General features: G+C 31.5%; 20 protein-coding genes across 24 annotated transcripts; 9 read left to right on the plus strand and 11 right to left on the minus strand.

The window, feature by feature from the left end:
- Positions 1 to 9835: 9835 nt before the first annotated feature.
- Positions 9836 to 11441, minus strand: LOC131853883 (uncharacterized). The gene is made up of 2 exons (XM_059204961.1): positions 11394 to 11441; positions 9836 to 11314 (listed from the first exon to the last, which is right to left on the minus strand). The coding sequence occupies exons 1-2, from the start codon at positions 11439 to 11441 to the stop codon at positions 9836 to 9838; spliced, it is 1527 nt and encodes a 508-aa protein (XP_059060944.1).
- Positions 11442 to 17921: 6480 nt separating this feature from the next.
- On the plus strand, positions 17922 to 21191 carry LOC131853734 (uncharacterized; the record flags this gene model as incomplete). Its single annotated transcript, XM_059204753.1, has 4 exons — positions 17922 to 19175; positions 19485 to 19683; positions 20383 to 20541; positions 20914 to 21191. Coding segments are annotated over 4 exons (1890 nt in total), but the record flags the coding sequence as incomplete, so codon positions are not given.
- Positions 21192 to 24286: 3095 nt separating this feature from the next.
- On the plus strand, positions 24287 to 27664 carry LOC131853827 (uncharacterized). The gene is made up of 4 exons (XM_059204881.1): positions 24287 to 25676; positions 26317 to 26515; positions 26889 to 27047; positions 27344 to 27664. The coding sequence occupies exons 1-4, from the start codon at positions 24381 to 24383 to the stop codon at positions 27607 to 27609; spliced, it is 1920 nt and encodes a 639-aa protein (XP_059060864.1). The 5' UTR covers positions 24287 to 24380; the 3' UTR covers positions 27610 to 27664.
- Positions 27665 to 34258: 6594 nt separating this feature from the next.
- LOC131853778 (putative glycerol kinase 5) lies at positions 34259 to 58243 on the minus strand. The gene is made up of 11 exons (XM_059204817.1): positions 57981 to 58243; positions 57339 to 57432; positions 56719 to 56888; positions 54891 to 54980; positions 53538 to 53652; positions 50792 to 50994; positions 49233 to 49464; positions 48643 to 48737; positions 47312 to 47475; positions 41740 to 41873; positions 34259 to 34735 (listed from the first exon to the last, which is right to left on the minus strand). Exons 1-11 carry the CDS (start codon positions 58080 to 58082, stop codon positions 34476 to 34478), a joined length of 1659 nt encoding a protein of 552 aa, XP_059060800.1. The 5' UTR covers positions 58083 to 58243; the 3' UTR covers positions 34259 to 34475.
- Positions 58244 to 59714: 1471 nt separating this feature from the next.
- On the plus strand, positions 59715 to 87004 carry LOC131853816 (CREB-regulated transcription coactivator 3). 3 transcript variants are annotated; one of them, XM_059204860.1, is made up of 12 exons: positions 59715 to 59908; positions 62165 to 62340; positions 66527 to 66687; positions 69434 to 69533; positions 72228 to 72411; positions 73470 to 73631; positions 77720 to 77767; positions 79215 to 79325; positions 79873 to 79968; positions 83362 to 83457; positions 84113 to 84296; positions 84606 to 87004. In XM_059204860.1, exons 1-12 carry the CDS (start codon positions 59795 to 59797, stop codon positions 84758 to 84760), a joined length of 1587 nt encoding a protein of 528 aa, XP_059060843.1. In that variant the 5' UTR covers positions 59715 to 59794; the 3' UTR covers positions 84761 to 87004. The 3 variants fall into 3 exon arrangements, with proteins under 3 accessions (XP_059060843.1, XP_059060844.1, XP_059060846.1); XM_059204861.1 differs by having other exon boundaries at positions 84146 to 84296; XM_059204863.1 differs by lacking the exon at positions 77720 to 77767.
- Positions 87005 to 89579: 2575 nt separating this feature from the next.
- On the plus strand, positions 89580 to 92714 carry LOC131853804 (probable WRKY transcription factor protein 1). Its single transcript, XM_059204847.1, has 3 exons — positions 89580 to 89913; positions 90010 to 90100; positions 90661 to 92714. Exons 1-3 carry the CDS (start codon positions 89822 to 89824, stop codon positions 92530 to 92532), a joined length of 2055 nt encoding a protein of 684 aa, XP_059060830.1. The 5' UTR covers positions 89580 to 89821; the 3' UTR covers positions 92533 to 92714.
- A 1422-nt stretch (positions 92715 to 94136) lies between these two features.
- On the minus strand, positions 94137 to 129681 carry LOC131853744 (titin). The gene is made up of 4 exons (XM_059204766.1): positions 126991 to 129681; positions 126650 to 126912; positions 101673 to 104284; positions 94137 to 101532 (listed from the first exon to the last, which is right to left on the minus strand). The coding sequence occupies exons 1-4, from the start codon at positions 129679 to 129681 to the stop codon at positions 94385 to 94387; spliced, it is 12714 nt and encodes a 4237-aa protein (XP_059060749.1). The 3' UTR covers positions 94137 to 94384.
- Positions 129682 to 134082: 4401 nt separating this feature from the next.
- Positions 134083 to 164018, plus strand: LOC131853776 (ubiquitin-conjugating enzyme E2 R2). Its single transcript, XM_059204813.1, has 5 exons — positions 134083 to 134652; positions 137080 to 137166; positions 158764 to 158996; positions 159701 to 159815; positions 162244 to 164018. Exons 1-5 carry the CDS (start codon positions 134473 to 134475, stop codon positions 162355 to 162357), a joined length of 729 nt encoding a protein of 242 aa, XP_059060796.1. The 5' UTR covers positions 134083 to 134472; the 3' UTR covers positions 162358 to 164018.
- Positions 164019 to 168298: 4280 nt separating this feature from the next.
- Positions 168299 to 171859, minus strand: LOC131853735 (coiled-coil domain-containing protein 112-like). Its single transcript, XM_059204755.1, has 5 exons — positions 171577 to 171859; positions 170281 to 170399; positions 169551 to 169673; positions 169002 to 169194; positions 168299 to 168474 (listed from the first exon to the last, which is right to left on the minus strand). Exons 1-5 carry the CDS (start codon positions 171857 to 171859, stop codon positions 168299 to 168301), a joined length of 894 nt encoding a protein of 297 aa, XP_059060738.1.
- A 438-nt stretch (positions 171860 to 172297) lies between these two features.
- On the plus strand, positions 172298 to 176960 carry LOC131853794 (stomatin-like protein 2, mitochondrial). The gene is made up of 8 exons (XM_059204834.1): positions 172298 to 172430; positions 172508 to 172624; positions 173030 to 173237; positions 173598 to 173786; positions 174746 to 174901; positions 175269 to 175384; positions 175637 to 175765; positions 176369 to 176960. Exons 1-8 carry the CDS (start codon positions 172383 to 172385, stop codon positions 176630 to 176632), a joined length of 1227 nt encoding a protein of 408 aa, XP_059060817.1. The 5' UTR covers positions 172298 to 172382; the 3' UTR covers positions 176633 to 176960.
- Positions 176961 to 180563: 3603 nt separating this feature from the next.
- Positions 180564 to 181606, minus strand: LOC131853853 (protein unc-13 homolog C-like). Its single transcript, XM_059204913.1, has one exon. The coding sequence runs from the start codon at positions 181469 to 181471 to the stop codon at positions 180737 to 180739; it is 735 nt and encodes a 244-aa protein (XP_059060896.1). The 5' UTR covers positions 181472 to 181606; the 3' UTR covers positions 180564 to 180736.
- A 1328-nt stretch (positions 181607 to 182934) lies between these two features.
- Positions 182935 to 185260, minus strand: LOC131853826 (maspardin-like). Its single transcript, XM_059204880.1, has 5 exons — positions 185058 to 185260; positions 184573 to 184813; positions 184007 to 184236; positions 183400 to 183648; positions 182935 to 183072 (listed from the first exon to the last, which is right to left on the minus strand). Exons 1-5 carry the CDS (start codon positions 185154 to 185156, stop codon positions 182935 to 182937), a joined length of 957 nt encoding a protein of 318 aa, XP_059060863.1. The 5' UTR covers positions 185157 to 185260.
- A 514-nt stretch (positions 185261 to 185774) lies between these two features.
- On the plus strand, positions 185775 to 188603 carry LOC131853871 (peptidyl-prolyl cis-trans isomerase 6-like). Its single transcript, XM_059204947.1, has 4 exons — positions 185775 to 186059; positions 187032 to 187239; positions 187542 to 187726; positions 188269 to 188603. Exons 1-4 carry the CDS (start codon positions 185967 to 185969, stop codon positions 188398 to 188400), a joined length of 618 nt encoding a protein of 205 aa, XP_059060930.1. The 5' UTR covers positions 185775 to 185966; the 3' UTR covers positions 188401 to 188603.
- On the minus strand, positions 188328 to 189594 carry LOC131853870 (tetratricopeptide repeat protein 19 homolog, mitochondrial). Its single transcript, XM_059204946.1, has one exon. It carries the CDS (start codon positions 189575 to 189577, stop codon positions 188600 to 188602), a length of 978 nt encoding a protein of 325 aa, XP_059060929.1. The 5' UTR covers positions 189578 to 189594; the 3' UTR covers positions 188328 to 188599.
- Positions 189595 to 190483: 889 nt separating this feature from the next.
- On the plus strand, positions 190484 to 196342 carry LOC131853793 (transmembrane protein adipocyte-associated 1 homolog). Its single transcript, XM_059204832.1, has 6 exons — positions 190484 to 190846; positions 190918 to 191213; positions 191842 to 192099; positions 192997 to 193183; positions 195193 to 195324; positions 195995 to 196342. Exons 1-6 carry the CDS (start codon positions 190758 to 190760, stop codon positions 196167 to 196169), a joined length of 1137 nt encoding a protein of 378 aa, XP_059060815.1. The 5' UTR covers positions 190484 to 190757; the 3' UTR covers positions 196170 to 196342.
- A 4880-nt stretch (positions 196343 to 201222) lies between these two features.
- LOC131853777 (serine/threonine-protein kinase PRP4 homolog) lies at positions 201223 to 204845 on the minus strand. Of its 3 annotated transcripts, none has more exons than XM_059204814.1 (3): positions 204749 to 204845; positions 203302 to 203525; positions 201223 to 203027 (listed from the first exon to the last, which is right to left on the minus strand). In XM_059204814.1, exon 3 carries the CDS (start codon positions 202962 to 202964, stop codon positions 201255 to 201257), a length of 1710 nt encoding a protein of 569 aa, XP_059060797.1. In that variant the 5' UTR covers positions 202965 to 203027; positions 203302 to 203525; positions 204749 to 204845; the 3' UTR covers positions 201223 to 201254. The 3 variants fall into 3 exon arrangements, with proteins under 3 accessions (XP_059060797.1, XP_059060798.1, XP_059060799.1); XM_059204815.1 differs by having other exon boundaries at positions 204761 to 204844; XM_059204816.1 differs by lacking the exon at positions 203302 to 203525.
- A 1085-nt stretch (positions 204846 to 205930) lies between these two features.
- Positions 205931 to 210626, plus strand: LOC131853800 (pentatricopeptide repeat-containing protein 2, mitochondrial-like). Its single transcript, XM_059204841.1, has 9 exons — positions 205931 to 206093; positions 206289 to 206508; positions 206708 to 206810; positions 207159 to 207353; positions 207866 to 207962; positions 208335 to 208423; positions 208858 to 208971; positions 209842 to 209949; positions 210192 to 210626. Exons 1-9 carry the CDS (start codon positions 206015 to 206017, stop codon positions 210309 to 210311), a joined length of 1125 nt encoding a protein of 374 aa, XP_059060824.1. The 5' UTR covers positions 205931 to 206014; the 3' UTR covers positions 210312 to 210626.
- Positions 210627 to 217066: 6440 nt separating this feature from the next.
- On the minus strand, positions 217067 to 220744 carry LOC131853736 (odorant receptor 82a-like). The gene is made up of 4 exons (XM_059204756.1): positions 220606 to 220744; positions 219983 to 220169; positions 218898 to 219127; positions 217067 to 217731 (listed from the first exon to the last, which is right to left on the minus strand). Exons 1-4 carry the CDS (start codon positions 220742 to 220744, stop codon positions 217067 to 217069), a joined length of 1221 nt encoding a protein of 406 aa, XP_059060739.1.
- A 14244-nt stretch (positions 220745 to 234988) lies between these two features.
- On the minus strand, positions 234989 to 236069 carry LOC131853737 (uncharacterized). Its single transcript, XM_059204757.1, has 2 exons — positions 235942 to 236069; positions 234989 to 235499 (listed from the first exon to the last, which is right to left on the minus strand). Exons 1-2 carry the CDS (start codon positions 236067 to 236069, stop codon positions 235256 to 235258), a joined length of 372 nt encoding a protein of 123 aa, XP_059060740.1. The 3' UTR covers positions 234989 to 235255.
- A 1685-nt stretch (positions 236070 to 237754) lies between these two features.
- LOC131853738 (diuretic hormone receptor) lies at positions 237755 to 261371 on the minus strand (the record flags this gene model as incomplete). The annotated part of the gene is made up of 10 exons (XM_059204758.1): positions 237755 to 237925; positions 238236 to 238402; positions 242265 to 242453; positions 243321 to 243446; positions 244196 to 244275; positions 244740 to 244820; positions 248647 to 248749; positions 249572 to 249665; positions 251944 to 252124; positions 261089 to 261371. Coding segments are annotated over 10 exons (1317 nt in total), but the record flags the coding sequence as incomplete, so codon positions are not given.
- Positions 261372 to 288358: the final 26987 nt, after the last annotated feature.

Genomic DNA, 288358 nt, shown 5'->3' on the forward strand with positions numbered 1-288358 from the left:
TCGTGATAAATTCCTAGTGAATTTGTCATGATGGGCTAACTGACCTGACCTCATGTTCATCTTATCATCCTCCACTGGTGCCCCGCCATGCGCCAGCGTAAACCGTTAGCGCAGGCGGGAGCACTATTCCATTGTCATACATAAAAAAAATCCTTTGACTACCCCAACATGGGATTACGGTCGAAACGACATAATATATTTATAGGCTCTTTATTCATACGTCCTGACTAATTAATCTGTAATCACATAAAACTGTAGGTATTCTAATCTTAGTCTTATCATAAATACCTAAATCAATAAACTGGTTACAATGTTGTTCTTTTATTGATGTGTTTTCAGGATTTTATACCTTAGTGGATAACTATAGAAGTATAGGAAATTACAGGATAAGAGGCTTGATATCTTAGGCCTCTGTAATTACAACCCATGGCAGATGTCACAAGATAATATAATATTCGTGCTGTTCATGTTTAGAGACGACGGTTACCGCTTTCCTTCTGGTTATTTGAATACATTAAAAAAATCGCAACTTTATATGTCAGTCTGACATCAGGCAATCAGAGCAGATTGCTTTAGCATTATTTTGGAAGCATGGACCTAGTCTACGCCACTAATCCAGTATTGTAATTAATATACTAACAGTAATATATTAGTATATATTTTTTGATAGGGGGACTTCCGGATCGAATATTCTCTTCCGCATAATACCTACGCCTGCTAACTAAACTACCATTATTATAATTAATTCTATACCAACATGAATGACTAAAATTATCATAATTTATTTAAATAAATACACTGATCGACATGTAACCACATTTGTGTAAACAAGACTTGCACTTTTCAACGTTCTATAGTTTCTGCGTAATATAATATTATGTTGTTGAACTAATCCAAAAATATAGCTAAGCTAGGATTTTTAGACTACTTAGATTCATGCAGATCTCTTTCATTTTCTCCTCGTACGTCAAATAATGCAGGCCAAAATTTGTCCAAAACGGACCAGGTTTGGTAAATGCTAACCGTCTCTGACATACATAAACAGTATTACGGACAGATAACACATTATCATGTGACACCCGAAAACTTATGCGTGTCCATTTCAAAGAAATCCAATGTCATACCACTTATACTGTAATTTCATCTCATTCTACAACTGAAACACAGCTTGCAAAGTAAGCTGCTTGGTGATTGAAATAAATGAGACTACGGTATCCACGCCGACAACTTTATACAGTCTAAATATAAGATTTCTATATATTAAATACCACCAGGGATGTAAGGGAGCGCGAACACCAGCCCAGTGCTCTAAGTCAACCTCACCTGCTCGCGGCACATCCTGCTAAATAACAGACGAGGCTCTGACGACCGACAAATGGCGGTATAACCATTCTATCTACACAGTTTCAAATCCCACAGACTGATGATGGGCAGCAGCGTCATCGGTGCGAGAAACTGTGTACTGCGATCGCCAACACGCATGCCCAGCGTGACGATTATGATATTCCTCCCATGACAGGTCCTACACAACCATGGCCCCTAGTTCCCGGCCGCTCTGCTATTCCTGGCCAAGGCGGCGGTCATGGTAACGGCAGAGCAAGGGGTGCTAAGAATCCCCGGGCTACGGTAGGCCGCCAACACTCATTGACCCTGGCTACGTATAACGGACGTACGTAGGGTTGCGGGTAGTAACTGGATGAGAAGGGCTGAAGATCGTGCCCAGTGGCGTGCCTTGGGAGAGGCTTATGTCCAGCAGTGGACTGCAGTGGGCTGATGATGAAATACCACCACGATATAATTAAAAAAGTCTAAAAAAATCTAACCGTTTTTATTTATAAGATCGCAATTTTTTTTGCAGGTAATTTGCCTAGTTATGTGCATTCATTAATAACTGGAATGAAAACGTCGTCAAAGTTTAAATATAAAATCTGCCAGGATAATAAAGGAGCCATTACTAGCCAATGGTTTTATATTATTTACTTAAATGATCCAAAAGAGTTTTTTTAATCAAATAATTAACATTTGGCATACATACAATAAATAGAAACTTTGTAACAGCGAAATATATTCTCTTATATTAAGTTGTTACTAAAGTTTTAGAAAAACAAATATTTACTGTGTCCCCAAGTAACCTGTAAGACCACTTTCACTGGATATATTGTCGCTAAAATAGCCGTTGCCTTATTAAGAGGGGTCAACGAGTTGTAACTCGAAGTCATTTAAACTGTGCAGCTTCTAGAAGAATCGATTGAATACTTTGCCAAACATAATTATGACATATAGAAGTTACTCCATTCGACCTTCAACTCAATTCGAGTTTATTTCCAATCTTTTTCAAGAAAATTACCAAAGCGTAACCCAGTATTTGCAGTCATTATAGTTTTTTATTGTATTTACATACTTTTATATAAAATTGTTATACGTGATTATTCTGACATGGAATCCAGAAGAAGTTATTCATTGCAAGATATAATATACATATTATGTAGATTGCTAACCAGTATCCTACGTAAATATTTTTTTCCGACATAGATTATTTAGAAAATTCAAAATTTAGATAAAATGCCTTAAACATATAGACTTTCCAATAGACTTTATTTGTTATAATGTTATTATTATTTTATCGGATTCCGATAATCTTGTGAAAGTTATTATATGTTTGTCTATATAACATCGTACGCAAAGTAAATTGTAATTATGTTATCTGTGGTTGTAACTAACTATACTTTAATTATTCAATCGTTCTTTGAAATAAAGTACTTATTTATGAATCAAACAATATTAATATACTTAAGTCAGTTCTCTAATCAGAAATTACTAATGCTATGTAATTCTTATTATGATATCTGTGCTATGCGTATAAGTTAGTCGGTTTGTTTTTGTAGAACAAAGTGTGCCACTTGCACTGTAAGTGAGTACTTAACAGTAATTATATATGTTTATTCTATCTTAATTAAAATTCTATTGTCGACCACAAGAAAGTTATTCGAGAAATAATTATAGTCGTCGTATATGATTGCGTAAACGTACTTAATTATAATTAATTATATTATGGTATCTAATTATCCACTTACTGAAATGATAAAATATGTACTATTATCATTCAAATTATCTTAGGTTATGTTAGCATTATGTGGTTAATAATTAATGCTTTCTCTTATTAATCAATTGTAAAAATAATAATAAAAAAATATATTTTGCTACTTATACCTTATAGCTATACCTAGATAAAAGGGTGATATTTACTGGGTGCATTCGTACTTTGTATCTATATATATATTTTTATCCGTGGTCCTATGATCCTACGGAATGGTAACGCATGGAGTTTACCACCGCCATAACAAGTTGACGAGACATCCGTGTAAACACCGACAGTTTAACACTACAGTCATATAGAAAAAATAGATAATGCCTTGTAAATCTTAATTTTATAACAGTCATTTCTATAATACAGCAGATACTTTACTTAATGTTTTGCTTGCACGAATAATAATTTTGCAGACTAATATTGTCTTATGCAAAGCAATAAAACTGTCAAGAACAAGCAACAACGGTCGTTGACTTGCATTCGTTCTGGAAGACTCGGCGAGAATAAATTACTCACGAATTACCATGTAGAAACTTACCGCAAGTTTATATAAACAAAATGTCAGTAGGTACTAGTTTTGTGCCTATATACTTCAAGCCTGTTCATAATGTAATTTTTTCACAATTAAATGAATGAATGAATTAAGTATGAAATGTTTCTGTTTTGTATAACCTCATAAATAAATAACACAGCACTACGTTTCATGAAGTTCTGAATGCAGTGATAATATACATAAAACCGAAGAACCCATACGCATAGTAGAAATTTATTATATTAAAATATTTTTTTAACATTTATAAAACTGCAAGTGCTTGTGATCTATTCAATGTTCAACATTTATTTTGAGTTTCCCACTTTATTTCTAAATAAAAGTGGTTCCGTTTCGTAGTCTTTGTGGTTTAGTACTTAGATTTTTCTACTACATAGAGTAGAAAAACATTTTGAACAATTTATAAATCGATTTTTTTAAATTGATTATTATGTAATGTTGCACTCATCTGCGCCAACGCTGGCAGGGCCCCAATGCAGTCTTATGAGATGAGCATGAGGTCGGGTCAATCAGCTCATTGTAGAAAATTCACGAGGAATTTATCACTGTGGTTTCCGGGGGGAACCGCGTAGACATGGTACATTGCCAGCAATGGGTTCATTAGTCCACATTATTAACAACCCTCTTCCCCCTTAAAAAAACCGTTGTGTGACGTCATAAATTACTATGATAATAGTGAACAGAACAAAACCCCTATTCTGTTCTGTTCTCTCCTGTTCTGTTTTATTCTTTTCTCAATTTCGTAATATTTTAATAAGTCATTATTAAAACATAAATTTTAGATATTTAACTTTCCTATCAAAAAGGTAATTATAATAATAATAATAATTTTAATTATTAAATACTAAATAAAAAATATATAGATCATTAGGGATCTATATATTTTTTCATATCATTAATCTCCACATCTCCATAAATTAGGTTAACTTATCTCATTCTTGTCATAAATTATCTATCTTCATTAAATATTAAATTAAATTTATCGAATGTTCTAGCATCAATAAGTCGGTACGCATTTTACTAAAATTCTTTGTATGAAACTGCAACATACTGATGTTTATAATGCGCATATCCGTTGCGTTCTGGAAATGACTATAATTATGTAATAATTTGCCATACTCTAAGAATCAATAGAAATCTGTAATATATGAAAATCCATATCCTGAAATGTACATAAGTGAATGTTAACCATAGTGTAATGAAAGACACACACACACAGAAAAGTAAAAGAAAAGTAATGTGCTTTTCTTTTACTTTTCTTGTAACTATTTTTTTTTTATGAAATGCTACCCTATGGTAAATAGTAACCGTCGTTCTTATACATGCACATGGGTTGCCATTCCTGCCATTTCACTACCTTATCTCAACCGGAATTAATCTTAGCAAAGAAAACTGCTTGGTGTTTGAAATAGATGAGACAATACCCAGACGACTTAGTATAAAATATACCTTGGTCAAATTGTATGTTTACAGTTATGAAATTAATAAAACGTTCTGAACTACATTATTTGTGCAACAAATATAAGCTTGCGTCATAACGATGATCATAATCTAATTTTGATTGCCTTAACAAACCAAATTCTTACACGCCTTCCAAATACACCCAAGGACATATCCATATTTTATCGAAAATAATATAATATTCGTTAGGGTTTATTATTATCCTCTCACAAGTACATATTAATTTAATATTATTATTAATAATAATAATTAATTAGGCACTTCTGGGAGGATCTTGGTTGGCTACTTCAGTAGTCTCAGCTTTACACGCACAACAGCTTAGATCTGAAGCTAAATACAGACAATTGAGTCTAACTTACATTATACTACATATATAGGATCATATATACATATATCTATACCAACATTACAATAGGATAAAGTTTTTTACTTTGGATTCTCAGGATAACCTCTGGTATTACTAAACCTCTTTTGAAAATTATTTTAGCGTTGGATAGCCCATTTATTAAGCAAGGCTATATAATATCACTCTACCACATACAGGAGCGGAGCTGCAAAAACGGAGAAAATGTGTCGCAGGCGAAGATAAACGGGTCTAATGAGGGGTTATTACACTATAACCATTCATAAACCTATTATGGTGGTCAATCTGGCAGCACATGGCTAGAAATAGGCTCTCTAGTATTAACAAATAATTACTTCCGTGATGGAACTCATCAAATTTTATCCCGATTGAAATAATTAAAAAAAAACATAATCTTGTATTATTCTGTTTTTTAGTAATCCTAGTTATATACTACGTTAATTGGTGATAATATGAATTTGTTACGGTGAAAACATGGGTAATGATTATTTTTTATGTATTTCTCCCTTGCAAACCAACGATAATAAAATAATTCTTGGAAAATTCTCTCACTATTTTGACCAAAGAAAGTCCAAAAACAAAAATTATTATTGACGCCATTTAATAAAATAAATGTTTCATTCAATGTTAGAGGTAGTTGTTATGAAATAAATAGAGTTATTTCATAACAACTACCTCTAACCTCCTCCATCATTGCCAAACCTATCTCCGTTACCAAAGTCTAGAAGAATCGTGTACCTACTTCTTATACTGTAGACATTATTGTAATAAGAACATGTTACAGTAGTATACTGTGGGATAATTTACAATCTAAGTTCACACTAACAATGTACTGGTACCAGACATGACAGAAATTAGGTTTTACATATACGAGTATGTATGGCGTAAGTTATCTTTTATCTTGACAAAGAAATGGACGAAGTTACGGTTAACTAAGTATGCTAGTGTTTGTTAAAAACGATTGGCGAAAAACAAGACTACGTAAGATGATCCGTAGCAACACTGTCATAAATGTTGTAACTGCACACATTACTAGAATTATGAAACTTCTAATCTGACTGGATGCGAAATATTACAATATTATTAAACATAGGTATCTATTACGTGATCGAACGTCAGTATATGTACCTACTAAGTATTCGTATTACAAAACTCCTAAACCTCGATAATGCAGTTTAGTTCTATACTCACGTAATTTACAATGTGCTGGTCATGCTTTATCCTTCTTTTGATAAGGATAACAGATAATTTATCTTCAAGTATCTACTTGTATTATTTAGATACATATATAAACAGTATAAAGGTTACACCATATATAATAGTGAACGCATATCTATGCCTCTTTTTGAATGAGAACTGATTGATGTTATTATATAAATATCTCATACTTGTCTTAATGTCTTAAGAAGCTATTTCATGCCAGTCTGTAAAATATTATCTGTAATTTCTTAGAGCTTAGAATTGATTGATAATGCGTTGTATAAAGTTAATTTTTCAAGTTTATACAATAACTTTTTAGTTTAGTTTAGCTAAGATTATTCTAAGGCTATACCAATGTATGATGTAATCCACATCCAAGATATGAAAGACATTGAATGTCTTGCTAAAAGGAAGATTAAACATTATTAGACGATTCTAATAAAACTTATTTCGATTTTCGACATTCATCTACAGTACCTAATAGTAATGCATGATAGATATAGATTATATTCTACTGTTATATATTAGGTACATTATTATTGTTCATCGAATTAGTATTACAAATACCTTTTGTATATCAAAATGATTAAATTCGTGATTCATTGCTTTAAAAATTGAATACTACCACCACAGATCTCAAAATCTTTTACTTTTTTTATTTATATTCTATCAATTTGGATTTTATTTTGCAGAAGTCCATTTCATTAATGGCTTAAATTCGACCAGTAGCGATAGTCCATGCTAAATACTTGTTGTCTCTTACATTTTATAACACAAAATAATATAAATATATTAGTAATTTTTTTATTGTTTAAACTTTAGACTATTACAATTTGTAATAAAATCCAATTGACTTAGATAATAAATAAGTTCGAAGTAATCAGATTAATTAACTTATAAGGAATAATATCAAATAATAACATGTTCATGTAATCAAACTGGTGTAGCCTGTAATCAAATTAATTGTAATTTGATTATTTGAAAGTTTCATTCCGCCAGTAGGTGTGTTTTTATGATGACTGTACGAAACTGAAGTACCTACCTACGATTATTGAATGAGGTAACTTTCAGTATATTTATATTTAACACATTCACCAGATCTTGACTATAACAAATTTCCAGGGAGACCGCGTGGATATCTAATATACATCATTAGACTAGTGACTAATAGATTGTCTTTGTCGTCACCCGGAAGAGTGAGAACCATGTTTTAAAGAAAGTACCTGACATGAAAGCTCATTGTTAACAGATCCCTACGCCTCTAAACACTATACCTTGATGCTGTATCTCCTTGGCCGTGGACAGTCGTTCGCATTTTGTATCCTATATAGTTACGTATAATAATCAAGTGTTCAGGCCAAGTTCGTGACGTGCGTTGTGTTTCTATAGTTAACCGCTGCGGCCGTTGGCCGTGGTTGCGTCAAAAAGCGTAGATTGCGTAGTGCGAGAAAGAGGCCCCTAATAGTAAAATACGAGTTCGCAAATAGTGACCTCGCAATAAGCATAGTCATAATATCACTCAAGTAACAGCTGGTAATTTTTTATTGAAAATTCAATTGCGTTATTGGTAGGTATAAGTTGTCGTACCCCAGCAGAAGATGATATTCAATTATAAATCAACCAATCAAATGATGATAAGGATCAAAATCGATCTCAAATCGGTTAAACCGTCATAGCAAATCTGGTATTTACACCACGAAAGTTTTCAGGTAGTACGAGCGCTTGTAAGTTAGGTACATTGTCTGGGTACATAATTGAGCTCTAGTTTTTGTGCACTTGTACCTCAAAGTGTGGAATAAATCCTGCAATTCAGTCGCTATTGTGGAGCGTGCTTTACCATACGGAATAAAACAATTGTTCTTAATTTTTAAGGTATAGAATTAGAAAACTATCTGTTTCAAGGTGGACAACTTTAGAAGTTACTTGTAAATGTGCCATATTGTTAATCTCACATTACTAAACATGGTATGTGCTACGACAACTACTTTCTATCAAGCGACAGAGCTTATTTAACTAGACCATTCTACAAGTGTACAAAAAAGCTTGTCGAATTTAGAAAATACGTTGGAAGTAAGATGATATTCCGTGTATATATAACTATAACTACTTGGTGAAGGGGTTATAAGACAAAAATATACCTATCTGTTTGCCTCCGCATACTGCCCCTTTACACCATCATGCTAATTCCTGGAAAATGTGTCACTTGGAAATAACAGACCTGACTTTATTCTAATTCTTTATACTGGTGCCCCGCTAGTTTATACCATAAGCGTAAGCGAGAGTATACTTTCCAGTTGGTATTTACTCAATACCTTATTTTATCTCAGGTTTTTAACATTTTCATACTTTTTGTATATATATTTTCATACTTTTTCTATAGATGTATTACACCATAATTTTAGAAATATAGCGACATCTAGCTGCTGTCATGTATAATCTCATGAACTCGCCTTTAAAATGTACACTTAAACTCAATACCAAGTTATGTTCTCAAACTTAAATTGCAGATGCTATTTCACACTATACGCTTTGTAATATATGAGGTGTAACATAGATGTCACTTTTAAGCGATTTATATATGGAGGACTTTACGTTTGCACTAATATATCTAATATTATACCTAAATTTACACATGTTTGTATTAGCTATATATTAATACGAGAAGCAAAAGCACATTCGCACACTTATGGTTGATATAGTGAGAAAGTGAAAATAGTAAATAACTTCTAACTTTTAAAAAATACATTAAATAAATAAAAAAAACATTATACTATACACTACCACGCATTTGACACACAAACACACACACATATATAATACTCGTTTGTTTATTGTTAAAGTCTATGGTCAAATTGAGAATGGATTGATATTGTTTGACTTCAATATTATTTGTCTATCATAACATCTCATAACATGTTAAAAGTAAATTCTTACATTGGTTTAAAATAATAGTGGTATTTCATTTAAAAATTACATTATGTTAATCTATTCTGTGTTGTCACGTTACGTTTGACATATATATTTGAATTGAAAAGCGAAACACAAGTACACTATGCCATGTTGTTTATGTTCATATGAAACAAAAATATTTCAGATTTAATAGTTGGTAGTTTTATTACTCTTATTTACTTCAAATGCAGCAGATTAATTCTCAAAATACATTAAAAACATTTTACTGCGTCGGAGGCTTAACATCTGTCGCTTGATAAAGAGAATTAATTGCAATGTCTGATGACACAAACGCCATAGATTTTGCGAGTGTTGCCAGAGATAAGGTATCCATGACTATCCTGTTTGCGACATGATTCAGTTTGGCGCCATGCGATTGCGCTGTATACTTCAATGCCAATTTAATGACACGTTCACATGCAAGAGACTTCGAAGTTGCACTTTTGGCTTCCTTCCCAGCTTGTTGTGCGGCAGTTTTTGCCAAATTCATCATTAAATCCTGATGACTTGTCATTCCAGTTTTAGCCAATTTTACAGACATTTGAACTTCTATTGAGGCAGTTAGAGCTCGCCTCATCGCAACTACACTCGCTGCTGTTAAATATGCAACATCACCAGCATATAAAATAGCCTTTTTAGCCCTAACTTCTAACTTTTCTAATTTCTGTTTAGCTTTCTTTTCACTCATTGACTCATTTTCTACTTCAACTTGATCAAACTCCATTTCTGCAGCAATATCGGAATTCTGTGCTGCTCTATATGTATTATCTTTAGGATCAAGCCAATCATCCATTAGACCGGGTGCATTTAGCTCCTGAGTATCCAAAGTGTGGCTGTCAGAAGTTGCAAAATGAGTGCCATTAATTGTTTTATCTAAAACTATTCTTTCAGTTTCATTTATACTGAATTCGCTATTGTCTAAATCTAAAACAGTTTGATTTAAAAATCCTTTTACTGCAATTGGTACTGAATGCTTATTATTTAATATTTGAACTACTTTTTGATTGTTTTTAGGAATAATAGAATACGGAGATAAATTATTTATGTTATTAAGTATGGAGGTCAAATTGACTTGTTTATAATTATTATTAACTGCAGTTCTATTCAACAGAATATTGTAAACTGTAGGATTATTGTAATTTATAGGTGCGCGTGTACTTAACTTGTCTTCTGTTACCACTGCTCTTTTTTTACGAAGTGATAAATCTACAGATTGTCTTTTAGATAAGGCCGTTGCATATGTAATGTCTTTTAATGCAGACACTATTGATATTTCAGCAGCAATTTGGGCCAATCCATATACTAAACGATGTAATTCAGGTTCCGTTGATAGTTTTGTTATACTAAGCATATGACTTGATAATGTTCTAGATAAGTAATCTAAAATACGTCTTGTTTCTATCGCTGTGATACCTTTATTTTTACCAGGTGCCTCCAATGCCTCTCTGGTAATTCTAGTCAACTTGTCTTGGATTTCTAACTTTGAAAGAATAGCTGAAACGAGGTCTTTAGAAATTTGATAAAGATCTTCTTCCATTCTTTGATTTTGAGTTACATTTTTAGTTGCTTTTAGTATAGAATTATCTAAATGTTTTAAGACCTTATAAGGAGAATTTAATAAAAATCTTTCACCTATTAATTGTGAATTAACTTTTTCTCTAAGATCGTGAACTGGTGATATTCCAGTAGATATAATATTGATCTGAAATGTTGAAATAAAATTAAACAGTGATTCAAAATATTTGTAAAGGTAATACATAAGTAACAAATTTATAACTTACAAAGTTCAATATAATCAATGACACTATTATTGTTTGAAAAGTAAACATTTTTACAGTTCCATGAAATGCTGTGTGTATGTCAAACTGTGAATTATTACTTTATTCCATAAACTAGAAAACTCCAATTATTTTATAATTTTATTGCCAATTAAAAACTAGTTTTAAAAATAACCGTTAATGTTTTGTTTCTTAACAATGTACGTAGTTATGTTTAGGAAAAAAAACGATACTAACTTATTTAGTTGAATTCTTCTATAATAAATAACTCTAATTACCTGGTTAAGTTTCAAATATTTCCGGTTGTCATCGTCATACTGTAATATTTTTTTAGATTTTAACGTAAAAAAAAGACTATTGTGATTTAGATATATATATTATATTTACCAGTAAAATAAAAACACCAATAGTAAGGTGAGAAGTTAGTATAACATTAATTACCGACATGATGACTACGTATCCTGTTTACATACTCACTGTTAAAATAAGGTTTCGAAATCAAATCAGATTATGTACATACTTAGAATACTGCTCAAAACAGTTTAAATTTAAAATTATTTTAATTCTTATTTTTCATTGATTTGTTCATTGTTATGGCAATCGCACACAATTTAAAAGGTTCCATTCAAACTGGCATCTCACATTTTTGTGATTGTAACCATTGAAATATATACATATAATACAAGTGTAAGTACAGTCCATCATATTTTAAAGTATATAATGTTGAATTTATCCTAGATATTTATATTGGCATAAATTGAAAGTTCTTTTATGTAATAGGAATAGCAATCAAGTTAAGGGCCCGTCTGATGGTAAATGGTAATTGTGACCCATATGCATCGAGAGCACTATGAACATCACGTTATCATGTGACACTCGACATTCCAGTGGACTAAGATCCTCTTATCCCGTAATTTCATTGCATAGTAACCCTACAACCGAAACACAGCTTACAAAGCAAGCTGCTTGACGGCTGAAATAGGTGAAATTAAGGTCCACGCAGATCACTCATTACTAGAGGTAGACTACCTCTGCCAAAAGATTTGAACTATCCTAGCTAAGTACTGAAATATGGAGCTTATCCACTCGGTTGGCGAAGGCGAGGAAACCGAGGATGACCAATATAAAATGAAACTTTAATTCCATATGGATATCTTTTTTACAGTAATTTTAATAGCGTTATTTATAATATATTAATATAATACAATCTTAGTAAACGATACATCTAACCGTTATTAACCTTTACACCTGCAGTTATAAAGACATATCAAAGTACTTAATTTTAATAAAGGGTTCCTTGAGATGCGCGTTGACATATTGATGTTTATGAAATGTGCAACAATTATTGCTTTTTAACCAAGGTACGCAGGCAATACTTTGATACGTCTTTCTCCGCCAAAAGCTTCCAATTCAGAAACTTTGTCGAAAGGTGAGGCGTCCATATTATCACTTGAAGGCAACAGGTCACTTTCTTGATTAGCGCTACGACGATGTCTCACAGCAGGCTCAGGATTAGATGCACCAACACTGCCTCCCGCAGCAACTGATGCTGATCCATCTTTTCCTGTAACTGATGGTGTTTGCTCGGCTTTTGGGGGGATTTGCTGGATCACGTCGGGCTCTGAGGGGTAGCACACGCACGCGGCTAACAGCGCCATTGACGCGACGGCAAAAAACATTGAATGCATTTCCAATAGACCCTATCTTGCTCAGTTTTCTCTATTTAAACTGCTTTAAATCTTTATCGAAGCCAGTTTATATATCGATACAATGATTACATAAAATATATTTCTAATTGGAACTGTACATGTAAGAAATGCTCGTTATTGTTTGTGGAAACTATGTATTGACGCACGATTTCTCAACAGGTACTCTATAAACAGTATGATGTGATTGTGTCCTCACGAGCCTTGACTTGTCAGGGGTGCTAACACGATACCAAATGCGTTTAAGAACATGATAAGAAAAGTAACAAAACGAATTAACACCCAGTCATACGATTTTAGGTTCATCCATATTTGGGTGGATAAACACATTGTTATGTATAGAACTATGGACATTGTTGGACATGAGTAAGGAACATTATTCCAGAACATGTCCGCATCATCAATCAGAATGACTTTACTAATCATTTTGTAACGTAAATATTTTGTATACGTAACTCTTGCAATATATCTAAATTATATTTTAGATTTTTAATTTATAACAATACTAATTATTTGTATTTAATTGGTAATAAATATAAATAAATCTATTAAAATAATAACCACGATTTTATTTGTAAGAGGTATATTCATTACAGTACCTAACAATTTACTGAAGATATTTCAACTTGGCTCTTTATGATATTAATTCACTGATATGCAAACTTTGTTAGGTACTCGTATATTGGTAAAATCATCCATTTATCAGAGCCATAGTAGAACTAATAGCCATAGTAGGTATCTAATTGGCACGCCGCGGACGAGATTTACTCGGACATGGTACAGGCGATAGTTTGGACAATGCAATACCAAGGGTTTTAATGAGTAAGAATCCCACAGTATAAGTCCGCCCTGATAAGCGGGCGATTCTGTCTTGAATATTTCCCCGCCTTAAAAACAAGTATACACTAAACAATATTAGGTACTCTTGTTAAAATGACCACAATGTATGCAAGGTCCGAGTACTATTGTTTATATTTTGGTCAGACTATAATTAGTAGCATATTATTTAAATATCAAATTTACATGTAGTGTAAAAACTGATGCAGGTGTCATAATGATAATTTGTGACGCATCTACGAACAAAATACTTATTATACTTAGAATAAGCTTATACCTTTTGTTAGTATCAATATACTGCTCGTTACTAGACACTATTGGTTTATTATGATAATAATAACCACAAATGTACTTATAATTTAACAAATAGGATATGACAATAATTTATTTGATAGAGCCTAAATATATATAAAGTATCTTTATTTTTTTTATGTAATGGGAATGGCAAACATACTTTTGGTCCACCTGATAGTAAATGATGACCATCGTCTATATAAACGAATAGTACAACGGATATCACGTTATCGTCTGCTTACGTGATACCACTTAGGTTGTGTTGCTATTCCGGAAGACTAAGATATTATACCACAATATCCTACCTACTACTAGTAATGTCACTACCTTACCTCACCCTTCAAAGAAAACGCAGCTTACGAAACAAGGTTAGCGGTCGTGATAGATGGGTTTTTACAAAATTTATCTCAGTCTTCTGCGTTATGTATAATTTGAAGCATAATATTAAAAAAAAAGTTAAATCTTAAGCTTCAAATTTAACATAACGCAGAAGAAATGAATATATCCGTTATTTTATGAATAATATTTTTTATGACAATTAAGGCTTTTATTTTAATTTTTTTTATATTTATCAATTAGTTATGCCAAATAAAGATTTTAGAAATATCATTGTTATTATGCAACTGCATCCTGTAATAAAAATGTAAAATAGATCACTATCTGGACTCACTCTATAAAAGAAGTATAAGAAAAACTATTACAGTATTGGATAAGTTTATCCAAGTAACATAACGCATAATTATAATTGTAAAAAATAATTGCATAAAATTACTGTTTGTTTGTGCGTTTCTGCGCGCTTAAGCCGCAGGTGGCTTATCCGGTTTGAGTGCAGTTTTCACTAACTTAACTTTGTGGTTCAATCGGTAAACAAATAAAAAAAAGTTAACCTAATTTTCTCTAATTATCATTATTACAAAGTCGCAGGTTACGCTAATTCTTAATAATTTCTACCAGCACATTTGATGTTGGCACTGTTACTGGAGTACATAACGCTGGTAGTTCCTTCTTCTCATATTGAGAGACACCTATAACTTGGACATTCTACCTATAAGCAGGAGGACATTTTACCTACAGTATTGCAATGTAATAATGACTAAACCGTCTAATCTGAACAAATAAGTTCAATATGACTCATGCTACTGATACATTTTAATAATCTTTTTCTTATTTATTTAAATTAAGACTTTAAAAGTACGGGTGTTATACTGACATGATTCAATCTCAACAAAGTTCTGATCAATAGGAATGTTTATTTTTCGTACAAAACATTCTTAGTCATGAATGAAATTGTTACATCTTATATTTCTCAGTATAGATTAGTAATACAAATCACATCTATTTTTCGACATAATCCACAATAACATGCATTCATGGCCATTATGTTGTTATTGGAAGTATTTGCTGGTCACATTAGCATGGAGCACAATAATGCGTCAATGATTCCTACTCTGGAAATAACACTTAGCACAATTATCTCGGGCAGTTAGTATAAAACTGAATGTCGAAGATTTCAACTAACACAATTGGAAGACTGTATACAGAGAACGCTTCTGAGAGCACTCTCACATAATTTCGCGGAGAAGTTTCTTGAAGCCCATCAAGATCATGGCTTCCTCGTTGTGTTTCCTTCTCTCGCTCGCGCTTGTCGCCGTCAGCATCGCCTCTCCCGTACCGGAGGAAGCTCAGACCACAACTACAGATCCTAACCAAGATGTTCTACTAGATGTTATAGAAGTGGTCGAGGAGGTACCTGTCCTAGTACCAGTGTTGGAGGCAACGACGACGGTTTCTGAGGATACTACCCACAAAGTAGCGAAGAGATCTCTTCTCCGTGGAGATAATCCAAGCAACGATCTGCTTGCGGACCTGGACGGATTGAAATATGAAAATGGTTTATCGGAACTTGCTGGAAGACGGATAAAGTTCTTACCTACTTGGCTGGGATAAATGAACCAAAAATTTCGTATTAATATTTAAATAGGTATTAAGAGTTTGATTCCTTCAAAGTATTTTGTATTCTACTAATGTAAATGCTTTTTTTATTATATAATGTTAAAGTAATGTTACTTTTTGCTAAATAAATATCAAGTTATTTTTTTTCATAAATTATTTTATCTAATAATGAATCTTCATCTTAATGTATTTTATTACATATAGATTGTATATAAAAATTTACCCTTTAGACATTAATATATATATATATATACAGTACTTCAATTTTAAATTATCTAAGATACTATTTATTTCCTACTAATTTTGTCAAAATGAAACTAGTTTGTAAAATCTCGAAAACGATGACTTAAATACTCATTGTAAAGAAAAATATATTGGTATTTAAAAATAAATATAAAATATAATCAGGGTATGCACACTTTGTGCGTATTTTATGGATTCATATGAACAGCATCCATCTACAATAACCAACGTAGGATGTTAGGGTAGACATGAAGTTAAATCAAATTGCCCAGGAGTTACCTACAATAGTTTCCAGAGAGGGCCGCAAGGAAGTCGACCTAACGTGGTACAATAGCAATGGTGGTGGCAACCACTAGTCACTATTCTGAACAAACTCCTCCCCTCGCTTTACTTGTGAAGGGTGGTCGGCGTAAAATCTAATTCGCCTAATTTCTCGACGGATCCCAATGTCATACTACACTGTTTGCGGTACGCCTATAGATACTACTAATATAAAAAATAAACCTACAAGAATTGACAACAAAAAACAACGAAAATTGCAATATTTAATATGAATATTATTATTATTCGATATATAATCGCTAATCCTTGTTACATGTATATAAAAACTGACAACCCTTTTAACGATATTAGTCATAACAAAGATGTCATGTAAATAGTGACTACAAAAGATGTTACATGTGTATTCAGTATAAAATATTAATGCACGATAAAATCTTGATATAACCTTCGATGACAGCTGTCCGTCTGTTTAATGCAACATAGATACATATATCTATTAATTCACACAAAGACGAATACACACGCGCACATAACTCTATCACACGAAATGTCTTAATTGGCGTATTGTGATGGGAACGTTATATCGCTGTAGTAAATTTCACCCCAGCTGTTTTCGCCGAATAAAAATCTTGAAACCTACTGAAAATCTTTGAAAATATTATTACTTATTTAAATAATTTTATTATAAAAAAACTATAATATGTATAGCTTAGACTATTAACTCAAAAAGAATAGAAATAAAACCTTTTAATGTTTTTTATGGTAAAAACAATAAAATTCGTAGTAAAATAAAAACCAAATTTGCAAATTAAAATGTTGACAAAACCATTCAGTATATTTTCACTATACCTTTCATTTCTTATATAATAGAGAAAAAACAATCAATCTACTGACTTTCTTTATTTCATATTAAACAAACGCCATCGACGGTTTCAGGCAGTGTGTGTAACATTTTCAATCAAATTGTGTTTTCGAATGATTTATCGTTGATAGTTCAAACATTAAGTTCGACCAGATTTAATGTTTTAGAAAGCAATTTTATTAATTGCTTTGCACCTTTCCAACATTTGCATCAGTGTTGTTTCGTACGATAAAAGGAAAACTATTCGGTGCATGATTTAACTTGCTCGTTTGTGATTTATTTCTCAATTAAATATAAAATAATAATAATATTATGACAAATAATAATTATTTAATATCTACATGTTTCATTTTGTGTTTAGTTATCGTATCCAAAGCTTATAAATTTTTCGTATCACATAATGATATTTCAATATGCATTATTAGACCAATTTTTATATCTCATACCACCATAATCCTCAATTTAGTCGATGATGATATAAATTTTACAAAATGTTATCAGCCAGAAGAGATTACTACTTTAATATTGTTTAAAGGCGATGATTTATCATATGACGTTATGAAAAGAAATCTGGAATTATTATTTTTAAATGGCAAACCGAACATAATAATTATAACAGATGTTATTACAGAGGATCTCCTCGATAATCCCGTTTTTGACGTTATTATACAATCTCACTGGTCCTTTATGCATCTAATTGTTACTGATAATAATATTGATTGCAAGCAAACAGAAATCGACAAGGATATATTATTAACAGCAGAGAGATTCCTTAATGACTTATGGCACAGATATCAAATAGTTTATGCAATAATTGAATTTCCTTTAAGCTGTCCACGAAGGTTTATTACATTCGATGGCAATAAGCAACTAAATGATGACTTGTACAATAGAACTATAACAATAGTAGAAGAAGAGCATCTACATGATACTTTTAAGAAGTATGAAACCGACTTGAGCGTTGACTTTCCATTGAAAATAAATATATTTAAACGGTTCCCAACGACATTAACATTGCATTATTGTGACAATATTAATAACTATGTACAGTTGGACTTAAATATAACTAATGGATACTGCGGACTGGATGCGTTAGTTTTGCACGATTTCATAAAGACATTTAAGTTTAAAGTAATATTCGTCAGCAATGAAGAAATTAATAGTTATGGTTACATGGTGTCAGGGCGAGCCACGGGTAGTTTGGGAGGTGTTATACGTCAAGAAATTGATATTTCATTTAATTCAAGATTTTTGACGAAATACGCGGATAGTGGTTTCGATTATCTTAATTACATATCATTTGATTCCTTATGTGCGCTAACTGCAATTCCAGACATTGTACCTCTATGGCAGTATCCCATAAATATGTACAGTTTTAAACAATGGATGTCCGTAATATTTATTCTTGTAATTATAGGTATAGTGAAATGGTTGTTCAGTAGACGTTTTCGTGCAATACTTACAGAAGAACTTTACAAGCCTCAGGTATATATACTAGAAACTGTGTGGTCTGGAATGTTCGGATTTTTTCTGATTAAGAATTTGCGACGCTGTTTTTTAATAGCTCTATGCCTATTATTCTCCGTAGTTCTTAATGCAATGTATCAAGTAAGTATTTTTCTTTCCCTTGTTCTAGCATTCATTATAGTTGAACTATGATTTAGAGATTTTCAGATTCATTACTAGAACAATATTGTGTTTAACATCAATAATCTACTTGTCGTTATTGTGTATTTTAAACTTTGTACAATTATTAACTTTCTGGTTCGAGTCTCATAATTATAAGTGACTTTTCCTAGTTTTCTTCAGGTGGTCTATTAACTCGTTCGTCTCTACCATTGTCAATTAACTTATTTGTTTATTAAATAACGAAAATCAATATAAATTGTGCATTACTAACAAAATACCTTTTTGCAGGGCCACGTGAACTATATGTTCACAACTTTATGGCGATATGAGCAAATGAACACGCTACAAGATCTTTGCGACTCGAACATTCCAGTATTCACGTCGGCTGGTATGCTAAATATACTTGGAGCCGAGGCTGCTAGAAATTTCTCTAATAATGCAATTACAACAATTATAAGGCGCATGAAATTATACGCAGATCACAGTAGTATGTAAATACTTATAAATAAGTAATGAGTACTTACTTAAATGTGAAATAGAATACTATTCACAACTTTTTTTCCAATGAAGTAGTTAGAATCACTATGAATTGTCGCAATACTTAAAATATGTTATGGTTATGTAATTGTGGGACATGTCCACATTTTGCTTGATATTTTAATAACAATATACCTGAGGGCACCTACAGTCGTCTCTCGAATTCAGTTTGTTTGATATCTGTGTTTCTATGACATGAGAGCTAGTCAGTATTATAAATATAATTACACAGTTTTTTTGGTATCGGCCAGATTAGAAAAATATTTTTGCATTTGATTCTAAGTCTTAACACTTATTACTTCACTTATTCTCTTTTTTTCTTATTTTCTTTCTTTCAAATCTAAATCTGTGTTATACCACTAAGTTAGGCACGACGTTCTCTCTACATTTATTTCCAAAAGTCATAACTTGGACCGGCGTGTATCTACTTATATGCATGTATGTGTTAATTGTAATAGGGTTTGCAGACCTATAATACCCGATTTTCCTGCCTATCCCATAAAATGTATTAAGTAACGATAATAATGTGACTACAGTAGAAAAAAATATTAGTATTTATATATATCTACACTAGCTTTTCACAATGAGAACTGTAGGTGAAGATAGAATTTATGATATTTATTTCATAATTATTTAATTTTATTAAAAGATGATATGGCTGACCCACGTTTCTCGGCAACAATACAAAGACGATCAGATATAACTCTGGTAATTATGGAAAACTATACAGATACAGACGGGAGACCATTATTGTATGCAATAGATGAATATTTCTCTAGCTTGTATTTATCTTACATCGCCAAGTCAGGTAAGTAAATTAATCGTTATTTAAATACGCCTTTTAAAAAGAGGTGGAAGCATCACAAATAAATATTATTTAATTATGATATTACCTTCTTTTTTGTAATGTAGTTCTGCCGCTGAGTTTGTTATCATCGAGACGAAATTCAGTATTGCTTTTTCTTTTTTAATTAATATACAAGTTCCTTATTGTCGGTGAGGCAATTGCAAACCCCCAGTTCTTCATATTAGTAGTAAAAGTATTCTGAATGAAATTAATAATAAAGTCTTAATTGTCCACATCGCTACTAAAATCGCTATTAAGATTTGATGATTTAATTCATTAGTTCTCTTTTACATATTTGGGAAAGTAATGTTTATATACTCCAATACTTCCCAGGATTTATCTTCACACCTCAAGTCCGAAGATTTATGATGCGGATGGTAGAAGCAGGATTGCCCGACAAATATTACAAATGGACCAGATATACGATGCGTATGGGCGATATTAAACAGAATCCAGCTTCGGAACCTCGTCTATTCACCGAGATCAATTTACAGGAAGAACGAATACCTTTTGCTCTACTTCTATGCGGTTATATCGTATCAACCCTTATATTTATAAAAGAGAAATGGTGGGATTGTCGTAAGACTTGTAAAATAAGGTGTTTAAAATGATATAATAATATTGGTATAGAGGATAAACCAAGCTGAGTGTTTTCGATTGAAATCTTGTTGAGAATTAGTAGTTAGTTAGTTACTTGCATTTATATTAATATACAAAGCATGTTGATCATTTCCTATTACAATTAGCTAATGGCTAAAAAACAACATCTATTTTAATCAAGTTATTTGTACCTTCGTAAGGGCGTAAAGGTTGTGTCTTGTCTGTCTGTCTTTACTATTTTATATTCTTTTTTAACCTGTTTGTTGGGATGGGACGCAAACTCTACGCTATGGCAGCATGCTCGAAATTAATATGGTCCGAATGTATATAACATAACTATAGTTTTCAATTTATAAAATTCATATGATCTCGAATACGAGTTAGTTGGAAATTAGAGAGCTCTAGGTTATGTGAGTAGATATACACTTTGCTTCAAACTTAATCTGTTAGGTATACGTATATCCTGTTTCTGTGCTTATAAAAATAAAGAAATATTTGATAGTGTTATTTTTTATTGTTTGTATTTTCTATTGTACATGTTTATGTACAAGTCTATTTAAAAATTATATAAATATGAGAAAAAAACATACTACCATAAATAAATATTACAAACATTCAAAAATTTGTGTCCAGCCTAAAATAAATATTTATATATTTTTACACTTAATTCAAATATCTTTCTGAGGTATTGTTGTGTAATTTTCTATGTAATCAACAACTTTGGTTTAGAATTGTCATATTATCAAAATCATATTTATAATTGTATAGTACTTTCCAGTTTATCTAAATAAATTTATGTCAATGTATAAAGTCTATTTTGATAACCTGTCACACTCAGTTAATTTGAATACCTTGATGCTATAATAATAAAATAATTACACTACCTCAAGTATTAAGTATATGTCAACCCTTATATATATAAGGGTTGAATAAATACAAATACCTAAAAAAATATGTGATAATGAGAATATAGTGTAAAGTAGTAGAGTAGAAGCCATGACAAATGGCTGCTAATATAGAAGAACAGAAGTTAAAATAATATTTTGTTGACCCTAAATATCTATGAGATAAGGTTAGAAAGATTATGAAAATTTAGATCGTTTTTACGTAATTGGAATATCAAACAATCTAACGGTAGAACTAGTGGAAAATGGTAGGTAATATCAGCCTATATATTAATATAGCACTACGTACGTCTAAAAATACATTGAGACATCTCAGGTAACTCTCATGTGAATTAAATTAATATACTTGTCTTGACTGAAACTTTTTTGGACTATTCTAATCTTGTACACCGTAACTAGCCTTTACAGCTTCACCGGACGAACCCCGTAAAGACTTACGGAGCGGCTGAACAGCATGACCTCCTGCCTGACAGATATTATTCCAGTCTGAGGGTGCCGCTATAGGATTAGTACCTCGGCTGAGACTGATTTCGGTCCCCATTGGAATGGGACGCGAATCGATCGGACAAAAATTATAAATGCAAAAGTGTGTTTCTTATATATTTATGACCTATTGCAAACTAAACGGCTGAAATTATTTTTCTTGTGAAAATATCACAAGATCGGACCATTCTATCATCTTATTCCATTAGGTCAGGTGTATCCTTTAATTTATTACAAAAAATAATTATTTGCCTGTCCAATTGACGCCATGTCTTCCTGCTACAACTTAACATATAAACACTCAATTTAATCTGCGATTAATGAACCATTAATTGAATATTTTTATATGTAATGAATATTACTAAAGAATTTACAAAAAGAAGTTCGTAATACTAAATCAAAGAGGTTCCAATATTCTTGTCTTTATCGCGCGGGCATGGATCCTGCTACCATCGGGAGGCGAGACCAACATAAATGCTTTTTTTATGGAACCTGCTCTTTGAATATTTAATATTGCTAGTGAATAATCTAATATTTATATCAATACTAGTTCTATTTTTTTATTCTTCAACCAACGTAAAAGTCTTTTCGTTATGCGATCCTCTATTCGCATTCTGTGTCATGACACTTTTGACAATTATTTATTATGGTTTACCGCCATGAAAAGCTCATACTATTTTATTATGTTTGAAACTGGTTTTCAACAATATTATTCTAACAAATCGCATGTCAACATTAAGCTAAATGTAATTTCAGATGTCAAATAACGTACCTAAATATGAAAATATTGATATATGATAACATCATGACGTGTTGTCCTCTGTGACAGCTGTCTATCTGTTTAATGTAGAGCTATAAAGTGGAATGCAGACATATCATGGTAAAGCATTATATTATATAATTCACAGAAAAAATATCAATTTTGAATAACTAAGTAAAATTGAAATCTATTTATAAAATAGATAATACATAAGTAATATTTTAATAAAAATACAATAGTCTACTTCTCACTACTGAGTTAATTAGAACCCTTCAGATATAGCATTTTGATAGACACGAGATTCTCGTAATCGTTGGTAAAAATGTAAATAATAGTTAGATTCGAAAAAATGTAGACGTTTTGACGGCCTCGGTGGTCTAGCTGTTTAGCACACGACTATCCTACCCTCCGATGGTTGCGGGTTTGGTTCCTTGCACATTACAAACATTTGTATTCCTGAGTCTGGTTGTTTGTATTAGCATATTCCTAAAAAGGTCGATAAATTATCTGCAATTCACCAGAATTTGTGGGTGGTCACTTAAAATTCCTTACCATTAGGAGGTGTATAAAAAATTATGATATTATGGTATTTGATGGATAAAAATTTTCTCAGGATTGTTCTTTATATATTCTTATTTAATTACTATACGAATTCTTAGTCTGTTACTAAGTATACGAAACAAATTAGAGCCATTGATTTTTCCTTATGGTATTGGAATATGAGTATATTAACTGATTAGGACATTACTTTTTAGATTTATTGACGTCATTAGTGCTGCCTGGCCGATTTATGATTGCTAATGTAAAACGACTATAAAGCTTTTAGTACCGACGGCTGTTTGTAGCGAGTGTGTATAAAATCTAATTTTAATCTGTGATTTCAGGTGATTAATCACTGTTAGTTGATACATTATGTAGATTCGATCAATTCATGTTATACGTTGTTCTCGGTATTTTCTGAATTTCTGTGTACTCATCCAACGCTTCCGTCATTTATTATCTTTTGTTTGATTTGTGTTTTGTGTTAAAAAAAGTGATAGTTCGTCAATATAATGAAATATAATAATAACCAATCACTTCTATGTATAATTTCGTACTTAACTGTTATATCGAAAGCATATGACTTTATGAAATCACTAAATGATAATTCTATATGTGTTATTAGACCAATATTGGACATTCAGACTTCCATAATTCTTAACTTTGTTGACGATGATTTATCTTTTACAAAATGTTATCAGTCAGAAGTACTAAGGACTTTAATAATATTTAATGACGACAAACTATCCTATAGCCTTGATATGGCTACACGAAAAAAACTGCAATTACTTTTATATAACAAACCGAACATTATAATTTTAACAGATTCAATCACAGGGAAAGTTTTTAATAATACCATTTTCGAGATTACTTTACAGGCTCATTGGTCTTCCATGCATCTAATTATAACAAACAAAAATATCAATTGCAGTCAAATAGAACTCAGTGGAGACATTATATCAATCGCTGAACGATTCCTTAACGATTTGTGGCACAGACATCTATTGGTTTATGCAATCATTGAATTCCCTCTGGGCTGTCCACAAAAGTATATTACATTCGATGGCAACAAACGACCAAATGGAAATTTATACAACCGAACTATAACTGTAATAGAAGAGAAATATATACATGAAACATTAAAGAAAAGTAAAAATGCCTTAACTGATGGCTTTCCATTAAAAATAAATATATTTCGCCGAATTCCCACATCCATATCGAATTGTAGCAAAATATATAACTACATAAAGTTTGACATTGATATATGTAATGGACTTTGTGGAATGGATGCATTAATAATGCACGATTTTATAAAGACATTTAAATTTAATGTAACATTTATTGGAAGCAGATCTATGAACAAATATGGTTATGTGACTTCAAGGGGAGTTAGTGGTAGTCTGGGTGCCGTATTACGCCAAGAAATTGATGTATCATTTAATTCAAGATTTATCTCAGAATATACTGACAGTGGTTACGATTTCCTGGGTTACATATCATCTGATTCGTTATGTGCTCTTATTGGATTTCCAGACCTTGTGCCTTTATGGCAATATCCCATAATAATGTACAGTTTTAAAAAATGGATGTTTCTTTTTTTTGTTCTTATGGTCCTTGGTCTATTAAAATGGCTATTCACAAGATATTTTTATAGGATAATTGGAGAAGAAGTTTATAGGCCTCAGATATATATAATAGAAACTGTATGGTCAGGGACTTTCGGTTTTTTTCTAATTAAAAAGTTTCGAAGTTCATTTGTAATAGCTTTGTGTCTATTATGCTCTCTAGTGCTTTGTGCAAAATATCAAGTAAGTGTAATTTCATTTTTGTTATATAAATATTATGGAATTTGGATTCTCACGAACTACTAGAAGTTTGAAATCCTTTTAGTTATTATATTAATAACTAGCTGTGCCCGTGATTTCGTCCGCGTGGAATTTAACAAAAAAGTTATATGAGAATTTATCTAAAAGCCTAAGTTACTCCTTATTACGTCATCTACCTGCCAATAAAAGTCCCATCAAAATCGGTCCAGCCATTGCAGGGATTAGCCAGAACAAACAGACAGATAAAAATTGTAAAAAATTTTATTTTAATGTATGTACCGTATTTATATTCATATATATGTAGTAAAAAACAGTTATTTCAATATTACAAACAGACACTCCAATTTTATTTATATGTACAGATTTACATCAGTTCGAAAGACAAAACAATGTCGTCAACTTAGCAATTTTATACCTAGAGCTAGTTATTTTCATTATTCTTCAGAAACGTAAGTACAAGAGAGAATCAATTACTAATCAGTAGTTAGAGTGCCACTCTGTGCTTCCTCCCAACTGCTTAACTGTTGTATGTACGTATGACATATCTTTCACCTAATTCTGCAATATTTAAATAAAAAGTAGGTAATTAATTGCCTATCTACATAACTGTTTCCTTTTACAGAGTCATATAAATTACATGTTCACAACTTCAAGACGATATGAACCCATAAACACGCTCCAAGAACTTTGTGACTCGAATATTCCAGTGTATACGAGTCCTCAAATCCTGACACTCCTCGGATCTGAGACAATTGAAAATACAACTAACAATGTATTTACAACAATTCTAAGGCGTATGAAGTTATTTACACCCAACTCTAGTACGTAGCAACATTTATGTAGTCTTCAATACATAAAAACTAATGCTATGATTAATTATATGCAAGAGAATCGTGGTGCAGTGTTTGACAATCACATTTATAGAACTAACTACATAATCAGTATTGCACTCTAATATGCTCAATTCGAGAAAACTAAAAATACATGTGATTGTAACTCATCCATGACGATGCCATAAACATACCTATAAACCAAAATAATCCAGAAAACGGAATAATCACGTTGGATTTAAAAATTCTCAATGAAAATCGGTATTTATATAATAGTGTCATGTTCATCATACATAACGCTGGGATTACGGTCGTAAACGTACCTTCATATATTTTATTTTAATTATTTTTCCGTTTCTAAAAGGTTTCGAACTTCGCCCACAAGACATTGCAATGGTTCGAAGGCGAATGGACATAGCTCTGCTAATTCTTCTAAACTATACTGACAAAGAGGGAAGGCCGTTTCTATATGTAATTGATGAAAATTTCAGTGATTTCTACTTATCTTACATTGTGAAGTCAGGTAAGCATCTACAACATGTAAATAAAAGAGAAGGTAACAAGGAAGTTAGGAAGTTAAAAATTGGCTCGATGCGTGCGCTAAGTGAAATCGTCCCTGATTTTGCTACGATCTGGGAAGCGATCCAAGGTAGTCAAGAGCCCTTTTCACTAATGCACATGCGCTTGCTGAGTCAATTTTAATCTCAACCTAGACGATATATAGACTTATCGATAATAAAAACGTGAGATTTCGTTTCCATTCGTTACTTTCGGGCTATATTTCGCGAAAAGATAATTTGTATAATTTTAATTTTCCAGGATTTCTCTTTACTTCACAAATGCAAAGTTTTATGATGCGGATGGTAGAGGCAGGATTGCCTGATAAATATTACAAGTGGACCAGATACACGATGCATTTAGCTGACTTAACACAGAACCCGAGCTCGGAGCCTCGTCTATATAATAAGATCAGTTTGAAGGAACAACGAATACCTTTTGCTCTGCTTCTATGTGGTTATATCTTGTCAACTCTCTCGTTTCTAACAGAAATTTGGTATAGCAAACAACGCAAAATGCCGAATTAGAATGCTCCAACTGTTGTTTTATATACAAGCATAGCAGATACAAGCCGAGTATGGTACAAGTATAGGCAAAAATTTGTAATCCACCTCCAAATCCAAGTCCGTACCCGGACTGGTCTCCTAAGATTTTTCTTTGTTAATTATATGCATTACAAGTTTCATCTAAATAAAAACTATATGTTTAGCCAGTGCCTTCTTTCTGAGAGCATCCAAAACAACGCTTACATAATATTTAAGTACAATTATCTTTTAATGACAAAAGGGTGACTAAAGAAGTTAAAATAAAAAACGAACATAATTGTATCGATTTAATTTCAAAATATTTTTTTCCATTACCAATACATTACCATCAGATAATTAATGTCCCCGTAAATAATGGCAAGTTTCGATGTAATTGATAAATCTAAAAAGCAACGAACCAATTTTGAATCACTTAACTATTAATAAAAAAATCTAAAAAACCATAAATGTAAAATTCGACATAATTATTACAGAATATTGAGCCAATGTAAAAATCTTACATATCTATAATATATTAAAACAATAATATTGTCTTCTATATACCTTATTAATTACACAGTCTGGATATGATATAAATATGATTTTCTAATTACATCAACCAAAGCTTATTGAAAGGATATATTCATTAAATACAGTGTATTGCTAATAATGCCCTATATACATTTACTTACATTAAATAAAAAAACTATAATTATACCCAGAAATATAGTCCTAATTAAATACCGAAACTAGTTATTAATACGACTTTATTTTTATTTAGAAATCCATTTGAGTGAGAATTTTCAATAAACTTCGTTTACAATAGGCGACAGCGTATAAAGCGCTTTTTGACTCAATTGGAACTCCATTTGTGTGATAAATTTTAATAAGCTTCATTAAGCGAGAACATAAAAAGCGCCTTGTTAGTCAACAACATTTTCTGGCAATTAACGTAGGGCGAGAAATTTGGCTTGGGATATTAATAACATATTTTTTCCCAACTAAAAAAGAGAGAAACAAGCCGTACACATACAACACAGGTGGGAGCGTTTAGGGCCACTCTACAAGATTTTTGGCGCCCAACGTGGGATGTCAAACAGGCACCTACAGTTTCACATTCTTACAGAATTATACATTTAGAGCGATTTTTATATACCATGAATAAATTCAAATATCAGATAAGTATATTTAAATATTTACAAATAGCTTTGAAATAAGTAAGTTTCTATTGGCTTATAGAACACAAGTTTGTTCAAGATTTTGATCTTTTACATGGTTTCATTATAGTTATTGTATTTAGCAGTCTACCCCTGACCAGAATGCATCTAAATACACGGAGCTCATAAGTATAGAAACATATATATAGAACCAAAGAATCATAAATATAAATCTGGTAATGATACTGTAGTTGTATTGTGTATATGGATTGATTATGACAATTATCCTGCATGTGTACAAATTTTTGCATTGCATTTATTATTGTATAAATCACCTATTCCTCCCCAATATCAATACAATAGATGAGGTATTCATAAACCGATTTTTTATCCTATATTGACTAAATTTAAATCCCAATAAAATTTATGACTAAGACATTTTTTCAGTCAACAAACCCGATTTTTTGTCTTAATCAAACTTGAGCAACCCCGTTTCTACATACAAAATCAATTTTGTATTTTAATTTTCGAATCAATTTATATAATGAAATAGGGGACCATTTATAAACACGTCACATGAACTTCGTGTTATTTTTACCTATTTCCCCATCCTATTCATAATATGTCACATTGAGAGGTCTCAAAATTAAGGGCATTTGCCTTGTCATACTTTATTGACATCCTCCTCTAACGCGTTCATAGATGGCCCCATATAATCTGTATCTGTTAAATTCAGAGCACAATCAACATGCTTTGGTACATAATGGATTGGCTATATTACTAACATAAATAGCTACCTGAATGAGCAGAAACATATGTTAAACCAAAAAACAGTTATTGGTTCGAAATAGTTCAATGCACATGTACAGTCAGCTACATATTGATCGTGTGATCGAAAGCAGTTCTTACCCTAGAAGACAACAATTCCGATTTATACGCACTAGAACAACTTTGTTGTGAGCTTTAAATAATCTTAGAAATACACATGCCATTCTATATTAATATAATAAAGAGAAAGAGGTGAAGAAATTAAAGAAAGTTTACATAGGTAAACTTTCTTTAATTTCTTCAGTTTGTTTGCAACAAATTCAGACGACTGACATATAATTATTCTTTCGCTCTGTCATGTTACGTAAAATATATCATGAAGCTAGTCAGCTTACTGCCTGTACTGCCATAATAAATTCACTCTAAATATAATAACATTTGGTAAGAAACAACACCCTACTAATATTATTATTAGCTCCTAACATAATTTTCCTGTAGTAATCTAAAACAAAATTGGTTACGAATTGATTATATTTGTCTATACATTTCCATTAAATCTATTTATTTAAATATAAATTTTTATTTTACAATAATATATTTGGCAAGATTAAACCGAATAACAAAAGTAAATAAAATTGCTATAAATTTCCTTATAAGTTAAAATTCGAATTGTAACATATTTATGAAACAAGTGTGGATTACTTCATTTATCATCTAATAAACTATTATAAAAAAATCAACAGGTAATATAACATAAGCTGCAAAAAGATACTATAAAAAATAACAAAATATATTAGGCTTTACAATATTTGACTTAAGATATAGTGGAATATGTTAATACCTACATAGGTTAACAGCGACTGCATTCTGGAACTTGTTACTAACAGTTACCGCTTCTTGTACATTGAAAGCAAGTATTTTACAACTCTATATATGTACAGCATTTAGTTTTAAACGAGTGCATGCTGTATGATATGTTCAACATTATTTATGTATTTATTACATTTAACAATTGTATTTACTAACTATATATTACTGTGTGTGGTTATTAAACAGACGGACGGTAAGGATAAAAAATATATATGAATGAATGATATTAACTCTTACTCTGAAACGCTACATAATTGCAAAACCGCCAGATTAAATATATTAAAATCGTTAGATACAGTTTCAGAATCCAGTCGCGTTTTATGGACGGGCTAATATTTTGGAACGAAGCATTAAATACTTTTTCAAATCCAACTAATTATTTACAATGACATATTATATTACTACCCTCTAAGATAAATTTATTAACCCAGTAATAAAATACCTAATCTAATTTATAATTTTGTTTCTAGAAATCGATTTTAATAATACAATATTAAAACACGGGAAAGCTTATTCCATAAAAAAGGAATTGCTAACTGTAGACATACAAAAAATACTACTTAAAACTATATATATTCATTACCATGATGCACCCGTGTTCACTTTATGACTAAGATCGATTTCCATGTGACACAAAATGTACTTGTTTTAAATTAGATACAAATTCTTAAAGCTATAAAGCGATACATTGGAAAAATAGGTGTCGCCATTAGAAGCAAATATATTGGATTGTCCTTAATAATTGCTTAAGGACAATCCAATATATTCCGCAGGGGAAGGCATTGTTAGTAATGAGAACTAAAGATCACATTAGTAACAAAGCATCCCATTACATGAACCTTCACATGATTCCAGCTGGAGACTATCGAGGTTGATTCCTCGTGATTTGGAATCCTGATAGCAATAATCCTCATCTTGTCACTGTCCACGGAAGATGCCATATTCGCATTAAAAAATCACATTATATATTTATATAAATTTTTCATCTTTAATTACTTCCTAATAAACTCTATATATAATAATAAATAAACAAAAACCGTTAACTAATAATTTTAAGGAATGGCCTATAATATGAAAGGTATATACGAAATTTGTAGCGTTTTAAAAAACCATTCATTTTGTGCTTATATACAAAGTGCAAATCCATATCACAAGTTGTCTTTATTATATCATCCCAGTCTTGAAGCTTTGAGCTTTGGTGCATTCGTTTCAGCTGTTTTCAATATGTTTTAACTGTAAACTTCATATATTTATTAATTTAGTTCACACATTAATGAAATATAACATCAATGTACTGATCAAATAAGTATAATAATATAATATATACACAACGTGTAATAGATGTAAAAACGAAGAATTTAGTTCTATTTATTAATTTATTTGATTTGCACATATTTATGATGCATATTAGGTTACTTCACAAATGTAATTTCATAACAAATAAATATATAACAAGATGTTGCCATGTTTGACATAATTTAAGTTTACAGATATTACACGAAAATTTATAAAAATAATATAAATAACTATATATAAATTCTTTAAAGAAATGTTTTGTTGCAATTTTGATTATTATGTTTTTTATTATTATATTTTGTATAATATGTTATATAGCATTGCAGTGATAATTGTTTTACTATGCAATAAACATTTCATAACAATAGCATAATACAATTAAAAAAAAATGGATATTTATCAATGGTAATATTAAATCGGGCATCGACCATCATCATTAGCTTATTGTCGACAAACTAGGACTGTATTAACTCTATTACACGTTGTAAGCATATACAAAATTTTCCTCTGACCCCAACCGATAAATTAATTTAAGCACCAAAATCAGTAATAATTTAAAATTTATTCATCTTTAGGATATTGTCAAAAATTAACATTGACAAAACATAATCATAATTTTGTATGCTAATTTATGATAAATTTACATAGCATATACGGCATATTTACATACATACATCTATAAATGTACGTATACCGAGGACTGAGTATTTACAAGAGGTTAACTAAATATTAGAAAATAATTATTGGACTACTCTACAACTAGGGAATATTTCATTTAAGGCTTATTAATGACCATACGCATACAAAACTCATACATTCTTGTACATCAAATATATATGTATATACAGGAACTCAATAAGTGTTGTTGCATTCAAAGCGTTTATACGTAAGTCTGTATTATCTGTCAATACCCAAAAACATTGAAACAATATTTAATAGCAGCAGCGGATTTAGTGTAGGTACTGATGACAATAAAAATAGGACCAAATTCTCATATCGTACAGTTTTACTAACACAAACCTTGTCCTGACAATACCTCATAATCAAGATATTTTAGAATTCGTAAGATCAATTGAAAACTTCTCTTGTAGCGTACCAAAAACAGTAATACATTTTGAAAATTGACAGATAATGAACAAATAACGAGATTTCCGTACGAACATATTCATCTTGTGAAAAATACTGTAACAGGGAATGTGTTTAAAATAAATATGGATATAAAATTCTTAACGCCATTACCAATATGATAACCGATACTTGAAAAACACAAATATATTCACGAGTTCATTATTCTACACAAAGTTCAAACTACGTACCATATTGTTTTTAAATCTTATTCTAATATCTAAGTAAAAATTTGTAATATACGATATATTTATGACTACGTCTTTTTAGAGAATTTTGCACTATCGTTAAGTAGAATCAAATCTAGGACCAATATTTCTTATAATGTTTAATCTATAGCAGTATAATTTGTATGTATTATATTATCATATGTCCTTGATCCTACATTATATGCGTGTTATTTATTATTAACACGCAGTTATACTACCTATATACAATGGAAAGGCAAATTGATGTCAATTTTTTATATAGCAAATATATATATATATATATATATTTCAATTAAATAAATATCATCAACGATGAAATAAGACATATAAAACTGTTAAAATTATAGTATCGTATTACAATACAATATATGTAATACAACAGTATAATTTTAAATATTGAGTCATTTTTCATAATTTAAAATCTCTATTGACTCAGTCTAAATAATTAACCGAGACTAGTATAAGGTATTCGTAATAAGGCTTTATCACATTCTATATTCAGTACGATACAAATAATTAAACAATATAACAATTATCATGAACTAATATAAAAAATGGTAGTAGTTTAGACCTGCTTTAAGACAATATTACGATATCCTGTCCAATTTGTGATTTTTATATTATTACCAATGTAAACATACAATATTTTTATCACATCTTACTGGTTAAACCAAGCTGTACCTCAGAATTATTTTCCACGCGAACTTTAATCCGTGTTGAATATTGTTATGCGAATGTCTGTAATGTTACATTGTTTCAATATGATACAGAATGATGCTGTAACTGTGCGTAGAATTTTGTTTTTTTTTTTCATTATATAACCACTGTCAACATAATAATCTCTTAACTTCTGTTCAAAAGTTTCCAAAAAGTAAGAAATCAATTTTAAAATAAATATAGTGCACATATATTAAAATTGTAAGTGTAAAGTTGACAGGTTAGAACAGGTGTTCTAAAACTCCTTTACAACTTTACGTTAATATTCAATACGTCATGATTAAAAAAAGTGTACATTTTATTGGAATCGGTCATGAATATCAGTTGAGTTACAGTTGACTTACTAATTTCTTAATGTAACCTAGAAATATTAAAGTATAAGTATAAAAACCACAAATTTTAACAGACTACGATGTTGCCATTCTTACTAAACGAATGCCTCTAAATCCACAACAATTAGATATTATAGACTTATAAATCATCTAATTGCATTCACAATGTAATGTTACATGTGCACAATGCTCATTGCATAGAGAGAAACAAGCCTACCACGATACTCTATTCTCAATAGCAGATATCTTTGAATGTATTAAATATAAAGCTTGAACCAATTTAACAATCTACAAACATACCAACAACTGAACACCTTTGGGTACTGAGATGCCAAATATCATCTGCACATTGGAAAGCACACGATAAAAAAGGCCAACAGAAAAAAAAGCCACCGCTATTTACAATAAGAGCCATTTCTGTTCTCCGCTGCGATTTTAAAGCTGCTCTGTGGTGTGAGTGAGTTACTGCTAGAATCTGATATGGTCGCGATGGATTGTAAGGACTTATTATCGGCATACCAGCCGCACATCCTCTTCACCGCATCCTCCCATCGAGCCATAGGTCCTTCGTACAATTTTTTAACTTGCGGCCGAGGTTTAAAAACACAACCGACTCTGCGTATTTTCCTTAAAGCTTCTTTTGATTCCCATAAACCTGTAAAATTGTAATCAAACAGCTAATAAACCTATTTTTCTATAACTAATTATTTTGTTACTCTGTAACAGTTTCTAAATTTGAAGGAATGTATAAAAATAACCACTATAGGTAAAAGAAAAGAACATATAAGTCTTTGTTTATTTTAGATAGTAGTATAGTTTACAAATTCTATAAGCATAGCTATAAGACTCCGACACTTCACGGCGCTCTTAAAGTTTCCGGCTTAGATTTTTAGGAAATCATAACTACTGTATCATCTACATATTACGTTATATGTCTCCGCTAAAATTTATCTATATCAATACAGTAATTTAATTCTGACGTTTCTAATGAAAATTAGTGTCACGTAAACTAACATATTAACTTCCATTATTATTAATGAATAGATAACTTATCACCTACAACATATTTGTTATTAAAGCACTTGACCGTTATTCGAAGCTTATTATTGAGATAGGCACTTCCGTTTCCCGTCATTTTTACGTCATGTCCTACCTATTTACTTGAATATTGGTACTTCCGGCAGCGTCACCGTGCAGTGGCGCCCTCTATATCCTTAAAGTAAGTTTAGTTTTTAAACCCTGGCGCCTGTATGGCTCATTGGCGTTTTGTTTCCCGTCGAAGTAACCTGAGTACAGCAGCTTTGCTACTCCAGTATTAAAATCTTCAAATAGCAACTAAGGTAATATGAACATATTTCCAGTGATTTTATTTAACGGGTTTTCCGTTCGACATAATTTTGAACCTACAGGTTCTGATTTAAAATTAAATATATTTAAGCTTTTATGTTCTAATTTTGTGTACCTACCTGTTTAATCAAACGATTAGATGTTTAATGAAAGATATTGCAATTTTGTGATTATTCTATAGATATTAAAGTACTCGCAGTTTAGGAATTACTCCTTTTTATTTTTTATTTCAAAAAAAAAAAAACATTTCTAGTCTAGTTTAACAGTGAGTTATTTTTGACTAATCATTTAGCAAGTAAGTGTCATCTACAGCTTCTCTTACAGTATGAGTGCAATTGAGGGCTCTCCAAATGCCCAAATAGTGGCTGGACCAAGTGAAAAGACTCGTAAAAGGCGTCGTAGTCGAAGCAAAAGTAATTGCAGTAATAGTTCATGTAATAATTGTAGCTCAACGAACACGTCATCGTCTGATGCATCGTATGATTCTAAAAGAAAAAGATCACGACGAAAATGTAACAAGAAAGTTAAAAAACAACGGACAGAAAAAATGATACAACAATTATTTAAAGAAGTGGGTGACTTACGCCGGTCCTTCTACGACAGAGACCAGGAAGCAGCATCTATATGTTCAGAGGTTAGTGGTGAATTATATGGAAACGATATTTTTGATACAAACGAGAGTCAATCTAATAATAATAGCATACAGAATCCGCCAGAAGATTTTGCTTTTGAGATAACAACAAAACTAAAAGAACCTTCTGTCCTTAAAACACCAGACATTTATTTACAAATGCTTAATGAGGTGCAGCAACTGGGAAAAAATTCTTGGTCAGAAGTTAGATATGCTGATACCCAAAAGCAATACATTCATTCTCCAGGTTTCATTGATCTAGATACCAACGAAGAGGTACAAAAGTACGACACCTCGTGTAACTTAAAATATGCAGAAAGATCATATGCAGCTATAACATACTGCATTCTCGAACAAAAGGAAGCATTACAAGACAGCTTAAGGCAACTTGTGACATGGTCAAAGTCACCAGAAGGAAGTCTAAATAAATTAGATGAAAAGATCCAACAAATATTTCTAAAAGGCCATTTACACAAAATATCTACTGACCTCTTGCAATTAGCGTGTGGACACCGAGCCGAGAGTATTGAAATGCGCAGAGATACTATTCTCAGACAAATTCGAGATCCACTTGTTAAAGCATCCCTTAACAAAATACCGACATCAACAACAAAATTATTTAAGTGATCTTTTCTCATCGGCTTTAGAAAAAGCTGGCGGTGTTTGCAAGGCATTCTGGCCTGCAAAGAATGATGCAAGGTTTCAAGAGCGATACAGCGTAAAATATTACCACCCCTCGCGGGGGTCGGGTTCGTCTAAAGCAATACCATCGCGTGGTACTTCGAGAAATAATTTTGATTTTAACACATTACGCACTAATTATAAATCTTCCCGGGGAAGATACCCACATTACCAGGGTCATGCTCAAGGATATAATGTAGACTTTCAATTTAATCAGCCAAGCACATCAGAAAGAGAGTCATTTCATAACCGAGGCACATTTCGTAACCGTGGCTCGCGATCCGGTACTCAAGGACATCGTGATCGAAGCCGACAGTCTCCCCTCGGGCATCCAGAGGAGAAAAAGGCATTATAAACAATGACTCGCAACACTTCAAAGCAGGCCAATTAGCACATTTTTATCCACAATGGAAATTAATGGGAGCACCAAAGGTCATCCTGCAATTAATACAAGGATATCGCATACCCTTTTCTCAAATACCTCCGCTAATAAAACCAAATCTGAAGAAATGTCCATATCAAACTCCTACTTCGAAAGAGATGTCAGTAATATTATCCAATATGGAGCAGCAAGGAATAATAAAGAAAGTCTCTATTTCACCAAGTTTCATCTCCCCAATGTTTCATGTACTAAAAACAGATGGCACAGCTCGTCCAATCTTCAATTTAAAAGCTTTAAACAAATTTGTAATAACAGACCACTTCCATCTAATAAACATGTACCGCATTCCAGATTTTTTACAACCTCAAGATTGGCTCTGCAAAATAGACCTTTCACAGGCTTATTTTCATCTCAAAATACGAACATCTCACAGGAGATTCCTACGTCTAGTTTACAACCACCAATTGTACGAAATGACGTGCCTACCATTCGGACTAAACACCGCACCCAAAACATTTTCTCTTCTTACCAATTGGGTAGCACAGATATTAAGAGAACAAAATGTAAGAATTGTCGTATACCTGGACGATTTTCTACTTGCTCATCAAGATATCAACATCCTGAAACATCAAGTAAAAAAGGCAGTAAACATATTGAAATATCTAGGTTGGAAAATAAACTTCAAAAAGTCTATTCTAATTCCCCAAAAAAGTTTGATATTTCTAGGAGTACAGTGGTGGCCATGGCAGAACCAAAAGAGCTTACCAAGAGAAAAGTCAGAAAAAATTGTAAAAAATGTAAGCAAAGTGCTAAAACACAACAGAGGAACATTAAGAGAACTACAAAAGTTGATCGGTCTCATGAACTTCGCAAGCTTTGTAGTTCCTCGAGGCCGGCTCAATCATCGTCAGCTGCTTCTATTCGTGAGCAAGTTACCAGACAATCCGAGGGTGATCTATACTTTACCTCAAATAATTCAGCAAGAACTGACATGGTGGGTTCAAAATTGTTATTTCTCAACACCCCTTCATTATCCGCCACCAAAAATGTTCCTGACAACAGATGCGTCAGATATAGCTTGGGGAGCGCAGTTGGACAATATTACCCTCTCCGGTCTATGGTCGAAAGACGAGGAGCCATTACACAGCAACCAGAAGGAATTACTTGCAATATTGCGTGTACTTCAAAGTCATTGCCATCTGATGAGTCGCAACTCCATCCTCATACAATGCGACAACAAAACTGCCGTTACATACTTGCGAAAAGAAGGAGGCACAAAATCAGTTCAATTGCTGGAAATAATTTATCAAATTCTGAAAATACTAGACGAATTTCAAATACATTTTACAATACATTACATTCCAGGGAGGTTCAACAGCCACGCGGACCATCTGTCGAGACACCGTCAACCTCCCGAATGGCACCTGCTTCCAGAATGCGTAGAAAAAGTATTCAAGAAGTGGGGATTGCCTGCGATAGACCTATTTGCATCCCACAGGGCTCACGTGGTATTGAATTATGTCACACTAGATTTGAAGGACCCTCTGGCTGTATATCACGATGCTTTCAGCCAATCCTGGAATTATCCCCTGGCTTGGGTATTTCCACCACCTTTTCTAATTCCCAAGGTGCTTACTCACCTCAACAATTCAACAGGAACGTTTCTTCTAGTGGTGCCTCGTTGGAAGAAGGTATACTGGCGAGCCGACCTCAAAGCCCGATCACTCGCAGCGCCATTCACACTGAAAAATCTGGAACGGTATCTAGTAGACACAACGACAGGTCGCCCACCTCCCAAGGTAGAGGAATTGATTCTAGAGATATGGAAATGTGGGGGTGGTCATCGGCATTAAACACTGGGACACCTGAACAGCGCCAGTTACTTAAGAATTCCTGGCGTCTATCCACTTCAAAAACATACGATGTAGCTTGGAAACGATGGCTTAGCTGGGCTAATACTAACAAGGTTGACTCTAGAAATCCAACAGGTGGTCAGTTAGCACAGTTCTTAGGAGACCTTTACTTATTACATAACTTATCGTACAGTACAGTTCTTTTACATAAATCTGTTGTGTCTACCTTATGTAATGTAGAAACGTCAAGTAAGCTTAGCTCTCATGTCCTAGTTAAACATATCTTGAAAGCTATTTCCTTGAAGTCCCCAAACATAACTAAGTCCCCAAAGATACCTATTTGGGATGTTAGTAAATTAATTTCTTATTTATCTAGTTATACAGTAAACGAAAATAATATTTTTAAAACTGTGCGCCATACAGCAGTTCTTTTACTCCTGTGTTCAGGGCGTCGCGTTCACGACCTAACGTTGCTTACAATTGATCCTGAACATTGTATTAAATACAACAATAATATTATATTATGGCCGCAATTCGGTTCAAAAACCGACAATAGCTCACACAGACAATCTGGGTGGAAATTACTAAATAATACGGACAATAATAATCTTAATCCAGTATTTTGGTTAGATAAAACTATAGCTATATTAAATGATAGAAGAAAAACTAATAATTTATATGAATTATTTATTACATTAAGAGGCGATCCTAAGCCTGCATCTCGTACTGTTATATCTAGTTGGATAAAAACCTTATTTATTGAGGCCAATATTACTGGAACACCAGGAAGCGTGCGTTCGGCAGTGGCTTCAAAGAACTGGATCAAGAATTATCCCTTGGATGATATATTAGCTCGTGGGAATTGGCGATCAGCCAATACATTTCACAAATTTTATCAACGTCAAATAATTGCCGCAGATGATTCTCCACATGTAGCGCACTTATTTAGTCCCATGAATTGATTTTCTTTTGTTAATTATTGGTAACGATATACTTTACTTACTTTTAAAATAGTATTTAATTTATATGGAGGAACTGTTTTTGTTTGAAATTTTCTACGCTATGTATAATAACTTTGATTAAAATAAATATTTATAATATAATATTATTTCTCCTTATTTTATTTTATTCACATTGGCGTATTTATTCCTTTGGTACTTTGGTTGCAGCATCACCAGGCGATAACAGACACTTCTCAATAATAAGCTTCGAATAACGGTCAAGTGCTTTAATAGCAGCGTTTTACCTGAAATAAAACGCATATTAAAGTACTTACCTTATTCGAAGCTTATCTTTTATTTCTGCCTGGTGCATTCAATTTCGATCCAATGAGCCATACAGGCGCCAGGGTTTAAAAACTAAACTTACTTTAAGGATATAGAGGGCGCCACTGCACGGTGACGCTGCCGGAAGTACCAATATTCAAGTAAATAGGTAGGACATGACGTAAAAATGACGGGAAACGGAAGTGCCTATCTCAATAATAAGCTTCGAATAAGGTAAGTACTTTAATATGCGTTTTATTTCAGGTAAAACGCTGCTATTATAAATATTGGTTGAATTAGACGACCTTTGTCAACTCGTCTTGTCCTCGGCATTTTAATGAACAATCTAAAGCGTTATTTAATGCTTTCCTATTACGATGTAGTCAGTGAATTTTCCTGTATCTAATTAAAAATTTTCTTAATGACTTCATCGTCATGCTTTAATTTTTCACTAATGCCCCACCAGCGAATACTCCTACCATTCGCGTAAGCGAAATTACTTTATCATTGTTGAAGTTAATTACTAGATAACATTATAATGACAGATTTATTTTATATCCACCCACATATTAAGGCATATCTATTCATGCAACATTTTTCCCTTATTAATAATAATATATAATAATCTAATTATAGTAACATAGTGAGAATTGTCATCCATTAAAAGCAAATAATCAGAATACTGCGGAGAAGTAGTTATGGGAACTAGTGACCCCATGGACAACCTCCACACAATTCCGCCTGATACTCATCATGATTAATTCCTGTTGAATTTGTCACGATGGACTAATTGACCTGCTGACCTCATGTCTAATCTTATCATGCTCCGCTACCGTACCGATACCGTTAGCATAGGCGGAAGTATCATTCCATTATCACCATAAAAAATATTCAGCATACTCACCAGGTATTATATAGTAACCGTCACCTGTATATACATAACGATATTACGATAGTAATATGGTGCCCGAGGCACCGCTCACATATAACCATTTCGGAGTACTATAGTGTCATGTGTCATATACTCTATAATTACTGCCATATCTTATTTTTTTTTTCTACAATAAAACGTGTACAAAGGCCGAGGTTAATACCATATGGCTTTCTGTACCAGTTAACCTTTAGGTATAAATAGAGTTTTGTAGGGCAGCCAGTACGAAAAATTGTGACAATACCTATTTTATACTAAATTTGAAACCGTAACACAGTTTACAAAAAAGAACTAAGCTAAGGCGACTTTTTTTAGTCTACCTCAAGTAGACATACACTCTCTCTCTCTAGATCTCACTAATTCCAGCCGTAAAGCAGCTTTATAAGCTGGTTTTCGGTTGTAGGGTGGCATAACAATGACAGTGTAATTATAACATTTCAGATATGACATCTTAATCTGTGGCAACGTGATATCTGTGGTGTTATTCATGTACATAGGAGACGCCAGCATGTATTCCAAGTTCATAAAAAAAATATATCTATAGTATGTATGTTTTGTATAAGACTTACCTAATTGTAAACCGACGATATGTGCACACCCAAGCGAGGACATTTCGACATCCATTGGCCTCTCCACCAGCAGTCCGGTCAGATCTGCCACTAGCTGAGCTATAAAGTCGTTATTGGACACCCCACCATCTAATCTGTAAATAAAAAAAAACAATATAATATATAGAATAACTTTTTTGCTAAGAAAATTGAAACTAAAATATCTGTACTAATATTATAAACTAAACTGAAGAGTTTCTTTGGTTGAATCGCAGGAATTACTGGTTAGAATTGATAAATAATCTTAGAAAGGCTCTTTCTAAGTCATCATCATTGCAAAATTTTGCAAAAACTGGGGAAGGAAGGATAGGATGGATGGATTTGCCCGGATCACACGTAGAATTATAATAAATACTCAGGGATTTCAATTTTCTCTGAAAAGACGAGTAGTAGTTGTTTCAACCGTCACGTTGTTTACACGTGACATTCGTATGTATCTACAGCACACTATATATCCATAAATTACGTGAGGTGTTTTTTTTTTTATTTATTGTCCCCCCTGGTGAGATGTCGTGAGATTTTATTCAACCCCCTCTTTATAAACCTTTATTCATCCCCAAATCTCGCGTGAGATTTTTCATGTTTTTTATTTTTAAACTTACATAAACGCGTTGGAATGTAAAAAGAAAAAAAATTGCTTCATGCTTTTATTTACGACTAGTTAAGACTTGTAATCAATATTACTGAGAGTTATAAGTGTCATAAGCATGTACAATCTGGATTAAATGGACAAAATAGTATTTTTTTTCGTTTCAATGAGAAAAAAAATTGCGTGATATTTGCCGAGACCCCCGCGCATTGCTGAGACTCTCCAACGTAAGATTAGATGAGATTTGATTCGACCCTCTTAAACATCTCACGTAATTTATGGACGCCCCGTATATACACATACATCTACATCACGAGTAGAGCGACATTGACTTAAAGGCAAGAAAGTGTTTTGTTTTGTTAACTGTTAGAAAATACAATTTTTATTTTTATTTTAGATAATTCTAGCATCTCTTAAATAATTAAGTACCCTTATACCGAATATATTATAGATATATATACAATCTTTAGTCTATCTTTCTTCTTGACGACAACTATATAATAATATATATTGCTTTATTTATTCTAATAAGAACAGTCTTATATATTATTATTTGTATAATCATAATGCTTTGTCCTATTAACATTCTCCGATAACTTGTTATTATTTTAACATTAATTTATTTTTGTAAGTATAGTTCCGTAAACTAATATGGTTAATAGATAATTAAGGGGGGAAGAATAATTGTTAGTAATGGGGACTGATGACCTTATTGCTAGCAATGTACCATATCAGGTTGACCTCCATGCGGTTCCTCCTGAAATCATCGTGGTAAATTCCTGCTGATTTTTTCATGATGGTCTAACTGAGCTGACCTCATTTTACCAATAAATATCTATAAATGTTTTGTTAGTATAAATATAATTGTATGCATATGTTCATTACTACAGCGCGGTTATAAACAGTCTTTCATTTAAATAATTAGTTATCACGAATACTATCTACAGAACAATTAACAAAATTATTTTACTGACCTCTAACTACTCCATCTTATTTTATATAGATAAGCATAAATTGATTTTTTATCATTATCTATACGGATAACTAATATTTTAATTTACTTCTAGCTGTGCCCGCGGTTTTCATCATCTTGAAATTTATACATAAATTATGTGTTATTCTGATGTATTAGCTATATTACTGTAAAGTTACATGAAAATCCGTATCAATATCAAATACCACTAAAGGTTAAATAGAATACCACACATTCTATTATATTATGCAGTGTATAGAGACTGGTCTGCTCTCATCACGACTGACTGAATCTTGTTGTGTACTTAATACAAGATCTCTTAAATTTGTGGTATTATGTATTCACACGTTTCGGCTTAAAAATGTAAAATTACAACAATTATTTAAAAAAGCAACATGCAAGATTCTTGCTCATGTTTCTTGTGATGAAACAACTTTCCTAATAAGTGGTAGATTAAAAGAAGAATGCCTGTGACTATTCCAAAATGCACATATAGTTTATTTGAATAAAGGATTTTCTATAATAGTCTACTTACATATAGACTTGTAGTTATACCTCAAATATAACTATAAAGTTTATCTGCATATACCAAATAATATGGCAGCAAATACATATTAATTTTTTTATATAGATAGATAAATCTTTTATTTGCACCTATAGCACACATACAACAAAACTAAAACAGTAAAGAGATGAGAATTTTATATATAACAAACCAGTAACAGAAATGACAAAGAATAGAAAAATAAGTGTACTTCACAGATAACACACAATACATGTACATTACTGGTTCCGCATGCAGCAGTGCAAATAGGCCATAACTCATGGTATGGTATTAAGGAGCAAAACACTGATTTTCAACTATAACCTGGGTGTAAGTATAAGGTAACTATAGGATATATTGTTTTAAGTATAATTTTGTACTTGAATGTCACAAAAATAATAAATCTGTTATTTTACAGATAAAGTTTGCGTTCATTACTGAGTTCTCAGGTTAATTACATGTGTCAAAATTTAACCCACTTGTAATTGAATCGTTGTATAGTAACCCCAATTAACATTACGTCTATCTCAAATGTATTAACTTGGATAATATTAATAAAACAAGATAAGATATTTTAAAATGTCAATAACTTTGATAAACAATTACAAATTATCAATTTATCAGATCAATAATGTAGTTGATCAGAACGGTATAGATATAATTATTTTTTCCTATTAACTGGTTAATTCGATACCGAAAATAAAAATAATTATAATAAGAAACTATTAACATTCCACTTCATAGCACAAATTTCACAAGTAAAGTGTCCTTTGTTTAATAAATAATATTAATGTATATACTGAATTGGACAGTAAACAATAAATATTAATACTAAAAACTTGAAGTTCATAAACGGATCAAATGTCCTACATGAAAAAATGATTTTTGATTTCAATTAATATACGTATCTGTAATGGCAAACAAGGGACAGCACAACTGAAATTAACTGGTAACTGTCCCCTATATAGATTAATACCATGAGAATCACGTGGCCCCTGGTATGTCTCATATGTTGCAAATCCAGAGGGCCAACATGTTATGACTGCATACACTATATTTTCATTGTCTAAATTCACCCTTCAACTGATACACATCTTACAATAAATGTTGCCTAGCGTCTGAAGTAGGTGAGACAGAATTATAGAAGAAATGCAAAAACAAACAAGATGACTAATGTAGACTTTGTACAAAGTCCTCCCTGTCATCGTGTCATTTAGCGATTACGATGCGAAGACACTACAGAAGCATTGCTGCTTTTTAATAGGTACAATACCTTTTAGAATTATTTGTCTATGTAAAGGACTAATAATATATATCTATAACACACATAACATATAAAAGGACTACATATATATTAATTTATCACGAGGATTAATATCCGATTGATCTACGATGAATGTTACATGTAGGATATAATATTTTATATACTGATTTACATTATACGTGGAATGTTTTCGAAATAAAAAGAAACTAATTTATTTGCAGTAAAACAGTTATATTATTGGCAACCGTTTTTAGATTAATGTTTATTTTTATTAATAAGTTTAGTATTAAAATATGACAAATATGCATACATATTGATAGTAGTAATCATACAATAAAAGATATCCAACCACGATTATCATCAAATACATAAGACTCTCCGATATATTATTAAAACACTTGATCAGCCATGATGTAGTCGTTTTTGAATTAATTATAACGCATTTTAATTAAAACGAGATATAAGTTAATTGAAAAATTTTCATAAATTAGACATTCTTTTGTTAACAGCAACCTAATTGAACAATTTTATATATCGCAACAATAATGATTAGCATATCTACTATATCAAATATTCGGAATAATCTAGATCAATTAATTTCTTTGTTGTTATTGTTTACGTGTTATTTGTATGCCGTTACTCACGAAACTGAATAATATTACCAAGTAAAGTAAAAACAGAATATATTTTTTAAAACGTTCATACAATCTGCGCAGTTCCGAATTACCACTATTTATTTGTGGCTTCTGTAAATCTTCTATACATATAAATAAAATTGGAGCGTCTGTTTGTAATATATATATATAACCGTTTTTTACTACATGCATATGAATATAAATACGATTCATACACCAAAATAACATTTTTTACAATTTTTGTCTGTCTGTCTGTTTGTTCCCGCTAATCTCTGAAATGGCTGGACAGATTTTGACGAGACTTTTTGGCAGCTGATGTAATAAGGAGTAACTTAGTCTACTTTTATTTTAGAAAAATAAAGTTAAATTCCACCGGAGTTAAATTTTGCCTACGACATGGTTTGCAGAAGCTATCATAAAATTCTGTAAAGAAATTATTCCGGAGTCGCTAGCATATATAAACAGCTAGTATATAATAATAATACCCCTGGACAATTCAAGGTAAGCAGAAATTGTATTATGGATATTAGACAACAGCTATAAACCCTTAGATTTTTTTTAAATACATACATATATAATATACATAGAAAACACCCAGACAAACATACTCATGAATACAAATTTTAATGTTTGTACCGTGCAAGGAATCGAAACCCCACCCATTGAAATAAAACGGTGTGCTGAACTAGGTTATAGAGTCCGTCAAAAATATTAAGTGCATATTTTGTCATGCATTTATGACCAAACCTATGTACGTATTTAATCTGATGTTGTCTGCTTCACATTACAAAATCAAATAATGAAACATTAATAAAAGAGACGAACTTCATTTCGATTCACTGATTTGTGAGCCGGGTCCATAGTATGACAGAGAGGGAACACCGAACAGTTCCCGGCTATAGGTGTACGGGGCTCGTTGCCGACGTACGTCTCAGTTACAAAGTAATATCATAATAACCCAGGACAATTCTTACTCCTATTTAGTCCCAAAGTAAGCAGAGCTATGATATATACTATGAGTAGGTACTAAACAACATATAGAAATACTTTATATTTTTATATAACAGAATATACAACAAAATCAACACACACAAAAAACACCCAGATCAATACGAGCAATCGTACTCATGGACACAAATGTTCCTATCGAGCCAGGAAGCGAACCCTCGCCCATCGGAAGTAAGGCTAACCGCTCTACTAAACCGCTCGAACCGCTCGAACACCGTCGAAGTCAAAATATGATAATTAAGTAAACGTACAATTAAAAAATAACTCGTGATCTTAATGCGTTCTCTTAATCTTAATTTAAATAAAAAGAGTGATTGTACATACGTAGAAATAATAACCGCGTCAATTTTAAAATAGTATATGACATTTATGACCTTATTAGTCATAAATATCATATACTCACATATTATATCCAAATATTCACATATTAATAACATATTATTGTAATAAGGTACTAATGTGTTTACATATTATTTCTTGTGATTCCGCGTTACGATAAAATAAATTAAAAGATACCTACCTAATGCTGGTAAAACGTATTGTTGTCTCTGTGCGCACGCACGAGTACAATTGCGCCGTGCGAAATGCGAGCGACTCTAGTACGGCTCGCACCAAATGCGCACGTGTTGTAGAAGGTTTCATGCCAATAAATCCAGACGCTGCAGTCCCGTCGTTATAGGGTGGCTGGAAATATAATAGCTTTGTACACTACAACATTATTAATTTCAAAAGTCTATAAATAATACTGCGAATAGTGTGGAACTTGTGATTTGTTTTTGCCTACGACATGGTTTGCAGAAGCAACCATAAACTTCAGTAAAGAAATTTTAATAATATCGCGTAAAATACCTACATACAAACAATAAGATAAATCTTGCAAAATAAAAAAAGCTACTTAAATATAGGTATATCGGTTCAATTACTAGAAAACACAAAATTTTGCTTCAGAATATAAAATATCAATAAGAATATCACACTAATATATAAAAACAATACAGTCGAATTAAAATATTTATCCTACATAGTTTATTAAAATTTTGTACAATTGTCATAGTTAACATAAATTTATCAATGTTATACTATTTAAAAACATCAATTCAAGGGAGGCTCAGGATATTTTTGCATAGTATTTGCGAAAACTGTCTTATGATTTTGCGACAAAGACGGTTATTGAACTGTTTACTACAAAAAGTATGTCGAAACATTCAATTTTATCAACAAATTTATTTAAAACAATAGAGAAACTACTCAACAAAGGTTAAAAAAATATTCAGTGTAAAGTTCATGAATAAATCATTACACCTTACACGAGAGTGTGATTGCAATATTATTCTTTTTACCGCTGATGTAATGTAGCTACCAACAATACTTTATGCTTGAATTCTTTTAAATTGCTTTTCGTAATTACACTCCACACGCTAGAGCGTGTGTATTACAAAGTTCATCAGAATACTTCGAATTAAATGTTTTATTTATTATATACTGATTTTATAAATGCGATTAACTTCATATAACTATATACATGTGAATAAATGCACCGGAAGAAATACTTTAAATAATAGTAATAGTGTCAAAATCATGTTGCATGATTACTATAAGTAAGCGAAGAAACAGACTGACGAAAACTGCGATTGTATTGCATACATACTATTAGAGATAGACTGAACGAAAGATATGAAATATGTAGCATTTTTTTAATAATTATTCCCTACATTTTTATTAATAGATCATACTTTTCTTCGTTACTTCGAGTCAAGTGAAGGTTGAATAAAGAAATTACTATAAAACAACATATAAACTAAAAATCTCTGATTTCCAAATTCAGTCATTATACACTAAATTTCTACTCACCCCAAGCCCGCTGAAGGCCGGTATAAAGTACACACCATCTGAGTCCGGCACGGACATCGCTATTTCAGCAGTGTCCTGGGGATTGCTGAACAAACCTGTGACAAAAGTCCTCATATATATTTACATTCTAATTAATATTGTTATTATTATGTAAATCTATATATAGTAAAATCGTAAACGAGCATGTTACTCCAGTCAAAATAATGACCGCTAAATTAGTTTTATGTGCGCTAATCTCAGAAACGGCTTGACCTATTTAAATAGTTAATTTGCAGGTTTCACTGATGTATTGCAGTAGCTTCGTGTAACATTTAGTTTTATTTCATTATAATGGTTTAAAAAAACTCATTGTATCGAATTCGCAATAACAACTAATTATATAACTTTTACCAACTAAAATACATCTTCACGATGAGATAATCAGTCTTTCATCAACTGACCAGATTTTAACTTGTGAAACTTTCTGTCTAAACACAGTTTGTGAATTACTAACCTACTACACTCTCACCTATATTGATATGATTTATGCCACCAAAAATTCGCATTTTAAAAACATTCGCATATACATATTTAATAACCATAATGCTTACCTAATGCCTGCGCCCACTTTATGATAGAAGCGGTGTCGTTGTTAGCACCCTCTGCTGAGTATATCAACTCTTCACCTAGCCTCCATCCCACAATAGGGTATAAGCCCGAAACGCTGGCGTGAGGTGACGTCCCAGTGTTGATGTTAAAGAATGTGCCTGTTCCCATTGTCAACTTGACATCGCCCACATCGAAACAGCAGGAACCCCACATTGATGCTGTTTGATCTGCCATCTATTTAATATAAGTATATTTCATTATTACACTGGCCCGGAGGGGAAGGAATTCTTAGTAATGGAGATCAAATCGACCTAAACGTTCCATATTACTATTATTGTTAATATCTAATAAGTTTTCACAATGAACTAACTAACTTCATTATTAACCATTTGCGAGAACACCATTTCATATTCATCTATACATATAAATAAAATAATAACAGATCTATTGTAAAGAGCTTACAGTTTACTTCTTGCAGCCTACCACTTCGTGTAGATTAAACAATACAATATAACCCAGACTGCATCATATCTTCCGTTGCAATATTTTTCATTGCAGGGCCTGTTCCTATTAGTCTTAGATTAATGTTATAAACAACCTTTATAAATGAGCTATACCTACAAGAGTAAAATGACTTCCAAATTCGGATCAGTAGCACTTGGAGTTTATCCTGAACATCCAAATCCAGGTTCGCTAGCATTAGTATATATTATGTATATTTATAGATAGATAATTTGCAATTAGAAATTGGTATTTTATTTTGATGTAGATATTAATAACCAGTTTGACCTGATAATATTCAAGTCAACCTCAGTTATTAGTCATCATTAGTCAACTATTTATATGTCAACGAAGTAATTAACTAGAATTACGAAAATAAATCAAAGATTATGATATAGTTAAGTACAGTTAGATTATAATTATAAAATCAACAAACAAACACTGTAATTAGACGATAATCCTGTTGAACACCCACACAATAACAATCTCATACTAATATTATATATGTGAAAGTGTGTCTGTCGACTCGTTACCATTCATGAATTATAGATCTTATAAAATTTTATTGATAATAAAGCTATCTTGCATGTTAAACATTAATATTTTCCTTGAGTTAAAATAAGACCATGGTACAAATTATAGACTATACAGATATAATATACTAACGAATCTTAAAAAAATTGCAAAATCAATAAACTATCAAAAAAAATACAGTAAAAAAGTAGTAAAAATAATACTTATACAACATATAACTAAGTCTATGGAAGTGCTTTAATCAGCGGTTCTCGATAAGTATTTAATTATTCTTTATATTGCAAAATAAAAGCTGTATAAAATGCAAGCGGCTGAAGGCCAACTCCGGATACGACTTTAGTCTGAACGCACTGCTGGGTGTTATAACCTCGGCTCAGGCCGTCGAATTGAGACGGGGGATCGATCAAAGGGGTGATGATAAGTCGTAACCATCTTCTATATACATCACGGTAGATTGTGTATTTTGGTAGAATGAAATTCGAAAGTATATATTTAAATACCTAATGAAAGAAAAGAAATTACTCACACAACTTCGTATAGGTATAGCATGGCCCCATATTGAAGGAGAGGTGCTGGTAAAATGATCCCCGGCCGTGTCCACAACGGTAGGCAACGCTGACATTGGTATATTGAAGAATGTGAGTGCCCATCCCGCCCACTGCATCGTGAACGGATCGAAGAAACCAGTAGCTGATGCTGAGGACACGTCGCTCATGTGGATTTTATTACCTGCGTATGAAGATGCACGTCTAAGCTCTCAAATCTATAATACTAGTGGCCCGCACTGGCTTTGCCTATATCCGTGTATTTAACAATTTATATTAAAATTATAAATCTAGACACGCGGTAGCGTGTCAAAAAATCAAGTAAACTATCGTGTGTATATTTACACGAACCATTTGGAGCCACTTTTGACCCCCTCATAACTCAAAAACTCTTTCACACATATCTCAAACGGTTATTTAGATATTAATGTCCAAAAATCGTCATTTTTATCACTGATCAACTATAGATCAAAATTATAACCCACTTCCAGATGACCTAGGAAGTTCAAATTTGGCATGCAGATAGGTAATTAGGTGAATATAAAGGAAAAAATCTGAAACTGGTAAATTGTTATCATTTTACTACAATTTTTCACTTTAATTGATTCTATTTCAACTTATACTGGACGAATACTAAAATTCTATGAAAACGTCGATAGCCACCAATTGACATTGATCCCTGGCGAAATATCTCATCTTGTACTGGACGGAAACTAATATTGTATGAAAACGTCGATCATTATCAATTTACGTTGACCCCTTCACATCAGTGTCGATAACTAGCAAACTTCAAATATTGCATTGAGCGGTAAACACTAGTTGCTATAATTTAGATTCTGTCTAAAATATACTCGTACTTATAACTAGGAGTATAGTCGAATTTCGTATTTATTATGTTATTAACTGAGATTTGGTATTAATTATTGTTTCAATATTTAGCGCACATCGATAGTGTAAAATCATTATTTTTATAAATAATTATTAAATAATAGGCATTTCGGTATAGGGCGCCGCGCCGGCGCGGCGCCGTGTGGGAGCGGTGCGATAACACTCAATGTTTTGTTTCTCGATATCTAACCTATAAGGTTGCGATTTATGCTACGAAATTCATAGCTTTCTTAAATTATACTTATATATTTGTGGTTATATTATTATTACATTATTTTAGTAAATACGTATGGTATAGACAATAGTTTAAACCAAAAATTAATAACAATTTTAGTATAGTTATAAGTAGGAATGTATAGTTAACTCGAGAATGAGAACTCATTGGTAACAAATTGTTTTCTTGAGAATTCAATAGATAACAGTCAATTTGTTACATAATCGTCTTTACGAACTATAACGTGTCAATACCAAGTTTCAGATATTAAATAATGTATATGTTGAAAGAGAACAATTCAGTATTTGCTTAACATATGCTATTACTATCCACAAATCACAAGGCCTTAGTTTTGACAGTCCTCTTCTCAACATAGGCTCCTCTATATTTAATAAAGGGCAGGTTTACATTGGACTCTCCAGAGTTAAAACCTTAGATGGAGTACGTCTTAACAATTTAGATCCAAGTCACGAGAGCTCTATTGTAGAGTACAACCATCTGTGGACGTTATACCGCCCCGATTTGCCCAAAAATTCCTGATACTGAATTGGCAATGCACTTGAACATTTAAAATTTACAAGAAAATATAGAAAATAACACAAAAAAAGACAATTATACCCCGTAAATATACGAAAATACAGTAATTTATCAAAAATAATTTGGTATTAATTTAGTTATAAATAAGTACCTCGTATAATTTATGTACAAAAAGTAATGATATCCCATCAAAAACATAAATGTGAAATGATAGCCGAGTTTAATATTATGATATATACCTTGATTGTTGACTTCTACGACAAAAGAGATGAGATCTAAATGGGTGCCAAGTTCAATGGTCTGTCCTGAAATGTATTTATAACAATATAAAATATCATTTCTTCTTATAACTTAGGATAATATACTGTAGCCTAAGGTCTAACTTGGCTAGTTTTCATATACGAAATATACTGTAGCCTTCGCAATTATTACTTGTCGGTTCCTATTTTAATATTAGTAGTAACTAGCAATAGAAAGTAATAATTGGTATATGAGAACTGGCTAAGTTAGACCTTAGGTTACAGTATATTATCCTAAGTTATAAGAAGAAATGATATTTTATATTGTTATAAATACATTTCAGGACAGACCATTGAACTTGGCACCCATTTAGATCTCATCTCTTTTGTCGTAGAAGTCAACAATCAAGGTATATATCATAATATTAAACTCGGCTATCATTTCACATTTATGTTTTTGATGGGATATTAACCCACACACAACCTTACTTTTCAGTTGCATCAAACTACTACTAACAGATTTTAATAAAATTTTGCATTTGATTAAAATCTGGTGAGTCGTTTAGGATTCCATAGCGGACAAACTACTTAACTCGAAATTTTTATATATTAAGAGAGAGATGCCAATTTTAACATATATTTCACAAAATAAAGAATATTTTCAAACTCTGTATTTATTTACAAGTATATCGTGATAATATAAGTATGTAACGGTTATTTTTTAACTGGCAACCAGTCCTGTTTTGGATCGGGTTTAATAATCTAATACATATATCTAAAATCTAGATTATTTTGGTACAATTGTTATAAAAATTACAATTTATATTTATATATATATATATTGTTTACCTGTTAATTTATATAGCAACCAACAATCCAAAGAACCGAACATCGCCTCATTGTTCTCAGCCGCTGTTTTTAAAGCCAGAATGTTTTGTAAAGCCCATGTTAACCGTAGTGTCGTCTAAAATAATAAAACTATATGTAATTATTGCTATTTAAAAATGTATTTTGTATACTATTATATATACATATATTTGATACCTATATAAAATCTTCAATCTAACTTTCTATTGGCAGTAAATTGGCCGAAACCGAAATTACATACGTTATTAGCAATTACTGAAATCAGTTATTTGTGGTTTCGTAATTAAGACTGATTCTTTACTGCATTAGCAGAATAATAATCTTTTTAGCAACAATAATAATACCATTATTATTCATTACCGAAAATACTCGATTGTGTAAAATCATACATTTAGAAGTATGTAACAGAAAACAATGAATTAATAGAACTGTAGTTACGCAATATGCACTATGTACTGCAATGATTAATGCCAACATTATAATATCGTAAGTTTTATGGAAACCGATTAAAAACAATAGAAAATCACTCAATATCTATGTAGGTATATTAAATTATATACAATAAAACTGAAATGATACACTACAATTATAAGCACTTAAACGAATACAAACGAGAAATTTAAAAATATGTAAACACGTCAATTACACTGTTGTCCTTGGTAGGGGACAACCGTTAAAAACATCCAAATAAAAAATATTTTGACAGCAATAACCTTTACGTAGGCACGTAATTTACTATTCATAATGTAGACAATAAAGCCGAGATGCAATTATTTAAAAGGCTTAGATAAACGACATACGCGAGAGTAGAGACATAGCTTTGTTTAAATAAAATCTCTAATTCTAGTTTAGTTCGGTCCCAATTAGGAAACAAATCTTGCTAATCAAGTAGAGTTTTGAGGTAGGTTTAGTAAAAAGTCTCTCTAAATCTCCATGACTACCAAAGTCAAACCTATTTTAACCGCCAAGCAGCTTGCTTTGCAAGCTATGTTTCGTGTATAAGGTGAGAGAAGCTAGTGAAATTAAAGGATTTGGAGGCTAACATCTTAGTCCCTCGGTAGCAGCGTAGAACTTGTATATCTTGATCAAACTCGTAGTCACACGTTGACTGCGATTTTGTTGATGAATGTAGGCGACGGTTACCAATTCCTATCACATAGGCGTCAACTCATTAACGCAAAATTTGTTGGATGAATTTGAATGAAATTAGGAATAGAGATAGATAAGGTTATCAGATAGAATAATTTGTGACTGAAGTCACACGCGGGACACACTTGGTACTTAACTTAATTATTATTTTGCTATATTTTAATAGTGATAAATAGTTCTAATCACCTGTGTGTTCATAAACTTTAAGACACTGCCAGCCCGAAATCTTTTGCTTCTTAATATCAAGTAGAGCACGTAGGAACCGGCTCTTACTAGCTAAAACAATAAGTAATATATATCAGGGAGGCATTTATTTTGAATTCCATAGATATGGTGTAAATAGTCAAGTACTTTTTTTTGTTCCTGGTTTATCCACGATCAGTATGTCAACTATAATCGGATTGGTTGGCAAATGGCAATGAGAGTCTGCAATCTGCTTATCCAAATTCAGTAGATATGTTCTTTTCAGGCGTTTTGGGGGGTTGTCAGTTTGTAACCTGTGAGCTAGTTCATTGGGGTGGACACACAGCCGAGCCTTGTATTTTGAGCATGTGCTAGTAAGCTCCTCTCGTACTGTGGGTAAATTCGAAAAGTGATGTATTTCTGAGATGGTTATAAACCATCGTGCCCTAAGAATGGTCTTCAAGATAGCGTTTTGGGACCGTTGGAGAATCTCAATGTTAGAGGTGCTAGCACTTCCCCATAGTGGATAGGTCCAAATCGGTTTAATGACCAACTTATAAACAAGCAACTTGTTCTCTACTGAGAGGTTAGATAGAAATCCTAAGAGCCAATACAAGTTCCTAAATCTGAGGTTGGTTTCATCTTGTTAGCTTTGATGTGGGTTTTCCAGGTGAGCCGTCGATCCAAATCAAGACCCAGGTACCTGATGGAATCAATGTGTTGTAGGGTATTATTAGCTAGATTAACCGGGGGACAGATACCCTGTTGAAGAATAAATGTGATTTGTGAGGATTTAGTGGAGCTAGCTTTAATTCTCCATTTCTTCAGCCATCCATCTATTTTGTCAAGTTGTACTTGTAATATCGCTGTAGCTATCTCGGGCTTTGGGTGGCATGCTAAATTGCCGTATCATCTGCAAATGTAGCTTTTGTGACATTGTTAGTTATCGGCAGATCTGCAGTGAATAAAATGTATAGATATGGTCCCAGCAAAGATCCCTGAGGTACACCAGCTCCGATTTAATACAGCTCTGAGCAGACATCATCTTCCTTTACTTGGAAGATTCTACCATGTAAGTAAGATTTTAAAACCTCAAAGAAAAAATGGGGAAGAGATTTTATTTTATATAGAAGCCCCTTGTGCCATACCTTGTAGAGCTATATATATATAGTATATAGTCAAGATCTAAGTTTTTAATATCTAGCTGAAGTATCAATGCCTAAACTTGTATATTATAACAAGCATAAAATCACAAAAACCGCAATGCGCCTACTCTATAGGCGCGATAAATAAAGCGGGAGTGATTCGCATTATTGACCATTCCAATCTTGGCTCCTACAATCATTTGAATGATTTTATTAATTGACGACCTTGACAAGCAATTGTTGTGTTAAAATAGTGTATGACATTCAACTCTGAATCAGTATGTTCTGGATTATGATTATATTTATACTACTATACTACTGTTGACCAATCAGTTAGTCAGTTAATCAGCTAAATATGTTGGAAGCTCTTTTAGGAGAAGATAAAGATCACCTTTAAAAGGAGTCATGTTTAAAATTATTTTATGAAATCAGAATATGAAAGAAAAAATAAAGAGATACATCTGTATACTCCTCCCTTATAAACAGATTAATTACAATAATTCTGACTCTTCAACCACCTATGATGGCCTATAGCAATATAGCACACTATTACTTATGACCTACACAATGCAAACATTTGTATTTATGGGTATGATTGTTTTGATTAAGTTGTTTTCTATTATATATTATATTGAGTGTAATTTAAAAATATATACTAAATCTTAATATTCATACAGTGTACTTACTTTCCAAGTATATGATTCATTCCATTGTCTAACCAGTTTATCAGCCCTCAAATCCTTCCAGGTGATAAACCGGTGGAAAGGCTTTGCTGTTTTCCTAGACCATGTAATAAAAGTTCCTCTTTGTGTTGAGATACCCATAGCTGTTATTTGATTAGCATTTAAACCAGCATCTGATAAATAAAGAGTTATCAATTACATGAACCTACAGCCAGAACTATTAGTATTTAGTTATCTTTCAGAAATATGTTCCATTAAATTCATTAACTAATATCCAGGACACCCGAAGATTCTGAATTTCTATATAAATCTAGACCTTAAACATATAGACAAAACGATGATAAGGCATATAATTGTTACAGCCCACTGTTAAGATTCAAATTGTGCATTCTCACCATTCATATACTATGCATATCTAATGCAAGCTTTAATATCTAATAATATATCAGTACTTCTAACATTATAATTAGTTGAGTCAATCTTAAAAGTATTATATTATCTTTGTTTTGACATATATTTCCTATTATTATCATTTTTTAATCCAGCCATTACTTCCTTTTGTTTTTTTTTATATTTACTTGAACACTACATAGAGTTTATTTGATAATAAAAATGTGTATTACCTTTAAAAGATCTTTGTACTACTGCCACTATAGATGTCCATAATTCATCTGGATCAATTTCAACAAACCCCGGACTGGGGTAATGAAGGACAACCTAAATTTAAGACAACTGTATATTATTATGTTAACAAACAAAAGAACAAATCTGTGTGCTAAGTAAACTATTGCAAAAATGTCATACTAACAAATAAGGTTTTTTAAATAATAATATGTAATAACATTATATGCTGGGCCTGCCATTATTTTTAAAAATAATATATAATAAAATTAGGTAAAATATCTTTGTATATTTACAATTCTAATTATTATTCAAAAATAATATATGAATAAATAGTACATAAAAACTTATAATAAACATATTTTTTTACAATTAAAGAAATTTTCTAAAATTAACATTACTTAATTTTTCAGTGGATAAGCTTAAATTGGTATCTATTGTTTTGTAGAATTTACTGTCTAGTCATCACAACATTGTAAGTACAAAAAAATATAAATTTCATAGTAACTTAATTTAAATTTAATTTATTCGAAAAATGTTAAAACATTAAAGTTTTAAACTTGTTTCAATGCACTCGTATTAGTTAATTATAAGTAATATTTTAAATATTGTAATCTTATTAAAAAAAAATCTGAAACTCGTACTTGCTCCGTAGATTTTCCTACAGTTTCTGCTCTAGCATTATATATAAATGCGCGAATTGTAGTTGTGCCAATATCCAATGTCAGTATGTATTTTTCTTCCATAGCTATTATCCCAAAGGGAATAGGACTATAATAATATTAAAAAAAGTAGTTAAAAAACAAGCAGATTGTACTGTTCACAACATTCACTGTTTATATTTTTAAAGTCATTTGTATGTAACGCACGGTTGAATTAGTGTAACAAATTCATATTAAAACAACATCATTGAGCCCAAGTAATTCAGTAAAACTGAATTGAAAGTGCTCGCTCGCAGTTGAAGATAAATTTTCAAAAATCATTTGCGTTCTGTTATGTCATAATGGCAGAGACATTGACAATGTCATTAGTGTCATGTCAAAAATACTGTCACTGTGAAAGATCCGCTGTATAGACATAGTCCTTTTGCCTTTTCCTGAGACGGGAAAAACTGAACCAAAAAAAATGACCCTAACTACAGTACTAATTTGGAAGAATCAATCGACATTGAAGACAATTCAAATTCTATTCTATATTCATATTCAGAATTAAAAAATGTACAGGAGAACAAAAATAAAGCCATACTCATAAATATATGTTTAAATACTTATTTTCTTTTGGTTTCGGTATATATTCAAATAATTACACTCGCTCAAGATAATGCCCATTTAGTTTGTGCTCTCAAGCTAAACATTCAGACTTATAACTTCAATAATATGAAATAAATAGTAATAATAACAACCCAGGACAATTTACTTAACACCATCTATTGTCTCAAACTATACGGGAACAACTAGGACTACTATAGATATATTAAACCTGGGACCTTTGGCATTTTAGTCGTGTTCTACACCGCTAAACTAAGGTAAGATGTCATTATTATAGGCTAAATTGACGGCCCTGAGGCCGAAGGGCCCAAATTTCCAAAAAAGGTAAAAACCGAACCAAAAAAAAAATATCAATGACATCTTAACATGACATTGCTCATTCTGACAAATGACTGTCATGATTTGTCAAAATTTATTCTTTTAACGCAATTATGTTACCAGACAACACTTTCCAATTACCGCTAATTACAATATTCACAAATATGGAATTATTTTACATTCTATTTTTTAAATTGGCATAACTATATTCTATCTAGGTATTTATGTAGCGCGATGTAGGTTAATAATTTTGAAATAGGTTTCTTGTTAAAAAAAATAAAAAATATGAAATGGTGTGTATAATAAATATACATCTGCTAACACTAATCCAAAGAGTAAAGTAAATTAAATATATCAAAAGGAACTACACTAACCGGGATTTACAGTATGCAATTACAACAGCTTTATGGATAATAGAATATCACAAAACTATCTCTTTAATCTTATTTTTAATCTTTTTTTAGTCTTATTTTTATAATCATATTTCTTCAGAATCAAATTACGATTTTTATTATAATTATTTTTGTTGATTGACAATCTACGAGATTCTCTTTCGTCAAATTATTTAAATATTCAGAATGTTAATAAAAAATCAAAAATAATTAAATCTTTAAAAATCAAATAAATAATTACTATCCACTATAGTAAATTGATTGTAAGATTTATTAAACTATTAATAAATTGTTTGGGATACAGATGTACATAGTACCTTATATTTCCCCATGACGGGAGTAGCTTTACTTTTTCATTCTAATTTTAATATTTTTATTGCCTGGCAACTCTAAACTTGTCTGACAGACAATCGCGTTTTGGTATTTCGAGCGCTGAAAATTGTGATGTAAAAAGAGAAAACTAAATGTTTACCAGCCATCATGGCGAATCCAAGGAAATTTAGTGAAAAAATTGCCCTCCATAATCAAAAACAGGCGGAAGAAACTGCTGCCTTTGAAAAAATAATGCGCGAAGTTTCCGACGCAACCAATAAGGTATGTCGCCTATTTACTCAGACAATCGCTTCCTGGCCGTCAAAAGTGCCCGCCGACGTAAACAATAACCGTTTCAATATGCCTATTGCGCCTCATTAACTAAATTTATTAATAATAATCCAATTATTGTCTCTAAAGAAAATTATTGACAGCCCTCACTTCTCTTACTAATACTAGTTCCAGTTAATTGTCATTGTTGAAATTAATGGGTCCCATACATCATTTTCCGTACTACACAATAGATTGTTATTGATATGTATGAATGCTATTAAGTTAATATAATATTATGTTGAGACCTAATGTCTTAGTAACACAATATAAACACTATGGTCTCATTGTATGTTATTAAACACAAAATGTAAACATAATCGGCGTTCATTCATTAAGTTGTAGTCTATAAATACATGTTGCACTGAAAAAGCGTGAACAATTTGAAAAGTTTGTAATAATGTTTACACATTTGTAAATTAGAATTCACAAAGGTTTGCAAGGTCACCCAGTTCTGAATGGAGTAACCAGTAATCTAATATATCTACATTGCTGGTTTAGTTGTTAAAGTGGCATGGTTGCAGGTTAGTTCAAGTAGCAGACGTGCTCAGCCAAAGGCACCTCCCGAGCCCACCGATGGCAATGAAACATCGCTACGGCCCTCTCAACAATCTTTGGGCACATTCCGCAGTGGCTCTTTGCCAAATGTGGCTGCACCACAAGCCACAAGTGCAGAGCCAGAAAATAATAAGGTTCCCAGTTTTCGGAATCTGCTCGTTATAATCATTAAAATATTGTAGAGGTTGTTATTTTATTTTCTGGTAGTGGTGCAGTTGTAGATGGCTGTAAATTCTTGGCTATTAGATTGCCATACATAAACCTGTTTCATTTAATGAATATAATGTACTCAGTGTCTCCTCATTTGTAGTATTATTTGTCATTTAATGTTTTGAATTGTTTGTTTGTTGAGATAGTTTATGTTGGTTTGTAGTCCAAATTATTGTTATTATTTATCTAAAAAAAAATCATTTTTGGTATAATATACAAAACAATAAGAGTTGTGGTGGCTGTTTTATAAAATTAAATCTAATGCTTAACACAATAAACACAACTTGTAACTGTGTGCACTTCAAAATGTTACTTTGTTTATTTTATTTATTATTTACTTTACACATGTGTTCAAATTTCTGATGTTTAAAACTCATCATGTGTTAACTCAACTTCACTATATAAACAGATTTTTAATTATTATCTCATAGACTTGGATGCCACATCCTGTTTAACTTTATAGTAGGATACAAGTTTTTCTTTGTTTTATATGATGTTTAATGCCAATAAGAATCTTATTAGATGGTTATTAGTATTTAGCAAACTGTTCTATTCAGTAATTAAAAAATAAATAGCTATTTACCTACTTTTATTATTGTGTGTTTTGTTGAGACATATTATTAGAAAGCAAATATTTATTGTTTTTTTTGTTTTACTTTATTTTTATGTGTAATGAATTATATCAGAGGATTAGATTGACTGTAGAAGTTTCAGTAACAGAGGGATTAGACAGATTTAGTGTACAAAGAAATAGTGATTTTTGTTGTTGTTTTTAGATTGTAGGAGTCATACTTAGAAAAGCATGATTTAATTTTGTGTATTGCATACTCATTATATCAAAAAGAGTTATGAAAATTTGACTATACTGGTTGTTTTAATTAATTATAATTTTTAGTGTAGTAGTATAATATAGAGTATGTTTCAGAAATAGTACTATTTATTTAATTTCATTTTGATGTCATCATAAAAATAAAAAGAACTACTTACCTGAAAACGAAGTTTCTACATGCTGACCTGAAATTAGTTATATTGCTATTAGTTTGGGCGGGAAAATTTAAGTCTGGCTAGAACAGACAGTTTGACTTGCGACCCTGTATAAATTTATTCTAATAAAAATATAATAAATAGCATTTTTTAACGGATTGGTTTAGTTTTTAAAAAGTTTGATTATATTTCATTTTGATATGATCACCATTTGACAGTACTTTGCTGAAAAGAATATGTCTCTGTTGACTAATTTCATAATATAAAATATATATGTATTTTATATATTATATAATTAAATTAAAATAAGGGTCTCAAAATTTTAATTCATATTTGAGTACAAAATAAAATACAATAATGGTCTAAAATACATAATTAAGCTATAATTTTATCTTGACGTTAACTGAAAAGGTAATGCAATGTCCTACTGAACTAATTATTGTTTATTTATTATAGCCTGAAGAAGTATCGTTAGCAAACCAGTATGGTCTGGGCGGCGGGCGAAGTGGTGGCACGTCCCCATCTCGCAATCCAGGACAGCGGGGCCGCGCGTCATCCTCAGTGGGGCCAATGCGTCGTCCAGCGGACCGAAAACATGATACCAGTCCTTATGGAAGTACCGTCTACTTAAGGTAAATAAAAAACATAACATTAATTTCTGTCTCAATATGACAGGGTTAGCGTAGCTATTCCTTTAAAAGAGCCAAACACACGAATGACTATTCAGAAGAGCTTCAATTTAATTGTTGTAGAGACGCCTGTACTCTTAGTTTTTTGGTGAGTTAATATCGTTATTTTCTTCAGCAGAGAGTTTATTTCTAACAATTAAATTGAAGCTCTTCTGAATAGTCATTTGTGTGTTTGGCTCTTTTAAAGGTATGTTGTTAGCAATATATTTTCAGCTAAAATATGTATGAATACGAACTACCAGACAGAGTGTATTGATTATAAACAAAATGTGAAATAGACGGTTGATCGAGTAACTAAATAAATCATTCGCAGTGATTAGAGCAGACAAGTCCCTGCAAGCAGCGTATACATTTTTTAATGTATGATAATCTAACAATTTACGATGGTGCCCCAGTGGAGCATAAAATGAGCATGAGGTCAGATCTGTTGGCCCATCGTGGCAAATTTACGAGGAACTTATCACGATGGTTTCCAGGGGAAAACGCGTGTAGCTTAAAATGACATAGTACACTGCTTAGTCTAATTGACACACAAAGTATTTGAATATGTTGGTCAGATTTGAACTCACGACCTCTTGGGTGTAATTCTGGGCAGTAGACCACTAGGCCATGACGCCATATTTTATAGACTGCTTATGAATACTATCTCAAGCTACTCGTCTTGGTTTACTATATAGTTTTATAGTGTACTAGCTTTTCCTCCCATTTCCCTCACGGTAGTGTTGATCTTGTCAATTTATTAATTATAAACAATATTTCCGCAAAGTATGGACTAAATCGAAGAAATAAGAAGAAAAAAATTACCACTACCTCACCCCAACCGTATAAGTTTCTCGAGAAATATTTGCAGTTTATATTTTCCTTTAACATTTGCTCACATTATCAGGTTTTATCGACGGCCCGTGGCAAGGAAATTTGCACATTTTCAAAGATACCAATGACCCAATCGCACGGCATTGTTGGCACGGACCGTCCAACTCTTATAGTGAATGTACTTAGTCTGTTTCGGCATCCGGGGTTGAAAAGGAGTGGTGACACATTGTATGCTTATAGTATAATCAATCATGTGGACATCAATTAACATACAATCAAGTCAAGTTATTTTACTTGAGTCCAGTTGTCCTGTTAAGGAGTTCGCGTGTTTTAAACAAGGGAAACTGACTTAATTTTCGGATCTGTACATACTAAAAACAAATCTTCGAGCATGATTAGCAGTCTTAAACAAGGCAACAATAGTTTTTAACGTAACATTTTACACATGAAATAGTAAGTAATTAGATACACAAATTTGAATTTTTTGTACACAAAGGTCTGTAAGAGCTGTGTTAGTAACCGAATGACAAGGTGATTTCATAACTATTTTACAATACTTTCATGCCTGTTGTGAAACAATACAATTTCGAATTTATAAACAGTACAAAAGATCATAAATAAACAGTCGAATGAGTTTAACTTAAATTTGATAATGTGTTAACCTAATTCGGTGAGCTATATGAGATATTGACGCCCGTAACTTCGTCTGCGTAGAAATAGTAGTACGTTATCTATTCCTCTCTCTTCTTTCGACAGGTCTGTGAGGTACATACTTTTAGTTATATATATTAACTAAAAGTAGGTACCTCACAGACCTGTAGTAGTTAGGCTATAGATATTTATTTGACTTTGATGTACATAATAATGTACATACAGTAGATTTGGCGAACTTATTTTTTTAATTGATTGATATTGGAGTAATGGATAATTGGTACTCCTGTCTGCGCTAACGATATACACTGGCGGGGCACCAGTGGAGGATGATAAGATGAGGTCAGATGAGTTAACCCATTGTGGCAAATTCACTTGTCTCGATGATCTCCAGAGGAAACCGTGTGCAGGTCAAACTGACATTGTACATTGCTAGCAGTGTGGCTATTTGTCCACATTGTCCTATTAGTAGCCCAATCCCCTCTCCATGCGGCATTTTTCTGCATCAAACTGTACTGATAGTAATTGAAATGTGTAATAATATAATAATAATTTTCTACCAGTCAACCATAGATAGTTTAGAGAATAATTGTTCATATAATACGTTATGTATTTTGATAAGTCTGGATCATTCCCGAATGAGTATAATTGGAAAGATGTAATAAAATTGCGGAATCATTATTTGTCTTACAAAACTGTGTTTTCAAAAATGTTTAATCAATTTTTAAAAAGTTATATATACATGTTAAAATGAAATAATGCGTTTAGAAAATAACCTCTAAGTAATAGTATATCTTACTTTAGTAGTCATCGTTTTCCAATACGAACTTTTATATCGTATTTCATCCCATTCAAGTTATATTATAACGACAAGAAATATCCTGTGACCGTCGCAGAATATTGACATTTATAAATAATTAGCTGTACCCGGTGTTTCACCCACATAAAATTATAGTCTGTGTGTTATTCTGATGTATTAATTATATTACTGTAACGTTTCATCAAGATCCGTTCAGTGGTTTTTGCATGAAAGAGTAACAAACATCCATCTATCCATCCCTACGCAAACATATGCAAACTTTCGCGTTTATAATATTAGTAACATATATTGATTTTTAACCCCTTAATGTTATATTATGTCAATACCATAATGCACTCCCATTTATTATCGAAGGTCACGCAGACAATGTTACCGGCATTCGCCAGTAATTAATATTGTGACAGCAGTTAATTAATGCGACGCGGCAGGCTAGTAATGTGTATTTTTTATGTTTAATTACTAAAACTATATTCAAACTCATATAATAAGTGCTATATAGTAATATACGTTAATATAGACCTAGTTGCATGTTTCTTCGTAAATTGTAGGTCTTTTTTTAACGGCGTTAAAAAAAGTTTGTTTGATGTGACAGTTGTAGCTGCTAAACGATCGATTGCAATGCGTTTTTTTTTGTTTTGAAACAGACGTGATTGAGATGTTGTAATTTTATAGTTTTTTTTATATTATAAACTTTACAATTGTTAGTTCTTTATTGTAAAATAATTTGTGACTATAATTCTGTACTATATACTGTACTATGTAGTTTAAATTGTTCTCAGAATTCCATTCATTATGAATATGAATATATATAGAGTACAAATAAAAAAGGAAACACGCAGCTTTATATATGTGGCCTGGCATTGAATATATTGTCTAAAAAAATCGAAAGGAAGCAAGTGTGTGTATTCAAGGGCAATTAGGTAGCTTTTTAAAAAAGATATATTGTGATGACATAATGTAAAGAATAACAATAATGTATATGTTATATTAAGGCAATATATATTTTAATTGTCTTTGAATATAAATGCAATATATATTTCAATCCAATGCAGTTTTGTACCTTTATTCTGATATTACTTTCAATATCCACAAATTGGCACTTACCAATTGTTAATGTAAAATACAATAGTAATTAAACTTACATGATAAGCCTGGCTGATCTTGCAACGGTAATTTTTTGACATCTGGCGTCCAATATGCTAGTATGCCACTTACGCGATAAAAGAAAGGTATGTTCCACATTCACGCAATATATTTTATTTATAGGTAATTACAAAATTAAGTAACCTAGATAAATGAAAATGCGTTTGATCTGCTAAAACTATAGACGCAACAATTATTCATGAAATTTGATCATACATGATGACAGAAAGGGAGATTTCAATTATTAAAGCCGTGTTGTGATAGACTTAGAATACTTTTTTATCCTTAGGACATCGTAGAAGTCGATAAGCGGACAAACTACATTTCACTAGGTTGCCCTAGTGCCCTAGCAAGGAAAACTAGAAGAAATAAAAACCAAACATTAGTATGTTGTACTAAACGAATATTTTCCTATTATTATTATTTACAACGACTGTAATGGTGTGGAATGGTAATCATCGTAGTTACGCAGATAAAATTGCGAACAGAAACCGGTGTCTAATAACCCCCATCACTAACACCTTCGTTGTTATATCTGTATTTTTAAATAAATATAATATATATGTGACTAACATATATCCATATATAATATAGTAAATCGCTGCATCTCGAAATATAGATTCTATTTGTGAGCATTAACTAAAAAAGTTTTAATAGGAAAAAAAAGCTATAAGGTTTTTAAAAAGTAATTATTTGTTACAGTCCTCCGCCTGATAGCAATTGGCGGCGAACAAATTCAGACTCGGCGCTTCACCAGTCGTGCGGCGGCGAGCAGCAAGTGGCCACTCAGCCGCTGTCACCACACCACCCTCTTCATTCCCACGCACATCCGCATCTACATCCACACCAGAATCACCGGAGAAGTAAGATATTATTTTGTAAATATAAATAACCCTGTACCGTTCACACACATATGATCCCGAGCTAAGCAGAGTTTGTGTTATAGCTAGTACCTATACCTATACATAGGTGATGGATATACTTAATTAAATTTGTATTTATATACATACATAATACATAGAACCCCGACCAGTATTAGACAATCATACTCATGAATACAAATGTTTGCATTGTGCGAAGAATAGACAAAAAATAAATAAGTATAAAACTATTACTTATATTAATGTATAGTATGTATCTATATACTTAAGAATGCCTTACTATCGTAGTAACCTACCACTTTAAAAATATACCAAGAATGTTTACTAAATCTACCAAAAACTAATAGTCTTACAAGTGAGACAACTTATCTTACAGTGTAAAGTAGCAAACTGAAATATTGTACCAACTGAACATTCGTTAATATAATTTATTTTACAATCTGGCAAACTATTTGCATATATTTGGCTGATATATAATATTGTTTACACTTTTGTTTAAAGACAGAGTTTGCGAGAATAATTTATTTGTAATAAGATTTCTTAGAAACAAGAAATAATATGTACCCGAAATTCTATATCTGTATTAAAAAACCCAGTTACAACTAATTTATCTCAGCTATTGTTATTTTGTTATTAATAAAACATAAAAAACAATTGCTAAATTATGATACGATTCGTAAAATAATCGTTGACGATTCATTATAGGCAACAGTAACCTACTAGTATATAGCTATTGTATATCATTGACCTTCGGCCAAGATAATACACATAACTTTGACCTTGGTAGGTCAATGTTATATAGAGACGAATATAATTTCACATGGTCGTAAAAAACCTGACGGACTCATATTTTTGGTGGTATTCGTAGTTTTTCACAATTGGTGAGCAATGAATATACACAATATATGAATAAGAATTTGTCTACAATGCAATTTATACCCGATTCAATATAATTTCCTTTAGAAATAAATATCTATAAAGACCTCTTATCCTAAAATTACTATGGGACTGGCAGAATGCTAACCGTAGCGAATTCGTGAAATATGCTTGATTGTTTGAAAGTACGTGACTTAATTACTAAATGGTATCCATAACTTTGTCCGTGTGATAATTGAATGACTTCATAATCAATACGTGTTTGTGGTTCTTTAGGTTTCGGTAAAAAAATTGACACAAGTCTATCTGTTTTTTCTTCACCGAGACTTTGTAAAGAGTCATCTGCTTGGATACTTCGGTCTCACGTATTTCAGCTGCCATGCAGCTTGCTTTTTAAACAGTTGGTTGTAGAGTGAGATAAGGCAATGATTACAGGATAAGAAGCATAACATCTTAATTTTTCGGATAACGTATGTCGTAGCCCTATTAATGTGTATCGGCAACGGTTATGCTTACCATTAGGTAGGTAGTCAGTTTATTTGCGATTCCAATTACAAAAAATATATATTAGCTGTTTAAATATATGAAATAACAGAATAAAGTTACTAAGGTATAATCTCTTTCGTAAAATGGGCAATTTATTTACAGCTATATACCTGTAAAAATTAGTTTGATTTGATCAAACTAATTTTATACAGGTATATAGCTGACAGTTACGATTAGTCACAATCACCGTCAGTGGGAAACACAACAACACAATAGTCATCTAAACTATATTGTATATTAGACATTGAAGTAGGAATCTAATTACAATGTTACCGCTAACAGGATAATCAGAGTTTCTGTAAAAAAATACATATAATAGCTGTATATTGATTATGACATAAGTGAAATGTGTTATTTCTGTCTATACTAGTACTTAATTCTAGCTTTCGATAAAATCGTGTGTGACTCCTTAAATTACGTATACAATAATTAACTTAAAAAATAATAAATGTAGAATTCTGTCTACTCCATAATTTTAAACAGGCCCCAAGTTAAAATACCAGAAGCGCAAATTTTGGAAACTATCTATTCTATAATTGATAGCATTCTGGTTGTATTATAATACCCCATTAATTTACTGGTAGATTTCTCAAAATATGCTCTAAAAAATAGGCCGTTGTGATCGTAAGTCATTTATAAAAAACTACATTTTTTATAAATGACGTACGTGTAATATTTATCAATAATGTAGTAAAATAGTAGTAAAAAATATATGAAAAATATATTTTATATATTTCATTCGAATATTATAAAATTACTGAAAAGTACTTACACTTTTTATAAATTAATAAGTATTTTCTAACAACATACGCGATTCTCTTCTTTTCAGATCAATTGAAATTAGATGTTAATATTATTACAGTACAGTTGGAGCAATTTAGTTAAATAATTTCCTTGTGACTACTTTTATGAATAATGCTTAAGTCAGTACATATGTAAACAATATATTTATTACTGTCAAGAAGGGAAATTCTTATGAAAAAAATATTTAATTATCTATATTTTTTATTTACTATCTCTACCTTCCAGTTTGGCTACTTTATCTATTAAATTACTTATCGGGAACACGATATGTAACATCCAAATTTGAACCACTAGATTCCTAAATTGGAAGAATGCAGACCCTGGTTTAGGGTCTGCATTAACATCGTCTAAATTTAGTATTTACTTTTATTAGTTTAAGTTCCTTTAATAACAGTTTAATATTCATTAGTATGTCAAAAAATAGGCCATTTCCTCATGCTTGTGAACGAATTCGTGAGCTTAGTTTAATAATAAATTAATTCAATTTATCTTCTGTATACAGCTGCCGACATACACCTCGATGTGCTGACGACGCTGGGAATGAACCCAACGAGTCGTCCCAGATCCTCTTGCGAAATACCTAGAATACCAAACAATAACAAGTTAGTGGGTTTTTTTGTTATTTTTGCATACCTCAACACTTTTCCATATGCAAAAATTAATAATTGTCAATAACCACATTATGACCTGTTTATTTCTACGAACTGTATTATAGAAAAATGTTTACTAAATAATTCCAAGACAGTTATTAATATCATGTGAAGTAGATAATAAGGTAAAGTTAGACCTAGTAAATATGTTAAATCTTATTTGAAAACGGGAATTTGGACCGACGTCACCAAACTTTACTAATTCCTTGGAATTTTATGTTGTTGCCTTACAATACTTGCTTGTATTAAATACATAAAAAAATATACAATTCAGTTAATTAAATTCTCGATCTAAATGTAACTTTATTCATTATTCTGACAACTATGTCCTTGCAAAGAAACTGCATTAGAGCCTTTGTCGTTCAAATCGAAAATCTAATATTTTCGAACTTTAAACTTGTAATCAAATGACACAAAAGTTATGTAATTCCAATAGATTTTCGGGCCCATTTATCTGGAAATTGGATAATTACGACGGCCAGACCGAGGTTCTAACCCCTTGCAGTGCCCTCAGACATTTTGGTTAATTTTATCTATTAATGATTTTTCGTATCCCTTAGCAGTCGTTGGCCTTCATGCGGTATTGTACTCTCATTTTCGTCCAGTGAAGCAGTAAAAGCCATCTACGGCGAGCAGTAAAAAAAAACTAATGTAATATATTTGAATTAAGGTCTAACTATGTATATTTTCATATCACATATTATAAGAGTAGTAAGTGATGTACCTGCTTGTAAATATAATGCTAATATATTCAAATTGCCATGCGTTCATATTTTATGTATATCGAAGTAACTGAACAAGAAATTTATGGAAACTAAAGCAAATTCCTCGAATTAACTTCAACTACTATTATTAATATGTTTTTTTTATTATCGCGCCCAGAAAACAATGCTATTATTGGAAGCACAGGATTTAAACGTGAAACTTAGTGACGCGATATTTATTATTAATAAATTTCGTAATATGATTTCTCAATAAATGACTAACGCGGATATAGGTTCTTTTATAAAACCATCAAATTTGTATTACGTTACAAAAACCAGCTCTATATATTTTATCGTCATAATAATAATGCACTGTTTTAATTCACGTTCTCTAAGTAATAATTAACCGGTTTACTCTCGATGATTTATGGATGGACTATTCTATACTTGACTTTACTCTTAATGTATTGAAGGTAGATTTTTGCGTGGTTCACCTTTCTAGATAATACACTCTTACGATTGAAGTAGTAATGTGTTGCCTTTCGGTCTTAAGTTTTATGGAGTAGAATATCCTGTGCAATTTTTAATAGTAGGCGGTAACTTATTCCTCAGAAGTAACTTTTTATAAAGTGTGATAGTGAATAAGTAAGTAATGCAGTACTTTACTGGAAATTGAGTAAATACTCGATAGAAATAAAATAATACTAAATAAATTGCTAATTCTAAACACCTTAAATGCGGGATAATGGGAAAGGATTTTAAAAAATTGGATTGTAAATTTAAAACATATGAGAATGTGTGACGTTCAGGACGCATTAGATCGTTTAATATGGAGATTTTTATAGAATATAGCAATGCAGGATTATAATTGTCATTAGGAGACGTTCCCGCATAGAAAGGGACAGTTGGCCGCCTTATTCGTCACCAAGTGGCGGTAGGTATGTACATGACCTGTAGTCTGCTATGCGCATAGTGTTGTTATATATATATTTGATTACAAGTTATCGAAATATACGGTTGTTATATTTTAGGTTGTTATTATTTATTGTTCTTTATTTTATTATATACCGTTCAACCGCTTTAACTGTTTAATGATCAATCTTTGTATTGTAATGTCCCTTTGTCTAAACTTCTGTAGATACAATAATGCTGATTAACACATTACAGATCTAAAAATACATCATTATTTTAGACATGCACATATCCCGCTGAACATAGGATTTCGCCGAAGATTCGTTAAATTAATTTAGGTTCAAAAATGCGTTCCGAATTATATTCGCGTGAATTTTCAATGTAGTTTCCGTATTAGGGATTTTATTCATATATTTCTTCGTATTGGCTCCTAAAATTATACGGATTGTCTTGAACACTTGTTACAAACCTACTTTAATTATTATATATAATATACAGAATTTACTCAATTTATTTTTATAACAAATTCAGGTATGTACCGCTATATGAATGTAGGTACATAAAAGAGTAAACAAATAACATACAAAATGAGTCGCTGGTATATCCAACTACCGCGCTGGAAACAAGCCATTTGGGTCATCAGTAAGGTTTTAATTACATAATTTGGCTAACTATATCGACGGATATTTTAATAAGATGCCATTCCATCTCAAATATCTATGAAACAAAATAGGAATATATATATTTTTAAAGTATAACTTCACTCAGTAGACCCTAACGGTGATATAAACGGTGACAAATTCACCAGAAATTTCTCACGATGGTTTCCAGGGAGAACCGCGTGGAGGTCAACCTGACATGGTACATTGCTAGCAATGGGGTCAACAGTCCACATTACTAACAATCCCCTTCCCCCCCGATACGACTAGTCTGTGATCCGAATTTCGGCTCAAGCCGTCATAATTTCGACCCCGTTTGATTTAGACGAGGGATGGATCGGAAAGAACAGTATGATGGTTTGTGGTTGTAGCGTGTACGAGAGCGGCGGGGACGGCGGGGGCGGCGGCGGCGGAGGCGGGGGGGCGGCGGGCGGGCTGGCGTGCGGCGAGCTGCAGGTGCCGGGCGGCTCGCTGCCCGACCTCACCTCCGTGCACTTCCCGCCGCCGCACTACATGCAGCATCGGAACTCGCCCGACTACCACCAGCTCAGATACGTGAGTACACATGACGCTGTTCTCGTGCTACCGAGCATATATTGTTTGTATCGTTACAAATAATGTGTTTTGATAGAAACGAATACCGCTGTAACGATATTTATATTATTCTTCAAATCTGTTTTCATATATGACCTAAAATAAAAATTTCCTTTTCATCCATCCATCCATCCATAAAATCCAACACTGAACCTCTTATATGTTTAGTCCTAATTTTATTGACCTCCGATTAAGGAGGGAGGGTCTCTCCTTTCTTCTAACCTCCCTCCCATAGTACAATACAATAACGCGTTCCGAGTGCAAATGGGCTTGCCGCGGTCTTGCGTAAGTTTAATATGTTTGCTGAAGCGAGTGTAGATGGTTTTAATGCAAAATTAGTACTTCACTGCTCAGCCACATCCGCGCCAATTCATACAGTATTCTGAGCGTATATCAGACCGTTGGGACTACTATGAAATTGTAACTAACTCTGTTGATTATAATCAGAAATAAATATTATTATTATAGTTGTTTACGTATATAGGCAACGGCTGCCCGTATGATTGCACTTGCACTACTGGCCGTCAGCTTGTTTATGCTCGCCATTCCAATTACATAATTAATTACAATAAACAAGTTATATATGTACTGATTTTAAGCATTACATTATTCAATCCTGTGTTAAGTCAAGTTTCCAAGACCCACTATTTATCCCGATTGCTAGTTTCTTTGTTTGTTTGTGTTACTTTATTATACAGGTTATGTATAAAAGGTTCAAAATGGCTTATAAAATAAATGGGTACAATGGGGAACTTATTCCAGAAGATAAATTTCTTCCATTAATTCAAAGTTTGAGTGATTGAAAATAGATTTTCTTTTTGATTGTGGAGTGTGAATAGTGAAGTGGTGGAAACAGGTACAGTAACTAATACACAATGTAATATATGCAAACATATTTAAATTAATATAATATTTTGTAAATAAGTGGAGTATTACAAGCGGGCAGTCCAAGAGCGGCAAGAAAAGTGCGTAGCTGTATTTATTGGTCATTGGTGTATGGTCGTATGGTGGTATCTCAGAGTCCGACGTCCCCGGGCGCGGTGTCCCCGAGCGGCGGCAGCGTGTCCCCCGCGACGGGCGGGCTGTCCCCCGCGTCGGGCTCCCCGGTGGGCGCCACCGTCCCGCTCACCGCCCTGCACTCGCACCACCACCACCACGACCACACGCTCTACGACGCGCAGGTAACTCGCCGGACTCACGCACGCGCACGCATTACTACGCATGGCTGATGACGCTGTTAGCCGGTGTTGAAGCGTGGTTTTGAATAGATGATAATGTAATAAATAACTCATGATTTGTCACACAGCAGTATAATAATAATCTCAAGACATTTTACACAGCGCCATCTAGATCCACATTAAGCTAGCTAGTGCTTGTGTTATGGGTACTAGACAACTGATACATATTTTTTTTGTAATTACATACATATTTTGTATAGAAAACACCCAGAGTACGATTGTTTGTATCGGGGATACAAATAATCGTACTCATGAATAAAATTTTTTGTGCCGTGCGAGAATCGAACACGCGACTATTGGAAGTAAGGCGGTGTGCTAAACCGCTAGACCACCGAGGCCGTGTACACAAGTATACGTGCAGTATACGAATATAGTTCGGACTAAGCTGAACTTGTACTATAAGTTAGTAAATTTTCAACAATTTCTTCCTATTAAAAACTAGTCATCTTTAATAGAAAGAAATAGATTGCATTATTTTTTTATGATTTAATTTATAATCTTAAAAAGAAAGGAACTTATTTATTGTTTAAACCTATTTTTACAGTTTAGTCTAAAAATTGTAATTCTAAATACTAATATTGTATATATTAAATTTATGTGATTCCTTCATAATATTGAACTGATCTACTCAATGATGAACTGATGTATTGTTTTATATGTATTTTGTAAATACTATATTATAATAAAATAATATATCACATACACATCATAAGTGTATAGATCATAGGAAGAGGAAAGATGGGTGTAAAACAGTCAAACCACAGAGGGTTTTATGTTATATGTGGAACCATATTTCAATATCTGTGTATTAGTGATATCGGTAGAACGCGAAGTGTCTCATTTATGTGCACAAACCATGTATTCAAAAACATTGAAGCCCTGAACTACGGCGTCACGTTGATACTTACGTGTGAGAGAGTACAGGTATCAACGCGATAGCGTTTCAGCAATATCTGACCTGTTACGAATATTGAAAAAAAAAAAACATCTTATGAACGGTCATATTATTTAAAAGGAAGGGGTGGATAATTATCTTTTACACCGGCATTATTATGTATGGATGTAAATATGTCAATCTTTTGATTCATACTGATATATTACAAAACTGTGTTGTTGGTTTGATACCGTTTCTGAGCTGAACGGATCTTAATGAAATTTTATCTAAACATAGATTGCTACGAGGCCTTTGCTCATAGGCTTCTATCTCGGAAATGAGGACAAGGTCGTTATTTTATAAATCCATAAAATTACCGAAAATTCAGTAGTAGGCCTTGAATTTTCAAACGCAAATTGTCTGTTTAGGCATTTAAACTTATTTATATCTTTACGAGATAGTTAATTAATTTTCGCAGAATATCTGTGATTTGTTAGTTATTGAACCTGGTCTTTAGATTAATCATCGGGGGTAATTTTGCAACGTTTAGCAAATCGAAAACTATAACTTTTAAATGTTACATTAAATAAAACGTAATATATATATATTTCTTTACCGTTTCGTCGTTCAAAAGTTCATTGAAAATCCAGGAAACTTTTATTATAAGTTTGTGTGAAAACTTTATTTCCTAATATAAAATATATGTTTTACATCAATCAACTTTAAAAAACAACCTAGGTAATAAATTATTGAAAAAAAATATTTGTTACATTTTGTTTATTTAATAATAAATATTTATATTATACAATAAATTTGTGTAAAATGCATTAACATAAAAGCGACTACTCAATTGTAACATATATTTTTTTAAGATGTAAATATGGAAGTAAATTCGTAAAATTATGGAAATAATCAAACAAAAGTTATGTTAATTAAATAATATATTGGATGGAATAGAATGTCATGAAAATTGTAAAAATTTGTTTGATTTATACCGCTTTTGCAACTAAAATCAGGGCATGCATTAAACCTAAAATTAAAATAAATGTAGTATTTATTTTTCATACATTTATAATAAAGAAAATTATAAAAATACTATCTATCGGCAGCTCTGTTTGCGTTATTTACAATGACAGGTTTAAGGGGGTCTTCCTATGTGATGGGTCGAAAAAATCGATTTTTTTTTTTTCATAAATTGCTCCCTTAACATGTCTAGAATACGGTAGTAAAGCGATTTTAGAAAATTCGAAGTCGTTTTAAAGATACAGCAGGTAAAAGAAAGAGCGGTTCGGAGCGGTGAGTTGGCAGTTAGAGACCGGGCCTATTGTGTACCGTCGGCTTTATACCTGGCCTCCCTTTTATTAATATATTTGTTTATACAAGTTTAGACACGTTTCTACAGACTTAAACAGAAATTTCTATTGTTATAATATTTTACCGAAGTTATTTTAGTCTTGGTTGAACTTCGAAGAGAGCAACAGCTACAAATTATTTTTTTTCATAATGAGTGGACGGAAAGGAAGTACGAGTGGAAATGTTCATCCTGGTCGTAGTAAAAAAAGAAAGTTTAGTGGAAACCCTCAGCATCAATTTTGTCCAGAAGGCGAAGACAGTTGGTGTAAATGGCGTAAGGCTGAAGCTAATAATGAACTGGACCAATTTCATCACGATAAACCACCTCTAATTCCGCAAGTCCAAGAAGCTATCAAACCGGTTTTCGAAGATTTATCGAAAGACGAATTATTAATTCGTTGTTTAGGAGCAGAGACACAAAACAATAACGAATCTTTGAATTCTTTGATTTGGACTTTCGCTCCTAAACATCTTCATTCTGGTCCCAAAGTTGTTGAAATTGCTAGCTACTTAGCAGTTATTATCTTTAATGAAGGTTTTCAAGGTATTTTAAAAGTTATGTCGATTATGGGATGCCCTGTTGGTCGTGAAGCCCAAGCGTATGTTGAGAAACGGGATGAAAAGCGAAAAGCGGCGCGTAAGTGATGTCGTTAAACAAGCCAGGATTGACTCAAGAGCTGAACAATCTGCTTTAAAAGAGTTTCACGAGGAAGAGGAAGGAATACTCTATGGACTAGGCATCGCCGATTGAGAGTAAGTTGATATTTTAATAGTTTTTAACGGACTTGAAACTTTAAACGCGTTTTTCTCAAAACTGTGTTTTTCAAACTTTCCTCCATTGTATCTCAGAAACGGCTGGACCGAATTACTTGAAATTTACAGGGCACACTCAATATATGTAAACGCATGGAATGAACTATTATCAATCGAAAATTTTCAAAACTTCGATTTTTTTATAGCAAAAAAAAAAAAAAAAAAACGCCTAATTTGCAACTTTTATTTCAAATGTCTATCAAAAATCCAATTTTTTTTATATTCATTTGATTATAGGTCATTCCGTGCTTTTAAGCCTACAAATTAAAACGCCGTTTTTTTTTTTTTTTCAGATAAGCCGATCAGCCGGAATCGTGGAGGAAGTGGAAGCTCTTTTTTCGAGGCGGGGGTGTTCAGAGCGCTGTAACTCTAGTTTGACTGAATATTTTTAGCTGAAATTTTATATTTATACTGTCCAAATATGTGTTAATAAATGATAAAAAACTTGAAGCTCTAAATATTTACTGGTCGTAGAAAAAAAATCCTAAAATATCCCTAAAAAACAGGCCGTCACATAGGAAGACCCCTTAATAAATAATATATAAGTAATCTACATATCTATGAATTTTACGTCCTATTTGGCAGACCTACTACTACAATTACTCATAAAGTTTTATAAAACCAGTCAAGCGGTTTCGTAGGAGATTTGTTATAAATACTGTGACACGAGAATATTATTTATTACAACTTTTATATATATCTAGGATTATAATCAATTTAAATGATAAAATTTTGTATATAAACTAAATCTTAGTTACTATCAATAAGTTTAGATTTATTTTTAAATATCAAACTTTCGGTTCAGTCCAGTATAATGCGGATATAAATAATGATGTGCCTTATCAAATAACACAGGCTTTGGTACATAACACATGATTTTGATGAGACCATACTACTCTGTTAGCCGTTAACATATTGTTATGTTGTTGTTGTTTTCTTTTGTTTTGTGATTATTTTGCTTTCTACACAATTCATTTTTTGTTTATTTCAGAATCACTTATCTGTACCAAACACAAATAATTATCTCCATCATAATAAGGTTCGTTTTCTTTTATAACCAGTTCCTAATTTTTTTCCAGTTCATATAAATAAAAACAGTTGCTTGAATGCTTCAATGCTATTCATTCTCAATGCCATGTTTTTTAATATGAAGCCACCATTGGCAGCTATTATTTTATTCTCTTCAAAAATCATAACTGTTTGTTATGTGTACTACTCAATTATCATTTTTAATGATAACAATTCAGATCCTATTACTTTGACAATAATTAATCTGCATGTTCCTCTTCTTATTGCGCTTTTTTTTTAAATAATATTATTAACTATTTCATGTTATAGATTTCAACATAATATATTTGCAATTATGTGTATTTGTTTTATTTTGTATTTTAATATTATTCTTTCTTTTATTATTAGTATATATAATTATTCTTTTATAAAACTGTAATGTACTGTTTAAGTCTTCTAAATTCTAAATTGACTGTTATATGAATGAGTAATAATTTGTATTTTGATATAGCTTAATGCTATATCTGACAGTAGTACATTCCGACTTTTCACACAAATTTTACGAATATCATCTTGAAAAGGCGTTCAAACAACCTACGAGGTTTGTTTATATCTAAACATGCTGTATGCGATACAATCTCTTACACGTATCGCTTAACCACGTAATGGCTATGCACAAGTATTTTAATTGCCTATTATACCTGAACTAATTCCATAATAATATGTTTACTTGAAAGGAAAAAATATAGTATCATTGAGAACCGGGAAACAAAGTAAAATAATAACTCTGTAGTCTTTAATCATTGTATTAATAATTGCGATAGGAAGAAACTTAAAAAAACGTTTTGCTGCAATAAGTCTATAGTATATCGCCTTAACGTGTAAATAATTAACTATTAATCACAATTCACTTCTGGTAATTGGTCATCATTTCATGCATTTGTCATAAACACAATTATAACTTTTATTGACTATAGCCAAAGATTTAAATGATTGTTTTTCTTTTATTAAAGACCATAATTTTATTTTTTAATTTAAATTTCTTTTGACATTTAAAGTAATTTAACAGTATATTCTACCTAATAGACAACCTGTATATTGGTATGTACATTCTATATTCGTCTCTTAATTCGATTTTTATACAACAAACTTTTCTCGAATTCATTTAAATCTTTGATATACTCATTCTGGATTCATATATTAGTATCTACAATATTGACCTTCAAGGTCAGCCTTAATGCGTTAAGGTTTCACTTTTTATTCTGAGCTTTGTCCACTTTCTAATTGCATGTCTGGCTAGCTTAAATTCAAGTAATACTACTTCGAAAAGCCTTTTAATAATTTATCTAAGTTAATGCGTGATGCATTGAAATATAAATGTACATCAATCATCAAACAATCACGCTATTTTCGTTCTTAATACCATGGCTTTAAAGTTCGCTTTTATATGTTAAGTTTTACATTCTGCCTGCTTTCAGAACATGTCACCTTTGGACCACAGTGGCTGGATTACATCGAGTTACCAGTCCCACTGTAGTCCGCCCTCACAATATTCATCGACATCGAATATAAATATACCTTCGCCGACGGTAAATATAGCATTTATATTTTATTTTTATTTATTTGCTTAGAGAAGCTAATTATAAAACTGGTGTTAAGAAAATTAAAAGCGGAACAATGTAAGGTAAATAATACCAGTCCTTTTCACTTATCAAAACGCCTTAGCAAATGCTATTAGGAACAAGCTAAAATGCGGTCATCAAAATATGTTATACTCTATTATTTATATTATTAACTAGGTTTAACACAAATCATTTTATGGCAAATAAAGGTTAAATTAAGTTAACTTACCTCTTTCGACGTTTCGACTAGGTTGCACTAGCCATAGTCATGAACTGACTGGAGTTAAGACCGTGTTGTTACCGTACTTACTGTAGTGTTAAGGCCCGTTTAATAATATGAATAATGTATATTAAACACGAAAGTTAACTAAACTAAAGTAAAATTAACTATCTTATAATCCACACTCTGTATTTGTTCAAATGGATACATTTTTTCATTTCAGTCTAGTGTTTTGCTCTATAATTTTTTAACACTACCGTAAATAATAATAAAGTAAATATATTTGAATTTCAGATGGTACACAGTCCAGGAAGTCCTGTGGAGTCACCACAAACAGATTATAACAATCTACACCAAGTATTGTTACAACCCTTTGAGCAAATCACAATGGTGAGTTTTCATATATTGAATATTAATTGTTGTATTGAAAGCTCGATATTAAATCTATGCATATTATATTCATAAATTATATAGGCATGCAGTCACAAACGAATAATTAGATAACAATGTTGACTACGATATAGAAAACAAGCAATCAATAAAATTAAAACAATATATTTAATATCAGATGTGATAATTACATATATAACACAATGGCTTACTATAAAACAAACTCACATACATATTTATTAATAGTTAAAAAATAACTTACAACTATTTTTATTATTCTATACTATTAATAAACTAAATTACATTTAGTTAAACCTATGCATTACTATTATAGACCCAAAAAGATATGTCTGTTTGCTTATAAATTCCCAAGTTTTTTACATTTATACACGTTTATACATTTCTATGCTTCAATGGATTAGCAAGGAGTTGTAAGTAATATGTAGATGTACACTTAGATATGTCAATGACTTGCTTTATAACCCAGAAACAAAAATTAGCACAAATTGTTAATTGCAATATATAATATATAAGTGCCGAAATATAAAATTAAATATATAAATATAACAAATGTTTTCCGGCACGAGTTCAAAAAAAATTCACTCAACAAATTGCACAATTCAACAGATCAGCACAGCATAAAGAAACTAGCACTATAGAGGCAGTATTAATATAATTATATCGGTATATAATTTGAATATTAAAGTAATTGTGTCTGGAGAATACAAAGTAATAAACGAAACACCTATGATGACTATTAAAGTATATATGGTATATCATTTAATTATTAACATTAATAGCTATTAAAGCTAATTACTCCAAACCCATTTACTATTTATATATTATCAATGTATAAGATTAATTACAATAACAGGTTACAATATGTTAAAATAATATTTTTCCGGAAGTACTTAATACACTCGTATTGAATTAATATCAAATCTTATAAAATTTACAGCGATATTTAACACTTTTGATTCTTCTCCCGGTAGATACCTTGCGCCTATTTTGTTCTAATGTTAATTAAAAATTAATATTTTTCACTTTCTATAAGATTATATCTTAATTTAATAAATCTTAAATTAAAAATAAATTTATCAATTATTTCTGTTCAAATCTTACGCACATTGAAGTGTACTAATCAATTTGATAACAGATACAATTAAAAATAAATCCCGCTGAATACATATGTGTTTGAAAACAGCAAACACAGCGCACAGTTGTGGTGGAAAACAGCACAGCAACATAGTATTCTTGTTGTCTCGCTGTTTATAGTGACAACTGACTGACTAGAATGGTTTGTGATACCATGTTAGCTACAAATCTGCCTAATAGTGTGGACACACAAGTTCTTTTATTACGACAATACGATTTCTATAACACACAACTAATTGGTCGATAAATATTTCATCTTGAACACACTACGACTCTTTTTAGAACCAACCATTAAAAATATCATTTTATTTATATACAATTAGACACAGAGTCAAATATTACTTTTACATGATTTAATGGTGTTGAATATCGCAAATAAATGATAATCCTCATGCTGTTTATGATTTATTAACATATCTTATTCATTTATACATATGGTAACCATATACGGCAATATATACAATACATGCAGTGATAAATCAGTTGTACCATCTGTTAAACACGCAATTATAAATACACAAAAATAATACGATCCAATTAAATTTACTTATGTCACGTTATTAATAGCGTTGTCGTTGTCATATGGTATGGTCACAGTATTACAAAATATAGTAGCGCGACGCGTTGTATGTCTGTGGTACAACTGTATACTATACACTGAGTATTGTGCCAGCTACTGTGCGTGTACTGTACGTATCCGAGTGTAACGTTGGTGGATGTTGGCCAAGGACTGGGCGCAGTTGGTGCAGAGTCTCGTCGAGTCAGGCTGGACCGCGCACGTCCAAGTCGCGGAAAATGTACGACACCCCTCACACACACTCACTATTACAGAATAGGAAACGCCTTTACTAAAAATTATACTAGGTTTTGTTACTCTTGTATTATTTTGATATTTATTGATATATGAAAATTTATCTGATAGTTACTCAGTTGAATTCATCGCGACATTTATGAGTATAATACATTAATCATATCTAACAACTTTGAAACTTGTGTTATTTAATTAAATACTTAAAATGGTTTAATTTAATATATAGTATCTTATACTTTTATCTTAATCAATATTTCAAAATAGTTTTTCTTAACTGTACTGTACCATGTTTAATTAACCATATGTAAGTTTCTTGATTAAACATATATAATTTCTAGTAAAGGCATTTATTTCTTCAGTAGAAAGGGAATGCAGAGTTCCAAATTAGTAATGAGCTTTGTTGCACCTGTATTCTCCTTTCTTACCTAGCGAGGTGTCAATATTCCTTAAATTTATAGACTTCTATATTTTTAGACTATACTATTGAGACATTCAAATTATATAATTATAAGTGGGCTGTGAATTAAAAAAAATATTGACGCCTTTATTTTATCCTGCCGTAACAGGGCATAATATATTATACTATATTATTTTACAATTTATTAACCTTTCAATACTTTATTTATTATGTCACGCTGTATTCTACAAAATATAGTTTAGTAAAATAGTCACACCATTATGTTTAATTTTAGTGATTACTTTGTAATGTGACTTGTGCTGTTAAAATAGTGCTATTGTGGTTGGATTCTGTTATTTTTATCGTTTCAGTAAGTTTGCAGTTTACATTTATAATTGATAATTATTTTGTAAATGAAATAGGCATCTGAAAAATAAATAAGGACATTGCAGTTATAACCCAATAGTACTATTAATAAGTTAATTTTAATAAATTTAGCTTCAATCGGTAGCATATTATTTTTTTATTATTAAGTCGGCATGTCTCCATATATATCTTATGTTTGCTTGTGTACACTATTTTATACAGGTGTCAGGTGCAAAATTATTAAGGCATTTATGAGTAGTGAAGATATTATAGAGAATCCTTTACAATGTAGGTGTAGGCACAATATTCTGGCATGTAATTAAGTCATAAATGTACAAAATAATGAAGCATGATCAGTTAGTTTCCTATAATGTTTATATAAGGTGCCTTTCACTATTACGATTTTATTTAATATCTCAATGTTTTCTTATTATTTTAAATCTGTATACAGTTATCTTATTTTTATACTCCTCTAGCTTGAATTATGATGTTAATAGATCCGCTTCTATTATTATACTTGCGTATATTCAGGATAGTTTTGGTAGATTGTGAAGTTATGGCATTTCTTTCAGGGTTTGCTGCATCTTTCTCGGTGTTTTTTCTTGCTTGCATCAAGTCTGTTATTGAAAATACAGATAATTAATTCATGTTATTTATTCTGCAGATGGATGCGCCTGTTTCCAATTACAATACGACGTATATGAATCATAGTTCGCCACATTCGCCACAGACGACGAATACGCCCCACACGTATTCACAGGTATAATAATATCTTCTAATTAAAAACTACACATATTATTCTCTTTTTACGACAGCGAGAACTTATGCAGTGGTCTTGAGTCGTTATTCCCACTGTAACATTATATCGTCGTATGCTGCTGAGTTTATTGAATAGAGTAGATTAGAATTAGTATATGCCGGACGATATTAAAATATATTATGCCTATTATATTTATTTTCATGTAACTTAATTTGCAACACATTACTAATGCATTGTTACCTTGGGATTCACCAGTTTTCTGTTTACACGGTTAAACGTAAAATGTATGTCCATCAAGCGGGAGTTGGCCTTCAGCCGTTCCATAAGTCTTCCCGCGGGTTTGGAGTTTTATCTGCACTCGCCCCCTATCGTCCGGTGAAGCTGTAAAGGCCAGTTGCGGGCAACAGCATTAGAGTAGTCCTAAAAAAACGTTCGTCGGCAAACGGGCCCTTTAAACCTACACCTGGTTCACAAATCCCAGGGAATCCTCGGAGTTTCACTGTCTGCCATATGATGGAGACGGCACTAAGAAGTTCGTCACTCGCTCGCTGTGAACATGTTGTATATCATGGTTTGTAGGGACTTGAAACAAAATCGTAAGAAGATAGATTTTTTCTAATATTAAACTATAAAAAATAACCGATTTTTTATTCAGAATATGAGATCGGTATCGGTGTGTGGTCTGCAGGCGGCGGGAAGTGTAGGTGAGGAGTCGCGGCGAAGTGCGCGGGATCCAGTACCGGGCGGTGGAGGGTTCGCGGCTCTGCAGCCGCTCGCCTCGCCCTCCGCGCCGCCCACGCCCGCCACGCCCGCCAGCATACCCGACATCATACTCACCGGTGAGACGCAAGCACCACACACCACACACTACCGTAACGACGGTCGCATTTGCCGCTACGTTTCTAACCACTAAACCTCTAAACCACTCAACAGATTTGGAGACGATTTTTCGCTATCACTTCATCCGAAATTGTATTACACTATCACATATATGGACCATAGATTAATAAGTGAGTGTCTGTAATGTATGAAGATGGCATGAATAAAGATATTATGAAAATTTGAATTTATGTTCGTCGTAATTATGCTCGAATTTCGACGACTGAGCGCCAACTAATTTAAATTAAAAATACATTGTTGTGTAACAGATTACTCGGGCGAAATAGACGCGGGCATATTCGGCGGTGAAGAGGCGCAACTGCGCGAAGGCCTCGACCTGGACGACCTCACGCTCCTGGAGGAGCCGAGCGCGCTGCTCCCGGACTCGTCTGTGGAGCACGAGTTCCGGCTCGACCGCTTGTAGTACTGCGCCACCCTCGCCCGCGCGGCCCCGCACCCAGTGGCGCCGCTGTCCGCACTCCGTCTGTATGATTCACAACTATCTACGCGCCCCAACGATACCACGGACGGCCACGTATACAGAGTGGAAGCTTTGCCTGTGCTCATTCTGGAATATTGCAATCGTTGAATTAAAACACGATGAATATAACAATACTGTCGATATCACCGTTGAATTGTATTGAGTGGTGGTATTCGCAATATTATTTGTATTATTCGTTGTTTGTGTTTGAGTAAGATATTTTCAGATTGAACTTTTTCGTAAGCTTACTCTGTGTACGCAGTTTTCTGTGGCATTACCCCACGTTTCTACCAAAATATATAAGAAAATATATTTTTAAAAGATTAACATTTGTGTAAATGGGTATCACAATGTTCACACAAACAAATAATATATTTTATACATATATTATATATGTTGATTGAACCCTGGATAAATATATATACTCTGTTCCAATAGAACTTATAAAAAATGTAAACAAACATTATTACGAAAATGAACAATTTTTGTACCCGTATTTATTTGTTCTACCTTTTAAATTGACTTAAAAAATATTATTTTGCTCACAATTTCCAGAAAAGATGTGAGTCATAATTTAAATACCAATAATAAAATAGTTGATTACTAAATTTTTATTCTATTATATTTAATTTAGTTTTTACATCTTATGACAAACTTAGAAGATTATTTTTCGTAGTACTAAAGTATTTGTAATGATGTATAATTAATTTAAATATAATAAATTGATATATTCATTAGACCAATTGAAGTATTCAATACAATTATTGATTTTTGTTTCATACTGCATTTGACACTAGACTGGTTGAGTCAGTAATCTCTTTGTTTACCTGATTATTAAGTTCTATTTGAATGGCCTATATATGATATATGTTTGGTAGAAACACGGTGTAACGGTGAGGCCGACGTGACGTGACGTGACGTGACGTGACGTGACGAGACGAGATGAGACGAGACTCCCTATACTTCATGACAATTTCTATCGTTTCAAGTCTGAGTTAGTGACCATAGGACTCGGTGTAGCCGCCTGTAGTTATAGTAAGGTTCCGTGAGTGAAGGCCAATTGAGTGATGAGAGCGGGGACGAGCGGTCGCGACTGGTCGACACATTCCCAGCACTGGGCGAGCCCAACACGTTCACAGTAGACTGTAAATTTATGACGAGTGCAAGTGTTCATTGTGGTTTTAACATTTTACTCATGTTTCTAATTCGGAGGGTTAGGTATGTTATAGAATTAGATTTTTTAAATGGTAATCGATCAATAACGACGATTAGTGTACAGCATGAAGTGATTATTTTTTAATTAGTATTGTGAATATTTACTCGAATATCATTAGGGAATTCAATTCGTATTATATGGAGACATTTTTATTAATATTCTATATGTGAGACCGTGTCGGTCGTTTCTTTGTACATAAAACTTGAAAGTGTTCACTTTATTGAAATTGCATTTAAATCGCTAATGTCGCATCGCATTGTTGTTTAAATCATTTGTTCACGTAAAACGAATTGTTAAATTATTAGTTATATTATTCGCGTATTCGTCGCCATCTAAGCTTACGGTTCCTATGACAAAGCTGTTGGTTTGCAAATATTAACTATATTTAATATAGTCGCAGATCAGTTTTAGGATTTGCTATCTATTTATTGAAATTTTAAAATGTATTTTGTCTTAATAATGCTTCTATATAAGTCTATATATATATATTCTATTTTTTAAACCTTTGGGAATATTACAGCAATAATTTTACTTATTGTAATAAACGAATCGAATGTACTATCTCGATTATTAGAAATTATATATTGGAACTGTAGGCTCAGATTACATATGTTACATTTTAAAGAAATGACATTTTGAAATATCTTTCAGCGATTGCTCAACCGTTGACTGAAATTACATATTTAGCATGAATAAACAATTAAAAATCGGCTTTAACTTCATCCAGAAATAATGGCGATATTTGAAAGATTCATTTTTCATTAATATCACAGTATGACCACGTTAACTTAATTCCTTTATACAACTTTTTTAGAATAACAATTTAGCATTGTAAATAAGAGTTGTTGTTAAACATTTTAATAAGCTTTTGTCGCAAACATATCTTTGCCTGTAAACAAATGACAAACTATTCCATTTTTAAATAACTCCTCGGGCTTTTACTGCCTTCTCACCAAAATACTTATTGCAATATGTGTATATGTGTTGTGTTGCGACATGTATTGAATGGAAACGAATCGCTACTTGTACTACTACTAATGGTTTATTTGAGATTTTGTTTGGTTACATATTGTAATTCTCTATTTTAAAATTGACTTCCGCTGAAAGGCACTAGCGTTATTTGTACTAAACTCCGCAGATCTAAAAAATAACTTACCATGCCTATATTTATTCCATAAAAAAGACTGTCAGAAATTGTCAAATCTAATATTATATAATAATATGTTTTCTCGTATCTCTTCTGATGTGTACATACTACTAATAAACTGTAGTATATATATGGTCAACCTAAAGCTTAGTCATATTTAGAAATGGAAGTGTTTGCCACTTGTATTGTATAGGCTTTCTTGTCTATGTAAGTAAGCGTGGGATGCGAGACTCGAAAACGAGGGATTCTTTATTTCATTATTTGGTACAATTTGACAAAAGTCATATTACGTTAGGGTGTCTGTTATGAATACTCGACACCGTTCCCGTGTGTATTTTCACACGTTTAAAAATAACTGACCTAAAACTTTAAGTAGCTATTAAGTTTCTAAAACATTTAGTTATTAGAACGCATTCTGTGCACTCGCAATATTAATTACCATTTAAGTTTCTACCTTCTCTCTTTATAACTGTAATGTACGTTATATGTTAGTGATTTTATTGTAAAGATGAAAAATGTACAAATATATAATTTTAGTGCGGTTAATTTAGAAATTAATATTGCGGACGCACCGACTTGAAAGTAGACACGTGTTTTTTTTTTGTAAATGCTCATTTTATTGTTTTAAGAGTCTAGTCATCAAGTTACGAGTTTCAAATAAAAATAGATCCTGTCTTTCGGCGTAAACAAATGAACCGTTGGTTTATACTGTTTTCATTCCATTCCAAATGAATACAATTCGCATACATCTATGTATGAGTAACGGAATGGTTCGGTTATTAATTAGGTAATAGGTTACTTGTTTGTGTAGATGTGTTTGTACTCTTCTGTTGTTTAACAGTTACACCAATCACAAGTAGTTACTGTTTGAATTTGAGTTGTGAATATTGTGCGCTAAACAATATTCGTGTTGTTAATATGTACCATTTAAAGTTTACTTTCAATTCCGATATAAGGGTATATACTGTATGACAGATGTATGTACTGTATAAAGTAGTTTGTACTATAAATGTGATAAAGTAAAAAGCACAACATAAATCATAGTGAAGCCTAATCAGATGATAAATTAAGTTTCTGTTCTTAAATTTTAAAATAGTGTTTTCTAAATTTATGTACATGTTATAAGCTAGTGTCTGCCAAATGCAGAGGATGTGTGTGACCTGAGACTCTTAGGTTGGACTTTGAGTTGAGTCTGAATCAGGGGCAATATTATGGTGTTTTATATTTTGAAAATTATCGACATGCCATATGATGTGATTCATTATATTAATTCAATGTTATACGAATTGTTACATTATTTTGTTTTGTTTTCTATCTTAAGAGTGCAATGCCAAATTTCAATATTAGTTTTGCTCTACCCAGTAATGTTGTGTTGGACAGTAGGATCAGAGATCTGTGAGTAGGCGACCTATTTTCTATTGCCTCATTGCATTTGATGTACTCATAGTTGTAAAATCTTTTGGTTTCTTTTTTACCTTTTGCATTTTGGAGTTAGGTTACGTATTTAGGTAACGTATAGGGTATAATGTACATGTGCAGGTATGAGATAGCTTTCATTGCCCTTGAAAGCAACGAGACACCAAAATGTGTGATCGACTATTTCTACAAATCCTTTTAACTATTTGATCTATTTGTATGTCATTAAATCTAGGACATAAATGTTTTTTCTCAAATATGCACAAACTTAACGAGGATTTTGCAGTAAACTGTTGCAAAGGTTTGTTTTACCAAATGTACATAATAAGTGTGATAGAGATGAAACAGTCTCATTTAAAATAAAATTGTTGTAAGTATTTAAGTATTTTTACTTAAACCTATAAGTTTGATTACTCGTTAAACCCCTTGTTCCTACTTCATTATGACAGACTATTGTCGTGCCCAGAGTAAGGCATTTCGTCGAGTAAGGAGTTCTTATATGATGAACAAAAGTTTTAAAAGATAATGATTTTAAAGAAAGAAGAAAAATGTGAAATGAACGGTATTTCTTAGTTTACATATAAAGTACTTAAGGTATTTTCAACCAGTTATACACATCAAAGTTATAACACTGACGTCCAGTATAGATGGCTGCTAAGAAGAGCTGGCAAGAAACTTGACTGGTAAATGTGTTAAACGGCCTTTTAATATTTGAACAAAAACTTATTATTACGTATAAGTTTATTTTATTTTGCAAATTGCGTAGCGTACATAAGTTTGCTTATTGAGGTCAATCATGTTACCTACATATTTCTTATTATTAGTTTACTAGTACAGCCAAGACCAAACAGATGTCGTACGTTTCAGACAGACGAATTACCTACCGGGACCAACGTCTTTTCAAAGCATCTAGATTTTTGAAAATATACACACAAAATGTCATCCAAATCGGGCCAACCCTTTAGGAGCAGTTAGATATGTGATACACATGTACCTACAGAAGAATTGTATATGTTACGAGTAAATACGGTTAATTTTTTAGTATTATTATCTGTATAGTTATCCTTTTTGAATTAGATAGGTACTTCGATATTTCATTTTTCTAACGTCTGTCATTCGGCTTGAAGAACATGAAACAAGTGAACTACTGGCAGATAAACTTGTCCTATGGAAACTGCTAGTTACTGTCAGATTTTGTAACAGATTTTATAGTGAATAATTAATAATGAATCGCATTATAATATATTTGTTGGTATTTATTATGTTCCTATTGCCATCATTTTGCAGACCACCGCACGTTGACGAGGAAAATGATAGGTAAAAATTATTATTCGTTTCTAATCAAGGGACTTGATTGTTCAAAATTATTATTTGTGAGCAAGTGAATATATCTTTAATCTTAATATCTATTAGTGAAATGGAGGAGGCAGAATATGAAGACGAGGACGCTGCCGTTGTAGATGATGCTCTGCATGGCGATGAGGATTCTGCACCTAATGATCAGGTGTGAATTTTATATATCACCTACATTTCCTTTAGAGATCATAATACAATTGATATAGTACAACGATCGCTTAAGAGCAACAAGAATATGAACAAAAATCAGTGGTTCTATGGCCGAAATGCTAAGCTTTGTGTAAGCTGTGTTTCGGTTGTAGAATGATTTTTGGCTGTGAAATTACAGGATAAGAACCACGGTATCATGATATGCTCCTCTAGAAAGCCAAGGTATGATTGATACCAATCTAATATTCTAATTCTATAAAATACTATTTCAGTGCGCATTTAATTAATTTGTTGTTACTTTAAGCATTGTTGTTGTTATTGCATGCGTCGTTATAGTGGACTAAATAAAACTAAAATAAGACTTGTGAAGTCAGTCTTGTTTTTTTTTTGTTAAATTGTAACACCGTGGTGAGAAAATTGCATTTCGGATTGTACCCGCGATTGCTACCGTACACCTAAAGATGTACCTAATTTAAATAAAACTGAAAAATGTAATTATACATTCAGGATTATAGTAGTGTGGTTATGAATGAGTAATGCTTTATATATTTTTATCAGTTTTCAGAATACAAGAGGTCAAATGACAATACGGCCAACTTTATAAAATCCAATGACAATATACGAGAACATCCTAAACTCCATCAATCTAACAGACTCATTAAAAATGATGCAAACGATCAGTCAGAAATATTACAGCATTTAGCTAATCGTAATGTTAATAACTATAAAGACAATCGTTTACAAGTAAAAGAATCAGATGAAATCAATAAACAAGTAATTCCAACTGATGAATCTAGCGATGATGGCGATGCTCTGTTCGAACATAGAGATAATGGTCGTGTTCAGCTGACTGATTTTGAGAAAAATAAAAACAATAATGAACCCATCGATTCTAATGAAACTTTTTTACAACCATACTGTAATATTTTAAGGTCTGATAATAAAGGCATCTATGGTTATAAAACTAATAAAAATACAGGTTACAAATTAAATAGAGACAAACGTCGAACGGAAGAAATAAATATACAAGAAACTGAACTTTCATCTGATGTCCTTGACAATAAACAGGTTATTAGTGATAGCACTAAAGAGAACGACGAATCAGCTATTAAACGGCACATAAAAAAATTATCAGGAGAAGAATTAGAAGAGCTTCTGAATTCACTTTCGGAAGACAAAAGAGCGCTGCTAAACAAAATTATGGAGAGTGATCAAAATAGTGAATCGATTAATAAACGTGAAATAACTAAAAAAGCTGGTGCTGTCGAGGAAATCGGTTATTTGGAGAATGGAATTTCAGACTCGAGCAAAATACAAGGATACAGTGCAATTGCAGATAGTACTGAAACGGTATCATCACAAAATACCGACGCAACAGAAAACAATAAAGAGACAGAGAACCAGTCAGAAATGTCTGAAGTATTAACGTCTAAAACCCCCCACCCTGAAGCATTCGAGAGCAAAAGAGAAATACCAAGAAATATTGATGTAAAGCCATCAAATGAAAATTCGAATAATTGTGCATCCACTGTTATAGATAGGAATGATTTTCATATAGAATCTAGTGCACAAATAACTTCTAAAAACGCAAATAAAAGAGAAGCTACTGTGGATAACTTAACTAACGTAGACATATCCTTTGATAACACTAAAATAGAAGACGATTTGAACTTAAAAGATTCACAAGATACTTCTATAGAACAAAATTATATATGCTCAGAAGATGAAGATTTATCGCAATTAATGAACGAGGACGCTCAGTTGTATAATACTGCACATTATAATAAACGTGACACTTATTTTGAGAACCAAAAGGATCTAAGTGATTCCATAAAATCTTTAGAAGAATCGTTCCCAAACGATAATGGTTATGATGACCCTAATCGATATTCCGAATCAAATATGATACCTCTAGTTAGAGTTAAACGAAAGAACGATGAAGTGCCTGTGCAAAAAAGGGCTGCGGCTTTACTGCCAGACCCCAAAGTGGCATATTTCCCCTATAGAGCTGAAAATGATGACGAAGACAATGAGGAAAGCAATGAATTTGAAGACAATGGATTTTATGATAGAACATCTAATTACGCAAAAAATAATGCAAATAAACTTTCTGATTCTGTTATTTCACAGTCTTCAAGAGAAGCCCAGCCCAGTTTGTCAGCTAATATTAATATGAAAAGTGATACTGGTCTTGGGTCTGACACAGATAACGTGTTAATGGGCGTCGAAGGAGTAGACGATAACCTTATGTATAATAGCGGTTCCAGAAAAAGAGACACTACAGAATATAATTCCGAGTCCCAAATATCTAAGAAATCTATACCGTTTTTAGGCCAAGTTTACCAAGCAAATGATAAATTCCGTCTTTTGCCACGAAATTACGAAGGCGATTCAGGCCGTCATAAACGAATAAGATATACCAAATTGTAGCTACCCCATTAGTTTAAACAGAATGCTCCTACTGTTTAAAATCGCAAAATAAATTATACTTCTTAGAAAAGTTTAACTACTCGGACATGTCAATCTTAGTTTGTATTTCTGTTAATTTACATTATTTTAGATTTATTTATAAGACTCACTATGTTCTGTAGTTATTAATATAATTATTACTTACTGAAATATACATATTTAAAACAAACACTTCTTATTCTTATTCTCACCGTATATTAAATTATTTTTATTAATAATTGAAACTAGAAAATATCGTATAATTTATATAAATAAATAGGGGTATACTGCGACTTCGTCAGTTTTTTTGAGATAATAGATAGCCTACATCCGTCTATGCAATACAGTCTATCGTATGTTGTATATCCGATTAGTCCGGAAATTGTAATAAACTAACAGATAAAAATTCACTTTCGCAATCATAGTTTTAGTAATGTATAGAAATGACAGTCACCTCCTCTCTGTTTCAACTTAATCCGCGGTCATGGATTTTAGCTCTTTACTACTATTTATGTGTAGTATATGCATATGCAAGTGAACACCATCCGTTGGCCGACAACCGCAACGGTTGCTGCACCCGTCAAACACAGTCAGTATCGTCGTTGTATTAACGCGTACATATTGTTGTATTTTATATGAAACCCGCCTGCGATAGTGGCATACCTACGTGGCGGAGCATCAGTGTAGAATGATAGTTTGGGAACCAGTTGGATCAATTAGATCATCGTTGACAATTCACCAGCAAAATGACCATGACGGCCCCGTGATCTAAGAGTTTAGCACACTGCCTTACTTTTGATTGTCGCGGGTTCGATTCCTCACACAGCACTCTATTTTATTAGTAAGTATGTTGGGTGTTTTCTATATCACGTATTTATGATTATGATATATCAATTGTCTGTTAATACAATGCAAGCTCTGCTTAGCTTAGGACTAGAGGGCGCTGTGTGTGTTGTCCTAAAATATTGTAATCGTGGGGACAGCGGGAAGCGTGATTCATATGATTTGAAGAATATACATATATACGGACCGTATCTACCAGACCACCCTAAATGGTGCATATAATATAAGTATTTACAAAAGTAATTACAACCTTTTCTTAATTAAATTTTTTTGATAGCCTCAGTCGAAACTTGTAGCTTGTTTAGAAGACAAGGATAATTATATTATGCACATTTCCCGCTGGTAATACCCATCCAATTTGGACTACAATTTGTTCTTTATAATCTGGGTTTGCTTATGTAATGCAGTTGCAATTGATACTCTACAAAAACTGTCGAAACTATTTGACTGTCGTAGTTTACGAATAGTAAAATTCAGTGTACATTTTCATTTATCAAACAATTCAAATTTAGTCTGTTTATTCTAAGATACGATAACATACAGTCTTATATAATGTATGCTCAGTCACACTTGCATATTACGACTTGTATATATTATACTTGCACAAAAAAATCTTTTCAGAACTGTAGATATCTACAGTAGACGTAACAGCAGCATAGAGTTAATAAATAAATACGTTGGGCATATCTTTCTAAATAAAAAGAGCAATATGTAATATCACTAAATAAATAAAATACTTTATATAATGTGGTATAAAAATTTATTACATGGCAAAGTTTGACAAAATTTTAAACAAATTATAATATAACTTGTTAAATAACTTACATTTATGCATTTATATAAAGAAATGTAGATGTGTTAAAAAATCATAAAATATTGTTACGATTAGGACTAGCAATGTTAGCTCGCCTTTAATTCTAAACATTGAAATAAAATAAAATAAACATATTATGCTGACTTAAATACGGAATGGTAAATATAAAGAAGAATATTATTTTTGCGTCACTTTAGTTGAATAAAACTTGTGCTCACGGGAATCACGTGTATGCTTGAATGGTGTACTCGGCGCTTCTATTAGTGTGGCCGGGCAGGCACCATGTACGTGCGATGTGTACTCGCGTTTATAGCTAGTGGTACCATCTCCCAGCATGAAATGTGATGTGTTGCCGTGGCGTGTAACGCGCTCCACTCTTTGAACTCGATCTATATGTTCAGAACGTTCAACTTTCTTTGCATGTTCTGACCGAGAGAAACTGCCATATGAGCGGGCTTCGGATTGTCCATAGAAATCGCCACCAACTCGAAGATTATCTCTAGCAACTATTCGAGGTTGACGTTCTACTGATAAAGTTGACTGACCATCTCTTTTACTTTGACTTCGACGATCCAAGCTCTCAGTATGTTGAGATATAATAGCCATATTATCCCTACCAGAACGATGCATGGAGCTAATACTCTTCCTATCCGAACTGTGAGAAGAATTACTTATATATTCTCCGCGTTCACTAAGATTGCCAATGCTTTTTCGTTGTGCAGCTGCTGTCGAACTAATGGAATGTTGAGCTTCAGTACTAGATGAAATTCCTTTACGATGCAAAACAGCGTTCGTTGAAGAAGTATCAGATACCAAATCCGAGGTGCGTTTGTGATGACCAACGCGAGATGAATTGTTCATTACTGATGAATTGCTGTCGTCACCACCATGCATGGCCTTCTGAAATTCGATGCTCGTTTTAGTTACGCTGTCACTTAATTGACTTCTGTTTACTGTTTGAGAATTAATAGATCTTGAAGTATTCTGTTCCACGTGACTTCCTCTTGAAATATGTGTAGACACATTTCGTCCAATTTCATTAATAGAAGTTGCATGCTGATGTGAATTGTTAATATGATTACCAGAAGAAGATTGCTGAGTTGATCTTACTGTATTTTGTTGTAATTGGCTATCTTGTATAATATTGGAAGTCGATCCTGCCTGTCGTTGGCCGTAATTTGAGGACGACGACTGAGTCGATGCTACCGTCCTCGGTTGGTTATCATCAGTTTTTTTGTTTACATCAGATGTTTTTGTAGATGAAGAACTACTCTCTTGTAAATACGTTTCTTTAGAAACGTGAGTATTTGAATTATTACGATAACTGTGACTTTCCGAAGTAATTTGGCGTTGATGATGAGTTTGGTCGCGGTTATCAATGGAACGTCCAGATGATATATTTCTGTCTGTGATATTCTCGCCGCGTTGTTGTGTGATTGTACCATCATCTATATATCCTTTAGATCCTTTTATATCATTCCCTGGTACTATATTTGTCTCTACATTTCGTGTGACTGTTACCCATTTACCTGCAATGAGTTTCTTTTCTGATATTTGTTTTATTACTTTGGTAGTAGAGATATTTTTGGAAACATTCGAATCAGATTTTTGTATGGAATTCCTATCTGTTACAGATCGCGACGTTAAGCGATCCGTAGAATGGGAAAAGGGAGCTTTGGCAACAACATTTTCTGAGTGTGGCCGGCCTTGAGATTGATTTACTACTTCATTACGGGATTCAACTGTACTTTTTATTTGAGTTCCAGATTGGATATGTTTTGATGTTGTATGTTTAGCAGTACTATGACTAGTAACATGTTTGGAATGCATTTCTGTAGAATTCAATTGATGCATTTCATCATCTTTAATTTGGGAATTAGTTCTCGTAGTATTTACACTAGACAGTTTATTGTTATCATCGCGGTTAATTATATACTTTCCGCCAACTGTCTTTTTACGTATTTCGCTTGATTCAGATCTAGTAGTTTCCTGTTTTGTAATGTTGCCATTAGTATGAAGACTATCTATTAATTTTATAGGGGACTGATTTTCTGTACGACTCCATTTTTGTGTAGTTGGATGATCAAAATCACCTTCAGGTCGTAAATTATCCTTAGGTCGAACCTGAGCGGGAGTTTCACCAGGAGCCCATTTAGAAATAATGCGTGAATCCATAGTTCCCTCTGGATATAAGTTGTCTTTTGGTTTTGTTGGACTTGGCCTTTCTGCTGTTTGCCACTTCGGTCTAGAAGGACGATCAAAATCGCCTTCTGATTTTAAATTATCTTTTGGCCGTACCTGCGATGGCGTTTCTCCGGGTTGCCATTTTGGCCTACTTGGCCGTTCAAAATCTCCTTCTGGCCCTAGATTATCTTTAGGTCTTACCTGAGAAGGAATTTCACCAGGTTGCCATTGGGCTGTAGGTCTTTTTTCAAAATCTCCCTCTGGCTTCAAATTATCTTTTGGTCGTACTTGATCTGGTGTTTCTCCGCGTTGCCATTTTGTGTTTGGTCGTTGTTCAAATTCTCCATCTGGATAGAGATTATCTTGCGGTTTTCTTCCTTGGGGTCGCTCTACAGAAACTCCTTTTGGCGTTAATGGTTGCTCTCTATCTGGTTGATTCTTCGATTGATCATACGAGGTTTCTGGTCTTGGCCTTCTTTCAAACTCGCCTTCCAATTTTAAATTGTCAGGATGATAAACTATAGCCGATCTTTCGCCTTTAGTTATTTTATAGTCATCTTTACGTGTATAGTCTTCCATTACACCTTCTATTTTCAGATTATCTTCTCTTCTCGTTAATTTAACTCTTTGTCCTTTAACGACTCTATATGTATCAGACGATCTAATATTCTCCATTTTACCTTCCATTTTTAAATTATCTTTGTGTTTTACAATGGCAGATTTTTCACCCTTTACAACGCTGTAATCATTTCGTTGTTTCATATCTATAAATTCACCTTCTATTTTAAGATTATCTTCTCTTCTAATAATATCGACACGTTCAATCTTTTGATTCTTTCGTATATCACTATTTCTTTCAATAGTAATATTATCAACTTGCTTGAATGGCTTGCGTTTTTCTGCGGGCTGAGAAGGAACCATTTCTGGTTTGTAAAATTTCCCGTCAGGTTTCAAATTATCTTGAGGTTTTATAACTGGAGCTCTATCTCCTTTTATTGCACTGTAATCATTACGAATTTCAAGATCAATAAATTCACCTTCTGTTTTTAAATTGTCTTCATGTTTCTGTATTACTACTTTTTCTACAGTTTCAATACGCTTGTAATCATCTCTAGATCGATGAACATCAATCTTCCCTTCCATTTTAAGGTGATCTTCATGTTTTACTACGTCAACGCGGTCACCCTTTGTTGCAGTATAATCTGTGCGCCGTATCACTTCCATTTTACCCTCTTGTCTCAAATTGTCTTCTGGCTTCTTTTGTACTGGTCTTTCACTTGGAACATGTTTTGGTTTATCTGGTCTATCGAATTCGCCTTCAGGTTTTAAGTTATCTTTTGGCTTTTTAGGTGTTTGTCGCTCAGCTGGACGCCATTCATCTTGCTTTGGTTTTTCAAATTCTCCTTCAGGCTTAAGATTGTCCTTGGGCTTTTTCGCTTCAGGTCGTTCAGCGGGACGCCAATCTTTTATTTTAGGTTTTTCAAACTCTCCTTCGGGTTTCAAATTATCTTTAGGTTTCTTTATAATTGGTTTCTCAGCTGGTCGCCATTCATCGTGTTTAGGAGTTTCAAAATCACCTTCAGGGTGGAGATTATCTTTTGGTTTTTTAGGTGTTTGCCGTTCAGCTGGCTTCCATTGATCATGTTTTGGTTTCTGAAACTCTCCTTCGGGATGAAGATTATCTTTAGGTTTTATCACTTCAGGTTTTTCTGCTGGAAGCCATTGATCTTGCTTAGGCTTCTCAAACTCACCCTCAGGTCTTAAATTGTCTTGAGGTTTCTTAGGTGACTGTCTTTCAGCGGGTTGCCATTTCTCTGGTCTTGGTTTTTCAAATTCCCCTTCAGGTTTTAAATTGTCTTTAGGTATTTTAATTTCAGATCTTTCAGCCGGACGCCACTTATCTTGTTTAGGTGTTTCAAATTCTCCTTCTGGCTTTAAATTATCCACAGGTTTTTTGGGAGTCTGCCGTTCAGCGGGTTGCCATTTATCTAACTTTGGTTGTTCAAAGTCACCTTCGGGTTTAAGATTGTCTTTTGGTTTCTTTTGGATAGGACGTTCGGCTGGACGCCACTCTTGCGGTCTATGAATTTCAAAATCACCCTCTGGTTTTAGATTATCTTGTGGTTTTTTAGGTGTCTGTCTTTCAGCAGGCCTCCATTCATCGTATTTAGGTTGCTCAAAATCACCTTCTGGTTTAAGATTGTCTTCTGGTTTCTTTTGTACAGGACGTTCAGCAGGCCGCCATTCCTCTAATCTAGGAGACTCGAATTCACCTTCGGGTTTCAGATTATCTTGCGGTTTCTTAGGTATTTGCCTTTCAGCAGGACGCCATTGATCACGTTTGGGCTGCTCGAAATCACCTTCTGGTTTAAGATTATCTTGTGGTTTCTTCTGTGTAACACGTTCAGCAGGACGCCATTCTTCTTGCTTAGGTGTTTCAAAATCACCTTCTGGTCTCAGATTATCTTGCGGTTTCTTAGGTATTTGTCTTTCAGCAGGTCGCCATTCATCATGTTTGGGCTGTTCGAAATCACCTTCTGGTTTAAGATTGTCTTGTGGTTTCTTTTGCACCACACGTTCCGCAGGACGCCATACTTCTTGTTCAGGGGTTTCAAATTCCCCTTCTGGACGCAAATTGTCTTTTGGTTTCTTAGGCACTTGTTTTTCTGCAGGCTGCCATTTATCATGTTTTGGCTGCTCAAATTCGCCTTCTGGTTTAAGGTTATCTTTAGGTTTTTTCTGGATTGGACGCTCAGCAGGACGCCATTCTTCGTATTTAGGTTGTTCGAAGTCTCCTTCTGGTTTGAGATTGTCTTTAGGTTTCTTTTGTAGAGGGCGTTCAGCAGGCCGCCATTCCTCGTGTATCGGTTGCTCAAACTCGCCTTCTGGTTTGAGATTATCTTTCGGTTTCTTTTGTGTAGGACGTTCCGCAGGGCGCCATTCTTCAGATCTAGGCATATCAAACTTGCCCTCTGGTTTTAAATTATCTTGTGGTTTCTTAGGTGTTTGTCTTTCAGCAGGTCTCCATTCATCCTGTTTAGGTTGTTCAAAATCACCTTCTGGTTTTAAATTATCTTTTGGTTTTATTTGAATCACACGTTCAGCAGGCCGCCATTCCTGTGTTCTAGGAGACTCAAATTCACCCTCTGGTTTCAGATTATCTTGTGGTTTCTTAGGTGTTTGCCTTTCAGCAGGCTGCCATTTATCATGTTTTGGCTGTTCGAAGTCACCCTCAGGTTTAAGATTATCTTTTGGTTTTATCTGAATAACACGTTCTGCAGGACGCCACTGTTCATGTTCAGGTGTTTCAAATTCTCCTTCTGGTCGCAAATTGTCTTTTGGTTTCTTTGGTTCTTGCCTTTCAGCAGGCTGCCATTTATCATGTTTTGGTTGTTCAAAGTCTCCTTCAGGTTTAAGGTTATCTTTAGGTTTCTTTTGCGTAGGTCGCTCGGCAGGCCTCCATTCTTCGTGTATCGGTTGTTCGAAGTCACCTTCCGGTTTGAGATTGTCTTTAGGTTTCTTTTGTACAGGGCGTTCAGCAGGACGCCATTCCTCCTGTCTAGGTGTTTCAAATTCGCCCTCTGGTTTTAGATTGTCTTGAGGTCTTTTTGGTGTTTGCCTTTCAGCAGGTCGCCATTCATCATGTTTAGGCTGTTCGAAGTCACCCTCAGGTTTAAGATTATCTTTTGGTTTTATCTGAATAACACGTTCTGCAGGACGCCATTGCTCTAGTTCAGGTGTTTCAAATTCTCCTTCTGGTCGCAAATTATCCTTTGGTTTCTTTGGCTCTTGCCTTTCAGCAGGCTGCCATTTATCATGTTTTGGTTGTTCAAAGTCTCCTTCTGGTTTAAGATTATCTTTAGGTTTCTTTTGCGTAGGTCGCTCAGCAGGCCTCCATTCTTCGTGTATCGGTTGCTCAAAGTCTCCTTCTGGTTTAAGATTGTCTTTAGGTTTCTTTTGTGTAGGTCGCTCCGCAGGCCGCCATTTTTCAAGTCTTGGCGTCTCAAATTCACCTTCCGGTTTCAGATTATCTTGGGGTTTCTTAGGTGTCTGTCTTTCAGCAGGTTTCCATTCATCATATTTAGGCTGTTCGAAATCGCCTTCAGGTTTAAGATTATCTTTTGGTTTTATTTGACTCACACGTTCAGCAGGTCGCCATTCCTCTGGTCTTGGAGACTCAAATTCACCCTCCGGTTTCAAATTATCTTGTGGTTTCTTAGGTGTTTGTCTTTCAGCTGGTTGCCATTCGTCGTATTTAGGCTGTTCGAAATCGCCTTCAGGTTTAAGATTATCTTTTGGTTTTATTTGAATTACGCGTTCAGCAGGCCGCCATTTCTCTGATCTGGGAGACTCGAATTCCCCCTCAGGTTTCAGATTATCTTGTGGTTTCTTAGGCATCTGCCTTTCAGCAGGTCGCCATTCTTCGTGTTTAGGTTGTTCAAACTCGCCTTCTGGTTTCAGATTATCTTTTGGTTTCTTTTGCGCAGGTCGATCAGCAGGACGCCATTCTTCTGAGGTTGGTTTCTCAAATTCTCCTTCGGGTTTTAAATTATCCTGAGGCTTTTTAGGTGATTGTCGCTCTGCTGGCCGCCATTCCTCTTGTTTCGGTTTTTCAAATTCTCCTTCTGGTTTTAAATTGTCTACCGGTTTTTTAGGTTTAGGTCTATCTGTGAGTTTTGGCTGGAAAGTATCTTGGGATACTGTATGAGTTTCGAAAGTACCTTCCAGGTGTAAGTTATCTTTTCGTATTATTTGTTGTTGCCTTACATCAATTTCTTCATAAGTTCTATATTCTTCTTGTGTAGTTGTTACTTTTTGTAAATCGTCTGTCGAATAGAACTTCTCAAAATCTTCTTTAGTCCACGTGCGACGTCTTTGTGGACGTTCAATAGGTGTAGCTTTTTGTGTATAATCTTTTTGATTTGATGTTATAAACTCAATTTCACCTTCCCGTATTATATTATCACTTCTTTTCGTAACTAAAGTAGATCTTTCCACAGTATCCGTATAATCTATAAACTCAGACTTAGATGTTGTATCTGTTATCATATCTCCTTCTATTTTCGTCCAAGTATTTCGTCTCACTGGTGTAGGTCTGTCTACTGGTTTTCCAGTGTATTCAGAACGTGTAGTTGTTGTATCTGAAAGTAATTTAATTTATTTATTATTACTTTTATATATTCATATTAGTAATTTAACAGAATGTATAAATAAAAAAGGAATTTGTATATACACCTCTTCTAAAAGAGATGTGGACATAATATGTTTATTTTTAACTCACCTATAAATTCGCCTTCTGTTATTATATTATCTGTGCGCCGGACGATTTGTGCTCTTTCTCCTGTGACAATCTTGTAGTCTTCAGTTATAGTCCTTGTTGTTGTAAATTCTCCTTCGGGTCGTAAATTATCCTCAGGTTTTTTAACTACAGCTTTATCAGCAGGAACAAATTCATTTGGTTTCCTTTTAACAAAATCACCTTCGGGTTTCAAATTATCTATTGGTTTTTTCTGGAGAGGCCTTTCAGCGGGTTTCCACTCTTCTTTTCTTGGTGTAGTAAATTCGCCTTCTGGCTTCAAGTTATCTTCCGGACGCTTAACTGGCTCACGTTCTCCAGGTTGCCATTTCTCCGGCTTTCTGCTTACAAAATCACCCTCTGGTCTAAGATTATCTTGTGGTTTCTTTTGAACTGGACGTTCTGCAGGTCGCCAAACCTCCTTTTCTGGTGTAGTGAAATTTCCTTCAGGTTTAAGATTATCTTCAGGACGACGTACTGGTGCTCTATCTCCAGGACGCCATTCTTCAGGTCTACGTTTCTCAAAGTCTCCTTCAGGCTTGAGATTATCTTCTGGACGTCGTACAGGAGCTCTATCACCAGGTAGCCATTCTTCGGGCTGACGTTTTTCAAAATCACCTTCTGGTTTGAGATTATCCTCTGGTTTTTTTGGCTTCTGTCTCTCAGCTGGGCGCCAGGCTTCCTTCTCTGGAGTAGTAAACTCACCTTCTGGTTTTAAGTTATCATTAGGCCGACGTACAGGCTCTCTATCACCAGGACGCCATTCTTCGGGTCTTCGTTTTTCAAAATCTCCTTCAGGTTTAAGATTATCCTCAGGACGACGAACTGGAGCTCTGTCACCCGGACGCCACTCATCTGGTTTACGTTTTTCAAAGTCCCCTTCAGGTTTAAGATTATCTTTTGGACGACGTACAGGGGCTCTATCACCGGGTTGCCATTCGTCGGGTAGACGTTTCTCAAAGTCACCCTCTGGTCTCAGATTGTCATCGGGTTTTATAGGCTTCGGTCTTTCAGCAGGACGCCAAACTTCTTTATCCGGAGTAGTAAACTCACCTTCTGGTTTTAAGTTATCATTAGGGCGACGTACAGGTTCTCTATCTCCGGGACGCCATTCTTCAGGTCTTCGTTTCTCAAAATCTCCTTCTGGTTTAAGATTATCTTCAGGACGACGGACTGGTGCTCTATCTCCAGGACGCCATTCTTCGGGTCTACGTTTTTCAAAGTCTCCTTCAGGCTTGAGATTATCTTCTGGGCGTCGCACAGGAGCTCTATCACCAGGTAACCATTCGTCGGGTTGACGTTTCTCAAAATCACCTTCGGGTTTGAGATTATCCTCTGGTTTTTTCGGCTTCTGTCTCTCGGCTGGGCGCCAGGCTTCCTTCTCTGGAGTAGTAAACTCACCTTCTGGTTTTAAGTTATCATTAGGCCGACGTACAGGCTCTCTATCACCAGGACGCCATTCTTCGGGTCTTCGTTTTTCAAAATCTCCTTCAGGTTTAAGATTATCTTCAGGACGACGAACTGGAGCTCTGTCACCCGGACGCCACTCATCTGGTTTACGTTTTTCAAAGTCCCCTTCGGGTTTAAGATTATCTTTCGGACGACGTACAGGGGCTCTATCACCGGGTTGCCATTCGTCGGGTAGACGTTTCTCAAAGTCACCCTCTGGTCTCAGATTGTCATCGGGTTTTATAGGCTTCGGTCTTTCAGCAGGACGCCAAACTTCTTTATCCGGAGTAGTAAAATCACCTTCTGGTCTCAAGTTATCATTAGGGCGACGTACAGGTTCTCTATCTCCGGGACGCCATTCCTCAGGTCTTCGTTTCTCAAAATCTCCTTCAGGTTTGAGATTATCTTCAGGACGACGAACTGGTGCTCTATCTCCAGGACGCCATTCTTCGGGTCTACGTTTTTCAAAATCTCCTTCAGGTTTGAGATTGTCTTCTGGACGTCGTACAGGGGCTCTATCACCAGGTAGCCACTCTTCGGGTTGGCGTTTCTCAAAATCGCCTTCTGGTTTCAGATTATCTACAGGTTTTTTCGGTTTTTGTCTTTCAGCTGGCCGCCAGACTTCTTTATCGGGAGTAGTAAACTCACCTTCCGGTTTCAAGTTATCATTAGGCCGACGTACAGGTTCTCTATCACCAGGACGCCATTCCTCAGGTCTTCGTTTTTCAAAATCACCTTCAGGTTTAAGATTATCTTCAGGACGACGGACTGGTGCTCTATCTCCAGGACGCCATTCTTCAGGTATACGTTTCTCAAAGTCTCCTTCGGGCTTGAGATTATCTTCTGGACGTCGTACAGGAGCTCTGTCACCAGGTAACCATTCCTCTGGTCGACGTTTCTCAAAATCACCTTCAGGTTTTAGGTTATCTTCTGGTTTTTTCGGTTTAGGTCGCTCGGCCGGTTCCCAGCGTGGACGCTCTGGTTCTTGAAAATCTCCTTCAAGATGTAGATTATCTTCATGGTGTACAGCAGTTGTACGACTGACATGTTTTTCATCGTAATCATGTTTGTATGCGGAAACCACGCTCGTCGTGTGCGCCACATCGAACAATGGCTCCGGGACATCGTTGTGTGGGCAGCGGTGACGCCTAAAATAAAAAAAAAAGAATAAGTACTTCTATTTCTAATAAAAAAAATATATTCGGAATTTATAAATAGAACTCTATTCAAATTACAAGATATAACTATAAGTTATAAAATGTTTTTTTATTAATTAAACGATTAGTACCCCTTTACACTTTCTACTTCTGTCGAGTAACTAATAACGAAATATATTAGGTACATGTCCATAATATAAATAACTATTATTTAAATTTTTAATTGGCATTAGTTCACTGTAATCTGACATAGAGACATATTGGACACTTCGTCTTTCAGACACGGTTTCCAGTTTCATTAGTCAAATTAATAATTACAATTAACCTTGATACTGTTTACAGAGTTATTCGCTATTTCTTATAGTTTCGAATGTAACCGTTCACGCATACTTCAAAATTCAGCCTATGAGGTTGTCATTGTCATCTAATAACTCATAAATTAATTTACAGCCACACCTTTTGATTCGAAAGGGATGTAAAGAGATAGGGAAACGTCTTGGAAGTGGCAGAGGCGGCAGCGTCAACGGTTCGGCCATCGCACCCACCCATCGCGCTCGCTTCGCACCTCACCCTTACATATGTGATACGTAATTCGTTCTCATGATACTAATGATCATAGTTATCTCACTAGTTCACTGTAGTCAGTATAGTAAGAATATGATACAAATGACATCATCTTCCACATAGCACTGTTTTTTTTATAATTATGTACTTCAGATTTTAAAGATACTGGTAATAATTGCGTATTGATAGGGCTATTTATTATTAATAAGTTTCTGTGACTTTAAAAGTTTTTTTGTTCTACAGCGCCGCTGGTTGAACTAACGCCGCGCCTGCTAGATAGGCCGAGCTCACGTCGCTCACTGCCGCAGTTCGCCGTACTTCTCGAACCATGAACTGAATTTCAGTTTTACATGACAACTGTGATTACCTACATGTCTACACACTATCGTGATCTGAATAAATAGAACAGTAATTATTCTCCCATTGTTTCATAGAATACTAATAGTACACATATTTATATTGTAATATTATCCCATCTGTATTTATACCGGCTCATATATTATGCATCATGTCTGTCACGATCTGTCTTCATTATGATGAAGTCAAAGTCAAAAATTCTTTCCGCATTAGGTATATAATATTCTTACACCTTTTATACTTTCGGCCAATCATGCAAGACATCAATTTTCATCAATATATTCATAAATAGGATTAGTTATGTAAAATAATACATACCTATAAATTACACTACATTTGGTACCTAATACAACTCTATGTACATTGATTATGTAGTTTTATATACTCCAGGAATAATAATTCCGAAATACATATATGAACTTCATACTTTCGCGAATTAACTATGACAACTTATTTTTGGAATTAGTTAACATATAAATATGATCAGAAAATTAATTGTGGTTATTTTAATTAAAATAGGAGGATTTTAAAAATTAACACTAATAATTCCGCCCTAAAAATATAAGGCAACGACCGTGTGACCTAGTACCGTTGCCCTGGCAACATTCGACGAACATTTATCGAAGTATTATGGGTATATGCAGCTAACTATATTTACAGGACAATGGAATATTCTACTATACAGTCTGAGTTCTTCTGTATGTAGCGTACTGTATTTAAGATACCTATTGCCTAAATATTCATTACTTTTACCCTTACATTTAGACAATATGTATATATTAAATACAGTACGTTAAACGGTACTGAATATTATAAAATATTACATAAATAATATACAGCGCAGGTAAAAGAAATATATATATCTATCTAGGAATTGAAAAACATTTAACTCAGTAAATTGTAAGACTTTTTTGGTAAAGCCACGCCAATAAGCCAATTTTCTAGTACGAACTAAGGCATACTAATATGCCAATATCATGTATATTGGTGGGTTCCTATTTTTCACTCTCTTTTAGAATAACATGAACATATTTACAGATTTTGGCTCATATTATATTAGCCAAAAGATTGTGAATCTGTGAATTACAATATTTATACAGTATTGATATCATTAATTCAACTTCAATTAGTGCTGTCCTTGCTGTATAAATGTAATCCGTTTTACAAACGTCTTCAAAAAGAGAGCAGGTTCATTAGGTAGTTCAGGTCTATTAGGTTGTAATTTTTGTTTTCGTGACACGCACGTCTATTCTTTTTCAATCAATAGGGTTTATTGTCGTGTTCATTCAATACGAATTTGGTCATTACTAAAATAGTTTCCTTTTGTTTCACAAAATTTGATATCATAACATTATCTAATTTCTATTCAAAATTTAATCTATCAGAACCTACAGATTCGCTAAAAAAAAGTATAAATAGCTTTGCGAATCCTATAACAAATCTACACGTAACATCTATTGAATCATACATGCATAATTACCGAAGACTTACATTCCATCTCTTTCCCCATTATGTGTCAGCTACTCAACAGTGTATAAAAGCTCTACAATGTTATTGTCTAAATAACGTAATGATTGAGCTAGTAGACTGCGTTGAATGGAATATGTTATTAAAGTCAATCATAAAGAAGTAACAGAGAACGTGACGTGGGCGGTTGCAATTTGCAAGCACTCCGAATATAGGAATGACTCAATGAGTCGCTCGAGCTGCGACCCCCTTTCTACTTGCAAGGAGAGCAACACAACATCTCCTAAACGGTTACGAAATATCATTTACTGTGAATATTGAAATAACAAAAATGAAACAATGTTGAATCTACATCTTGAATTAAACTATCGTGTATATTTGTAATTATGACAAATTTGACACTATTAGGACTTCTTTTAAACGATTTTGTAAACAAACATAAGGGATTTTTAGAAGACCTAAGATCTTATCACGTGTAATTGTGCAATTTGTTTTTAAGGAAAAGTTTTGTAGTGTAATGTAAAAAATCTAGTATTATACTTCGTTGTGTCTCTTATGTTACATATAAATTGTCTAAATACCGGTTCCAAAAAACAATTGCATGATTTTGAACTAGGATGTGGACCGCGCCTCTTTTTAGTGTTTAAATATTTTTAATTAGAATACTAGTCTAAATCTTTCATAACACGATATTGTGTTACGTAATGTGCTTGTTGTATGTGTATATTTACGATTAAATCAAATACTCTTAATATTATAGATGTGTATTTTGAAGTCTTTTATTGTGTCTGTGTATGTGATTTGCATACATGGTTTAAACATTGCGAACACGACTCCAAGATTTTCATGTAATAGAATTGTAATCATTACAAAATTCTATGTAGGTACTTTAATTCAGTTATAAGAAGCCGATGATGAATATTTAATGGTTTCGGTCTAGTTTTGTGTCGCCTAGCGATGGAAGCCAAACACGTCCTAAATCTGTCGTCTAAACTCTAATTACGATCAATATCTGTCTTTGAAAAAGCCATAGATACCTACTGTTATATGTTAATATATATATTTGTGAACGAACATTGACAATTATTGATGATATCCATAAAATTAGTTGAATAGTTTATTAGTGTCTAAACATTCATGTTTACAGATACATATGATACGATATGTTATCATTAAGTGTATCAAACTATTTACATATAAAATACATAAATATATATTTTACAGGAACAACTACCATGAACCACTGTATTTACAGGTAACATCGCGATGTACAAAATTCGATAAGATGCGGTACGGTGCCGAGAGGAATTCGAAACAGACAACTTTCGTCGGCAGTAACTAATTATTTAGTCTAAATTTTAAGTTTCTGATATAATTATAATTAAATTGTAATGTTATTAGAAAACCTAATAATGATTATTTTTCTGACTATAGACATGTACCATACTTAACGATACAGAATTTTGGGAATGATGAATGTAAAATTCATGATTCATGACAAATTGATGATTAATGTAAAATTCCGGAATATAAAATTTAATGTAAAGTGTGTACCTATTTTAAATCCTCTAAAACGATAACTTAAGAGATAATTTACAGTGGATTTAGTACATACGGAAAAATATTATTATTACAGATACCTTAACAAAGTCACCATTTTTCCAAAAAATAATTATATCACATTTTTCTAAAACAAAACTGAAGATGTTCTATTTAAAACACGGTGGTTTTTGACAGTTACTGTGGTGTACTGTTCGTTCACTTTCATATCGGCGGATATAAAAGTGTTATTAGTTATTACATAGATAACGGCTTAAAGCTCTGATTACACGATTACCTACGGCCCGTGACGATTCAAAAGCACCATTCTTGCTACTAGCTATTGCCTACTGTGTGATAATTTGATGTATGTATATTTAAATTCAGGTTCGTATGACAACTTACTCGAATAAATACCTGTAGCACTGCGACCTACATAGATCCATTGTGCTACCTAGACCCGTCAGGGACAAGAATTGAAGGACATTCTTAGGAGCGATCGTTTTTATCTCCTCGGGAAAGACTGTAAACTTTCCAAAGGAGATATTTCGTTTATGCATGAGTGGGCTACAAATAGGATGTTTTCCTCTTCAGTTTGGCAGAATCTGCAGATACTTGTCAAAGCTTAGCCATATGCTTGTTCAATTTGCAGTGTCCTGTGACTAGTCATCATGCATATGTTGTTTTTACTCAATTGCAGTAATCTTCTGATATAAGGTCTTTTGAATGTATTAATCCTGGCATTTCTTGCCAGTGATTCAGTGCTTCTCGTTTGGTTATTAATTTGAGATGTCCCAGTTTTAGGCAACGAGGCACACCACAGAAGGGTTCGGGGCCCAGTTGGACGGTTTTTGCCCCTAACTTTGCCAGATGGTCGGCATTCTCATTGCCTTCAATATTTGAATGCCCGGGGACCCATCTCAGTATAATATTATTTCTGCTTCCTACTTCATTTAGTAGCAGGATACAGTTTCTAATAAGTTTAGAACGGATTTCGTACGAGTTAAGTGCTAGTAAAGCTTGACTGTCCGAATAAATGTATATGTTCTGATTGATGTAGTTGATAGGATTTCTTCCAGACATCTAATTAAGGCGTAAGTCTCTGCCTGAAAGATTGAGGCGTATTTTCCTAAGCCTATATAGTTGCAGATTTTGGGTTTTACACCACATATTCCACATCCTACATCATCTCCTATTTTGGACCCGTCTGTAAACCAGACTAGGTCCTGCTCTGAGCGAGACGGTGTATGGTTATTTTGCCATTCGTCTCTTCCAGACTACTCGAATAAATACTTACTATTTTTTTTTGATGTAAGATAAGGTACTTCAATTTGCAACAAAAAATATTTTTTGTCAAAGAGAATTTTAAACGTCTCAAATTGGTCTCCTTTTCTATAAGGAGATATTCAGTATATAACAGGTAAAGTGCATTATTCGTCTCTTCCAGCTCGAATAAATACTTACTATTTTTTTTTTGATAAGCAAGTAAGATAAGATACTTCAATTTGCAACAAAAAAATATTTTTAGCGCCAAATGTCAAAGAGAATTTTAAACGTCTCAAATTGGTCTCCTTTTCTATAAGGAGATATTCAGTATATAACAGGTAAAGTGCCGTTCTCTATAGAGCAGCCCTTAGTTCTAGCAGTGGCACTCAATGAGGAAGTAGCCATTATTATTGCTAAAAGTTGCATATAGATGGCGTGATTGGTATCGATGGAATTCTTCATAGTTTTGCAAACGTTTTAAAAAACAAAACTGTGTTTTCAAAAATGTTTAATCAATTTTTAAAAAGTTATACATACATGTTAAAATGAAATAATGCGTTTAGAAAAGTAATTTTCATATATTTACTCATTTTGTTATTTTCCAGTACTTAATTACACTTTAATCAGTGCTAATATGGGGCTCAATGTTTTCAAAATGCTTTCATAGATGGCATTGTCGTCATTTGTATCGGCCTAATTAAATGTCTTTTTTATATCCAATAATAAGCACTTAATATATTATTATTGTAAATTAAACATATAAAAATTTTTTTAGTAAATTGCATGTATGAATGTTGTCTAAATACATGTATTATCGATTTTTTTTAATAATCGATAACAGGATTTTATTACGCATTATTGGATGATGCTTTTAATGAGTCGTTGTGAACAGTAAATTTTCATTATTTTGTATTACAATAAATATATGTACATTATTAGTGTCGTTGGTTATTTGCATTTGTATGAAAAATCGATTACATAATAATTTAAAATATCGAGTACGAATCGTAGGCAACTGGTAAGATTAAATTAGTATTAAAAAAAAGAGAGAAATCGATCCTAATTCGAATACCATAAAGTTGATTTTCCTTTCTCATTAATATCATAGCAGTTTGTTTTTAACTTGCGTATGACTCTGTGGTATGATGTTTAACGTGTAATAAATGGCAACATTTCAAAAAATATATTTTAATGTAGTACATACATTACTTTCATACATTTCAAAAATTATATTTTAATAGTCATACATGTCAAAAATTATCTTTTAATGTGGTACATACATTTCTTTCATACATTTCATACCGAACTTTTTATGTAGGTACATGATTCCACGATAGGCATTTCAAAAATTATAATTTAATGTGACACGATTGAGCAAAAATATTTATGACTTCAGCGCTCCTTGTTCGTACATGTCACTATAGAATACTTATTTATAGGTATATAAACATCTGCGAATCGAGTAAATAGTTTAGAGCCGTGTCATATGCTTATGTGATAGTCGACAGAATGAATACAATTTAATTATTTTGTATGAAAATATTACATTGTATACATAAATTTTCTAGTCAATAAAAAGTATAATATATGTAATATGTACCTACCATGTGTATCACAATGTAGGTATAACAACTTTATTTATAGATATGCATTCATATTCTAGATAACGTAGGTGGAAGATGGAAGAAATGAAATATATTATAATAAATTAAATAGACTGGAAAACTGCCATTAAAAGTTAACTATAGCAATAGCTCAATTAAAACCCTGACTACAATAAAATAGAAAAAATCGTTATTCAAATAAACTTATTGCACCAAGAACAGATAGATTAGATATATGTACATTCATACTTCGTAATATCGTCCCTGATCTTTCTTTTTTAGCAGTCGGACAAATTAAGCCCATTTATTGTTTCTTATCATAGTTACAAACAGCTTCTAATCTTTGTTTATATACTACTCCGTAACTATAGTGAACCTATTCAATAAGTTATAAGCTATGTTAAAAAAATGCTATTGTGGCCGTGTAGGATTTAAATTTGGATATACCTTGTACATAAATATTGAAAAATCTACATAAATTTACTACTACTAGATAATAGGTATACATGGAAGAACATGTATAATAAATTTTAATATTTTGATATTCCTGACTACAATAAAATAGAAAAAATCGTTATTCAAATAAACTTATTGCACCAAGAACAGATAGATTAGATATATGTACATTCATACTTCGTAATATCGTCCCTGATCTTTCTTTTTTAGCAGTCGGACAAATTAAGCCCATTTATTGTTTCTTATCATAGTTACAAACAGCTTCTAATCTTTGTTTATATACTACTCTGTAACTATAGTGAACCTATTCAATAAGTTATAAGCTATGTTAAAAAAATGCTATTGTGGCCGTGTAGGATTTAAATTTGGATATACCTTGTACATAAATATTGAAAAATCTACATAAATTTACTACTACTAAATAGGTATACTACATGTACAAAATTTTAATATTTTGATATTCCTGTGTTCTTATGTTGATTGAGGAAAATTATTAGTGACTCGATCCCCTACACGTTAGTAAGAGGCATTACCAACTGCCAATATCGCACTGAACGCAACTTGACATCCCAGATTTCAGTAGGTTACACTAAAAATTGCATCGCTTTACGACTCGTTTTATTTGCTATATTTAGATAATCATTTATAAATATACATGTTGGTTGACGTCATGTAAATTGTCATAATAATGTTAATTCTGTATACAAAGATTGCAAAGTGCACCATCTGTTTCAATCCTGAGTCATAGTAAGAGCTTGGGATGACGAGCTGAATGCGCCTACTATATCGGGGTGATTACTCAACCACATTTCCAAGTTATGAAGATGCCATATAAATATATATTCTTGGTCCATTAGCAGTAAGGATCAAAATTGCCTGAAGTGTATTTTAATGCTTACCTTATTGGTGTTATTTTTTGTTATTTTAGTAGATTGTTATTCCACATCCAAATCTAAACCAGTGCTTATAAATGCGTTTAATACGCATTCACAAGAACCTAATATCCTGGCTATATAAAAACAGCAACTCATGCCGTTCTATACGGCTCAAGTGAACAAGTTCGATTAGCAGAAAATACCATTGTAATTATTATTTCCAAGAGGAATATAAAGAAATTATCTATCTTGTCTTGCATAAAACTTAGACAAATATACAAAAAGACAGAAATATTAACAATGATCGTTTTGTGTTCTGTTACGTTGATAGAGTCGATAATATACCTATAGTTTTTTTAATATTTTCCATCACAGAGATCACATTTTTATTATAAGTATATGGAAGTAAATTAATATATGTGATTATTATCAGTAACAGGCTTGATTTAAAAAGAAACAGCCTATTTAGATATTTCATTTTGTCTGTTTAAAATGTAAAACCGCAGGAATAGATAATAATCGATGATAAAAATCATCAAAATATTTTAAAAGTCCAATGTAAGTACATATTGATTATTTCTATGACGTCAGGCCTTTATTTTTATTTTCATATGATAATTATATTCAGACATGACTAACAGCTACATAATTTTATCAGTTCGAGCTGTGGCCATATTAGTACCGGCCAAAGGTGATGGATAACCGGCATATGACCTAGGTACGAGATAGCAAGCTCGTCTCGAGATAAAACAAGAGGATACACTCTTATGAATATGGTAGGTAAACATATTAGCAGATAAAATAATAATGAAAACCCTAATGAGAAAACACTCAGACCATTACCAACAATAATATCCAGGTACCTATACAAATATTTGCATCGAGCGAGGAAGGGAACCCGAAAACATGAGTAATATGGTGTACTAAACTACGTATTACTTATATATCATTAGCAGTCTAGAAAGCTAAGAGAAATATCTTTATGTAGTCTGTGGGGTATTTTTTGGAATACATGTTTCGAATAAATGTTCATCATATACGGCAAGCAATAAAAACATTCGACCCGAATTGCAAGAGCTGGAAAGTTGTCTTGAATTGTCGACCAAAAATGGTCCAGTACTTTATAAGGCTTTAGCAACAACCGATCGGTATAGGTATTACATACTTTTGAAACCTTTAACGTAATAAAAACCGTATGTTAGAGTTATGCTAAATTAAGTACTAAAGCAAGAAAGATATGTTATCCTATTTTAATGTTATTGAAATATATCTATGAATAAACTATAGGATGTTGGATTATCATAAGAAATGTTAAATACACGCGACACTGGAAAAAAAGCTTAAACAATAGCAATTTAAAGAATTTAAAAATATAGGTGTTATTAATTCAAAAACGCAATATTTATTTCGTGCAAGTAAATATGCATTAAAATATATTACATTACGTCTACAAAAGGCATTAAGAAAGATTGGCTACCTCTAGTTTAGTGGAGTCTGAATGGGCGTGAAAAATCGGAAATAATAAGTGTGTGGGTGTAATACAGTTTGCCCGTCACCAACAAAACTGGCTGGCTAGACAAGGTCGTCGACCATATGGCTTACTTGTTTGCTTCTCAAGCATTACTTAAATAAATCTAATAGCAAAATTATAAGCAATGTTACTTTACAGTAGACTATAAGGCGATCTACCCCGACATCTCCCGCAATTTCACTTCCTATAGAGATCTTAGATATTTAAAAATACAGTTTTTGTATATCGAAGTTTTTTTATTAGCACATATAATTGGTAAAAGGTTAAGATTAAAGTAAAAGTAGTACCTATATAATATATAGAGTACCTTTTACTGAATGAATTTTATTTTATTTACTCTTTTACGGTCTTTTCTTACAGAAGAATGATTACAAAAGTTTTTTTAACTTACACACATTAAAATATGTAATTATATTTAGGTCCTTCTTATTTATCTCTAATAAAAATATACAGAGCTCGACCTTCCATTTCAATCGTGTAATAAAATTTTCAGGCATTAAAAAAATGAGCAGACAATTACATAGCTTTGTAGCGGCAAATTATTTTGCACTTGAAATGTTAGGTACCATGGTATGGTAACCTTGTTAACTTCCTAACGATCACACAAAAAAATAGATACAAAGAGATAAATCTAAATTAAAAAAGGTCGGACGCAATTGGTTAGCTCATGCGTCTAGTCTGCTATATGTACCGATTTATCCTAGCTGTTAATTGGGTAGATTCGGATAAAATTTTATAGATTTGAATTTTAAATATACCTCCCTTTTTATTTTAACCAATTTTTGTTTGTGATCATGTAAATCAAGTTAAATCAATAACGTTTAAGATCATTATTTTTATAATTATAATGTTACTAAAACTATGTAATATTATGTTTTCTGTGCAAGAGGATTGATAATAATTTTATCAGCAATTATATTTGTGAAAGAATCCTCCGTTTTTTTAAAACAAATAAGACTATGTTTAATAATTAACACATTCATGGATATTCAATTATTACATCTAGATATCTTTCTGGATTATTGTAATGTATCTATAACAAATATTCGAACTCATTCAAATTCAGACAAGAATATTTAAAATTGTACGTGGGATGTTCCTCTGCCATTTTTCTTATTAATTCATAATAATGTTTTAATTTAAAAAATATTGTATATAGTAGCTAACTTATTACAGAAGTCGTCGACATCCACAATAGAAAGTAAATGTCGAATTCGCATAAAATAAAACAGCAACCAAGACGAAAAATGACGTAACGGCTGTACACATAAGTACCTAAATATCCTGTGTTCGGAACGTTAAGTTCTTGCATCGTGCCGAGTAAACAACAAACGAGTTTTGTAGCCGAGGACGTGGGTTCGAGGCGGTGAGATCATCGCTACGAATAAACCAGAGGTCGCTGCTTGCACCACTTTACACGTCTCTCATATCTTTCTAATTGGCCTGCCAATTTTGTTTACAACAAGAATTTACTTAACTTTAAGCCTCACGCGATTATAAACCAGAAAAAGGTAAGAAGAAAAAAGAAAGTTTATAAAAATAAAATAATACCATATCGTATTGGGTTAACCCAATAGGGTGGCTATTTGGGGTTGGTGCAGTGAAAAACGTATACCTACTCTTCTCATGAGCATTTTACTTTTCATGTCTATACAAGACATGACTTTGTAGAAAATACACCTCGTTTTGATGCTACGCAAAATGGTTCCCAAAAATATCTATAACTTGTTCTAAACAATAGTACCTATTTAGTATCCAATTAATTGTAATCATTACCAAATACCAATATACTCATATTGGTAAATAGATTCTAGAGGCTAACTCAAAATAAAACATGACATATACGGTAATAAATAGAATCGACAAATGTAAAACAGGAAAGATCAGACAATAACATCCTACCTATCTCATATATTATTGCTATACATACCTAGTCGGCATACATATTAACAATTAGTTGTACTTATATGTGTTCATGAAATACCTAGAACGACTAACACGATCACTACCTAACGAAGGTCGTCAATAATATGAAATTATTATATAATCTAAACTCTTGCCAAGTAGGTAACGAAGAAATGTGTTCTTTATTGGCTTTTAGTAACAATGTCGCTTAAGATGTAGGACGTAGTAAGGTCAATTCTGTGGCTACAGAGGAAGATTTTTCAATTGAAGAATTAGTCATGTGTGGGCGAACTAATAATGGACACTCCGGTGCTTACCTTGTTGATCATATTAGAATAGAGTGATATGATGCTATCACTCAGTTCACTTTGTTACATTGTTGTTTTGAATGTGCAATTTTAAATTATAGTTGAAGCATTCGAAATCACAATGTAAGTGGACATAGAACAATATGGTGAAGATTCGTAAAATACGATTTAGGTTTTGTCATTCAAAAAAACTAAGCTGTTTATTACAAATGTTTCTACTATTATATTTGAACATCACAGGAAGATAATAGTAGAAATTTAGCTTCGGGAACAAATGATACATGCGTTATTTAATTAGAACATAAGTAGTTATTTAATACATTGCATTTAATCTCTGCATAACTGCATCATTACCATTGATCCTGAACTGTAAAAAATGAGCTTCATTTTAACTGTATATGCATATAATAATATTATTCTAAATACGGAATCTCTCGTTTTGTATTAAGAAAATTTCAGTTTCTCAATTTATGTATACAGATGGGTGACATAGTATACTGTTAAAACTTACTAGCTAAAATGATTGCTTGATGTATTCAACTATAATCAGCTTATCAGTAACTTCATTTGTTGGAATACTCCCAGAAATTAGCATACAATAGCCACTAGTTAGAGCTTGTACATATAATCTTAAAATGAAATCGTAGAGAATATTTGCAAAGATAATTAAATTCTATTATATTTTTATACATACTTTGTTAGAATGAAAAGAGAAACGTTTTGAAGTGACAATTTACATAGCTACACAATTGATAATTGTCTCAAGAATAGAATGTGGCACTTTTTAAAATTTGGTAGCAGTCAACACATATTGTTTTTGTAAATTCTATGTATAAATCAGCCACAATAAAAATAAAGTATATATTAGCAATATCGCTGTCTAATATGGACATACCTACATGTTAATCTTGTGGAAACGTGTCAAGAATGTTCAGATCTGGATATGCTTATCGACCAGGCGCCAGTCAAGTCACGTCCAGAGACAGACCCAGAACAAAGGTGGTAGCTTCTACACTGATTACCAATGAACTAAACATTAAGCTATCTAATACTTAAATGCTTTACAAGGCACTGACTTTCTTGTATTGTGAAGTATATGGCTACGTACTTAAAACAATACATGATTGCAATAATAAAGAAGCATGTTTCATGTAACTTTTCATAAAATTACATAACGCTAATCCCGTGATTTAAATTATTTAACAGGCCACAATCTTAAGCTCTTTGTAGTACCAAAAACGAATTGTAATGCTGACAAAAGTAGAGTAACAATAATATTGATATTTTTATTATTTACAACGAATGTGTTAAAGTTATTGTGAATAAATCAATTCCACAACATGCAACCGCAGTAATTCAGAATGACCTCACACCATTGGCAATTCATCTCATCAGTCACGGCGTCTTACCTCGATGACGCGATCTTACATTTTTAAAACCTGTACATTTTGTGACCTTAAAGTACTATATATATTTAATGCAAAATCTAATAATCTTATATATTTAAATACAATCGTATATACATATATTATATTAATTGTTTTTCAAGAGTTCCACTTTTAGCAAGCTATTTATATTCAAACCTACAGTGTAGTTTTGAAGATGGACAGCGACATTATTTTATACTATGTAATGATGATACCAGTTTTAAACAGTGATCTATTTGAGACTTATTCCACATATCTGTCCACTGTTTAATTTCTTATTATTTTTCAAAAAGTTGCCTAGTTTACTTCTATTACATTAATCATAATTTGAGTATTTATATCCACCTGTTAATCAATAACCTAAAGACTATTGACATCATTGTATTGGCATCTGATGTATGAAACTTTACAAATTTATAAAAATCCCATACACTAGTAAAACTATATGAAAATGTAACAAAGCCATTGCTATAAAACCATGTTGCAACCCATAACAAAACTCTCACAATCGGTCACGGTGTCGCACATAAGCCTAACGTACAAGGTTGCCAGGTATTCGTATTTTACAGATATTTCAGCACAATGTTCAGTATTCGTATGACAAAAATACCATACAGTATATTATCGGTTCAGTATTATTTGTGATTATTTTTTTCCCTAATAAACGACTAATATATGTAAGGATTGACGAGATAGATTTCTTACTAATAAGTAATAAGAACTACAATAAAAACCATTCCAATATAGTAAACATATTGGAATGGTTTTTATTGTATCCCTGTTCGGAATTGTTTTAAACATATCTGGCAACCCTTCTTCCATGTCACAGTTGAGTACCCATACTGTGGAGTATACCTCTGACGATGTATGCTTTCTCGTTGTGTCATTATTATGAACCAATGGACCAGTTAATCACGGAACGCCCTCAAATTAATCCATTTAGAGTTCTATTCTGATCGCATAGTCTAAATTTCAGAATGTATTAAGTTTTTTTTTTTATTCAGTTAAAGTTAGTTAAGTCAAGTTAAACGATTATCGAATTTTACACAACATTGAGATGTTTTGAAAAAAAAAAGAGTTGTTTTTTCAGATTTGTTCGAAATGTAGAAATAGAGTCTCTACAATTCCACCACAAAAAATACACAGCCCCTATAATATTGTGTCTCACACTCATATAATATTGTGTATGTTGCTCGCTGATTGTAATGAAGCTTTCTAATGATGAAAGAATATTCGAACTAAATCAAGATTTATTTTATTTGTTTTCTATTAGAAACAAACATACCTGAAATCTGTCCTCTTTATAATCTTAATATATAGGTATAAAGATTCAATAATAACACTATTTTTTATATTGAGCTCTTTAAAATACAACGTTGTTACTTTTGCCAAATAGTTTAATAAAATAGGTATAAGTACCTATTTTATTAAATTGTAAAGGTAGTATAGGTAGGTGTATTAGTAGTAGATAAGATGCTACTACACGTGTAGATAAATAGATAAAAGTTATTCAATTTAGTGTAATATAATAATAACATTTATTCAGTTCACAACATATCATTTTTATCTAGTAATATACTAGCGGCGCGCTTCGGCTTTGTGCAGGTATTTAACAAAAATTAAAAATTTTAACACGTACACACACATTCATATTAACATCCTTCAATATTAATATCTTCTATAAAACAATCATTATGCTCTATTACTACGTTAATAATTAACGAACGTTGTCTTACATTATAGAAGTTTTACGGGTCCCTAACGTATTTGAAAATATTGTATTGCTTATGTTCTCCCAAGATAATATAAAATTATAATGGTAAAAGAATTTTCAAATAGTTTCAGAGCCTTCTATGCAAACAAACAATCAAATCGGTCCTCTTTATAATATTAGTATAGACAAATTGTTACATTCATAGAAACTAAAGTCTATCTAATTTAAGTCTATAGATAGGTAAGATAGATGACAGAACTATGTATAGCCATATCATAATGGGTGTAGCAATCTAATATGTATAGTATATATAGAGGCACAGTAATCAAAATAGTAAATGGTGAAGGCACGACGTTGAACCAGTAAACGATGCAACCCCACATACTGTAACTGTGATATATCTACGTATAAATATGCAAATTGTTTTCCTGGTTGTGCAAGGGAAAGAAACGAACATGCTTAACTCAATTGTAAACATGTACAATATTTATTTGAAAAAAATACGAGCTTCTTTTCAGTTCTTCTCATCTCGAAATCATTCCGAACTGACGATAGATTTGATATATCATAAGAGTCTGTAATAGATTTACATGAAAAAGGTATTTTGAATTTATATAGCTCGCTGACAATAGTATTTTTTTAGTTATACATTTCCTCTCTATAATGTTAGGTAGTCACAAGACTAGAAATAGTATAGACTAGGAACATAGTTACTACATACATATCCATCTCTAATAGTGTTTGTTGATGTAGCGTCAAAACTTGCAATCACAATATCGCATCAAAGATTAAGGTAGATGTCATTAAACTTGGTTGGTACACAAAAAAGAACAAGAAATTAGTGAAGCGAAATGTATTTGGTTTATACGATATCAAATATTTGTTTTGTATTTTTTTTAATACCAGCATATCTGTTTGATGTTTTTCTTATTTTATTTCCATGATATAAAATTATGTTTTCTATTTACATAATTTTTTAAAATAAAATATAATCACTAAATTTAAAGTTAGTAGATCAGCGAATATTTTCGAAAAATATCCACATTTAATTAGTTTAATAAAGAGATATTTGACAAGAAATAGACTATTAAGAAATAGAATAACTAATAGCCTATTAACATTTAATCACATTTCATGACATTGTCATTGTCTTGAAATTGCCATTAAAAGTTTCTATTAAATTGTTCAAAAGTAAAATAAATTCGTATTGTCAATATACGTGTATTATTAATTTAAAATCTATTAGGCAGGCAGATTCATTCGTATGGATGGATGACGTCCCTTTACCAGTTGGGGTCGATAAAAGGTCATGGCAAGCTAACAGTTAATAATCGCATGAATGTTTTAAAGTCAACATTTTACTACGGGCTTGATTGCAGTTTTACAACAAACACAAAGAATAAATCGATATCACTATTTGCAGATACGGAAAATTTGCCACAAAGAACTCTACAATAAGGCGTATTTTTCGTAATATTATAATTTCAGAATTACAATGTACAGATCTTCTCAAATCTGGTCTATATTTTTACAATAATAAATGAGTAGGTATGTTAAGTTAATTCTAAATTTTAACACATGTTTTCAATTTGAAGTTGCCATTCAATTATTTGCGTCATTTTAAAGAACAGCTTACTTCTCTGATCTATTATAGACGTAATATTCTACAGCACCCTTCGTTTTCTCCCATATTCCTTCAGCATTAAATAAGCATTGCTCAGGTACATTAATTGGTAATACAATAGCCAGAGAATATATGTAAATATTTATTTCATAATTGTATATTCATTGAAAAATATACAGATTTTGCTATGACTTAGGATTGCACATAGGTATTAATAATATTGAATAATGCAATATCATGACGTGAGTCCAGAGAAAACTACATACAAATGATAGTGCCATTAGGAATGTTGTGATTATGAGTCATGTATAATGTAGTAAATATACGTGTATCAATAGTATGTGAATAAGTTGTGATGAAACGTTTAGATGGCTATTTTATTGTCATGCGCATCAAATAAATGCATAATCACTAAGTAAAGTATGCTGTTATTATTGCGGATGTGGTATTTAGTGACAATGATACCTATGACAGACAATTTTATGAAATCCTAAACATTTATATTAAAACGCGTTTTTTAATATTTATGTAAAATAGCGATAGAAGCTCTATCGCTTTCACGATGCCCATGGAACTTGTTTCGATTTCTTCCCGATTTTCTCTTAGCAAAAACTAGTCTGTGTAAACAAGGAAAACTTTATTTTATGTTATTGTACCCTCTAAGATGTAATAAGTAAAGTTTATTAGTAGTAAGTAAATTAAGTAAGTTAAGTATGTAAATTGTTTCCGCGAGTTTTATTTTACCAGAGGTAGGTTGGTGTACTCTCTTAATATTGCATCTAACATTTAAAGATTAAATATTTGTATTAGACTTATATGGCTTTTAGTGGTTTACTTAGATTGGATTAACATTATATTCATTGATAAGGCAACAAATATTTCTGAATATAAAATCAAGATATTTTGGAATTGTTATACTTAAATAAGGAAAGCCTTTTGGGTTGTCTATAGGTTTCCAGTTTTTCTGGAAAGTACATATTGACTACAATATTGAATCTAAATCAATACACTATAAGTAAATTACTCAAACAAAATATACAGTGAAATTTCGAATGTCGAACTGTCTTCCTTTTGGAGTTATTTGAAAATTACTATGAATCTAACATGGGAGTAAAGTAATTTCAAATTAAAAGAAGATTAATTAAAATAATTTCTGAATTTTAGCCAGTATTTTCAATTAACTGGTTTCCCTTTAGTTCCATTTCACGAAGGCGAGGTGAGATATTTGATATACACGGGTGCCTGGCGCGATGAGGCACGAAACGAGCTGCACGAGAATTTCACATTCAAAAGAAAATACGGCGCTCTAAATATATAAATAATATCTACATAATTTCAGCGATCTGTAGTAAGTATAGCTCTTTAAAAAGTCTATGACTATAATTATTTTTTATATATTTGCACATAATTCTTTTATGCGTCAACGTAGGTAAGTGCATACCTTCCTATCTGTGAACTAAATTAGCCAAATAAAAAATATAATGAAACACAAATGTACATCATTTACTTGATTTTACTTACAGTATATAGATGTTCGTATATAATAAAATACCTAAAACCTTCCTAGATTAAGAATTCTAAATAAAGTCTGTTGAACGGATTTTAACGAAAATTCAGGAATATAGATTGTATCACAAAGATAGAAATAAGCTATCTTAAATCTCATTATAGCCAATAAAGTTGCCGGTAACAACTGGCGTCATCATGTTCTCTGCCCCAAAATTGACTGCTGTCAAATATTGTGATCAGCAGTCACTGCGTTTAATGATCTTTATTCACAAATAAATTTCTTACTTAAATCCAATTTGCGGAGAAATAAAATATGCATGTATATGGGTGATTTAATCTACAAAGTCCATAACTAAAGTTATTACGGTCGAGCAGAGGCGTAACCTTGGACACATTTCATTACAACTTGACTTCTATTGCATTGTCATTGCGTCCACTGTCTCATTCAATTCATATAACCAATCAACACTAATTTACTTTCATCACGCTTGTGTAGGAAAAATGTATTTCTTCCTTTTAAATGAACTTAGGTATTTACAATAATTCAGTATAGATAGCAATTGCACATAATATTTTTTTTATACTAGAATCAAGCCAATAAGTATATTATGGCCCATGTGATATTACTGTTACCTAAGAACGCCTGAACTAAAACATGTGCGCATTGTCGATTTTAATACAGATGCCCTTTATGAAAAACACTTTAATACAGGTTATACTGTCGTAACCTGAATATTATTATTACATTTTTTAGTAAGTATTAATAATAAAATCTCTGGAAAAGATTATAAGTAAAATTATAGTAGCTGTATTCTTACTAAAGATATAATATTAGCTGACCCGCGTAACTTCGTCCAAGTCACATTTCCCCCGTTTTTGCTACATTTTTCATAGGAACTCAACTCTTATTGTTAGTAGTATGATGTTATATAACCTATTGCCTTCCTCGATAAATGGGCTAAAACAATTTTCTAAGTCGTTTCTCTAGATCCACCCTCTACAACATCACCAACTGTACCTCTTTATAATATTAAACAGTATAAATAAAAGTTGTAGACACGTAAACTAGCAAAAATTATAATTATTAAGAAATATATTTTCATTTTTTAATCACTATTAGATGACTAACAAATATTTTTTACATGTGTAATAATTTCATAGGTTATTTTGGCACTGTGCCTAGTTGGACATGTTCTAATTGTCATCTGTTTATGCCCAATGTCACGGTCTCGGTCGATACTCAATATTGTCTGTTTCTTTTTTTGTTCGTATATTAATACAGTATGTTGCGGATTTAAACTGATTCAATGTTTTCGAGCATTAGATTCAAAGAGTAAAGTACCTAAGGATTGGAACCTTAACCTAATCTGGTTTTTCGTAATTCGTAGGATTACCAATACGCGACTTCTGTTATAATTATACTTTTAATATTAATTTTTATATTTATTTTAAAAGAGCATACACCTGATGCGACTCTGTCTTCAGGCGCCATAAGGTGCATGTCCTGTTAGATTAAATATAAAGATAATAAATTAGATATAAAACAAATTAAAGCTAAGATTACTCTGCAGCTTGAGGGACCCCTCATGAATTCTTTACTGCTATATGATATAACAGTTATCTATTGTAATATTTGTAATAGAGATAGTAGTGATATGCATATATGTATATGGATTATATATGGATATGGATGCTTCAGACCGAAACGCAATAAAAAATAAATAATTCACTTGTATCCCACCTACTTTTGTCTCGAATATGGCAAGCCATACAAAACTACAATTACCTTATGAAGTAAAAGCAATTAATAAAATGTTATTCACCTTCCCCCACTGTGATTTGCAAAGTTTAGTTACCGCTTAGGTAAGAGTGGGTGGTATTTCGAAATAAATGTCTTCTAATATCGCCCTCAATTCAGAACTCGTTTCTATGCATCTAATTCGTTAGATTAGATTTAATAAATATTTAAGAGCTACCGTCTCATGTGAAGTAGAAGAAATATCTAAATGGAATTCAGCTATTTAAATTTTAATAATTTTATTTTAATTAAATATTAAACATATGTTTATGTGTTTTTTTAGGTATGAGTGAATAAAATACTGACATTGGCGGGACTTTCACGGATAGATAGCTAATGTTATAAGAAATATCTTAAGCTGTTTTAATATTAGAAATATTTTTATATTAATAAATAAAAAAGTTCAGTTCCACGCGGACATAGTCGCGAATAATTGTAGTTATAAATAAAATCTGTAATTTAACGTCTGGCATCTTAAAATGCTGATCTAAAATATGTACCTAGTACCTCTCTTTAATTTTCAAGGTTCTAAAGCTATTCATGCGACACCTGTAAAATTTAATCTGAACAAATACCTACATGTTTTCAATACGAAGGTCTTGCAAAAAATAATTAAAGTAGGTAACATATGTGCTTATATTGAAACAGTAAATTGAATTGTCATACTGATGTCTTCAAAGTTATATAAAATAGCATTCACCCGAGTATCACCTGAAGTATTTGTATGAGCAAGTAATGATTTTGTCAATATAGAATTGCTTTCAGTATGGTGACGTGATTTATTCTCAGACATAGACTAAATAGCTACGTAGTCATTAGCGTATATTACGTAAGTAGCACATCTTTCGGTTGTTCAACGAGTTCATCATCAATCATCAACGTATAGTTGATAAATATATGAAATATTAAGAATGTTATCATGTTTATGATATGAATGTTTCAAAATTATACATATGAATGTCCATTTCAGATACAGTTTACTATGATCCCAGAACTTTATTATGCTTGTTTATGTAATGTTTATTTATTTAATATATTTTTTTATATTTATTCAATCGCATTATATGAACTTATAGTTATACCTATTTATACATAAATGGGATTAGTATCAAAGATATTATTTAACCTATAAATTTAATATAATTATGCAGTTAAGGATAAAAATTATTCCTATTTAGTGGTATCGCTCATAGACTCGACTATCTGATGTTGCAACATGATAAAAATAAAATATTGGTCACATAATAAGTAGCTCATTGCCTTCATTCTCATCTATTTGATAAAAAATCGTTCCACAGTTGACTCTGCTCGACTTTTCACGGTCATTGTAATATTGTACGCACACACGTTCACAATTTACTTACACTAAAGTTGTTTTGTGTATGTAGTTAGGTACCTACCTACGTGTATCTCCACATAAATGCTTTGTACACTACGTCATTCATGTTACATAAAAGGCTACTAATTTATAATGGTAAAATAATAAAATAAACACACATATAAGTGTTCTACTTGATTAAATCAAAATGCGAGACTCGTTATCTATGTAACAATCATCATACATTAGGAAAGGTTACAGAAAAGCCTTGGCTAGTATAATTCCTGACTAAACATACTAAGAGTAAGTTATAACTATGCATTTCTGAAGACCAACAATAAAAATGTTTGCCTATTAAACCTACCTATAAGGGCTTAAATGCCCTTATCCTGGCCTAGAGCCGGAAAGCATCGCTAACTCATTAATTAATGTAGTAAATCAAATGAAAATAATTTTTAAATGATCAAATATTCCAATATTGCGATTTACATTTCATTCCGTAATAACAATATATTATTGTTTAAAAATAATGTACCTAACTGATATGCATTATTCCAGATACATTGGCATTTTCCTTTTACTTGATATAAGTTATTTTGAATGCTGACGTAAATAAAATACACCAATTGTTTTGTTACAGGTATATGTATGATAAAATTTATACTTTTATTTTACAATTAAGTTATGTGATGTATGCCTATACTGTCACATCAATATCACATGCCAATAATTTTAAACAACTTATAGAAATACCCATGTGTTTAGTGTAATATCATGCATCTAATGATATTACTTTTCAATGCTTCGAAAAGATGTTTCACAGTTTTATCACTTTACATTATGTTTGATTCAAATAATGAAGCGTAAAATAATCTCAAATGACAAAAAAAGTTCATGTATATTACGGTGTGCAGGGAAATAAACTACACTTATTAATGATACCTCACTATTGGTATCTTAACTAAACTAAACATAAAATTGAGATTTTGCATAGTGTTATTACGTTCTTAAAATAGAGATAGTAAACGAAGCAAGAGAAGAAGACTGTCAACGGTAGATATTTAAAATTCATAACAAATATTTTAAATACTCACCCACAGGTACAGATTTCACAAATGCACTGCTCTTTAATAACTGTCTTCTCTGGTTTCTTAGGGCCACCATGTTTTGGTCTTGTCTCATCTATAAAGACGGTCTCCTCGATCGTGGTTCTGTCATCTCGCACGGTTTTCCTGTCGTCGATGATGGTCTCATCGTAGACGGTGCTGACAGTGGTGTCCTTTGTTGTGGTATCTGTGATGGCACGATCTACCACGTCGTATTCGCTAATCTCGTCTTTCGTCGTATGGACATCTCGCTGAAAAAATGTTATTGCTTTACAATGGCGAAAAATATTTTTTTATTTAAAAAATTAAAATCATTTTAGATAACCTACCAGATTTTTGAAGTCTAACGCACTCTTGTCGACGAAAACGTTTGTTTTAATTTTGTCATCTTCTTTTGCATCTTCATAAGTTGTTATTTTTCTTGTAACACCATTTTCCGTAATGTATCGAGTGACCTCTATTTGACTCCTGTTTTTTTCAACTTCAAATGACTTTTTGCTGACGTCTCCGCTGCTAGTAGTTAATACAGTAACTTCTTCAGTATCAACACCTTCATATAAATCTTTCACATCTTCATTAATCTTTGTACCAAATGTTACTTTCTCTATTCTTTTGAATGGATATTTTTTTACAGTTTCAATAATTTCTTTTAGTACCCGATCATCGATATTTCTATTAATTACAATATTTTTGTTACTTACAGTAACATCCTTTTTAAATTGTGATGTCTCAATTATTTTTCTCAAGTCACTTATAGATGTAAAATCTTTAATATCCCTAGATGATAAAATTATGTTTTCCTCAGTATCCTGACGTTTTAAATGGTGTCTTGGCTGCTCGGGTTTTCCAAAAGGTGACATTTCTTTTGGTTTTCTGGGCCTATCGTCATCTTTTTCATAAATAAACTTTCCATTCCATGTTCCTGTACTTCTTTCATATGTAGTCAAAGTATCTTTTGTTTCAGATGTTGAAGACGACTTTGATTCTTTAGAAACATTATATTTCTCAATATTTTTATTTTGTTTTACTGAGACATCACTAGTATTCCTTACATCAGTAATGTCCTTTGTTTGAGACTGTATATCAGATAATGTAGATTCATAACTTGTACGATTAATATCAGTTGTATCTCGAATACGTTTATTAAGCACGTCATCGCTTTGAGTATGTTCCGATATTGCTTGTTTTTTAGTAAAATCACCTTCATAAACATTTTTTGTTGATGCTATTTCTTTACCGTCTTTAAGCAAGACAGATTCTTCTGTTAAATACGTAGAACTAGTTGGTTTGCCATTTTTGCCTGTGTCGTAATGAGATTCTTTATCTAGAACGTGCCGACTATATTCATTTTGTGGCTTAATACCTGTACCACTGATATTATGACTCTTTTCATATGTAGAATGGTCTTTACTATCACCCCATTCTCTATGAGAACTGTCTATAATTTTTTGTTTTCCGTCTACAACCTCAAATACGTAGGAAGATGTAGATGCTTGTTGAGCACTGCTAGTATTACTTTTCATAATTTTAGTTGAATAGTCAATATTTTCCGTATTTGGAACTTGTAAAATACCTCCAACTTTCTTTAATTCACTTTCTATAGTAGCGTCATATCCATAAAAGTTTGATGAATCAGTTGTATTTGCATTGCGTCGCCTTTCATTCACAATTTCGTTGCTAGACTTTACATTCTTTTGTGTATCTGTTTTTTGTACAGAGCTATAATCTTTAGAAGTGCCAGTAGAAAATTTATTATGATCTTCAGAAGTAAGTTGACCTTGAGTAGAAGTATATTGTTGATGTTTTTGATTATCTCGTTCCGAGGTAATACTCTGATGAGTGGTTATTTGACTTCCATCCTTGATAAATTTAGAGTCTTCTTTAACTGACATTTCACTAAAAGGTTTCTTGCCGTCCTTTCCTGTATCATATTTAGATTTCATGTCATAATTTTGGATACTGTGAGATGATTGAGGTTTTATATCAGTTCCGCTAATGCTATCATAAGCTTCCCTCGATGCTTGCTCTTGAGCATCTCCCCATTCTCGTTTTGAACTATCAATAATACGTTCTTTGCCATCTACAATTTCCACTACATATGAGGAAGATGATGATTTTGTGACGTTACTACTTTTGCTTTCGCTAGACTGGGATGTGCTGCTGAATTCCTTAATATTTGTATTTTTGTCGAGGCTTTGTTCGCCTCCATAAAAATTTGAGGAATCCGACTTAATATTTTGGACTCGCTTTGAATGTTCAGGCAAATTTTCATACATTACTTTCTCGCGACGATTAATATTCTTGCCATCTATGAATTTGTTTGTTTTATTTACCACTTCAGAACTTGATGCACTAGATCTTTGTGTACTACTTATATCTTGACGTTCCGATTGAAGAAGGGAATTTGTAGCATTAGCACCTTGAGATCTTGCTAAAAAATCAGTATTAGCATGGGTAATATTGCCTTTAGAACTGTCAATGAATGCAGTATTGAGCGTTTGATTAGCTGAAGAATCCATGGTTCTATCAAAAGACTGACTTTGACTAGAACCGGAACGATGAATGGAACTAGTCGAACTTTGAAAAGCTTCGCTTTTAGAACTTTGTTGATGTGAAGTAGACGATTGTTGTAGTACAGAACTAGAAACAAATTCGCCAGTTGTAGCCTGCGACATGTCACTTATGTTATGCTCTTGTGATCTTATCTGTGACAAGTCTGTAATAGACGGAGCTTCAGTAATAATGTAGTGCGGATGGCTATTGTAGTGCTCGGATATAGTTGAGCCACTTACGGAAGCATTATCAGTGACATCGGTTATCATAAGGGGGTCGTCTTCCTCAACCTTTACCTCAATGTAGCGAACCTTTTTACCAGATGAGCTGACCTTCTGTAAAGTGTTACTACTCTGCTGCACGGATGTTGTAGTGCTGCTCTTTTGAACACTACTTGATGCACTACTATTCGATGATGTCACTTCCGAAGACTTGGATTGTTTAGTCTTTTTATTTTTAATCGTCATTTTGATGCCACTAATAACTTAAATAGTAAAAAATAATATCTTAATTAAATGAGATTCTTAATTTACGATTAAATATTTTTAAATACGAGTTCATTAAAATTATCACTTAATATAGTCAAACAATTGCCTTGTAATAAATATTTAAAATGGTCGCGAGAGTCGTTCGTGTCGTGTGTCGCCAGCATGCGCGCGCGGTGCTCGCGACTGACTCGCGGATTCTGTCTGAACGTGCGCCGGCGCCCCCGTGACACCTTGACGCCGCGCCACACCGCCACGCCGCCGCGCCGCCGTCGTATCACAGCGCGTCGCCCACCACCAGACCTTCGAGACACGTAAGCGCTTACATCTCATAAAACCTTTCATACCAAAAATGGCCTAAAAGCTACCACCATAGTCATATTTGTTCAGAATAAAATGATGATACTTATATAAGAATGAAAAATTTTCATTAATAATTTTATTATTAATTATTATCAAACTAATAAAGAGTCACGTAAATATATTAATACTTAATACAAGTTGCTTTGTGCATTTATATGTTTTAGGTGGTAATGGAATAATGCAAATTCTTACGGAATAAGTGGAAAATAGCAGATTGAAAATGAAGTCAAGTCAATTGGTATATATATATACATAATGAAGTGCTACATACCAGGGATGTTATGGATATGAAATTTCAGATACGGATAGGTTTCGGATATAGGAATGATTATTATACCGGATACGGATACGGATGCGGATATGAAATTATTTCGGATTAACCGTTAGTTTCGGATAATTTCGGTTACGGATATTAATTTGTTAAAGAATTTCAAAAGTAAAATACAAAAGCTAGCTAATAAAATGGTTACGTAACGTGTCTCAATTAGGCTCCGCCCCTATTCGATATTATCCGAAACTTTTATTTCGGATTCAGTTACGGTTACGGAACTCCTTAACATCCCTCCTATATACCGCGGAGAATAGAGAGGATTATTAGCAATAGGTGTTTGCGCCCGCTTATCTATTTATCTAAAAATGTATCCTGTCAAGTCATCCACATACCCTTTAGAAACTATCGTGGTCCCGATGAATTTGTTACGACGGTCTAATGATAATGTCTAGTTGTTATGTAAAGATGATGGCTCTTAATCATCAGACTTATAAAGTTCTGATTTCACCACGACAATTGGAAATATATTTGACTAGCCCATATATCTGGGATAACAGTCATAGCGATATATTTATTTATTTACTTGAACTGCTATGAGTCAAGGAGCTCAATTTAAAAAGAGTAGGCTGGCGAGTTGGTGGATATTGAGTAGGTAATAAACAAGTGACACAGATATTAACATAAAATTATGGAGCAGTTCGCAACCTCCAATTCCAGTAAGTCAGTCTTATATGTTGGAATCGATACATATAGGTGCATGTATATAATGGTGTAATATTTTCAATACTGTTATTTATTCATATATATTACCTATATAGAAAAAGTTTTAAAATTACTTTAAAAAAAAAGCACGATTTTTGACTGTGCGTAATAAATAGAAAATTCAGTTTCTCCTGAAATGGTATTGTCCAAAAACAAATTTTTATTGTATAGAGGTTTTAATGGCCAAAACGTCTGAAATAATTGCAGTTGAAAAAGGCATATCTATCTTTAGCTGTAACCCGGTGTTGCCTGTGCGAGTTTGGTATCTGTCTGTATACGATTTCTTTATGTGAAACAACAGAAAGTAACAACCACCTATAAACCCATTCTTACACATATTCGCGTTTATAATATTGGTACGATCACGTATAAAATTTCTTTATAAAAATCTAAGTTTTACATAAAAAAGAGATTTTTATAAAGGTTATAGTACCTTTTTGTTAGGTTCCCGCTACTTCTCGCATATAAGAATCTTTAAATAAGACCAATCCTTATTATATAGGAGAAGGGGATTGTTGGATTGTTGGTTCCACTATACTATGTTAGGACTTCCATGCGATTCACCCTGGAGACCGTCATAATTAAAACCTGACGTATTCGCCATTATGTTCTAAATGCAAAGATTTCATGTTCATCTTATCATCCACCACTAGTGCCCCGGCGTCGTAGATGTATGCACTATTCCATTACCATACAAAAACAACCTCTTATAAACTAATTAGGCAAAACGGAAATCCTTATATGGGGCACTGACAATATACCTGCCTTCTGATAAGATTTCTTTGTCAGACAACATACCTATAATAAAAACACCGCCTTTATATATAGGGTGTGAAACGATAGACCTATTTAGATAAGCTTAGATTTGCCAATACAAATAAGGTAATGGTCCTATTTTTCTATATACCAAATCTATTCCAAATTCAGTTTGCCTATTTCTAATATAGATATAAGAGGGAGGGGATTATTAGTAATTGTAATATTATTTTATCTGTGGTAATGGGGCATAGTGACCACATTTGTTGTAATGTACCAGGACTAGATGACATCGACTGATGTCCTTTTGCACTTAGTCGTGGTTAGCTGGTGAAATCCTCACATTGGATTAAAGGTCAGTTGAAAAACTTTCTTATCCTATCGTTAACCATTCCATCATCATTCATTAAACAAAACTATAAATAATTTTTTGACCTACAATACCATGCATTACCTACTTTGAATATTCATTCATCCGCTTTTTTTCGGACTACTCTAATGCTGTTGGACTGCAGGTAACCTTTACAGCTTCACTGGACGATAGGGGGCGAATGCAGATGGCACTCCAAACCCGCGGAAGTACGCTGGCGCTGCTGAGGCTAATTCCAGCCTGACGGATACGACTTTAGACATTCATCCGTATTTGAAATAAATATCTCCTTTTTGACTATTCTTTTTATATATACTTTTGTCACACTCTGCTATACAAAATTTCTCTCATTTATTATTAGTAAGTGTTAATTTGAGAGTTCAGTAGTCAATGATAGATTATGTTGTGATAATGATGACGTCAATAGTTATTAGACATATTTGAAAATATCTACGATTAGCGAATCAGTCAGGCTATAACGTTGATATTTGCTTATGCAATTTAGAAAGGAATTAAATGTGCAAATATAAAATACTGTACTAGGTAATGCCAAAGTAACTTTCAAAATCGTGGAATTAAATACCTATTAAATAGGAAAACATATGAAGCAACCTACACATTATTCGATGCTAGAGTGCAATGAGGAATCATTTACATTAACGGTGGTAGAGGTGGTATTGTACAAAGTCGTTTGCGTGGGTACCTATGTTTCAGTCACCAAGCAACTTGCTTCGTAAGATTTATTTCGATTGAAGGCTGAGATATGCCAGTGAAGTTACAGGCTAGGCTTAATAATTCCAGTAACTACCAAAAATATATCTATAAATTTCTTACTTCAATCTCTACAATTTTAAAATTGCACCAAAGCAAACCATTAAGTTAAAAAAATAAGCATCTAGTAATTTTTAGATAACTTATGTAATATTATGTTATCTGTGGTTAAGTTATCGCGTTATTTAAGTTTAGATTTATAAATTTCACTTGCCAATAGGCAAAAAATTCTCTATAATTTCCTTGAAGACATTGCAGAGTTAAACTGCCAATATCTGACGTGGGTTGCACGAGAAGTTCTGCCTGTACAAGGCAATATTAAGGTGGGCGAGTCGCCTTTGAATCACGCTCCCACGTATCATTGTCTGCTGCAACCATCCACACAAATAAGTCAATTAATCATATACCCTATTTTTTTATTTTTTGCTTAATCTAGTTACAATTATAACGGTGTAACGGTCATAAAAATCAAACCTATTTAATAGATAACCGTCAAATATACTGTTATTGAAATAGTTATATATCACAGTAATGATAATACTATTGTTATTGTCTCTACTAATAATAATATTTTAATTTATTTATATTTCTGTTTTATTGTTGTATTTGTTAATTTTAATAGATTTAATACGGGTAGAGGACTTTTACTAAATTAACCATTCCTATTTTATTATTAAACTACTAGAACATTTATATTACAGGCAGTAACACATCAATAAACTATTGCGCTCTAGATAAAATCTGAAGTTATGAAGCATTTGTGTTGAATTGATTCGGGTTGGATAACTATTTAAAATGTAGTGTCTAACTATGAATGTATCAAATTGAACAGGTAACGCCATCTAGTAATTTATACTTTGAATGAATGAAACTAGGTAGCTATGATTGCTACTACGAATGTTTAGTAATATACGCCATCTAGTGGAAAGTGTCTTTACTATTTCGACAAATACATATACTTTAGATTTCGACTTTTAGAGATACACAAACATGTCACTTAGTGCTTAATCCACTAGAGGGTGATAGAAATACTAAAAGTCGATAGGCCGCGTGCGTCACCTCACTGCGCAATCAAGTACGGAAATAACTAAACAGCTGTTCTACAATATTCGGTCGGGCAACTCAGCATCAACTGTACGATTACGCTAGCCAGCCGTTTTCCTTGGAGTCGCGTTTTGTTTGGACAGTTGCTTTCTCATTGTGGAAACTATTGCTGTGTAGTTTGGACATTTTATTTTACATTTTTTAACGTATATTACTGCCACACAGTATTGGCGTTCAAAGTGTGTATTTCAAAATAATTGCTAGACTACTTTAGCGTTATGTTTACCAAAAATCATCGTTCGTTGTTGTTGTGAGTCTGTTTGAAATGCCTCCTGAATACGTGGATCGAGAGAAGAGTTCCGCAGTGTTATGTCAATAGAATCTCATCCAACTAGTGATTTTAGGTTACTTTATAATAGAAGAATATAAATTGACAATGTCTAATACAGTTCCGACTAGTTCTGCCCTAAGGGCTTTAGCTTTAGAATACAAAAGTCTCCAGGAGGAGCCAGTGGAAGGATTTAGAGTCAAGTTACTTGGGGAGGACAATTTGTTTGAGTGGGAAGTTGCAATATTTGGTCCACCAGACACGTTGTACCAAGGTGGTTATTTCAAGGTAAGAATTAGAGTTATACTATTATATACATTGCCCTGATAACACTGGGTAATTATCACTATAAAGAAATATAAACAACAAAGAGTGTGAATGTAAATGTAAGTTATGTGATAGTAGGTATGCAAACGAAATGAAATTACATGTTTAGATAACCAACTAGTTAGTTACCAGTTTGAAATAATTAACAAGTAATATCCTGGTCACATAATTTACAATGTTAAACACATTGTGTGTACATATTTTTTCATACACTGTCAATTTTTGTGTTCATAATATGTAGTTGTTTTAATATTAAATGTCACTTGTTATAACTTGTTGCTGACAAATAGAGGTGGCATGCATACTATCTCTAAAAATCACTAAAATGTGGGTAATTTAATAATATTTACTGTAGTTTACAAATTAGTGATAAACTAATGTAAATCATCATCATATTAGATGATTAATAATGATAATTTATTTATTATCTTTTCATTTATTTTATATAAATTATCATTATAAGATGAACTTAGTAATGACTACTATATTTGAAATTAAAACTCGATGTAATTAAAAGAGAACTTGATGTTGACTCCAATAATCTCTGTACAGAAGAACTGTACTACTTTATTTCGTCAGATACTAATTATACCTTGACTATCTGATTTGAAAAGAGTAAGAGCAGAGTTTCCTGCATTTCTTCTTGACTTGGAAACTATATTCCATGCACAGACAGCAGTAGCTTTGATTTATTATCTGTAATATGCTAGTAGAACTTTGTACATAAAAATTTTGCTAAATATTTTTTATTGATGTCATAACACATTTTCATTGGAATCTAAATGATGTATAATTTATGAGTTTATTTATTATATGTAGTGTAATAAGTAAATGAATTTTATAAATATTATAAAGTTTTCTCTATGGAAATGAATAACTTAAAGCTGATCAAAAAACATTACACATACATAAACAGTTCTCAGAATCTCTCTAATTAAGAGAAGACCATCTGCTGTTTCTATGTGACTTTCTGATAATTCTTCAAAAATATAAGACGAAAATACTAATTAAAAAATATCTCAATGAGATTTCATATACTAACTAATATTATAAATATTAATATTATCAAAATAATATTAAAATGAATTTATTTGAATAAAGATTATTTCTATTTCTATTTCTATTTAAAATGTTTTTTGGTTACACTTTCACTTGCTTTAGCGATTCTCAATTACTATGCCTTATCCATAGTGTTTCAGATGGAAAAACAATAATATAGGTTCAAATATTTCCTATAAATTTTGTTTTTAAATTATATGTACAATTATTTCGGCACCTCATTATAAGAGATGTGACATTGATATGTGTAGAAGAATATTTAAATATTCACACTCAAATATCAATTAATGGGAAGTGAATTGATAATGTTTTCTTAGTGTATGGAATGGTGGAGTCACCTGCATCCATTTCATCCATCCATCATGGTAACTTCACCAGAAAATTGTCACAATGATTTCCAGCGAGAACTGTATGGAGATCAACCTGACATTATACATAAGTCAAAAATAGAAGTTCACATTTCTAACAATCTCCTCCCATCAGTACTGGTCATGCAGCCAAAGTTGAGGGAATATTGTAGTATATATTTTTGATAAGTTTATATAGTTATTATATTATCAAACAAAGGGATACACTAGAAAACAAACATACATAATAGTCCTTTGTTACATGTATTAATATGGATAATTATTTCTGGAGAAGTATTAGTTAGTCCAACTAGTTATTATTCTATACTAATAGAATAATAACAATATATGTCATTACTACTAAGTAATGACATATATTGGAAGGTCATAGATAATTTAACAATATTTAAACAATGCATGACATGAAAGTAATCAATCTTTAATGTCATGCATTAATAAACTTTAGCTTTTTATTCTTAATACCATTGTTGAATTTGGTTACTTTAACAAGACAAATATCTTTGTCAATAACACATCTATTGTAACTATTAATTGGGAGTAGGTCACCAATTATTTTTCATTCTGGCTTTTCGGGAGTTGAACAATATGATCTACTGCTGAGCTGTTATCTGCATCTTTATATTTAGTTGTATGTGGGTATGTTTTAGAAAAAAAAATGCTGTTATACAATGATTTTGATCATTATTTTCACAATTACTGGGTCCTTACTTCCATATTATTTCAATAATTATTTTGGTTGTGATTAATATGTTATTTATCTTGTTACAAACTATCAGCTATTAATAGTTATTAGATTAATACCAATTAAGAACAAGGAACCTGTGAAATAAAGAAATACATATAATAATAGATTAATTTAATAAAACTGTCCTAAAACAAAATCTATAATTTTTATATTTCTATTTTTATTTTTTGGAATTACCTGTACTTAATTTAATTCATATATATTTTATTGTTTCAGGCACATATGAAATTCCCTCCAGACTATCCATATTCACCACCCTCCATTAGATTTTTAACGAAAGTATGGCATCCAAATGTATATGAGGTAAGTTATTTTATATTTCCTAGTTTTTTAAAAGTTGTTCACTTGGGTGATTTTTCTATATTTTGGGAATATATTCTCTATCTACTTGAAAATGTCCTTTTCTATTTTAGGCAATATACACATAAGTATATTTCTATTTTTATTAAATATGGTAACAAAAATATTACAATGTATGTAAGGCAAAATCAATAATCTCATATTATACTGTATTGTATAAAAAGTAAAGTAAAACCCTGTATCTGTTGTATGCACAAATATTGCCAGAAAATTGTGTGTTCTTTATCTACATTCAGATTACTAAAATCGCATTCATGAGGACTATTGAGGACCCATAATAAACTATAGACTTTTCGTAATAGAATAATATTAAGACTTGAGAAGCGAAGAATATAAAAGCTATAAAAATATAAACAATAAAATATTGAGAAATAAAAATTTCTGGATTTAGAGTATTTACATCCTATTTCTTACATAACAAAGAAAGGATGTAAACACTATTATGTAAGAAAACAAAATAGCGTCAAGAAAACGAATGGTATGTGGAAATTTATAAAGCCTTTACCACATTCTGAGCGGGGCGTGACGGTGGCGGGACATTGATACAACATTCGTGGGTACGAAACTAATAGTATGAGAGACGTTACAGCGATGTCGCTGATGTTGCGTCGAGTGGAACGCTTGGATGTTTCATTACCTATATATTTTTTATCTAAATAAAATAAAATCAGTTTCCGAATGTACTATAAGCTTGAAATTATCTTCTTAGTAATTGTAACTAATTTCAAAAAAGATAGTACAAAAAGTGAAGAATTGACAGAAAGATTTGGTTTCACTTTTCTTCATTAGTAGGTGCACACAAGTCAAATCAGGGATATCTAAAAGTTTATAAATAAGATCGTCACGATAGCGTCCCGCTTCTGTCCCACCCCGCACGCAATGTGGCAGAGGTATTAGTGGTTTTGCGCGTGGAAAGCCGCACAAACAGCTAGTTATTGTAAATGACGTCAAATGGATCGACATGGTCTTACACGATTTTACTTACCGGAAATTACAAAGAAGATTATCCTCTCTGAGAGGATTTGTCTAAACCAATGCATTGCAAAGTTACGATGCTAATATACGTACATAACATTGTTTTGTTATAATAGACGGGGTCAAGGCAGTGCGTTTAGCAGATCTATTATACCTATACGCAATACTTTTGAAGTTATTCTACAAATGAATCTAACAGAACGTAAAGAAAAAATGGATATAGTTACAGCGACTCGAACTATATTTTAAGATCAAGGAATTGAAAGACGTTCATAAGGTCTTTGTAGAAAAACATGACATTTTAATAATAAATACTGTATTTAATCTATATACTTATCGAGTCAGTCAACTAGTTATCAATGCGTGTCAATCTTATAAATGTTGTTTGTTTAAAATTTCTATTAAATTAGTGATATAATATCACTCATTTAATAGAAATTTTAATTTATCAGAGAAGGGCAGTGGTGGCCCCGTTGTGCTATGATGGATTTAAATATATATATTTATTACAATTCAATACAAAGAAATAAAGTGTACACCTACACGGACCTAACACCTTGCGGAGTTATCTACCCAGTCAACCCTGAGTAGTGCAGAGAAAGATTGTTGGCGATGCCCTAATATAAAATGTTAAATATATATAAGACATTATTATATATATAAATTTCTATAAAAATAAGACATATGTATAAAGATACAGATAAATGTACATATGAATAAATACTAAATCAAAATGTAGGCATCTCAAGTAGGTATTGCATTTACCACGACGCAACGTCGACAGTTAACAATGCCTTTGACTAACCAATCTAGAATATTAAGATAGGAAAGGGCGATAGGCATAGTGATAAAAGTATGATGTGCACAGGAGGCCGATATAGAATATAATTATGAGCTTGAATTTGATAACAGTCTTGAATGAATATACTCTTGTGATGACGCTCAATTCTTTGTCTGCACTTAAAGGTGAATCTACGATTATAATAATTAATAATATGTTATCAGAATTAATGTTTTTATTTATTAAGGAATCTGTTCATAATAATGTCGTATGTAAGTAAGTAGGTGCTTGGTACCTATTGATGTATTATATTATTACGTAGTATTTTATTAAAATAATTGTCATGTCTAATAATTGTTTATTAATGATACATAATGGAGTAAAGTGTTCCGCATTTTGCTAATGCATTCACCAGAGCATAAAAACTTAAGCCTGCAATTACGATTATATATTCACATAATAATACTAAATAAGAGAATCCAAATTATTATTAGGAAAAGTCTATTATTTTGCTTTACATATGTAGTTATTTTAACTACATATGTAAAGCAAAATAATTAGGTAGGTAGATATTATATAATATTCAGTCGATCAATATCTTATCTATTAATTTGCTGAATGAGTATTCTGCCGTCGATGAGGCATGCAAATTTTTATGAATTAAACAATAAATCATATCAAATTAATTAGGCTACTTAACTGAACGTAACGTACATGCACCGAATAGTAAGGTTTTCATAGATGATAGGTTTCAATGGATGGATGGATGTTTACTTTTTCACGCAAAACTACTGTATTTTATTGTAAATTATACGCAAATAGATTATATCCAGGAGTAGCCAAATAAAATATTTTTACCTAATTTACGCAAGTAACACCGTGATAGAGACAGTAAATTATGATAATATATTTAAATTTATAGGCCAATATCAATATGTTTTTAAAACATGTCAATGCCATGTTTGCCACATAATCCTGAAAATAATGTCCATTAGTGTTACTCATTGTAAACGTATTGTGTGCAATATCTTCCCTGGCTAGATATTGCGCCATTCGCTTGGCGGGCTGACCCCCAACTACGAAACATTTCTTACTGCGTCGCGGTTGGCTGTTTGACCCACTTAGATCATTTAGATGCATGGACATTTAAATTAAAACGAATATTGTTACATCTTGCAATTCACTGAATACATTCGAAGTATTTCGACTTAGACCCCAAATATTGATAAACACAGAAAAATTAAAAATAATGCGAGATATTATACCTCGACTACCCTCATATGCGATAACAGCCGTGGTTGTATTATTCCAATATCCAGTGTAAGAGTAAAGTTTGAAGAACATGGACAAAAGAATGTCAATGTAGCAAAAAATTAAGAAATCTATAGAAACGATATCTGGCGCTTGGTTTAATAGACACTGCACCTTAAGATAGCAAGCACTATTTTTAATATGAGATCTGTTTTATTTTAGATCCGTTTCACAGATACAACCGGCTTTAATCGTGACAAAATTAGTGTAAGACCAACACAAGAGTAAAAAAAACCTTTAGATAAACAAGTACATTTTGCCACTAAAACTAACTTATTACCTATTTATAGTATCAAAATTAATAATAAATACAGATATATTGCCAAAAGCATATGCCATTAAATTTAAACGAAAATATCACGTGCATATTACTTATTAATAGGCGATTAATAAAATTATGAAAAGCGGTTATGAATTAGCTAATATTTATATTGCTAAGAATAACACAAAAAAAAGTTGAACAAAGTAGTCGGTTAGGTACAAGATTCTAGATTTACTTGACATTAAAATTAATACTCTTTCTTAGACGAATCGAAGCCGCTCCTCATACCACTTCATACCACTATACCGTTTGAGTGTTCAGCAGGTCTATTCTAAATTAATCACAATATCGATTTGAATTTCAATCCAATCAATTTTTCTTGTGTTATTTTGATACGTAATCAAGTCTGTCCCGAATAAATCGATAACAATATCAGTTGTTTTATTAACTACGGAATATGAAATTAATCCGTTGCTATTGTATAGTTCAAGAGACAAAAAAGATAGAATAAAATACCCATTTATTTTCTAAAATCGTTTAAATAGATGTAAACGATGCGATTCCATGTCATTGGATTGGAATTGGTTTTAGGAGTATGATTATCTCAAATATGTTCTAAATACAGTGATGAATACAACCAATGTATGTACGTAGGTGGGTGTTTATAAGTTCGCTTTAAACATCAGAAGTCTAGCCGGTTATACAGTTTTCGCGGGATCCGAACTTTACCGTTAGTTGTTAGAAGTCAGCAGTGACGGTGACTCGACGACGCAAAATAATATAATGAAACACCCGGGTCATCAGTCCAAAGTTATGATTCACGTTTGTAATGTGCTCAAACCTTCACATATTCGTTTTCTCTTCGTCCATATGAAGTTAACTACAGACACTTATTTTTTGTTATACTTATATTTGTCATACACTTGATATTTGAAGCTTATAACTTTTGTAAATGTGATTTATTATGTAATTAGTATACAAACAAACTTACCTCTACCTGACTATAAGTGGTAAGTGACCTATGTGCACGAATATCACGGACATCACGTTATCATACGACGCCCGTGATACCGCACATTCATTGTCATTCCGGAGGACTAAAATATCATGCATCCTATACGGTAAATTCACCGCCGCTACAACCTACTTGGTGGCTAAAGTAGACGAGACGAACTGCATACGACTTTTTACAAAGTTACCTCGGTTATACCAATATTATACGCCTAGAGCAATTATTTGACTGTTGTCTTTGTAACTGTATCAGTTAATACTTAATTAATACATTTTTAAAAATATTGTTGTATACAAAGTTCTATACAAAGCGTCTGAATATTTAGAAGGTGTTCACCTGGGATGGACTAAATTTAAATAAAAAAAATAGAGTTCCCTATAATGATCTGTGCGCTGCCGAGACTCATAGTTTAAAGTATAAATCCATCTATAACCATGCTGAAAGTTCATTACTTATATAAATAAATGTACCATTATTATATTATAAATAAGTATGACTACTGTACCCTTGTACAGGTATGATATTGTCCCACGTACAGTCTACGAAAAGAACACTGAACAGGATGTGGCATTCAGGTTGAACGAACTCTATTATGATGCCGCCAACCAACAATGGTACCCAACACATTGTAATTATTTAATCGAATTCTAAACGAATCGTAAACTGTACTTAGTACATAGGCAATAAACTACTACAAATATTAGGAATAGAAAATAATGTAAAGAATTATTGGTCTATATCAGTTTGTGGTCACAATGGCGTGAACCAACAAATCAACAATCCTCCGATGACGGTGTCGACATCGTGTCCATAGAATAGGAGGCATTATTGCCCCGAGAGAATGACTAAAAATTACAATAACAAGACTATTTGGCGCAACGACAACAAACGTCAACAATCATTTGTTTTCGTTTCCTTATAAAAGAAATCTGCGCTGTGCCGTTGGCATACCCTCGGCCTTGGGGTAATTAACCTTATTCCTGATCGCGACGACCTGCGTCGCGGTGGCCGCACTGAACTTGTGCCACATTAACACGCGCTTCTTTAAATAACGCCACACAGACGCGATCTCGTCTCAGCGCCCAGACTTGGTGCCAACATTTCAATCACACTCTTTTTGTGTTGACCACGTGGACGCTCCAAACGCACTCGTTTAATCTATCGTAGATGTGACGTAGGCAAACATAATAAATATTTTCTGATCACAACGCATATTCAGCTTTGTTATAATGTACTCACGTGTAGAAATAACGAAATAGAATTGATTATATTGCGTTATAATAATGTAAATGTAGCGAAATAGTTGTTTCTATGAAAATTGCGGGGGCGTTTCCGTGTATGTGTGCGTAAGGTAGCCTTCATTTCAACATTAAAATAAGCGACTCTATCGTTGAGTTGGACAAACTCACAGCGGTCCAAATTGATCAGTAAAATTATGATCCTCCGAAACTATATAACAAATGCTCGTTAACATAGTACTGTTATTTGGCCTCCATTTATAGGCTGTTCAAAAGGAGTTTCAGAAACATTTGTATTGAGAGGATATATGATTAATTTATGAAATAAATATAATGGTACAGTTAAAATGTAACTCGTTAACCGTAATCAAGAACACTAACATGTTGTCTATTATGATTATATAATCATAATCAGACTTCATATTTATAGTCAAAATTATAATTTGTCTGTCGTATATAGCAAATGAAAGATTAAAAGTGGAACAGAAATAATTATCCTTTTTATAACATTATTATATACTTAAGCCCATCTTCACACTCTTGATAAATTAGATCTATGATAACATCTAACAAATAAGTCGATACGATTGCATTTTTTTCTATGGGCATCTTCCAGGTTCGTTATTGGACAACCTTAGCGTCACCATATTGAATTGTCTTCCAAATTATATACAAATTAAACAATGATTAAGAATAAAATATCTACAAATACTTTAAAAAGGATAAGTATACAATTATAATATAACCCTTTATTAATATAACTCTATTTATGTAATTGCACTACCTAATTGCAACGTCAGAATATAGAAAAATAATTGTTACTATAAAGACTTCAGACAACAATTTTTAAAATCACTAGTATCCTGACGACTTAGGCGTAATGCCGGTTAGTCAGGGAGAGAAACACCTCAATGCCTACAATATTCACAATTACCTATTTCTTATTTGTTTTTATAACAATATAAACACTTTCGCTCCAAAACTCCCGCTGCCTCCGTTCAATCATCCGTCATCCACTTGTCAATGTCACATAGATTACTTTGGCTCTGGCCTCTGACGTTCCGTTTCAGGTTACATGATTATTGACTTTACCATTTTTAATTAATGGTGCGTCACACGATAGTTAACAGTCGGCCATCCTGCAATAGTGTCTGGCCCAGACACATAGGTAACTGATGAGCGTAGTCATGCTTATCAAAGGATATAGTGTCTACAGGATCATATAACAAATACTAAACTAAATAAATTAAAGATACACATTACTTTCATAACATTGACTATCTTAGTATACTATCAAAGGTTTACAATCTAAAATCAATACTAACAGAGCTAAGTTTCGGCATGCATTCAGAAATGCACAAAATATAACATAACATATATTAATTTACATAATCCAAATCACCCAAAAACACGAACAACCTTTTAGAGTAACAAACAATTATTTGGCGGTGATTGACTTCTATGAGTCAGACTGTAACATATAATGTAAGTTTCCGATCTTATGAACATTGCATTTTTTTTTTTATACCTCCAAAATAGAACTTGACATTTCTCATCATGAATATTTTAACGGATAAATTTAACATATCACATTACAAAAGGTAAAACTTAATTACCTACATATATAGAAAAAAAATATAAAGAGAAAGTAATATTCTCGTGACATAAAATTAGAACAAAATCGCTGCCTGCCTTCACCTAACCAATAGAAAATAACAGGTCAATATTATTCAAGTGGTTCTAATACCCTCAATACTACTACTACTATTTTACTTCGACGATACTCTTGATTTACCAGAGAATTATTTTAATACAACATAATTCATTGAATTTCAGTTATGATTTACTTAATAATACCATCAGCTCACTGGTCAAGTAATCTATTGCATCCTTTGAACCCTGTACATTTAGGGGACTATAAATGATTGTAGATACTGATCTCAATTTTCTTTACAACACCAGTTTAACATAAACCAAAACCCACTGTTCCAGATTAATGTGAAATAGTACCCTTGAGTAGTCAAGTCTTTCTTCAATCTATCGCTTATTCGGAACGCAGATTCATCACAAGAAGAACAAACAAGAAACTTGTGTGTTGCTCTTTTAAATAAATATTGATTTACTTATATTTAATTAACAACAAGGATTAGGCATGCGGCAATCAACATAAAAACTGCTACGCACTTAATCTCCGTTCAATCAGACAACATTGACAGCGCTATGAATTTCAAGTTAGATATTTTCTAAAAAACATTGATTTATAAATGATGACATTTATAAATTCTTCGATTTTATAATAAGCTTTTTTTTTTTTTTTTAAAACGAAAATATTTTATGACACGTTTGAATTTTTATCTGGCAAATTGACTACAGACTCTGGGAGTTTGTTGTAAAACCTTGCGCAATTTCCATAAAACGAATTACTAACTTTCGTCAAACGAACGTGAAAACTCACGTTCGTAAGCCTACTATTCACTTTATATTTAATCGATGGTATTCGTAGCCACTTCGGCCATCCAACGTTATCGAAGGGCCTCATTCGATATTATCATAACAGTTAACATCGGGTAATATAATAAAATTAAAATCATATAAAATTTAGTTTGAGATAATTTACATACTTAAAATATGAAAGTTGCCACTGATAACTACACATTACATTTCAACATCATGAATTCAGTCTTTGTTATATTTTTCCGCCTTAAGGTGTATCACTTAATTTTTCACACCAGGTACTAGTCAGCATCTCTGCAAACACGGCTGCCTAGCTAATTAGTGAAATACCTGTTAAAACAAAACATTAAAAAAATGCCACCGCTTGCCCACTATGAGCTACGGTCTCAATAGATCTGGATTTTATTAGACTCAGCCACCGCTTGCCCACACAAGGAGCTACGGCCTCAAACTGGTCAGATTCTCATTAAACTCAGCCACCGCTTGCCCACACAAGGAGCTACGGCCTCAAACTGGTCAGATTCTCATTAGACTCAGCCACCGCTTGCCGCCACAAGGAACTACGGCCTCCAACTGAAACACATCAAATATTTAACAACTGGTCATTTTCTCAATGAGGCATTCACCGCTTGCGCACGCAAGGAGTTACGGCCTCCAACTAGCCATATTCTTTATGGTACTATGCTATTTTTACTTCAGCCTCAAGTGATCTACATTGCAACTCAACTATGGGTTATATGCACTCCCATCAAATTTTACTTTTTATTCTATTACATTTTTTAAGAACTGGATTTCCTGGTTCCATTTTACTATTTCTCCAACGCTTTAAAGGACTTTATAATATTTAATCATAAGTTAATTCAATTTAATTATGTACCAAATTCGAATTATATATCTGGTTGATATATATCTATCAATTTCTGAACGAACTTGCAATATATTACTACCACATACCCTACTCCTATTATTATCTACCAAATCTTGAGTAGCATCAACAAAAAGCGAGTCGTTCGTTGTACGTCGCATTGAGCACACGCGGATCCCCATTTTCTCCGTGAACTAACGTATACGGAACCATTAGCCGCGATCTCAGCGCAATCATCTCATCAGTATATCATCAAATCTAAATCACCATCATTTACCTTAAAATCCATAAATCGTATTCATAGTCATATTATTATTATATTAATCTCATAATTTCATCAAAGTATTGCAAATCATTTTTCATTGTCATATCAACCGCCCGTTCTATTAGCCATTTTGCTCATAATTCAGCTTGTCATCGATTGTAACTCATCATTGTCACTCACTCATTATCACTAGCATTCCTTAATCTTTCAGATCTATTCGTTCATGTACAACTCTTCACCGCGTATATTTACCGACTATTTTCCATCGAGGTGTATCAAATTTTACCTTGTGATCGTCCTTACTACAATCTTGCAGTGTAACTATCTTGTACACCTCGAGCGCTTTATTCATAATATTTCTAAAGTGTCTGTATACGGTGTCTGGGTTCTATAAATTAGCACCTCTTCTAATTTCCCATTAATTACAACACATTTTCTAAAATATTCTGCGTATTCGGCTGTAACTTTCTGCTTACTAGCAGACCATGTTATCAAGCCATTAGTTATATTTAAATTCCAGACACATAAAATCAGTTCTGAAAGGATTAATTTCAATTTAAACTATTTAGTTAGTACAATAGTCAATCCGATTTCTCCAAAGAGCGTTCAGCCACACATACAAGTGCATATAGGTGCTCAGACTAATCTATGGAATCAAATGCCCAGCATTTGATTGCGTTGATCATTACTTATAAAAATTTTAACTTAACCAAATATTTGAAAACAACATCACCGTTATTATTATAAACTTCCAATATCTCTACACCTGTAATTTTGTACAATTCAACATTAAAACACCCTCACTTATTTAATACATCCGTTCTCGTATGCTATGCAAGTGACAACATCAATTCTTATATGTTGATGAGTTCACTATTTAAAGCCTTAGTTAACACTTTTATTTTACTACAACTCAACAATTATGTCAAAAGTTACAATGGTCTAAATACAACACATCCAATCTCATATTCAAGTCAATTGAGTCAACATGTATACCAACAATTCTTACATGCTCGTTAATTTAGCATTATATGCTTCGATTATTCTCTTTTTTTTTTTTTTAATCAATTAAAATCTTAATAGATACAATATCTCAAGATTTAACAAAGGTTAACTAGAAATTAATAAAATTGGCAAAACCATCTACAACAGTAATTTATAACTGTAAACTGTAATCCTTAACAATATTTAACTTTCTTATATCTTAACTTTCATTTATGTCCTCTAGTAACTTTTCTTATATATTCCTGGGATTAAATTGACAGATATAGCCTTACTTCCACAACTTATATTCTCTCTCATTTTATTTGCATTGGATATAAAGGTCTCTTAAAACAGTTATAGGTTCAATAGGATCCTTTCAACTTAAATCTAGTATACCCATGTACACTTTTCAAAACTTTAATGCTCATACATTTAACAACAATCAATTGTCCTTTTGTTTTTTTTTCTTTTAACTACCTGTGCTTCTTACATTTGTATTCACTATAATACCATTATAATTAAAGAACAATGGCTCAGCTCGCAAACATTTTCTCAACAAATAATTCTCTATAACATGTAAAATTTACAACTTATTTATTTTTCATTCTACATATATGCTATTCATAAAGTAGTTTATTATCCATCAGTAAACCATATAAAATCTCATAAATTACGCCAGTATCCATATTCATAAACCAGCTCGTCTATACTGACTATCCACGTCTCTCCCTATGGAAGTTTGCATCCAGTCTTTTCCTGCTGTTTCCTTTTTTTTTTTCTTATGTCATCTGCTTATCTTTTTTTCTGCTGTCCTACTTTTCTTTTGTCTGTCGTCTCTGCCATTTTCTTATATATATTCTTTGGCTATCACGGGTCTCTTGGCTTATAAATTTTTCATTTCATTATATGGCGTCATACAATCCAATCAATCACAATACTATTTAAATGTTAAATAGGCATTACTATATGTATTTATACCTGTACATATGATACAATCTTCTTTTGAATCATTGCTATTTATATTTTTTTTTTCTATAAATTATACTGATACTGTGTTTGTGAATCACTGTTCATCCCAACAGATACCAACATCTTACTTTCAATCTAAGTTACATTTGCAGTGATTAACTTGTGTTCACAAGATAATTAAGTTTTTTTTTTTTTTACTTATATATTCCTGTCATAGCTATACCGAAATCGCCATGCACTGTCCTCTACAGTACAGTAGACTCACAGAAGATAATTGGAAGTGTGGCACAGTATAGGAGTGCTATCTTCATAAAACTGACTAACTTCAGTCTCATCCTCTTTGGTAACAAAGTTATATTAAATAAAACAAACCACATGCTTATAAAGGCATAGCATAAAACACCAACAATCAGGAATTCTCATAAATATATAATGGTTGTATAGAATGGGAACGAATTTCCATGCATGGAAAGTTATGCAGCCTATTAATAACCACATTACCAAGGTCATCAGCAAAGTTTTCTAGAATATCCATATCTCTTTACTTTCCTAACAATCTTGTCTGTCTGTGTCTCATAATTTTCCTCTATAATAATTTTAAAGCTTATGTACTTTGAATATCTTAACATTGCCTCCCACAGAGACTATTTAATAATAACTAATTAATATACAGAAACTTCATTAGTCAAATCATAAAATATTTTATAATCCTGTAGTATACAAATACATAAAAGGTAAGTTACATAAACCATTTAAAAATAGTATCCAAATTTTTCTTTCTCCTCTATTTCACCATATCACAGTTTACATGTATTCACTTAATTCTCTCCCATCTGTCCATACCTATATACAACAAAAGAGTGCTATGCACTCATTTATTTCCATTTTCCTGCCATAATATCTGAATTATAAAGTTTATTATCCAAATTTCACAATTCTAGACCACACTGTTTGACACAATCCATGTGCTAACTTCAAGATGAGTTCATTATTAACTCATGAATGCTTTAAATCAGTTATTATCATCTTCTGATATACATTTATTTATATTAATATTCAATAATATATTCTATATATTCTATTTTTTTTTTATTATCTGTACTTCACAAATATATAATACAATTTGAATTTAAACAATTATGATTTCCTCCTTGGTTGACATTTCAATTCCAATATAGATTTAACAATGAATCTGTCCACTTTATAGTTTCTTAGTACTGTCATTCTACAAATGACACTAAATAATAAGACTCAATGGATAACTTCTTCAGTTCATTAGCTTATGCAGTACACAAGATTGGACAATATAGCAATACATTGCAATATATTACAATAGTCTATTTTCATTATTGTGATAACAATTGTCTTATGTTGTACATATTCATATTATAAAATCATGACATTTTGTGCAATTTACTGTATGGAGAGTTATAACTCATCAAAAGGCAAATACTCTCACTGTTGCGACTCAATATATATATCCAAACATTCTGTATGTACACAAATATTAACTTATTTCCAAAAACTTTTATTCATATTCATAACACTAATAGTAAATTTAAAGACAAACTTGTTGCTCAAGTATTGTTTAGAAAATTCAACAGGTTTCTTGTACAATCAATAATAGAATCAAGAGCCAACAACATTAATTTCTGGCTTTACCAAAAGCTTTTCTTTAGGTTAAAAGACAACTTCATAAATTATAAAACTAAACTAAAGTCAACAGGTCTTTTGTACAATCAAGACCCAACAACATCCATTTCTGGCTTTACCAAGTCTTTCTTTAGGTTAAAAGACAACTTCATAGTTTACAAAACTGAACCATGTAAGAATAGTCTTACCTGTAATCTATCACTTTCTAACATGTCACATATTAATTGGGTGCTTATAAATTCCAACAATCACTTACTAAACATTGTCTCAAATGACAAATGTACATAGCTACAGGTACCTGCACAGGACCTTTAAGTACCTTTATTGATCAACAATGGCTGCTAAGGGCCATTCTAATGAATTTCAAGAGAAGCATCAAAGAAGTGAACCAATTGCTCAAACATATAATACATTCAATATGAGCATACATATAATATATAATTCCAGCATAATATGACACCTTTGAGGAATTGGATATCATCTCTAGGTGCTTTTTCAACACATTAATAATCAATATTATATGATTATTATAACCTTGAGGATCCTAATAGATCTCAATTGGATTTTATACTAATTAATAATTAAATAAAGAACTATTAATAATAATAGTTTACAGTTATTCGGTTTTTAACATTGGAGTTTACTACCAATTGTTAGCCATTGCTATATATATATACATTTATAAAATTCAAAACACAGCAAGAAATAAATATAATAATTGTACTATCAGAGTTAAGTACTATTTTCACTGAGAGCTTCACAGCTAATCATGAGATAGCATCTAAAATGTCTTTAATATGTAATATTATGAAATATAACATGTTATGTAGCTTGTATCAGTTTATGTCAACAATATACTATGTCTATCTATATTGATATGCTTTATTAATTCATTAATAAACACATATCAAAGCATCAACCAATATAATATATATATATATGACAGTATCTCAATTTGGGAATATAACCACAATCAAGACATATACCTGGACTATGCCTGTGATTGTCATTTATCTGAAATGGGATCATCAAACATATATGTATACCTATGTAAAGAAATAATAACAATTCTTCAATTCAATTCACGTAGAACAAACACACAAAACTGAACAGTAAGTTTGACTAATTTACTGTGAATTAGCAACAAACTCAGCAATACCATTTCACTGTTTATATGTATAACATGGTATGTGTTCTCATGTTCAACCTGTATGTCAACATAGTTAATAACTAACTGTTTAAAGTAACTGTTTCTAATCTGTTGATATCCTATCATACTCTATCATAGGCATTAATAACATAACAATAGTTACTCTGTATTTTAAACTAATTAGATATCCTAATATTCATAATACTTCTTTCTTAGGTATATTGTATACCTCAATATCGTGCTACATGTCATGTCATTACTCTCGCAAGTTATCGTACATACTAAATCTATTTAATATGTAGAAAGCAATTCATCCAAAAGTTTAATAAAACAAGTGAGATACTGCGTTTAATGGTATGCGTGTTATTAACGTAAATTCACTTACCACAACTTCTAGTCAGAATTACCTTACGGTGGAATTTGTAGGCGGGATTGGTACCGCTTCTGAACTTTTAAAATCACTAGTATCCTGACGACTTAGGCGTAATGCCGGTTAGTCAGGGAGAGAAACACCTCAATGCCTACAATATTCACAATTACCTATTTCTTATTTGTTTTTATAACAATATAAACACTTTCGCTCCAAAACTCCCGCTGCCTCCGTTCAATCATCCGTCATCCACTTGTCAATGTCACATAGATTACTTTGGCTCTGGCCTCTGACGTTCCGTTTCAGGTTACATGATTATTGACTTTACCATTTTAATTAATGGTGCGTCACACGATAGTTAACACAATGAATGACAAACACGCAACGCTTGTTACGATTATGATACTTGCCCAATCATATTTTTATTTAAAGGCAATAATACAAGTTGTCAATATTTTATTATAAGTCAACTGTTTTAATTACTAAACCTAAAAATTGATTACGTGCCTCGTCTTATTTGGGAATTTAAAAACTATATCGTTATATGTTTATTTAATTTTACAAAATGCTAGCAATGAGGTCACTACTCCACATTACTAATAATCCCCTCTCCCTACCACTACCTATTAGGTATATGTTGTTTCCGCAACCAGAAAACAATGTCGACATCCTAAACAACACAGTTATAATTAAATTGTACTTGACAATGATCCTGAAATCAGCATTGCCAGAATAGATTTCTAGGTAAACCTGTTAGTGTTTTCATATAAATGTAAAGCATGCGTCTGTTTTGAAGCGTTTCCCGATTTGGAGGTCAGAATACGCGCAATTTCTTTGTGGAGAAGCGCGCAGTGAACCGGTGGCATATTTTTAGCCGGGGGCGTCGCTCTCGCTCTTTTATGCTGCCGATATGAGCGAGGTGGCTTCTGTCTTATGACACAGCTTAATATGCTCTATCATCCTCACTATACCACACGTATTTTAAAACATATCTATTTCTGATTTTGTCGATAATATTAGAGTGTGATCGATATTCATTCGCTTATTTATTTTAAGTAACGAATTTTGCAGTTTGTTTGTCGTATTAATTTTTTTATTACAATTATAGCAATACACCACGTCTATGTTATAAAGAGAGAATGCACATTTTGGTAATTTCTCCGGAACTTTCATTACATTGACCATTTGTATTGTAAATGTATCTTACATTTCAGATAAATATTTACTATATGTTACGTGTCTTGTCAATCCTGAGCAAACTAAAAAGTAATAGTACAACAATTAAATAATATGATTTGCAGTTACATAAGGGCCATGGATGCAATAGAGATACTTGGATAAATTTTCTAAGAGATGTGTAATATAATTTTAATTTACAGTTAGTAATATCCATAGTATCTTCATGTCTCGAAGAATCTGTTTATATAAATTATTAGTAATCATAATCGACTTGACTTGAAGTTACAGACAGTTAAAATTGTGAACTCTACAACGGCTAGGATCAGACAAGCTATCGCCTGATTCGCTACCTCTGTAATGACGTATAATGATCGATTTTGCAATGTAATTTCCACGTCATTACGCTAGGAAAACTAGTTATTCTTTTTTTATAATACCAACTTGGTTGTAATGAAAGGACAAAGTTCGCTCTTAAATGTCATTTTTAGTATAATCAGGCTCCACTGATATAATCGCTTTTATCAATAATTGTATCCGAAAATCGCGTTAAATGTAAGTGTTTAAATATAACACTATTATACCCCTGATACATTAGTATAATATGATGTTTCCTCATAATAACCATATTAGGAGAAAACAGACTAAAAAGAAATGGATCTGTTTCTGTGTGAAAGAGGATACGTCAAGAATGAGTGAATATTGAGATCAATGAATGGGGAGAAACGTGTTATGTTGATCCCAAATGATATCGAAGAAAGAAAGATGATGTATTTATTGTAATATTAAAAAAAGAATTTATTAGAAATAAAGGTTCAGTAAAAAAACCAAAGATATGTTTTTTAAATTTCATGGTATCTAATAATTATTATATAGTATATAACTTGTAATTCTTAAAATGTCTACTTATATTTTAAGAATTACAAGTTAGTACTTAAAATTATATAGTGTATGTCGAGTTGTAATAAGAATTACGTAGAACCCCTAATAAATATACTAAGCGTTACCGCGTGCTGCGGGTGACAGGCATCCAGCAATACAACTCCCTAACATAATATAGGTCATTTACCGTTTACATCAAAGCTTGTTGTTTGCGAAAGTATGTCGATAATGTTTTTTTTTTACTCCTTCAATCTCACTAAATACATCCTGATGCAAGAAGAGGTGTATTATAAGTTTGACTTGTCTGTGGCATCATAGCTTCTATAGAAATGGACCGTTTATGATGCATTTTTTGTTTGAAAGCTGACGTGATCGAGATTGTTCTTAGCTACTGTTTATTAGAGTTAATTTGTCTTATTCGGGGGTTACTTAAAATTTAATTTTATAATCATACTGTAAAAAGTTGTAAATGTCAGCTATTACACGTACCGTGCTACCACGCTTAGAGTATAAATAGATACCGCTCACCTGGATGCGAAACTTTGAGGACTTTATACCATTTTCACACAAGTCTAAATATTTCTGCGCAAACATAAGTAGTCAAATAATAATATTAGCCAAAATTACTTGATCTGTTATTTTACGGCGTTACTTTCACCATGTAGATAGGAGTTAGTGCTCGCAATAAACCGTAAGTCCTCATCTATAAATATTTATTCTAAAATTGATTAGAATTTATTTATTTACTTCTAATAATTTGTAGACGGACGGACAACATTAAAAGGACGTTAACAAAAATAAAAGAGAGAAAATAAAACTATATAAAGATAAGTCTTATACCTAATGCTTCTCTTCTTTTATAAAATACTGTAGGCTATTTCATAAAAGAATAGATATTTGTTTTATTATTTGAATAAAATATTTCTGTCTTCACGGTAGGTTATAATAAATAACAATAAAATAAGTTATAAAATAGACCTTATTATCTAAATTCGTCCACATTCATAACTCGACTCATACATGTATGTTGGTTCAAGAAATGTTTACTTCTCTCTCGGCTCAGATTCAAATAGTATACGTCCAGTGGAACTCTAGTCTATAAATAGGCATCTGCAATTGGCTTCCGTCGTTTTATCATCTTCATTTCTTATCAGATTTACTTGCCTATTATTCATTTTATAGAAAGACAGTAAAGAAACGACTGTAACAGAATTAACGTTTATATGATTATAATAATTCCTACCAATACAGTTTTGGAAAACTTCCGGCTAATCTTGTGGACATTGGTAGCGTCTATATATCTTATTAATAATACAAACGCAGAAGTTTGTGAGTGTGGATGGATGGATGTTTGTTACTCTTTTATGCAAATTATACATCAGTATAACATAAACAGGAACATGATCATTGAATATACTGATTCGAGTCATATCGACCGTAGCTCCCCTCATGCCCTTCCAATTACTGAAGAGTAAGATATTAAGTATGTCAGATTTATCTTAACTCGTTTGATGGAAATACAAACGCCAATATCAAATATATAATATAGTAAGTTATCGCGATGTTATTCCAAATGTAGGTCAAATTCAACAAAGTTGGCTAACATGCGCATTCGACGTGTATATACATTTTATTTGATGAGAAAAAGAATAAAATTGTGAGATGAAGTAACCTTCACGAGTCGTTGCGCAGGTTACGATGTAAATGGGGTGGGCTGGTGTTGGCCGAGGACGTCAAGGGCACCCGGAGGTAGGTCTCTAGCCTCGCGCAATTACGCTTCCGTTATTTCCTTAGTGAGACGAGGTATAAGTCCGATTTGGCAAACAACTATATAGTGTTCATTGTTATTTTACAATTTTGTTACACTGAAGTTAATAATATTATTCTAGATTCAGTGTCATAATAAAACATCCTGTCCATATAATGTTACAGATCAAAAAATTCAAAATTCAAAAATTATTTATTCATGTAGGGCATTTTAGCCGCTTATGAACGTCAAATTTTTACATTATAATTTTTTTTTCCTACCGTCCAGTTCGGTATATAGATCTAATTGAGAAGAACTGGCAAGAAACTCAATTCAATTACTTTTTTTTTTAAATCCAGTTTATTTACAATGCATAGGTATTTATATAGGTGTCTATGTCTAACATTAAATTAAAATCCCGAACATGAAAACTATTGCCATGCACGCTCGTCATTCAAGTAATCGTTCAATGAGTAATAGGCCTTGCTCAGTAAATATGATTTAACAGATGTTTTGAATTTATTTAAGGGTAATTCCAATATATCTTATTGTAAATTTTTATACCTATTCCCATAAAAGACCTATTGACTTTTTCTAAACGATACTTGGGGACAGCAAGTTTGTCTTTAAATCTAGTATTAATATTATGAATATTGCTGTTTTTTGGAAATAAGTCCAGATTTTTATGGACATATAGGATATTTGAATATATAAATTGAGAAACAACGGTGAGCAAGCAATATTTGCCTCTGAATTTCTCTCTTAATAAGTCACGACTCTTCATACAGTAGATCGCTCAAATGGCACGTTTTTGTAATATGAATATATTTTTAATATCTGCCGCTTTTCCCCATAATAATATTCCATAAAAGAGTAAACTATGTAAATAATTGAAATAGACCAATCTAGCAGTATCAGTATCAGTGTACTGTCTATCCTTACGCACGGCAAAAGCTGCTGAACTCAGTTTCGCTGCAAGAAGAAAGAAGAAAAGATCATTAAGACAAGGAAGATGAACAAATGCCAATTATCCCACAGAAGTATTTACTTTCATGAAAAAATAATATGATGAATATTATTTTCATATATGATTAGAAAAGAGAGTTCCATAGAGCTGTAATTCACATAAAAAATAAGTTTTTAAAAGTTTTTTATATATCGCCATCGTGAGATTCAGACCTCCAATCTACTTTCGTGTTTGCAAATATTTAATTTGCTTGACGAGATACCACTCTACGTAAATACAATATTATTATTATAATGAACTGTACAATAACGGGGAATACCCAAATATAAATATTTCCAGGTTCGATAACATTGATAACCTTTTGCTTACCTCCAGATTCTGTAATATTATGATTTTTTCTAATATACTAATACCCTAGTATATTAGAAATTATAAAAACAAATAAATTAGAAATTAATTTGTATGTTAAAGAAAAATATCCGAAACCAAATATTTTTAAAATAAACACGGTATTCTTTAATTGTTTTTTAATTGAACCCGATTATTATTTACGTTTTCTATTCATGTATTTATATTACCCATAATGAGTGCACTGTCTAAGAGATATTTGATCTTGGTGTTGTAGTGACAAATTGACAAGAAACGAGAACGTGTGAAAGTAGACAAATATAATACTATCTTTAAAGTTAGCATCAATCTTATGCTTCTCAGTTTACCTGTGGGATATGATAATGGCAATTATAGCCCAGCAGAAATATCGGCAACTCACAAAATTAAAAACAACAGCAACGGTCTCGTCTTTGTATTCTCTACCATAAAAAATACGCACTTATTCACTTATTTCAATGTACTCCTAATGTAATTCTCATTTTAAACTTACTGTAATGTGAATATTCCAGTAATATTTTTAATGATTTTGGCAATCGTTTTGATATTTTGAATAGAAAGAAAGATAAAAGAAGAGATGAAATCACACAATAGATCGTTTACTTAATATATTTTATAGTTTTTTAACGAATAAAAGTTTGAGTTTCTATGTTTATCTAGTATTGATAAAAACTTTATATTGATAACCTTTGCCTACCAAAATTATGACAAAATGACGTATAGCCTCGCAATAAATTCGCTCATGATTGTTACTTTTTTTAAAATAATAACTAAAATAAAAAAATATTATCTACCTCTATGTTTCTTCTTCTATAGGTCTAATATACTGTATAATACATCTAATGAAAGTACATAAACTTAATTTTTTCTATATGGTTGTATGAATAGTGTAGGTTATATTACCCAAATACGAAATGTATCAAACCACCAAATGCTATAATAATATACATAGAAAAACCCATCAAACCCGCGACCATAAGTAATGCGGTGTGCTAAACTGTTAGACCACCATGGTCGTCAAATTTATAATATTAGTATGTATTGAAATAAAATAATTATTGCATTACTTTGTTACAAAGTACAGATAACTTAAACAATTTAATTGAAGAAAATTGTATTAAAAAGATATAACTAATGTACATTTGGAATTATACAGCTAAAAATAATTGTTTTTATTGTTTTAATAATTTAAACTCAATAATATTATTTAATAAACAGTGTTTTCCGCAATATTTAATGTTTGACTGTTTTTGCGCCTACAATAGGGTTTGATTGCTGACAATAATGTAGTTTTGCTTTGGCTAAAAAGTAACAATGGATTTATGTAACACTCCCGAGTTACGCATACCTACATTACCTACTTTATAACGCAATGGAAATGAAATCTGCCTCTCAAAGCGTGAAGCATTAAATCGTATCAAGATTTAATAACACTCCTCCGTTGATCGTTGCGCAAACTTTGTGTTTACGCTACGTAATTATGCTATTGACTGACTTTGTGACAAAATAACTTATTGATTAAACTAATTAGGAGAAAAGTTGCTTTAGTGTATTTTTTATCAATTGACGATAATGGATTGATGGTCCCGCCTGCGTTAATGGTTTGCACCAGGATTTCGTTGTTTTTTATTTTGGAATAAAATATATCCTCGTGATACAATGTAGTTTCTAATTTTGTTCTTAGATATATATTATAATAATATATTATGAATATTCATTATAAATTTATACCACATTTAATTTTAACCAGAATTGTGAGCACCCAAAATTCTTGTTTTTATGAATTTGGGGAACTTGTAATTCTGGTTAAAATAAGAACTAAACTCTGTACAGTTGTCATATTTCGACTTAATAACGCGTTAGAAGAGATGGCATTTAAAAACGTAATTTCGATACTTGCCAGATTGTGACTAGCTTCACCGCGATGCTGTTTAAAACAGCACGATAAGTAATTAAATATGAATAGCTGTGACCGCGGTTTCACCGCTTGACATTTATAGCCTATGTGTTATTCTGATCCATCCATCTATACTCACAAACTTTCGCGTTTATAATATTACTAAGATTAATTTTACATATGGCTTAATTTCAGAACGGCGACCTCTGTATATCGATCCTTCACCCGCCAGTGGACGACCCACAGTCGGGAGAGCTGCCATGTGAACGTTGGAACCCCACGCAGTCGGTCCGCACCGTGCTACTTTCGGTGATATCATTGCTCAACGAACCGAACACCTTCAGCCCAGCCAATGTAGACGCCAGTGTCATGTATCGCCGCTGGCGTGACTCCAAGGGCAAGGATAAGGAGTATGAAAACATTATCAGGTAAGGATATTAGTTCTAAATCGTTCATTTTATATTGGCTGTATCTGTGGGTTCGGGTGAAAAGTATCCTAGATGTTTGTTTACGATATTATTTATCAGTGTACCAAATTTCATTTGAATTATGGCAGCTGTTTAAGTGTTATTGAGTCACAAACCCACAGATGTTGACATTTGCAATTGATGTATTAGTTGAAGGAACCAACTGAATATCAACGCTGCAGATTCATCTAGCTTTATGCTGAGTTGGTGGCCTATTCACTTTTGTACATGTAGTTGTTTTGTACCTCATACCTATGTGTTTATAATTGATGAATAAAGAAATTATCTTTCTATCTACTTAGACAATACATTTGAACATTATATAATATACACTGTATATTCCGTGATGCTCAGCTATATACATATGTATCTTGAATAGACACTGCAAACAAATTTTCTGAAATGGTTACCCTTTTTGTATTTGCATGATCTTAGCTATCAGTTTGAACGTAATATTTCAGGCATTAGTGCTATATAGTGAAAATACTTGATGAATAACTGTTCGATTCCATCGATATCCTCTGAGATAAAAGATTTCAACCTACCTTTCTACTCAATGTATGTGAGAGAGAATCAATAAAAATCAAAACTTCAGTACCTATAATAATAACCATTGTTTTCAACATACAAATTGGTGCATTAACAGTAATGATATTAATTTTCAGAAAACAAGCACAAGTGGCTCGCATTGAAGCAGAGAAAGAAGGCATTGTAGTACCTCTTACATTAGAAGATTATTGTATTAAAACTCAAGTTAAATCGACGACGCAAGAACCTCAGGTCGGTATTGAATTAAAACTAGTAATAATGTTTATAACAATACGGTCTCAAAGCGCCAATTCGTGTAAAAATGATGTTATGTTATCTAGAATATGATGATATACGATCACCATATCCTAGATTAACAATTGTATATTTGACGGTGTACCAAACACATAATTATCCTCAGAAACATTCCCGTTTGTAATATTAATCCACGTAATCCAGGCTGGATTTATTTATAAGTGGCACTTTTTATTTATGTCAAATGTGCCACTTTATAAATAAATCCAGTATTATATATATATATACCAATATTAAAAAGATAATTAAAAAAATATACTGGACTACTCCTCCACCAATAGAGAAATCCTTTCACTGCATGAAATGTACCTTATTCATATACAAAGTAAGACATACTTTATATCTATATTATGTTAATATATACAAAACACGAAGTTTTGAGCTCTCGGGCAAAACCGGGGAGTGCCACTAGTTATAAGGCAAAACAGGAAAGACTACATCGCAAAAAATAAGTCGAACTCGAGTACCTCTTTCAATTATATAATCCGTCGGAGCATATAAGTAGATAATATACGACAACTAATTGAGGAAGGATGAGAAGAATTCAAGTACCTTAAGTTATCTAGATTAACCTATCATGTTAAGATAGATTATGTATCTTTGTATATCGCTGTAGAAATCAGAGGTTAATAGATAACATTATTACGTTACATTAGTATTGCATTTATATTCTTTACCGTAAGCCTTAATATTACAAAATGTCCAATAATTTTTGCCTCTTCAGTCATATTGCATGCACTTTTAAACTATTATTTCCTGTCCAAAGTTGCTTAAATACAACCCCCAGAGGTTATCGCCCCCGGAATTGATCCCGGGGCAAAGAGGCTCGCCCCGAGGCCCTGACCTGCACCCTCTCATGGGGACATTACCCGGTTAATTCATTATTGTTACTTCAGTCCAACCTCACTCCATCCATCAGTGGACGGGACCGTTTTGTTTCTATAGCCCATGTTGTAATATTGGCAGTGCTAGAACAATATTTTATGCCACCACTAAAAAAACAAACACATAAAGAACCACTTATAAAACAAATTCTAACGTTGGCTTTATTTGTTTCACTTTTCATCATATTTACAGTTTAATTCATCTATTCATAATATTACTGATAATATGTTTTAAATGAATATTGAAGTACAACAGTAATAATATATTGTTTATATTCGTATTTTTTATCCTCTCACCTAAAAGGTTAACTCCAAAGAAATAATTAAAAATGTTTATTTAACATTGATTACGGTTCATTGGCGCTGAAGGTGACTTCTGTATAAAAATATAAGTAACATTTACATTAAAGCGTTGCCAATGATATTAGGCAATTACATATTTGGAATTTGTATATTATAAAGAACTGAGAGTAATAATTTTATGAAAAGTCTTCATGTTCCTGTGTACCTTTAATATAGAATACACATCAAATAATACCATGTATAAAAAAATCTACTCAAATTAAAAAACAATATTTAGTTATTGTTATTTCTATTGTGATCCTAGTTTTTACATAGACTAAGATCTGGAACTGTGAACTATAAGGGGATAAAAAATAAGAAGGTTAATATAATCAAATAATGAAAATAAATTAATAAGACGATGAGTCTGTGGGAAAAGGATTTAATTCGGAATATTCTTTTATTTACTATTAAATGAAATAGTGTCCTAATAAATAGATCATAAAATCGTTTGTTCTTAGACCCTAAAGTAAAAAAATAAAACAGATTAAACTTGAAAAACTTTTCTCACTAAGTATTTTTTTTTAAATAGAGATTATTTGATCGGATCTGCAACAAGATTGTAGCCCGTGACCGTTCCGTCTTCCATATCTGATGATATGTGCAATATTAACAAATCATATGCCTTCTTATATTATATTCAACCAATTTTTTGGTATAACGCTTCTTTCTAATATATAATCTAATCATATGTAGATTAATTTACATATCAGTGTTGTAATTTGCCCAACTACTTGTGCATAGCTTCTGACCAAGGTTGCCTGTTGACAGTTTTAAATTAATTTAGCTATGTAACCACGCTCGTACATAACTATAATATATTGTGACAATTTATTTTAATCAAAATCTCGTATAAACTTCTACATTTGACATCCCTGCTTCGGACTTAGTATAAACAATGTATTCTGTGATACAGTATTTTTAGAAGCCTAATGAGAACGAATACTTTTATACTTTTGTTTGTAATTCGTAGAATTTTTTTGAACACTATAAAGTATTATGGAAGTACTATACATAGTGAAGATATAATTTGTAATAACAAAAAGTTTTAGGAACCAAAAAAAAGAATTGAATTAAAAAATGTTATTTGGAATATAAATGTCATTAGTTCTAAACTAATTAGTAATTAATTGTTTCAGTTGGACATGACAGACTTCTACGACGACGACTACGATGACCTGGACACAGACTCCGACGAGGAGCTGGAGGGTGGTGAGGGGGACGGCGACGACAGCGGGAATGGGGAGTCGTGAGGCCGCGCCCTCCGCGCGCTAATGCGATCTCACGCAACCGTGTACGGACCACCAGACAACTATAATTATATAAACATATATATATCACCCTGATATGTGACAACATAGCCCAGCGGGATTATGGTCTACAAATATGAACAGTCTAATCAAACAAAGATAATTGTTAATAGGTCATCTCATTTTCGAGCCTAAATGTTCAACTAATGACAGAAAATTCTGATGACCGGAACGCATCTCATGAAACGTACGGCATATTGTTGGAATAACTGTAATTTAGATAATTCAATTTGACAATGTGCAATATCATCGAACAAAAGCGATCCAGAGAATGTGTTCCGTATTGGTCAACTAGAATTACTTATAATGTGCAGCGTTCCTATCGTCAAGTCTAACTGCAACAGTCTAGGAAGTGATCAACCATTGATAAAAATTAGTAAAATGTATCACGTATTTTCTCGGCTCTATGATGTGCAAATCGCCTCGTTACAGCTGCTTTTTATTGGGACTATATTCCGAAAACCATTGTATTATGTATTATATAAATGGACTAAACTTCGAGTGAAGTCAAGAAAAAAATCACAAAATCGTGCCACTAGAACTAACAAATGTGTCACGCAGAGCTGTTATAGGTCAGCGAGTGTCGCTCTTTTATATCAACTTGATTCTAGGCTATATATTACCGTATTGTTTAATGAAACTGTTTATCAATCTTTATTACAGACAACGTGAACATTTCAGGTAAATAGAAATTCTTCACTGGTCTACTTATTAAATTTATGATATTATAATGTATATCAATTGACTAACATTTTGGGTATTCCATAATCGAAATGGAATTTAAAAAAAATCGTAAACTTATGATCACGATGTAAAAAAATTTTAGTTAGTCAAATACTGCACTCCAATAAATTAGTTTTATTTAAAATGCCAAAAAATGTTTTAAACATACTGATTTTAAAAAATGTTGATTGTTCTGCTGGCTTTTAACACTTCTGTAATCAGCATTTAATGGTTCTTGTAAATATATTATGATAAATAATATCAATAACATTATTTTTATACCGTTTAAGTGTTAAAGAAAATGTTACGTGACTATTAAAAAATAAATGTACCACAGTTTTGATGATATCCTAAACTTATTTGTTTAGTTAACTGTCAATTTCCCCATTTGATTATTCGATCTATGCCGAATGCCGAAATTCTAGTTAATTCTAATTATATTAATTTACATTGTTGACAACCTATTTTCAAGTTATGGAAGTCGAAATATAATTTTAAATATTTACCGTTAAGAACAAACTTGCCATTAATTTGTGAAAATGAAGAAATCATTATATTTAAATATTTTATTGCAATATTTTAAATAAAGTTCAAATTTATTTCCTTGAAATTTGTATGTGTCAGTTCTGTAGATTTAATAAGCGATAATGACATATTTCGTAATAATTAACGCTTACTTACAGTAGTTATTGCAACCATAACCCATAACTATCTCCTTTACGACGATGCAATTCAAAGAAACATATGATGTTACTTAATCTGAGTTATTCGTCCGTACACTTTGCTTGAACTAGTTAAATCAGTCAGTTTATTATTTTAATGTGCATTATGTTTCTATTTTTGATACGTAATATTTAAATACTTTCTTTTACTTTTATTGCACATGTTAGGTTAATAACGCTTTGAAATGTTTAAGAGGAGTGTGTCTACGACGATAATTACGATGTAGATATTCTTCAGTGTCCATTCTATTTCTATCTGTATTCAGAGACCTTGTGTCTTGTGTCCCTTCACCTTAAATATATATTTATTTTTTTGTGAAATCTAGATTTGTAGTTCCTTGTAATTCTAAGATCAAATTGTTTAAAGAAATCTGACTAGTGTGAAACTTTGATGTTAGCTGCCTTATTCTATGGGCAAAAACTTATGGAGTTAAATTAGTTATGTAGAAATTTTTATAGTAGCATGTTTTTTATGGAGAGGGGTCGGGGGCAAACAGCCTAAATACAACTGCCATAGATACAGAATCAAACGAATGTGTGGTTTGTGCCTAAAAGAAATAAGTGACCCATACTTTGACTTGCTAATTAGTACTATAGTATTTTTTTTTTGTCAATAACATCGGTACAAAATCTCATTGTTCAATTCATTAAATTAAATCTTGTCTCATTAATAGTTAGCATGGAATGTGATTTCTTAAATTCACTCAGAACGAAATAAATAGTTACTATTGTTTCTTCTCAAAATATTAGTAATTGGTGTAATGAACATTGAAATTTGTATACATATCTAATACAAGAGGGATGTTAGTCCGACATTTTGTAACAACTGGTGGTAAGGTTATTAGTGCAATTACGTATACTTGTTACTAATACATAAGCGATTACATTTCATAACCTCTGTCAACCACGGCTTATTGTTTTGGATTTCGTTTAGATAACTTATCTATATAGTTTCAAAGCGTTATTATTCTCAGTAACTATTAATTATAATAATCTCAATAAGTGTGTGCAAGACTTCTGTGATCGTAAAACAGTATCCTGTATGAGAATTGTTTTTTTATTAATACACATTAGTTTTAAATTAAAATAACTGGATATATTTTTTTTTCATTTTATAACATGTTTAATTTATGTCTTGGAGTCGTCATTTTAGTTATATAACCCATCCATTTTCCAATATGTTGCCATGTATTATTGATGGATGAAGATTAAAATGCGACTATTAAACCAAACTTGGCGAAATCTAATACCTAGAATGTAATAATTTCTAAATTTAATAGATAATGAACTTTAAACAAGTTCTCAACAAATTATAAATGTATATAAATTCATTAAGTTAATTGATGTGTATAAATATTATAATGATTTTAAATGTTTGGGGAGTATGCTCAAATCACAATAATATGATTGCTATTTTAAAATATTTAGCATACAGAATTTATTGTAGATTTTGGTGAACGAAATTATTTGTAATGTACATTAAATAAGTAAAAGAATAATGTTAAAGTTTAGTTTGCACTAAGTTAAAATAAATATAGATAATAATACACTGTATAATTGTTCTGTAAGGATTAGACTATAAATTCTGGCTTCAAAATTCTATATTAAAGCTGTATATGAAAATTTTAATTTAGTAGACTAAAAGTATTCCGCGTACTTTCTTTGAACATCACAATTTTCATTGAGTTTTTTAGTCCTATCCATATCATGGAATTGTTCAGTTAATACACTTTTAATGTGTAAGTGGTTTGGAAATCATTATAAGAAAATTCACTCTGAAGGACTATATTATTATAATAATAAACAAAATGTGTTAAGTTGTGATTCTTTTAATTTAATCTTAATAAATACTAAACCTCTTATAAAAATCTTAACGCGAAAACCAAGTAGATGTCAGTACGTATTATTTCTAACACATTTACTAATAAAAAAAGTTCCGTATACCCTCATAAAGTAAAGCTTCTGTGTCTAATAAATTTTAGTAGCATTTCCTTTAAATATTGTTAATAAATTTCATTGGGAACGAGATGACACCCTTCGTATTAAACAATCAAATCATTACAATATAACCGAATATTGTTATTGTTAACGATAGAAAAAAAAAATATAATTCTATTTCTTTTAGGATTATTAGTATTATTAAGGACTTTATTAATTTTTGGTACTATGAACGGCTCTTATTAGCAATGAAGATTGAATTGATTAAATGAATATTCCAATGTAGTGAACATTGGACAGTATAGTGAATGATACAGATGAAAAGCTAGGATAGATAAGAATGAAAAGAAAAAAATAACTCCATTTAACAACTTTGCTTTACACATGCTTCTCATTTTCTTATGATTACACTCATACACACATGGGTGCAATTAACCCAAAAAGCCTGCGAAGATACAAGGAGACTAATGTGACCACGATTTCTGCGTCACTCCGATTTCCCGTTCCTCCGCTACCATATCTGAGCAGAATGTCCATACCTTTCAATTGACACACTTAATTTTAGACTTGCACGCTAAAGGTTCCTTACGAGTAACAGAAATAAGTTTTCAATAATAAGTAATTCATTATTATATTTATACAAAATATTACATTTACGTGAAATAGTTGTCATTGTATATTAGTAATCAAACATATATAGTAGGTATGACTGGCAAGCAAGGTAATAATGAAAACAAAATCAAATAATTAAAGTATTTCCGGTAGACGATAAAGAGATACGTACTTATTGTTGTAGAAACGTTAGTCTCCATTTAGGAATACCCCTGAAAAATTTAATACAAATATTAGGTAGGCTTACTGCGACAGGTAATTAATGTACTCAAAAGTCACTATTACTTATTACTTAGTAAATACAGAATATTACTTAGCAAAGCGTTTGCCAGCACAGCCAGGACAGCTATAAACTTATAAGTTTATAACTGTCCCAGCAAACGTTTTACTATATAAATTAAAATCGTTATTAAAAAATGGGGGTTGGTGATAGAAGAGTCAAAATTTAGGGTTGCATGTATTTTTATACCACATAATAATAAAAAAAATATGGACAAATAAATGAAAAGCAAATTTTTAGAATGGGCCACCTTATAAACCTGTTCTCAGACCTACTGAATATAGCTACATATAAAATTTCATCAAAATCGGTCAAGCCGTTTCGGAGGAGTATACATGTCACAAAATACATATACGTAAGGTTAAGCGAAAACAGTGATACAAAAATATTAAAATCACAAAAATGACTATTCTACTATATTGTGTAGTTCTCAAATTAATTTGCTTGTTATAGGTTTTTTCAGAAAAGTTAAGAATATAAATTGACTAATAATCTTTTCTGTCTGCCAGGTTGAAACTTACGAACCTTAGGGTCTGTAGGGTTGAACTTATAGCCAGCCAGAATGTCAATATGAATAAATTGACAATTTAAGCAAAACGTTTACTTTTGACGTCAAGTAATAATATGGCGCATATATAATAGTATATGAATGAAGTAGATTTTCTAATCTGTTGGTATAGGTAGATATTCATAGCACTTACCGTTTTCCTGTATTATTAATATCGTATATAGCATCGCGTGTCGCATCCAATTTTGTATTACACCTATGTTTCCATTGCTTCGTAGGTTTCAGAAAACGGTTTTTAGTATATGAATCTTTTATAGATAATATTTTATTATCAATCATCAAATCATCAGACGGATGCTTTTCATAAAATAAATTCAACAACAGATTTCCACAATCATCCCTAAAACAATGTAATTTCCAAGTTATTCATGGTACTTAAACAGTTTCGTATGTTTAGCATCTTAGCACACCGCTTTATTTCCGTGATAGTGGGTTCTGTTTTCAAAATGTATGCAAAATTTGTTCTCACGGTTATGATTATATCTAGATGTTTTCTATAAGTATCGATTTTGTATGTATTAACAAAAAAAAAGTTATTAATGTATTTACTTGTAGTTGTTTCGTAATCATATAACAAGCTCTGCTTAAACAATTCACATAATGTCATCTTACACTTAGTGCAAGATAACATTATTTTTATTAAAACAATCAATAATTTATATGTATTAGTATCAATTATTTGAATCAAATGATATTTAATTTTATACTCACTCGAATATGTCTGATGTTTTCTCCAAGACGTTAACACCATCTAAAAATAGCAAAACATATACCTTTAATTTAGTCGAGTAATAAATTAGCCTGTGTCGAGATTAGGCAGTTTTTGGATATGCCATCCTACCTACCTGTATCACATGTGACAGAGACATCTTTTTTAAGACTTTTCCGACTAATCCCACTTTGATGCGATACTTTTGGAAATTTCATTTGTATAATAGACCTCGGATTCTGTACAGATACATATAATTTAGGTATATTCAGATTAAATCTTTCAATTTTATATATTACACTCTGAAATTGAATTTAAAACCAAATTGTCAGCTATCTTGAGTTCTTATTGTAATTGTCAAAACATAACATTACCTGTACATTATGAGACTTGTTTGTGTTCTGTTTACTAGCTCTCCATTTATCTAAAGCTTTTTGCTGACGATTTTTAAAGTAGAGATATTTTGTATACCATTGTATATGCGAAATTACCTCGTCTTTTGTTATGCCTGTTAAATTGAATACGTAACAATGATTAAGTTTGTACAAGTCGAAAAAATAAATCTAAATACTTTTATTTCGTTAGTCATTAAGTAGGTAGGTAATAAGTGAATAGGGTGATAGAGCGCGCAAAACGCGACAGTTACCCAGCCCAAGGTGGATCTTAGTTCACAGGGAGAATCAAACATAATGAATACAGGCCCTGTATAAATTACGTTGGATGCCTTAATATACGTCGCACACCCACTCTTACAGTGGAGTGGTGGTATACGAAAGCGTGACATTGGGGACATAGGGGATATAAGCAGCTGTCACAAAATTCCTGTTAAAAACATGAAACCTAGGACCACTCGCATCCTCTTAGGAAGTGTCTTAAATTTTGTGACATCACATTTCAAGTTTAGTGGGTACTTAGAACACACAAATCAAGTCCATAATTACCTTAACTTCATTTCATTTCAATCATCATCTTACCCTACCAGCCTATACCATTAGCGGTTGAACTATATAAATAGGTTAGTTATAAAAATCCTACCCGGAATTTTTTCGCCTATATCGATCAGAAAATTGGGAAAATTTTCGTGATTTGAATACTGAAATTCTGCATCTACACTTTTCTCTGTATCGAAATATTTTTTCCAAGATACCACAAATACATTGTGATTGTATTCATTCCATCCTCCATAACGACGATGAGTAGACATAAACTTTTGGTATTCTTCAACTTCCTAAAATACATCGTCAATTTTAAATGAATAAATAATAATATGCCTTTGACTGGTATCCTAGATGGTGTAGCCAGAGGTCATTGTTAGGTTTGTGTAAAACGCAGCACTTGACATGTTCATATTTGAATTTAACGAAGCAGGAGAGTCTATCACCACCTCTCAAATAAATTGGTTTGTTATTGGAGCGGTGTTTCCATTACTGGAGCTTCTAAAATTTAAAAAGAGAGGTCTCGATTGGAATTCCAAAATCAAAATCTTCGGGGACTTAACCGGGGTAGAGCCACGATAAAATAAATATTTAAATAATTATCATTCACTATTAACCATATTATATAAATATCTACTTATTTACTCACGGTATATTTAAAGGGCGAATATATTATTGTTTTCACAGGACTTGGAATTATATCATTATATGATTTACTGTCAAATTTTGTTTGTATTTTCGATTTTGCTGATTGATGTGTCATTAAATACATCTGAAAATAAGTAAGTAGGTAATAGTACCTAAACTGAAATATTTAAATTATAATTAGCTAGAAGTATATAAATATATACCTAATTTATACAAAGCAAATTTTACATTAAAAATACATATAGACATATAATTTAGTTAAATAGTAGTTTTTACGTAGACTACAAATATATAATTAGGCGTATACCTAAACATCTAGCATCTTGTCACTCGGACCAAATAACGAGGACGAAATACGCAAACTCCACGCCTTGAAATAAAAATCAAGTACCTAAGTAGTACCTAATCGGTATGGAGCATACTTATTTATATGACTCAGACTTGTATACATACGGAAATAATAACAATAAAATAAATAATATAATTGCAATGAAAAATATCTAGGCTTCGAATCTACATTTTGAAAACTTTTTAAATATCTGGTAATATTGTTCCCACATACAAAATATTATTTTTCATATAAGCTGATAATAGCCTTTTAACTCAAAAGTTAAAATAATTCTACTATTCTATTAAAATAATCAAACTGACAATGAGTTCCTATTGATTATTGAAACCAAATCTCGAATTTTGTGTTGTGTTGGTAATCTTTCTTATAGGAGTATACTTACATCTTTGGTTAAATGTTGTTCTTGTGACTTCAAAATTGATAATTTAGATTGAAGATGTTTTTTGAATTCTTTCATTTTGGATTCTATATCGAAAACATCGTTCTTTACAACATCAATATCTAAAAGAAATATTTATGATTATTTCAATAGAAAAACAGATATGTTCTTATTACTTAATTAGTAGTAATTAGCTAGTCTGTCATAAGTTCGCACGTGCAAAAAAGCATAAAAAAATAAATATTCTGTTTAGGAAAGATAGATAATACCTACATAATTCTCTGTAAACACAACGCAGGAGGTATCATAAGGTAACGGTGTGCCAGTAGTTCAAGTGGGGGGAGGGGATTGTTAGTAATGTGAACTCATAATCCCATTACTAGCAATGTCCCATGTCAGGTTGACATCGACGCGGTTCCTCCTGGAAAGAATCGCGATAAATTCCTGGTAAATTTATCACGATTGGCTAACTGACCTGACCTTATGTTCATCTTATCATCCTTCACTGATACCCCGTCAGCGTAAACCGTCAGCGCAGGCGGGTGTACCATTCCATTATCATCCATAAAAAAAGTAGTTCAGGTAAGGTAGGTATATAGGCGACATGGTGATTACCAGTTATCATCACTGGATGATCCCTCAGCTTATCTTGCGTCTTATTAATATTATAAACGCGAAAGTTTATGAGTACGGATGGATGGATGGATTGTGGTTAGGTACTCTATCCCGATAAGACTACTGAACGATGAAACTTTACAATAACATAGCTGATGTATAATTAGAATAATGCATAGACTGTAATATAAAAAAATATTATGTAAAAAAGATAAATGTCAAGCCAATGTGATGGAAATGAAGTTGCTTGGGTCAGCGCTAGTTTGTCAATAATGTTGTTACATAAAAAAAAGTAGGCAATTTCACAGTAACTTTGTGGAGGGCTGAAGAGCAAATAGCAATGAGATCTCATTACCAGCAGTGAAGAATCTCATGTTAACTTCCCTGTGGTTTTTTTTTTCTTTACGCTATGTATGCTGAAAATGTAGTTCGACGACTTCAGTACTACTCAGGTAAGTACTTACCCTAATTTTATCATCTTTCACTGACAGAATGAGGATGAACTCGCTATGACTCGTCATCTTATACCGTTAGCACAGGCAGACTGGATATATATATATATATACATACATTTATTGAACACAGTTAATCAATACATTTCAGAGTGCTCGTTCTCGCAGGCAATACTTTTTTATTTAGTATTGAAGAAATTTTCAAATTACAGAAATATATAAAATTACTTACCGATGGATTGTAAAGATTCCCTTGAATTAGTATTAGCCTTTATAGACTCAAATAAATTTTTGATTTCTATATAAGTATTTTGTATTTTTGTTATAAAAGCTTTGTATTCACAGTTTATTTTGTTGTTCAAATTGACTATATTATTCTCTCTGTCCAATAATTTTACAATATTTTGATTAATGAGTCCCTCTTGTATTTTTAATCTTCTAATTTTTGCAGCTATATTACATTCGAAATAGTTTTCATTTCTGAATGAACTGTAAGACACAATGTCACTAGTCATTGTAATAAAAATTGTTGTTACAAATATATAATATAATTTTGTTGCTGAATAAATAAATGAATAGACTACCGCACCTATCTACTTTCCTAATGACGTAGAAAAATATTATATTGACGAAACAATTTCAAAACTGCCCGCGCCTTGACAACGCTCCACTTCCTGTTAACAACTCGCACGGGGGCAAATAATCACTACGTTTCTCTACTAGGCGAGTATCTACTCCACCTATATCCACCGCAAAATCAAAAAAAGTAATGAATATAATTAAATTTTATTAAATTTATTCCCTTCATGCATTTTACTAATATACAAAGTCCTAACGAATTACTTTCTCAAGCAATTACTCGTTTGCTGACATTAGCATTGTAGTAAAGTTAATGCAAAACTTATTAGATCTATCGGTATTCATTATCTGTTCTGTCATTCCCATAGATTCCGAATGTCATATACAGGTGAATGTAATTTGAGGAAAATGTATTAACTATTTTATGAAATTATAAGTAAATTTACTGATTTTATCACCATGTTTACTAGATCTAGATTACTTTTCTCAAGAGCTATTTCTCTAAGGGTACGTACTAACCCATAATTCGAAATAGCTAAAGAATTATAGTTATCATAACCTTTTAGATTTATTGTTGTTTTCAGAATGTTTTGAAGCCGGATTACCAAAATGAGGCTCGTTTTCTTTATAGCATCACATCGGTGAGAAGTCGTTCCACTACTCCGCTCAATACAATTATAATGTTTGTTCCACAACAAGAGGTAATACTTATTAGCAATAAATAAGTAGATCTATATTTCGTAACCATTTCTATAGGTGTAGTAATATATTTCTATAAAGTAGTCTATATTGCTACTAGTAACTCCTTTCAATGTTAAAAAGTATTTTTATATTGTAACATTTAAAACAACATTATTAGTACTTACTACATATGTAATGGACTACATTATTATTAATGTTAAATGAAATGTGCATAATATGTATTATTATAATGTAACTCACTGTTATTATATGTTTTTTTAAATAAAAGGTACACTGTGTCTGTCCTCATTATACATCTATCTATACAATATAATATTAAAGTTATGAAAACCTTTATCTTTGAATGAAAACCAAATTTGATTTGATGGAATGAAATGAAAATGAAATCATTATTATAATTTCAGGCCTGGATAGTTGAGCGAATGGGTAAATTCCATCGGATACTTGAACCTGGATTAAACCTGCTATGGCCCATTGTTGATAAAATAAAGTATGTACAAAGTTTAAAAGAAATAGCTATAGATGTACCGAAACAAAGCGCCATCACTTCTGATAATGTTACATTGAGCATTGACGGAGTGTTGTACCTACGCATTATAGACCCATATTTAGGTAATAATTATGTTTTAATCCCTAGTAATATTATATAATTAAAACAAAGAATATTTATCTTGGCCAGAAAGAATTGAGAATAAATGAGGGTATTATTGGTCTTTTATTTGGAAACAAGACAGCGTCTATTGCAATGCATAAATAAAACAGTTTTGATACTTTATTATATGATGTTTAATGACCTTTTTTGTTCCTGTCTCTGATATATATATGTATGTATGTCAATAGTAACTTAAAATTTATAACATTTCATGATGTTATAACATAAAATGCTAGAATTATTGACCAGGCTGTAGTTGAAAACACAAGACTTCTTTTTTTTTAATTTACTAATGATATATCTTTGTAATTATGTTTTAGCATCATATGGTGTTGAGGACCCTGAATTTGCTATAACGCAACTTGCTCAAACTACCATGCGATCAGAGCTTGGTCAAATATCTTTGGATAAAGTGTTTAGAGAGAGAGAGTCACTTAATGTGTCTATAGTGCATGCAATCAACAAAGCAAGTGAAGCTTGGGGTATTACCTGCCTCCGATATGAAATTCGTAAGTTTCTATCTTTACCTGTACTTTCATTATGACTAAACATTTTTATAAATAAAAGCTCACGCCATGAGCTGCTGTGTGTCAGTAATTCTAATATTGTAGTCAATAGGACCTTTCTTGACTTTCAAGCTTGTATCCAACATCCTGCATGATAGAAGGCTTAAACACAGCAATATACTGCCATAAAGTTGCTCTGTTCTGGTATCAGTAAATTTAGATTGCCACTGACACCATAGAAGAAGAAAATTACTTTCAAGTTAGATCATATCACACACTAAGCCAAATTGCATAGAACTTAATAAAAGTATCTCAGGGCAACTCATACAGCACCATATAGTTCCAAGCAGAATTTGTGTTATGGGTACTTGACATTGTTAAGTTACTATGTATATATTTACTTTTGTAAATACATATATATGTACTTCATATACATAGAAAACACCCAGACCGAAACACACTGATGGTCACGGACACATGGATAAATACAAATCACTGATTAAATGCTAAAATTTTTTTTCTGACTATATTTTTTGGAAAAGAAATAGCTTGTTTTTTTGGGTTGTGGTCCTTTGGCATTTAATCAGCTAAATGTTTGTACCATGTTAGGAATCAAATCTGTGACATGGGAGTGTGATGCAAATTAGGGTTATTATTATTAACAGTCTTTCCAGCACTGGCAAAACAGTTGGTAAACTATTTTTTGGAAACAGTTCAGTAAATTTGAAAATATTCCTCACTTGAACTTGCACTTCCACTACGGAGTACGAGTTTGCTATTCAGAATAAGTATTATATTATTATTACTATCTCTCTCCTATATATATAGATTTTTAAAATAATTTACCTAAGAAGGCAAATAGACTTTCAAGTGGTTATATATATTTTCCCTATTCTTGTACTGAATAAATTTTAGTCAAGTTCTATATTACTAAAACTAAATATCCAAATAATCTAATGTAGGTGATATTAAGCTTCCGACGCGAGTTCATGAGGCCATGCAAATGCAAGTAGAAGCAGAGCGAAGGAAACGGGCTGCTATACTGGAATCTGAAGGTGTGAGAGCTGCTGACATTAATGTCGCAGAGGGTAAACGCCAAGCAAGAATTTTAGCTTCAGGTAATGAAACATTATACACTATTTTTAAAGTTTATTTTTGTATCAAATAAATGAAACCTTTAGTGGGCCTTGGTTCATGGATTTCTCCAATTATCAGTCAAAGTTGTTCAATATTTCGAGAAAATTTTGATACCTATCACAAGCCTAATCATTTAGGAAAAGGCAAGTTTGGAACAAATCTTTTTTATGAAAAGATCAATTTGGTCATACAAACTCTTTATATTATTTTATGATGTTTTTGACTTGTACTAAAAAATGCCACTCCCGATGCTGTTTTATATTTATATGTATGTATGTATTATATGTATTATATTTCGCAGGTGTCTAGAAAATATACATTGATTAATATAATTCAATATTTTTTTAGAGGCTGAGAGGCAGGAACAGATTAACAAGGCCTCTGGTGAAGCTCAAGCTATGCTAGCGGTAGCTAATGCACGTGCTCGCGGTCTCAAACTTATAGCTAGTGCTTTATCTGAACCGGTAATTTTTTTAAATTATATAATGAAGTTGCCAAATAATTTAATTTTTGTATAATTTGTTTGGCAAACAAGCTGATAGCCATGAGTCTGACTGTCATAATAGAATATTTCTCTTTGTAATTTGGGATTATTTCCATCATGTATAAAGGGATATAATTTCTTGTCAGTAGATGTTTATTCTTACGTTGATATGCATACATAGAATGTAGATAAAGCATAAAATTATATTACACAAAACATTTATTTTTTACAGGATAGTAAGCATGCGGCATCTCTAACACTAGCTGAACAATATGTATCTGCATTCAATAAACTAGCAAGGACAAACAATACTCTCATTTTGCCAGCGAATGCAGGAGATGTATCAAATTTAGTAGCACAGGTATGAATTGTTTTAGCATTTAATAACAACCATACTTTAATTAAACAACTGCTTTGTTTTCAATAAACCAATGAGTGCAGGTTTTATAGAGACCTGATGATGTTGAAGAAGTATCAATACTAATAGTTTATTTCATCAATTAGTTAAAGTAAAAACTTTTTTTCGTGTGCTGCCCTTTTTTCGCCCCAGTCATAATGAAATTTAATATATACATAACGCTTGACCAGTTGAATTTCTAGACAGTTCTTTTCAAGTAAGTATTCTTCTGAAGTAGCTATCTGATCTGGTAGGCATAATTATAAAAGAATATGACAGGCACGAGTATATTTTTTAAATAACTTATTTTTTTTATTACAAATATTTATTAATTTAATTTTAAGATGAAAAAGCCCGCTATTCAATCCTAATATAATATGTGTAAATCAATTTCTTTTTTGATTCAGTGATAATCAAAATATTCATTTTCAGATTTTTAAATATATTTTTAGATTTGAAGATGGTCTATTTAATTGATATTTACAATATTTTTAGATAGGTACTATTCTATATAAGATATAGCATGAAAAAATGTTATACTAAATATGTGTCGTGTTTTTATTTCAGGCTATGTCAATATATTCAACAGTTACAGCACACAATGCTCAATCACCACAAGACCAATCTGCAATATCAGATAGTTATGCAGATCCTTTCGTAAAAATTAATGCACTCACAGACAAAGGCACGACACTAGCAGGCCAGAGTATTCCACATGAAGATGATAGTTTGGCTGAATATTTCTCAGATGATGAAGAGAGGGAAAAAGCGTTACAAGCCCAGAAAGAGAAGAAAGAGCAGACTTTAAATAAGTTAGAAAAAGATACATAGAATCGTTAAGTATAGTAGTGCTTATTAATAAATTACATAAAAACATTTATGTGTCATGAACTCGTGAGTCAAATAGCCTTCATATATAGTTGATATTAGAAAAAAACAAATTAAAATATAATATCATATTTAATAGCATCCATTTAGTCATGATGCAATCCATAAATTATTAAATAACATTACTATATAACTATATTGTTTACTTACATAATATTCACATTTATAACAGTCTTATGAAATTGACATTTTTAACGTCGATTTATTTAAAAAAACTGCTAATAATACAATTTGTACACAATCAGTAGAATCGATTTTTAGAGGTGTTCTATTTTAAATAACAAATCAACTTATTAATAATAATAATAATAATAAAAACTCTTTATTGTGTACACATAAAATAATGAGAAAATACAGTAAATAGTAAAAAATAACAAAAGGCGGTCTTATCGCTAAATGCAATCTCTTACTGACAACCTAGAAGAGAGGACTTATGAACATAGAATAGGGTAGGTGGCACACATAAGACACTATTTATATATATAGATATACATACTTACATTAGGGATAAATATATAAACATACATATATAAATACATATATACTACATATTGGAAGAAATGAGAAAAATAAAATAAAATAAAAAAATGTACTATGAAGAGAGATAATGAGATCTTAGTCTATTTTTAAATGATGCATGTGTTTGAGCTGATCGAATGGAGAGTGGTAGAGAGTTCCAGAGGCGAATGGCTTGGACAGTGAAGGAGTTGGAATAATATGTGGAGGAGTGAGCAGGGATCGTCAAACATAGGCTTCTGGTACTACGCAAAGCAGAACCGGGGGATTTAATATGAAATTGGAACTTGGTTTTTAGATATTCAGGGGTGGAGGGGTGGAAAAGAATAGAGTAAAGGAGGGATAAAATATGAAAATTCCTGCGAAGACGAATGGGAAGCCACTTGAGTTGACTGCGAAAATTGGAAATGTGGTCATACTTACGGAGACCAAAAATGAATCGTATGCACATATTTTGGAGTCGCTCAAGTTTATTTAATTGCTCTTCAGTGAGATTTACATAGCAGGAATCCGCATAATCTAGGATTGGAAGTAATAGGGTGTGTGCGAGCGCAGTCTTGGTGTCAACTGGCAGGAAGTACCGTAACCTGTTAATGCTTCCGATAGCACCAAACATTTTCCGACTCAGCTGTGATATTTGATGCGACCAGGACAAGGTTTCGTCAAAATGAATCCCAAGATTTTTTATCTGAACGCAGTATTCTATGTCGTGACCATTAAAGGAGACTGGTGGAAGACTATTCAAGTCTAATTTAGATAAATAATATGGACTTCCGATAATCATGCACTGTGTTTTTTTTGGATTCAGTAAAAGGCCATAAGCTTTACTCCAGTCAGAGATATATGCGAGGTCAAGATTTATATCGCGAACAGCATCGGTAATATTACACAGAGCAGCATGTGAGTAAATTTGTAGGTCATCTGCATATAGGTGGTAGGATGAACGAAGATGAAGGGTGATAGAATTTATAAATAAAGCGAAAAGAAGAGGAGATAATACGCCACCCTGAGGTACGCCCGCAGTCGTTGTGCACCAGGATGAACTGATATCATCGATACGAATACGCTGCCGACGCCCATACAGGTAAGTTCGAAACCAATCAATCACCGTTGGAGATATGTTAAGAGAACGTAGCAAACTGAGTAAGATGTCGAAATCTACGGTATTGAATGCATTACTAAAATCCAATAGCGTTAGTAGTGTCAGCTGCGATTTATCCATACCAAGTCGAATGTCATCGGTGATCTTGATTAGAGCAGTAGTCGTGCTATGACCGGGGCGGAAACCAGATTGGAGGGGATTTAGAAGATTATTTGTGTAAAGGAAATTGTAAATTTGTTTATGGACAAGCCTTTCTAGGACTTTAGAAAGGAATGGAAGAATGGAAATAGGTCGATAATCTGAAAAACTCAGAGGGTTTTTGGTTTTGGATAGAGGAATTATATGCGCATCTTTCCAGGAAGTTAAGAAGGCTGATGATATGGAATAGTTGAAGATAAAAGTAATGGTCGGTAGGATAATATCAAGGATGGGAACAATCATAGCACGACTGACATTATCATTTCCCATGGCATTCGACGATATAGCAAGTATATTTCTCTTAACATCACAATCGGAAAATTGAGTAAAAGAAAAGGAAGATATATCAGGAGTTGATAAATTGGAAAGAATATTGATTGTGCTTAATTTGTCATTGTTGTCAAAACCAACGGAAGAGCAGAAATGCCTGTTAAGGCTTTCGAAGTCAATATCACATTTAGCGGAATTTTGAGCTTTCCCAACTCCCAATGTTCTGAGAAATTTCCAGACCTTAGCTGGATCACCGTTCTCTACAGATTTGTGAATGTGGCGACGTTGTGCATGCCTACAAGCCCTATTGCAGAGATTCCTTGCTTCAATGTAATATTCACGATATTTATCAGGATTGGATCTAAATTTAGCCTTGGCCTTATTCTTTTTAACCTGAAAGCTTTAATCTCATCAGTCAACCAGGGAGCAGGAAGATGTTTAACTCGTACTGGTCGAACGGGTGCATGTCGGTCGTAAAGTTCCAGCAAAACTGAGTTAAACAAATGAATTTGGTCATCCACAGACGTTGCTTTGTGAACAGATTCCCAGTCCGCGACAGATGCATCGTTACGCAATTTTGTCTGATCAATACTACCAAAACTACGCCGCATTATAACTTTGTGTTTAGGTTTAGGAGGTCGGATTTTGTAGGAAAGATAAATGAGATTGTGGTAGGAGAACGCATCTGCAGGACACTGACCATGCCTAGTTACATGATTAAGGGAGGAGACAAACATAAGATCTAAAAGAAGGATTGCAGTTTGGAAAGAAGTGAGTCGGCTGTGAAGGAAGAATACTTAGGTTACATGAATTAGCAAGACACATGAGGCGGTTGGCCCGGTGGTCGTTTTTCAGTAAACATGTATTAAAATCGCCCATAAGAATGGTATGATTAAAGGAGGGGATAAGACTTTCTAGGGTGTTTTCAAGGAAAGAGAAATAATCAATGGAGGACGAGGGATATAAAAAACGCCTAGAAGAGTTTTAGAGTGCAAGAAATCAACATTAATAAAAATAAATTCTGGTTCTAGAGAAGGGTTGGATGTATATAGGAGAGGATAATTTTATAGGAAATATAATCACGAAGGTAAATGGCAACTCCACCACCACTCCCTTTAACACGATCATTACGGATCAGGTTAAAACCGGGCAAAGAATAGGAGACAGATGGAAGACAAGGTTTTAACCATGATTCTGAAATCAAAACGCCATCAAATTATCAACGTTAAAAGATGTTAGAAAATCAGGAAAATGGGCCGGAATTCTTTGAGCATTAATATGCACCACATTAAAATTTTTCGCGGTATTATCAAAGTTAATATTTAAAGTTTCATTAAGGGGAATAAAATCATTATATATATAACTAGAAGACGAACTCGAAAATGAAGAATAATGATCCTCTTCCAACATATATTTATAAACTAATTAATAAAAATAAATAATATAATAAACAAATAATAGCTAAATAAATATAACTGTTACAAAAGTTATATCTATCAAATATTTCAAAATTATCATCTACCTGCACATATAGATCTCCAGTAAAATATAAATATTTTTACAAATAACAATATTACTAAAGTTTTAATATACAGAAACAAAGAAAAAAAAAAAAAATAATAATAATAATTATAATAAATAAAAACAAAATTCAAGTATGTGAACGGAACGTCACTAAGAAAATTATTTTAAGTGCTGACAACACTAATCAAGACAGACAATGACATTTAAATTTGACATTATACAGATACACTTGACATTCACTTGACAGTTTTAAATACACAAAGATTTCTTTAGCTTAATTGACATTTGATCTAATTGTTTACGAAAAATATATTTAAAACATAATTCGTGGGTAAGATAAAAAATAAGAATTGCTAGGGTAAAACAAAATAGAAAGTGCGTATACTACAGTGATACAGTAACAAGAAAACTCAACATAAAATAATAATGTACAATAACTACTTTCTAAGGCGTTTAGATCGAGCCGTAGCAACAGAAGGGTCTTTGGCAATAACTGGGGTCGATGCAGACTGTACTGTTGTGGCTGGCAAAGAGCTAATCAGCTGGTTTAGCTCACTACAACAGCTTATGCGATGCCTTGTACCATCACCATCAGCGACAACGATGTAGCCATCATGCGACCAACACTTTTTAATGCCAAAGTGTTGGCGAGCTGCCATGAATACGCTGTGTCTGGCCGCAGTCATAAATTCTGACATGGTGATCCCGCTGCCCTTAAGTTTAGTCTTAGCATACCATACCTCATTCCTTACGTCTAAGTCGCGGAACTTCACAACTATTGGACGAGGTTTCTCTTTTAATGATCGACCAAGACGATGACACCGAGAGATTTGACCTGCAGTGAAGTCCTCTATGTCCAGTTTGTCCATAATGATCTTTGCTACCACCTGGGCTACAGATTCCTGTTGTGACTCCGGCACTCCATGCAGCAACATCATTTTGCGTCGACTACGCATCTCCATCTGTTCTTGTTGGCGGGCGATAATTTCCACTTGCTTCTGAAGACTAGTGAGTGCAGTTGTGATAAAGCTTCGGAAAGTGACAAAATCAGATTCAAGTGAAGGCACAGTAGCTGGTGTGTTGTTCGCCTTCCGCAACTGGTTTTGGAACTCAGCCATAGTCTTATTAAAGTGCTCCATCATACCCGCCATTGTATTGTGCAGTGTGTCCATTTTATATGATATGGAGTGAAAAGAACGAAAGGAAAATTATCACAGCAGGTAGATAATAGATTAAATTTAGAAATGCATATAAGTAAAATTAAAAATCTTTGTGTTAAATAATTAACAAATAAATTTTAAATAGAGAGGTGTAATATTCGTCTGTTGTGTTTCACAGCTACCCACAAAAAAAAAAAAAAAAAAAAAAAAAAAAAAAAAAAAAAAAAAAAAAAAAAAAAAATTATTCTAAGTTAGATTCTTTCAAAAGTGTATATTTATTATTTATTTAGTACAACTGTACTTTAACTTAACGTACTTTACTGTACTTTAACTTAACATACAGTAATTTAACATTATTTTTCTAAAATAAAAGTAGCCTAAGTTACTCCTTATTACATCAGCTACCTGCCAATAAAAGTCGATGAAAATCGGTCCAGCCATTTCAGAGATTAGTCGGAACAAACAGACAGACAGACAAAAATAGTAAAAAATGTTATTTTCTTGTATGTACCATATTTCTATTCATATGCATCTACGGTTATTTAAATATTACAAACAGACACTCCAATTTTATTTATATGTATAGATTGTATAAATATCTTATTACTTGTTTTCTTTGTTAGTCATTTGTTCTATTTATTGTGTACAAAATTGTCTCCCTTATGTATAGCCACTTAAAAGTATTCGATTACTAGAAAACATAAATGAACAAATCAACTAAATAGTATATAATCTATACAATCAATAATATCAGTATAAATATCAACAATGTTATATTTTTAATATTTACACAATTATAATATAAGTACATTATTCATATTTATAAATTCTTTATAAGACAAGATATCATATCCACCTTAAAATATAAGTAGGTGGATAGAACAATCCATATATATTTATAGAAGTAAATTCCAAAGCTTTAATTAAAGATTTATAATATATGAATTGCATGAATGAAGGATTACATTCATGCCCATCTTAACTATTTCTTACATAAGAAGAAATTAAAAACTGTTCAATGAAAATAAGTACTATAAGTCACACTACAGTAATAATCAATACAATTTGAACTTTTCTGAAAATACAGTATAAAATTCCAACCTCTATAATGTAAACTCAAGCCCGGCATACTTCTACATTTACCTAAGCCATGCTATACATGGACTATGGCTTAAAGATATAGGGGACAGTATAATCTTTATTTTAGTTAAATGGCAAACAAAATTTATAGATTAAAATAATATTTTTAGATAGATAATTCTGAGAATAATTTATATGAAGAAATATTCTTCAGGATATGCTTCCATCAAATTAAGTAATTAACAAAAATAATTTTAAATATTTTAATATTAATCAAATGACCTTTATGTACCTACTTTTTCACCCTGATAAAGCCAACAGGTATTTCTGTTCACAAAATGAAAAGTAAGTATATAATAATCACCACAACATAATAATCCATGTTAACCAAATTTTTATGATATTTTCACGAACTTATCCCTATTAAAATAACTAACGGAGCTTTCATCATTGTCGTTGGAAGACGTAGGCATCTTATGAAGGTTTAAATAAGACGCCGTTAATTCCGTGTTATCAAACTGTCGTAGATGAATCTGAAATTAAAATTCAATAATCAATAAATTAAAATATCCAATATTATACCTACTATATAATAAAAAACAGAGTAAACATATGAAATGCTGAACTAGTTGAACTGCGCATCTTTGTTTACATCACATTTTCTGTCAATTTTATCTATTGGTGGGCATGATGTTGTATGTAGTAGTTCTTATGATTAGTATATTGTTCAGCTTTATTATATTAGTATAGATACCTACATACATGACAAAAGCCATTATGGAAATACAATATGAAAATAATAGGACAAACCTCAAAGAGAAACTAATTACATATAAAAAAATTTAATAATGTATACTTACTAGTAAATGTAAGTTTACTTCATCACTTCTACTCAAATATGGAAAATTTCCACCACTTTTAAGATGGGCTCGTTTTGCATTAGGATATGTTTTGTATAGGTCTTCACGAACTTGGGAGCTTAAAGCACTCTCATCCCATACATCCATTATGGTTATTGGAATGTTGGCCAATTCTTGTGACTGGACACTATTTGGACTACAGTTCAGAGTTAATCTTGATGCTAACTCAGACTGAGTGAGAGATTCTAACTGAAATAAAATTGTAAATTAAACTACTCACAATATTACACATTATGCTACTATATTTTTATTCTGACAATTTTAGATATTGTCAAGTAATTAATAATTACTAATGATTACTGGCATTAGTTAGGTCCAATTGTTGTATGGATTAAATATATTTTTTTCTTATATTCTAGCCCTTCTATTCCATGATCCTAAAAGTGAAACCTTTTTAAAATCAATCAAGAAAAACAAATCTACAAATACTTATAAAATTAATAAAAATGGTCAATCTCATTTTGATATCAGAAAGAAAGAATTTAGTAGGTATCTACTTATCATTTAATAAATATGTTATCTATGTATTTGAGTATATGTTACTTACTCTTTCCACCATAAAATCAATCGATTCAGTCATTCGCCTATCAACTTTGTCAGTGGTAAAATTACCCATCAACATTCGTTTCAACACCAGGGAGGGCAAGAGCCAAAAGAGAGCAGAAGAGTCATTATATTCAAAAACAGATGTGTCAGTAAATGTATTACAAAGTATAAGTGAAGCCACTCTGGGACAATTCTTTGTTAGTTCTGCAAATTTCTGAGCCATGAATCCTCCTAAAAAATAAATGCATGATCATTATAGAAAAATTTCTTTCGTAGTTAAGTTTTTCTATATTGTCTGGCAAACTCTTAAATATGAGGAGTTGGATTAGTTATATTTTGTTTCTCAAAATTACAACATAACTCAAATATATACTCCATAAAAAATATATACAGATGAAGCTCTTTCATATGAAAGTTACATTTCTCTTTGAATTGGAGATTTTAAAATCTACAATACATATACTTAATCACATTTGTATGTATGCAACTTTAAAAATATCAGACTACCACCTAACTTATGTCCATAAATATATATATAAATACATTTGAGTAAAACAAGTTATTCACCTAATGAAGCTCCAAAAACATGTACTTTATCTAATTCTAAATAATCTATGAGCCGTTTAAAACCATCACACCATTCTTTCATGTTCCAATAAGCTGGAGGTTCTGCTGCAATTACTCTGATGCCTCTTGATGCCAAACCCATGACTTGTTTATAGAAAATATCAGCTGTCCCAGATACAGGAGGCAAACATATCAGTGGACAATTCACAGACTTAGGGCCACAGTCAAAAATTCTCCAAGCCTGTAACAATAATGAAAATGTGATAGGATTTAAATATTGTACACTGTTTATATTATACAAGCCACAACATAAATATAAATTCCTAATATGTTTCTGCAATCGGCCTACTTTTAACGTTACTCATGATAATAGACATAATAAATATAAGTTCTCACAAATCTTTTACGCCATAGAAATTATAAGATGCCATCATATATCCAATAGTTTCAGTAGGTAAAAAAAGAGAACACGTTTATTTACTTACCTTGATACCATCTGAATCAACAACTATTTTTCTCAATGGTATACTACTACGAAAACTAAGATATTCACTGGATTGTGACAAATCACTAACATAACTCATTGTTATGATTTTAGAAACTAAAATAATAGGGTTTAAGATAGATGGTATAGTAGACGATATGTCTAATTATTTAAGATTTCACCATTTTATAACAATAACAAACTAAAAAGTGAAGTAAGTATACAACCTTCAGTTCAGTTTTATAGCGTATTTTTTTATAGAAATTTTGGAAGTTGGATGCAAGTCTTTTGAAACCCTGTATGTATGTGTCATTGTAAATAGTGACGATCTTGATTTTCTCCCAAAGTTTCCTCGAAATCCCTACGAAAAGAAATTTTAGAAAAATCTCTAAGAACTAATCACTATATACTATTTAGTTGTGTTTCATCAGGGATAATTTCATCACAGAACAACAATATCCTAGCGGAGATTTCATGCTTCATTCACAAAAATATTAAATATTATATACTTTATATTTATTAAAAATTCATTATAACTCGGGTATTGAAATTATGTATTGGTTTAGTAGAAAATATATTATTTATATTTCAAAAGCACACAACTTCATATTTATGTATCTCGGAACGTCCCCTTTACAATTGATGATTGACGTCAGGTGTCCGCTTGAATATCTGACGTGGTTTTTCAACTATTTCATCTCGCTCACTCATCGCTTCGCATACACGTTCAATTCAAACACAAATACCTATTTCCTTAACGCATTACAACTCTTCTTCTCAAGTCGCGACTCATTTCACAAGCGACTTCTGACCTGTTTATAACTTTTAGATTTATATTACCCTTTGTGCCAAAACAGAATTTTATTAAATAATAAAAATAGCCAGGAAGAAAACAAAACTTATTATAATCATGGTCGCAATTGCAACAGCGTTATGCTTTTTTATAATTTTTACGACTGCCCGTTCAGATGAAGCCCCCAAGGGACCTAAAGTTACTCATAAGGTAAGTTCAAGCTGAAGTATACATACAAACTACTAACATGATAAAATAATAATAAAACCATAAAATGGTTTAGTTATAAGTTGATGACCGGCGGTGTGGTCGGTGACCTTTGTAAATGACGTTTCAACTTTCAAAAGTTTGGCCTTTGTCTTAACCAACCCACAATATATTATAGATATCCTTGTATAAACTTTCGTGTAAATATTTACTTAAATTAATTTAATCCGGTCTACATCTGTTTCTGAACTAACAATTGAGTACCAAAGCTAGGTCATATCAATCAAAGTTAATATACCCATTGTATTGTAATTCAAGTCTATTGCCCTATTTATTATTGAAATAAACTGTTCACACATACCAATGGGTTAGACAGGTTTGGTAAAAGGATATAAATATTATGTATTAATATAGTTTTTATAGTAAACAGCAGTTTTTTTTATAGTAGTATATATGATTTTTAGTTTTTGAGATAAAAAATTTCAGTTGATATATAGTTGTAGCATAGATAAGATAATATTATATGATGTAGTTTACTCCTGTCTCTCTGACTGTTTTGGACACAATTAGTTTGTTTTGAGAGATATGATATGTATATCTATCTATATTATATGTATCTGTATGTAGGTGTACCTACAAAATGTGTGTTTTTAATTTGAGCATCTTTGGATGGGCCTCAGGCTCACTTTACAAGTTCTTATTCTATTTAAGATAACAGGTTTAAGTACTGACATATAGAGTAGTCATATTGTAATATTGTCTTACGGTATTACTTAATATATTGTTTAAAGAACTATATTATTGTGTTAACAGATTTATAAAACAACTATTCAACTTAAAGCAATGTATCACTGTAGGTACCTGTATGGTATGTAAGTGTATTCTGAAATGAATTTAATTTACTTAGAAATTCAAATACCACATAGATAAAAATGCTACCTTTTCTTACAACAAACATTTATGTTTTCCCAACAGGTAAGCTTTGATATGTCTTTAGGAGATGAACAAATTGGCACCATTGTGATTGGTCTATTTGGAAAAACAGTCCCCAAAACTGCAGAGAACTTCTTCCAATTAGCACAGAAACCTGCAGGTGAAGGATACAAGGGAAGCAAGTTCCACAGAGTCATTGACAACTTTATGATCCAAGGTGGTGATTTCACAAAGGGTGATGGTACAGGAGGTAAATATTACAACTATTAAACACTATCAAACAATGGATTTATAATTATGGACATAGTTTGTGTAATAGATGCCATTCATACAAAAGTAAAATAATAAGACAGTTTATATGACTGTAAGTAATGCTGAAAACAATAAAATTATGATATCTGGAGCACCACAACTAAAGAAATAAATTATACCCTTGTAAGGGAGAAAATAAGTATATTTAATAACAGAAACTTTATGATTTAGTACTAAGTAGTAATTACAATTAGAAAATTCAAATTTCAGTAAAGAATCTAATGTGAATCATATTTACAGGTCGCAGCATTTATGGTGAGCGTTTTGAAGATGAGAACTTTAAACTTCGTCACTATGGAGCTGGCTGGTTGTCTATGGCCAATGCTGGAAAGGACACCAATGGTTCCCAGTTCTTTATTACCACCACAAAAACACCCTGGTTGGATGGCAGACATGTTGTATTTGGAAAGATTTTAGAAGGCATGGTTAGTAATATTTTTATTTGGTAATGTAGAAACATCACAATATAGGATTAGTTACATGCTCAGTATCATATCTGACAATAGTGACCCAACACTTATATACTTATTTTTCAGTTTATGTAGATTTTAAAAACCTTTTGTATGTAAATTACATTTTATTTTTTATGTGGTATGAGACAAAAACAATATTGTATATGATATAGAGAAAATAATAGTTTATTTTAAAACAAGATTCTCTTCCAGGAAGTCATGTAATTAAGAATTTCAATAATACTTATTTTACTTAAACTTTCTTTCCAAAATAAAACTTATAACATAATTTTATATCCTTGTGATGGTGGATTAATAATAGTCTGTTTCCAATCATCACCTATTTTATATCCCAGTGTATTAAAAGAGATTTCTGAAATAATAAATTTAAAAATAGAAAATTACTATAATTTATTAAATAAATAATACTGTCACATTCCAATATTCATTTCTTGGATAATATTATGTTAAAATTGATTGTAGCAATATGGTATAATGTATATATTATCCTACAGGACGTTGTTCGCAAGATTGAAAAGACTGTAACTGGAGCCAATGACCGTCCAGTTAAGGATGTGACGATTACAGATTCTCGTGCAGAAATTGTTCCAGAACCTTTCAGTGTTACAAAAGAAAGTGCTCAATAATTAAATAAGTTTAGATATTATATGCCTAGTATGCAAATCTCTCTACTATTGCATTTACATTAAGTATATTATTTTTCTGTCACTTTATTTTTGAGATATAATGTATAATACTGATTTTATAATAGCAATAGTTTTATTTGAGAACTTCATTTCCAAATAATAAAATTGGTTTGTACAAAATAAAACAACCATTAAACTATTAAGTTATTTTTTTTATTTGACTGATACACAACTCTGCTTCTTTCTTTACTTCATTATTTTTAGACATTACACCTAGTTTCCATCCAAAGCCACAACTTTTTCTTGCTTCATTGAGTAAGTTTTTCTTCATGTAAGCTCGTCCTAAATTAATATACATAGTTCCTAATTCTATATTCTCATTATTTTTTCCTAATTGTATAGCTTCATTGAAGTAGTTGATGCTTTCATCAGTTCTTCCCAATGAATCACACACAGTACCTATATCATTTAATTGAACTACAATGTGCTCTTGTTCCACATTGGGTACTTGTTTCATTCGATCTAATGCACTAGTCATCAACTTGAGACCCTGTTCATATTGATTGCATTCTATGAACAATCTACCATACCAGTCTTCAGCTATACTCAGTAATTTCAGTATATCTGAATCAGGATTAATACTTAAAGCTTTATCTAATTTTTCTATACACCAATCATAACCTAACTGAGCTGTTGAATAATCTTTTTTCAAATGGCTTATCCTGGCTAACTTCACACTAATGTGAACAACTCTAACATCATCTTCTGTAGCACCATCTGACATTATCCTCTGTGTAACGGCAATAAATAATTGTTTTGCTGCATCCAGTTGATTTCTTTCAAGAGCCAAATTAGCCATAACGTCGTAAATATATGTAATGCCAAGTTGGTGTTGGAATTGCTGAGCTTGTCTTAAAGCTACATGAAGAAGCTGTTCAGCTTTTTCGTAATCGCCTCTCTCAATAAAGAGTACGCAGTGTTTGATTGTAAGAATGAGCTCATCTTCCATGCTAAGTTTCTTTTGAAAGCCCAGCCATGTAAAAAGAGAAAAACCAAGCGCAATCGGTGTTGAAGGTTTATAAGTGGAGGTACGATATGAACGAAAATCTGAAATCACTTTACTAGCCATTCTAAAGCGTGAGAAACCATTCCATATAAATCTAAATTTATTAGACATATTCGAATTTCTAAGGAATTCAAAATAACTTATATAATAGCTTTATATTTCAATGTTATAAAGAACAATACATTATTATGCTGTTATGTAATGTAATTTCTTCGCCACTTTGTTTTTATCTATAGTCACAAATTATATGGGGATGTTATGTATCGCTAACACTACTACTAAATATGTTTTAGTGTTTTAAATTGATTTATATAATAAACCTATATTTCAGTATCATAGAAGTTAGAAACATGTTTATGACAAATGTCAATTAACGATATACAGACAAGACAGTAGTTTGCGGCTATGTCGCAACGTCTCGCTGAGACCTTAAATACGCGATTATGCGACATAGCCGCATATTAAATAAATTAATCCGATATTTAATAAAAATCATAAATATTTTAAATAAGACATTGTAAAATGTATCTATATTAATTATAAAGGAAGGCTTTCGTAAGTACTTAATTACGGAATAAATAAATACTAATGGAATATGCCCCGATTCTTTAAACTTTTTTATATATAGTGTAATAACCTCATAAACGATTAGTTCATTAATTTTTTTAGTTGAATTGGTTCAGAATTTTTCACGAACTTTGTCATACTGCATTATTATTTTAAATCTGATAGCACTTATATCATATCATTGTCATTGTGAAGTACCGAAGCAAAGAATATACTTGTACCGAAGTCTCTAGAAGAGATCTTATCAAAGCCTGTACTATTCAAGACTTTATTATAAATTTATTTCCAACTGTGAAGAAATTGTAATCCTTTTTAAGTATTTGTACTTTATGTTGGTTTGGATACAAGTTCTTTTTGGCGCTGTATCCAGAGCCGTACAATATTAATAAATAAAAAAAAATAATTGTCATTCATTTCATTTTCTTTCATTTTTCTAATCTTTATCTATCTACGATATTAATGTTCTGTGGTGTCTATCTATACCTATTATTTATTGCGTTTGTTGTTGGTTTCGTCATTGTAAATTAAATTAGAAAGCAATTTAACTAATCTGAAAAAACGGGGTGATATATGTTCTATAATGGTAGAATTAAGTTAACGTTACGACGTACAATTATAAAATTTGATTATTGGAAAAGTGAATAATACAGATATGTATCACTAGCAAAGTGCGCGAAGGCTTTAGCTTTCGTAACAGCCCTGCTGGATAATAGAAACTAAGAAAATGTATGGAATTAACGGAACAGATTATCCGCCTGTTACAGAGGACACCTTTTGTAAATACGTTTTGTACTATGAAATAAATAATTCGAGGTATAACTTTTACCACAATATCATACAGTTGATTTTTGTTGACTTTTGTATTAATTCTGTATTAATTTCAGGGTCCGTATATGGGATTTGATAATTTTGATACCAAATGCATTATTTGTGCTATTCTTAATAGTAAGATTTAATAAGGCTCAGTTGAAGTTGCGTGCAACCAGCAGTCCCATATTTTTGACGTTTTATGCATTGGTTTGGGGAAACGTGATCGTTAGCTTAGTGAGATGTGCTGTGTCTATGACAGTGAATGCAGCTATGCCACTTGGCGGGCTGGTGGATAAAGTGTTATGGGTCACAGTGAGATTCTTTCTATTGGCTACAGAGATGAGTGTTGTGATATTTGGTTTGGCTTTTGGTGAGTATCCTCATTCAAATAATGAAATTTTAAAACATTCAGAGGTGTATCAACCTTACAAATGATTAAATTTTACTGTGAGAAAAACTAATGCTCCTAAGAATATTCTTCAATTCTTATGCCTGACAGGTTCAAGTAGCAAACTCTAAGACAAGGCAAACACAAGAGGTCATCATAGGTCTCAGTGTCACAGGTTTAGACACCTGGAAATGGTGCAAACTTTTTAATTTAAGAAACCTTTAATAAGGTAGATTTGTGCAAAATTGTCTGTGTTTCCTATGTCTCCACTATTTTAAGTATGTGTTGTGAGATATGTTTTGGTGGAAGGGTATTATTGTGAATTTACAGACATAAAACCTTGATTCTCCAGAATGGTAATCCACGAGTAATCAACCAAGGCTATCATGGGTATATGTTAATGTGGTATCCATCTTATATATTATTTCATTTATTAATAACACATTATGTTAATATAATTTGTAAATACATAATAACTATGAATATTGAACTAAATAGTTTTTTAAAAGTATTTTTGATGTAGATATATATCTACCTATAACATATTAATATTTCATCTGGTGTGAATATTTGGAGGTACATATGTCATTCAGTTTTATTATAATTTTAGGTCACCTGGATAGCCGCAGCAGTATCAGATATGTGCTCCTAGCTACATCACTTATATCACTGGCATTCACTATAACACAAGGCACATTGGAAATTGTGATGCCTGATGATATGTTCCATATTGACACAAGGGATTATAATCTGTTTGGACATGGCGGAATGCTGTTCTGGTTCACATCATCACTGGTGTTTGCTTTCATCTATTTCCTAATATTGCTACTGCCTTGGATTCCATTGAGAGATTATTTGGCTTTACCTAGTAAGTTTCGTAATGTAATGTGTTCATAACTTTATATTTGAAGGGCTAGTTAGAGGTGATTCATAATATATCTCCAATATTTTATTAATCACTTCTAACTAGCTTTTCATGTATCAAAATGATATTTATGAAGATAATTACATGGTGTATGAATGGTCTGGGTTATTATTATTATTTAATAATATGTATATGTGGAAACCATCCTATTCATGATATTGTATTTAAATATGTAACTAATTAAAATGTGTAAACCATTATAGCTTTTAGCTATATGTTGATACAGATATAAATGTAAACAGAGCAATAACTTGTGATAACATTGTATACATATTTCCTTCAAACTTGAATGGTGTAATTTATGGTTTATATTATTTGTGCTATTAAATTGATGTTACTATCAGTGATAGGTTATTAGAAGTTAGATCTATTACCTTCATTAGGAAAATACTTAATATAAATTACCTAAATTTTTTTGTAGATTACTTAGCATCATAGCTATATTTTAGGTTTTTATCTTCTACCTAAAACCTAAATCTAGTACATTATATCCAACGATTTTAGCACTTTATTTAATTTAAATATTCACTGTCATTACTTTCGCTATGACAGGTTTCAGTGAGGTTTTTTGCTAGGACCTCGTAACGCGTATACTACATTTACAATACATTGTGAGCATACATATTCTATTTCTTCTTTACATAGAATACACCTAAACCACTACAATAAACACAAATGTTTATGCTAGAACCAAACATATGACCATCAGAAATATAGTGGTGTGTTAAACTATTAGACCATTGAGGCTTTTAATGCATAAATAATTGAAATATTAAAAAATGTAATAATAGTAGAATTAGAATGACTCCAACCCACTTTATTAAAATTTTAACTTTCCAGCTAAACTATCTTTCTACTTGTATGTGCTACTGCTTGCACTCCTTGACACAACTCAAGCAGTCGGCGCAGGGCTCCTGGCATGGGGCTCCATGCAATCAGGGCTGTGTGTGGTAGATGTGACCACTTGGCTATATTTTTCATTATATACGCCACTTGTATACCACACATTCCTCAGCGAGTTCTTCAGGTATTTTTATACAATTTCAGTTAAATAGTTTTTTTAACTAGACTTTGCTGGAGGCCTTCTGGATTACGAAAGCCTTAAGCATTATAAAATTCTGAAGCTTGTGGCACCTTATTGCCATTACTGGGGACTGAAATCATGCCTCTAGTGACACCTTTCAAGTATTGATATTGTAGGAATAAGGTGCACATATATTATTCTATCCTTTTTCTAATAATATTAAATGTGTCTGTACCCTGTTTCATTACCATATTTCACCTATGAAACCACACAGAAATAGGTAAAACAGAGGTACTTAGATGACTTTTATACATAATATATATCTCTGTAAGTAAATAATAATAACCATCTATTTATTTATATCACTAGCTGTACCCGCGACTTCGACTGTGTGAAATAGTGACCTTGACCAAATAATGAAAAAATATTTAGTAATCTAACCCAATAGAAAAGTTTCATCGCTCTGGCTTCATAAATGAAAATTTCCATACAGAATTATATACAATCCAATCAACAGCCGAAAAAATAAGTTTCAAGTTTCTAGTTTTAAAAGTATTAATACTACAAGTATTGACAACAACATACAACATTTCAACTCCCCTTTTGACTACCTACTCCCCATTTTCATTAATTATATTTAATAATGAAAATGGCCAAAAACAGTAAGATTCACGCTTCAACCCTTTAAAAATGACTATACTTCTATATAACTTTTTCGCATTAAAAAGTAACCTATGTACTTTCTCAGGCTCTAGACTGTCTGTGTACAAAATTTCATTTAAATCAGTTCATTAGTTTTGGCATGTAAGTCAGACAGACAGACAGAGTTACTTTCACATTCATAATATTAGTAAGGTATTTATTACATTAAACCAAAAAAGCGAAAGAAAAAAGTTTCATCGTTCTAGCTTCAAATATGTCGAATTTCCATATAAACTTTTATCTGCTATTTTATTTTACCCCTTGAATGGCCATTTTTACAAATTTTAAATATCATATTTATTTAATAAACAGTTTAAAAAATTCTTTGACTTTTGAAAATTGGCGGTCCAGTTGGCCAATAACATAAAAAAATCAAAATAATAGAATAATAGATGTGATATTCGAAATTGCAAACTGTCTCTACTTGCGCGAACCATATCTCTGACTATTCTGGCCACAAGGGAGGAATGCGTATTACGATCCTGAATATCTCGGGATGGAACGGTAGGTGTTGTTTCTTCAAAAGATATATTGACAACTTTCTTAATATTATATGTCGTTTTATTCTTCAAAAATATTAATAATGTGTTCTTACGTTCTTGTTCAAGAGCGGGGTCATCAGTTATAGAAAGTAGGGATATTTATAAAATAAAATTGCAGAGCAAACGTTTATATATTTAAATTTATAAGGAGACAACGGATTGACAATAATTAGTGGCGCGCGCAACTTCGCACTCGCGCTGTGTGACATATATTTACAACGCGAAATGCAAGGTTATCTTTATGCGGTTGAACCGCATAAAGATAACCTTGCATTTTCATTTTCAACCCCTTACAACCCTTTTTTCGCATTAAAAAGTCGCCTAAGACAGTTGTTTATACACGTGATTATTTGGCATAAATTAAAAATTAATTGCATTAGTGATGTAATATATTTTTTTTATATTAGAAAAATAAAAGAGAATGAATACCGTGAGTTTCATTACATTTTTTTTCATGGATGATAATGTAATGGGGCACCTGTCTCCGCTAACGGTTTACGCTGGCGGGGCACCTTTGGAGCATGATAAGATGAGCATGAGGTCCGGTCAGCCCGGTTAGCCCATCGTGACAAATTCACTAAGAATTATCACAATAACACATAAAAATATCACGATGGTTTCCAGGAGGAACCGCGTGGAGGTCAACCTGACCGGGTGCTAGCAATGTAGCAATAAGATTATCAATCCAATCCAAGCAATCCCCTTTCCCCCTCGTCACATATTCGTTATTACTTTCAAAATACAAAACGTCATTTTGTATTTTTGCAGTGTTTCACAGCCAAGTATAATGTTCTCATACAAGGCTCAAATGGACGAGCCCATGGATGACGATCAAGTGTCTCTGCCACATCAGCAGAGTTTTAGCTCACTCAAGACGGATTCTGACTACATTTACCAGGTATAATAATTTTGTGGCAAATGAGTACATATATACTATTATCAGGATGAGATAATCAGATAATGGGGCTAATTAAACAGAATTTTTTTTATTGAAATAAGCAATTTCAAGTAGTTTTTAATGTCAATGGGTATGTTTTATCAGGCTGATCTTAAAGAAAAAATGAAATTCTTTTAGTGTTTCGTTCAAAGCAGCTGCGAACTGTATAACTAAATTTCTAACTGCAACTACAAAATCGCCAAACTAACAATTTCAGTTTGCTTCATATGAGAATTGTTTTCACTTACATAGTGAAGCCACGGATAACAGAGTTGTTGTTAATTTTTGAATCGTAAACTATACGTAACATTGTAGGTAAAACAATTTACAATGCCCTCTTAAGGTGAAATCATAGAGAATATGATTCATCGGTTTGCAGTGTTTTCCCTTAACACTGACTCAGTAAATAATCGTTACGTTTCATTCAGTATATGCAGTATTCCAATAATTACATTTCTAAATATTAATTTTTTGCTGTTACTTGGATCAATATATATATAAATTATTTACTGCATACTTAACACCCAGTAGAAAAATAAAATCTAACACTTTTAATGAATCTGAAATCATATATTAATATAGATCTTAAATGTATTCTACTTCCATGATTGTGTTTATTTTATTTGCATGTAATATTTCCCAGCAGAGTAATAGCGTGTATGACAGTACGCTTTTTGAAGCGGAAGGTACAACTCCAATGAACCCAGTGTACAGCGCGTCTCTCCAAAGCCCCGATTCAATAGCATCAGGCCAATCCATAGAAATAGGAGCACCAGGCTTTCAAAGCCAAAACATGCTATCGACCTAACAATGGAATAGATAGTAAGAATAAACATCCAAAGAAAAACATTTTAGAACTACATACTATTAATAGAGTATACTAAAAAGCGTTAGTGCTACCTACTTAATGTATCAGGTATTGGTTACGAGTTACAACTACTTAGAATCTCTATACAACATATTTTAAGTTCTTCATCTATTCACAGCATTGTGCAGCTTCCTTTGTGATAGTTAGAGCCAGTGATCAAATCATCTCTTAAGACTGTATTTCATCCCATTTCTCTTTTAAGTAATATAGTCTATTTGTAATGGATCCATCCAAAAATCTGACATTAGAATATATTAAAAATTACTTTAAGTACCTATGTAAATAATTGCAAAACCATTTAATTAAACATGCTAATTATTTCTTTAATCACCTATATTTTAATGTACTAACAAAAAACGGTATTAAAGTTACAGTAAAAATATGTTTTTCAGTAATGTTGTATGTTTCCCTAAAGATTTGATCCAAGCATATGACTTTTAATCTTGAAAGACAACATCTATATAAAGTAGTCTAGTATTTAAACAGTATAGATTGAAATCTAAAATTGAGTGCATGGATCGAAAACTTAGGGCGTAATTATAAATAAATGATAGTATAGATTGGTTTTGATAATGTAAACAATAGCCAATTATTTAAAACTTAACATAGAAGAGAGTGGTTATAGTAATTTTGCAATGCATAACAATTATTGTAGAGCCTCAAAGATTGAATAATTATTCACATCAAGATATTTATGGCTTTATCAGAATCAATTATTTGTGAATTCTGTAAAAATAACAGACCTTAAGTTAGTTTATTTATATTGGGTGAAAGCAAAATAACATAATTCTACTTAAATATGTTTATATTGTCAATTTAATTTTATGAATTTCTATTTTTAATGTAATCACCACCGACCGAAGATATAGAATTGTTGGAAAATAATTTAACAACAAAAGTGTTTTTTTATATATATAATTTATAGATCTGTGTAAATATTCTGTAGCACTTCATCCTTCATTTTAAGTAATAATTAGAAAGGTTTCAAACTTGTGGGAAACAAGGTACTAGTACAGTAAACACTCATCATACCGGTGCATTCCTATTTCACAAATCAGAATATTGCACGTTATATATATCTCTCTATTTGTATATACAATAGATATTCTAATATAGATGATGGATAGACACGAAGCTTGGTAACAGATTGAATAAGCTTATAACAAAGCGTAAACCGTTTATTTTGTCAAAATATATTTGTTGCAATATTAATAAATAGTACATGCTAATAATGTACTTTTTTTACTTTATGTGTTACAAGGTATATATAAAACAGAGATGTTGCCAAATTCGTAGAGTTATAAATTTTAATGTTAACGTCGAATATATTTTCATATCGTTTTGCTACCTCACTGTGTTATAAACATATCTGAATTTCTCGATTTTATAATCCATTGCAACAGAGACGAAAGCAGTGTTCTGTCTCACCTTGATAGTGGGACAGAGTGAATTATTTGATTCTAAAAATCAAATTACATAGCAGTATTTACAAAATTGTTTTTATAGGTATTACGTATCTATATTTGCAGACATATATTATTTGGAATAAAAAGCTGGGTTTTATGTAGTTTGCTAATAAACCAATGTGCTACAGACACTTTGTAGATAGTGTGCCTTCGTACACGAGTTGTTTAGGGTGCAGTCGTACAAAATGAAGATCGTAAAACATTCGCGTCACCATGTGCATGGCTACCCTTACGCTACTACTGAGAGTGCGCATGCTAAGTTTGTTAGGATAGTTTTAAAAATAAAAAAAGCATTATTGTATATATACATTATGTAATTATTTTACTGTGATGGTATACCCACTTATTTTGTTGTTGTTTTTATATTTTCTTTATTTTACAATACTAGTCTGATGGAGTTTACGACAGTGGAACTATATTTGAATATTACACTTATCTTTATTTGTGATTAGTGATAAGTTCACTTGTAAGGATTTTGTGATTTATTATATGTAATCCAATTGTATTAACTTTATGTTAAAAACATAATTTGCGGATCTTGCAGTTTAGTATCGAATGTCAATTGAATCTTTTCTGGCTAACCCTAATGGTCATGACTATTGTCAATTTTTCCTTTATAAATTGTGATAATAATTCACATAAGTCCATGTGAAAGTTAAGTGATATTTTGGTTGATGGCATATATTTTTATTGTTTTGTCTCATCAGCAACATAAAAAGGATTACTTATATGATATGTTTGTTTTATTTCTATATATGTTTGTGTATTGTATATGAATATTATAAAAGAATGATTGAAGATTAAGTTATTGCATAACGTATACCATCTTTGTAGTCAGAGGTAGTTAAGTGCGACACCAAAAAAATATTTGTATAACCAAATGTGGTTCAGACTGATATTGCCGCAGATGGAAACATCGATAACAAAGCAAATTAATCCGAGAGATGGCGGTAGTTTCGCATACTGTCCACTAGGATTTAATTATAGCTATACTTTTACAAAGTTGAGCATGTACCACGTGACGTTCATGTTTCTGACTACCGTGTTTGACAAGCTTTTGCAACATGATGGATTCATGAACAACAATATAAGATGCATGTTATATGTATGCATATTATTTTGAAACGGGACTAATTGGTTTTTCATGATACGGTGCATCTTCAAGAAAATTTTAAAGAATTTCGTGTATCATAAAGTACTGCAATAAAAATAAAACTTTATTTCGAACAAGTAAAAATAAAATGAAATATATTAAGTTGGTATCATAACAAAAATATGCAATTGTAATTTTTTATTGACTATTAAACTAATTTTATTTTTTGACAATGTAATTATTGACTTAATAACTTTCTTTTATCTTACTAGCTGACCCGGCGTCCTGAATAACAGAATAAGTATTAAATAAACTAATAAATTAGAGAATCTACTGTTAGGCGTTACGAAGTACGCCGGGTCAGCTAATCTAAATTTCACGCCAACGTAGTCGCGGGAACAGTTAGTGCTTTGTTTTTTTGTTGCTATTTTATTGTGCTCAGGACGTGTGCACCTGATTACACCCGGCTCCGGTACTAACGCGTCTTTTCCGGTACTGCTACTCTACAGGTCCGAAACTTTGGAAGACTGCTTTGGTTCATCCGATCCCTAAAAAGGGAGATCGCTCAGATCCAGCTAACTATAGGCCCATAGACATCACCTCCTTACTCTCAAAGACCATGGAGTCGATTGTCAACCGTAAACTCCTACGACACCTATCAGTTGATTTCTGATCGTCAGTATGGCTTTCGCCAGGGTCGCTCAGCTGGTGATCTTCTAGTGTATTTGACACATCGATGGGCAGAGGCTATTGAGAGTAAGGGGGAGGCCCTATCTGTTAGTCTGGATATTGCGAAGGCCTTTGATCGGGCTTGGCACAAAGCTCTTCTTTCAAAGCTACCATCCTTCGGGATGTCTGCGAAGTTATGCAAATGGGTCGCCAGCTTTCTCGCTGATCGGAGCATCAAGATCGTTGTCGATGGTGCTTGCTGCGACCCACACTCTGTGAATGCTGGTGTTCCGCAAGGCTGTGTGCTGTCTCCGACTCTGTTCCTTCTGCAATGACATGTTACAAATTAACAACATTCATTGCTATGCGGATGACAGTACCGGAGATGCCTTGTACAGCGGCCATGCTAATATGTCGCAGGCAAAAGTTATAAGAGTGCCGGAACAAACTTGTGTCCGAAATCGAAACTTCTCTCCATCAAGTTTCGGTTTGGGGTCAGGAAAATTGTGTTCAATTCAACCCCAAGAAGACACAAGTTTGCGCGTTTACCGCTAAAAAGAATCCATTTATCGTATCTCCTCAGTTTCAAGACACTCTCCTTGATGTGAAGCCAAATCTCGAGGTCCTTGACGTTGATATATCCAGTGACGTTCAGTTTTGCGGTCATTTGGAGGACAAGGCTAAAATAGCCTCAAAAAAGCTTGGTGTGCTCAGTAGAGTGAGACGGTATTTCACGGCGGCCCATCGCTTGCAATTATACAAGGCGCAGATCCGGCCGCACATGGAATACTGTTCTCATCTCTGGGCGGGAGCACCACAATACCAGCTACTTCCATTTGACCGCATTCAGAACCGAGTAGCCAGAATCATTGGTAATCAACGTCTATGTGACAGACTCGACCCATTGGCTTTGCGGCGTGATATTGCATCTCTGTGCATTTTCTACCGCATATATCACGGGGAGTGTTCTGAGGAATTTTTCGGATTAATACCAGCTGCTGAGTTTCACCACCGTACCACCCGCCAGAAACTGAAATACCATCCTGATCATCTAGATGAATGGCGGTCTTCCACAGTGCGGTTTTCTAAAAACTTTTTGCCTCGCACAACCACATTGCTGAATCACCTTCCAGCTTATTCCTTTTTAAAAGGCCGACAACGTACTTGCAATTCCCCTGGTGTTGCCGGTGCTCATGGGCGGCGGTAATCACTTACCATCAGCCGTGTGTGTGAGTGAAGTGAGCCCCCTGTTATAAAAAAAAAAGTGGGAAACTACAAATATTCAGTGGAAACCTGACCACCCTTAACGAAAGCGTTATGAGTCATAATATCCTCCATCGGTTATGTCCTTCTTCTTTATAGATTTACCGTTATTGTCATTTGTATACCTGCATCATTACGATGAGTGTAACGCCTCTAAACGAAGCATCATTAGGCAATAAATAGTTTGGATATCATTTCGATGCGTAGTTTTGTTTGTTTAACTCGGCTTTTAACACTAGTGTCGCTTTAACACAGCGGTGATCCGGTTTTCGCCCTGAATATTTGTGGTCTCACACACAAATATCAGGCACTGGTAACGTAATTAAAATAATATAAATCCATTATGTAATGGAATAGAAAAACCACGTCAATTAGACCCGAATTTGCATATTTAGGAATTATGATTATTTCTGATGAAAAATGTTAATGCCAATATCATTTTTAAGAAGCCTAGTATGAAATAAAAGAAAATGTTTTTAATTAACAAAAAATATTTATTCTCTTTGACCTTTCTATATATGGTTTTCTTTAATATCATTTTTGTATATCTTGAATAAACGAATGTTTTATACAGTCTGAAATAGACATTCTTTGGTGAGCGTCATATACTAAAATTCTTTCTAAGAAATCTTTTAATTGACTAAGTTTCTTTTCATCAATTGCAGTTAAATTGTGTGCGAATTTTTTAAGTACAGTCTGTAAATCTTTAGTGGCAGAAATGTTAATTATTTCAACTACTTTTTCCCTACCAGTTATTTCATCCTTTTTATGCAGAAGGAAATTATTGTTGTAGTTGAAATGTTGATCTTTAAATTTACCTTTTCGTATTAATTTAGTTGGAATTTTCCCTCTGAAGTCCATAAAACATTTCAACATTTTATTATTAGAGCTTCCAGTAAATAGTATTTTTCCAGTTGCCATTTCGAAAATTGTACATGCAGCCGACCATATATCTACACCGTGTTTGTATGGTATACCCAATATTATTTCAGGTGCCCTATAAAATCTGGAGACTAAATATGGCGTTGGTTCATTATCTCCAACTTTCGAAGCTGAACCAAAGTCACACAATTTTAAAATATTTTTTTTTTCATTTACAAGAATATTGTCTGGTTTAATATCTGCATGAATTATATCAAGTTTTTTTAAAAGTCGCAATGCTAATATTAGTTGTCTACTATAGCTCATTAATGCTTCCATATTAAGTCCATTTTTGCCATATTTTTTAATTACACTTCGCATATCCATATTTAAAGATTCTAGCGCTAAACATAAATGTCCCTTGTGCATAAATTGTCTAATAAACTTCACACAATGATACTTGTCTTCTAAATCAGCATCATTTATTTCTTTTAAAATAGATGATTCTTTTAAGCCAGTTTTATACATCAGATCATTGTTTCTTATAACTTTTATAGCAACATCTTTATTGCCAGCTTTAATATCATGAGCACGAACAACATTTGCAAAAACACCTTGACCCAATATACTCTTAATTGTATATCTATTGTCAATAATGTCTCCAACTCTTGTATTATAATAACCTTCTTCATCATCCCAGTTATCAATTAATTGTGCATTACTTTCATTATCTTGAGTCACAAGTTCAGAAATGTTGTTGGCAGCAAAATCATCTTGTTCAGAAAACATATCTCTTGTTTCTTTAGCAAGTTGTGTTATTTGAGTATTATGTAGAATATTATCAGTCTTAGTGTTGTGAATGGTATTTTTAACTATTTCTTGTGTTTTTACATTTTCTGCTTTGTCTTTTTGTTTGGTAACAAGTTTTTCTAATAATTGTTTGCGCTGTTTTCTTCTTTGTTCTATAATACTTTCTTCATCTTCTGATTCTATATGAGAGTAATCATCAATGCGATCTGGTGATTTGTTTCCAATGTTTTTGTTTTCTATTTTATTTGTATCATTCTTTTTTTTATCACTATCATATTTCCTTTTATATTTGGAAACTGCATAGTCTTCTGAATTTCCATATTCATTACAATAATATGCTTTTTCTTTGGTTTCCAAATTTTCATTATATTTAATTTTTGTCAATTCTTGTTTCAGAGACTCCCTTTGTTTTATAAGTTCATCCATGGTAATACTACATGTGGGTAAAGGTGGTGTTTTCGATTCATAATAATGGTACTTAGTGTCTTCTTTACAATTTCTTTTTTGTTTATATTTTCTGGATTCTTTGAAGCTTCTGGATGATTTTCTTTTAGACTGTTGGTAATCTGCCATGGCTTCAGCTAATTAGACAAATATATGGTATTTTTGTTAGCTCCAGTATATAAATGTAGTTATCTGTAAAGATACAATATATGATAAAAAAAATATTAACAAGTTTTAATTCAAGAAATAACCAAGTATTACAATGAAATATCAAACTTTTTAAAATGTATATTTTAACATTTGAGCATTGTTTTAGCCACATTCATGAAAGTTTCATTTAAGTATTTTAAAAACTAAATTTGTTAAGTACAAAACTACTTAAATGAAAATTATTAAAACACTATCATGAATTTGACTCTGTACTTTAATGTCATTTATAAATTACGGTTACTGTATCATTGATTACATTTCCACCCTGGGCAATATCATCGGTACTCAGTTCCAACATTATTGTTTTCGGAACTGTGTCATTCGAAGACTTCTCATCTTATAATTCATAACTATTGTCTTTGTAGTCATTCAGTCCAGACTTAGGTTCCAGTTTTTGTCACTTTACTGAACCATCCATTTTTATTCTATTCTCTCTGTGATTGGTTTACTTAGCACATCATAAATTATACTAGTTGTTGGCTAGAAAAAATACATAACATTTTAATTAAACAAATGCCATGTATAATATAAAGGACATTTAAAACAAGAAATATATAATAATAAATAATAATAATAGGGAACAACAAAAGTGATTTTATAAGGTACTCATCCATTTCAATGTCTTCTATAATTTTAACACAATCAGAAAACAGTACACATAGCATGAATATACAGTATTTATGCATGTATGTTACATACAATCTGTTTATTTTCCGAGACGAATATAGTTTGCTGCATAAGTAAAAAAATACACATTATGAAATATGAAATTTCTAGAATTACAGTACAGTATGGTTATAGACATAGCATATATAGGACACACTGCACAACAAAGTGTCCCATAGTTATTTAATAATCCCAATACATAACATCATTCTTATATAAATTAAGAAAGATAAAATTATGTTCATATAATGGTTTATACATTAATTGATTCTATATGGTAATTATTACATTAAAGTATCAAAAGCATAAACTTACACAAATATTAAGTAATCAAATTATTATGTTCTATTTTTAAATTAATAATTCATGATATGGGTACTGTAGACTTCAGTTTTTTTATTTTACTAATTATTATTGTCTGTTACAGGATACTAAATGATTAAATCCTACTAACAAAGTATATTTTTTCTATAATTTGGCATATATCATTTAATAAATAATGTATAGAAATACATTAAATTTCAGATTGGCTAATCTACATTCAAAATTTCACGTGTCCGAGGACTATTGCTACCTGGCAAAGTATATGATAGCTTTTTTTTACAACAGACACAGTAATAATTATAATAAACTTGTTGTTTTACAGCACTGTCTGGATGGGTACAAATAGTGAATTTTAGAATTAGGGTTTCTATTACCTTATACCTACTTATTGCATTAAAATTATGTTTTTATGTATATACATAAAAACACAGCAATTCCAATCTTTTAATCCTAACCCTAAAGTTCGGGTTAGGATTAGAGATTGGAATTACTGAATATTAAAAAAAACACATTATGATATTTTTTATAAACAAAATGTTGTGTTTGATGATATATTAGTATGTAACAGACAATAATTATTAGTGGTTTACATGGCGACAGTCTGAAAATTGATTCATTGATAGAAGCAATATTTGTACTGTCAGTTAGCTATATATATTTTACTGATTTAACACACACTGGTTATAAATAACAAAATCAATGTAATATTATACTTTAGAATTTACATAAACACTATTTCCATGCTTAGAGGATTCAAAATTTTCACTTCGTTTTTGTTTTTTTAAGTAATATAGAATAGAAATCTGACGTAACTGGTTGAGATCTTTTTTGGTACTTTTCTTTCTCACAGACTACCTAAAGAACGGTTAAGGAAAAGGCAAAAGCGTCAGTCATACGTCCATCCATTTCAGTAATTAGAATCATTGTCACAAGTGAAATCATTATCTTGGATTCCAATTAAATTTAGCCCAAATTCTCCTTAAAATTTAAACATAGTAGTATTAGTACTACTAGCACACTTCATACCATTGTTTCTATAAAGAATTTGTCCAAAGGAGGAATATACATGACACTTAGGTCCGATTTCACCAACAGTAGCATAAACACGTTCAAGGAAACGGAGTTCAGGGTGAACTCGAAAAAAAGAACGACGTTGATCTCGTTTTACTTTAAATTCACCAACATTATACAGATCGCGTTTACTAAAATGAAGTTTAGATTTTCATTCGTTCACAGTGTTACACGCTCATAAAATAATATTTGATGCAATGGGTAATTTAAATAAAATGATACTAAGAATTATTTATAATTCAATCATGTGATAATTAGGATAAGTTCTTTAATTTTTAATTTAATAAGTACCGTCAACTACAAAGTATAAAACAACAACCTTTACCTATAAACTAGTAAAAATATATTTTATTGAGGATTTTTTTTTATATTACGGGCAATTTTCTTTTTATTCCCGATATTATATTGTCAAAAATTTGATCGATGACAGTTTGACAACTGACAGCTGCTTTAAATACGTTTAAAGAGTTAACTGTAGGAAATCAGACGTTCAGAATTTATAAACGTGTTTAGCGAAATTTGTAGTGGTGAAATGCAAAATGAAGCTTTGAACACGTTTAAACGTTTTAATGGCGTTCAGTATGAACTAAACGTGATCAGTTTTTTTGGTGAAATCCGACCTTAATCTACATAGGTATAAGAAGTTCTATTTTTAAAATAAGTTACCACTTCATAAACAGAGCCGTATTTGGGGGGGTTTTGTGTATTTTATTTAATATTTTTTTTGTTATTATAGACAGACTACATTATCAACTTAGATAATTAGAACTGTCAGTCATTCCTGATGTCACTTTATGTCAATTCGAAATAACATTCTTTCAAAATAATCTTAAAAAATACTTTTTTAACTGTTCTGAATAAATTTATTGTTATTATTAACATTATTAAATCGTATTTATAACATAAATATGTCACTATTTCTAAATTCCGTGTTTCATAGTTCAAAACATAATAAATCTCTTTTTAGGTTAATACATATTACACAAGGTAACCTCTAAATTTAAATTTAGCCGAATATTTTAGATGAATTATGGGACTTAAATATTATGTTAATTATAATTTTTAAAAATGTCTTGATGTTTGTTACATAGTTCTAATACTGTGTAGTAGAGCTAAAGAAGATTTATATTTCTTATGAATATTGTGTAGTGTAATGTTGTTATATTTTTCCTAATTTTTCAGTTAATCAACTTTATTCTCCAACTGCATTGGGGATAGATGGCTATCTACAAGCAAGAAAACGTACCAAAGATCAATTTGCAAATTTCACAGACAAGTTCCGATCAAAGATAGATGGTTTTGTTACTGATCCTAAAAGTATGATATTTACAGAGGATTTAAAAAATATGGTGCATATGGCTGAACCAACAGATTTAGAACTATTGTTAAATATGATTAAAAAGTAATTATATAATTTTATCAAATTAAATAAATATACTTACAGTAATCTAATTATGGATATGGATAATTAGCATAATTTCCTCCAAATAATTAGCATAATTTTTTGTGTTGTCAATGGGTGTTAGTAATAAAATTGTTATAAAATATACTTTTATGTATGTAATGAATTCATAAGTATTTACTACTATAATTATTTTTAGATTTAATTCACAATCTACTGAGTTTCGGTTTGGATCTTTTGTATTTGGTCCAGTGGTAATGAGAATGTTTCATTTTCTGGATGCACCAAGTGAAGCAATAAAGGTAAAATATATAAATAGAATATATCAGACAATATTACTGTATGTGTATCTTAGCTACTAACTATTACCAAAGTGTATTATGTGTCCATTTATACATCTAAATACTATATATAGATATTATAATTTAATATTTGTATGTAAAAACTAGTAAAAATGCTGAATATAAATGTTTGGTATGCAGATCATATATTTAACAGACTGCTATGTAACATAATTCAAACAGGGTATAACTATAAATTACAACATGTACAACTATAATTACACATATAAATCACACATATTCAGAGACATCAATAAGATATAAATAATTAACATTATTTGATACTTATGTAAAATGTATATTTTGCAGTGTTTTGAGGATCCCAGTAATAGTGGTTTCTTTGATCAGCTGGTATCTTACCATATTCTACTTGATTTACTTTATAACCATGAAATGTATGATGAGATGTACAAGGTTTTTGAGGTGGTAAAGGAAAAACAGCTTAACATGACTAAATTCCCAAAGTATCCAGTTGTACTGATTTTAGCAGCCTGCTACAAACAGGTGAGGCAAATTATTTTGTTTAAACAATTTTATTAGTTTTATTTTTTGTATACTAATTACCAATACAGAATATTGAAAATTATCACAATTACTTAATACAGTTGAAATGTAAGTGTGTTGAATGTATATTTATCTGACTGTCTATAAATGGAGAGTATTATTTTTTATGTATATGTATGTCCGGATTTATGGCATAATATATACTGTTATAATTTTTAATCAATTGTTTTACATTCTGCTGAACAATATAAATATATAGATATTTATAAAATTCTGATATGGTGGAGTTTCAGGGATTTAGTAGTTGTAAAAGATGTATAGAATACTATAATTCAATAAAATAGTAATAATAGTATCATGTAATGAAATTCCAATAATTTTTTACTTATTTATTTGATGGCTAGCTGACTGTGTCTCCGATTTCACCCGCGTTGCTTGAAAGAGTAACAAACGTCCATCCATGCTCGCAAACTTTCGCATTTATAATATTAATAAAATTACATTTTTTACAGAATACTCCTCAGAGTCTGGAGTATGCGTCGAACCTGTGGTCTGAAATGACAAATGTAGGCAATGCACCACTGAGGAGAGCATGTACATTTTTTGCTGGTTTGTTTTAATTATAACTTCACAAGTATTACCTACAGTTTCGTCTTCTATTTATATAATCTTTCTTCCTTTATTTCATATTAATCATTTTATTTTTTAAATAACAAATAGCTTATATATATAATTATTGTATTATACATAAATATTGTAATGAAGTCTATTCTATCTATCCATGTACATGTAATATAAGTATAAATTAATTGAATGTATTCAAATGTAAAACCTTGACTACAATACTGTATTTTGACTTCAAACATTTGTTATAAAGATAAAATACTGCATCCCAAATGGAGAATTAAAGTATGGACACTGAAATCTACTATTAGGTTACACAAATAACTATATATGTTTATTTTCTTGATATGATTTCAGGACTGGCATTGAAACAAGGCGCACCACATATTGCACTCGAGTCAATATCTGCACAAAAACAACATTATGTTACGGTTAGGAATATAAAGGTAGCGTAATATTACAACTTAACAAGTTTTACCTAGGCTTTTGTAGAGCTGCTTGATAGTTGAAATAGTATGGCAGAGGTACACAAACAGATGAATTTGTTAAAGTTTACCTCTGATAATTCTTCAAATACTTTGGTAATATTGATGTGATATAATTTTAGCTATTTGTTGTCACAAGCATGTTTGCATTCTTAATTAATATACCAAATTATTTGTTATTATTGTAATGCGAGCAGCGCAGGACCGATCGTCGTGGAGATCTTTGGGGGAGGGCTTTGTTCAGGAGTGGACGTCTTCCGGGCTGAGATGATAATGATGATGATTGTAATTTTAAAGTTATAAAGATTTGATACGATGTAAAATCCAATACTTTTATGTTTCAGTAAATTACTTGTATTTCAGTATCTAATTGTTGTTATATTCTTACATTGCAGGCAATGGCATTAGCAGATATGGGCAGATTAGACGAGGCACTGCGTGTGCTAAGATCAGTTTTGAATATAGATATTCCAGAACAGAAAGACAAACATACTTTCTTTGAGGAAACCGTAAGTCTTTTAGTATTCGTTGTTTGTCTGGCTGATTTTGCATATTACGTACTATCTGACCCATGCAACATCGTCTGCCTCACACTTTTTAATTTTCGCTCAATTCACATAATATCCTTTGAAATTACAGTCTATGTATTATTCTGATGTATAAGCTAGATTACTGTAAAATTTAATTTTTTGCATGATGAAATTTTTGCATGATAGAGTAACAAACATCCATTCATCTATTCATCCATACTCAAACATTCTCTTGAATTTTTTAGTAAAATGTTTTTAAAAAAATGTATTTATGTATTTCTATTAGTTGTCCAATACCCATAACAAAAGCTCTGCTAAGTTTGGGTCTAGATGGCGATGCTTAGTCTGCGGTCATTCGCGCGTACCGTTACTAACCTCCTCAGAACTCGTGGATTTTTGTGGCTACTCCATACATTCGAGTTCTGTGTTTATGATATATTTGATGAGTGTAATAAAGCAAATATATTCTTAATTCGTCTTTAATATAATTTTGTACATAATAATAAATAAATAACCCTGAACAATTCACACAGCGCCATCTAGTCCCACGGTAAGCAGAGCTTGTGTTATGGGTACTAGGCAACTGATATAAATACTTAGATTTTTTTTGTAAATACATAATATACAAAGAATGCACCCAGACCGATACACGAGGAATCGAACCCGCGACTATTGGATAGTAAAGCGGCATTCCACTAGACCAACGAAAAAATTAAATTATGTCATAAAAATGAAACTTAAAAGGAAATTGTATTTTCTTATATCGGGGGTGCTGTCCACCCGGCGCTAGTGATTGCGGGTTATTTGCTTATATTTAATTTATTTGAATTAGTTTTATTGTTAAAATAGGTGGAAAAAGTTCGCAATGCTGTGGAAAAATCAAGTAGCAAAGACATCCAAAAAGAATTTCAAAACATTGTAACTGCATTCGAGGATAGAAATCTTATTGATAAACAGGTAAAGCCATTAAATTAATCGTAATATATAAAATATTCCTATTTCTTCACAAATAGTCGATTGTCTACACAAATAGTCAAGGGTATATTTAAAAGATTTTTTTATGCATGCATATCCTATAGAAATATTTTTTTGAGTATTATGTATAAGGTGAAAAAATCCATATTGATGTGTTTATAAAACTTGGTTTCTAGATATTACGATTCTTTTAAAAATACTTATAGCAATTTTCTCTTCTTTAGACGTTAGACCAACTAATAAACGCAGAAATTACAATCAAGAAACGTGACAGACTACCTTTCCAGCAGAAACGGTTACCTTTTGGACATCGTCCGAAAAATCGCAGTACAAATTTAGCCTAGTTGATAAATAATACAGTATTGTAATACGTATATGTAGTTTAGCTTAGTCTGATACGTGGTTAGATTGTTTGTTATTTTTGCTTAGGATACATAAATTTCAACATTTTGTTTTGTACATAATATTGTTTATTCTAACGTAATGAATGCAAAAATAATAATGGTACCTACTTTACAAATGTTGTGTTCATAAATGACAGTTTAATATGTATTCATTCCAAGATTGATTTATAAAATACTACTTACTTCTCGGTTGTTTATTTTTGAAGTGAACTAATTTATCTGTGTTACGTTGAATGTATTTAAAATAATATATTACAAGCGATTCTAAAATAATGCATTTTATTTAGATATCCTGTATTAGTATAGTATTATCCAGTTCAGCCTGGTGGTGATTGGTGCATTGTAGTTACACCCTGCCCTCTTTGTAAACGGCCCATGAAAATTTGGTACGGACTGGATCCTATAAAACCCCTGACACGTATCATTTTAGAGTTACGAATTATCAGGGAAGATAATATAAGCAAATCTATGAAGATGCTTTTAATTGCCCTGAAGTGCCTCTCATAATCAATTTACGACGACTTTACAAATGTACGCTTTATTTTACATAAAAATGTAAAATTTATCTCTAATTTTTTATGTAAAAAAATATTCAGTAACTTGTTACGAAAGTAAAATTTGGAGATGTAAAGCCGGCCTTATTTAATACAATAATTTGAAACCAAACAAGGTTAAGTGAGGTAAGAAACTTATAGCCCAAGAGCCCACGACGGCCAGACATACGTCATATTAGTAAACGTGAAAGTTCTTGTATGTGTGTTCCCAACAGAAGTAAGAACAATCCCCAAACATGAAACCTGGCTCGTGGTTCCTTTGGCAGTTAACAGGTAACAAAGGTGTAAAAAATTTCATATCAAATTCGTTATTTTAAGAAACTCCATATTTTTATATATTGTTCGTAGCATTATTATAACTTGCGCTGCTCATTGCCAGACACTTAGTGTGGTTCCAACCCCCCGCAAGACCCCCCTAAACTATACTATTTTATAAATAAACTTACGGCATTTTAATAAATCTGAACTTTATATATATTATTGAGAGAACTATTAAACTGAGTTTCCTAAATTGCCAGACAGATTTCTTGGTTCCTTAACCTACCAGGCTCATTGAAACCGTATATTGGGTAACAACGGTATATACAATTCCATATCAAATTCGTTATTTTAAGATCTCCATTTTTTCACATATTGCTCGTAACAGTATTATAACTTGCTCTGCTCATTGCCAGACACTTAGTGTGGTTCCAACCCCCCGCCGGGCCCCTCTAAACTATACTATTTTATAAATAAACTTACGTCATTTTAATAAAGGTGTACCGTATATATATTATTGAGAGAACTATTAAACTTAGAGTTTCCTGGTAGGATAAAGAACCAAGAAAAAATTTAGGCCAGTTTAATAGACAGCTTTTTTCTTGGTTCCTTATCCTTATCGTGGTTAGTTTCTTAAAATAACGAATTTGATATGAAATTTTTTACACCTTTGTTACCTGTTACCTGCCAAAGGAACTACGATCCAGGTTTCATGTTTGGGGATCGTTCTTACCTGTGTTGGGGACACACATACAAGAACTTTCACGTTTACTAATATGACGTATGTCTGGCCGTCGTGGGCTCTTGCTCTATTACATGTTTTTAATGGGAGAGAATGACAAAAAGCATCTGAGACTAATATTTAAAAAAATTGAAATTTTAACGACCTCTCAATTAGTGTCTAAATTATGTTTTAACTAAATTTCGGTTTATGTTATAGTTTTGACGGTAACTTTAACTGATTTTTTATTATTATTTGTTTACAAACTAAACATAGTTAAATACACACACCAAGTGTATTTGTAGAATAACTAAACGGGGGACTACCCCGTAAAATGGATGTCGTGGGATTATTATGAAATGGTTTAAATATCACAGTCCCTTCGATTATGTTACTGAAGGTTGTAAATTGTGTCTAGATATTTGCTTGGGGATCAATCTACAAAGATCATGTAAGCCTGACTGAGACATTTGGGGCGAGGGACTTTATTTGCGAGATTGATGTATAAGTAAGTACTTAATATAACATATAATTGGCGAAAATCAATCAGTTTTGTAGATATTTGTTTATATAACGAAAATGCGTAAGTACTCGATGCAGGTAGGTACCGGTATTTAAAAATATTTATTCTGAACTGTCATAATAAACTTTAACTTTAATTTCTTTCTATGTTATAAGTACTTTACCAATCTCAATGTTTATTTGTATGTTGTATTTAGTGTCATCATATGAATTTTGAATGTGATTTAAATAGTTTTATTGGTTACGAAATATCTACGATATATCGTGTAAGATATGGTGGTTTCGCGTAGTAATTAGTTTTGTTTGTAGTATTTTTTTTTTATATCACTTAGGTGGCAAACAAGCATACGGCCCATCTGATGGTAAACGGTTACCGTAGCCTATGGACGCCTGAAACACCAAGGGTGTCACATACGCGTTGCCGACCCTTAAGAAACCTTAATATACCCTTCTTGAAAAACCCCATGCTGTAGTCTCTCGACCTCGTATTTGCCATCGTCCGAGTGTTGATCTAAAATACAAGTTTCTGCAAAGTATCTGCTTTGTACAGTGATACCTTACCTAGGTAAGGTTACGAAAGTATTGTCCGTACTTTTTTTTATAGCATTGGAGGCAAATGAGCTTGCGGCACACCTGATGGTAAGTGGTTAACTCTAATCATGGACCCCTGCAACACCAGCGGAATTGCAATTTGCAGGAGGTAATTAGGAAAGAAATAGGATGAGAGGATGGTTGTCCAGAATCTTGACTCACAATATGAAATATTTTATGCTTTATTTAATACTTTACGCTTTTATGCTGAAGAGACGTGGTATTTTCTGGTGCATACCGGCCCAGTACAGAAGGGACAGTCAGATATTTAAATTTACACAAAGTATTTTTAGTTTTCGCCAGATTTGAACTCGCGATCTCTTGTGTGTTGGTTTTTTAATAACCCACTAAAATAGTATATTTACTTAAATGGAGGACTGGACAACATGGAGGATATCATATTTCTGAGTTGAGCTTGTCGTTCTACTGTTTGTGAATATTTTAGAGAAATGCGGAAATCGTCGCATTGAGTCATTAATTCCCCGCGTTACCTATTATTATCCGGACGGCGACGGAAATTAAAGACTGATGGTGTATTGAAAGCTCTGATTTTAATTATAAATAGGTATATTTCAGTAGGTACAGTATTTTCCAACCTAAATTGGTAGCGGTAGAGATCATCTTTTTTTCTTTTCCTAATGACAGAAACCTAGGAACTAAATACTGGAACTAAATAGTCCGAAATATATTAAACAAACTAAAATGAAATCTCTAGCGATAACAATCTATCATCGATATTGTTTTTTGGCGGAAGTTGTAAAAGAAAGTGCTTCTTAAAAGAAAGCTTCTTGGTAGGTATATCTGAAAAATGTCCTAACGCATTGAATACCTTTGGCAATTTAATATAATGACGAAATCCCAAGTATATTGTAAAAAAAAGTTTCAGGCGGAAGTAGTTGTATGATTGCAGGATCTCCTGCACTAGGTCAGAATGGTCAATTAAAAGTGATCCTGAAACGTTAAGATTGTTTTTTATTATTTGAAGCGCGCAAAGATGACTCGTGTAATAGCAACGTTATGACATATTAAGAAGAACCGATGTACAATAGAAGTAGATATGTATGAAGAAAGGCATGTAATCATTTCAAACTTATAGCCGTTATAAGTAGAAAATTTTGTTATTAGATAGATTATTATTTTTGATACAAAAACAAAATAGTGGCCCATATTTAACTACTCTCCTCTAGTGTAGTCGAATAAGGTACCTTCGGATGGCTAGGCAGTTTTTGAACGAGTTACGTCTAAGAGTATAGGATATTTATTTTGGTATACCTACTGGTAAAAGACTCGATATCTAATAGAATATTAATGATTTGTAAAGCAAACTCTTATTTGTCTATAGGTACCTATTTCTATTATTAACTTCAACTTCTTGGTTTTGTTTTTGTTTTCAAACGCATTTACATTCATTAATTTTAATTTCTATAATGGGCTCGATACTTCTTAATGTTTCCGACGAACCTTAATAGGATTAATTCAAGAAAATAAGTGAGAGTTCAGAGCAACGGTTGTATAAACATTGATTTAGAAATATCGTGCGCTGAAGTTCCTGACACTGTTCGGGTTGATCCGGATTAAATACGACTAAAAAAGGTCAACTAATTTTATGAAAACAGCAGTTCTATTGTTGTTTCGGCAAGCTTCGAAATAACCTTCTATATTTGCATATATAATACTTTACTATTATATACTGCTAATGCTAACTGAAAATAAAGCATTTCAATAAAAGTAATGTCTTATTGCACTTTAGGCAGGGGCATATTTGATGTTTTAGAATTTGTAGAGTTTAAACGGTTTAGGTACATATCATTCGCAATACAAAGTTTTCTACGACCTAAAGGTAACGTAACTAGCGTTATCTAAAGACCGATAGATTCGAGGTAGCTACCTGTTTTGCAGCTTGGTTAGTAAGATATTTCGACCACTCTCACCCTACAGGTGAGATTGGGCAGTGGAAGTCCAGGATAAAAAGCACATATTAACAACTCTGGAATATCTGGTCTTGTTAGTTTGTAGTTTACGACAGAAGAATAAAATAACGCTGTGTATCACGTTATCATGAAAGACACGTTGTCGCAATACAGACGCTGATAACGTGATATAGTGCCATCTTTCCTTCATTCCCTATTCATGATATAGAAGACGGTAACAACTTATCATCAGGTAGGCTGACAACTTATTGGCCGTTTCTATTAAAAAAAACGAGTCCCATTTTACTATTGTAATAAATCAATTATAAAATTTATTAAATATTAAATACCAAATAATATAACATACTGTCACACTAAAGTGTTATCGAAGTTGGGGTAGTTGGAGGCGCCCTCCCTCACTACCATCCACCCTTCCTCTATTCCTTTCACTTCTTCATCATTTATATTCATTGACTCAACGCAAAACCATCGGTTACGGAGAGTTTTATTTGATGATATTTTAGATTAATAGGTCACCTTTTTTCTCCGCCGGGGGGTGTGGCGAATTAATTACAACTGTCGATGTCAAGCGCAAACACAACATGTGACATGCTCAATATTGACGTTTCCTTCACCGAAAGTAGCACAGATTTGAACTCACGATATCTTACTGAACCTATTAATGTTGATGGTCACGTATTGTTAACTATTATGAGAAATTATAAACTATAATTATTATTGATGCTATTTAATCACATTTGCGGGGTTGCTCAACAGTGACACCTATCTAGTGTCATATTAATAACGGCTAATATGGATTTTGATTATAAATATTTTCATCGAAAGACGTTAATATAAGCACAGACCACTCGGTTGTCAACAGTACAGATTAAGGTAAGTTGGCACCTACCTATCTGGTATACTTACTTTTTGCATTTAACTTCATTTGTACTCGAACATAATATTAATTGTAATATTTATGAGGTATCTAGGTAATAAAATTATTTACGTTTGAACCACGTCAAATAGTTTGGTTTTTTTTTTATTATTACTCTTACTATTACATTATACCTCTGCTTAATTGAAATTTGCGGTACGCCGCAAACGACATTATTATTTCACAAAACAATTGGTATAAAAGCTTACCTTATATTTGTTGATAAAATATGTACCTTAATTAGACTAAATGGTCATTATTATATTGGTTTTTGTTATTACCATGACACATCCAAGTAAGATAGGTGAGAGTAAGGGCTACTTTTCTGGTAATAAATGCCTCTAATTTGTTCCCAAAAAAAAAATTTAATGACGTGTTTTTGTTATATCCATGACATGAAATCTAAGGGTCTTTGTCATCATTACATGACAGCTTCCGTTGTCTAGCGGTTTAACACGCCGCCTTCTATCCGATGGTTGCGGGTTCGATTCCTCGCACGGCATAAACTTTTGTATTTATGAGTATGATTGTTTGTGTTGGTCTGGGTGTTTTCTATTTATAATAAAATACTAAAAAAATATATTGCATCAGTTGTCCTACCATAGAGTATACAGTTATATACCCATAACACAAACTTTAGCTAGCCAAGTAGCTTGGGTCAAAATGGCGCTGTGTACACAGCGCAGCGTCCAGAGACTGTTATTATAATTATCAACTTTTTAAAAACGGATGGGACAATAAGTCGTATGAAACGGGAACTCGATAAAATCAAATATATTGTTATTACTACAAACCATAATTTATTAGTTCGAGTATAGTAACAAAAACACAATAATTGTTTCAGTACTTCTTAAATTAGAATTCTTGTGTATTACGTTGACACTTGACACCAATTTCGTCGTTTGCTGAAATCCAAGTTCGCCGCGGTTACTAGAGGTCGTTTCTCATTCCCGTCTTCTCATTTCCACCTCAATTTATGAAATTGTGTTTGTCAGGCTTACTTTCTTGCTACTTGCGATAAACAAAATGATCCGTAAAAATATACGTAGCTTACTTTCTTGCTACTTGCGATAAACAAAATGATCCGTAAAAATATACGTACGTCACAGTGACTTTATTATTTTCGCCTTTCAGATTAGATTCATAAATCAACGAAAATTTGACGGTACCATAACAAATAACGATATATATGTATATTTAAGTCAATTGAAAACAGCATAAATTTTATATATTATTTGTGCTACGTCACCAAACGTTTCTCTGTTCATAATGAAAATATCAGATGCAGTGAGATAGAGAGGTTCTTGAGAGAGTATCAGCATGATGAGAACCATTTTGGCCTGTCTAGGATTCATTAGTTCCCACCCACTTGAATACACGGCTGTGGACATTCTTGACTCCGCAATCAAAAGGAGTTCTCCTCCAAAGCAGTAGATGAATAATGGCATTATACCTGTCACACCTGTCAGTAATGTATTGCTTATGTCCCATGCATTCATTGTCTGCAGCGTCGTTACCAAAACCAAAGTCATCATCAAGAAATGGGCGCCAAAAACCGATTTGTATAAATTCTTTATCCTCTCGTGGTATATCATAATAAACTGATGATGTTTAATACACAACTTTAATTTGTCTTCTATAATTTTCTGTTTAACATCGTCTCTCTCAAATGTTTCTTCGCCATTCAGAATCTTGTATATATAATTTAATGTTTCAGTAATGGCATAGAAGTGTCCAAGCTCATGAGAGAGCAAGCTAACAAATAGTACAATGTAGCCTGTTTGATTAATAGCAGAGAAACCTGTTGCGATGGAAGTTAGAATGAAAGATATTTGGTAGAATGGGCTTTCGTATTTACCACTGAGACCTGAAATGTTTTTTTTTATTTGTAACTTCTAAATATTTGTTTAGATTGGTAAAACTAAATTATAGATACAGTAAAGTAGGATAAGTATCTTTTTCTGAATGTTTAATTGATATGTTAGCACATACCTAGTATAAAAACACGTACAGAAGTATTATATAAGACACAAGCCTGCGCGTTCACCGCTAAGAAAATCTCTTTTGCTGTGGCTCCTCAATTCCAGAACACGTCCGTTACCATTTCTAAGAGTATTGGGATTCTCGGTATCGACCTCTCTAGTACTGTTGAGTTCCGCAGTCACCTGGAAGAAAAGGTAAAGCTGGCGTCCAAGAAGCTCGGTGTGCTCAATAGAGCGAGGCGGTACTTCACTGCGGACCAGAGACTTCTCTTATATATAAGTCACAGGTTCGGCCGCACATGGAGTACTGCTCTCATCTTTGGGCGGGAGCATCTGGATACCAGCTCGGTCCTTTTGACTCGGTTCAGAGACGTGCTATGAGAATTGTCGATGATCCCAATCTCTCTGGCGGTATCGAGCCACTTAGCTTGAGGTGAGACTTCGCCTCGCTTTGTGTGTTCTACCGATTATACAACGGACTGTGTTCTGAGGAATTGTTCGACATGATGCCGACAGCCACCTTTTACCACTGCACCGCTCGCCATCGACAGGGAATTCATCCCCACACACTGGAACCTAAGTGGTCCCGAACAGTGCGGTTTCAGAGGAGTTTCCTCCCGCGTACACTTAGATTGTGGAATGAACTTCCTGCCGAGGTTTTCCCACGAGACTACAGCATGGGGTTTTTCAAGAAGGGTATATTAAGGTTTCTTAAGGGTCGGCAACGCGCAAGTGATATCCCTGGTGTTTCAGGCGTTCATAGGCTACGGTAACCATTTACCATCAGATGGGCCGTATGCTTGATTGCCACCTTCGTAGTATAAAAAAAAAATATATATACATTAAAATTATGAATAAGATGTACATATATATATGGATCTCTTGACTTTAAACTGTCGGTCTGTCTCACTGTCAACTTGCTTCTATAAAAAGATTTGGATTACATTTTGTTTGTATGTTTCAATGGGTTCTTGGATAGTTTGATTGACAAACCGTCAAAAGTGTATATCAATCTTACTAAATTGAATATAGGAACTATTAAAGTGATTACCAAATATTTCTCCAGGCGTCGACGGCAAATATCGACTGTTACCAAAGATAGTAAACAAAAGAGGCAGGACCAGGTAGAAGATATGCGATGTTGCTTGATTGATAATTACCAAGAAGGACACATAGCGCCCTTTTCGAAGTGTGGTTAACATTTTCTTCTTAGCAGCTGATTCATCTGGTATTATCTTTAAACCTTGACGACTCATATCTAGTATTTTCTTTAGACGTTCACTGTAAAATAGATTTCTATCTTTTCTAATATGGGTAGTTCTTATACAAATATTAAAAAAATACATTACGAACATGACCATGACACTGGTTCCAATTTGTATCAAAAACTAGGTATATCTATTCTAGAGTCTTGATTATTTTATCACAAGTATAGCTGTACACTGTAAGCTGTGTCGGTTCTCCAACCGAGATACACTGCCATATTTCACCAGAGAGTGAGTAATTGCAGGATAGGAAGGCATAACATTATTGTCCTCCAGTGGCATCATACGAGGCATACGAGAGCTATTATGGGTCTCATCTCGCGGTGACTCTCACATAATGACGTGATGTATATGGTGTTGTTCATGTATGTTCAGTGATTGCCACTTACTACAAGGTGGGTTGTTAGCTGGAAGTTTGGCATTGAAATTACATTACAATACCTATCTCCCAGTCTTATGGAAGTATATCTAGATATACTAGATAGACTTCCATAAGTAGTATCTGTGATTTATTAAGGCAGTAGTATATGCGTACAACTTGTAAGTAAATCCTGTAATTATGTATAATATATTATATTAAATAGTAATTTAGAATGTTTTAGTGCTAATATCACGTAATGATTCTTTTTGGACATCTATTGATAAGTAAATTGCCATTTATGAAATAATCAAATTACTGGGAATAATAGCCATCACTCGAAATTTTGCATAATGATCACGCAAAGACGTCTACCACGAAAGGTCATTCAAATTCTAACGGGAAAACGGCGTAATGGGCAATTTCATTCCAGTATTTTTTAGAATTCATTTTTGTACGTTTGATTTAATTTCAACTTTACGTAAAAGTATAGGTATAAAACATTATTCTAACCTTGACAACCACATAAATATGTATTTTGAGAGTGGAATACAAGTGGAACTCAGGCAGTTCATCGCTTTGAAACACTCGATTTTATCAGGAAACACATTTATTAGGTACACGGTTTGGCTAATGGTACCAACATAAACAAATGATCCAGCAAACACAAGTGCACCTAATAAAGATAGTGGCGTCATTTCTGGAACAAATAGGTATATGTTTATTTAAATTCTTCTACTATAATTCTGTTAGAAGCTTCTTTGTAGGTACCTAATACCTTTAATGAAATAGTTATATTATATACAGATGGGATGTGTATCGTAATCTTCATTACCACATGTATTATTTTATAATAATTACTAACTACAACTAATAATAATACGTTATAACACATTATAAACTTCTAATGCGGTAATGAGTACCTATATTAGATACGCAATTGCTCTATAATTGGGTACCTACTGTAGGCATTCAATATAGCTAATGACTAATTTACTCAATAGATATGAAGGCTCTTATCAACTTGTGTCTTTAAAAATTACGTATTGCAAGTTATCTATTAAAACTTCATCATAAAATATAAACAGTCTTGAAAATGTAATCATCTCTACATTGTAATGTTTTTAAGTACTCACTGCGGTTTGCGTCTCCAAACATATTGTGTATTCCAACGAATATTTGAATCGAATTGACCATGTTCTTAGCAGCCTCAATAGGGTCATCATCATTTTTAACAATTTTGTAAAAATAGTTCTTAATCTGTTTCAAAATCATTTTGATGATGTTGTTCGAATCGGTAACACTAACCAAATAGTGACAGTTGCTACTTTAGTTCAGTTGTTATATAAAGATATAATTACATATAATTGTTGTAAAATTTGGTTGTTAGTAAAATAGGTGCTAGTTGTTGTTCAATTTACAAATAATTGTCAAACCTTACTATAGAATTTAGTGAAGTAAATATTACTGAATTATTTCAAATTTCTGTCCGTTTTTATTTTTTTTAATTCAATCTTTTTAACAGGCATCTGCATCATAAAAGGGAAAAGCACGAAGAACGCATGACGAAATAACCTTTTAGATATTAGACCTTCTCTAAAGTTTCTCTGATACTGTCCTTGTTATTAGATCAATAAACAAAAAACGTGGATAAAATAAAATACATCTTTACATACTTGTATAATTAAAGTCTAGACGATGTAGAAGAATAGTTGTTTTTACTCTGGCGGCATATATAGCTTCTAAAGAATACTTATATTTAAGTAATTTAAGAACTTTTCCTAGAAACTTTATACTCTTTTACCTGAAGTTTTTACTGCGTAACAACTTACAAACAAAGAGATCTGAACACAAGTTACCGCAAACAAATATCTACATTATTTGAAAACATATTAGTTCCTATCATTATCTATCTACTCAGTATTTGGACTGTAAGACGGTGTTTTGAAAACCGATGACTATTCCTCTTTTTATCTCTTGCTGGTTGCTGGTCTTGCTAAATTATTATTAATAGATCTCTACCTGAATAGATCGAAACCTGAAATCAGGACATAACCACAAGATGTAAGTTATACATAGTTACATAAAAACGTTGTTGGAATTAATAAAAATGTTAGTAATAATTACTTAAAACCAATTATCCATGTTAGTTTGTTTTAATTTTATTGTAAAACGTTTAGAGGTAGCATTCTAATAGTTCAATTATTAGAATTAGAATTTATTTCGTATGTTGAAAAATATGATGTTATAGTATATCTGTGTATTTCTAATATTATATGTTGTATTTCTACTATTGTTTTATAAATACAAAGTAAATGGATATGCAATAGATTAGAATATTGAAGTAATTATGGGCTGAGATGTGGATGAGCTTGTTGTCAAACTATTATTACCTGTTCAATATTTTTTGCCATACGAAACAAAGTTTTATGAATGAATCTGACAATCGTTTTATCTAGTTCTGTATTTAAATATTAATTCGTAGGTATTATTTATTTATTTCCTTAAGTTAATGTTTCAGTAGCAGAATTGATATACTTTTACAGATTTTATGTACGTAGATACTATTTACGCGTTTCGGTAAGTTGTAGAATATTTTAGGTATGTAGGTATAGATACTTTGATATCCCACGTACAAGATTGGAAAACTTGTAATGACCTCATCTTTTCTCTATTTGTTTAGACCTGATATAATCTCGTATCTTCGTATTGAATTCGTATTTGTTCCTTCCTTGCAATACTGAACTATTTCATACCTGTTTTGTTCGATTAAATTAATTATGACCTGTTAATTAAATTGACTACTAACCGGCGCAAGTAATTACCCAGAAATGTACCAATTTCGTTTCAATTAATGCAGTTTATTTGTTAAAAAATAATGAGATACGGGCCTGAAGATGATGATGATAATGATATTTATGTTTTTATCCACGCTTTTCTCACTAATGCAATGCATAACTTGAAATATTCCCGTAACATTTAGTTTCTATTACGTTTCAATTGATTCATAAACATCATATGAGTCGTAGGTACAGCTAGTTATAAAATAAATATAGCTAGAGTTAAATCAGTTCATTGTTTGTAACCCACTTTGTAGCAATACGAGGTGAACTGAAGTGAAAATGGAACTTGTCGATGCGGCCATCTACGACGACAGATCAACATCCTTTAGAACGTGAGCATTCAAGTAGTAAATTAAAATTCAATCAACCAACTTTTTTCATTTGCACTAAAAGAGAACAGTAACGGCCCGGAGTTCCTTTAAAAGCAATATTCTTTAAATGGAATGATATACATATATGGAAGATACTATCTACGAGTATAGTGGCTTTAATAACATTTTAAAAATATATGTACTCTTACTAACATTAATATTTTAAAGGTAATTGTGGAAAACAATTTTAAGTTAGGAACATAAAGAATAGAAAATACGATTTTCTATAATAAATTTAATATATAAATGATAAATAATAAACGTAATGTAGTTAATTTTTTTTATAAAGAAATTCTTATAGCACTTATTTTTTATAATATCAACTACACATATCATTATTAGATATACCAATTAAAAAAATGTATTACAAATTTTCCTAGTTCCTATATACGGTTAATTGAAATACATAATATAAAATAATCAGTATTTATTTATGAATTGTTAAAGAAAACGTCAAAATCAACGATTACTAATATTTCCTTTTTGTCTGAAGTTTATTAACAATGCAAATTAATAAGATTTCAATCAAATTTTATAAACAGGTCTGATTTAATTCTTATCGTTTTTAGATACGTCTTACATTTTCAATTGTAATTAGTTTGTCAAGCGCTTGTTGATTTAAATTACAGTGCTTGGAGTTACATTTTTATTCCTTTTTTTATTTGATTGTTTTGATAACAGTTACAATATAAGATATGAAGTTGGTTTCATATTGGATTTGAAAGGTACCAAACCTATGGGAATTTGGTAATAAAACAAGACGTCGAATCAAGTTTTTGTTTTTGCTACGAATCTTGATCAATAATGCTTTATGCTTTTAATTTTAATGATCTCTATGATACCTACTATGTATAAAGCATAATGTATATATCTGGCTATTATGTATGCACACTGCATACATAATAGCCAGATATTAAGTAAATTATAAAGAAAGAAAATATTATATTATGTTCCAAAATTTAGGATAAATAGGATTTCATTATTTTTCAATAGATAGGTACTCTTTTTGTTACGGACGACAATGAATATTTTTATTTCGTACAACGTTTCTTAAATAAGTACTAGATATTAGGTAAACTGAGTAATAATAACCTACAAAATTTGAAAAGATTTTGTTTCGAAGTTGAAAATATAATAATTATTTCTAGTCTCGGCAAACGCTGGAATGCAATTAGTACAAGCACAAAGATGATAAGAAATGATTTTTGTTTGAAGAATATTTAACGAATCGAGAATAAATTTAACTTTACTTCCTAAAAAATATTTCGGAATCGCTATGTTGGAAATATGAAAAAAGATATTCTTAATTTAACGGAACGGTTGCTTTACACCGTCATCGGTTTGTTAACTTCTCGAAATTTTATTTCGTATATCGCATTACTTTTGTTTGGAAAGGTGGAAATTTTACCTGCTTTTGAGTTAAAAAATATGTTATTTATAAATAAGTTATAGTTTTTATTTATATGGTTTTACAACTTCTCGAATTATACAATTTTAAACTGATGATTATACAATTGTGATCAGTAGGTACTAACAGGCGTGAGTATTTTTTCGAATGCAAAGAGAATAAAGAATTACTCAGAAACTAGGTTTGCGAACGCTCCAGGCTTGTGTATTTAATTAGTTTTATAGTCAGTTTAGCGTTTCTGACGACTACGGAAAAATGGCGCGCAATAAGAAAAATTATTCCGATGACGTTTTTACCGCGCAAAGAGTCTTTTATTACGACTTGTGTAAACGGTTTCATTAATTTAAAAAAAACAAACTGTTTTTCACTGTAACTTGTTATCTGCTGTTTATGAAGTTTCGATATTTGTTTACCTTTTATTTCGTATAAATGTAATATAAATTCTGTATCTATATATTTATATATATATATATATATACCTTTATTATTTGTTTTGAGGTGCAAATTCAGATACAGCAAGTTATTAGTGAACTGCTATAGTCTCTTTATAAAATACAAAAACTTAGCCATAGTACAGTTCTTACATTTTAACAGTAAAAAAAGATAAAGGTAAAGACCTATTAGACTCTGTTTTAGGACAAATTATTATAATTATGGAGTAGTTATTTGAAGATTTTTCTTACAATTATTTTCTCCAAAATATACAGTATAAAGTGCTTCTCTACGAGTATAGGTTCCAGGTTACGTGGAGAATGAGGATATAGGATCTATTTTATGTGAAGATATTAATTTTAAAAACACGAAATAGGAATGCAAAATCAATAATTTCTCAAAATAAAGGATGTAAAAGTAATAGTAAAAATCTAAAACAACACAGGTATAAGCCTTATTGTAGATAATGCACGATTTTGTTGTATTGAAACATTTGTCACAATAATTTACCGCATATATAACATATGGATTACTTGTTTGTATTGTTACTAAATCTGTTGGGTGGAAATATGCGTTTTGGGTAGCAAAAATGTTACTATTTACATTAATTGTGTCGTTATCCAGTCGTTGTTCTTAGAGACAGGCTAATGATAACAGTTGCCATTTTCATTCTAATTAAAATTAATTTGTTCCCATGGCTATCTGCGGCTTTTCCCTCATCTTCAAGCGCAATGAATTTAATTGTGGCAATTAAGGGAAACCAATTAAAATTAATTGATTATTATTTATAAAAGAGAATAGAAACGTTTTTAAAAACACAAAGATGTAATAAGTAGTTTCTGACTATAAAAGCAGTTTTTTTCTACTAGTACTAGATTCTGCGGATAGGATGACAAATAAAATGTTCGAGTCATTATTTTTAAGCCGAACATATATTAAAGTCGAATTTTGGTTGACATCTTTTATGTTGATATTTTATTTTATTCTACTAATTAAAGAATTATTATTAGAGAATAATTATATTACTAAGTGACTCACCGATTCTCCCGGCTCTTCATAACTTTCTGAAGTTTATATATTTACTTTATGTACATATAATTAATATAGCTTATGTCATTCTGGAATTTTGTACCTACCTTGAATGGACTGAAATAGTGTAATAATTTCTGATTCAGGAGATTATTAGATATTATAGTAACAAAATCGCTTCGTCTATTTCTAATCCGAGTAGCTACTAGCGCATCATGAACTAATATTTTAACGTGTACTTTATAGTTATGTACGTGCATTGATTAAACATTATGTGGCTACGTTCAGTACTGAAGTATTGCCTATAAAATACAGTGAAGGTGCGGCTACGTTGCAGGTTTACGACATAGACACTTGGTGTAAGGTATGGCTAGGTAATACCTGTTGTACTTGACGTAAATATATAGCTGTTTTAAATGTACTTCATAAAACAGAACGCTTTCAGATAGTCTGTAGGTATACTTTGTGTGAGTATATAATATGTAATTAAATTAAAACATTATATACGTAAAGAAAGAACGTAAGAGAGGGCTAGCCTTTCTTCGTTTATATTTATTGTAATACACTCTAATAGTTTTGTGACATTTTGTCAAGTGGTCCGTCATCGCTGAGATGTTAAGCACCACTGGTTTAGCCCCTACGGATCTTTCTTGTAAATAATGAACTTCGATTTCTTTGGAACGTTGATGGATGCACTGCATCGCCTTTGAAGATTACTAGCATCACGGATAAGAATATTAGGCGTGGAACGTAAGCTACTTATGAAGGTTATTATGGCTATGGAAACTGTCAATGGAACTTGCTTCCGGCGCTGATCTTCTTTCCGTCGTTCCTTGATCTTCCTGTAGGCATAATGTTAGTAAATTTGCAATATTTCCTACTATTTACGTATTACTAATTATAGTAGTTGCATTACCGATGTCTACGTGGCTGTCTGGTACAGGGTGGCCCAGAAGGGATAACAGGCATGCAGGTAAATATAAATAGGACTGTTTTCCGAATTTTGTCTCCCATTTGGGCCGTTCTGCATATAGAATAGCAGTTGTGCAGATACACTATTATTTTTAATATCTGATTTCCTTGACGTATTCATAAAATATATAAATAAAAAAATGAGTCATCATTTTTCTTAATCTTATATAAATAGTGGTTATAATAGGTAAGTACTAGTATTTCCCTTCAAATTGCGACTCACCTGGCGACATCATTGTACGTACTTTGAATAAAGTTAGTGAGAATAAATGAAATTAATTCTAAGACAAGGACTTTTAACGGGAAAACTTATAGAATTTTCGTCACACAAATCTGCAAATGTAAATTTTGATAGCCAGTGATTTCTTAGCGCTTTAATAACTTACTAGCATCAATTAAAATTGCTATAGACACATTACTTTATAATATGAGCATAATGCGTTGATTCTTGAGTGATATACTTGCCTACTACATGTAAATTTTGATAGCCAGTGATTTCTTAGCGCTTTAATAACTTACTAGCATCAATTAAAATTGCTATAGACACATTACTTTATAATATGAGCATAATGCGTTGATTCTTGAGTGATATACTTGCCTACTACCTACTCGGCACTACTGATTGTGTAAAAATAGTGAACACAGTGGCCTTAGACCTTAGTTCTCTGGAATCGTAGACAGAGTTACTTTCGTATCTATAATATTAGTAAGTATTTAGATAGTAAAAATAATATCCTTATGAGTAGTAAAAAGGATTAAATAATTTTATAAAGAACGTGTTATTCTTATCTCATTAACTCAGCTTTTGCTGGTTTCTTTTTTATCTTTTCTTTTCTTTTATCAGTTTAAAAGAAGGTAATACTCACTCACATCACATCACACGGGCCAAGTGTGAGAGAGCTTATTATTATTATTATATGTGCCATTGAAATCAGTGTGGCGTTCTATATTTGTGTATGTGTAGGCATACTATATTTTAGGAATTGCAATGCATAAGCGTAATACGCAATGAATTGTATGATGGACGTCACACGCAGTGCATTGTATGACGTCTGTAGCGCATTTCATGTGTAATATGCGAGTATTAGCAATTTCAATAAACACGTGAATAAAACTCATATGCCTTTATACGTACTTATAAGAATATATGTGTATAGAGTTAAGTACAAAAGTGTCTAAATACTTGATCCAACTACTTTATAAGTTCTGTTACAGTCGTTCACTAAATCGAGATTAAAAGATTAACTTAACTGCCGACCGGAAGTATGTTGGCAACTACATAATAAATATAAGTTTACTCTGCATTTAATCCAAACAACGTATCTATTTTACCGTTGGCTGACTGTTTTTGTAACTATTGTAGTACTTGGAATTTCAGAATTAACATTTTCTGTATTTCGACATTTTGTTCATTTCTATCAAATTCATTTAATGTACTTTTGGGAGGATTTACACATTACACAATTTAGACGAATTTAACGACTGATTTAATAAACAAATGAACATCAATATTGCTTTGCTAATTTAAAAGGCCTACGAATATTAGTATGCTGAGCCTTTTATTGACTGAGCTGTTAGGTTAATTGAAACTTGATAGATAGAGAGGAAATTGAATGAGTATTTTACAATATACCTAAATAAGTACAATATTATTCCATACAATATCATTCTACAGTAAAATTGTGAAAGAATAAAAAATTACTTGCAGGCAAACACGCTAAATAGTTACATTTTAAGTAGTACAATTATGATGCGTCAGAAACTGACATGCAAAATCTTTACAAAATAGGTATTACATAACTATTTATATAATAATAAACAATTATCATTACAAAAAAATCTATGTAATAATATCCTGGATGTGGCTCGTGGTGTATTCTACTTTTTTTAATAGAACATTGCGGGTGCAGCTATAGTGCTAATAGAATCCAGTCGTATATCTAATTATGAAACAATAGTTTCTTGTAATTATAAACTAGAAACTATTACATTTTTGTTAAATACACATCATACATATAATTTACCAGTAGCATCTATACTAGGCCGAGCTTGTATCATAGATACTACCTTCTTCCAGCGACAAATAGGTAAAAATTAAAATGTATTTTACAATATACCTAAATTAAAATTCCATACAATATCATTCTACAGTAAAATTGTGAAAGAATAAAAAAATTACTTGCAGGCAAACACGCTAAATAGTTGCAATTGCGTGCAAAAATTAAAATTTGCAATTAAAATCTTGTAATTATAAATATTGCTATACTATTGTTATGCAAAATCATAATTTAGGTACTTTAGGTGTTTCGGTCTGACACTTAATACGTATTCTGCAGCTAAAGTAGGCGACATACATCGTGTACACAGTTCAGTACTACATTAGTTACAAAATTATCCACGAATTCATGTTCTGAATATTTAACGAGTTCGTTCTCGTTGATTGAACTAATCTTCTGAAATATTTCCATAATATTTTCTACTCTCAGGTAATTTGACTTCATCACATAAAGTTATTAGTTCTTCTTTGCTCTCTTCGTCATCCATCAGAAACTTCGTTTGCTAATAATATAGGTATCTGAATTATTCAAAAAGCGAATTGGCACAAGCGACGAAAACATGTTTATTTATTCACCGCCTCTTTCTGTGAGTTTTACGAGATAGGTAAATATCTATTACCTCCTAATGGGACAGTTTTATTAATTTTTAGCAGATATTGGATCGGACCTTATAGTGCTAATAAGTATAATTAGTAAATCTAACCACGTTTTATTTTATTGAGCTCCCGATATATCGGCAATGGTTCAACCGTCATGATCACGGTTAAACTGTGCTAATGTTCTTAGTTACAGTGTTTTGAAATATTATTTTCTTTGCATTTTATAAATAAACTGAACCTAAAATTAAATTTAATAAGCATCCGCATATTAATTATGTTAATAGATTACATTACATATAGTATAGTCACAATATTATCACAGCAATAAACATTATGTATTAGTATAATCACTGGACCAATTTCAAGAGTAATTTTAAAATTACATTTAGATTTTGTTTTTTTTAATAGAAAAGTGAAATGAACTTAATAGTATATAAAACTTCTGAAGTTCTATTATTTTGGTGATGATAGGTATTTATAGTTATATGACACTGTATAAAGAAAACATACAGAATTCTGTAATTATACCATAATGTCCAGCGGCTACCGCACAAGGAGTGGAATGCATCTAAAATATTTTACCAACTTTTTAATATTGTTCCATTAATGGGCTAATAAGAAATTCATAAAAGAACTACGGATCTGAAAAAAGTTTTCGGGGTCATTGAGCACTGCCTTGCCCGACGAAATTGAAATTGCGGTTCTTTTATATTTAGTTATGAGCAGAAAACGATTATATTAGTTTGATGGTATTTCGATAATAAAATATGAGTTGACAACCTTACTGACTATGTAAATTATACCTATTCATAATTTTTTTACGGTTTTTTTTTGTTATAGTATATTCCATTTCATAAGTATACTTATAAAGTTGGCAATTTTGTTCAGTATATAGAAGTTGAAATATATCAAAATTATTAAGATAATGGTGCAATTAAGTGTAACTTAGGTAATTAAATTTTACATTAAGATACCAAGATAATTTGATCTATAAAGATTCAGCACTTATAACTTATAATAAGGTTTAAGAAAATTAGATGTAAATGTCCTATTAAAAAAAGAAGAAGACATTTTTCATTCAAAGAAAGTTTGCATTTAGTGATGTTTAATCATAGGAGCGATTTACTAAAAGGTCTTCACTTACTCATTACCATGTGTATTTCATAAACTAGCGTTAAAATTAATGACATAAATTCTCCAGTATAAGCTTATTGATATATTTGTCATTATTTACGTACTTTAATGATACCTATTCAAATTCAAATGTTCTTTACATAGATATTGAATAAAGAATACAGACCTACATAGGGAAATAATTACTAGATTTAGTTAAATGTTTTCGAAAGTTTAAATTTGATTATCGAATGATCAGATCTGATTTATCCAAGCAAATCATTGTTCTCAATAAACAAAATGAATTTCTAAAAAAACCTTAGCGTCTATAAATACACGTATAGTGAAATCCCCTGTAAGCCTCTCGACTAACAAATTGCTTCCAGGCCACTGACTGAGGAGACACCTGTCTCCATGGCGTCACCATTCTGATTAATAATGCAAGATGGGAATTATTCCGTTAACTTAACCCTGTTAACAGTTCAGCCACTGCGTGATTTATTAAATCGTGTACATGTAAATTTTTATCACAAATGACAATGATATGTGTTTGAGCTACATCTTACTAATATTATAAACCCGAAAGTTTTTGAGTCTCGATAGATATATGGATGGATCTTTGTTATTTTTTCATGGACTTTTCATGGATAACTTCACGGATTTTGATGAAATTTTACAGTAATATATTTTATACATCAGATTAGGCATAGGCTATAATTTAAAATGATGTTATGTAAATTGGGCGCAATATAATACAAGTAAGTGTGATACAGACGAAGCTACTTTTCTAATATTTTAAAATATCAATTCTAATTTTCTTTACTATTTTAACGAATAATAAAAAAATAACAATTGTTATTATACATATTATGAATCTTTGCGACTGTTATTCCAGATGTATGTAATCGTATTAATAAAACATTTGATATTTCATTATGTTTATCAATGTAACGTAGCAAGGAGCTAGAAAACCGCGCGCTGTGTCTCGATCATATTTGTTTTGTTATCAATATATCCACCACCAGCTAGTCTGAACTATAAATTGACAATGAAAGTATTTTATAATTTTCATAAATTAGATATTAATGATTATTTTTTTCATCAGATACTGAAGGCACATTGAAGTTACTATGTGAAAGAAATAAAAAGATGAGAAATAGTAATTACAACTGTAAATTGTTCCTGTTGCTCAAATTATTCATATTTTGTTATGTTGGTTACCTGCCTACTTGATACATATAACTGGCATTACATAGTAATAATATATTATAATTAGTATCTAATTGCTTCAACGGGTAAAATAAAATAAATTGTTTCATTTGTTCTTTTTATTAATTTCATTTTTGGGAAGGTTATATTAATAAATAAACTTTGACAATCGTAAAATTTAATTTATTACAAGTAGCTAACTATACAAATATAAGATATTACTTAGAATTATTACAATGTTTTTATCTCGAGCCAGAGGACAAAAGTTACAATATAATAACATGTTTATTAATATAATGGTGCATGAAGAGAATATATAGAACAATAATGTGTTTATTGATGTAATATTACTTTAGGTTTTCGTTTCTGGAGCGGCCAGTATAGGTTCCTTTCATAATGTACATGTCCAGTTGCAATAATAAAACTTTATGGTTATTGTAGGCGTACTAATTGCGTCAGCAAGTAGTTACTTACATAATGAGAGCGGAGTGGTTTAGTAGTCCAATATCCTAAGGCTTCTAACATCCACTCGGGTAATCGTCAGGTTCCCTAATTGTGATAATCGGAGTCTGTTGGAACGTTACCCGCATTCAGAAAACATGACGTCTTACAGACGTATGCTACTAGATTAATTCATAAAATGTGAATTGGAATACTGTGTACCGTATATTAGATGATACAAAAAGGAACTTTAAACCTGTTATTATTGTTAGTTTATATTTCCGATATTATAGAGCTTCCGCAACAATTGTTTTGATTTTTCCAAGATACAGTGTGGCGAATAGCTCTCTGGCGAATGTCCACACATGAAGACTTCCGGAAGACGGAAACATGATGAATAGTAAGTTCATTAAATAAGCTATAAACATGTTAGAGTAACATGAATTGAATGAGTTTGATAATTAAGATAGAGCTTCTATGAGAAATAACGATATATTTAATATTAGTTTGCTCAAGTATGGTTAGTGATATACGATTTCAAGTGAGTGTATAGTATGTCTTATATCTTAGTATGTCACTAAATAACGATCAATACACAACAGTTGCTCAGTTCTATTTGTCAGAATGAACATATTTAATTTGTTAAGGTGAATATCTTGAGAATGGTTACTCAGCTCTTATACATTAGTTCTTGGGAATTAGTGGATTTCTGAGAGTAGTAGTAGTAAACAACATTACCTGCTGAATGGTATGAATTATGTGATTGTTATTTAGATTTAGGTTAGACTATGATGTACATACATCACATAATGATACTGAATTTCAATTGTAGTCAATGTCGCCATATATAAAAAAATCTTATAACCCATATGTGTTTTATATTAATATATAAATAAAGAGTGGTACGGCTGCATGTATTTCTAATATAGTTGAAGAAGGTTACGTGTATACTCATAGTAGGTAAATGTATTTAAATACACAGATCCGGGCTACAATTATAAAGACATATAGAAATTTATTTTTCATAAATAAATATGCAATATATATTACTTGATGTTTTAAATATTATGTTAGCATAGTTATTATGGCATTTATTTATTTCATTGTATATCAATGTTTCTTAACAACATCATCTTTTCTTAATGTACGTACCTACAGATTTTTATAACGATACCAAAAAATTACTTTAGCATGTCTTATGACTACTAAGTACACATATTTTGTTAGTTACGATATGCTCTACGTTTATATTACAAATAGCGTTTTGTTTCCCAATTGTTTTTCTTATATTTCTACTATAATAGCTACAAATTATAATACTATACTTAATATAAGTACATATAAATTAATTTTCTTTGGCCACTTCTACATATACTAAAATTTTGTTATTAAAGTAAATATTATATATTAACTAGATCTTTTAATTATATACAGAAATATATTACTTTATTTAACAATAACCTTTCTTACATACAGTATATTGTATATACGATAATAATTGTTTTTCTACCTGTGTCCGGCGGAATTAGGAATTAATTTTTACTGAATATATATGAGTTACATTTTTCAATACATCATATACTATTTTATGAATTTATTTATTATTTATTTAATAGATTCTGTTATATGGATAGTTTTATTTACTCTTGTCTACTTATATTACATCAACAAATAAAGTCACGGGCACAGCTAGTCATAAATCAGTATATTTACCTAGTAATTAAAGTAGATATCTTTAGTAACTGCGATGAAATTTTATTATAACTTAATTATCTGATGAGATATTTTTCAATGAGTGCTCAATGAGGAAAACTGATTAATTTTCCTCATTGGAACCAATACGTAACTGGTTATATTCCAGAAACTAATATTATATATTTTTTATGCAATACGATAATGTAATTTCCTTGTAGCACATTAAAATAGAGACCAAATTAAATTATTATACCCTAAAATCCGGTTACTTATTTAAAAGTAATATATTCATGTAAACCCCAATATCAACTTGATCACATTGAAATGAAAATTTTATTTTGATGACTATGTTATTACGAATACACATCTATGCAATGTTGTAACTTCAAGAAATAAGAATATAGGAATTCGTATACTTAGACCTAATTATGAAAGATTCATTAATGCTTTATTTCTGTACATTTTTTTCGTTCTCAGGAATAAGACTGATTAGATTCGTACTTGAATAGTCTATAACTTACTCTACTACGCACGTTCACGTTTGCTACGCCACAATATAACAATATCTTCCTTACAGTAGTACAACGCTTTTAAAGTCAGGCTGTTTAACATAAATTGTGATTACGTGCAGTGGTTACTAACATCACAGATAAGAGAATATCACAGAGTACAACAAATGTGTTCGATCTTTTTATTTAATTGGAATGACACACGAGATAACATCCCAACGAATGGTAAGTAGTAACCATTGTCTATAACATGAATAGTACTATAAATATCATGGTACCACGACTTTGATACCACTTATACGTTGCTATTTCGGAGGACTAAGATGTCTCTTAAGAGATCTCTTATCTTGTAATTTCACCCTGCAACCGAAACATAACTAACAGAGCATGGGTGGCTTAAATAGGTGTATCCACCTACATTACATCTACATCCTATCGGATGTAGATTCCTTTTTAAAAAGTCTACCTCAGTTGCTGTTGGACAAACGGCAAATATTATTTGTTTATTGTGCCTACATAATGCGCTGAACACGTTCTCACAAACAATTCCATTCTTACACTGTTACTATAAGTATATTCGTTGTCCAATATGGATTGTAAAACTGTGGTACTATATATGTTTTTGTTAATAATTAAGCGGTATACAATGTATTTTCACCTTCCTAGCGTGTATACAAGTCATTATATATTCAGTTGCGTTTTTATGACGTAGTTTTCATAAAACAACGATTTGTGACTGAATCATTTACAAATTTCACACCTAATTAATAAATAGTTCATAATCATATTTGTTTTGCAAAATATATTTAGTGAGTTATGGATACACAACACACATTCAAAGTAAGCTATACCAGTACATTATATTATGTAGTATGTACAGTATATATATATATCACTAGGTAGTGGTAATCAGTCAACAAGCATAATAATAATAATTTAATGAAACAAATACTTCTAATTTATGTATTTTAACAACCTACTCAACTATAAATAAGTCTCTAATTTATAGTATTAGTTATCGTACTAGAAGCTTCTTCAAAGTTAGCTGTTACCGGAAACAGTCCATTTGATGTTGATTTCTGTTCACTAGAATTTTGGAGGATATTATTTATGCCTTGGAAGTTAGCGTTACAGAAAGCGACAGGTGTAGATTTATTTTCAAGTGTAGAAATACCGTAGTCCATTGTAGTTTCAATTCCAAGTGTAGAAGGATAGAGTAAGGCGGGAGAGGCAGATGACGCTTCCGGTAGGGCGTCTTCTTCGGGCAAAGTACGCAGGCGCGAGAGCCTCTCCCGCCCCTCGCCTCACACAGGCGATTGCTCACCGCTTGCACTACCGCTCGTGATGTAATCCTGCGCAATTGACAATAATTTAAGTTAAACAAAGACATGTAAAATTTGACATCTAATCGTTTAATAATGTGTATATTTCAAATTAAACTTTCAAGATCATTATTTAAACCTTATATTCAATTGTATGTTATATTTGATTTAGGTAAATTAATTAGGTACTCGATGACATTTCATATTGAAATAAATTACAATTTTATTTATAATTTAATATTTGTATTAACGTTTAATTATAATTTAAATAACATAAATTATACAGAAAGAAAATTTATTTTTAGTAATATGTAAGCACGCTTACAAGCAGAATAATTAGTTTCAACTTTGCAACGACTCACAAAAATTGTGGATCTTAATTTAACTTCCTTGGCAATTTAGTATAAAGTTACGTTAGTTGAATAATATAATAAAATCAATCCTGATATCATTGTTACCTTTATGTACTTACAGCATGGAGATGCCTCCCATCATAGTGTAGGGCGAGCGAGGTCCTGGGGACCAGGAGTGTGGTGGTAGTGGTTTCTGATGCTGCAGACTCTCTCTTTGAAGGGTGGCTGTATAAACTGTAGTTACCATTTTTGTTATTAACGATGATGTAAATAATTTTAAGATTAACAAAAAATATATCACTTTTTATTATTTTTATTTAAATATTGATTGCAGTCGGCCATTACAGCTTCATCGGATGAAAGTGAGGCGACTGCAGGGGGCACTCCAAACCACCTTTTGAAGTGGCTAAAGCCCAACACTTGTCTGCGAGATACGACACGTTTCCGTTTGTCTATTTATTGCGTTTATACCGTTACTATGTATGTATATTAGTGTCGTTTAAAAATAACTTTCTATCTTTCTTTCTCCGCTTTTTCCTCTCTATGTTCATTTTAATACTACATAGACATATTGTTTTTGTATCTATCCACTCTGTGGTAATTCTTTCAATAAAAGTGTATTTTAAAACTATAGATTTTAATTCACTCTTGTCATATTATTAATGTTACTTAACATTATTTACTTTATGGTACTCCATGATATTAATAATCATTTGGTGTATTCTGTATTTTATGTAATTAGAAAAAAGTATTACTTTTAAGCATTAACTATCACTATAGAATTGTTTAATTTCTATATCATTATTGAGTACCGATCACATAAGTTTATTTTAATTTTGATCTAAAGGGTACAGCCTTTCAACAAAGTTATTTTTTTATTTATTAGTCGAAGATAAATATTATATACTAAGTTGCTATTTATTACTTCACTACTAATATCTAATAATACCATATAACACTAACAAAGGAATATTTTATGCAAGACTAATTTATTATTGAAGAAAAGTGAAGTAATTTTGCATAGATACTGGAGTGTCGTGTACTCTCTTCATAGAATAATACCTCAAAGTACATATACTTATTTTAAATATATACTATTTATACTTCTCTACTACTAAGAAGATATCCACTTCCATCTTCAGATAGGTTAGTATTTACGAGATAATGCGTTCGTTATAAAAATTGAATTTAAGTTTGCGAACAAGATTTGGTATTCATTTATCATACAAATGAAGTAACGACGATCCAATTTGAATTACGCTCAATGGAAAGGGATAACAAGATTCGTTATATTCAGTATACACAACCCACGTCGACTGTCAATAGATATGCAAATATATTACACATTTCTCATGGGATTGCTTTTTAGACTCACCTGCCTTAATGTTACGAATCAAGAATTTTAAAATCCAGCAGTTGTCTGACACGATATGAAAGAACGTATATTGCATGCAGTTTCACTTTGTATTTTTACAAGTTTTACACACTGTTACACTTTAGAAATAAATACAGGAGACATCAAGAAGATAGAAAAACTATAACATTTTACTTAAGACTTGAAATTAGTTGTACAACAAATTTATTCTGGCTGTTTTGAAGAAACTGAAATAAAGCACCAAAAGTTTTTATTTGACTATTATTACTTGTATTGTTATTTGTATTCATGATGCCGATGGAATAATACTATGTATATAATTTAAAATATAGGCATAGTTTAATATCATAGACAAATAAATTGTTATAGATCAGTTGATTTCAGTTATTCCTACAAATATTTGCAACATGCATTATCCGCATACTTACTTACATACAAGTCATAAAAGACGGCAACATTTTGAAATAATTAATCAAAAAGATACATTAGAACATAACGAGGTATTTGTACAGACTATTGGAAAGCATTGGCACATTAATGAAAATAAAATAAGTTAATTAAAGCGAATTACACATTGATTTATTAAAGTAACAAAAAATAAAACATATCCAAATCCACATTACATCCGTTTCTTTAATTTCTTCGTAAATGCAATAAGTCCATTCCAGTAAGCAAATTCGTTGAATCTTATCCAGAACTGACTCTTCAGGCTTCTTCATACTGTGAGCCTAATGGGAAATAAAAATAGACGATCAAATATGGATTTGGAAGGATACGGTACAAGCAAGAGGTACAAAGCGTGGAGTTAGGCAAGAATTTCCAATCGCAGTGCTACAGGTAGGGTCTACACAAGGAGCAAATATTGAAACAAATAGGTACATCGTGCAGACAAAATGTTTACATTGACTCACAATGAACTATTTATTAGAATTCTCCATCGAATTTGTTCTACTAATTTAAACAAAAATTAATCGTTTGATGACAACTTCACTGCTATTCTTAACAACCTACATATATAAATATATGAAGTCAACTTACCGTATACTTTCGGTTCTGGATCTCGGAGACCAGTCCTTGGAGTAGGAGGTACCTCTTCTTCGCCCTCCACCAATAGTTCTGCCCGTCTTCCATCGCTCGACGTGATAGCCGATCGCATGACGAACTTCTGTATTCATGAAGCAGTAGAAGAGGGCTACTGTGAAACCCTGTTGAAATTTAACATCTATATGATTATGGGAAATAAAAATTTGTACATCATATTACGAAAATTAGGCAGACGGTGGAGAATGAAATTTGGCTCAGTTAAACGTTATATAGATATGAGGTATAGATAGTTAATATTTATTAATAATGTTTAAAAAATACATTATATTAAAAAAAAAACTTACACACACTACCATGTGTTTGACACACATGCAAACATAGTAGAGTGTGTATAAATTTAGTCTTGATAATAGAAATATCGTTAAAACTTAAAATTTAAATTATTTATGGTCGAACATTGACTGCTAAGCGACCATTATTGAAGACATTATTAATATCATCTAGTTTCTGTATTCTCATCAGATTTGGACTCCGTCTTTTCTATTAGTGCAAGATGGTGCTAAGTGGAAATATAGAGGATTATCCGGAGGGTAGATACGTAATACAACAACAAACTACAAGCATTAAGTATCGGTTTAAAGAAAGTTGGTTCGAAGCACTTTGAAGAACCTTTTAAAGATATATCCTCCTCTATTGCGACAGTATTAAGTCTGTCAATAGAAATAGCTCAAGTTTTCTTTGTAAATACAAAGATTGCTTTCAGATATTATATTATAAAACTCAAACATTTTTCATAATATATTTTCATTAAAAAAACCTCTATTGAAATTGTTAAACTCATAGAATATTTGATGTGGCCTAAGCCCTAAACGGATCCGCTAATTATTTATTAAAAATACCTGTGAAGACCCTTTATACTCCCCAAGCTATACTATAATCACGCCTAAATAATAAGAGACGGCTAGTTACCACATCACTCAAATTAAGGTCAGAATTGTTACTAGATTTTGTTGGAAATGTGAATATATTCGCAAGCGGATATGTTAAATTTTTAAACTAGAACAACATAACGGATCTCCTTCATGAAATTGATATATTTATATTAATAAAGTATTTATTAATGTAAAATTACAAAGAGATTTTTATTATACAGCGAGCATAATTAAAACATTTTAAAAAATCTACAATTTTCACTCTACAATTAACAGAAACCTTTAATTATTTGTTTCTAGGACGAAACCCGTATATATCTTAATAATAATATAAACCTAAAAGTTTGTAAGTATGGATGTTTGTTAATCACGTAAAAACTACTCAACGAATTTTGATGATACAGTAATATAACTTATGCATCAGAATAGCACATAGGCTATATTTTTTAATGTAATATAACATGGGTGAAATCATGGGCACAGCTAATCTCTGTATAAACCTTTAAGTATGATATCTATTTATAAGGGTGTTGGTTGAAAGTCAAACGAAGCAGTTTCTTTGAGAAGAGTGAGTAGCAACAGTGTGACGTTGCACGCTTGCGGTCTCTCATTTCAACAAAAGTTAATTTCGTAATAAAATATTACTGAGGTAAGAAGATTACAGTTACGTAATGAACATCTTTTTCTGTATAAATAGTTAATAGAAGCATTAGTGTTTCTAATTTCTAAATATCTGTATTGCTTAAAGTTATATGTTTATACAACGATATTATTTGTATTGCTTTTATTTTTGTTTTGATTGAGTAACTAATAACAATATAAACAAAAAAATATATATTATTTGATAGCGCAAGATTGTATATTTTTTATCTAGTCTGTATAGTGGAAACAAATGGAGGACCAAATTACTTTCATAAAACTGTAAATATACCAACTGTTGTTACAATTGCAAGACTATGAACTCACTACTCACTACAGGTAAGTCTGTTATACAGACTACATAGATAGAAAAGAGAGACTAGAGACAGAAGAAATTATGCGATATCAATATTTGTTATTGAAAATTGTATTCCTGATTATATATTACATAAATAACCCTGGACAATTAACACAGCGCCATCTAGTCCCACGGTATGCAGAGCGTGCGTATTAGATAACAGATGTAAATACTTAGACTTTTTTTAAATATATACATGATATACATATAAAATACCCAGACCAATACAAGCAATTATAGTCATGAATACAAATGTTTGCGCCGAACGAGGAATCGAATCCGCGACCATCGGAAGAAAGGCGGTGTGCTAAACCGCTAGACCACCTAGGTCATCAAATATAATATTATATATGTAACATTTTATTCAAGATTTAAGTTATCTTTGACTAAGCATGAAATATAAATCATATGTAATATTTTGTTAAAAAATCGATTTATCTCCAACTAAGCACGACTAAGCATGGAATATAATAAACATACTACGTAAACATCATATATGAATACGTTTACTAGAGTAAACGTATTCATATAAAGTAGTTGGCGGCTATCGGCGTCTCCCGGGATTACGATTATTGTTATTTGATCTATCGACCCAGCATGTTAGACGTCCTCTAAATCAAAGTTATATATACGCTGTTATTAACACACAAGACTACGTTAATTGCGTAGACAAGAACTAAGTGAAGCAAAATGATATTTGTGTGATTGGTTTAAGTCACTTTAATATCATTGATCAGGTCAAGTTATATTTAAAAAAAAAAATAGCATTTATTATTCCGGTAATACGTTTGCTTAAAGGCACTAAGTTACAATATTTTATTACTATTCTTATTGACAAATATATATTGTACGACATTTCAATGGAAGCATATTGTGTGGTAATTATTGCGCGGCAAAATTTGTGAAATTAGGTTCTATTAATCGATACTAACATTATTAAGGCCAAATTATATGAGGCTGTCTGTTACTTTAGCACAACTAATGGCTAAACGTACTCGTACCTTAATTAAATTTACACGAGGACAGACATCGATATCTTTTGATCTCAAAAAAGTAGACGAATATACTAAATGATTTCACATACTATTTAATTATTTCTTCTCATCATTGAGTAAACGTGACTCTAAATTATAATCCCAGATAGGGATATCTTACGAAAGACAAGACAAGCTAACAGTGTAAAAAAGTGCCAAACGATCAAACCATTTGTCTGCCTACTCTCCAACGCTTTTATGATTAATTTAAATTTCAGTAGGTATCTTTGTGAAATTTGAAACTACGACCTTATTGGGAGAGGAAAACGACTGTCATTTAATTGTGGGAAGTAAGAATAAATCAATATTGTACAAGAGGCAACCCCTGCTTCTTAAACCCTTGTTTGAATCTTAATATAATTGTATAGATATATAAATACTACGAGAAATTGAACATTGAAGACGTCAAGTCCTTCAAGATGTTAGAAGTGCGTAAAATCTATATTTTATATGTGTCCTAGCTTTAAAAAAAGCATGTCTTTGTAATAAGAAATCTGTCTGCAATGATAAAACATTTTGTAAGATTACTATTGAAGCAATCGCAGCATCGATTAGCGCAGAATTGGAGAAATCGTTTTAAAAATAAATACCGACGGTTGTATAAAGAACATACTTCTAAAGTTGTATGATTATTATTAATATCTTCATCAGGTAAGTAATTTATGAATTGATTATGTGATTAATTATTTACGAACCGAACTGACAATTAATAGAGCTGGGGCAGGTCGCAAATTGGTTATAATATTGATGGTAGGGATACTGATAAAAATATTCACATGCAAAAATATCTTATGTATGTAGAAGCGATTATCGTGGAATACGGGCTACATTTTGTTTCTTTTTATAATTAGAGAATCCTTGTCAAAATTTACTAGCAAGTTATAATAAAAATTACCCTATGCTCAAATAATGAGGTCAGCTCGGACGGCCCGAGCCGAGGACGCCGCGCCGTTCCAATGGTATATTTCCAAAGGGGGCTGAAAAAGGAAACAATGGAACAATCTGACAGCGTCATTCATATGAGCCGTCCGACTATTAACGGAAACGTGTGAAGTCTTACCTGTGTAGATAACATGAGCGCCCGAGTGTAATCGAAGGCGTGAGCGAACCACGACTCATCGTTGGGTCCACACAATACTAATAAGTTCGTGATGCCCAGCAGTGGGATCAGGACGAGAAGCGCCTTCGTTGCCTTCCTGTATTGCTCTGTTTCTAGCGTATTTGCTGAACGGAGCTTTGTTATTAGAACCTGTGCCAAGAAATAAATTAGGTTAATTTATTTGATATATTAGCCAATTTATCAAGTACCTAGGTTAATTTTTATAAGTGAAGATATTTATAAAAATTAACTTACTTGATAAATTCATGACTATAAATATTTTGGAGTTCACATACAGGTCTCATTTATTTAGATCTTTTTAAAAACATACCTTCATGACTATTATTATCAATGGAGTAGTTATTATTATAAAGGCATTGTCAACTGTTGGTGTACTGGTCATTGCAATATTATACGATAAATATATAAAAAAAAAGTCGTCATATATTTAGCTTTTCGAATATCGACTACCTACTGTAATATTAAACAAGAATTATGTTTTAAACAACTTGTTAGGGTTAAAGATAATATTGCATAAGTTAAATTGTTCTGTAGAACATTTATTGAATCCGTCTGCTCATTACGTAGAAACAGAGTTGAGAAATCGGTATAGTCATTAAAAGTTCTTAGGAATGATCAGACTTTTGTAATATTCTCTGTTATGTAATTACATTTACAAGGAAAACTTTTTAATATACATGTAATAAACCGAGTATAATTTTTTCACCACACAAAAAAATAAATGACAAAATTCTTTTTTTATATGAGGAAAAAATTACTATAGGTATTATTGGGTTATTATATAGTTATTATATATTTGGTAATGGAAACTAGTAGCTCAATAGCCAGCACCAAATCTTTTCGTGGCTCTCTTTGGAAACATTGTGGTTATTTCTTGGTACATTTAGCTTGATGGGCTTACTGACTTACTTTATACTTATCCTGTCATTTTCCACTAGGATATACCGTTAGCGCAGGTAGATGCAATATTTGATTATGACTCAAAATTACACTCACCCACATAATCCTGACGAGGAAAAACAGATTGAGGGCTAGTCCAGCTAGTGCTGGGGCCTTATGGATCCAATCCACTTGGTGCTCATGCATCCATATACACATCTTCGTTTCACCAGAAAGCGCCAACTGGATACAATAGTAAATTTTATATACAAATACCAAATCAAAACTGACAACTAAGAATAGATTTGAGGAACCGGAAAAAAAATCCTTGTTTCAATTTTAACGACAATTACGTACTTATGATGAAAATGTTATGGCTAGGCCATTTTTTTAATACGTACGGATTAAACGAAACATACGAGTATTATGAAAATAGATACGTTGAAGTATCAAGTTTTATTAAAAAGCAGTATTTGTACATGTCATGTCGAGATTGTTATTAGAGTAGAAATTTACCCAATATTACCCACTTAATTTAAATAGCTAGGTACTCCAGAAAACTATACATAATAAAAAGAATGATAAAATAATGTCAATAGGAAGTTGTATAATAATGAGGAAATGCAAATACGACCCATTTGGCTCTATTATTATATAATCTCATATTTCTAATTTATTTTAAATTATTGTTGTTAATATAAATTCACTTAAATTTAGTTAAGTTTAAATTAAGTTGATAACAATGTACGCTTACGAATTTCGTTCTACATGTGCTTATGTTTCTGCAAATTTCAAGACTCTGGAATATTTTTTTATTACTAGCCAGTTACTATGGTGTTGAAAGGTCATAACTTTTTATGGGCTATACGCTCATGTTGCCTGCCTTTACCTTAGAATTAATTTTAACTAGATATTTTACACCTTAGTGTTGACAACTTTTACAGTATCTATGAGACTAATGAAACAAAATTATATAGTAATTTTATTCTTACTCCATCAGGTCCAGTAGATGTCACAATGTTTACGAAACATCTCGATATCATCCATATTGTAATAAAAACAGCTGGGGCACCTGGAAATTTGTTGTTTAATTTATCATAAGAACTTTTGAGATTATATCAATTTATTTACAAAAGTTATAATGAGGTATTTGTTTGAAAAGGTCTAATATGACATTTCTTAAAATATTATGCCTAAAATTTGTTTCGTTTGTCAATTAATTGACTTAATAGCACGAACGGAACGCTCCCATGAATTTCGCAGTGAGATAATTGGCTGCGAGTGATTGAGAATTTAAAAATTTCTTGATTTTTTCTCTCATAAATATGAATTTGTTCGTTATTTTTTTATTTTTACACTTTAGCGCATAGTAGATAGATCGTATTTCAAAATAAGTAAGCATTATTAAAATTTCGAATCTTCTAGGAGTTAAACACAAACAAAAACAGTTAGTATTTGAAATATATATGTGATGTATAATAAAGATAGTGTAAAATATTTTTTACTTATTAAAATAAATGCATTTAAATTACTTACCCCAACCAATAGTGGTATATACTTTTAGTTTAATATTTTCAGCAGTGAACGTTTCAACCACTAACATATATAAGTATAAACCTGCAACAAAATGGACATGTCATAAATAATGTAGGAGTGCTAATGAATAATGAATGTCAATAGTTGCTTAGTTTTATATAGATTGTTTAGTGCAAAAGGATGCTTTGTTCGATGAAAGGACCTTAGATGTTTTCAGAACCACTAAAATAACAATTCATCTACATTTTATATTAGGAATTTAGGTATTTCGTAACTATACTAAGCATGTTATATAGTTATTTATGTAACTTGTTATGTCGAGATGATTCGTCCGGGTTTATGTCTATATTAGAAGTAGGGCGTTGAAAATTACACAACTACAACAGTATTCCTGAGGGGGCAGTTGGAGGGACGATTGCTGTTACGGAGATTGTAATATTCGACTCGACTTGCCCATATTTCATTACATATATACGATCCAACATTGCTCAGGATGGCTTCACGCTATATTTCGGATAAATCAGTCGTGAGATCAGATATTTGATATCCAATGGAATTAGAACGACAATTGAAATTTTAATGTATATTTTAACATTAAATATGTTATCTATACATTTCATATTTAATAACTTGAACATTGAATGGCAAATATTGATTATTTATATTTATATTGATTAATATGAGTTGATTCAGTTAGTGTAAATTGAAAATTGTGGCTAATATTAGATTTAAACAATAAATTCGAACATCATCTGTTTCATCCTTATTCCATTTATTTGGGGTTGCCGTAATATGTTTTACTCTTCCATTTAATCCTGTTTGCAGTCGTATTCGTCATGGCTCTTACTATACTATACACAGTCCATCCAACTCTTTTTCCGACTTGCTCTGCTCTTATAACCATCCACAATCATATGTAACACTTTCCCGAAAATATTATCTGATCTTCTTCGCAGACTATTCGACAACGTATTGAATTAATCAACATGTAAGTATATCTAAATGTAATGAAGTAGTTAATAGTCGTCTTTTGTTCAAAATATATGCTTTTTGTATGTAAATACGGTAACATGATAAATTATATTATTGAAGAGAAAGTGTTATAGCAGTAGTGTCTAATCGCGTACTGTGCTCTGTAATTACGAGTGTATTGATCGGTAACTTAGTAACCCATTAGGGCGTCACTGAAGTGATCTATCACGTAGAAAATAAACTAATGGATACAAAATAACTTTTACTGATATAATTTCTATTACATGACTTTTACTATCATTATTAAAATTATTTACCCAGCGTAAGAACGAATTTTTATATTTATATGAGCATAACGTTTAGAATAAAAATATTAAACATTTTTTACCCATCTCTATTATCTGTCAAATGTTCAAGAATAAAAAAATATTGTTATCGATTACTTAAAATCTTCTCTGGTCTAACGTTAATTATGCAATGATATACCTACATTAAATTGTTACTAAAAAAAACGATTTTGATTATTAAATATGTTCTAAACTTCAAAAGCAGAAGCAAATGTAATATTTTACATGATTATTTATTTATTACTTTGTTAATACAGGAGAGTTCACGCCAGGCCAAATTGATTGAATAATATACTTTAATAACCACAGAATATGTCGTTTTACATTTTAATGTCACTATTAAATATTCTAAAATATACAATAACTTCGAGTACAGCAGAAGTATTATTAAAATTTTTTGCTACATAGCGTTCACTCTGCCTTTCGCAGAGTTCTGTTGTTTTATAAATAAGAAAGTTGCGTAGAAATAGAGCAACATGATATTATAGTATCAACAGGTTTAAAGTTGAAAGTAAATAGGTTAGCAACTAATAAGAACTTTCTACAGAAAGTTTAAAGCGAAGTTTGCCTGATTTACCGTTAATATCTCATTGCGTGCAACTAGTTTAATACCTAGAGTAACATAATTGTACTTTGACGATGAAGATTATGTTAATGGATTACAAGAATATTTTATATTTATTAATACTTAATGAATTTTGAGAGCTTTTAATGTTAAATTTAATGTAGATACTTACCTACTTCAAAAGTCAAAGTTTCCTAATGATACTTATTTATAAATGTTGAGTCATTTAATATTATATGTAGGTATATAAGTACATCTTTGCATTAATGTATCTACATTATGAATATAAAGAAAAAGAAAAATTCACGTAATTTTAAAATTAAGATTTCCTGTAGAGTTTCAATAGATATTTTACTATTTCAATAGACAATCTGCGTAAATTATATAAATCAAATTTCAATTATATTATTTTATGTTATACATCAGTCATGTGTATGAAAATGTAACAATACCTACTTTTTTGCAATGTACGTATGTTAGTTCTTGTTGTTGGGTTTTAATAGATTTACTATGCTATTCTTATTTCTATTCATAATGCCTTCTTATATTTGTGTATTTTAAAAGTTTATTTTATACTTGATGTTACCGGCATCTTTGTTTGCTAGTTTTTAGACAAATATACTGAATGTCCATATTTAAGATATAATATTTTGTAAATTTATTAAGATCCGTGTCGTGTAAATTTATTAAGTATAGCCGTGTAAAAGTAGCAAAACAGAAAGACAGACAGATGTATTTTAGCATTCATAGTATTAATGTATTTTCTGTTAAATATGTAATTTATTATACATAAATTATTTAAGAAAAACTATAAAAACGATTAAATTTTAAAATTATAATATCACTAAATATTAATATAGACCTGCGTCTTTCCAATAATAACTAGATATATTAATAGTTCTAGGAAAAATATATTCCTCATACTTCTAAAAGATTTTTATCAAAAGATATCTAAAGGAAAAATCCTGTAATTATAAAGACTTTACTGAGGATTACCGGAAGAGGTTCGTTTTCAAGTTTGAAATGCAAGCATTCTGATTTTATCTTATTGTGATAGATAGATATAAAGAGCCAATAAACAATACATATTACCTAAATAATAAGTAATACGAAAATAATTTATATAAGTCATATACAATGACTTATATAAAATAAAAATATTTGTCATTTTTTGTACTGTATATATACGAATTATATATATATATTAAGTTATAAACACAAATTAATAATGAAAAGTATAAGATTCTCTTAAAAATTGTAAATAATTGTATTTACATGCAAATACTATTTATTAATTACTATGTATGTCATAAACTAACATAATTCCAGGCGTATGAATGCGATACTGAGTTAAAGAAATTTTAATGCCTATTTTGTTTTCATTTAGAGAACCAAGAATAATTAACATTACATAATTACATTGCCTACATTACGCATAAAAAATATTATTTTTATAATAGCTTTAATAACGAAGTAAATTTCAGATTATCATTGTTTTATAAATGTTTATTTTGATGCATGTTTGTGACAGCTCTGAAAGGGCGTTTCACAAAATGTCGGACGATACTAATAAATTGTTTATCTACTATTTTTAGAAGTAGGCCGTCTGAGTACATATGTGTTTGTTTAGGTCCTCTTTTTATCATAACATATGTATTTCATATATGTCAATTTGTAATTGTAGGCTTTGTACACTTCACTTGCATATTTCTGTTTTCTATATTTCTATTGGCCATTATTTTTTATTGTTTACAGTAAATTAATTATATATGTACATATATAACGTATTAGTAAATTAGTAGTAAGAATGGGAACCCGAAAGAAATGGCAAAATGTATTTTCTTGATATTGCCGTTTAACACTATCATTTGTATAAAATATGGTACAGAGGCAGGACGCCGTAGAACAAACAATGGCAATGTATGCGGAATACCACGGTCGTTATGTTACGACCTTATATCAAAGATGTAGATCATGATTAAAGACTTTGTTTGCCACTCTCTATTTATATAAAAAAACTTACCTTCTACAAGCATCCAAAAGAAGTTTGTTAGGTAAAAGTAGTGCATACAGATAACTAAGATCATACATGACGTTTGATCTTGCTGGGCCTCGTCTGACCAATTCTGAAAAACAGAAAATAATTAAGATTTTTTTAGATTAACACTAATCCCTCATTCCAAGGCATAAGTATCCCACGGTATTTTTTTTATTACGTATATATTACATGTGTAAAATGTAAAAATAAGATTGACATTACGAATCAATAAGTTATTAGTAATTAATTATCTAATATTTCTTTCAAGTTTATGTTTGAATTATTATTTGCATTATTTTTAGTTTAAATTCAACTTAGTTTAATTTTGAAAGTATATTAAAAATAATCATACGTAATATTCCGAAAAAGTACAATGAATTAATATATTTACATCTAGAGAACACTACAGGTTGAAAGGGTCATGTCCTAAATTAAATAATAAATGAATAATTTAAAAGTATAATCTAAAGCAAAAAGAGACGTTCGAGTTGAAATTTTTAACAAGTTTAATAATTTATGATCGTTTAATCATTATCTAAGTAAGGGTTAATTTAGTGGTCACGTATTAACGTCGTAAATGTCAGCTACTGTACTAAAGAATACGTCCTCTGTAAATATTGAAATTTTAATACGGATAATGTACGTACATTTTAAATTACTTGTATTTTAGTACTTTGTACCTACTGTAATTTAGTTCACTACATAAACAAATAGTGACCGAAAATTGTCGCTGAATAATTAATTGGTCGCTAACTGAACGCAACTTCTCTTTTTTTCTTCACATATATTAAACTAAATAATCATTAATATTTAAAAGTATACTTTATAGTAACTAGTTGGCTAGTAAGTAAAAACATACTGCAAATGCACAATCAAACATATTTTCTAATAAATAAAATTAAAATGTTACCTGCAACGCTAAATTTAAGATCCAACTACATGCTGATAAAATATATGTGGACATTAGATTTGTATGTATTGTGTTCCTTAGACATCTTAAGTCCCTGAAAAAAAAGTATAATTAGTACTGCGGAAACCGTAAAATATTATTTAACTGTTGTTTGTACTTTGAATTATAGAAATGAAATGAAATGACTTCGGACTATTCAAATACTGCTGGCCGCAGCTGTTCTTTACAGCTTCACCGGACGATAGAGGGCGAGTGCAGATGGCACTCCAAACCCGTGAAAGGACTTATGGAGTTGCTGAAGGCTAACTCCCGCCTGACGGACGACTTGAGTCTGAGGGCAACGCTAGAGGTTCGACCTCGGCTCAGGCCGTCGTAACTTCGATCCCTGTTTGTGTTGGACAGAGGATCGATCGGAGGGACGGTACTAACAGTCTGTATTTTCTGTAAATACTCTTCTAAACCACGGAACAGATTTTAATATATATTTTTCTATTTAAAGAACTTCTTTCTCTAAATGTTACATTACTACAATACATGGAGATAGTTATAAGACTATAGGTATACCCATGCTGGGGCGGATCGCTAGTAGTTCAATAAAAGTCACGAATGTTATCATCATAATTTTCCTGATAGCTCTTTACTGCGTAATAAAAAATATTTCATTCATCTCTATTCACATTTATTTCAGTATTCATTGACATTCTATCCGTAGCATTTTCTAGTTCATCCAGACATTGCTTAGGCACGAACCACAAAAAATAAAAGGATACGTCTCTGCGCAGAATACATAATAGTTCAAAGAATATATCTAAAACTATAGCTATTACCCGCGATTTGGTCTGGACAAATTTTCACTCATTATTTCATCTCCTGGATTGTTTTTGGGATAAAATATATCTTACATCCTCGTGATATAATCCAATGTCCATAACAAACTTAATAAATAATAATAAATAAACTTAACCCTAAGCAGAGCTTGTTTTATGGTTGGGTACTAGACAACTGATATAAATACATAAATATTTTCTTTATAAATACATACATACATAACATGACGGACATAAACAATCATACTAATGAATACAAACGTTACTGTCGTGTGAGGAATTGAACCCGCGACCATCGAATGTAAAGCGGTGTGGTAAATCACTACACCACCGAGGCTGTCATTGTCACACAATGAATATACCTATATTTCAGCGCAGTTTAGAAGCTGTGTTTCATGAGATATTTGTCACATTACAATGGACTGTATTTGTAAATATTTTAATAACAATATTGACAGTTTTATTTTTAACTTTCCACTAAAATAGTCTGTGTTGTTAATTCTTATTTTATGGTGTTTCACGTTCTATAATCGGCGTAAAAACTGAATCAATCTGAGATATCTCTTTTTATAGCAATAGTAAAGGATTTTCGAGACTCAAGAGCCAATTATGACGTTAGTCGAACGTTATTACCTATAATTTTACTATCGACTTCAATGCCTCAATTTAATAGCTTTTATATATATATAATATATATATATATATCTACACAATATTTATGGAAATTATTTAAAAAAAAAATACTAACTCCATTTGCAATCGATAAGGTCTACGCTTGAGTTATTTAAAATGTTTTGCTATGTAAAATATTGACAATTGAAGTCAGCTTCGTGCAACAAAATTGTCTAATTGAATATGATCTTTTTTAATTGCATTTTTCCATTCGAATAATACGAAGTAGATATAGCGTATCTGTCTATTCAAATAGGACATTGTAGCCAAATATTGTTTTTGTATGTTACTACCATATCCATACCAATCCGCAACCAGATTGGTAATCTGCAGAATTTGCCAAGCAGAAGAGGAAACGCTACTACACAACCTAACATAGGTTGTGTAGTAGCCCACTCATCCATAAATGAAATATCTCCTTTGGAAGGTATACACTCTATCCTGAGGAGATAAAAACCATCGCTCTTAACCATCTCCTTCAATTCTTGTCCCTCATAGGTCTAGGCTGCGAACTTTGAAAAAGGGCGAGCACAATAGATCTATGTAGGTCGATGTACCATAGGTGTAAGCACCTGACAATAGCCCAATACCCCCAATAAAAAAAAGTACTACCATATCACCATAAATTACAAATATTATAAATTAGCTATAACTTGCACTTTTTTTTTGCTTCAAACTTGCACTTTTAACTTTGAACTTTTTGGGGCTTAAATAAGGGTTATTTAAACCCCAAAAAGTTCAAAATTTGGTACGTCTTGAGTTGTATTCATCCTAAGATCGAATATTGATAATGCCTCTAACTACAACAGCAGGGATAACAGTAGTAAAGGTATATCATTTGTTACACTTTACACATACACACATTACACTTACTTAAAATATAAAAAAACGAAAACGGCAAGCGAAAGGACGGCCAAACTGAGAGAGTAACCCGCCAAATATATGAGGCTGGTGACGTCTGTCGGTGATATATTGGCGATCCTTTCTGTACAGTTGTCGTAATCTGAGTGGTTGTACCATATGCCATTTGCCTGGCAAATCCTTGAGGCGTTTTCTGAAATAGAAAATATTTGATGAGTGCACGGAAGAGACATAGAACTTTTTAGCTTGCTCTGCTTTGGATACGGGTTACTGTTAGATTGTCCAATATTTTATATCAATCTACTGGTAAAGAAAATATCAATATTGATAAAGCATTTTTTAGTTTACCTCTATAGACAACCCATAAATTCATCGACAAAGTGTTACATATATTGTATACCAAGGTGTTGGAGCAGTCACAAATTTGTAAGTCCCACCTTCTTTTTTAATTGCCTTTTTAATTTCACTAAATCACTTACATTTTTTATTCATATGGATCATTGTATTCAAATATTTTTATTGTATGTTACTACCGTATCACCATATCTAGCATATATTATGAATTAGCTATAACTAGTAATATTTTTCAGTTTCCGTCTAAGAAAAATTCATCAACATTGTGACATATGTATAACATGGTTTTAGAGCAGTCACAAAGTTGCTGTAAAAAATGGTGAAGTCTGACAGAAGTCCCATCATTTCGGTGCTCTTATATTTTGTGAGGTCACGTCAAATTTAGTATTAAAACACGAAATTTTAATTATTAAAATGTGACGGGGCGGGTGAGGGAAGGTAGGGGTGAAGGTTTCAAAATAACGTACGGATGATGATGATGACGTAATTTATGGATTACAAATAAAACAAATGAAATGTAGGACAGGTTTGATTTTGATTAAAATGTTAGATAATATAACATATTAATTTAATGTTACAAAATATAGCTATTCAGTAATTTTTTTCATACGTACCGAATTTCAGCATAGCTATTAAATATTATTTATATATTATAATATTTCACTTTCTTATACTTTATGATATTATGTTATGACATATAGATGTTTTATATAGCTATTAAAATAGAATTAAAAGTAGGAGGCGCTTCAAAAATTTAGAACTAAGAATCACGGTTGTAGTTTGTATTTTTGCAATTTTGTGGAATGTGATCATGGCAAGAGATAACTAAAAACAGACATAAAATATTTTTAAAGTGAGACAGCAATGACAAATTAGATGTAGATGTATACGTACGCCAAATAGGTTCGTATGTATATATACATATAGTTAAATAGACCCCGTTTGCTTCCTCCATATTCATGGATACATTAGGAAATAATTCACTTGCAAATATTAGTTTCATAAATAAACTGCATATGAACGAGTTTGTAATTGTGTTTATTATTTGGTTATACATTGTATTGCATTAGTTACAATAAATAAACCCTATATTTGAAGGAGTAGGCAACTATATATTTTTATTCAAACCACAGTTTTATCACTAAAAAATACTTGTAGAATAATAAGTACAATAATAACATTTGATATATTTCAATCTAATACGACCAGGTGTGTGTTACGGAGTAACTATTCTTACTTTATCACCAATTTTTGTTTTTTAAATGACAATCTATTAATCACTGAGAGAAAACAATAAGTATGCGTTTTTTTTTAGAATTTCATATTAATTACATGTAATACGACGTGCAGTGTACCTTGCAATTTTTTGTTGTAGTTTTCAGCAAACATTAAGGAACATCACATTGTTTTTATAATTTCCAAAACAAACCGAAATTGTGAAGAAAGATATTTTAAAGTATACTTTTATTTTATTGGGCTTAATTATTTTACACAAAGCTTCTATATACACAATATACGTATCAATTAATATTTTTGAGGAGACTAAACATCTGAACTATCCCCACATATTACCTAATGCCTACCGGCTACTACCTATTAAAGTTGTCAAAAAACCTATTGTAAAACAAAGGGTTATCCATTTGGTTCGAAATTTGAAAATGAATGAACTCATAAACTGAACTACAAAAATATTACTCGTCAGTTTAGGAAAGAGTTAAGGAGAATAAATTCGATACTGGTCAACAATGGCAACTTTTTCTTTTGTCTAATTAACCAACTGTCGAAAGAATGAGACTAATGTTTTTTAGGGATAACGTGACGTCGGAAAATGGATGTTTCCTAGTTCTTAAACTACCTATTATGTAGTGTAATATGTAGTTTAAGAAAAAAGTTTACTAAAAATGAATGTAGTACGCATGATGTAGATTCGATTCTCATACGATACAAACATTTGTAGACATGATTATGATTTTATCTACCCATTCTACGAACTCTACTTAGTTACTAGGTCATTATAATTATTATTGATGTTATATATTTATGTATATTAATAGCATCTTTCATAAAGTATTTTATCTGGCTGACTTTAGAAAAAAATACTTTATATACTTTCTACTATCTACTACCTATCTATCTAGGTTTTCGTAAAGTCAAGTACTTAATATAAAAAGGGTTTAAGCTTATTCCGGCATCTGTAGCCACATAAAATATTAAACTGTTATCCGAGGATCCTCTAAATCTTTCCGAGATAAAAACTATACATTATGTACGTATGGAGGTATTCAAAATTACTTGATAATTTTGTCGAATAGTTTTTTGTGGGGATACATTAGCAATTATCATCAGATTTCTATTTGCTATTATTAATGTGTATATAGTTGATATGTATAAGGTAACACGGTAGTAATGGACACAACTGTTATACACAAGTACTGGTTTATTAGTGACTGTCACTGAGCTACGGGCTCTCTTACATTGTTAGGAGGTAGTTATAATAATAGTGGTAGGTAACTTGTGAATAAATTTTATAACAATATTTTTAAGCAAATATGAGTGGAAAGTTGCTGAATTAGTCGGTCTGTTTCACCTCCTATATGCACTTAACGGGGTATATAAGAATTTATATAAAGCTTCTCTTTGAACCATCGTTTATTAATCTAGATTACGTGATGTAGAAAATTGTATCATATTTCAAGTATAAAGTAATACACATGTAAAAGTTTATACTTTGTTACATATATATAACATAAATATAACGTGTAAAAAGTTATTTACACAATTATTAAAAATTGTTACCAATTACTCAAATTATATTATATATATTGGTGTGACATTATAAAAAAAAAACAAAACTCAAAGCAGAAAACAAAACAAAAGTAGAGGTTAAAACTCAGATTTAAAATATTATATTTTGCTAAAATTTTACAGAATTTTCTATTTTCCATTAATTTCATTTATGAATTATGGAACAACCTACCGTTTACGAAACCATAAACAAAGCAATGGAAATCGTAGCAATGTTTTATGTTTTGTGTTAGGTTATGTTACCTTACAAGGTAAAGTAAACACGAAATTAGGTTTTGAAGTTAAATATGTTTGTTATCAGGAACACTGTTTTAGCAAATTATCTACTACTACTAACATCTCAAAACTGATGTCGGACATTTCCTAATGCGTTTACTATTACTTCTTATGTAATTTTAATTCTAAATATCCTTGACATTTCGTAAAACTGGACCCAAATTGACATAACTAAAAAATAATAGTTTTTCAGAAGACCATAAATCGTACAATTGTATTTTTATTAGAGAAGTTATTCTATTTAGGTAGTATGATGTCACTTTATATTATAAGAATATACCGTAAAACATATATTGCACTCTAAAAATGAAAATGAAATTATGAAATTCAATTTTATTTTAGATTACAAATAGGTTACATATGTCTATATAAACTAATAATCAATATCTAAACTGCAACTAGAAACGAGTATTTAGTTTTCTACGTCATTATCGCACTCAACAATAGCGTGAAAAAGTTGAGAAAACAATTGAAATTCCTGAAGTATTTAACAGTTTTCAATATTGTATTTCTTGCTCAAATGGAAAATATAATAAATATAATGATTGGGGGCGTTTATATTGAAATTCAAATGTGAGAAAATAACAATAATGATAAATAAAGAAAATAACATTTTAATTATTTATTCATCTTTGAATTTCATGCACATTTCACATTATGTGTTATAGTAAATATTAGTCTGGATTTGGTATTTATTTCGTCATAATCTGGATGATTATTACGAGACCTCATCTGTACTATTTTCAGTATATTTTTTTCATCTACTCGTTGTGTTAAATTCTATGTTAAAAACAATGAAACCTCTTATTTTTAATCTTTTCTAGTTTATATTAATTTAGTATATTTAAATTAAAAACATTTCTTGGCAAAGTTTGTCCTTATTGAAATTAATACATATTACATATTTAATACATATTTCCTAATCTATTTGAAGTTTTAGATGGGAGCCGGCAACGCAATTATTAAATTTTGTCGAACAAGACTATCAAAACTACTAATGGTTTCACTGATATTATTGGTGTTATGGAAATTGGACTGGTTTGCTTCCTGTAAGACATTTCAATTTGTATTAGATAAAATACGTGTATTGTATATATTATTTATACAACCTCTTATTGTCAAGTTGATGGTATATGATTTTGAAATACCTACTTCTAAGTATTTTAATTGATCCAGATGTGCTTATGTCTACAAATAGAATGTTCCTAAGTTTATAATACAAATATATTAGCGCCAGGACATCGCACGAGTATTAAAATTAATTGAAACACTAAACAAATTGTACACATAAAGATTCAAATTTTAATGTATTTTTTTTATTCTATCACTCATTCAGACATATATATTTCATGTATTAAAACTGTATGAAAATCCGTTTAGTAGTTATGAGATTATTGCGAAAATACAGACAAACCCGGTGAGAGATTTATTTAATATTATAATGTGTATAGACTAGGGCCACTAGTCTATTCATATTTCTAGATTTGTCCGGGTGCTATACAATTTAATTAGATTTATATAGATTAGATATAATAAATTATTCTTTACTCATATGTAAATATTATGTCAATAATGTACATTAAAATGAAATAGTTTATTATAACTCTTCTGGAGTTTACTTTCCTCACAACAAAATCCATTCCCTGTCCTTCTTTATACTAGTACAGATTGTTAAATGCGCAAAACTTTAATGTATTACGCAAAATGAAGACAATTAACATATCATGCCTACAGCAGTGTTTGCATAAAAATAGAGTGATAAAAATATATGTTGTCAGACAAGAATAGAACATTAATCATTAGCAACTGATTAGTTAATTACTTTAAATAACAACTCACAATCTGAAGTAAGTTAAGAATATACTATGTATAATATTTACTTTTACGCACACATACATTTGAAATTTTTTTACTACATTTTCTGTAACTTGGCATATAAGTTTCCAAGCAACTCCTCTCTTTCTACTAGGCGTTCATTTTGTATGTGTATTATGCGATATTTGTTTTGCAATCGTTTTACATTCTAATGGTTTTCTATTGTATTATATTAGTGCATTTGTGTTTTTTCTGTTAAATATATTTAAGAAAAAAAGAAAATGTAACGATTTATTCTTATTTCCTTAGAAATAAGGAAAAGGCCAAAGCTCCTATTACTTGATTTAGTTATTGAACTGTTTTGTCCTTTTCTTACGTGTCTTTTTTTATATAACTGGAATAGCAAAGCAAGCGAACACGACACTATATATGTATTAAATAGCTAAAGCTAAAATACTCTGCTGTTTTCATTTGAAAGATAGGTACACTGTATTATCTAAAATAGGTTCTTAACAGTTTTCAATAAGTACTCATGAATATCGTTATTTATTATATTGAATTATAGTTCGGGCTGGTACAGGTAACTTTCACGCTGAAATATGTGCTAGGACTCTACGACTATGTTTGACGTGTGTATCTATTTTGAACATGTTGAATTTTTATATAACATGGGTTATTATAAAGATCTGGACTAATGCAAGTGTCATAAATTGTGTCAGCTTATATCTAAGCAAGATATTACTTATCTCGTTCATATGGGATTAAGATGGCCTCGTCTGTGGGCCATACTGATGTTTTCTGGAATTGGCCATATGGATTATAAGATTGTACAATAAATTATATGTATAACAATTATATAATTGTATGAAAAATCAATTGATCCCTTCCTGTACATGGAATATGTACGAGAAAAGGTACTCTAAATAATCATTGTTAAAATTTTTATCTGTTAATTTATTTCTCTGTAAGCGCTCTAATCTCAGAAACAGCTTCACCGATTAGACTGCGGATTTCGCTATATCTTGTAGTAAGCTTCAATTCGATTTTAGTGTACAAACTTTGCATATCAATTTATACTTCTGACTAATTTTTTAGTTATGTAACACCGATAACAAATAAAATTAATCAGCGAGAAGGAGGTGGTCCTACCCTGCTATTGTAGTTATAGTTAAAAATATAGTGAGTATATTGAGTGTTGCTTTCAATGTAACGCCAAATAGTTGCCAAGTCTTCTGATCCATCTAAAGTAACAGCCGTGAATATGTTACAATAATGTAACGTAATTGCTCTTAAGTACCTAATTGTGTATTAAAGTGGAGATTTGACAAACATAGACCTAGAGACGTGACCTAGGGGTATATGATGTATCTAACAATATGTGTGGGGCGGCGCGGCGGGAATCCTGCAAAAAGGGCTCAAAATAGAGCTCAGTAACTTTGACAGATGCTCATTTCAGAAGGCTCATGCGAATTATTTGCCTCGGGATAGACATAAAATCGTAGATTGAAAGACAATTTAATAAAACGTACAGTGATAATAGGTTGTATTTTGGACGAAAAATATCACAAATACACCTACAGACATTTTTGTAATGTAAATAATAATAATATACGGTCACGACTATAGTATTAGATGGGGTAGTTAGAGATATTGACAATTGTCGATGTCGTATCATATATATGTAAGCACTAAAAATTAAAATTATCATAGTAGAAACTTGATATACATGTTGAAAAATATAAAGTTAAACTTATAAATGAGATGAAATACCCACATGAATATAATAATATACGTGTATACAGATATTATCATGTGTTGCGCAATTATTGTGAACTTTTAAAAATAGGTTGAATATTTAGTAGAGTAAGTAATCTTTTCAAAGAAAGAAATAAAGAGTAACAATATAATTACAGTCACAATTTTATTATGAACATGATTTAGGACCTGTATATCATTATGGCTTAATAAAATTGACTATTATTATTAATTAAGTTCTTTGCGTAATTGGAATGGCTAATAAGCTAACGGTCTACCTCATGATAAGTTAGCTCTGGCATCCTATGATGATATAACGTGTGTCACTCATGTGTTAATATTTTGGACGACTAACACGTGATGCTTCTGTAACCTATAATATCACTGCCTTATCTCACCATTGAAAGGAAATCCACATTACAAAGAAAGTTACGATTGAAATAAGTGAAGCAGAGGCAGCATACAGACAACTTCATATAAACTCTACTTAGACAAAATTACCGATTTATTTTGGGAAAGAGTACAAATGTATTTGTTGTAATGATTATTTACGATATTGGAAATAACAAAAATATCATCTAATCTATCTGCTTCAATATTTATTTGAGACAGTTTATTGAATAAAAGCTTGGATCTATCCCCATCAATTGTTACAGAACGCACGCAATAGTAATGATGATTTCATTTTAATAACCTTTGTCTAGCAAGGGTTGGTACTTCCACATACGTTAATTGAAGGGAAGAGTAAAATAAATCACTATAACGTTAACATATTCAATTCGTCTTCGTTCATCTTTGATGTAAATTGGCCCTTATTCGAAATCTCTTTGACGTCCTTTATGGCTTTGAATTCAATGATTTCGTTAATATACTTTCTATCTTATCGTAATTGGATAAAAGGTATAATCTAAAGTGAAATGAGCGCGTTTAAGAAGCTCATTCATTTTATTTGATTAATTTTTAAATATTTTATCGATGATTTTTTCATACGTCATATAATAAGGTTTCACGCTTCGCGAGTTGTGGGCGTGTAGGCGTTATGGTGACGTTGTTATCCTTGTATTTTTAAAACGTCCATTTAAATTCTATTTTGAGGTCTTTATTGGTTGTTAATATATTGAAGGGATATGCATTATATAAAGAAGATGTACCTATGTCATGATAATATTATTTATGAGGTATTTTTTGAGGCTGTTACGAATGTCCTGGTCTGTACGTGTATGATTGCGTTTGAAATAAGCGTGAATAAAGTTTAAAACAGTATATTCAAGTGTAGGTTACATTGTTACATCATCGAAAATATATTACAGTCACTGAATTCCGGATGTAAACGTAGTACAAATTGCAATATGATAATTAAGGGTTTCAATCATGGAATTAATTTTTGTTACCAAATTATAACTAAAACAATTCAGTTTTAATGCACGCATGGAAAATTGGATCTCTGTATCAATAATTAACAAAAACATCGAAATATCGCTTCAGTGCATATTTCGGCGAATATAGTTTTAATTTTAGTCAAATTATGCAAACAATAAATGGCACGAGAGTGCCGCGTTACAATAAACATTACTGTTAGAAATGGAAAAAACAGTGACTTTACACAAGTGAAAAGTTTATGACAGTTAGGTTTTTATATTAGTTAGGCTTTTTTATATTTCACTTGTGAATGCATTAGATTTGTAGATTCTAATATATTCACAAGTATAAAACAGAGATCAGAATGCCTAAATACATCATTAGATAAAATACTTTTAAATTTATTTGTACGAGAGATGCACAACTTGGGAATAGAAAGATAATTGGACGCTGAATTCTACAATAAATACAAAATAAACGCAAACCCATTACAATATTTTTATTTAATCTCCACCTTTTGAAAAAGGGTTTTTGGTTAGTCTGCTATTAATATTTTGCTTTTATTATTTCTTTATACAATGACATATTACTATAATACACCATACTAGTATTGGCCCACGTCTATGCTAATGCGACCATTACTATCAGGAAAAATAAGTAAAAGTAAAGTATTCAAATTTGCATAAATATTAGTTGAACAGTTACAGAGTGAATAAATAATAATCAAACCAACAATACAACTTACTTTTTTTATAATATTATAATATTAGCTAGGATTAATAAAGAAACTCACGTGTATCATCGTAATGTACTCCTTGAAAGAAGCTGAAGCATTTCTGTACAGCGACGGTGTCAGGAGGTGTCGGGTTCCAACATAGCAGGCCGTCATAATACGCCGGGCAATAGTCCGTCAGGTTGACGTCTCTAGCCAAGCAGTTATCCCGCGCCGTGTCATTGCTGAGCCCAGCCTGGCCCTCTATCCCGTCCAATGTTTGTAAATCCTCCAGTTTGCCGTTTATCACTTTCACTCGACTAGAAAATTGAGCTTTGTAGCTTTGGTTTGTTCTTTGGCTTGATTAACACTCATTTAAACTTCACTTATACACGCGTGCACATTTATCTAATACTTTCTCAATGAAAATTTGCCTATCACTAAAAAGCCGCTGAGGGTTGGCTTGTTTGTTTCAAGTGTAACGCGCGTGTCGCCGTCCCGTAGCGGAGTCTGTGTTGTGTTCTAATGTCTTCAGTGAGATTGTTACCATGATAAGAATGTTTGCACTTGGCTTGTGATCTAACTTATCGAGTGATAACGCTCTGAGAACAAACATCGGCAGACTAGAAGTATTTGCGTGTCGTGCAAGGAACCTTTGCTTTTTGTAGACAATTATCACCGCTCCATTTACGCCGAGGACCGTGAAACCTGCAATGAGATAAGTATGATTATGTTTTCGCTTTGATAAATTTGTACTCAGGTATGTGTAATTGAAGATACTTAACGTATCATAAATGTCAAAAGAGCAAACTGGAATGAATTATAACATCTTTGTAATATTATGACAAGCGAGTCAAGTATATCTTCTATATATATAAAAGAAAGTCGTGTTAGTGTTCGGCGGGTCAGCTAGTAGTATATATATGCAGATATTTAGGACGCAGATGCTTCATCTAGCATATAAAAAATGACGTTTGCTGGAGGACAAATAGTGCTATTCTATTTTTTTTAATCACAATAAAATATGTAAACACATTACAATGTTACTTCTTTCTGAATTATATGGTGAATTTGAATAAAGTTGCTTATAGCGAGACATAAACACTGTATTTCACACAGCTCTCAGATCTTGTTCTGTGATCAAGTGATCACATAGAGTTTCTTATTCCCAGTTTATTTTATATATATATATATATATATATATATATAATTAGTTAACACATTGTTTGTATCCAAAAATATATTAAAAGCATACAGGCCAAATTAGACCACAGTTAGTTTTAGACACATTACAACCCGTTTTTTTTACGTCTTCAAATGGTTACAAAGCTGATGCGCTAAAACTGCATTGAAGTTGGTAACCGCCGTATATAAACATAAAAATAGTAAGTACTATTAGTATAATACCAAGTAAATTCCCCTGCACGTAATCATTCTTCCAACATAGCAGTCCAAATAACAATACAAGCTCTCAGATTATCTTAATTTACCAGACTAGGTATTTTTTTAATATATATGTATATAATTAAGACAGCGCCATCGAAACCCACGGTAAGCAGAGCTTGTGTTATGGGTACTAGGCAACTGATCTAAATACTTGAATATATCTATTTTTTTAATAACACATATGATAATTGACTAGAATTGTCTACTCTAGAGTTAATTATCAGATGATGTATGCATACACAAATATATGCATACATCATTATGCTACATTAGGTGTACCTTTTTACGCCTCGTTTAAACGCCTCAGGATTGTTTAGACGGAGGCACATGTGGATTGTGTTGCCATTATAAGTATAATTTTTTTTATCAATACATATACTATATAGCGATTATTATTAAAATATATCGAAACGACGAAAGACAGACAGTTCAAAGAGATATGTTTCGTAGAAACGATCTGATTGCAATTAAATTCTTTATCCTTTTCCGCCTCTTTGATGTTAGATGAGGTCTGCTTCTTGTTCTTGTATCAAGTAAATCTACACGATCCAATGTTAATATTTTAAGAGCTACATATTATTACTACTTTTAATATATATTTACTTATATATAGATCTTTTTTATTAATTCACGTATTAACATGTAAAGAAACATGAAGTTTAACTAGTGTCTTTCTTAATAATGTAAATAATGTGAAAAATGCCTCAGACTACATCACTTACACGTTTAAATGTAAGTGTTACCACAGATAACATAATATTACATGGCAAATACTAAGCAAATATTATAATTGGATATTTCTCAATAAATTAGTTGTGAGTTGATACGACGCTAAAATAAATGGAGCAATTTTACATAATCTTGCCATTAAATTCACGATTCTCTGTAATCATAATATAATTACTCTGTAAATTTCTAAACATCCCATTTCCGATGAATCCATGACACAAAATACATGACACTCTTATATGATAATAAAACTATGTTTACAAGTAATGTTGTATGTTTACAAGCTACCGTTGAGTATAGTTCTTATGTATGTATCTAAAAATATACAAGTACTGTATGTCCGTTAATGAAATATGGTGCATGTAAATCATCAAGTAAATATCGCTGATAAAATTGTTTGCAAAAGTTTTATATGGGCAAACAGAGATAAATTCGTACTTTTCTTGTGTGATAGAATGCAGTTAGTAGCGGACGTGATGCCATGAAGTAAATACGGGTACGTGTTATCTATTAAAAATAAAGGTAGTGCGATAAAATAAGAAAAATATGGTCTAGATTCGGAGGAAACCAGTAAATGAGTTGTCCAGTTTAGATATTGGTTGACAAGATAAGTACGAGTTGATGTTAAGTAAGTTTAAGAACCACATACGCGTATCAGTTATGAATTCATTAAGAATACTCACATTAAGAGTCCAGAAAATGTAACTTATACCATACCCATATATTTTCATACCAAGTACATGCAAATATTAACGTAGGATACCTATGTGTTATCTTGCATTATTACAGAGAACGTGTACTGATTTTAAATTATTTGAGCTATACATAAAATACCAATACATTAGATTAATACAAAATTTGGTACCTGTCATTTTGAAAAGATTGTAATATATCTTATATTGGATATCATTAAGAACGCGACCCTGATAAGTTATCAGCATCAATAAAAATTAAACAAAAGCCTTTTTGATGACTGTAATTTGTTCCTTCAGCGTCGAGTCTTAAATCGTTGTGGGAAAAATGATATAGCAGAAACAAAAATAGGCATCATACATATACAAGTATTTATATTTTATAATTGGGAAGTACCCCAAATTAAATCGACTAATGGTGATGGTGATAAAATTAATACGAGATATTTTTAATATTATACATACATACATATATGCAGACAACAGAATATAAATACAAATAAAAATGTAGTTTAAATTGGGCGATATATTCTGAAACATACATAAAATATTGTACATTACACAGTAGAATAGAAATAACCTTTATTTAAATATATTTAATAATCTTGATTTATACTTTCCGAATGAATTGAATTCGGAAGTATACTTATCCTGAATCATATTGAAATTAATCTTCTTTATAAAGGCTGTTAATTATATTTCGTTGTAAGAATAAAGACAGACTATTAAGTATTAGTTAATGTTAAAACTTACTCACTTTAATATTAAATCAATTATAAATTCCTACTGATTACAGTCATTCACTAAAAACTAATTTCGTACGTATTAGGACTAGACGGATAAACTTTCCTCGACACGACATTTTAGTTTTTAATTAGTCAATTTAAATACCTTTACAGAAAATTTCACATTGGTTCCACGAATTTATAAAGTTGTAATAGATTTGAAGTAACTTTTCATCATTATATAATTTTCGTTAATTAAGCGTTGTCTAGTTTATGATATACAATGATAAATTGAGTCGCGTCAAGGGAGTCTGCCTATCGATATTTTAATTAAGTTAATTAGATCACAAAGTGTCGGGCGGTTCTTGCTTTGCCAAACTTACTCGTCTCCTTTCTATAAGTAATGCCTAGCCGATTGACGAGATATCAATCATAATTAAAATGGTTATGAAATTATTTGAAAGTGAATTAATCTTCCAAATATCTCCTGAAAACTATTTAACTCTCCACCCTTTTATCAACTTAATTAAGTTCGTAAAGAACTGTTTAATTTAGTAACACGGGTAAAGTACAGACAGTTTCATATAGATAGACAAGTTTTCTTAATTTAATTTTAGGGGACACTAATTTAATGTCCCGTAATATATGTGTTTTCATTTAATTATGTTTAAATAGTATATATTTTAATAAATTTTGGAATTTAGACCGACGAGTAGCTAATTTATTTATTTTACATTTGAATGATAAAATTACTGAAATTAATTCATTATTAAACTAATAGATCAATAGTTTATAGTACAATTGCTGGAAATATACACATATATCCGCCGTTTGCTTTTGACCTTCATGTACATTAAGTTGCTCGGTGGTCTGCCTTTAGGACACCACTTTATGACCGATGATCGCGGGTTCGATTCCTCGCACGGTATAAACATTTGTTATTAAGAGTATGATTGTTTGTGTTGCTCTGGGTATTTTCTATATATATTATGTATTTATTTATAAGTAAATGTATTTAAGTATTTATATCAGTTGTCTAGTACCCATAACACATGCTCTGTTTGCCTTGCGACTAGATGGCGTTGTGTGATATTATTATTTGTATATTGTCCTGATATTATTATTATTCCTACATATTATTAATAAATAATTATAATTCAGAATAAATTATGGTCGCTATTCATTTAATTTTATACAGAATGAAATAAAAAATTAAAATAATTTGAAGTAGGTATGAAAAATTAAAGGTCCTTTTTCTATCAAGTATTATGAAATGAAAGGGAAGCTTTTAGCTAGCTAATGCGATTGGGTACTTCGTCTGGAACATAAAATATGGAGGTTTGTTCATAAAGAGAATAAAGTATTCGCGTAACAAAGCATGACAACTAATTGAGTTGGATGGACAATCAAGCGAGTTATTTCGCAGGGTTGGCAAATTGTTAACTGTTAGTTAGAGTTTAAACAAATAATGGAGACCAATTTTATTTAAGTTATTTTATTTATTTATTTAACTATAAACATGATGTATTTTCTATATATATTATGTATTTATTTATAATTTATTTATTATTAATAAATAATTATAATTCAGAAGAAATTATACGATAGAAATAAAAAATTAAAATAAAATGAATTAAAGGTCCTTTTTCTATCAAGTATTATGAAATGAAAGGGAAGCTTTTAGCTAGCTAAGTAAAGTACATTTGGGGACATAAAGAGAATTAACACTATGCAGAATTTATGCAGAATATTCTGTCTACCTATGCGTAAATAAGAAAAAAATTTTCTAACCAATATAAGTCAACAAACCGTAGGTGGTGCAGATAATAATTATGGCGGTGCAAAAATGATATTTAACGAGAAATAAAAAGTAATAAAACATAAACAGAACAAATAATACAATATATATCTAAGAGATACAATAACATATTACATAAATATTACACATATACATACAATACAATACATACACATAAAATAAACTGAAATATATACTAATTACTCTAACAGTAATAGAACTAAACAGAGTAGAATAAAAAAAATACACAAATTTTTTTATGTAATTGGAATGGTAAACAAGATGTCAACCCACCTGATAACCGATAAACGTCGTACTTGAACAGCATTACGGACATAATGTTATCATATGACACTCGCAACACAACTAATGCGTGTGTTGCCATTCCAGAGGACGAAGATCTTTAATCCTGTAATTTTAACTGTATTCTTCTTGGCGGGCAAACAAGTGAGCCGCAGATGAATACAAGTCTACCTCAGATGAAATATCCTACTTAAATACTTTTGGATGAACTAGGTTTTGTTTGTTGTGCATTTACCTATATAAGACCAATTTAAGGAAATGACTGTTTGTTCAAAAACGATTTCTTTCAGTTGCTTAATACCTATCTGTTTTTTACGATAATATAATTTCTGTACTATTCTATTTTTTTAGACTGTTTTACAATAATGATTTATCTCAAGAAAAGATATTATTATTATATAGAAAAAAAATATGACGAAAATCAACAAAGACAACCCTGAAATTGTACCTTCGAAATGCTTTCATCGATTCGTGCGGAAATTACCTTTGGTTAAACGGCAGTACAATTAAACGAGCCTGTGTTTCAATGTTATTGCATAAAATACATTTAACAATTCAAATATATCGGTTTTCATTACCATATTGTAGTTTGCAGTACTTGTAGGGATGTCGCAAATTGATTATTCGCATGTCAATTTTGTCATTTGCAAGAGTATCGCTGGAAATTTGCAGCTACAAAATGTTATCTAATTTTTCTTCCTTTCTTTGGATTATGAGTAAACTAAATCTGACATTTGCAGATTAAACAATTTTAACTATTTTAATCTGCAAATGTCAACCATAAATAAGTTAAAAGGGTAAATATTATCAGGATATAAGGACCGGTGGAAGTTTGTTATTATTATAGAGTTATTATGGAAATCAGATTAGGTAAATATTACTTTGAAAGTAAACAAGAGAGAGTTTATAACAACTGAATGAACTCAGACGTTTGCTTCTGGTGTATAAACTTGGAAATAGTTTATTTTGTAAATAACTTTAAATATTATTAAAGATACATGCGGCTATTGAAATGCAAGTATGCATAGTTATTATTAAATAGATGTAATTATTGTTTGGATAGTTGTAAAGTTAGTGATTTGCCGAACATACAATACTATTCATTACACCGTTGAAGGGTACGTAGGTTGTATTTTACGTAATAATTTGCATGTTTATGGATTCTTCTTTATTTATTCTTATTAAATTCGGAAAAAAAAGGTTTTGGGTTTCTGTTACACTTTTTACAATTAACTATTCGAATTCGTTCCGCACCGTACGTTATATAAGGATTTTTTTTATATTATTTGATTACTATTTAGGGCAAACAATAAAATCTTTAACTTTTATTGTTTAGATATATTACAACGCACTTTCATGGCCGTAGAAATTGATTTGTGCAAATTTTACGTTACTAACACAGTAACACCTAGTAGTATCGGCTGTTCATTAATTACGAACTTGTTCGTAATTTTAAGTTTTTCTTTTCATCCATACCAGTATTATAAACACGTATAACAAAGTGATAGACACACTTTGTTATACGTGTTTATAATACTGGCTATGTCTTCTCGCTACCTTTTCATGACTAAAGTGCTGAACAGATTTAAAAAAAAATAAAAAGTATACTTTCTCCTAAAAACATACAATGTCGCGAATAATAGCTAATACATACATATTATATCACATAAACTAAAATTAGAAGTCAAGATAAGGATTCGGACTCTACAGTGTACATGTTGCATTTGTAAATAGGGCCAAGTTAGGGGTGATTTGAAAAACCACCTCTAAAAAAGATAAATTCTTACCTTCTCCATACCTTCGACTCCTGTTCCGTAAAATATTTAGGTTACCATTAATTTTACACATTTTGGACGATTCGAAGGCATCAAAGTACGTAATAGTTCGACGAAAGCTTTGAATCTTTGTTAATATATACATATTATATATTTGCGACCGGCCGCCGGAAACTTGTTTGATATTTTTATTATTTCTAAATTTATATTATTAGAACAATTCATTTCATGTCACGTTTTTTGATACATTTAAATTATTCTTTCATTGTCTTTTCGATAGTTCGAAACTGTATACTAATATTTTTTAGTCTCATATACTACGTGTTTTCATCATTTAGATACCTATACAGTCCACCGATCCATTACAATAGAATACATATCTATATAATTTGGTATAAATAAAAAAATGTTATTTTGTTGTTTTATATATACTTATACGTGTATAGTACAAACTGATATTGATTATATTTCTAATTCACATAGAATTCGCAATTAGTAAAACTGATTTCCTTACAAATAATAATCATCTTCATGTATGCATACGTATAAGTGTATTAAATCACAACTTCTCTGTGTTCAACGCACCCGTTTTGTCTCATTTTCCATAAACCGCGTTGGAATTGAGTTATTTGTTTTATTACCGGAATTAAACTCGCAAATTTCGCTAACTTGCGGTCTTGTATTCTCATTTACCTCATTATATCGTTTGAAAGACTTCGTAAAATGTTTAATTACTTAGATCGGGATTTATAACTACAGTACATTGGCTTGTGAGTAAAAAATTACACTTTAGCCTATTGAGAATTCGTTTATTATTTATCGGACTGATTCATCAATGCATAGCCAAAACTACAGAGAGCTTTTTCTTTACACTAGCTGCGTACCAGTGCAGGATGACAGAATTACCTTAAAATCAAGTTAATCAGTCAATAGTACAAAAGGAGCAGGACTACATACGAACCAGGAAAAACCTGACACTGAGAGTGATATGAACTGGAGCCGAGTCACAACGCGAGTTTCAGGGCGTTTTTCGCACGGGTTTCCGCCAACATGCTGCCCACCTTCATATAGGAGGACTACTGGCCGAAGAGGGTGGTGTATCGGCACTACCGTGTATTGACGTCGTAAGTGCCGTTATCACAGAGACGGCTTATATTTATTTATATTCTTACATATGTACGTTAGTTTATACAGTACTCATTATGTAGGCCATTATTAGCCTGAAATAAATAAATAAGAGTAGTGGCGAATTCACCAAGAATTTACAACGATGGTTTCCAGGAGGAACATCTGACTTGATACTTTACAATAATCGTAATGGGACAACGAAGAAAAGAAACTTGTTTTTAATTTAGAAAAGTAAGTTATCTTACTATTTCAGGTATTTACTAAGGAAAGATTTACTAATAATAATAAGAAAAAGTTAGTAGAAAAATAAATAAAGTCACTTAACTGTACAAAATAACTTATAGCAGCCATTTAAGTGTCCAGTAAACTGTTGAGCACTATGCTTGGTTATCACTGCAGTACAGTACGCCATAACGAAGACATCGTTAATGGAGTTAACGGTATAATGCATATAAGACATCACACATTTTTATGGCATCGAGATAAAATGGATATAACTGTATTGTGACATTACCTACACTTTTATTATTTTATAACCTACTCTACAATAGAAATATTCTTGTTAACGGAGAGAAGAAAGTGACCATGCACTATTAATACCCCCAGCTGCCTGTACATAATACGTTCTTTTTTATTTTAGGACAATTCACACAGCACCATATAGACATAAGTTAAGGTCAGATTTTTTTTGAGGGTACTTGGGTACAAATAGATAGATGTATTTTTTTCCTAAATACATACATAGTATACATAGAAAATACAAAGACCGATACAAACAATCATATTCATTAATAAAAAATGTTTGAAAAGTGCGAGGAATCGAACCCAAGACCATTGGAATTAATATATCCTATATGGTCTAGACCACCGAGGCCGTCTTTCATGAGCGATTGGTTAATTGTTTTAATTTTTTTGTTGTCACTGTCGGGCATACATTTTCTTTATTTACTGTTTCGGGCGTGAATTTGTCTATAAAATAAATAATTTATGTTTAAATGCGAATATTTATTCTCTGCTATTACAAATAAAGATGTTATTTCCAAATTTACATGTACGTGGAAAATATAGAGTGTTAATTAAAACTATAATACTTTTTTTTGCACAGATCATTAACAATCATCATGTAAATTAGTAGCTACATATATATTAAATTGACGTCTAACGTAAGTATTATATTACATACATACAGTACATGCTATTAGTATTAATTTATTATATAATATCGATACTTGGATGTCCCAGTACTACATATTTAAGATATTAGTAACATGCGGCAAATATGTAACAGTAATTAGATCGTCAATTATTAAAAAAACTAAATAGACATTACATCGGTCCCATTTTAGCAATCTACTATATTGATCTCCAAGCGGAACTGACATCACTGACTTCATACATCTTTATATCGTCGTCTTCTCATCTTTCATTTCATTCGATAGCCTGGGTTGTCTAGCACTACGCTTTCTCGTGTTCCATTCTATCATTTCATAATCACATACCTCAGTATTATTTCAAATCTTTGGAAAATACTTGAAATGAAAAATATAACCAATTGTGTTCGTTATTTTGTGGAATGAAATATTATTGCAAATATGAAGTAATGTGAATTATAAATTACTTAGTAATTATTTATTTTCAGAATCCTAATGACAATAAGAAAGGGCACCTTTATTACGAGATACTTACTGTAGTAATATGAAGTTCATAATATTTTTTCATTCGAACAAATATCTGATATGTACTTAATCTACTCAATGCTACCAATGTATACTCTATGATATATTTATGTCTATTTTATATACATATTATGTGATTTGTACAAGTTCTCTGTCCATATTATAAATCCTGTAGTATGTGTCTGTCTGTTTGTTACTTTTAATGATTAAAATGTTGACAAACGCTATCTTTTACCTCAAAAAGTAAGTTTGTATAGACGAAGTTACGGGAACAGCTAATATATTGTAAACGCGAAACATGCTCCGTCTGTTTGTTACCTTAACGATTAAATGTGTGTACAGGATTTAATGAAAGAAGTAATGAAGTATGAATACTGTGGTTGCGGGTGATAGATAACATAATATAAATTATTATTTAATATCTGCAACATAAATTGAGCAATATTTCGCTTAAATAAAACCAATTTTAAGTTATCACTAAAGATACGAAACCATACTAATATTCTGACTCACATGCAAACATATCAAATTAATCTCCGGTAGTTTGATCTCACTCAGAATATATCAAATTCTTGTAAGTAATTTTATAATAAAACACAATATATTTAGACTACGACACCATAGAGTAGCATCAGTTTCCGCAGGGGTTCTTAACAAGGTTGATTTAATATTAACTCGGCTTCCATTACACGGGCCTGTTTTGATTAGGTTTCGCTGCTTTTGGTAAATATGAATTCACTTAACATGCTATTTTGGAATGTGACGAAATTAATTTATTTATATAATAGCTGACCCATCATCATATTTATCTGCGTTACATTTTCTCCATTTTGCAACAATTGCAACTCCGCTCTATTTGTCGCAGCATCCTGTTAAATAGCCTAAAACCTTTCTTAATAAAGAAGCTATCCAACACTAAAAGAATTTATAAATCAGGAGATTACCCTGAACATACTCAAAAACTTATCTTTTATTAATACTATAACTTTACCGTGTATAATATAGATAACATTTCTACATTGTAAATATAAATAATAGTATAAATTTTAATTTAAAAATATATAATATAGTATTATCTGTTGCAGTACATGAAGCGGTCAAGCAAACCTGCTAGTAAATTACAACAATTTTATCTCTATTTTTATAACAAGAAACTGATGTATCTGAGTAATTATTCATATTTTTTTTTATTTTATAAGTTAAAATAAATCAAATTTAAACAAAAGAGACAATGCTACAAATGTATCAGCCCATTTTTGTTGATATTTTAGGCTTAAACAAAACAACCATAAATTTGGAATCACGTTTCTTAAGATGTTTCTTAAAAAAGTTAGAAGTACCTACGAGTATATTACTTAATGGAAATTTAAATATTTCTTGGTTTACAACAGAAAATAATACATGTTGTAAAAGAAAAACATTGAATATTACATAAAGTACGGAAAATGACGATGGAGACTATTCAATTGTTCTGAATATATTGTGTCTAGACGGTCAACTCTAGGCCAGGCTTTTATCAGATGGGGCGTCATCATAATCCTATGTGAATGACATCACCTGATAAAACTAAATTAGTCCAACACGCTATGGAAAATATTATTGATATACAGGTAAAGCTCTATTACGACTACGAACAAATAATGATTTCGTTCATTTAGTTTTATTAACTTTGCAATTACCGTTATTCCTACGAACAATATTGAACCATCAACTTTTAGATTACAGATCGTTATTTTTAAAGACCTTTGAGGAAGGTTGGGGAAAGAATAAAGTTGTCTATTGTAGAGGTTTTTTCCACTAAGTGGAAATTAACGAGGCAAAAGAAAATGGTATTAGGGTTGAATCGGAAGCAGTTAAAGTTCCAGGCATAGACGTTTTCACATAACATCTAGTCGTAGATATAATGATTGTATGAAAGTAAAAAGTTAGTATTATTGGAAATAGTTGAATATTAAAATATAAAATGTCTATCATTAAAACTAAGTTTAAAGTCTTCGAATGAAATAAAAGTATGGAAATTTTTGGTAGCAAAAGTTCCTAAGTTTCATAGAAGTCTGTCTAATACCACACAGAATAGAGTAGTTACAGAGAGTTACGTAGTAGATAATGGAATAATAACTGGAAATTGAAAAAATATTTCAATTTTATAACAAACTATAGGATGTTAAGGAATTTATTGCAACTTTGTAGCTAAGAACTATGAGAGAATAAAGTTAATTTAAATTAAATAAACAATGTTATCAAAATCATAATATAACTGTCCGAAAAATACAGTCAAAACTTTTTGACCTTATTTTATCCTCGAGATATGTAAATATATATATAATATGTACAAATCAATACAGATACTGATACTCATGAATACAAATGTTTGCATCGTGCGAGGAACTGAACCTGCGACCATCAGAAGTAAGGCAGTATGCTAAACCGATTACCTAGATCACCCAGGCTGTGAATAGACCTTATTTTACAACAGCACGATCTAACGTAGGATTACGGGCATCAGTATGTTACATAATGTCTCTGATATTAAGCGATGATTCATTTTTCATCAGATGGGACGTCAACTTGTTACCATTTCAATGAAATAACAAAAAAATTACGTGGAACCACAGCGATAAAGTACAAAGAAACAATTGAAATCGCAATCATTGCAGAGTAATCGCGACTTCTGCATGATTGGCCATTCGATTATTGGTTTTGTTTCAGTCGCTATAGACTGACATTTACATTGGATATGTTATCGTGTTTTAAATATGTACCGTGGCAAATACGTGATCGTTCGTGAAGGGTGTTCGAATGTTGTATTGCGGCTCAATGCGTCATGCGTCAAGCCATTATTATTGATAGACCAAAATAAAAGTGAAATACCGTTTGCAACCCAGTCGCTGACACTAATCGGTTATGAACATGGAGGCTATAAATAACGATGGGTGCGAGTATCTTTATGTAGGCACTGCTGGCATGCTGTCAACATTCATTAATTTTTTGACATCATTGATCATCACTTAATACAGTCATACTGTTTTGCACGAGTCTTGAATACTTCCTGTCCTATTCCTGTCACGAATACTACTTGTACATTTAAACAATCTTCAGAAAAAATAAGATTTGTACCCACATATACTCGTAATATACTCGTATGAAACATAGTAAATGATTTCGACTTTGTTACAATTTTTTATTTCATATATATATATTGCATTTTTGTTGTTGTAAGCAAATGGAAATAAATTATTAAACTATTAGTAGAATTCAATATCAATGACGTATATTAAATAAAACTACCTTTCGAATGACATACAGCACCATCATGTCATTAGGTTTTTAATAGTATACTACAATTGGAAATAAATTATTAAATAATATGTTTATTTATTTATGCGGATAATAAGGTAAAAATAATAAGAAATTTTAAGAATTGTACAAGACCTCTTACATCCGCGCTATTGGCACACACGAGATTACTTCTTTTAAATATTTATATTCTTACCTATTTAAATGCATTCTTACACCTTCATAGTTTTATTCTTTTATATGACGATCGACATAGTTTGTACTCCATATATTATTGTCTTATATTAGTAGCTATCCGCCCCGGCTTCATATGGATATAAATGAATTTTACATATACACCTTATTCTTGAATCACTCTATTTATTGCTAAAAACTGCATTAAAATCTATAGTATAATAAGTAAATAAATCTGTAGTATCGCATAACAAATCTGTTAAGCTACGATACTATCGAATTTATTTAATTTCTTTTTATACTATACAAAGATTATATTTTCTACTACGCTTTCAATTACTACCATCATTGGTTCAATTGAATCCGGCGCTTATAGATGGACTAACATAAATTTTCCAAAAATAGATTTAAATGGATTAAATATTATTGTTAATGGTATTGATTGTTTATTACAATATTTATAATAACAAATCCTCTTCAAATTTCTGGCAGCATTTTTAATACACATCATTATCCCTTTAATACCCTGTTGAAATACATATATTTATGTATAAAGAGTTCTAAATATAAAAGATCTTCGCAAAGCCTTCTAATGGTTGATATTATGTCATATTTATGACTGTTAACGTACGTCTTCGTTGCTTTAAGGATTTAGATAAATAACGTTATAAAAAGGAATATTTCTGTAACAGATTGTAAACCACTAAAGTGTAGCGCTAAGGAGGATTACCATCTATCATCTTTGTATGTTCTATACGTTATATCGCAACTTTATACACATTTTTTTTAGACTTGAATGTTTGGAATCATAACATAGTATAAAACAAAGTCGCTGTCGGTTTCTGTCCTAAAGTATGCTTAAATCTTTAAAACTACACAACGGATTTTGAAGCGGTTTTTTTAATAGAGAGTGATTGAAGAGGAATATTTATACATGTAATACATGTACACCCGAGCGAAGCCGGGGCGAGTAGCTAGTTGTTCATAAATTTAAAATGATTATCTATTATTTTGGTATTAGACAATTGACAGATCATTCAACGTTCATTAATAATCTAAGAACTACGCTCTGGTCGATTGAGCTTTTGTCACTTTTCACGATCTTTCAGCATGCTCTTTAAATGTTGATACATATTGTATATTAATTGACAGATATACATACTAATACTTTTATGTAAGTGGAATGGCAAACAAGGTGACGGTGCAGGTGCACCGTCACCTTGTTTGCCATTCCACGGTTGACCACTTATCATCAGGTGATGATAAGTGGTCAACCGTCAATTATGTACATGAGCAGCACGTACATTCTCACGTGACGCTCGTAACACCACATCTTGCTTATTATTCCGGAGGATATATCTCAGGTGATTTCAGTGCCTAATGTCACCCTCCTACCAAAACACATGTTTGGCATCTAAAAATAAGACTGAGGAACACAAGCTAAAGACTTTTTGTTATTCCGGAGGACATATCCTATAATTTCAGTGTTTAATGTCACCGTTCAACCGAAACACATGTGTGGCAGCTAAAAATAAGAGTGAGGTACACACAAAAAGACTTTTAACAACCTTACCTTAGTAGATATTTATTTAATTACCAAATATTTTTATTAATGTGCATATGAGTATTTCTTGTACTCGTACATACCAGTACAAATAGCCATACTTATGAAAACAAATATTTACATTTGAAAACGCGCGATCATCAGAAGGATACTCTTCGAAACAGCAAGATCACCTTGAACGATAGGCGCGGTAAGATCATGTTTTATTTATCAAAATTACATTACTCACGGCGTAATACATTACAGAGTTATTACAGTAACATACTGTAATACAAGAATGTCCTAAAAAGTACTTCAATAGTCGTAAACCACTTTTCAACCGGATGCTTTCAGGAAAATGGAAGATAAGGTATAAATCATTTCGCATGAATGATCACAAAGGCGATGCTTCACGTCTCGTTACGAAATACATAGGCACGTAGGTAAACGTTGAATATGATAAATCAATTGTGAAAATGAAAATAAATTGTTATACGAGGACCGTTAGGTTTATTCACGAAGGGGTGATTTCACGGTAAGTTTTGTGTTTTTACACATACATATAAAATGGTAACGACCGACGCTAATACTGTTAAGGATTTACATAAAAAAGGCTCAAAGAATTGAAAAAAAAATTGAAAAAGTCTCAGTCAAAATTATTGTATAAATTATTTCTCTAAAAAAGCCTCTTTAGACCCAGAAGTGGGACTATAATATATTATTATAATGATGAATTTGATAAAAGTATTTAGTATTTTAGTAATTTAGAAAATTTTTACCTGGCCCTGGTCTGGTAATAAATTTATAGAAGGTAGCGTATTATATTATACCAGCTACTCGCCCCGGCTTCGCACGGATGTACATTTATTACATACCTTCCTCTTTTAAAATAACCGCTTCAGATCCGTTGCGTAGTTTTAAAGATTTAAGCATACATAGGGACGGACAGACAGCGACAGCGACTTTGTTTTATACTATGTAATTATATTTAGAGTTTATGATTTACCGGTTAATTCTAGAAATTTAATTATACTAACCAATTCTTCTTTAAATTTTTCAATATTAGAATTATATTGAAAACATGCCATGAAATCTGAAACAAACAAGAAATTATATTAATCATAAATTATTTCATATCTAGCGAACCGCTCCGGCTTCACACGGATTCATAACAATCCATTGAATTGCTTTTCTGTACTGTAATATGCCGGATTATAGATATAACCCTTCCTCTGGAATCCCGTTATCTATTGCAGAAAACTACCTTCAAAACCATAAGTAATTTAAAAGATTTAAACGTCTAGTTGCCGACATTTTGTTTGTTTTATACTACGTAAATATAAAGCTAAAATAACTAAGTATGAAGTTTCAACTTAAGTACCCATATCCCTTAAGTAGAAACTTAGTAATTACATAAAAAATATACAAATAATTCTTGAAAATGATTTGTTAATTATTTTTATATGTTTTATTACCTACATTAATGTAACAATATGAAATCAATCAATCTATCAATGTGTTTCATTATCGTATTAAGTGAAATTAAAACTGAACTGTTTTATATCTTTGGTATACCTATTATACGCATATGTGACATATAGAATTGGTTTCATTTGCATGACAATAGCTGTTTGTATAACCATCCCAATTCACAACGGCTAAAGGCTGTCTCTATTATTCTAAGTAGTACCTATATTTCCCTTTATTTGAAATACGCTTCTATAACTCACAAGTTTGATTGCCCCGACAGTTCAGTTTTAACAGCCTTACATTATCAGTAACAAGGACTTTGACACTTAGACAGTTGAGAAATTCCATAAAGTTGTTCTGTAATGAGATTATCTAATTAATCCTTATCAGGAACAGCTTTCAACAACCATGTTCCTGGGGGAGTCACAGGACGGCTGAATTATCTAATTGTAGTTATCAATTTACTAGGTACAAATTTGTGTTAAATGTTTCAAGTAAGATAATTAATTTGTTAACTTGTTGCGGCAAAGTTCAAGTATAATTTTCTTAGAACTTATAACATTTTTTTTATTTATGTTATTATATGTAATGAATGAATTAATACGAATTTGTAAATGTTAAATATTTCAAGATGATAATAAATTAATTTATAATAAATAACTTGGATCTATATCTGATATTTATTAGACAATTATTCAAAACTAAGGAAGCTATCCAATATTATATAACAGACACTCCAATTTTATTTATATGTATAGACATATAAAAGAAATACATATAAATATGTCAGAAACAGATAATATATACCATAATATAAAGGGAGTTTTGTTAAGAAAAATCATAAAAGCAATGTACATCTTACTAATCATGAAATATGGATAGAATAGTTTCATTAGACTTATTGTTTTTGAATACAATACTTTTAATACTGGGATTATATATACGAGTATTATACCACCCACAGAGTATATTCATAATAACAAATGTCAAGGCCCAGATAATACGTACATTAATATATTGTTTAATATAAAAAGAAACCAAAACAAAAGTTTATATATAAGTCAATTATGATAAGCTCCGTATAATGACAAGATATGGACCACCACGAGAAATGAAACAAAACAACACAAGTATAACGCAAAATGTAATATGAAATGGTAAAACCCAATGAGAGAATTTCTGAAGATGTTTTTTATGAGCTGAACTTTTATTTATGGATTACAAGCTGTACCTCTCTGGAATTGTGTAAATATATGTATAAATATATATATAAATCTAAGATGTAGCGAACTTATTTAAATCCCTAGGCTAGTTTTTGCGCAAATGAGTAATAAACATTCAGAATTCATATAATTTCACGTCTATTCTGTACTAGATGAGTCCGCGGTTTCACTCGCGTGAAATTTATAGTCTATTTATAAGTTATTCTGATGTATAAGTTATGTATATTCCTGTTCTCATCTAAATCCGTTCAGTAGTTATTGTGTGAAAGAGTAACTAACATCTATCCATACTTAAAAACTTTCGCGTTTGTAATATTATTAAGATTAAGAAGAGATGATAATGGGATGGTATATGCAACTGCGCGTATAGGTTTAATCAGACAGAGCACCGGTGGAGGAACATAATGAGGATGAAGTCAGGTCTATCACCAATTATTATTAACCTCGATGATTTCGAGGAAGGCCCGCGTGCTGGTCGACATGATAGAATACGTTGCTAGTAATTGGGCCATTAGTTCTCACAACGCCCTACTATTATGTATATTAGTAGAATTATATCTGTACTTAGATACCTGATATGTCGTACAATGTGATATCACGTTGTACGACATATCACATGGATATTATATTTGAAGATATTATTTAACACGTTAACGTTAACCTAAGTGTAAGTAAGGTTCATTTTGGGTACTTTTACACTTATATTAAAACGAATGCCATCTGTATAATTGACTGGGGTGATCTTTATATATATATTATAATACTTTTCCACCAATACATAACATTATTACCAATAAATACATAAACTAATACACAACAATATTATCGCATTGAAATTAGGAACGGCTTCTTCCCCTAACATTTACCTAACCTTTTCCAGTTTCATTTATATAAACTTTAAGATTTTCAATGTTATAATGTTGATTTAATTTTAATGATACTTTAGAAATATATAGACATATATATATTTCTAAATATACAACTCTGGCAAAATTCAAAATATTATTAATTTTACTTGTTTTATACAACTTTTTGTCTTAATATAATATGTCGGTTTATAATTATAACAAATTGAATATAAATCTTAGTATATTTATTAAATTTATGACTTACCTAGTTTGCATAGTTTAATGTAGGATACATTGTTATTAAAATTCCTCGTAATATGTAAGTACGTGTATATATAACATATTGTTAGGGAAAGTACAAATTACGGCATACACTCAGACTGTGGAATGAACTACCTGCCGGGGTTTTCTCTAGAGACTACAGCATGGGGTTTAACAAAAAGGGTATATCTATGTAGTCGACAATGCTCACGTGACGCCCTTGGTATTTCAGGCTTTCTATATAGGCTATGGAAACCGTTTACTATTAGATGGACTATATTCTTGCTTGCCACGATTGTGTTATAAAATAAATATCCAATTATATCTATTAGTCGTCGTACCCATAACACAAGTTATAATAATACTACACACAGTTCATGCCAAAAGTTATAAAAATATAGTTAGTAAGAAAAATTCTTATTTAAAATTCAATTACTCTAGTTCATAATATAGTGCAGTCGTTCCTGTGTTCAGTGTCTTTAGTTAGCACTTGAAAAACACTTCTGCCACATTTCATACCGGTTATTTTCTTTATAGTTTAAGCTAACTTGGAGAAACTTAAAATGGAATGAAATTTAAGTTGCACAATTATATTTTTCTTCTTTGTATTTTATTTTATGTTATGTCAGTTCACATATATACTTATTTGTATATTGGTTAATGTACAAATATCCATTAGAAAGCAAAAAAGATGACTTATTTAGTCATCTTTTTTGACTGGCAATAAAATAGTTCTTTTTTTTAGTAATTTTTACTATCGAGATGTAAATTATAAGCTCAAATTTAGTACTTCGTATAACTGAAACTAAATCAAAATATACTAATTAAATAAGTATTCTTTTACTTATAACTTAATTAGTTATAAGTATACTAAACCCTACGTTCTTTTGTATGCTGTAAGTTTAGAAGTACTTTAAGTTGGGGCATAGTTTGTGATCTCCCAAGACCTATTGATATACGCCCTACATTCAAAACTTGGAGGCTGTCTATGAAAGTTTGTTATTTTATTGCCGCATGTGTCACAACTGTCTGACTCAGCATATTATTTACAGGTACACAAAACTTGGTCGCGTGAATATAAAAGTTTATTAAATAAGTAAATATCCATTAATCATGACAATAAATCAGCAAGTCTACGCAATAGAACAATAAAAGAGTAATTTATCTCAAACTAGCTACCCGCTCCGGATTCGCGATTAAAATCCATTGCGTAGTTTAACATATCTAAGCGAACAGATAGCGGAAGGGACTAAGTACCCTACACAATATGTGTAGATAGATACTTAGTACAGTAGTAGTTATATACCTAATATCTATCGCCAGGGTGGAAGTGATTGTGTGTAATCGAGACTAGTGCCCCAATTGCTGGTAATGTCCGCCAATAGATCGCCATTACCGGGATTCACATTAGAAACAAACGTACTCAGTTCTTCATGAATTCTCCACGGGATAATTGATCTGATTACATCCACAATTAATTATTTTCTACTCATGCCTACCCCGACCAGCGATTATAATCCACTAAAAATATCACTCCTTTTTTTTGTGGTACAGCCATATTGTATAATCTTGCATAGCAAAAAATGGGCCGATTCGATCCGGCGAATATCAGGTCCTTACAGAATTTCTTATAATATTGCCATTACTAAGATATTATCGTGTTTTACACGGTAAGTGGAAAGACGATGATTCTTCTTCTTCATATGAATTTCTTAATCTTTATTTTCTTTCCCACCTATCCTCTTCTTTACTGTAAGTTAGGCACTTGTTTGTCCTGCTATTAAAAGTCTGCAATGTTATTCTAAGCAAAAAAAAACAATAGCTTTAATCCCTAAAAAGATGCCATTAAAGGAATTTGTTTGCAATATTAATCTATCCCAAGTTGCACCTGCCTGACGTGATGTAATGTCCATTTTTCTCTTAAGTATGGAGACCTGTGCTGTGATAATGTTAATAAATAATTTAAAATCTCTTGTCTACATGTAGTAGTAGTCAAGCCTGTAAACTAAATATTACACAAGGATGCTCTCCATAAATTGGATCATTAAGACAAAACGTAAAAAGTATGTAATCAATGGGTAGTTATTCTCTTTCATTTGATAGATTATTTAAATAATGAAAATATTCTAAAACAAATAATAACATCATGATGATGATGATGAATATGGCATTTGAAACGAGTGATACAAAGTTTCATGACAGTTCTACTTAGCTCCAACTACTTGAGTACTACAGAACTGACGGTAGATTTAACCTATTGTAAGTGTTTGTAATAAACCACCTCGAATAAAGATATTTTGAATTGAATTGTCTAAGACATACTCGTATTTCAAATATATAAAGAAAATGCGTATTGCCGGACCCGATATATTTATTTATTTATTATTTTTATTAATAATGGGATTGCACTTGTTCTTACCACATCTTATTTACATACCTATTATCAAAATTACACTTATAAATATTTATATAATTTATTCATTCATTCATCTTTCCATTGATATTTTATTTACGTATTATTCATTTAGAAGTCTTACATTTTTAATACAGCCACTGTATACATGACTTAAGTATTTATTATTCCTATATTTTTCTTTTGATTATTTATATGTTCATCATTATGTTTAGAAATAATATACCTATTTTCGAATAAATCTAATATGAAATTATTTTCACAACTGTTTATAGATAGACGATGAGTTAAAGATCGCTTACCGTTTATGGATTCCTGATATTACATATTTTTTTATTAAAATAGCTTTCTAGATACATAACATAAAGGAAGCTATACCACTGATTTTCGTTCTACCGATTTTTGTTCGAACAATTTGGGTTGCTCTAAGAATTTTCGATCCTTTATTACATTCAACCTTAATAATGCACCCTAATTGAATGCCCATACATTTTATCACGTTATGTGTATAAGGGCAGCCTTCGCCTATTTGTCAATATGTGAGGAGAGGTAAAGACTGTAGGGTTGTGATTGTAGATATAAAGTATATTAAAATGTATTTAATATAATTAAAATATTTTTAAATTTTACAAACATACATATATTTCAACTATTTCGTAGAAACAATTACTTCAAACATAGTAAGCTAATAAATAATGTATGATATAATTTAAGATTACTATAAAAAATAAGTTATTAATAGATATGCAACTTCAACGGATAAAGTTTGTGCAGAGAAATAACTTAAAATAGATGCTGAGGTTTCTTTGTTAAAGATAGTTTTGATCAGACACCTACTATTGTTTTATTATACAGATCTGCTTGTATATTTAACTAAATATGACAAAAAGTTGCAGATTTCATTTTCCACATATACTTATAGTATAATAAAACTTTATAATAAAGTCAAACAGAAAATATAAAGGTTAATGGCCGATTCAACTACTCTCATCCCTCGTGTGTAATTTAATGAACCTTAACCCTAAAGAACGTCGATATAAGCGAGACATCCTTAAGCGTGGTAAGAGAGCGATTGGTATTTCAATTAGATGTCCTTAGAATTTTTCCATCCTTTCATTAAAACTTTATATGCCACTATACTCTGGGGCTTATTTTAATTAAAGCTTTGTCATTTGTTGCCTGCAATATTATACATTAAATTAATCAGATTAACGTCTGGAATAAGATTACCGTACCTTATATTAGACACAAATAATAATTATTCGCTAATTGCCATTAATTAGTATCATAATATTTTGGACTCATTTTCACATCATTTTTTCTGTTCTAATTAAATTCTTATGAATATGAAATCAAATTATTTATTGTGTAATAGAATAATACTTGTAGAAAAAATTTATTTATTCCCTTTGATTATGTCTTCATACTATTTTTCTCTTTTACTTGTTCTGAACACTAAAACAAATAATGTAAATGAATTAGAAATTTGCCTAAATCAGTAAGTTTCTTATTTAGCAAGAATGAACAATCAGTTGAAGGTCAATTGTAGAGCACAAGTTAAACAGCCTTATCTTGAAACTTAATTTGGTTTGATAGCATCTTTGCTGTCGTAGTCAATTCGTTAGTAGTAACTTAAAGTAAAGTAGGTCAGACCGAGTACATTACCAAAATTTAGTTAGTTACTACCAGTTGTATATGATCTCAATTTGATTTTATATTGTGAATAAGATATTATTTTTTAATCTTTCTTTATGTTACAGCTAATTATTTATTACAATTAGTGTGTAAATAAATTTTATAATAAATTAAGTACATAAACTTTATTCATTGTTGTTGAAAAAAGTAATGAATATTGAAGTTTTCCAGCATCTTTCTTTGATCTACATATCATTTTAAAAGTAACTGATTTTAAAATGAAATCTATGTCTTGTAGTAAAAATGATTAATCAGTAATATGTAAAATTGTTTAATATAATTTGACAGGTAGTTAAAATTTAACTTAATGCAAATGTTATGGGAAGCTCTCTCGTAACTCCGCTCATGTTATGTTTGGCAAGGCAGACTGATAATTAACATGGTTTGCCATAAGGATGAAAATTTAAACCGTTACCGGGCATGTGAATAAAATTAAGCAACGACTTAGTACTTAATTGATTACTTGTAGTATTTCACTTGTTATTTATTTATGGTATAGCCTTATATTAATATCTATTGGCAGAAATACCGTAATGATCATTTAAATTTAAGACCGAATATTCTGGACGTTAGTGTATTTGCTACAAAACGACCGTTAAATATGAAATAAAGTCCTCGTCTAGATAAATAAGAAAATGGTAAACTTTTGTTTTAACCTTGTCTAAATAATAAATATATTAAAGTGATTTGTAGTTTTATGTGATATTTATTATGCAGTGTATAATCAACTGTTTATGTTGGTTCTACTTTTGAAATCCCAAGAGGTTCTATATTAACAAAATGTAGACTTAGATTATACACTCAGCTTATAATATTATAAACGAGAAAGTCTATATCTAGTCTGTTTTAGGCATTTATTAGTCTATTTTTGGCTAACAGACCGAAGTACAAAATATACTAATAACGGACATTATGCGCCTAATTTTACTTTTATAGTGTAAAAAAAATATTAGTATTCAGCCGTAGAGTAAGACCGTGAGTTTGCGGAATATATAATGAGTAAAGTTCCAGGTTCATTTGGTGTGGTATGATCAAACTTTTGGAGCTTGCAGCCGACGGGTTCGAATACATGCTGATACTCAAAATTAATTAACAGCTAATAGCTAGAAATTTAAAGTGATAGCAAAAGAAATTGTAAAATATATCCGATGTAAATAAATAAATAAAATAAAGAACAGCGTTATGTATAATATTCATACTAAAATTGAAACTGTCAAAGTTTATCTATATTTCTGTTTGTTACTAATTAATTAAAATGAACGGTCGCACAATCGAAAATGAAATTTGACAACGATTACGATATAGTTTGTATTACGAGGACGGACTTTGACTATATACTTATATCATCTTAAAACGAAACCAAGTCGCGTGTAATGGCTAATCTTACTACTATTATAAACGTAGAAGTTTGTGAGCGTGAATGGACTGATGGATTGATGTTTGTTAATCTTCCACGCAAAAACTACTAAATGGATTCTAATGAAACTTTACAACAACATTGCTTGTACATTAGAATAACACATAGGCTATAAATTTCATGTGGGTAAAACCGCGGGCACAGCTAATACGTAATATTTTTTTATATAATTATATATAAGATTCGACGTTTGTATTATATATTGTCCTACAACTTTGTTTTATTATCTACCGAAGTTCAATTGCAAATATCGTGATGATAACGAAATTCTAAGGATTACATTTTAGTAATTTCGTCACGAAACCTCAATAACATTGTTGTAATATATAAAATACAAAGCCTTAACTTTGATCTTATTTATTTAATTTCCACAGAGTGCTATTCCATTAAAGGGTGGGCAATTTAATGAAATAATAATAACTTTCGTTCTCTTCTTTGTCTTGTAAATTAATCACAGCACCCGATATAGATATTTCTAGATTCTTTTAATATAATTTTAGTCCTAAGACATATTTACTCATAGCGTCATAAGAATTAAGTTGTGCCATTTGTACAGACAAGGGTGGTTTTTATTAATTACAAATTTAAATTGTATTTAATATTTAAGCATTTACAAAATCAAAAGACACTTCTACAATATGTTTCCCAAAAATTACAAGTACCTACTTAATGATTACTTACTCATTAAGTAGGTACTCATATGAGTTGAGGAATTAATAATTAAAATACGATGGTATTTTGCTTTTATATTTTAACAAATATCGATATTATCGCCGAAAAAATCACAATTTTGTATAAAAAAAATCTTTTCCTCCCTTTTTGATAATGCTAAATAGATCTTATGTAAAAAGATGATAATTGTTTTTGTTCTACATGTGCATTTTTATGTTTAGTAAAAACAAATATTAATAATAAAAAAATTTAATATCGCAATTCCATATGAATATAGTGAATGATCTCGATAATTTTGTCTAATGAACATGTTATAAATTGGCTTGATATCCACTTAATGTCTAAAACCACAGCTACACCAAATCGACACATATATTCAAAATTGTATATCTCAAGCGAGACAGGTTTCAAACAAGCGATTGTAAAACCTCAAATGTATCTCCGCGAAACCAAATTGTACATAACCTTGTTTTGACTATTTCCCCTCGAGAATAATTCCCGTTGCTTTACGTAATTTGGAACGTAGATTTTAAGGAGCGAAGTTACAAAAGGAAATCTTATTTGCGCCCTGTTTTATTCTCACACTCGTGCACAAATATTTAACTTTAGTAAAGTTTTCGCATTTGTTATTCGTGAATTAATTGTTCGTATCCGATCCACTTTGAAAGGCATATGAAAAGTTTGTTTTTATTCACACCCTCTGAAGTAAACTCTTTTGGGAGTTTAAAAAAACATTTAATACATACAAGGATCATTCAGTTTATTAATTTCCTATGGTGTATGATGCAGGATGAGTGATAAAGCTCTGTTTAATTTGTTTGTTTTACTATTTTTTCATGTTATTAATAATACTATGTAGTTTCTCGTGCAAATGTGACAGATTTTGATATGGGTTGTCTTGTATAGGTAGATTACTATAGTTATAACTTAGCACATAAAGTGGATGTCGATTGTCATAAAAAATAAAGAAAAGATAATTAACACATTATCGCTAAAGATGTACAGAAATGGTCATATTAATTATATGAAATACTTAAACGAAAATAACGTAGGTGTCGTTGATTTGTTATGTTTATTATTTTTCTATTGCGCTGTACGACATTTACATTTCATTTCCTGAGTACAATATTTATTAGAGAATATCACTAAATTTCCAGGTATGGATTGAACAACCCACTTAATTTCCAATAAGGCGATGTAAAAAAGTAACTGGATTTAATATCACCAACAATACCGTATTGAGGTCACGAAAAATACTGACTTCAAGCGCATTATCAGTAACACATCAAAAAGTAATAGCCAATTTTTGATCACATATATATGCGACGACATACTGAAACGATGAAGTCCGCGTTATACAGTGAGACTACATAAGAAACATTAGGTTTCAAATTAAAAAGAAATGTCACTAGAAAAAGTTATGAAGTCACATGAACGCATGTATTTGATTTGAGAACTTATTTTTGAAGTCAGTTGATGAAGATACATTGAAAGTGTTGCTAATGAAATAATACATTTTGATTATTCAGACGGGTTTGTACGTTTATATTAAATTAAAAGCCCTCATATACAATGTCGAAAAAGGTTATTCAAATTTAAAGTAGGAACTTTTGTTTGTGAATACCTTAGGTTTAATTGGGATGAACATAAAGGGAATCTAATTTAACAACCCAGTGCAAATATTTGAATAACTGTCATGCATAGATAACTGACATAGAGAGGATATATGTATAAAAGATTAAACATATGTCGTACGTCCCAAAAGACTGTCTGTGTAATTTCTAAATTCACACACATACATCTACTCAATTATATAGATTATTCGTATACTCTACATATACTTATATTTAAATAAGCAATTTATAATAAAAAATATTTATGTAGCTTGAGAGACAGCACTGGATTGTGTTCTATAGATGTATGTTGTATGTATATGATACATATATTAACTACGATTCATTTGTAAGATTTTCTACTCTCTAATAAAAGCAGACTTACATATTGATTTATTTGGGAAGCTTAAAAGCTTTATTTCATCAAATCAATCGAATTATGATACAATTGTA

The sequence above is a fragment of the Achroia grisella genome, unplaced genomic scaffold, assembly GCF_030625045.1.
Source record: "Achroia grisella isolate CSIRO2021 unplaced genomic scaffold, CSIRO_AGI_Agris_v1 utg906, whole genome shotgun sequence".
In the NCBI taxonomy this organism is placed as follows: domain Eukaryota; kingdom Metazoa; phylum Arthropoda; class Insecta; order Lepidoptera; family Pyralidae; genus Achroia; species Achroia grisella.

Coding starts and splice junctions, on each gene's coding strand:
- LOC131853776 (XM_059204813.1), top strand. CDS start 134,473: ATGTCTAATACAGTTCCGACTAGTTCTGCCCTAAGGGCTTTAGCTTTA. Junction 134,653..137,079: donor ACCAAGGTGGTTATTTCAAG/GTAAGAATTAGA, acceptor TTATTGTTTCAG/GCACATATGAAATTCCCTCC. Junction 137,167..158,763: donor GGCATCCAAATGTATATGAG/GTAAGTTATTTT, acceptor GCTTAATTTCAG/AACGGCGACCTCTGTATATC.
- LOC131853816 (XM_059204860.1), top strand. CDS start 59,795: ATGGCGAATCCAAGGAAATTTAGTGAAAAAATTGCCCTCCATAATCAA. Junction 59,909..62,164: donor TTTCCGACGCAACCAATAAG/GTATGTCGCCTA, acceptor TATTTATTATAG/CCTGAAGAAGTATCGTTAGC. Junction 62,341..66,526: donor GGAAGTACCGTCTACTTAAG/GTAAATAAAAAA, acceptor TATTTGTTACAG/TCCTCCGCCTGATAGCAATT.
- LOC131853736 (XM_059204756.1), bottom strand. CDS start 220,744: ATGATTTTGAAACAGATTAAGAACTATTTTTACAAAATTGTTAAAAAT. Junction 220,170..220,605: donor GTTTGGAGACGCAAACCGCA/GTGAGTACTTAA, acceptor TATTTGTTCCAG/AAATGACGCCACTATCTTTA. Junction 219,128..219,982: donor ATATTTATGTGGTTGTCAAG/GTTAGAATAATG, acceptor TCTATTTTACAG/TGAACGTCTAAAGAAAATAC.
- LOC131853735 (XM_059204755.1), bottom strand. CDS start 171,859: ATGACTAGTGACATTGTGTCTTACAGTTCATTCAGAAATGAAAACTAT. Junction 169,674..170,280: donor AACAACATTTAACCAAAGAT/GTAAGTATACTC, acceptor ACTTATTTTCAG/ATGTATTTAATGACACATCA. Junction 169,195..169,550: donor ATTCGCCCTTTAAATATACC/GTGAGTAAATAA, acceptor GATGTATTTTAG/GAAGTTGAAGAATACCAAAA.
- LOC131853853 (XM_059204913.1), bottom strand. CDS start 181,471: ATGGACACACTGCACAATACAATGGCGGGTATGATGGAGCACTTTAAT.
- LOC131853794 (XM_059204834.1), top strand. CDS start 172,383: ATGTTTACTAGATCTAGATTACTTTTCTCAAGAGCTATTTCTCTAAGG. Junction 172,431..172,507: donor CAAGAGCTATTTCTCTAAGG/GTACGTACTAAC, acceptor TGTTGTTTTCAG/AATGTTTTGAAGCCGGATTA. Junction 175,766..176,368: donor TATCAAATTTAGTAGCACAG/GTATGAATTGTT, acceptor TTTTTATTTCAG/GCTATGTCAATATATTCAAC.
- LOC131853871 (XM_059204947.1), top strand. CDS start 185,967: ATGGTCGCAATTGCAACAGCGTTATGCTTTTTTATAATTTTTACGACT. Junction 187,240..187,541: donor AAAGGGTGATGGTACAGGAG/GTAAATATTACA, acceptor TCATATTTACAG/GTCGCAGCATTTATGGTGAG. Junction 187,727..188,268: donor GAAAGATTTTAGAAGGCATG/GTTAGTAATATT, acceptor ATTATCCTACAG/GACGTTGTTCGCAAGATTGA.
- LOC131853870 (XM_059204946.1), bottom strand. CDS start 189,577: ATGTCTAATAAATTTAGATTTATATGGAATGGTTTCTCACGCTTTAGA.
- LOC131853883 (XM_059204961.1), bottom strand. CDS start 11,441: ATGTTTACTTTTCAAACAATAATAGTGTCATTGATTATATTGAACTTT. Junction 11,315..11,393: donor CATTGATTATATTGAACTTT/GTAAGTTATAAA, acceptor TCAACATTTCAG/ATCAATATTATATCTACTGG.
- LOC131853804 (XM_059204847.1), top strand. CDS start 89,822: ATGAATCGCATTATAATATATTTGTTGGTATTTATTATGTTCCTATTG. Junction 89,914..90,009: donor GTTGACGAGGAAAATGATAG/GTAAAAATTATT, acceptor AATATCTATTAG/TGAAATGGAGGAGGCAGAAT. Junction 90,101..90,660: donor ATTCTGCACCTAATGATCAG/GTGTGAATTTTA, acceptor TATTTTTATCAG/TTTTCAGAATACAAGAGGTC.
- LOC131853800 (XM_059204841.1), top strand. CDS start 206,015: ATGTCACTATTTCTAAATTCCGTGTTTCATAGTTCAAAACATAATAAA. Junction 207,354..207,865: donor TAGCAGCCTGCTACAAACAG/GTGAGGCAAATT, acceptor CATTTTTTACAG/AATACTCCTCAGAGTCTGGA. Junction 208,424..208,857: donor TTACGGTTAGGAATATAAAG/GTAGCGTAATAT, acceptor CTTACATTGCAG/GCAATGGCATTAGCAGATAT.
- LOC131853777 (XM_059204816.1), bottom strand. CDS start 202,964: ATGGCAGATTACCAACAGTCTAAAAGAAAATCATCCAGAAGCTTCAAA.
- LOC131853744 (XM_059204766.1), bottom strand. CDS start 129,681: ATGACGATTAAAAATAAAAAGACTAAACAATCCAAGTCTTCGGAAGTG. Junction 126,913..126,990: donor CGTTAGACTTCAAAAATCTG/GTAGGTTATCTA, acceptor ACATTTTTTCAG/CGAGATGTCCATACGACGAA. Junction 101,533..101,672: donor AACAGAAGGCGAATTTATAG/GTGAGTTAAAAA, acceptor AATTACTTTCAG/ATACAACAACTACACGTTCT.
- LOC131853793 (XM_059204832.1), top strand. CDS start 190,758: ATGTATGGAATTAACGGAACAGATTATCCGCCTGTTACAGAGGACACC. Junction 190,847..190,917: donor TATGAAATAAATAATTCGAG/GTATAACTTTTA, acceptor TATTAATTTCAG/GGTCCGTATATGGGATTTGA. Junction 195,325..195,994: donor TCTGACTACATTTACCAGGT/ATAATAATTTTG, acceptor ATTTGCATGTAA/TATTTCCCAGCAGAGTAATA.
- LOC131853827 (XM_059204881.1), top strand. CDS start 24,381: ATGAAATATAATAATAACCAATCACTTCTATGTATAATTTCGTACTTA. Junction 26,516..26,888: donor GTTATTTACACCCAACTCTA/GTACGTAGCAAC, acceptor CGTTTCTAAAAG/GTTTCGAACTTCGCCCACAA. Junction 27,048..27,343: donor ATCTTACATTGTGAAGTCAG/GTAAGCATCTAC, acceptor TTAATTTTCCAG/GATTTCTCTTTACTTCACAA.
- LOC131853826 (XM_059204880.1), bottom strand. CDS start 185,156: ATGAGTTATGTTAGTGATTTGTCACAATCCAGTGAATATCTTAGTTTT. Junction 184,237..184,572: donor TGTTTTTGGAGCTTCATTAG/GTGAATAACTTG, acceptor TTTATTTTTTAG/GAGGATTCATGGCTCAGAAA. Junction 183,073..183,399: donor AAGTAAACTTACATTTACTA/GTAAGTATACAT, acceptor TTTTAATTTCAG/ATTCATCTACGACAGTTTGA.
- LOC131853737 (XM_059204757.1), bottom strand. CDS start 236,069: ATGGTAACTACAGTTTATACAGCCACCCTTCAAAGAGAGAGTCTGCAG. Junction 235,500..235,941: donor ATGGGAGGCATCTCCATGCT/GTAAGTACATAA, acceptor TCAATTGCGCAG/GATTACATCACGAGCGGTAG.
- LOC131853778 (XM_059204817.1), bottom strand. CDS start 58,082: ATGGAAGAAAAATACATACTGACATTGGATATTGGCACAACTACAATT. Junction 57,433..57,980: donor TAGGAAAATCTACGGAGCAA/GTACGAGTTTCA, acceptor TCTTAAATTTAG/GTTGTCCTTCATTACCCCAG. Junction 50,995..53,537: donor GTTGCTATATAAATTAACAG/GTAAACAATATA, acceptor CTTCATACGCAG/GTAATAAAATCCACATGAGC.